This window comes from Capricornis sumatraensis, chromosome 19 (assembly GCF_032405125.1).
Source record: "Capricornis sumatraensis isolate serow.1 chromosome 19, serow.2, whole genome shotgun sequence".
NCBI classification, from domain to species: domain Eukaryota; kingdom Metazoa; phylum Chordata; class Mammalia; order Artiodactyla; family Bovidae; genus Capricornis; species Capricornis sumatraensis.
Genome location: NC_091087.1, coordinates 36,377,525 through 36,600,330, shown reverse-complemented (window position 1 = coordinate 36,600,330; position 222,806 = coordinate 36,377,525). Strand labels below are relative to the sequence as shown.

At 48.7% G+C, this 222,806-nt stretch overlaps 2 protein-coding genes across 5 annotated transcripts; both read right to left on the bottom strand.

The window, feature by feature from the left end:
* Positions 1-27,316: 27,316 nt before the first annotated feature.
* SNRPA1 (small nuclear ribonucleoprotein polypeptide A') lies at positions 27,317-39,220 on the bottom strand. The gene is made up of 9 exons (XM_068991178.1): positions 39,098-39,220; positions 37,471-37,618; positions 36,197-36,275; positions 32,787-32,833; positions 32,157-32,259; positions 31,500-31,579; positions 31,022-31,097; positions 30,111-30,204; positions 27,317-27,591 (listed from the first exon to the last, which is right to left on the bottom strand). The coding sequence occupies exons 1-9, from the start codon at positions 39,177-39,179 to the stop codon at positions 27,533-27,535; spliced, it is 768 nt and encodes a 255-aa protein (XP_068847279.1). The 5' UTR covers positions 39,180-39,220; the 3' UTR covers positions 27,317-27,532.
* Positions 39,221-51,592: 12,372 nt separating this feature from the next.
* Positions 51,593-222,066, bottom strand: PCSK6 (proprotein convertase subtilisin/kexin type 6). Of its 4 annotated transcripts, XM_068991309.1 has the most exons (22): positions 221,782-222,066; positions 171,801-171,905; positions 157,814-157,924; positions 157,218-157,361; positions 154,917-154,993; positions 153,026-153,114; positions 118,629-118,801; positions 113,122-113,334; positions 109,645-109,745; positions 104,722-104,825; positions 102,555-102,672; positions 94,991-95,179; positions 92,338-92,474; positions 70,801-70,980; positions 70,642-70,680; positions 65,291-65,393; positions 64,316-64,512; positions 62,333-62,420; positions 60,673-60,776; positions 56,891-57,020; positions 54,161-54,273; positions 51,593-52,916 (listed from the first exon to the last, which is right to left on the bottom strand). In XM_068991309.1, exons 1-22 carry the CDS (start codon positions 222,064-222,066, stop codon positions 52,819-52,821), a joined length of 2,898 nt encoding a protein of 965 aa, XP_068847410.1. In that variant the 3' UTR covers positions 51,593-52,818. The 4 variants fall into 4 exon arrangements, with proteins under 4 accessions (XP_068847410.1, XP_068847411.1, XP_068847412.1 ...); XM_068991310.1 differs by lacking the exon at positions 70,642-70,680; XM_068991311.1 differs by lacking the exons at positions 102,555-102,672; positions 104,722-104,825.
* Between the last annotated feature and the right edge of the window lie 740 nt (positions 222,067-222,806).

The window sequence follows — 222,806 nt, the reverse complement described above, 5'->3', positions numbered from 1 at the left end:
TTGCTACAAGCATCGAGAAACTTGGGACTTGGACTGAACATTTCACAGGGACTAATCATAGCCATAGCAATTATTTCTTTTACTATAATCAATCATATTTTATACAAGCCTGTGTTCCACTTCCTTTTGTTGTAGCTATAGGAAACTTACAATTCAAGAAGACTTTTATGTTATGTAACTTGCATAAATTATAAATTATATACTTGTCTTAACTCCTCTATTTCCTTGAGAAATGACTCCCTTTTGATTCTTCAATTTCAACATAATCTATAGTTACCAATCAATCTCCAACAGCCCCAGGAAGAAGGTCCCATGGCTGGACTTGCTTCTCAGTTATATACTAAATTGCTTGGATGATCTAAACAATTCGTTGGATGGCTGATTTTTGGCATTTTGAGATTAATATCTATTTGCACCACTGCTGCTGTCACTGGTGTTGCTTTACAAACCTCAATTCAAACACGTAATTTTATTCAAAATTGGACTGAAGATGCCCATGTTAGGGGAACCACACTGATTGAAACCGTCCACCCTGGCCAGGCACCGTAGTAACCATCTGCATGAGTTGTTTTATGACAGGAGATCCTGATAAGGAATACGGAATTAATAAGCCACCACCAACCGGAAGAGTTCAGGAAAGGTCTAAAGGAGACACCACGTGTCCGTCCACTTCCCAGAATCCCTCTCGCTAGCATCCATCTTGGCTGAGAGATGCGTGCACCACCAGGAAAGACTCTGAATTAGAATGACTGGCCAAAAACCACCTGGAAACTAATCCCATCACCATAAAACCCGACATTGTGAGCCACATGGCAGAGCAGTTCTCCTGGGTTCCCTTACCCTACTGCTCTCCACCCAGGTCCCCTTTCCCAATAAAATCTCTTGCTTTGTCAGCACATGTATCTCCTCGGACAATTCATTTCTGAGTGTTAGACAAGAGCCGTTTCAGGCCCTGGAAAGGGTCCTCCTTCCTGCAACAAATGGCGACAACACCCACTCAATCTCAGATAGACAAGGATATTCAAGAGGAAATACAGGAACTAAAAACAGCCATTAAATGGGTTGGAGATCAATTAACAGATGTACAAAAACAGGTAATGTTAAAACGTGATTGGAATTCTACTCAATTTTGTGTTACTCCTGTTCATTTCAATAATGCCTACAACTGGGAACAAATCAAATTTCATTTACAAAACATACATGATAATGTCTCTCTGAATGTACAATTATTACAAATAGAAATATTTGAAACCTTTTCTAATAATCTGCCCTCTTCCACCAATTTGAAAACTTTAGCTGAACAACTAGCTAATCAATTATCTAGGCTAGACCCACGCAGATGGTTTCAAAGCATTACTCACAACATCGGGTCCAGAACTGTAATTTCAATGATTGTCTTGATAATTATTATTATTATTTGTCATCTACCATTGCCTTCATGCAAAGATTGTTGAAACTAAACAAACTCTAATAGAACTCTTTTTACAAATATTATAAATAAATAAGGGGGAATTGTCAGGGAATGTTTAACAGGAGGATTCCTACGTGCTGCTTCTCACAAGTCCTTTGTTTCTTTTTAAGCGGAACAGCATGCTGCTCCCAGGAACTGGGGTCATGGTGTGAAACAGGCTTGAATCTCCTTTAGTAAACATTCTCTTTATGACAAAATTGTTTAGTCTCGACCACCTTTCTTGAGCTATGGATCGTCTCCTGACCTTGTGACCATCATCATCCCTTGTTCCCTTGGTAACAGTTACTGTACGTTTAGTTTTCTGATCATTGACGAAAGAAACATCTTGTACTACAGCCTATATACACTCACAGAAAAATCATTAAAGCACCTTTGCTCCATCAGAGCTTGGGTTCCCGTGTCTTTTTTTCTTTCTTTCTCTCTCTCTCTCTCCGGATGATTCCTTGGAGTGCAGAGACCTGTCTTGCTCACTCTTCTGCTCAGGCTTCTAAGACTCTCTCGAGAAGGCACCCTGTGCCTTCACCCCGCCTCGAGAGGGCGCCTCGTGCCTTCGTGAGAAACCCAAGTCCTGTGTCAAGGACTTTATTGGTTTTCTGCATAAACCATGGAGTATCAGCCTCTTTCTCTCTTTCACTTTCTTATCGTCGCCTCCAGATCGCCAGGTCCCGGTCCATTAAAGGACCCCAAGAGTTTCCCCATCTATTTGCCATGAAGTGATGGGACCGGATGCCATGATCTTCATTTTCTGAATGTTGAGCTTTAAACCAGCTTTTTCACTCTCTTCCATTTTCATCAAGAGGCTCTTTAGTTCTTCTTCACTTTCTGCCATAAGGGTGGTGTCATCTGCATATCTGAGGTTATTGATATCTCTCCCAGCAATCTTGATTCCAGCTTGTGCGTCTTCCAGTCCAGCATTTCTTATGATATACTCTGCATGTAAGTTAAATAAACAAAGTGACGATACACAGCCTTGATGAACTCCTTGTCCTATTTCCATCCAAGCACCCTCAGCAGGGTGCTGTAGCCCGGTAGTAATTAGTCCAGTGAGGGCTGTGTATGTGATGCTTTAGGGGGAACAAAGTTGAGAAAGAAGCCCTTAGGTGTCTTTTCTTAAATTATATACACACACACACACACACACACATATATATATATATATATACATTTGATAGAAGCATAGTTGACATATTTCATGTGCACAGCAACTGGACTCAGGTGTATGTATACACACAAATTATTTTTGAAATTAATTTCCAGTAGAGGTTATTATAACATATTGACTATAGTTCCCTGTGATATACAGTAGACTTTTGTTGCTTGCTGCCTATTTTTTTTTTAATTGGAAATGTAGCATTCTGTTCCTACTAAGTCAAACAAGTGGAATCAAACATCAAAAAAATTTTAGTAGGGCAAAGATTCATAAGTTTTCTAAAATTTATACATTCTACATATATATATGTAGAATTATACAGAATATGTAGAATATATATACACACACACACACATATACATATATGCATAGAGAAGCTTCTCTACTGCACATGATGAGGGCCAAGAAAGAACATCCAGAGGAAAGGAGAGATGTAGAAATTGGAGAACATAAACTAACTGACATGGGGGCTCTGAACATGAAATAGAAAAACTGAAACAACTAGGTATAAGTAAAAGGTCATCATAGAGTTCAGCTGTTTTAAAACATTTCTGCTCAGTAGGAACCTATCAGGATCTCTGGCCAAAAAGAGAAAAACCTGGGCATATGTATTTTTCAAGAAATTCCAAGATAATTCTGATATGCCTGTGGATTTCAACATGACTAGAGGTTTTTTATTTCAAAAGGTTTTTCTATTCCATGGTAGTTTTGGTGATATAGAGTCCTACTGTTTTCATGCTGACCAATCCAAGACCTTCAGTGTTTGCTCAGGCACATTCCACTCCAATTAACACCCCAGGAAGCCTGATTTGCCATAGATTCTGGTTGCCCCTGATTCAGAGGTATGCATGAAAAAGTGCTGCTGCCTTGTGGACATTTCCTTTAACTACAACTTGACCATGGACCCTCACTGGCAACTCAAACTCACAAAACCTGGGGTTATGTGAATGACAGCTGCCCTCAGGAAATGCTCTGGGGCTGGTATTGCAGAAATAAATTCCAAACACAACCAACTTTTCGGAAGCCAACTGCATTGGTCAATTTACCTCACTCCCCTTAAGGAAAAAACCAAACCCAAACCACCACAAGATGCTTAGCGTCTCTAATTGCTGCAGAAATGCCGAATCAGAACGACAATGGGAAATCAAATCCATCAGTCACAATGTTCATCCTGACAATTCTACAAAGAATACACACGGGTGAGAACCTAGAGGAAAAAAGATTCCCCTACACTGTCCATGGAGGAAAAAATTGGCAAGTCAGTACAATGGACATTCTCTCAAACCCTGAAACAAACTCTCAAGAGGGGCTAATCCTAGGATTTGGAATTTCCACACCTGGGCCTATCTCCTAAAAAAACCACAGATCAAAAGGAACCTGCACCCTGACCAAGACTGCAGGTCAGTTCAGTTCAGTTCAGTTCAGGTAAGTCATTCAGTCGTATCCGACTCTTTGCGACCCCATGGATTACAGCACACCAGGCTTCCCTGTCCATCACCAATTCCCAGAGCTTGCTCAGACTCATGTCCATTGAGTTGGTGATGCCATCCTACCATCTCATCCCCTGTTGTTCCCTTCTCCTCCTGCTTTCAGTCTTTCCCAGCATCAGGGCCTTTTCTAATGAGTCAGTTCTTCACATCAGTTGGCCAAAGCATTGGAGCTTCAGCATCAGTCCTTCCAGTAAATATTGAGGACTGGTCTCCTTTAGGATTGACTGGTTTGATCTCCTTGTAGTCCAAAAGACTCTCAAGAGTCTTCTCCACCACCATAGTTCAAAAGCATCAAGCCTTCGGGACTCAGATTTCTTTATGGTCCAACTCTCCCATCAATACATGACTACTAGAAAAACCATAGTTTTGACTATATGGATCTTTGCTGGCAAAGTAATGTCTCTGCTTTTTAATATGCTGTCTAGGTTTGTTGTAGCTTTTCTTCCAAGGAGCAAGTGTTTTTAATTTCATGACTGCAGTCACCATCTGGAGTGATTTTGGAGCCCAAGAAAATAGTCTCTCACTGTTTCCATTGTTTCCCCATCTATTTGCTGTGAAGTGATGGGATGCCTTTTCATACTGTTCATGGGGTTCTCAAGGCAAGAATAATGAAATGGTTTGCCATTCCCTCCTCCACTGGACCACATTTTTTCAGAACTCTCCACCATGACCTGTCCATCTTGGGTGGCCCTACATGGCATGGCTCATAGTCTCACTGAGTTAAGACAAGGCTGTGGTACATGTGATTAGATTGGTTAGTTTCTGTGATTGTGGTTTTCAGTCTCTCTGCCTTCTGATGGAGAAGGATAAGAGGCTTATGGAAGCTTCCTGATGGGATAGACTGACTGAGGGGGAAACTGGGTCTTGTTCTGATGGGCTGGGCCATACTCAAGTAAATCTTTAATCCAATTTTCTGTTGAAAGGAGAGGCTGTGTTCCCTCCCTGTTATTTGACCTGAGGCCAGACTGTTGTAATGAAGGTAATGGCAACCTCCTTCAAAAGGTCTCAGTGCCCTCAACCCTGCAGCAGGACTATAAAGAAAGCTGAGCATGGAAGAATTGATGCTTTTGAACTGTGGTGTTGGAGAAGACTATTGAGAGTCCCTTGGACTGCAAGGAGATCCAATCAGTCCATCCTAAAGGAAATCAGTCCTGAATATTCATTGGAAGGACTGAAGCTGAAACTCCAATACTTTGGCTACCTGACTCATCTGAAAAGACCCTGATACTGGGAAAGATTGAAGGATGGTTGGATGGCATCACCGACTCAATGGACATGAGTTTGAGTAAACTCCGGGAGTTGGTGATGCACAGGGAGGCCTGGTGTGCTGCAGTCCATGGGGTTGCAAAGAGCTGGACACGACTGAGCAACTGAACTAAACTGATGGGATGCCATGATCTTAGTTTTTTTAATGTTGAGTTTTAAGCCTGCTTTTTCACTCTCCTCTTTCCTTCATCAAGAGGCTCTTTAGTTCCTCTCTACTTTCTTCCATAAGGATAGTGTCATCTGCATATTTGAGGTTATTGATATTTATTCCTGCAATCTTGATTCCAGCTTGTGCTTCTTCCAGCCCAGGATTTTGCATGATATACTCTGCATATATCTTAAATAAACAGAGTGACAATCACAGCCTTGACCCAGTCCTTTCCCAATTTGGAACCAGACATAGACCAGTCCATTGTCTATGTCTGGTTCTAACTATTGCTTCTTGACCTGCATACAGATTTCTCAGGAGCCAGGTAAGGTGGCCTGGTATTCCCATCTCTTGATGAATTTTCCAGTTTGTCATGATGTACACAGTGAAAGGCTTTGGCATAGTCAATAAAGCAGAAATAGATGTTTTTTGGAACTCTCTTGCTTTTTCTATGATCCAATGGATGTTGGCAATTTGATCTCTTGCTCCTCTGCCTTTTCTAAATCCAGCTTCAACATCTGGAATTTCTCAGCTCACGTACTGTTGAAGCCTGGCTTGGAGAATTTTGAGCATTACTTTGCTAGTGTGTAAGATGAGGGCAATTGTGCGGTAGTTTGAGCATTCTTTGGCATTGCCTTTGAGATTAGAATGAAAATTGACCTTTTTCAGTCCTGTGGCCACTGCTGAGTTTTCCACATTTGCTGGCATACTGAGTACAGTACTTTCACAGCATCATCTTTTAGAACTGGAAATAGCTCAGCTGGAATTCCATCACTTCCACTAGCTTTGTTCTTAGTGATGCTTCCTAAGGTATACTTGACTTTGCACTTCAGGATGTCTGGCTCTAGGTGAGTGTTCACACCATTGTGATTATCTGGGTCATTAAGATCATTTTTGTATAGTTCTTCTGTGTATTCTTATCACCTCTTCTTAATATCTTCTGCTTCTGTTAGGTCCATACCATTTCTGTCCTTTACTGTGCCCATCTTTGCATGAAATGTCCCCCTGGTATCTCTAATTTTCTTGAAGAGCTCCCTAGTCTCTCCCATTCTATTGATTTCCTCTATTTCTTTGCACTGATCACTTAGGAAGCCTTTCTCATCTCTCCTTGCTATGCTTTGGGACTCTGCATTAAAATCGGTATATCTTTCCTTTTCTCCATTGTCTTTTGCTTCTCTTCTTTTCTCAGTTATTTGTAAGGTCTCCTCAGACAACCAGTTTGGCTTTTTTGCATTTCTTTTTCCTGGGGATGGTCTTGATCACTGCCTCCTATACAAGTCACGAACCTCTATCCATAGTTTTTCACTCAATCAGATCTAATCCCCTGAATCTATTTGCCACTTCCACTGTATAATCCTAAGGGATTTGATTTAGGTCACACTTGAATGGTTTAGTGGTTTTCCCTACTTTCTTCAATTTAAGTCTGAATCTGGCAATAAGCAGTTCATGATCTGAGCAGCTCCTGGTCTTGTTTTTGCTGACTGTAATAGAGCTTCTCAAATGCAAATAATATAATCAATCTGATTTCAGTATCGACCATCTGGTGATGTCCATGTGCAGTGTGTAGAGTCATCTCTTGTGTTGTTGGAAGAGGGTGTTTGCTATGACCAGTGCATTCTCTTGGCTAAACTCTGTTAGCCTTTTCCCTGCTTCATTTTGTACTCCAAGGCCAAACATTCCAGATATCTCCTGACTTCCTACTTTTGCATTCCAGTCCCCTATAGTGAAAAGGACATCTTTTATTGGTGTTAGTTCTAGAAGGTCTTATAGGTCATCACAGAACTGTTCAACTTCAGCTTCTTCAGCATTAGCAGTTGGGGCATAGACTTGGATTACTGTGATATTGAATGGTTTGCTTTGGAACCGAACAGGGATCATTCTGTCATTTTTGAGAGCACACCCAAGTACTGTATTTCAGACTCTTTTGTTCACTGTGAGGGCTACTCCGTTTCTTCTAAGGGATTCTTGCCCACAGTAGTAGATATAATGGTCATATGAATTAAATTTGCCCATTCCGGTCCATTTTAGTTCACCAATTCCTAAAATGTTGATGTTCACTCTTGCCATCTCCTGTTTGACCACATCCAGTTTACCCTGACTCATGGACCTAACATTCCAGGTTCTTATGCAACACTGTTCTTTACAGCATTGGACTTTACCTCCATCACCAGTCACATACACAACTGAGTTGTTTTTGCTTTGGCTCCACCTCTTCATTCTTTCTGGAATTATTTCTCCACTCTTCTCCAGTTGCATATTGGGCACCTACTGACCTGGGGAGTTCATCTTTCAGTGTCATAACTTTTTGCCTGTTCATAGGGTTCTCAATGCAAGAATACTGAGGTGGTTTGCCATCCCCTTCTTCAGTGGACCACATTTTGTCAGAACTCTCTGCTGTGACCCATCCGTCTTGGGTGGCCCTACACAGCATGGCTCATAGTTGCACTGAGTTAGACAAGGCTATGATCTATGTGATCAACTGGTTAGTTTTCTGTGATTGTGGTTTTCATTCTGTCTGCCCTTGATGGATAAGCATACGAGGCTTGTGGAAGTTTCCTGATGGGAGGGACTGGCTGTGGGGGAATCTGGGTTTTGTTCTGATGGGCAGGTCATGCTCAGTGAAGTTTGTATCTATTTTCTGTTGATGGACAGGGGTTGTGTTGCCTCCTTTTGTTTGGTATCAGGGGAAACTACCTAGGGGTGATGGCACTAATGGCAGCTTCCTTCAAAAGGACGTATGCCAGCACTGCTGTATTCTGTGCCCCTGACCCTGCAGCAAGCCAGTCAACCCACCCCTCCGCCAGAGACTCTGGACACTCAGGCAACTCCGGCTCAGTCTCTTGTGGGGTCACTGCTCCTTTGCTCCTTTCTCCTGAGTCCTGATGCACCTAATGTTTTGTTTGTGCCCTACACCAGTCTGTTTTGCCAGTCCTGTGGAAGTTCTGTAATCAAATCCCACTGGGCTTCCAAGTCCAATTCTCTGGGGATTCTCAGTCCCTCTACCAGATCCCCAGGTTGGGAAATCTGTTGTGAGTCCTAGAACTTTTCTAACAGTGCAAGAACTTCTTTGATATAGCTGATCTCCAGTTTGTGGGTTGTCTTCTCAGTGGCTCTATGGAGGCACTAATGGCGACCTCCTCCAAGAGGACTTATGCCACATGCCATGCCTCCCAGGTCTGCTGCAGCCAGAGCCCTTGTCCCCACTGCAGGCCACTGTTGACCCGTACCTCTGCAGGAGACACTCAAACATTCAAAGGCAGGTCTGGCTCAGTCTCTGTGGAGTCTCTGGGTCCCGGTGTGCACAAGGTTTTGTTTGAGCCCTCCGACTGCAGTACTGACTCCAGTAACCAAGACAGACAATCAACAAAATTGCCACTGAGAGATTAAAGCTTAAACAAAATGTACATATATATGATGGACTACTGCTCAGCCATAAAAATATGCCACTGAAGTGAGGAAGTTATGCCCTTGGCAGCCACAGGGATGGACTTTGAAGAATCATACACAAAGGGAAATCAATCAGGCAGAAGACAACAGTAGTATGTATATGATGTACCTTCCAGGCAAAAAAGAAACTGACATACAAAGTAACAAATTTACAACCGGAAACATTGGAAGCCCAACAAAGGGTCCCCAGGGGGGAAAAAAAGTGAAAAACAAGGAATGAACCGAGAGGTCCCAAACCATCTTAGACATGGGATTCTGTATCTGTAATCAATAAGCCACAAGGATTATCCTTCCTTCCTTCCTTCCTTCCACATAAACACAGAAATCTATCTCTAGGAGAGTATCCACAGAACTTATCTCCTACCTTCCTTTGTTGTATACACAGAAAACTGAATCTGAGGTGCACAATGCACAAGGACCTAATACTCAGCAATCAGCTCAACTTCTATGGCAAAAAATCCAGGAAAGAACACAGATTAACCATAGATACACCATATCTGAATCAGGCAGCTGCGTGCTGACAAGAGTCACAGCATTGCACATCAACTATACTGCAATGTAACACAGGCATGACATTAAAGAGAAGGAAAGAAAGTCAGTGCCTACTTTATTCCCCTCCACCTCCCTGATTGGGGCTGCTTCCTCATCCCTAGAGCCTAAGAAGGCTTGGGTCCCGCTGCTGGACTGAGGTAGGTTCGAGATAGCCTGGCAGGGAGGGGGCCCTTCACTGAGCCCTTCTGAAACGTCTACTGTCTGCTTTCTTCTGGCTCAAACCCGACTCCCCAGCAGGATCCAGGCCTCCAGGCACTTGGGGCAATATTACGAACCCTGCACGTGCCCTGGTGCTGGGCATTCCAATTCAAGCCTCCTTCTCAGCAGTGTCACCACTCATTTTTCTGAATATGGAAAATACCTTGCATGAAGCTGTGAGGCTTTGTGGCAGAAATAAAACTGAAAGTCCTGGGATAAACGTGCTCATTATAGAACGCATGTAATCCAGCTTTCTACAAAACACCAGTAAGAACACCACCTTATGTTTGTGTCACACTTTATCAGATTTTCATTTATAGCTTTTCAGTACTGCTTCCTAATAACCAATTTCATAAGGTTTTCAAAAACTCCTCTGGTTCCTTCTTCAACAGCTCTGGTCTGACCTCTGCCCCTGGGACCAATGTAGGTCCCTCAGCTCCTTGAAACCAGATCTCTGTCCTGCTTTCCAGAGTTGTAACGAGTCATTAAGAGCACTCCAGTTGCTACCACACACCTGCAAGCAGACAGCTGTGTCCGGAGCCCAGCAAGTATCATAGGCTAGACCCCAGAGCCCCTGGAAACCACAGATGTGGAGTACATGGGGCAGGACATATAGACGGCAGAGAGAAGGGGTGCTGGGCAGTGTCCATGGCCAGGCCTGGGAGCAGCAGTTCCAGCCCTGCCTGCTGCTGCTAAATCGCTTCAGTCGTGTCAGACTCTGTGTGACCCCATAGACGGCAGCCCACCAGGCTCCCCCGTCCCTGGGATTCTCCAGGCAAGAACACTGGAGTGGGTTGCCATTTCCTTCTCCAATGCATGAAAGTGAAAAGTGAAAGTGAAGTTGCTCAGTCGTGTCCGACTCCAAATGACCCCATGGACTGCAGCCCACCAGGCCCCTCCATCCATGGGATTTTACAGGCAAGAGTACTGGAGTGGGTAGCCATTGCCTTCTCCGTCCAGCCCTGCCTAGACCTCGCCTAAAACCCAAGCTTTCTGACCCTTGGCCCCTCCCATCAGGCTTTTCTGTTCCTGTGTCCTCAGAGGCCTCTGCCCATATCCTCTTCCCCCAAATCTGGCTTTTTTAGCCTGGGAAATCCCATGGATAGAGGAGCCTGGTGGGCCACAGTCCATGGGTTCACAAAGAGTCTGACAAGACTTAGCCACTAAACAGCAACAACGAGTAGATGAGAAACCAAAAAAAAAGTGAAAGTGAAGTTGCTCAGTTGTGTCCAACTCTTTGCGACCCCATGGACTGTAGCCTACCAGGCTTCTCCATCCATGGGATTTTCCAGGCAAGAGTGCTGGAGTGGGTTGCCATTTTCTTCTTCAGAGTATTTTCCCGACCCAGGGATCAAACCCAGGTCTCCCGCATTGTCAGCAAGACCCTTTACCATCTGAGCCACCAGGGAAGTCAAGATGAGAAACCAAAGGAAGGTTTTAAAAAAAAGAATACAAAGCAATGAAAAATCCTGTCACTGTCTTTAGAAGGTAACTGAGAACCAGCTGTCACCCTTAGACACTTTCAGATGAATACACACAGTTGGAAACTGTACCATGTTCCCAAATCCTACCACACACATTCCTGCTCATGATAGCAAAGACTTGTGAAATAATAACAATAATCATGATAATCAACCTCTGCTATTCATGACCATGCTCTTAAGACATTTTCAACGTGTATTTGTTGACTATTTAATCAGTGCTAGGCATTCGCTAAGGGCTTCCCTGGTGGCTTAGACAGTAAAGAATCTGCCTGCAATGAAAGGGACCTGGGTTCAATCCCTGGGTCGAGAAGATCCCCTGGAGAAGGAAATGGCTAAAGGCTAACTGGAAGGACTAATGCTGAAGCTGAAGCTCCAATACTTTGGCCACTTGATGTGAAGAACTGACTCACTGGCAAAGAACCCGATGCTGGGAAAGATTAAAGGCAGGACGAGAAGGGGACAACAGAGGATGAGATGGTTGGATGGCATCACCGACTCAATGGACTTGAGTTTGAGCAAATTCCGGTAGATGGTGATGGACAGGGAAGCCTGGTGTGCCACAGTCCGTGGAATCGGAAAGTTGGACATGACTGAGCAACTGAACTGAACGCAGCTAAGTGACTCCAGGACTTTGGATCACTAGAGAACTCCCGGCCCTATAGAACATTGATAGGTTAGCACCCTCCCAAAAGCCTCCATCTCAACACTAAGACTAAGCTACACCCAAAAGCCAGAAAGCTGTAGCGCCTAACACCCCATACCTATCCTTCAACCAAACAGAAGCACAATCCTGCATGCTGGCAGACAGGGTGCCCAAAGCCATACTGAATCCATGGACACCCCAAAGCACTCTACTGGACCCAGGAACTGCTCTTCAGAAAGATGAGATCTAGCTCCACCCACCAGAACACATGCACAAGTCCCCCCAAGTAGGAAAACTTCACAAGGCACTGGTCCCATCCCACCCACGGAGGCAGACTCCACGGTTAAGAGGAGCTACAATATTCCAACATGCAGAAAGCAGAGCTCAAACACAGTAAATAAACAAAATGAAATGACAAAGAAACACACAGCAGTTGAAAGACCATGGTTAAAACTGACAAGACCAAACAAACGAAGAGGAAATAGGCAATCTTCTTGAAAAAGAATTCAGAGGAATGACAGTAGACTTGATCCAGAATTTTGGAAATAAAATGGAGGCTTAGATAAATGGACTAGAGGCACAGATTGAGAAGATACAAGAAATGTTTAACAAGGACCTTGAAGAATTAAAGAATAAACAATCAACAATGAGCAATGGAATAACTGAGATTAAAAGTCACTGGAGAAACCGTAACTGAAAAAGACACATGTACCCCAATGTTCACTGCAGCACTATTTACAACAGTTAGGACATGGAAGCAACCTAGAGGTCCATCAACAGATAAATGAATAAAGAAGTTGTGGTACATATATACAGCGGAATATTACTCAGCCATAAAAAGGAATGCAGTTGAGTCAATAGTAATGAGTTAGATGAACCTAGAGCCAATTACACAGAGTGAACAAGTTAGAAAGAGAAAAACGTATATTGTATATTAACACACATATAGGGGATCGAGAAAGATGGCACTGCTGAACCTATGTGCAGGGCAGCAATGGAGATGCAGACACAGAGAACAGACTTATGGAGATGGGGCAGAAGGAAGGAACGGGTGAGAGTGGCATGGAAACATATATGCTACCATATGTAAAATAGATAGTGGGAATTTGCTCTATGACTCAGGGAACTAAAACTGGGGCTCTGCGACAACCTAGAGGAGTGGGAAGGGATGAGAGGTGGGAAGGAGGTTCAAGAGGGAGGGGACATATGTAAACCTATGGCTGATTCATGTTGATGTATGGCAGAAACCATCAAAAGTAATCATCCTCTAATTAAAAATGAAACAAAACTGTTTTTAAAAAAAAGACAGCTATAGAGTTCCTTCCTCTTACTGATTGCTGGATCTATTCCAAGCTACACTGCATCAACCCCTGGGAGAATAAGAAATCTCAAGAGACCATCTCATAAATGCTTTGGAAAGTACACATTAGAGTAAATGAATGGACCTTTACACACAGTGAAATGGCTTAAACAGTGGCACCAAATGCAGTGTCAGCGCTGAACTCCATACGCTTTTGAGAGAGGCTTGCCAGTCAGCCCCACTAAATCTCCTTGAACAAGGAGCAAGGCATGGGGACATGAGTTATCTAGCTTCCTGGGGATAATGCAGGTCATTGCAAAAGTAATTTTGATGCTCTCAGTTTAAGAAAATAAAGAGTCAGAGCTACTCACTGCTAATTAATATTGACTTACTTCACAAATAAAAAGCTGATCTCTCATTTACAACTGGTATCTCTCATTTACAACTGGTTAAGCAAATAAATCAAACCCACCTCCAGATATAAGCCTCTTCCCTGTCTGATTGTCAACTTACTCTCCCACCCACCAATCAATCACAGCTCAACTCTACCCTGGTTTAGGAACACATACAGTGGTCCTGCCAGGCTCCATCCATGCCGGGTTAGTAGATACACTGTTCATGATGCCTGCCCAGCTTGTCTGCTACAGAGCCCACGTTCTGAATTTGTTTTCCATTAGTGACATTCCCTTACAACCTATCTACACTGCCCGATCCATCTTCCTCTCTCCTCTGCATCATAGCACTTGCTCGCCTGCAGTTCTCCAGCTTCACTATCACTGAGACCAACCCCTTCATATCTTTTCTTCCTCATCCTCCAATTACCCCTACCTGACAAGAGAAATCTCAAAGTTCAAATCAGCCACTCCATGTACTCTGAACTCTATACCCCATTCCCAACCCCTCAGACTTTTTTCAAATTTCCACTCTCCTTCTTATTTCCCTCTTTCCCCTGGTTCGCTGTTTATCCCCTTGTTTCACTATGACTCATCATCCATCCTCCCAGACATCTCAGTTCTTACAGCTTGTGTTTCAGCCCATCTTGGAGCTCCGTAAACCGCCATCCTTACCATCCAAGTAAATGAATCAATAGAAGAGCTTAAAACTGTGCCTCACAAGTATTAAACACCCAAGAAAAGCCGTTTTTCCTTCTCCTTCTCCTCTTCCTCTTTTCCTACTATTATTATTATTATTATTTTTTACCCTGCAAACTCTTTCCCCCATCACTAACTCCACCCTAATTCAGTAACTAAAACCATCACTCAAAGTTCACTGCAAATGATCTAAATCTAAAAAAAAAAAAGAGGGGGCAGCTGGAGAGGAATTCCCTTGTAGTCCAGTGGTTAGGACTGAGTGATTTCACTGCCAAGGGCCAGGGTTCAATCCCTGGTTAAGAAGCTAAGTGGCTTTCCTGGTGGCTCAGATGGTAAAGAATCTGCCTGCAATGCAGGAGACCTGGGTTGGATTCCTGGGTTGGGAGGATCCCCTGAAGAAGGAAATGGCAACCCACTCCACTGTTCTTCCTGGAGAATTCCATGGACAGAGAAGCCTGGTGGGCTACAGTCCACTGGATAGCAAAGAGTCGGACACAACTGAGCATCTTTCACTTGGGGAACTATACCACAAGCTGTGCTTCATGGCCAAAAGTAAAACCTTTAACAACAACAAAAAAAAATAAGCTCACAGACACAGAGAACAGATTTAATTAATGTCTTGCTGGAAGTGCATTCACTTCCTTCGACTTGGCAGGTAGCAACAGCATCTAAGAGCTTTGCAAACAGTTGAGATACTCACTGGACAGAGAAACCTAGCAGGCTACATTCCATAGGGTCACAAAGAGTTGGACACGACTGAGCGACTTACCACGCACACTTAAAAATACTCGAACAGCATGCATTCCCCTCTCTGCAGCTCCCCTCTCTAGTCAGCTGATGGCTGGGAGGGGACGGGTTGACCACGGCTGGCCTTTCACTCCCCACGAGAGAACCAAAGCGTGGGACCCTGGGATGCCCCTCCCAGAGAGGTGCCAGGCGATGCCACCATGACTCACTCACTCCTCTGTGCTCGCCTCTGGCTCAGCCGAGAGATACGACTGGGGGGCCTCCAAGCACACAGGAGCCCGGGGAGGGGGCCCAGACCAAGGTTCGGCTGGGGCTGCAGCAGCCACAGTACCACACGACAGCTCCAACAGCGGAAGACCCCGGTATAAGATGGCGGAGGAAGCATGCGGAGGCGGGGCCTGGGAAGCGTGACTCCCTCGAGGTTATTGGACGCGCCTGGAGGCACTCGACTTAAGCTGCGCTGGTCACTCCCTTTGGACCAGTACTTCTTCCTTCTCCCAAGCCTGTCGCTGAACACTAGATGGGAGCACACAAACCGGGGCTCGCCCTGCCCTGCCCCGCCCCACCCCCGCCGCCCGCCCCCTGCCAAGCCTTCTGCGTTCCTGCACTCCTTCTGTGCCTGGACAAGCCCCCCTCCCCAACCTACCCCACCAGGCAGCAACCCCCTCCCCCACACAGCCCTCCACCCGCACCTGGGCTCCTGGGGAACGGGTGATGCCCGCCCAGAGGCTGGAGGCATCAGAAGACTGGGGTCCCCTGTGTCATCTACAGGACTCACCTAACTGATTGCAAATGGAGAGTGTCAGTGTCTTGGGAACCCCTGTCGTTGTGGCAGCATGGAACAACTTTCACTCCCTGACAACTACTTTAGGTTATTGAAATAGAAAAAGGGCAGAAGCAGCTGCTCCACAAAAGACTTATAAATTTAGCCTTACTTTTGCCCAGAAGAAAAAATGTCTATTCAGCTTACCTATATAACACTGCTTCTTAAAGTTCTAGTTTTTAAAAGTCCGGGTAACAAAGCAAACTATAGATTCAATGCAATCCCTATCAAGCTACCAGTGGTATTTTTCAGAGAATTAGAATAAATAATTTCACAATTTGTATGGAATTACAAAAAACCTCGAATAGCCAAAGCAATCCTGAGAAAGAAGAATGGAACTGAAGGAATCAACCTGCCTGACTTCAGGCTATACTACAAAGCAACAGTCATCAAGACAGTACTGTACTGGCACAAAGACAGAAATATAGATCAATGGAACAAAATAGAAAGGCCAGAGATCAATCCATGCACCTATGAACACCTTATCTTTGACAAAGGAGGCAAGAATATACAATGGAGAAAAGACAATCTCTTTAACAAGTGGTGCTGGGAAAACTGGTCAACCACTTGTAAAGAATGAAACTAGAACACTTTCTAATACCATACACAAAGATAAACTCAAAATGGATTAAAGATCTAAATGTAAGACCAGAAACTATAAAACTCCTAGAGGAAAACATAGGCAAAACACTCTCTGACATAAATCATAGCAGGATCCTCTGTGACCCACCTCCCAGAGTAATGGAAATAAAAGAAAAAAATATAAATAAATAAATAAATAAATAAATAAAAAATAAACAAATGGGATCTAATTAAACTTAAAAGCTTTTGCACTACGAAGGAAACTATAAGCAAGGTGAAAGACAGTCTTCAGAATGGGAGAAAATAATAGCAAATGAAGCAATGGACAAAGAATTAATCTCAAAAATATACAAGCAACTCCTGCAGCTCAATTCCAGAAAAATAAGCAACCCAATCAAAAAATGGGCCAAAGAACTAAACAGACATTTCTCCAAAGAAGACATACAGATGGCTAACAAACACATGAAAAGATGCTCAACATCACTATCAGAGAAATGCAAATCAAAACCACAATGAGGTACTATCTCATGCCAGTCAGAATGGCTGCTATCAAAAAGTCTACAAACAAACAAACAAACAAAAAAGTCTACAAACAATAAGCGCTGGAGAGAGTGTGGAGAAAAAAGAACCCTCTTACACTGTTGGTGGGAATGCAAACTAGTAGAGCCACTATTGGAGAAGGAAATGGCAACCCACTCCAGTGTTCTTGCCTGGAGAATCCCAGGGACAGCAGAGCCTGGTGGGCTGCTGTCTGTGGGGTCGCACAGAGTCGGAAATGACTGATGCGACTTAGCAGCAGCAGCAGCAGAGCCACTATGGAGAATAGTGTGGAGATTCCTTTAAAAACTGGAAATAGAACTGCCATACAACCCAGCAATCCCACTGCTGGGTATGAAAGAGACATGTGTACCCCAATGTTCACTGCAGCACTGTTTACAATAGCCAGGACATGGAAGCAACCTAGATGTCCATTGGCAGATGAATGGATAAGAAAGCTGTAGTACATATACACAATGGAATATTACTCTATTAAAAAGAATGCATTTGAATCAATTGTAATGAGGTGGATGAAACTGGAACCTATTATACAGAGAGAAGTCAGTCAGAAAGAAAAACACCAATACAGTATATTAACGTATATATACGGAATTTAGAAAGATTATAACGACGACCCTATATGCGAGATAGCAAAAGAGACACAGATGTAAAGAACAGACTTTTGGACTCTGTGGGAGAAGGTGAGGGTGGGATAATTTGAGAGAATAGCATTGAAACATGTATACTATCATATGTGAAATAGATCACTGGTCCAGGTTTGATGCATGAGACAGGGTGCTCAGGGCTGGTGCACTGGGATGACCCTGAGGGATGGGATGGGGTGGAAGGTGGGAGGGAGGGTCAGGATGGGGAACACATGTATACCCATGGCTGATTCATGTGAATATATGACAAAAAACCACCAGAATATTGTAAAGTAATTAGCCTCTAATTAAAATTTCTAAAAAATAAAAGTCCAGGTAACAAAATACCTTGCATATGCTAAGTGAAAGGAATTAGCTTGACAAGAAAAATACTGCATCATATCTCTTGTACATGAAATCTAAAAAATATGAGAAACTACTGAATATAACAAAAAAGAAGCAGACTTACAGATATAGAGAATAAATTAGTAGTTACCAGTAGAAATGACCCAGATAACCACGATGGTTTGATCACTTACCTAGAGTCAGACATCCTGGAGTATGAAGTAAAGTGGGCCTTAGGAAGCATCACCATGAACAAAGCTAGTGGAGGTGATGGAATTCTAGCTGAGCTATTTCAAATCCAAAAAGATGATGCAGTTAAAGTGCTGCACTCAATATGCCACCAAATTTGGAAAACTCAACAGTGGCCACAGGACTGGAAAAGGTCAGTTTTCATTCCAATCCCAAAGAAGGGCAATGCCAAGGAATGCTCAAACTACTGCACAACTGCATTCATTTCACATTACCATAGTGATGCTCAAAATTCTCCAAGCAAGGCTTCAAGAGCATGTGATCCGAGAACTTCCAGATGTAAAAATAGGATTTAAAAAGGCAGAGGAATCAGAGATCAAACTGCCAATATCTCGTGGATCATAGAAAAGCAAGGGAATTCCAGACAAACATCTGCTTCATTGACTACACTGAAGCCTTTGACTATGTGGAAAATAACAAACTGGAAAATTCTTAAAGAGATAAGAATACCAGACCACCTTGCCTGCCTCCTGAGAAACCTGTATGAAGGTCAAGAAGCAACAGTTAAAAAGGAAATGGAACAACAGACTGTTTCAAAACTAGGAAAGGAGTACATCAAGGCTGTATATTGTGATCCTGCTTATTTAACTTATATGCAGAGTATAGCATGTGAAATGCTGGGCTGGATGAAGCACAGGCTGGAATCAAGACTGCTGGGAGAAATATCAATAACCTTAAATATGCAGATGACACCACCACCACCCTTATGGCAGAAAGTGAAGAACTAAAGCGCCTCTTGATGAAGGTGAAAGAGCAGAGTGAAAGAGCTGTCTTAAAACTTAATATTCAAAAAACTAAGATCCCCTTGTCCCATCACTTTGTGGCAAATAGATGGGGAAACAATGGGAACAGAGAGACATTATTTCCTTGGGCTTCAAAATCACTTTGGACAGTGACTGCAGTCATGAAATTAAAAGACGCTTGCTCCTTGGAAGAAAAGCTATGATGAACCTAGACAGCTAATGTATTAAAAAGGAGAAACATCCCTTTGCTGACAAAGGTCTGTATAGTCAAAGCTATGGTTTTTCCAGTAGTCATGTATGGATGTGAGAGTTGGACCATAAAGACGCCTAAGCTCCGAAGAATTGGTGCTTTTGAACTGTGATGTTGGAAAAGTCTCTTGAGAGTCCCTTGGACTGCAAGGATATCAAGCCAATCAATCCTAAAAGAAATCAACCCTGAAAATTCATTGGAAGGACTGATGATGAAGCTGAAACTCCAATATTTTGGCCACCTGATGCAAAGAGCTGATTCTGGAAAAGACGGTGATGCTGGGAAAAACAGAGGTCAGGAGGATAAGGGGACGAGAGAGGACAAGATGGTTGGATGACATCACTGTCTCAATGGATGTAAGTTTGAGCAAGCTCCAGGAGATGGTGAAGGACAGGGAAGCCTGCTGTGCTGCAGTCCCTGGGTCGCAAAGAGTCAGAGCTGACTTAGCGACTGAACAACAACAACGCTCAAATCCATTTGGATCTCCGAATTAAACTGGAGTTTCACGGTGTTATCTTGAAGGTCTTCCCTGAAGCTAGCCTAAACCGACACAGTTGTGGTTCCAGGCTCTCCACCTGGCCAGCTGGACCAAAAACCCAAAGTTACAGAAACCAGTTAACAAACAAGCAGGAGCGAATGACTTACCCTAACCAAGTCCACAAGCGTTCGCCAGGGCTGCACTTGGGAGTTTTAGGACGTCAGCTGAAATCATCTCTCCTGAACTCTCAGCTCTGCTTGCTGATGTCCTCCTCACACAGGTGGCTCTGCCTTTACAGAAGCGACAAACTTTTGGTAGTTTGGCCTTTACCAAACGCCACAAGCTGACGTCACGTCTGCTTCTACCCGTCCAGGCCAACCTCACCTCGCGACTGCTCCCAACGGAAATAGAGCTTCTCTTCCCCGGGGTCAAGCAGGAAGCCCAGCCCTGAGTTCTGATTGGCCACTCTCTCAATCTTGAGCCAATCATGGTGGCCAGGGTGGATGGAACATGCTCATTGGCCAGGTGGAGGTCACGTGACCAGCCTCTCTAGGAAACTTGTCAACTGTTCGCCCTGAGTCTGGGTGGGGCACTGTGTGGTTCCATGAGTGGAGGCCAGGGTCCAGTTGCTGTGTTCTCTGTTTCCTGGGATGTACCTGCTGGCATCCTCTTCCCATACCTAGCCGTCCTCTGTTTACAAAAGAACTCCTGATTCATCTCCTCCCTTCCCAAGCCCCATTCACCCACTCACACCACAAAGGAGCAAGACCACCTGTTTGAAGACATGGCGGGGGTTGCCGCCCAGCCCCCACACTTGCTCTTTGTGTCCTTTTACACGGACTCATTCAGTCAACAAACTTCCACTGAGCACCTGCTACACGCTGGAATAGGTTTGCAGGACCGTTAGTTCTGAGTACTGTGCGCCACCCAGGGGCCTCCCAAAGGGATCCAGTTTTTGTCTGAGGAAGCGACTGGAGGTGAGCTTCCAGTCCCACTCTGCCATCGACTATGTGGTCTTGAGGAAGTGTTCCCCATCTCGGGCCTCTCTTTTCTTATCTGCAAAATGAAGCGCTAGGGAATATGAGGTCCTGGAACCCCCTCAACTCTGACAGACTGTGGTTGAGTCTTAAAACCTGTTTCTCCAGCTGTGAGTCAGCCTGTGAGCTCTATGGACAGTGACCACAATACTCCAGGAAAGGGCTGGGCTGAGACAAGTCCAAGATCACACAGCTGTGCACCTTAATCCCTCTCCCTCCCAGCTGGTGGTGGCACCAGGGCAAAGGATGATCAGGACTTCCCGTGCCTGTGAGGAACCTGGCTTTAGGTCCCATGGGGTTGCCTGTTGCTGCTCCAGAAAAATCTCTTCTGGAGCAGTTGTGATTCCCAAGCCCTCCCACTGAAGGTCAGCTTTGGGGCTCTGAAAGGAAGTAGAGGGAGGACACAGGAGGGGAGGAGAGGGTGAGGTGGAAGTCCCATCCCCTTCCTCCCCCACCCCCACTTTCTCCCTTTCTTTGTCACAGATGAAATCGGTCGTGGCTTCTTGAAATAGAAACTCTTCGTGTGTTGGTGGAGGAACCTCTGTGAAGCAGGCTCAGTGTGGAGAACATTTTCTTCTGAAGGAGTCTAGTTTCTCTTCATTCTGAACATTTGGGGACTTGAATTAACTCCCCTGGTCAGTCTGTCACTTTTTGTCAGTTCACCTCATTAGTCCATTTCCTTTTATTTAGCTCATCCTTTTTTTTTTTTCCAAATAAGGAAGACATTAGAAAACAGAGAATCTTAGAACAGAGACTGGATTAGCTATCCTTCCAAAAGACAGGAGCAGCAGTTGGTAAGACATGTGAGTAAGTGAGTGAAGTTGCTTAGTCATGTCTGACTCTTTGCAACCCCATGGACTGTAGCCTACCAGGCTCCTCTGTCCATGGGATTTTCCAGGCAAGAATACTGGAATGGGTTGCCATTTCCTTCTCCAGGAGATCTTCCTGACCCAGGGATTGAACCCAGGTCTCCCACATTGTAGGCAGATGCTTTACCGTCTAAGCCACCAGGGAAGTCTTCCACCTGCTGGGGCCACATAGTCACTCACCACTGCTCCTCTTTGTGCAGCTCAAGGTCCTCCCCTCTTTAAGTCTATTGGGTTCTCTCCAGTTCCACTGCCAGAACCCTGGTTTAAAGTCTATCCTTTGTCCTCAGAAAACTGAAGTGCCCGCCTCATGTTTCTCCCCACATCCACTCTCCTGTTCTCCTCACTACAGCCAGGGTGATTTATTAAAAATTGAAAATGTACTCAGTGGTTTTCCACTGCTCATGAGATAAACATCAAAACCTTAAGCCTGGAGTGAAGCCAGATTATGATCTGCCCACATTCGGTGGCCTTTGCTGTGGTATCCCTCTTTTTGGGGGTTATACAGCCCTGTCCCTTGTCTGTCATTGCAAAGGGGCTGCTGAACAGGGAGAGAAATGTGAGCACACACTTAAGAACCAGTGCGTAACTCACCTCTTCTTTTTCTTTTTCTCTGGCAAAGATGATATATAGACTGCTCTGTCAGCTCAAGACGAGAGGGAAAATGACATGGAGCAGAGCCATGTGAGCATATAGATACATATATCATATGGTATGTAGTGTGTATTATCTAGCATGTATGTACTATACATGAAGCATGTAGTATGTACTATGTAGCATGTAGTATGTATATACAGCACAGGTTCTCTGGTCTGGATGAAGGCTAATTCTCTGACTGCTGCTTTTCTTACATTCGTAAATTCCTATGGTTTCTATAGAAAGCACTGTATTTTGGTATTTTTCTTTCTTTGGATCAGTTGTTCAGTCACTAAGTCACGTCCAGCTCTTTGCAAACCCATAGACTGAAGCACACCAGGCCCTGTCCTTCACCATCTCCTGGAGCTTGCTCAGACTCATGTCCATTGAGTTGGTGATGCCATCTAACCATCTCATCCTCTGTTGCCCCCTTTTCCTCTCATCTTCAATCTTTCCCAGCATCAGGCTCTTTTCCTATCAGTGGGGTCTTCACATCCAGTGGCCAAAGTATTGGAGCTTCAGCATCAGTCCTTCCAATGAATATTCAGGGTTGAATTCCTTTAGGATCGATCGACTCTTTTGATCTCCTTGCTATCCAAGGGACTCTCAAGAGTCTTCTGCAGCACCACAGTTTGAAAGCATCAATTCTTCAGCGTTCAGCCTTCTTTATGGTCCGACTCCCACATCCATACATAACTACTGGAAAAACCATAGCTTTGACTAGATGGACCTTTGTCAGCAAACTGATGTCTTTGCTTTTTAATACACTGTCTAGTTAATATAGCTTATCTGTGTTGTGTTAAATCCCAGTTGTTTAGGATCTCTTGAGGGCAGGCCTCTATGAAGAATAAAATGCTGTTGGGCCTACTTCAGGACAGTTTCTTTCTCCCCTGCTGGAAGTGGAGCACATTGTCTCCTTTTTCAGTGCAAGAACTGAGTAGAATTCTGAAGGTAAGTCTCAGAAAGCTGGGGGAAACCCTCCTCATACTGGGCCTCCCCAAAGATTTTGTCTCAGACTGGCTGCACTGAGCCTCCAGCATCTGTCGATTGTGATCCAGGTTTCCTCCCTGGTGTCCATTTGCATTTCTGCTCTGGTGCATCAGAGCCCACCTGTCTGTCTCTGAGACCTCGGGCCTGCAGTTGGCCTTCTGACCTACCTCACTTCTCTGATGACTCTAACAGAGCCATTGAAATTACAGATTTTTGGTATAGTTTTTCACTTGTTAGAATGGCAGCTTCCAAACTCTTCACATGCTGAACCAGAAACAAAAAGGCTGAATTGTCCTTTTTGTTCCTTTATTTCCCTGTGAAAGCTTTGCTTTTTTCAATGATTATTAATAAAACCATCTTTCATTTCATTCTTAATTCCCAATTATTTGTTATACTATAATATACCATGGTTTGTCTAACTGTTCATCCTTTGATAGAAATTTGGTGATGTCCAGCTTCACTATTTATCATAGACACTGCTGCAGTAAGATTCACATAAAGAATTTATTACACTGATAGCTAGCTGCTCAGTTTGTCTTGCTTTCTCTTAGATAGCAAGCAATTTTTAACATTTCTTTTGTGGGGATTGTATGCTTTATAGTGATGTTAATGCTATCCTTGGATAAAGACTCTTATGAAGAAACTGGACTTCAAGGCTGTCCATCTCAGTATTCTGGGGGAAAAAAATCATGAAATTTCAGAAGTATTATGCTCACTCTGGTCTTCCCAGGTGTCACTAGTGTTAAAGAAGCCACCTGCCAAGGCAAGAGACACAGGTTTGATCCCTGGGTGGGAGAGATCCCATGAAATAGGAAGTGGCAACCCACTCCAGTATTCTTGCCTAGAGAATCCCACAGACAGAGGAGCCTGGCGGACTACAGTCCATGTGGCCAAAAAGTCAGACACGACCGAGCGGCTAAACACACATGCACATGCTCATTGCATCACTTTTTAACAAATTAGTAACATTCTTTTTAAAGAATAAAAAATACTTTATGCGTCATAATACAATCTCTGAACAACTCACCCTGAACTCAGGCTTATGGGGTGGAGCATATGTGACAGATAGGACAGACTCTAAGTTAAATTTAAATAGCCTCTGTTCTTTTTGCTCAGGAAAAGTATCACTTCCTTTTGCCTTTAAAACTTCTGACTCCAGGGGTATCAGAGAGGGTGAGATATCACTGTTGCACTTGCTGCTCCTCCACTGCAAAGCTGCCAGTTATAAAGCTTGTAGAATTGAACATGGTGCAGTAGACATCTGGGTTTTGGGTCAAATATTCAAAGCGATGAACTCAAGAGAGGGATTGACAAAGTTAGATTCTCAATAAAGAGTATCCTTTGACTTCCCCAGGACTCCGATTACTGAAGAAACTCGCTCATGATTGTGGAGATATGGTTCTGCTGATGATGTATGGCTTGAACATCAGTAGTTAAGGCTACTATGTCCATGGGTGGGTTAGAGTTGACCTCCTGATGACCTCTGCTGTTGGTCGCCGACCATGGGAAATTAAGAATTTAAAACAGCGCAATGCTGGAAATGCTGATTGTACAAAGTTTGATGGAAGAACTTATTAAAATATTTATTCATTTGGCTGTGTCGGGTCTTAGTTGTGGCATGCAGAGTCTTTCATTGCAGTGTGTGGGCTTCTCTACTTGCGGTGCTCAGATTCTAGAGAGCATGGGCTCTGTTGCCTCATCACATGAAGGATCTTAGTTCCCAGGCCAGGGACTGATCCCGAGTTCTCTGCGCTGGAAGGCAGATTCTTAGCCGATGGATCACCAGGGAAGTCCCTGGAACAATTTTTACTATCCATAAAATTTACAAAACTCTGATCTTTAAAAGAAAAAAAGGTACTCTTTTTCCACAGTGTGTGTTTACAAATGAAATTTCTATCCCTCTGTTTTAAAAAGTTTCTATTTATCTGATGAATTTATCTTTTAATTGGGATTCTAGGAAGTGTGAAAGAATATCATGCTCCTTCTAAGAAAAGCAGCCATAGAAATTTTTGACTGAGGTTCTTTGATTTGTTTGATATTAAGCTGTATGAGCAGTTTATTTTGGAAATTAATCTTTTATTGGTTGCATCATTTGGAAATATTTTCTCCCACTTTGTAGGTTGTCTTTTCATTGTATTTATGGTTTCCTTTGCAAAAGCATTTAATTAGGTCCTATTTATCTTTATTTCCATTACTCTAGGAGACAGATCCCAAGACATCTCTGCAATTTGTCAGTTTTTTCTGCCTATTCTCCTCTAGGAGTTTTATAATACCCAGCCTTACGTCTTTAATCCACGTTGAGATTTTTTTTGTATATGGCGTTAGAGAACGTTCTAATTTCATTGTTTTACATGAAACTGTTCGCCTTCCCCAGCACCACTTTTATGCTGTTCTATCTATTGGTACATCTACTTCTGTGCCAGTACCATACTGTTTTAAATACTGCAGCTCTGTAGCATGGTCTGAAGTCAGGGAGCCTGATTCCTCCAGCTCCATTCTTTCCATCTATTTGTATGGTTGTCAGTTTCTTTCATGAGCATCTTAGTTTTTGGAATATGGGCCTTTTGTCTCCTCTTAGGTAGGTTTATTCCAAGGTACTTTATTCTCTTTGATGCAATGGTAAATGCAAATGTTTCCTTAATTTCTCTCATATTCCACTGGTGGTTTATGTCTCAAAATGCAACAGATTTCTGTGTGTTCATTTTGTATCCAGCAGCTTTACCAAATTAATTAACAAGCTCCAGTAGTTTTGTGCCTTTAGGATTTTCTCCATACAGCATCATGTCCTCTATAAAATGGTATTTCTGTGGTGAGTGCAGACAGGAGAGGGGAGCGAGGCCAGGTCAGAGTCCTGGGGTGGTCCCTGGAATAGAGCAGGGCTCTCACAGGACACTTTTCTTCCTCTCTCCTTTTCTCAACCCCCTCTCGGTTGCTGGTAGAGGGGATAGCAGCCAGTTGGTAGGGGCAGGGGCAGCTCAGGAGCTCGTAGCCCTCTAGAATGGATGTGGCTTTTCCACAGTCCTGTGCTTTGGTCAAGTCACAAGATTGTCAACCCTTCCTGGTGGGAGCTTTCAAAGACAAAGCATGGCGGAGGAGGGGGGGAGGGGGGAGGGGGGAGGGGTGATGGAGGTGGGCCAGTTGGGGTGTGTGTAGGAGGTCCCTCAGGGAAATGTGCCCAAACTGATAATGGACACAGCACTAGCAATCACAGTAGTGAAATCCTTCCGAGCTGAGTGAAAACCAGACACGCTCTAAGCTCACTATCAGGAGCTAAAGGGATACCACCTGGGGTTTTGAACTTCATCCCTTGAAAACACCCTTTGAAAGCAAGCTGCACACAAACTGCTTGTCAGGCCTGAATTCTACTTTCCATCAGAAGATGCAAGTGTCACTCAGGCCCCCGCAGCCTGGTCCCTGCAGGGCAGCCCTCTTGGTGGAGCCAGGAGCTGAGTACACATCTTGGTTCCTGACACGGGAGTCACCCAGGAATACGATCTGCTCACAGAACAGGCGGTAAAACCCCATATCACACTCTACCTGCAAAGAGCAAGGGAAGCGTTTCTGTAACAAGTCAGCATTCGGACCACAGGGACTGGTCCCTGGAGAAGCTGAAGGTGTAAGGTGGGTGAGGCCAGGGTGGGCAGCAAGGCTGGAGATCCTCAGTGTCCCCTCTGGGGGACAGCTCCTGGGAGCCCACAAGAGGCACAGAGCCTCAGGGCCCACAACAGACCCTGTGCTCTGACAAGACCTCCGAGGCTCACAGTGCACTGAGCTGGGGAAGCGCTGGTCCAGGATAGTCCCAATCTCTCCAATCCCACTGACTGACAGGCAGAAGTCACATTCCCTCTAACTGTCCAAATCAGCAATTTATCGTCACATGCTGGTGCAGAATATTAAACAAAAACTTCAAAGGACACTAACTCTTGCAAAGCCCTGGGGCCTGGCTGCCTTTAATGATGTTTGTGATCCTTCATGAAGAAAAAAATGCAGCCAATATTGCAAATTCTAACAACCAGTAGCAGCACACAGATAATCTAAGTTTTATTATGAATTTAAAAATCTAAACATTTCATGAGGACTGGGAAGCCCGCCCACAGAGCCACCCTGCTGCATTTCCAACTCCCCATATCCATACCTCATTGCACACGCCCCAGTGATGCACAACCCGCAGCACAGTGAGTGTCCTTTATTTGTACTATTGGTAGAAAACTGGGTTTTAGATTTCAAAATCTGTATTACAAAATTACAAGCAGCAGTTTTGAGCATTTCAGCAATGTTGGATGAACTCTACTTTGCTGACACAAACAAGGCAGGCCCTGTCCAAGGTGGACTGTCACACGTCCTGAGGCACTGAGGCCGCCCTGCTCAGGACCCATTGGCAACAGTGTCTTCTTCCATCTCCTCTTCACCATCATCGGTGGGGCCTAGAAAACACACAAAGCCAGAAGTCACACCTAGGTTAGAGCACGTGTGGGCGTCCACCCACGATGCTGCTGTTGCCTGCCAGACCCTAGACCAGGTGCAGACGCCTGACAGTGGCCTCAGCCTAGAGGAACTTAGGTCCAGGGACCACCTGTCTTTGGCAGGCCCTGGAAGGATGGTCAGCTCCTAGGGAATGGGTCACAAAGCTGCTTCATGAAAGTCAACTGTATGCCTGCTGTTCTAACCCACTCTGGTCAAGCCTGTAACTCATGTTTTATCAAGATAAAAAGCCTACACTTTATGTTTTGTTCTTGCCACGACGATGGGCAAAGAAACTGGGAGCATTCCAAAGAAAGATGGGAGAGGATACCTACTACATGCTGCAGATAGTCAGCCAGTGATTCTGTCTAATTTAGGTTTCTAGTTAGACCCAAATGTTACATTTTTAGACACAAAACTAAAGAAAGCGAGAATGTCACCGGGAACTGCTGTTCAGACGCCTAGGCCCACTGAAACCTACGAGAACCACAAACAATTCCCACCTTCCTCTCCTCAAGGTGCCCCACGTGTTCAGAAGACACTGAAAAGCCCCACGTGAATCCCAGGCCCACATAACATAATCAAGGGGAGGCATGGTAACTGAGGAATTCTGCCACACTGCAGCCAAAGTAAGCCACGTGACACAGCCTCATCCCTGCCTGTCGTCAGCCCTGTGGGTCTTGGCAGCCTGTGCTGTTCTCAGGGTCACAGGTCCCTCATTTCGCAGCCTCTGGCTGGACAGGGCCCTCTGGCTGGACTCAGAGCTCTCCCTGCCACCCTGTTTCACCCGTCCCCCCTGCTGGCCCTGGACCTTGGCTCACAGTCCTTCTTCAGGCCCAGGGTGCAAGGCTCTCTCGCCACAGAGTGCTCCTTCCCCTAAGAATGCCATTCTGCTCTGTCTAGGTCACAGGTTCTCAAATACTTTAGTTTTAGCACCCAAAGAACTTTTCTTCAAGTAGATTACATTTATCAATACTGTGTTGGAAACTGAAAGCATTAAAAAAACAGTAATTCCTTAAAACAATAAACCTAGTACCATTAATGTTTATATTTTTATAAAATTCAGTATCAATATTTTCTAAACTAAAAATATATAGTGAGAAAGTTGGTGCAGTTTTCTACTTTTGCCCATCTCTGCAATGTCTGCCCAATGGTAGACAGGCCCTTGTTCTGCCTTCAACACTTTACTTGCCAAAATATGTTGTTCTGACTAAAGGGTGTGAAGAAAGCCAGGCCCACAAAGACATGCAGTGAGAAAAGGGAGGAGTATTTTAACAGCCTGTGCAGGATTTTTTTTTGATACTATGCCAAAACTTGACAAAAGTGGTAGTTTTTTGCTTTTGTTCTTTTGGTCTCCCCACTTAGCTTGTAGGATCTTGGTTCCCTGATCAGGGATCAAATCTGGGCAATGAAAGCTGAGTCTTAATCACTGGATCACCAGGAATTCCCCAAAATGGTAGTTTCTTAAAGGTTCGATTGCAAATGCTGGCCCATTTCTTCACATCAAATGATGTGTCCCTGGGGTGATATCCAGGAATGCCAACGATCCTCACTGCTTCACAAAGGACTTCATTGGGTACATGGCAGCTCAGAATGACACCTAGTATCATTGGTCCTGTGAACCCACATACCTGGGCTAAGGCACCAGCAACTCTTCCTGCCACTGCTCTAGCACAAATGGTCACACCACTTAAAATGCAAATAATGTCTCGGTGTTTGTAAGTTTTCTAATGGAGCCCCAGGGGCCCAAGGACCACACAGTGAGAACTGCTGCTCTAATGAATGTCTTACTCACTTTTAGCTTCAGTTCAAACGTTATTTCCTCAAGGGAACTTGCCCTGAGCCACTGGTCTAGACAGAGCCCCCAGTTACATTCATGTCAAACTTGTAACATGCACCATCTGTAGCAGTTTTCACTTTATACCCCAGTCAGTATCCATCACGCTGCCCAACAGAGAGCCAGTGTCCACAATCAGAACAGCTCACATCCCGTGCTCAAGGCTTAGGAAGCCCCTTACTTAGTCCTCCCAACAACCTTCTGAGGTCACCACTACTACTATTTGGTTAAAGATGAGCAAACAGATTTAAGATCAAGTGGGGTTAAGAAATTCATCCAAGGACAAAGCTGGTGAAGCTACGCTCTGAGCCTCAGTCTGTCCAGCTCCAGAGCCCATGCTCCCCACTGCTAAGCAGGCCCACACGGACAAGGGTCAAAGGCATCGTGGTCACCTCCACTGTTCGCTTTCACTCCATGGCTGTGAACTAACATTTGTCTCAACTTTTACAAAAACCCCAGAGTCCTAGGACATACGCTTCTTTATCAAATGATTTCTTTTCAAAGAGCATTTAAAGGCATCTTGTGCAGATTATAATGGTAAGGAGGCACTATTCAAGGATACTTGGATCGTAGCATCTAAAGCAATTTGCGATCACCTGGAGTGTACCATTAATCTGGAAAGGAAGACAGAACGTGGTTCCTGACCTGCTCTGCGTTCTCTGCCAGGTATCTGACCAGACTGCAGCAAGCCCTTCAGCCGCTCCACTTCAGCCAAAGTTGACGCATTTGCTATAGCATTCTGGACACCAGGAAACAAGAGAGATGGACAGTTATTTTCATCCAGTTAACAGAAAACACTCACAGAAACTCATGCCACCTTTTTGAACTGGAATATTAAATAGTCTCTCTCGCAGGAAGAATTTTGCTGGCACAGTGAAATCAACCCCAAAACCAAATTATGAAGTTCCCAAATTGGTAAAGAGCTGCAGACCCTCTTACAGGAGAGCAAATAACCAGTGCATGTGCCCTAAAATTCTAGTTAAGTGGAATTATGTGGAAATGAGAATTAAGTGGAAAATGAGAAGACCAGAGTTGCCTCCACTTTGACCAGCTCATATAATTAATTCAAGTCACTGTGCACGACACAGTGACGTCTCGATGTAGGGGTGGTGAGATGCTTAAGGTGCTGTTTTGTTCAGGAGGTAAAGGTTATGGTTAACTTTACACTTAGATGCTAATTCCCAGTATGCTAACAAAAGAAACAGAGTCAGTTAATTTCTAAACTATCAGAAGAAGTGGAATACCAAAAAGAGAGAGAGACAGCAATAAAGGAGAGGAAAAAAATCTGCAGATGGATGGGACAAGTAAAAAAATTCTAGAAAAGACACAAGATAAACTCAAATATACTGGTAATTACATTAAACATAAACAGACTATTCCATTTAAAGACAGACTTTAGACTGAATTTAAGCTAGCTTTAAGCTAGCTTTTCCTTACACAAAAATGTAGCTGGATTCTAACAACTGTGGGAAAAACCTGCGGTGTCTAACTCATTACTTGAGTTGCTACATGACTGAACAGCTCACTCCAGTCTGAGAATCCTGACTTGTGCTCACCTTGATGGCTTCCACATCCCCTGGGGATGGCCCACCTTTCTTTTTGTCAGTCGGCAAACCAGCACCTGGATTGAAACTTGGGAGGGGAGGGAAGAACAAAACTGTCAAATCCAAACTGACAGAAATTGCTTCTCTTTTACTTTCAAAAGCTTTGAAAGTAATTCAACCAGTGTAGTATCTTATCTTTGTTAACAAACTGATACAAGAAACTCTCTCCTTCAGAAACACCACCCAGTTCATCTTGCCACAGAGGAAGAGGGTGCAGTACTATCATGGCAGACTGAACACTGGAGCGTCCGCTCTCTTCTGCTAGAAATCTCACGTGATATAGGGGCCACTGTGGGCCACGGATCATCACTGTGCAAATTTAGGACTGTGTTAGTCACAAGTGTTTCATTTCATTTCGCAAGAGGCAAAATGCCAGACAGATAATGTTTCTGAAGGTGAAGTGGAGTGAAGTTGGATATCCAGATCTTACGTTTTGCTTCTCCTGGCAATATCCTTTGCAAGCTGTGCACCCCGTTTGCCCTTGAACATTTTCTCTGCTTCCTGACGCTCCTACAGCGACACCACACACACAGAGTTAATGGAAATAGGAATACCACGTGCATTTAGATGCATTCCTCAGAAAACATGGAAGAAAACTCTCCTGGAATACTCTGGGCTGGTAAAATACCATAAAGCCCATTTCAAAATAAGAAGAGATACAGCAGTCCCCTGCTCTGTGAAGGTCCCTGGAGAGAGCAGAGCCCTCTCCCCGAAATTTCCAGGAGGGGCTCTCTGGGAAATAAGGAAGGTAAAAAAAAATCCCCAACAAAGGGAGAATCATCCTGACAATTACAGCTAGTGCAACGTGAACGACATGAAGCTCCCCAAGAGCATGTATCTAGGCAGGCCGTCTGCTGTGACAAAGCCCATGGTGGCTCTGAAGTCAGGCCACCTCTGGAATGACCAGCCCCACACACATACCTTAACTCTAAGTCCCACCATAAACACTGCTATGGAAAAAAAATTGACTTAACACTCCCCGACCCCTCTCCCCACATTCCTATTACAAACTAATAATAAAAGTCAGTAACAAAAGTATAAAGGAAAAGCACCCACCAATAACAACTTACAAGAGAGTAACACTTACTTTTAGTTTCACTTTCTGGAAATCCAGTACTCTGACTTGTGGAACTTTATAAATCACATAGAGTCTGTAATGCTTCTTATTGGTTACAGGGTTCCTTAGAATACTACAAGAAAAGGAACAGTTTGATGCCAGTCTTGTTCTTAGCACAGTATTCAAGAGGTCCATTTTATGGGAGAAGGCAATGGCAAACCACTCCAGTACTCTTGCCTCGGACGGAGGAGCCTGGTAGGCTGCGGTCCATGGGGTCATGACACAACTGAGCAACTTCATTTTCACTTTCATGCATTGGAGAAGGAAATGGCAACCCACTCCAGTATTCTTGCCTGGAGGATCCCAGGGACGGGGGAGCCTGGTGGGCTGCCATCTATGGGGTCGCACAGAGTCGGACACGACTGAAGCGACTTAGCAAAAGTAGCAGCAGCAATGAGTCCAGGAAGTAAGGAAAAGTTCACTATTCTTCACATTTTAATGTCATAAGAACTTAATGCTAGGGAAATTTTAATAGAGCCCAAAGGAAACATTTACAATATTTGTTTCTTTAAAAGTACTTTTTACTGTAACTTCACCATCAAGGTCAGCAATGCTATTATTTTAAAAGACTACTGTCACCACCACAAACAGTTTCCATACCTCAGATAAGTCAGTGACTTGAGAGATGCCAGAGGGTCCAGATCACCCTGTGAAATAACAGCCACAGGTAAGAACACAAACACCACAGCCCACCATGTTCCCATGACATGTTGACACCTCTGCAGAAGGACACACCTTGTCTTTCATACATTAATTTGTCTTTCCTGCCCCAGTACCCAGCACAGCCCTAGCACATCACAGACGCCTGGTGTATTTTTACTGAATAGCAGGTTCATACATTTGAACTTCTTAATATCCCGGACACAACAGCTTCTGTCTCAACAGCAGAAGAGATGAAAAGAAAAAATATATATCATTTCCTGTAGCAACTTCAAAAGAGCTACTGAGTAATGATTGAGAAAAAAAGAAAAAGCAATGTGAAAAGTGATGTATCTCCAGGGACAGTCATTCATACAGGGAACCTGGTGTGAGGTGGTTCTTCCTGCCGCTGCCTGGGAGAAATGCAGGCATGTCATCTTTGTCACCTTTATTCTAGGTTCCCCTAAATCTCTTCAAATACATTCTCCAAGGACAAGGAGTATAGTTATAAGGGGGGAAAATATATATATAGGAAGAACGCAAGTTAGTTTTTTAATCTTCCCAAACTGTCCTATAAAATACAGTGCAACAAGGATAGGAAAACCAAAAAGATATGGTCAACAGCTACAGCCAAACCAGATGAAAATGTATTCTGGCAAGAACCTGAACTTGGGACCAGTAAGGACTAACTGTTGTGAGAGCTGTAAGACTTGCATGGTGACGACACCACACAGGAAGAAGCGGGGAAAGGCAAAGAGGGCAACAGGCATACAGCCTAAGAACAGCAGCCAAAGACAGGCGTGTTCCAAGCACAAGCACACCAGGTGTGTGACGAGGCCTGGAGGGCCTCCTGAAACAGGGCCACACACGAACGAGAAACTGCCAGAACAGATCTAAACTGAGTGGGCAGAAAGGGGCAACGAGGAAAAGCGCGTAACACAGGGGAGCGGAACAGAGCCACAAGCCCAGAGAGCTGCCACTCTTCGTGACAACGCTGAGTGAGCACAGATGCTCGCAACTGGAGTACCATCATAAAGGAGATCTCCAGAACAGTCTGAAAAGCAACAGCTAGTGGGGAGCCTGGTGGGCTGCCGTCCATGGGGTTGCACAGAGTCGGACATGACTGAAGTGACTTAGCAGCAGCGCAGCACCGCTAGAGATCTACAGAACAAAGGGAAATGGAGCAAAGCCAGACAAATGTTGCAGGACCTCACTTTTAAGTGAAATCTCAAAAAACGGAACTCATAGCAACAGAGAGTTGAAAGGCGGTTACCAGAGGCTGGGAGGTGGAGGAAAAGGGGGGTGAAGCTACTGATTCAAGAGGATAAACTTTCAGTTATAAATAAATAAATTCTGGAGATTTAATATACAATGTGGTGACTATCATTAAAAATAACATAAGGTGTACCCAATACGATAAAAAAATAGAACTCAAGTGTTCTCACTGCACACACACATAGATGGTTACATGAAGGGGTAGCTGTCAGGGTACAGATATCAAATTTCACATTATACACCTTAAATACTTATAATCTTCATTTGGCATCACAGCTCAATAAAGCTGCAAAAAACAAAAGAAAGAATGGCAACCTTATACACACAGACCCACAGACAGACTGTGCACGACACAGTGACGTCTCGATGTAGGGGTGGTGAGATGCTTAAGGTGCTGTTTCGTTCAGGAGGTAAAGGTTATGGTTAACTTTACACTTAGATGCTAATTCCCAGTATGCTAACGAAAGAAACAGAGTCAGTTAATTTCTAAACTATCAGAAGAAGTGGAATACCAAAAAGAGAGAGAGACAGCAATAAAGGAGAGGAAAAAAATCTGCAGATGGATGGGACAAGTAAAAAAATTCTAGAAAAGAGACAAGATAAACTCAAATATACTGGTAATTACATTAAACATAAACAGACTATTTCATTTAAAGACAGACTTTAGACTGAATTTTAAAAAAGGATCCTATCAAATCCTGTTCTCAAGACACAAATTTAAAATATAAGTGCAGAGGAAAAAAATTGAATTTTGGATGGAAAACAATGATCATGCAAATACTAACTGAAAAAAAGAAAGCTTGTTTTGTTACACTGCAGTGGATAAAACAGACACCAAGGTAAAACTGCACTAATAAAATATAAATGATAAAAGGTTCATTTCATCAGTAAGATACATAAAATCTGGATATATCAAATGAAGTAACCTGAAAATATATACAAGTACAATTGACAGAACTCCAGGGAAATCCACTACCACACAATTTTAATATGCCTCTTTCAGTACTGACAGGACACCCCTCATCTGCGCAAACAGCTTTAAGCACAACTACAACACACAGAATGTACTGCCTCAATATGCCACACATTCTGCATGGGCACACATTTGGGGTTAAATACCTCACGGGGTTTAGAAAGGACATGGCCTCAGATCGGGGGCTTTCTGACTTTTGGAGCCAAGCACTCCTTTGGGAATCTGAAGGACAATCAGGGACCTCGTCCCTCAGGAAAGGAACAGTCAGGGAGCAAGGAAGGGAGGGGTCAAGGGCATAACAACCTAAAAATCAAGTCACACCATAAGAATGTCAACATCCAATATTTAAGTGAAAAATTTAGGTTACAAACAATATACAGCCTAAACTCAACAGTGTTAAAAATTATACATAGAGTAGAAATTTAAAAAGCAACAGCTGATCAAAATAGTCATATCCAAACAGAGAAAATGAAACTTGCCCCTTATCTTAAAAGAACAGCAGTCTCAAATGATCGTTGATCTAAATGTGGAGTAAAACAATAACTTCTTGAATAAAACTCCCCAACAAAATTTACTGTATGTCACATATGTAACTGTCTAGTAGTGACATTAAAAGAGAAGAAACTAGTTTTAATAATATATTGTTTTACCTATTTTCCAAAATATTACCATTTTAATGTCAATATAAAAAATTATTGATAGTGTAAAATATTTTTCTTTTGCACTAAGTCTCTGGAATCTGTAGTGTTTTATACTTCTAGTAGATCTTAAAGTAACCACTTGTGGCTGGTGGCTAGCATACTGGACACAGAAATTCTAGAAAAAAAGGATGGTGAGTCTCTTTAGAAGCTGAACAGAACTCAAAGCACCAAGGACAACAGACCGGTGACACAGATTATGCTGGAATTAGGGACTGCTCCATCAAGCCCCCAGGAGAGTCCAAAGGTGAGTGAGCGAGAGTAGAAGATATGTGTAACACACAACCAAAAAAACCCCATGTCCTAATAATGAAGAAAAAGAAAAAAGGTGAAGAGATAATCTTCTGGACTCTCCAAGTTCTCTATTAAAGGCAGGCAGTGCCTTTAACTCCTCCTTGAAAATACACTTTCCCCATTTGACTTACCAGTTCCACAAGACTGTTATTGGTGAGAATGAGTTCTGTCAGACAGGGCAGAGCCTGATCAAGCCCCTCACCTATACGGCTAAAAGGAAAAGACAAAATCTTAATAGAAGTGAAAATGCAGTAAGCTAAAAACTTGACCTAAGCACTTGCCCAGAGGACTTCAAAGTGGGAAGAACCATGGAGATCCTCCTTCCAACACTATCTGACAGAAGAAAAATGAGCTACAAAGAAGAGGCGTGTCTGAGGTCACAAAAGCGGGATGATTTGAGAACCCAAGCCTCCAGAATGCTGCCGTGGTCTCTTCCCACCACCATACTAGCCCCAAGACAGGGAGAAAGTGTTGTGGACACAAACAACCTGATTCATCTCAGGTCTTGTCAGCAGGAAGCACAGAAATACATGTGTATCTGCAGTCACAGCTCAGAAGCACAGGATACACAATAACCAAACCACAGTCAACAGTTTAACTCAGGAGAAATGTGCCTATTTAAAAAAAGCAGCTCACTACCCAGAACTTCTTAAAGACCCTATCAACACACCTTCAATAACTTTTTTCCAACAAAATTTACAGAGATGATGTGTGTGTGTGCGCGTGTGCTCAGTCGTGTCCGACTCTTTCGGACCTTAAGGACTATAGCCTGCCAGCCTCCTCTGTCCATGTGATTTCCCAGCAAGAATACTGGAGTGGGTTGCCATTTCCTCCTCCAGGGGATCATCCCAACTCAGGGATTGAACCCATGTCTCCTGCACTGCAGGCAGATTCCTTACCACTGAGCCATCTGGAAAGCCCAAAGACATGATGAAAGTGGGTTAAAAAAAATCTTAATTTCTATAAACAATATTCTACAAATCAGCTGCAGTTAAAGAAAAACAAATACCAGAGGATTTGGGATAAAATGAGATGTTCAGTTAAAACTATAATTGTTGCATTTTATGTATCTCTTTAATATGACTCCTCTGATAATTATAATTATTTTAGAAATGAGCTAAAATGTGTACAAAGCACCAGATTTTTAATTTAAATTAATTTAAATTAGAAACTTACTATGAATATATAAATATACCAGGTTTCTGAATAAATGCAAATAAGACTAGACCAATGACAAATTAAACTCTGAATCTGTATGGGGAAATTGCTCATTTACCATTTGAGAAATAGGCAGGTAAAAAAAATAGAAATCTAGTTTAACTGGCATATACACTGCAGTTTCTTCAGGGAACTCTGTAGCATCTGCTCTAGGGTAGAAAGCTACTTTCCATTACCACATGCTTACCATATTCTATTGTTGTTCACTAATAATGTTTTCAGTCTTCTCAACAAAGGAAAACCATCCAGTTTCCTGATTTCATTGTCGGAAAAATCAATGGCATCAAATTGGTCTAAGGTGGCACCGAGATTTTCAATGACAGGAATTTTATACCCTGTAAAAAGGAGAAAAACCCAGACAAGTATTAATATAAATAAAAGGCGCTTTAAAACATTAATAGCATTTCATGGTAACTTGACTCACAACTTAACATTCCTTCCCAAAGTGTTTATGTGGCACCTATGCAACCACCAGACCCTGCCAAAGTACTGGCACACAACACAAGAACACAGTCACAAATCTCAGCTGCCGGGAAGCTTCCGGTCCAGTTGTGGATGTGAGCAAGGTGATGGTGATGAGGCCCATAAGGATGACAGTACTCATCAGCAGGAACCAGCGGCTAACCATTTCAAGATTACTTATAAGTACGTCACACTGCTCTAAGCAAGGCCTCGGAGCTAGAGAAACGGCCTAACAGGACTTCACATCGTGAGCGGCTTTCAGCGTCCAAGCACTGTCCACACGGGGTGGACAACAGTTGTCTGCACCCCATAGGCCAGATTCCTAGAACTCTGTGGGATATCGTCTTAGTATTAAAACACCTCCCCCCTTACTTCACCTCCCCCAGCTCAAACCTAGAGCTGAAAGTCAGTGGTTGATACATAACGGTAAGTCACCCTGCGGACAGCTCACTCAAACACCTCGATGCGTCCAACACGGGCATAAAGACTGTGCCAGCTACTCGAAGAAAAAGTTAATGGAGCCAAGGAGCCGTAAGGGCTACAACAAAGGAAGCGCTGCACTCAAACGAGAATCCTCAACGGTGGGCGCACTTCGGACTCGGAGAGAAGGCAGACAGTGAAGGCCGCCTGTTTACTCTCGAGTTCAACCCTTCTCTGAGAAACTCGATTTCAACAAAAACCAAATTCCTGAGCTTTCAGCGGACAAGAAAGCCAGCAGAAGGCAGAGCCTGCAGCCGGCGTTTCTCCCCGGGAGCGGATCTCAGGCCAAGACCGATGGCCGTACCCTCAGGGAAGCCGCCTCCTAAGGACTCGCACGGTTTGGGGGCTTCCGCACCGCTTCCGCCGGCAGGCTGCAGCGCCGGCTTCGCGCCCACAGTCCGCTCCCAGAAACGCTCCGGTAGAGGGAAAAAGACAGCAGAAGCCAAAGCGAGGAAACGCAGGGGAAGGATAGCTTCCGGCCCGTACACCGCTCCCTCACTCCGTACACCGCTCCCTCACTCCGCACCCCGTCCACCCCCTCAAGACGTCATGTTAGTTGCGCACGAAGGCCGCAAGCACCCGTACGTTTATCCCCTGCCCCTCAGCGGCTCAGACCGCCCGGCGGCCCGGAAGACGCCCGCTGTGCGACCGGAGCATTGAAGTGGCCCCGGTGTGCAGGGAGGAGCCGGGCTGAGCGCGCCTCGGTAGGGCCCAGGGAGGGCCTTCCGCCGCCGACGGCGGGATCCAGTCCGGCACCGGGCGCTGGACGCACGCTGCCGGCCACGCCTCGGCGGTCCTAGCGCACGCGGCTGGGCTGGGCCAGGCCACCAGGCGGGCGGGGAGGCCGGACCACCTGCCACCACCCGACTCACCCCGCAGGTCCAGCTCTCGGTCCCGCACCGCGTTGGTGTACTGCGCCGCCTGCTCGATCAGCTCCGCCGTCAGCTTCACCATCCTGCAGCCTCCCGCCCGCCGCTCCACCCGCTTGTCCCACCGCACCGACGTCCCGGCGTTCCCCGCGCGCGCCGCCAGGCAGCACCAATCGCCGTTCGCGTGCGCGCGCAGCGGGGCATCCAGGCTGTATCAATCGAGGAGCCACGCCCCCGGGCTCGGGCTCCGCCTCCCGGGCTCGGGCTCGGGCTCGGGCTCTGCCTCCGATGTCTCGCGCGCTTTGCTGCACCTCTGGCTGTGTCTCCGTTCCTTTCACGTATCCGGAGCGTTGTGTCCGCAAGCTAACAAAGTATGAAAACCCCCGAGGGTAACTTCCTTGCGCATCAATGCACCGTGAGGTGAAAGGGAGGCTGTGACTGTCCTCGTGGGATCCAGTGATGGGTCCCGGATTTTGGCCCCCTGTGCAGACTGGGGCTGGGTCACCTCTCAAGGTCCAGTTTGCGGTTAGGCTTGTGGTCGCTGGACAGTTTGGAGGAGGAAATGGCAACCACTCCAGTATTCCTGCCTGGAGAATCCCACGGACAGAGGAAACTGGCAGTCTACAGTCCATAGGGTCTCAGAGTCGGACACTACTGAGCAATTAAACCACCCCCGCTGCCGCTGGAGAGTTAAGATGTTCTTGCTGAAGCCTGACACGCAGGAAAGTGCGCAGATCAGAGGTCTGCAACAGCGAGAGCACACCTGAAGAAACACTATTCGGAAACTACCTCCCACACCCACCTTCCCAACCCGCCCCCAAAGGCAGCCGCGAATCCCACACCACAGATTCGTTTTGCTTGCTTTTCATAGAGACGCGTGCAGTCCGCTTCTGGGCCTGGTTTCTTCGGCGTTGTGTCCTGCCTGGAATCCATCCAGGTTGGAGGCAGCAGTGCTTTGTTTACTTGCTACTGTATGCAATTCCATTGCACCTCTCATACCATAACATACCCATTTTGCTTCTCACCTTACCCTCTGGTTGCGCCGGTTGCTCCAGTTCCGGCGATTCTCCGAAACGCTGTTGTGAATCTTCCTCTGCATGAACTTGCAGCTGCGCCTGGATTCCCCAGGAGTGGAGCTAACGGGACACGGGGTGCGGCATCATCAATAAATGATGCCTGACCATTACTGCCAAGAAGCTGAAATCATTTCCACACTCTCGTGGTGTATAATGGTTTCCATCACTTCCAATGTCAGCTTCCCTGGCCCTGTCAGTCTTTATAATTTTAGCGATTCCGGTGGGCCTCTGGTGGTATTGCACTAATGCTTTGCTTTCAATTCAGTTCAGTCGCTCAGTCGTGCCTGACTCTCTGCGACCACATGGACTGCAGCACCTCGCCTCCCTGTACATCACCAACTGCTGGAGCTTACTCAAACTCATGTCCATTGAGTCGGTGATGCCATCCGACCATCTTATCCTCTGTCGTCCCCTTCTCCTCCCGCCTTCAATCTTTCCCAGCATTAGGGTCTTTTCCAATGAGTCACCTCTTCACATCAGGTGGCCAAAGTATTGGAGTTTCAGCTTCAACATCAGTCCTTCCAATGAACACCCAGGACTGATCTCCTTTAGGGTGAACTGGTTGGATCTCCTCGCAGTCTGAGGGACTCTCAAGAGTCTTCTCCAACACCACAGTTCAAAAGCATCAATTCTTCAGTGCTCAGCTTTCTTTATAGTCCAACTCTCACATCCATACATGACTACTGGAAAAACCATAGCTTTGACTAGACAGACCTTTGTTGGCAAAGTAATGTCTCTGCTTTTTAATATGCTGTCTAGGTTGGTCATAACTTTTCTTCCAAGGAGCAGGTGTCTTTTAATTTCATGGCTACAGTCACCATCTGCAGTGATTTTGGAGGCCCCAAAAGTAAAATCTGTCACTGTTTTCACTGTTTCCCCATCTATTTGCCATGAAGTGATGGGACCGGATGCATGATCTTAGTTTTCTGAATGTTGAACTTTAAGCCAACTTTTTCGCTCTCCTATTTCACTTTCATCAAGAGGCTCTTTAGTTCTTCTTCACTTTCTGCCATAACAGTGGTGTCATCTGTGTATCTGAGGTTATTGATATTTCTCCTGGCAATCTTGATTCCAGCTTGTGCTTCATCCAGCCCAGCATTTCTCATGATGTACTCTGCATATAAGTTAAATAAGCAGGGTGGCAATATACAGCCTTGACGTACTCCTTTCCCAATTTGGAATCAGTCTGTTGTTTCATGTCCAGTTCTAACTGTTGCTTCTTGACCAGCATACAGATATCTCAGGAGGCAGGTCAGGTGGTCTGGTATTCCCATCTCTTTAAGAAGATCACAGTTTGTTGTGATCCACAAAAAGGCTTTGGCATAGTCAATAAAGCAGAAGTAGATATTTTTCTGGAACTCTCTTGCTTTTTTGATAATCCAACGGATGTTGGCAATTTGATCTCTGGTTCCTCTGACTTTTCTAAAACCAGCTTGAACATCTGGAAGTTCATGGTTCACGTATTGCTGAAGCCTGGCTTGGAGAATTTTGAGCATTACTTTACTAGCATGTGCTGCTGCTGCTGCTGCTAAGTCACTTCAGTCGTGTCCAACTCTGCGACCTCATAGACTGCAGCCCACCAGGCTCCGCCATCCCTGGGATTCTCCAGGCAAGATGGTAGCATGTGAGATGAGTGCAACTGTGCAGTAGTCTGAATATTCTTTGGAATTGCCTTTCTTTGGGATTGGAATGAAAACTGACCTCTTCCAGTCCTGTGGCCACTGCTGAGTTTTCCACATTTGCTGGCATACTGAGTGCAGCACTTTCACAGCATCATCTTTTAGGAAAATAGCTTAACTGGAATTCCATTACCTCCACTAGCTTTGTTCATAGTGATGCTTCCCAAGGCCCATTTGACTTTGAATTCCAGGATGTCTGGCTCTAGGTGAGTGATCACACCCTCATGATTATCTGGGTCATGAAGATTTTTTTTGTATAGTTTTTCGTGTATTCTTGCTACCTCTTCTTAATATCTTCTGCTTCTATTAGGTCCGTACCATTTCTGTCCTTTATTGTGCCCATCTTTGCATGAAGTGTTCCCTTGGTATCTCTAATTTTCTTGAAGAGATTTCTAGTCTTCCATTCTATTGTTTTCCTCTATTTCTTTGCATTGATCACTTAGGAAGGCTTTCTTATCTCTCCTTGTTGTTCTTTGGAACTCTGTATTCAAATGGGTAAATCTTTCCTTTTCCCCTTTGCCTTTTGCTTCTCTTCTTTTCACAGCTATTTTTAAGGCCTCCTCCCTGGTGGCTCAGACAGTAAAGCGTCTGTCTACAATGCGGAAGACCTGAGTTCAATCCCTGGGTCAGGAAGATCCCCTAGAGAAGGAAATGGCAATCCACTCCAGTACTATTGCCTGGAAAATCCCATGGACAGAGGAGCCTGGTAGGCTACAGTCCATGAGGTCGCAAAGAGTCGGACACGACTGAGAGACTTCACTTTCACTTTCACTTTAAGACAAACAGTTTGCTTTTTGCATTTCTTTTTCTTGGGGATGGTCTTGATCCCTGACTCCTGTACAATGTCATGAACCTCCATTCATAGTTCTTCAGGCACTTTTTTTTTTATCAGATCTAATCCCTTGAATCTATTTCTCACTTCCAGTGTATAATCATAAGGGATCTGATTTAGGTCTTACCTGAATGGTTTAGTGGTGTTACCTACTTTCTTCAATTTAAGTTTAAATTTGGCAAAATAAAATTTTTTTTGATTTGCTTTTCTTCAATAACTAATGTTGTTGTTGTTGAGTCACTCAGTCATGTCTGACTCTTTGTGACCCCATGGACTGTAGTCCTCCAGGCTCCTCTGTCCATGGGATTTCCCAGGCAAGAATACAGGAGTGGGTTCCCATTTCCTTCTCTAGGGGATCATCCTGACCCAGGGATTGAACCCTTGTCCCCTGCATTGCAGGCAGATTCTTTACTACTGAGCTACCATGAAGTTGAAGATTTTTTCCTGTGCTGCATTCTGATAATTTTTGCAAAGTGCCCATTCAAGTCCTTCACCCATTTGTTTCTGTTGGGTTCTCTGCTTTTTAAACAGTTCATTATGGAATTTATTATATATATTCTAGGTATAAGTATATTCTGTGGCTTACCTTTCACTCTTGGGAAGGGGGGTTTAAACTGCTTAAATACAAAAACCTCACAGGTAGCAGGAATACTGTCCTTATGCCTACAATGCAGGACTACACAGGTTCAATCTCTGGGTTGGGAAGATCCGCTGGAGAAGGAAATGATAACCCACTCCAGTATTTATGCCTGGAGAATTCCATGGACAGAGGAGCCTGGTGGAGCTACAGTCCATGGGGTCACAAAGAGTGAGACATGACTGAGCGACTAACACACAGAACATCCTCCCTGTAATCCAGTTTGGTCTAAGAAAACATCTTAGTCCCCAGATCACCAAATCATAATTTGGGCTGTAATTTGAATCAAATGGATAGAAAATGTGACTGCCTCTTCCATTTTGCAGAAGAAATGAGCTTCCAAAAGGTCCAATTCAAGAAGAGACATCAGCGGAAGGAGAAGTTCTTACCTCAGGAAGCTCTACCCATTGACAGCATCTTTTGTTCTCCTCTGGGCAGGGGGTGGGGGCAGTTTTACTATGGTCATGTAGGTCTGGGACAGGAAAACATTTTCTGCTTCATAGCCCAGGGAGGGGGAAATCCTCTTCACGTGATTAAAGATAACGTCACCCATAATGAAATAAATCAAAGTCCTGTATCACCTACTAGGATGCAATAAGAAGAACACAGCATTGCTCTGACAGATTCATGTCAAAGATGCTTGACCTGAATGGCAATGTGAGGAAACCTCAGACAAGCACACACTGAAGGACAGCCTGTAAGTCCTTCAGGACTTAGGTTGAGGGCTGGTCATCTTGAAAATGTTCAGGGTCACGAAAGTCAAAGAACCAAGGAACTATTCTAAACTGAAGGAGATGAGAGCCATGCAGAGTATGATGTAAACTGGACCCTTGTGCTAAGGGCATTATCAGGACAGCTAGCAAGAGGTGAATCCAGTCAGAGGATGCACAGTAGAAATGTATCAGTGTCAACTTTCTGATTCCCGTGGTTATGTAGGAGAAGATACTTGTTGATAGGAAATGATCTAAAGTGTTTAGGGGGTGATAGGGTAACCTCAGATATGCAGATAACACCACCCTTATGGCAGAAAGTGAAGAAGAACTAAAGAGCCTCTTGATGAAAGTGAAAGAGGAGAGTGAAAAAGTTGGCTTAAAGTTCAACATTCAGAAAACTAAGATCACGGCATCTGGTCCCATCACTTAATGACAAATAGATGGGGAAAACAGTGGAAAGAGTGGCTGACTTTATTTTTCTGGGCTCCAAAATCACTGCAGATGGTGATTGCAGCCATGAAATTAAAAGACACTTACTCCTTGGAAGGAAAGTTATGACCAACCTAGATAGCATATTAAAAAGCAGAGACATTACTTTGCCAACAAAGGTCCTTCTAGTTAAGGCTATGGTTTTTCCAGTAGTCATGTATGGATGTGAGAGTTGGACTATAAAGAAAGCTGAGCACTGAAGAATTGATGCTTTTGAACTGTGGTGTTGGAGAAGACTCTTGAGAGTCCCTCAGACTGCGAGGAGATCCAACCAGTTCACCCTAAAGGAGATCAGTCCTGGGTGTTCATTGGAAGGACTGATGTTGAAGCTGAAACTCCAATACTTTGGCCACCTGATGCGAAGAGCTGACTCATTGGAAAAGACCCTAATGCTGAGAAAGATTGAGGGCAGGAGGAGAAGGGGACAACAGAGGATCAGATGGTTGGATGGCATCACCGACTCAGTGCACATGAGTTTGAGTGGACTCTGGGAGTTGGTGATGGACAGGGAGACCTGGCATGCTGCAGTTCATGGGGTCGCAGAGTCGGACACAACTGAGCGACTGAACTGAACTGAGGGTAGTGTGTCAGTAATTTGTTTTCAAATTGTTCAACTGTTCTGAAATTTTGCTTTGTGTTTCTTTCAAAATAAAAAAGAATCAATGTAAACTTCACTTCATTCCAGAGAGAACCACCAGGTGGAGTCCTTAGGTCAGAGAGTTGATTTGACAAGCCCTGTTGTTCAGTTGCTAAGTCCTATCTGACTCTGTGACCCCATGAACAGCAGCACACTTCCCTGTCCTTCGCTATCTCCTGAAGTTTGCTCAAACTCATGTCCATTGAGTCTGTGATGCAATCTAACCATCTTATCCTCTGCTGCCCCCGTCTCCTTTTGCCTTCAGTCTTTCCCAGCATCAGGGTATTTTCCAATGAGTTGGCTCTTTGCATCTGGTAGACAGTATATAGGAGCTTCAACTGTAGCATCAGTCCTTCCAATGAATATTCAGGGTTGATTTCCTTTAGGATTGATTGGTTTGATTTCCTTAATGTCCAAGGGACTCTCAAGTCTTCTCCAGTACCACAGTTCAAAAGCATCAATTCTTCAGTGCTCAGCCTTCTTTATGGTCCACCTCTCACATCCATACATGACTACTAGAAAAACCATAGCTCTGATTATACCGACCTTTGTTGGCAAAGTGGAGTCTGTTTGTTAATACAGTCTAGGTTTGTCATAACTTTTCTTCCAAGGAGCAAGCGTCTTTTAATTTCATGGCTGCAGTCACCATCTGCAGTGATTTTGGAGCCCAAGAAAACAAAGTCTCTCACTGTTTCCATTGTTTCCCCGTCTATTTGCCATAAAGTGATAGGACCAGATACCATGATCTTCATTTTTTGAATGTTGAGTTTTAAGCCTGCTTTTTCACTCTTCTCTTTCATTTTCCTCAAGAGGCTCTTTAGTTCCTCTTTACTTTCTGCCATGAGGATGGTGTCATCTGCATATCTGAGGTTGTTGCTATTTCTCCTGGCAATCCTGATTCCAGCTTGTGCTTCATCCAGGCTGGCATTTTGCATGATGTAGTCTATTAGTTAAATAAGCAGGGTGACAATATACAGCCTTGACGTACTGCTTTCCCGATTTGGAATCAGGCTGTTGTTCCATGTCCAGTTCTAACTGTTGCTTCCTGACCTGCATATAGGTTTCTCAAGAGGCAGGCCAGGTGGTCTGGTATTCCCATCTCTTTCAGAATTTTCTACAGTTTATTGTGATCCACACAGTCAAAGGCTTTGGCACACTCAATGAAGCAGATGTTTTTCTGGAACTCCCTTCCTTCCTCTGTGATCCGACAGATGCTAGCAATTTGATTTCTGGTTCCTCTGTCTTTCTAAATACAGCTTGAACATCTAGAAGTTCTCAGTTCACATACTTCTGAAGCCTACCTTGAAGGATTTTGAGCATAACCTTGCTAGCATGTGAAATGAGTACAATTGTGCGGTAGTCTGAATATTCTTTGGAATTGCCTTTCTTTGGGATTTGAATGAAAACTGACCTTTTCTAGTCCTGTGGCCGCTGCTGAGTTTCCCAAATTTGCTGGCATTTTGTGTGTAGCATTTTAATAGCATCATCTTTTAGGATTTTAAATAGCTCAGCTGGAATTGCTCAGCTAAACAAGCCTTTCTCCTATTAAACTAAAAACAAAAGGGTTTATTTCTTTACTTTAAAATAGTAAAGTGGCATGGGTTTCCCTTGCTTCAGCACATTAACAGAGACATAAATCCAACTATAGCTGGTTTGATTCATTTTAGGAGTTTGTCTAGGAAGGGCTTCCCAGGTAGCTCAGTGGTAAAGAATCTGGCTGCCAGTGCAGGAGACACAGGAGACACGGGTTTGATCCCTAGGTCAGGAAGATCCCTTGGAGTAGGAAATGGTAACCCGCTCCAGTATTCTTGCCTGGGAAATCCCATAGACAGAGGAGCCTGGTGGGTTACAGTCTATGGGGTCGCAAAGAGTTGGACACAACTGAGTAACCACACATGCAGAAGGTTGAGAATAGATTTTCTTGAACTTGTTTCTCTTGACTAGGGTTTTTTCAGCCTTGGCACTGTTGACCTCTGGGGACCGGATAATTCTTTGTTGTGAGGACTGTCTTGTGCATTGCACAATGTTTAGCGGCATCCCTGGGGTCCTGTGGCTAAGACTTTGCTTTCCAATGCAAGGGGTGTGGGCTGAGTCCTGGTTGGGGAGCTAGGATCCCACATGGTTAGTAGCCAAAACACCAAAACATAAAGCAGAAGCAGCATCCCTGGCCTCTGCCCACTGGATGCCAATACATCCCTCTAGTCGTGACTCCAGCTGTCTCCAGAGATTGCCAGGTGTGCCCAGGGAGACAGAAATCACCCCCATGGTAGAACCACTGTGCTTGCAAGATTCTCTGCTCTGGGCACTCTGGTTGCTGTCTGCTGGACAGAAAGTTCAGGAGATCTCTGACCACACTTAGTGCCCCTGGTACGTCGGGGTAGCTTTTGGTGGTGGGAGCTGTTGTACTACGTGGTGGTGTTGGTGTTGTTCTGTGCACAGACAAGCCTCTGAGAAGGGTCAGGACCAGCCTGAGGCAACCAGCAGGAAGGACAAAGCCTGGGCTTAAGAAGGAAAGCAGCAGAAAAAGGCTTGGACAGGATGTAAACTCCTCCTTTCCCAGGACTATCAGCCCAGCCAGCCGCCTCTCCGCCTGCTGGGCTGAACCTCATGATGCATGAGAAAGACTTGGCTTTGTAATGTATACTCCCCATGCGTGCTATGTGCGTGCCAAGCCACTTCAGTCATGTCTGACACTTTGCGACCGTATGGACTAGCGCTCACCAGGCTTCTCTGTTCGTGGGATTCTCCAGACAAGAATACTGGAGTGGGTTGTCATTTCCTCCTCCAGGGGATCTTCCTGATCCAGGGATCAAACCATGTTCCTTGCATCTTCTGCATTGGTAGGCAGGTTCTTTATCATTAGCGCCACCTAGGACGGTACTTTCCATAGCCCCTGCATGTTCCTATTAAAATATCCTTCCTACTGGAGGAATCAACCTGCCTGACTTCAGGCTATACTACAAAGCAACAGTCATCAAGACGGTATGGTACTGGCACAAAGATAGAAACATAGATCAATGGAACAAAATAGAAAGGCCAGAGATCAATCCACGTACCTATGGGCACCTTATCTTTGACAAAGGAGGCAAGAATATACAATGGAGAAAAGACAATCTCTTTAACAAGTGGTGCTGGGAAAACTGGTCAGCCACTTGTAAAAGAATGAAACTGGAACACTTTCTAACACCATACACAAAAATAAACTCAAAATGGATTAAAGATCTAAATGTAAGACCAGAAACTATAAAACTCCTAGAGGAAAACATAGGCAAAACACTCTGATGTACATCATAGGAGGATCCTCTATGACCCACCTCCCAGAGTAATGGAAATAAAAGAAAAAATAAACAAATGGGACCTAATTTAACTTAAAAGCTTTTGCACAACAAAGGAAACTATAAGCAAGGTGAAAGACAGTCTTCAGAATGGGAGAAAATAATAGCAAATGAAGCAACTGACAAAGAATTAATCTCAAAAATACACAAGCAACTCCTGCTGCTCAATTCCAGAAAAATAAGCAACCCAATCAAAAAATGGGCCAAAGAACTAAATAGACATTTCTCCAAAAAAGACATACAAATGGCTAACAAACACATGAAAAGATGCTCACCATCACTCATTATCAGAGAAATGCAAATCAAAACCACAATGAGGTACCATTTCATGCCAGTCAGAATGGCTGCAATCCAAAAGTCTACAAGCAATAAATGCTGGAGAGGGTGTGGAGAAAAGGGAACCCTCTTACACTGTTGGTGGGAATGCAAACTAGTACAGCCACCATGGAGAATAGTGTGGAGATTCCTTAAAAAACTGGAAATAGAGAACTGCCATACAACCCAGCAATCCCACTGCTGGGCATACACACTGAGGAAACCAGAATTGAAAGAGGCACGTATATCTCTCATTGCAGCACTGTTTACAATAGCCAGGACATGGAGGCAACCTAGATGTCCAAGAAAGCTGTGGTACATACACACAATGGAATATTACTCAGCTATTAAAAAGAATGCATTTGAATCAGTTCTAATGAGGTGGATGAAACTGGAGCCTATAATAGAGAGAAGTCAGTCAGAAAGAAAAACACCAATACAGTATACTAATACAAATGTATGGAATTTAGAAAGATGTTAACGATAACCCTGTATGCGAGACAGCAAAAGAGATACAGATGTAAAGAACAGACTTTTTGGACTCTGTGGGAGAAGGTGAGGGTGGAATGATTTGAGAGAATAGCATTGAAACATGTATATTATCATATGTGAAATAGATCACCAGTCCAGGTTCAATGCATGAGACAGGGTGCTCAGGGCTGGTGCACTGGGATGACCCTGAGGGATGGGATGGGGAGGAAGGTGGGAGGGAGGGTCAGGATGGGGAACACATGTACAGCCATGGCTGATTCATGTGAATGTATGGCAAAAACCACCAGAATATTGTAAAGTAATTAGCCTCCAATTAAAATAAATTTAAAAAAATATCCTTCCTTTTACTTCACTTTCCCAACGCCTCCTTTGTCCATCCTGTGATCTAAACCCTCCCTCACCTACTCCCAGGGCCCCGGGTCTGAGCTTGCAGGGTTAGAGCCCCCTCCAGACATATGATCAATGATCTAAATGTTATGAGTGGCAGCTTCCCAACTTCAAGAGCATCCTATATTGGCCATGCCTATAGTATGTTGCCTTCTTTGTTCTTAAGGCTCCGTCCAGCCCCCATTTGTTATCAGTGCATTTCCTATAGGAAGTGCAGTTCTTCCCAGCCCTGTGAAGAGATACGAGGTATGCTGTCATCTGTGGCCTGGGAGGATGGGGACCTGCAACTGGGGACCACCATGGAGCCTTAAATTGGGGGACAAAGTCAGAAAAATGTCACCCACCAGGAATGAAGACAGTTTAAAGTGAAGGCACCATAGCTGCATCCGGCCAGCTGCTGAAGTGACCATCTCCCTGCGAGAGCCAGCCTCCCTCCTAGGCACATGATGGAACAGCCTGGCCCAAGTCAGCCTGAGCCAGGTCCCGTCAGCTCTACAAGCTGCAGTCTATGACAGGATGGGTTCAGAGGATGTGCCTCATGCATCTATCACAGGAAGCAAAATCCTCAGATACGTCCTGTCCCAGCAGGGCCCCCACAATCCTCACGTCAGGCCATCTGCACACAGGCATTCTACGTGGTCAGTTTTCAAACCCTTTTAACAAGGGGCTTCTGGGTCCTTAGGATTTGGGGAGCAGCTTCTCAACTCCACACAAGTGCCGACCCCAGGACAGGCTGGCCTAGCCATGGCCAGGAGGGTACATGTGCTCCAAGGTTGCCTGGTGGGCTTCTTGTAGGTGGTGTCCTTTGAGACTAACAGGACTTGTTTCTGGTTCAGTTGCAACTGAATGTGTTAAACCGTATGCTCTCTGTGGACAAACAGCTCTTGGGACTGTAAGGGCACCTCGCCCTGGAGGTCCTCAGCAAGCTTCTGATTTTAATTCAATCACAGACAGTCCTGGCTACCGACTCCCAAGCAGACACCTCACTTCGTCCATCCTTCTGCCTCACACTGACGACTCAGGTCAATTCTGGCTCGTGCTGGAGGGTGGTAGGTCGCATGGCCACTCCCCATGCCACCCCCTTGCTGCTTTCCCATTTTCCCAGAGCTGCTGCCACCTCCACCCACAGAGTCACCACTGGAAAGCCTGTCCTTGTGGGCAGAGCTGGGGGCACCTGGCAAACCCAGATGAGGGGCAGGTGACCCAGGCCCGCAGCAGGCTCAGAACCCCAAGGGGCAGGCCTGGCACCAGTTTTCTCGGGAGCTGTGGGTGGTCCTGCCTGTCACTTCTCTCGTCATGTGCAGCGAGAGGAGGTGCCTCAATCCCCCAGAGAGGGTCCAGAGGACATGGGCTCCCGAGAGCCAGCAGCAGCTCTCCTGAAATCCAGAGACAACCCTAGAATCCTAGAACAACGCCCTCACGCACTTGTTTCTTCCTGAGTCAGTTCCTGGTGGTGGATTTCCTTTATCTGCAGCCAAAGGACTCCTGATAAGGACAACCCCTACCTACAGAGAGGCCAGGATGAAACCCCCACAGTGTGGAGCCCACGGGCCTGGGGCTTCCAGCCACCATGCAGAAGACGCGCTGCAACCTAACTAAACGACACTTGTAGATACAGCTGAAGACACCTGCCGTCTGGGCTCCCCAGGGACAGAAAGGAGGCCTCTCTACATCCAGCCCCTCCCTCCTCTGGCTCGAACTGGGTCTGTTTGCCTGATGACACCCTGGAGCTGGGGCTGTGTGATTCTCCCACAGCTTAGCTGTAGCATCATTTGTTAAGGCTCCAAGACCTTGCAATAAAACCACATGTAAAGCCATCTCATACACTGGCCAGTGCCCACATTTAAATGTTGTGCCTTGGAAAGAAACACAGGCTCCTCTGCCATGGAATGTTAACTCTTTTATTAATTTAGGGTTAACACCGTGTCTGCCTTGTGAATTTCTTTTTCGGAGTTGTGGATTCAATCAACAACAGCTGGGCTCCCCCCAGCTGACCGGTGGCTTGTCAAAGGCATTACAGTCACAGAGGGGAGCAGGACGAAAATGGAGAACGAGCTTGAGAAAATTTAAGGCAAATGTTAATTCCCATATTAAAGAGACTTCATCAAGCAGATCTGTGCATATCAATGAAAATATATGAAATATTTGTCAAAATAATTAACATTGGTAAAAATTAGAACATGTAGCTTCTAAAATGCCCACACAGGTTTGGCAGAAGTAAATTCAACTGTGTCGATAGGCTCACAGCAAACACAGACACAGGTGAGCCCACCTTAAGACAAGTGTCCTGAAAAGCAGGGCCCACGGGCTTTCAGAGCAGCTCCACGGAAGGGAAATGACTGACAACTGGCAATTCATGGACAGGCTTACATCTTGGTAGGAAGAACTGCTTGCTTGTTGGGGCTACCTTCCATCAGGTAGAGGTGACCATTCGGGCCATGAGACTCGCAGAAGCGCAGATGGGATGTGGTGACCCGGGGCCCTCGGCCCACTCAGAAGCGAGGGCTGTAGATGAAGGAGGGTCTCTCCATCTCGTCCCACTGGGATGTAACTTTAAGCCATGGCTGTGGTTTCAGAAGTCACTGACCATGTAGAAACAGACGCTCCATCCCCAGTGGTCACAGGTTTTACGCTCCCAGATCTGTTCTGTTGAGTCTGACCAAACCACCTCCCAGATGGCGGCTGGCAGAGAAGCAGGTGCGCCCCGGGCCCTTTCTCGTGGGGCACAGCCAGGGCTCTTCGGGCTGCATGGAAGCACGGGGAGGAGGGTGCTGCTTAGGGCCACGTGGCTGGCCTTTCTGCTTTGGTCTTGGAGATTCAGTGAATGCATGGTCTCAGGAGCTGTGGATCCCCAGAGTTCATGCTGCTCCTGCTGTGACTTGGCCAGAACACAGCAGCCGGCGAGGGGGTGTGAGCGGGCGTCACCGCTCCCGGGACACCTCCTCCAGGCACCCCCTGTCCTCGCCTGGCCTGGGTGCCCAGAGTCGCCAGGAAGGACCTTGCTCCTAGGGAGACGAAGCTGTCAGATGGGGGCTCCATCCCTGAAACAGGCTCTGGCCGACAGGCTGGAGAAAGGTGGACGGACAGACAGACGACGGGAGGGGCCCTGCCCTGTGCGGGGGCCGGGTGCCCCTACCCGGCCAGGAGGCACGTGCGGCAGCAGAACTGGATGAAGAGCTTCCGTTCACAGAGCCGGTTGGATTTGACCATCTCACAGAACATCTCATCAGCTGGGTTCCCCCAAAGGAGAAAAGGAGGGACAGGTCAGATGTGGGGGCTAGACATGGCTGCTCCCAGCTCCCCACTCTGGAAGGCAGCCATCTGCCATTACCCCCGTGGTGACAGGTGGCCAGCCCAGTGAGGCTGGGGCTGGAGCTGAGCCTGGAGACGAGCGCGGGTTGGGGAGGAGACAGGTTCGGGGGGTGGGGGTTGGCAGGGTCTGGGGACACCGGGCTGTTCGGGGAGCCCTCCGTGGTCACTGTTCCTCTTTCTGGACGTGGGAGAAAGCGGGGTCAGACTTGGCGGGGGCAGGGTGGGGGCTGCTCCATGATGCCGGGAATGCCCCAGTGGCGGAGGAGGGATGATGAGAGGAAGGGGTTCATCAGGGCACCGGGAATGGCTGAGGGAGCGGAAAAGCCAAGCCCCTAAGGCCAGCCCTTCCCCTGGCAGCTGGCCTCTGGGGACCTGCACTCATGGGGCAGGGACAGCCTCACTTTCTGGGGCTGCGACCTCACCCGAGGAGGTGGCTTCCTAAAGTAAGCGCTTCCTGGCTGAAGTAAGCGCTTCCTGGCCTTAAAGGAACATGATTCTCCAAGGCAAGGAGGCCACCTCATGGTCTGCAGGGCATGCCCGGGCTCTCTCTGGGGGCTTCACACTCTGCCAGGCCCAGGCCGCTGCCAGCTCCATGCTCAGGGACCTTGTGGTGCTGGCAGCTCTCCCTCCAGCATACCAGCAGGCTCTCAGTGCCCAGAGACAGCTTCGGACTGCTCATCCCTATGCTTCCTGAGCCACGGTGGCTCCTTACCATGGCATGTCTGCCCATGGCCTCTGCCCTGGTCTCCAGGCCAGAGTTCTGTGTCAACCCTTCCTCTCGCCTGGAACCCCCACCCTGGTCTCTTGAGTTTCCGCTTTCACAACCTATCCTCACGTCCCAGTTGACCAGTGGCCCAGGGCTCTCCCACAGCACACACACGGATCCTTCCTGCAGAACACGCGGGCCTCTCCTAACGCATGCCACCACACCCAAGCCACCTGGGGCTACTGGAGTGAGAGTGGGGACCACGTCCAAATCATTCATAAGAGTCACTCGTTGGACAGACCCACAGTAGCGGGGTGGCGGCTGGATCCTCTCTGGTCAGTGTGAGGGGCCTGGAGAGAAGGGGCACCCCAGGGACAGCCTGTGGCCCCTGCCCCTCTCTCCCGTTCTCTTTTGCCGGGCAGCCAAGGGGCTTGGGTCCAGCTCATGCCCACTCACCGTTGCTGCACGTGTGGTTGGTGATGCACGAGGTCCCCAGCTGTGTGAAGCCCGCTTTACACCGGCTACAGTTCCTGCTGGAGCCTTCACAGCTCAGGCAGCTCTCGTCACACCTGTGGAGACACGGGTTCCCGATAAGGAGGGCCGCCACCACTCCGGCCCTTCCCAGGGCCCTCCGGCCGGCCTGCCGGCCCTCCTGCAGTGCCCCTGGCAGTAATCCTGCTCCCATGGTGGTCTCTCCTCCTGTCTGACCTCTGTCACCTGTGTGACAAACAGGACCCAGGAGCCGCTGGGGCGCCGCCCATCAGTCTCAGCCTCCTTTGCGGTGAGGTCGGCCTCACCCCTGGGGACAGGGCTGGGGGTGCCCTCTCAGTCCTGTCCCAGAGATGGGGCCCAGGACTACTACCACTGGAGCGCCGTGACCTTGGGGGTCAGCACACTCTGGCCTCGGGCCACACCAGCAGCTTTGCTGGGACCTGTCTTGTCCATCTGCATCCAGCTGTGGCTGGGCTGCAGCACTGGGGTCAAGCAGCTGCTCTGGAGACTGGCCGGCCGGCCCAACCTACAGGGCTCACCGTCGGGCCCCTCAAGAGAGCTGGCTGATGCCGACCTGCTCTGGGCCCCGCACAGACCTCGCCTGCCCGCTGCCTCTCCAGTCTAGCTCCATTCCAGGCACCAGGTCTCCCCAGACCCGCTGTGCCGCAGGCCCAGCAGGCCCGGGAGCGGGCTCAGATAGGCAGGCAGGGTGGTGGGCAGGAGGCGGCTCAGCTAGGCCTGGGCCTGCCCCATGGGGCAGCTCCTTGCATGGGACAGTGGCCACTTCCAGTCAGCCCCCCACCCACTACCTCACCACGAAAGATCCCTGTGACTGTGTCCTCCGCCTCTGCAGGGTGGCGCCCACTGCAGCCCCACCGCCTGCCCCCAACTGCCGGGACCACCACCCACCTGCGTCTTCAGGCTGCTCTGGTGACACTCAGATGGCAGAGGCCTGCACGCGTCCTGCCCCAACAGTGAACCCGGAGAGGCCGGGCTGGGGCGGGAGTGTGCTGGGAAGGCCGGGAAGGCAAGGCTAGCAACCCCTCAGGCAAGTACCTCCTGCCCCCTGAGTTGCTCTGTCTTCAATGAGGTTCTTATTCCTCTTCCAGGTCTTCTTCCTAAGTCTCGGGGTGTCCAGACCTCATCTGAAGTACTCAGTGTGGACAGTTCTCACTCTCAGCCCTGTCCCTCAGCTTCATGGGTTTCCTCAGTGCTCAGGCTCCAGCCCAGCTGGCTGGGCCCTGCCCCCTGAACCTGCCCATCCGTCCTCTCCAGGAATGGGCCTGGCTGGCACTGGACCATGGGTCTTGGAGAGCCAGGTTCCCTGGGAGCTGCTGCTGCCCAAGTGGGAAGAGGCCCTGAAGAACCAGGGGACCAAGGCAGTCCGTCCTCCTGGGGGAGCCACACAGAGGGGTCTTCAGAGCCAGGGACCAAGGCCATGTGGAGGGGTCTTCGGAGCCAGGGGGTCAGGAGGAGGAAATTCTCTGCAATGCCAGCATCCAACACCTTGGTGCCCCATGCAGGCCTCTTCCTGGGATGCACCTCTGAGACCTGCTGTGTCGGCCCCAGTGCTGGACCCCGCTCCAGGCTGAAAGCCTCATCTCCCATGGGGGAGAGCACCCAGGGAGCTCTGGCCTCTGCAGCCCAGGAGGAGCTTTCCTGGGGCTGGGAGACCTCACGGTGTGGGAGCACCCTGCACCCCCAGGGGTCCAGGGTGTCTGACAAATGAGACTGTTATCACTACAGAACGTGTAGTCCCTGGGCTGTTGCCCTAGAAAGAGTTGATGAGTTAAAATCAAGGTTGACTTCAGATGCTGGTGTCAAGGGGCCTGCACGGACTCGGCCAGGCTGGGTGAAGGCAGCTGGACAGAAGGGCTGAAACCCCAACCTTCCTGTGTGGGTCCTACAAATGCAAGGGCTGGGTGGTATCTCATTGGCTTACCACAGAGTGGTTGGTGTTCCTGTTTTATGTTTGGTTTCTTGGTTTTTGTTTTAAGAGGATAGGTTACAACCTGGAACAATTCTCAAATATATCCTGGGGGCCTTGAAGATCCCCTGTGGGTCCTTAGCTGTGAGTTGGAAGATGGGGTATGGTCTGTCCACACTGCTCTGATGTGGGCCCCGGGCTCCCTTGTTTCCAGTCTATTTCAGGCTCAACATCAAGGTCTTCAAGGTCACCTGCAGACTCCTCATGGTCACTCTCAGCCTGGACGAGGCGGGCTGCTCTGCCCTGCTCCTGGGCTTAGGTCACGAAGCCTGGCATGAGGCAGCATGCAGCAGGACAGGAGGAGGACACCAAGCAAATGGCCTCTCATCACTGCCCACGACCCGCGATGACCAGAGTCCCCAGACGAGGATGAGGCGCTGTGCAGATGCAAAGGAGGAGCGGAAAAGGAGACTGGGAAGGCTTATGGCATCGCTGCAACGGCTGGAAAGGGCTTTAGAATGAGGAGCCCGTCGGGACCTTCTCTTTTTCTCTAAGTTATCTGATTAAGAATCTAAGCAAACCCAACAGGTGGTTTCCACACAGAGTGAGCACACTGGTCTGTGGCAGTAGGTCTAAACAGATACTCAGAAAGTGAACCCCACCCTAGTCCCTGAGACAGAGGCCTCCAGACCTGGTCCCTCCTCCATGGGCACTGTGCTCAGCCATCTAGGGCTGGGCCGAGAGGACTGCCTGGAGGAGGCACCTACCTGCGGCACACCTTGTGGGGCAGCCCTGGCATGTCCTCTGCGTAGAAGCCCTCACCACAGGCCGGTACGCATCTCCAGTCTTGGAAGTAGAAGCCCGGGGCACAGTGAATGCACTCCTCTCTGCTGGGCCCTGAGGGGTGCGGGTAGAGAGCAGAGGTCAGTGACCACCCACCATCTGCTGTGTGTCACAGATCTGCGGCCTCACCCGAGAGCCAGGTCCTGTTCAGACACCCCAAAAGGCTGCCCCCACAGCAAGACCACCACCCCCTCACTGGTGCCCACCACATGTCTATACTGGCCCCCTCACCCACTCCTAGGAAGTAGGCCTTACACACCAAGCTCAGCGCACTCCCCCGGCCCCAGCCACGTTCATCAGCCTGATTCTAAGGGCCTTCTTTCCCAACAAGCCTGGGCTGGTTTAAGCTAGGGCAGCTGGGTGTAGCCTTGAACTCAAAATGGGGCCTGACCACACAAACTTACTTGTTGGATTTCAGAGATGTAGTTTAAAAAAAAAAAGTAAAATAGCTCACTGGTCTTTAAATATCAATTACATGGAGAAATGGTAATATTTACATACATGTGGTTAAACATGATGTTCTATTGATTTCCACCTGCTTCTCAGGGTAACTTATACCCGCATCTGCAGCCCACGTGGTGTTTCGAGGGGACCGAATGTGGTGTGAGACGACGTGGAGAATGGAAAGAGGAGGTGTGTGGGCCTGGGGCTGACAGAGATGTGGTGTGAAGGATCGCGACAATTTCAACAGAAAAAAAGCCACTCGGGCTCATGGGGTGGGGTGTGGGGACAGAAGAGGCAAAGACTCTGAATGAAGGATCAAGAGTCATGAAGGGAAACCTGCAGCTCAGTCAACAGGGCTCATCAGCGTGGGGCAGGCGCGGCCCAGACTAAAGAGACTGTGCTGTCCGTCTCTGCCCACCTCCTCCCCATTCACACCAATAGCAAGTGAGCGCCAGGCATCCACTCTGTGCCAAATCTCCAAAGCACCTCACGGGGTGTTAGAGGTGGCCAGGAGGCCACAGGCTGATGGCGCAGAGGGTCAAGCGTGGGGAGCAGTCGTCTCAGATGTGCCCCTCACTGGACCTCCCCGCACTTTGACTGGGGTCTGGCCTCGGCTGGAGGCCTGGCAGCTTAGGCTGAGGTGTCCAGTCGTCTTCAAGGAGTGACTTGTGGACCTTGTGGACTTGAGGGCCTCACGCCTGCGTCAAGGGAGAACCCCTGCAGACGGCTCCATGCTCCAACGGTTGGTCTTGTGTCTCAGAACCACAGCTGCCGGCCTGGATGGGGTTCTGAGCATCCGGGGGGATGGGGGTGAGGCAGAAGTGGGAGCCCGTGCGTGATGGGCCTTCGTGAAGGACAGGTGCCCACCGCCTGGGTCTGCATGGCGTGCTGTCCCCCTGCAGCTGGGGTGTGGTGGGAGAGCCTGGCACACGTGCTTCTGGACTGACGGCTGCTCCTGTGCCCCCTCCTTCCGCCCCCGCTTATCTCCAGGGAGCATGTGCGTGGGTGGCTCCCCACTGACCCCCGCCCCCATCCTACCACCTGGGCCCCTCCCCAGCATCTGCAGCAGTCTACTTCTACTTTAATGCTCAATTTACTAAACACAAAGTGGGTGAGATATGCTCAGCTGTGGCTGGAAGCCAAGAAAGCCCTGGATGGGTGGAGGCCCCACCAAGGTGTGTGCCTCAGCACAGTTAAGACGGTACCTTCTCCATTCTGGATCTTTTACCATGACAACAAGAGCCGGACACAGAGCCGGGTCTCCTGCACCCACCACGGCAGACGGGCACCCCAGGGATCCCAGCCTCCTGACTCAGAGGCTCTGGGACACGGACTGACCATCCTGGGGTCCCCGCCGCCTGGGGTGGGGACAGATGCCCCCAAGCTCCTGTGTATTTGAACCTTCTCACACGGTGCCCAGGGCCCTCACAGACAGGGCAGCAGGGGCCCCTGATTGAGAGCAGAAGGGGAAGGCCAGGTGGCTTGGGCCTCCAGAGGCTCTGGACAGGGACCCTGACCAGCAGCAAGGGGCCTTCTGAGACTCAGAGCTGGAGGCAGGGTCCCTCTACCCACATCAGCCAAGGTGGGTGCACACATCCCAGATCATAGAGGGCACTTGGGCAGGCAGGCGTGGGTGCAGGGCAGCCCTGGGACAGCTGGGCCCCTGAAGTGACAGGTGGCTGGGCTGGGTGAGAGAACCCACAAGCGACTATAAAGCCATCCACCAGCAGGCAGTGTGGGGTGCCAAGAAAGGAAATTGCATTGAATGAGCAAAAGCACTATAAAGACAAACGCCTGGCTGGGTGTTATGGACTCAACAGACTGTGATATTTGAATAGGTGATGCCGGTGATGTTCCTTTATCAATCTGGGCTAAACAACGAGTCAAAGACATAGAACCAACATTGACAGGCATCACGGCAAAAGGCAGGAGGGCTGCCCGACAAGCCCTGGCCTTCTGGGGGGCGGGGGGCGCTGTCCCAGAGTGGCCCCAGGGAGGCATGGCTTGCTCCAGAGGCCTTGAGGTTATGGCCTTGGCCATGGCACGTCTACCCTGGGAGCCTACCCTGTCCTGCCGGGACCCACATTACATCCTTAGTGGAGAGCTCATCCTTACACCCTTTCTGCAGGAAAAGCTCCACCCAACGTGGGTTTCCTAGAACAAGGACCCCAGCGCTGGGTTGGGAAGGAGGGTCAGAGGAGAAGATTCAACCAGAAATGTACGTGGGCCACCAACTCCGATGTGCGGCGGCGTCTGCTGCACAGAGCTCTGCAGCATGAGCCAACAAAACAATCACTCTCAGATTCTACACAGAATCTGCGGCTGGACGGCAGCTCTGCCATCATCCCTGTGGGGACTGCAGTACACACACACCCCTTACAGAAGCCTTTCCTCTGTGAGTGAGTGTTGAAGCTAAGACAGGCCCAGGAACTAAGGCTATGTCTTAAGAAGCCTTCTTCCTTCACGCTCAGAACTTACCCTGTCTCTCCCTGATGACTTTTGAATCTTTAGGACTTGAACCTCAGGCACTTGCCCTGGCAAGAGCTCGAGAGCAGTGAGCAGCCCGGCCTGGCCTGGAAGCAACCCCTGCCTGGCCGGGCTCCTAACGCCAGGATGTGGGCCCTTGTGGTTTTTCTTTTTTTAATTTTTAAAAATTGTGGTCAAATGTACACAATGTAAAATTTACCATGTTTACCTCTTAACATAGTTCAGTAGCATTAGGGCTTCCCTGCTGGCTCAGATGGTAAAGAGTCCACCTGCCAATGCAGGAGACACAGGAGGCATGGGCTTGATCCCTGGATTGGGAAGATTCCCTGGAGAAGGGAATGACAACTCACTCTAGTATTCCTGCCTGGAGAACCCCAGGGACAGAGGAGCCTGGTGGGCTACAGGCCATCAGGTCGCAAAGAGTCAGACACGACTGGGTGAGTAGCAACACGATATTATAGTACACCTGTGTCTTTCATATGTTGCCTTAGGCATGCTCAGAAAAACTAGGGTAGAGTACACCATAAAAAATATCTGGTCTGGCCCTGTGGTCAGTGGCATTAAGGAGATTTGCACCATCGTGGAGCCATTAGCACCACCATCCACACCCCAAACGTTTTCATCTTCCCAAACTGAACCTCTGTGCCTCTTAATCACTCTCCCTCCTCCCGGACTCAACGCTGCAACATCCACCCACAGAGCCCTAAGTGCCAGGGCTTTCTGGGTTTCAGGTCCTCCGCCCACCCGCTGGCCTAGGGAGCAGGCGTGAACTCACCCACGCAGGTCCGGCAGGTGTGATGGCACTCCCCACATTGGATGAGCTCAGAGTCGAAGTAGGTGCCTGGCTCACAGTCTGGAATGCAGCTGCCCCGGGCAAGGCTGGTGAACAGGGAAAAAGGCAGGTTTTCACATCCTTTCTGAAACTCTGACTGTATTAGGATTTGTCCTCAACGTCTTTCCTGAGAGGAGATGAGAGGTGCTAGAACACAGGTGTTGGTGTCACTTCAGGTTCTGAGCTCAGGAAAAGTGGCTGGGAGGGATGCTCAGGCCTTCTGGTGGCCTTGTCCCCAAGCCGGGTGCCGTTTCCTGTGCACTTTCTGACACCAGCCACTATGGAATCTGAGGCCCGAGGGGGTGGTGGGGTCACCCTGCTGGCTCCGTCTCCCAGGGCACAGAGTCTGTAATGCGGGAGAGGGGCCAGCAGCAACAATCACCTTGACACTCAATCGGTTCCAGCCTTGCCCTTGCCTGAAACCTTTTGTGTTTCACAATGAACTTGAAATAAAATCCGCTCCTGGGACCTGGCAGGCCTGCGAGCTGTGACTCCCAGGCTCAGATGAGAACGGGGGTGACCTGCAACTCTGGGGTTTTGGTTCCCTTGCCTTCCTGGCTCCCTGGACCCTCTTCACTCCAATCCCCTGATCTGGAAGTGATCAGAGGAAGCTCAGGGCTCAGGGAAGCTCAGGGCTCAGGGAAGATTGTTCCTCTCCCCGTTAGTAACTGCGATAAAGATTAAATGGTGATAGCTGATGGAATAAAATGCTCATTACGCTTCCTTCCCTCACTCCTTGCTGCACAAGAACTCAACCCTGTGGGTTTTTTTCCTTCACAGTGGCATTCGGGTGGTGGAAGGTGGGCGGGGGGAGGTGGGCCACAGGACCAGTAACCTTGTCCCCTGGCCTGGTGAGACATGCTGAGAGTCACAGACCAGCTGGGTCAGCATCTGCATTTTAAAAAGACCCCTTGCCCCGCCCTGCCCCCTCGCAGCAGGGCAAGGCGGGAGGCGCTACCCTTAAGGACCACCTCTTGTCTCTTCCTTTCTTCAAGTGCAGACCCCAGTCTGAGACTGGACTTGGGGAGGGCCTGCAGCACAATTCCTAACAGAATGACTTCTAAGCTTCTAGACGGTGACTTCAAGGAACAAGTGGTGTGTAATTTGATGGCATGAAATGGGCTAAACCAACATTTCAAAATAATCCCATAAAAACCTTTAATCCAGTAAGATGTTTTACAGGAAGCAGTAAGATGTTTACAGGAGAGCTCCCTGGGAGGAAACACAAGGGCTGGGAGACGGAGAGGGCCGGGCGATGGGGCAGACGGAGGAACCCCGTGTCCAGACCAGGAGGGAGACAGGTGGGTGGGATTCGGGGCCTGAGAAAGGAGCTGGACTCTCACCCTCCAGCTTCCAGCCCCACTTTCCATCAGCAGATCAGCTTTGACTGATTCCCCAAATGCTGCCTCAGACTAGAGACCTTCCTCATCCTCCGACTTTCTATCCTAAACAAGCTCTAAGTGCAGATCTGATTTTGACTTGGAATCTTTATCCTGAAAGGGCTTTGGGCCTCTAAAATTTCAGCTTTTAGGAAAAAGTGTAAATCGACAACAGACACTAAAACCAGCGTACACCGTGGCCACGCCCAACAGGAGGGTCTTACCTGAATCCTTCTTTACAGACAGTACACTTCTCTGGCTCATCAGTGCACTTTTTACAGCTTGGGTGGCATTTAAGGCAGTTTTTCTGACCTGGAGAAAAGTGAGAGGAGGAAAGGAGAAGGGTGAGAAGAGTGGATGTAGGTTAAGCTCGGGCCAACAGGACTGAAGAGTTTCAAGAGGGGCTGACTGATGGAACAGCAGTCACGGGCAACATGTTGACAGAACCGCCAGAGCCATATGGGGACCACGTGCCTGGGGGTTGGGTCATAGGCCTTGCACCCCTTTTCTGGAGTAAACTCAAGTCCTCAGGTCACCTTAAGGTCTGGAGGGGGCCCTTAGCTCTCTCTTCAGGGACTGGAGGCAGCCGAGCAATTTCCTGAGTGAGATGGGTGCGGCCACAGCAGCCCCTGAGCCCCCCAACCCAACACAGGGTCTTCACAGCGGTCAGACACAAAGCTCAACATCTGCCACACCTTGAAGGGGAAGCCCTGGGTCTTGGCGATCATCCAGGTCACTCATCCTGGCATCTTGGCCACTACACCTTGGGGCGTCCTCCCCAGGGCCTGCAGGCAGCATCATATATGCTGCAGGGGCTTAGAGAGCACGTCTTGGGGGACAAGGCATCGGGGTGGGATGGGGAGTGTGGATGGAGGCGTATCCAACCTGGCCCCTGGACAGGAGTCTGCAAAGGCTGTGAAGCCTGTCTTGCCTGACTCTGAGGCTCCTCTAAAGAGGGTGGTCGTTCCACAGCTGTAAACATCCTTAAAGACTGCCTGGCTCCTCCCCACAGCAGTGACAGCAGGGCATGATGGGGCCTCCTACAGGCCCAGGCCAGACACAAGCTCCAGTAAGGCCTGTCATCCGCACCACAGCCAACACACCATCTGAGAACTGTCTCCATTGATTTAACCCAGACTCTCTCTGCGCTCTCCTCCAGGATGGTGAGCTGTTGGCCCTGGGGCCATCCACCCTGCTCCCTGGGACAGGCAGGGTGGCAGGATGCTAGTGTTGCTCTGAGCTCATGCCCTGCTGGGTCATCGAAGCTGGGCCCTCTTGCCTTGCTCAGCTTCCTCCCCTCAGCAGGGTCGCCTACCTGGGAGCCTGGTCACCGTGAGGCGCATGGCCCAACCCTGCCCCCCCGCCCCCCTACCCCATGCCATCTTCCTGAGCCCAGTTTCACCGAACAGCAGGCTCTGCTCATTCACGGAGGCCCAAAACCTCCCTGTCTGCAACCACAACTTCAGCACAGCAGCTAAACCACCAGAGCCGCGAGCCGCTGACAGGGGTGGGGATGGTGGTGGGGGTGATGGCGGGGTCTGTGCTCCCCACCCCCCCAGCCCCCACGCTCACACCCACTGCTCCAGGACAAGCGGCGGCGTCCTCAGAGGCCTTTCCATCTGGGTGTCTGAAATCAGTGAGCCTAAAGGCCCCTGACTCAAGTCACCTCTTGTTCAACCTCCACAGTGGACACTGACCCGCACACGCACGACAGCCCTGGCTCCAGGGGCTCCATCTCTGTGTCACATTGAACCATCTTGGCCAGGCCCCATGTGAACCGCTGTCCACTACCAGGGTCCAAGGGCTGTGACTTCCCCCTTCCTCCCCACTCCTTCCCATGAAGGGTCCTTGCACACAGGAAGCAGAGGGCCAGGGCAATTCTCCGAGGAGAGGGGAGTGGACCTGAGGGGACAGTTCTCCCAGAAGAGGAGAGCCAGCCCTAAGGGGACAGTTCTCTCAGGAGAGGGGAGCCAGCTCCAAGCGGATAGCTCTTCCAGGAGGGGACCCTAGCCCCAACTGGGCAGTTCTCACGGGAGAGGGGACCTCAGAGGACAGTCTTCTCAGGACAGGGAACCCCAGCCCTGAGGAGACAGCTTTCCCAGGAGGGAACCCCAGCTCCGAGTGGACAGTTCTCTCAGGAGAGAGGACCCTGCCCCGAAGGGACTGACTCCTATCCCAGGCCCGGGAACAGACACGCACTTACTTACTTTCGTCAGCATAAAATCCAGCGGGACAGAGGGTCACACAGGAGTTCACCTCCTGATGGTGGTAGAAGCCACGGCGGCAGGTCAGGCACTGTGTGGAGCCCCGGCCAGAGCAGGTCTCACACCCCTTGTGGCAGCGGCGGCAGCGGCGGGCTGCGGCGTCCCCAAAGTAGCCCAGAGGGCACACACTCACGCACTTCCTGTGGGGGCAGACACGGAGAAGACCGTACTGCTGGGCCCAGTCCCCACCTGCACGGGGGCACAGGGAGGGGTGGGCCAGGGCGGGCAGGGGGACCCCTCAGCTGCCCCTGGAGGTTCCTGATGCAGTTGAGTGGGGAAGGCTTGCATGGGAAGCCCAGAGCCCTTCCCTCTCAAGGCTTCCCCAAGGGGTGGGGGCACTTGAAGGGCACGTGGCTTCCTTGGGCAGAACTCCCAGCACCACCAGAAGCCCCCTAATAGGCAGCAAGTGGATCTCCAAGGTCACCATGAGGGCCCAGCAGCTCCCCTGCCAGAGCCCTGGCCGCTGAGTGCATCCCAGGGGGCTGCACCCCTGCCTGGGCATGCAGGGGTGGGGACTCCTCATTCTTGGCAGACTTTGCTGGTGTTTACAGCAGTACTGGGCCCAGAGATGATGTTTGTCTGCAGTTTCCAAGCGACTGCCATGCTCAGTACGACCCACTTTTGTTTAACACAATGGAGAGAAAAAGCTTACGAACATAGCACAATGCCACCTGTGGCCTCTGAGTTCTGTCTCAGTCACGAGCTATTCACATGATGAGAACAGAAGGCTGCGAAGCATAAAATTTTCAAGCAGTGACCCTCCAGGTGACCTCCTTTCAGGGTATGTGGCTGTGACCCTCAAAGTGACTTCCCTCCAGGGTGTGTGGCTGTGACCCTTTATGTGGCCTTTCCCTTCCGGGCGGTGTCGCTAATCCCTGCGTAGGAGCCGGGACACACAGCTGCAGCCCAGCCCTTTACCTGCTGGCCTTGACACTCCCCAGGCTGAAGTGGATGCAGTTCAAGCACTGGTCTGCACCGGGGCCATCACAGCCTTTGTCCCCACACTCCGGATGGCACACACCTTAAAGAAACAACCGTTTCCTTTCACCCACAGAGATGTTGTCTCAGTCATGTCGAGCCCCCAAGAAACCGGCATCTGGGTCCTACAGGCCCCTGCTGGGCCAACACACCCATCCTGTAGGGACCCGCCTGGGCTGAGAACAGAGGGTTTGATGACCTGAGATAGGGGCTGCCTGAGGACTAGCAGGAGAGTGGTGGGCAGGGATCCAGGAGTGTGACATTCTAGCATCCTTCCTGCAGCAATGTCACGATGCAGGGCTGGCCACCACCCCCATCTCCACCATGAAGGGCAGTGCAGTCACAAGGGGACTGAGCATCAACCCCATCTCCACCATGAAGGGCAGTGCAGTCACAAGGGGACTGAGCATCAACCCCATCTCCACCATGAAGGGCAGTGCAGAGTCACATGGGGACCAGTCACCATCCCCATCTCCACCATGAAGGGCAGTGCAGTCACAAGGGGACTGAGCATCAACCCCATCTCCACCATGAAGGGCAGTGCAGAGTCACATGGGGACCAGTCACCATCCCTGTCTCCACCATGAAGGGCAGTGCAGTCACAAGGGGACTGAGCATCAACCCCATCTCCACCATGAAGGGCAGTGCAGTCACATGGGGACTAGTCACCATCCCCATCTCCACCATGAAGGGCAGTGCAGAGTCACATGGGGACTAGTCACCATCCCCATCTCCACCATGAAGGGCAGTGCAGTCACAAGTGGACTGAGCATCAACCCCATCTCCACCATGAAGGACAGTTCAGTCACAAGGGGATTGAGCATCAACCCCATCTCCACCATGAAGGGCAGTGCAGAGTCACGTGGGACAGCTGTGACCAGGCAGCCACTTTCTGATGAGGAATGAAGGAGAGAAGCGGGGTGCACCATGCTGCCACCCTTACGCAGTGATGGAGCTGGGCAGGTCTCCATGGCCCTAGCGGGTCTGGGCTGAGCCCTGCTTGGCTCCCCCATCTTGACCTCAGAGGTGCCCCCCACTGCCTTCTCTCCATCCCCAGTTCTAACTCTCGGAGCTTGTGTCTTGCTGGAACTGGGGGAACCCCGCAGAGCCCGTCTCAGTCTCCCTTCCACCTGTGCTTCAGGGAAGAGACCAGCTCTTTGGTTCTGGCCCTTGGGCTGGGGGGCCCTCCACAGGGGTCCTCCTCACCTGGGCACTGGGCTGAGCTATGGTGGAACCCCCCTCCCATCCCCTCCCCACCTCCCCCAGTGTCTCCACTGGGAAGTGGCTCCAGAAAGCCTCCCCATGTGGGTAGGGGCCTGGTGGGGCATTTGAAGGCTTTTGAGTCCCTGGAAGAGAAAACAACCACCTTCTACAAGGTTTCAGTTGTCGGAGAGGGTGGGGAGTAAGTCCAGAGTCAAAGAGGAGGTGACTAGCCGGTCACCAGCATTTCACAGCCAGAAGGGAAAGACACAGGGCTTACTCTGTGCAGCCACAACGGGTCTTTGCTAAGGGCACAATGTCCCCTTCATCCCTCTTTAAAGGGCCTCCAGACCTTCCTAGTGTTAGACTCGCTATATTTGGCTTTCCTCCCCAAAGGTTTACCGTTGTCGGCATTTCCAAAGTTTTCACTGTGGGTCCCACTGGGAACCCCTTTCAAAGCTATGCTCATCCCTGGGGATGAGCTAGACGGCTCCTCAGGGTCTGGGGGCATGAGGCTCCCCTATCCCTCCCTCAGCTACAGGAAGCTGTTTCATTTGAGCATCAATTTGCATTTGAGCTGACTCTTGTCTGCTCATCCTTTTGTGGCATCCAGCCCTCCCCGAAGAGGCCTGACAACCTGTGGCCTGCGGTCACCTCCCCTCAAGGCAGGTGAATCTCCTGTGAGTTGAGAATAACTTTCTTAACCCTAAGGAGAAGTGTAGGAATGGGAGGAGATAGCCCACACTCCCCACTCTTCCCCAGACTGGCAGATGGAGTTCCACAGGGCAGGTCCTGGTCTAGTAACCATGTTGTATGCCAACTTTCTGGCACCTGAAAGGCATTAGGACGGCTCAGAGCAGGTGCTCAGTAAATACTTGCTGAATGGCTGAGGGTGAGAAGGGATGAAAGAGCAAGGCACTGGGATACTGGGGCAGCCCAGTGCCCTCCTGTCCACACACAGAATGTCCTCAGATGTCCCAAGATGGGGAAGGCTTGCAGGAGGCCTGGTGCACTCAGTCCCCTCTCCCTGGGGCCTCTCTGCAGGTGAGAGATTAGTCAGGGACCCAGTGGGGAGCCCCATGCTAGGTGGGGGTTGCAGAACCCTGATAGGGTGCCCAGGGATGGCAAGTCCAACCCTGCACAGGGGCAGGGGGTGGATAGCCTTGTGCCAGGGAGCCCGGTGAGATCCTCCCAAGCAGGATCCTCCGGTCTGCATCTGTGAGCCCCCTCCCTGTGCCAGTCTCTTCCTGGATCAACCTGAATAGCCCAACAGGAGGGTCATCCCTGCCAGGAGTCATTCCTGAACCCTGTCTGCCAGCTGGGCTGCCTGGTCCCACCCCCACTGCTCCTCAGAAGCACCTGGGTTCCCTTGGGCTCAGCTATACCCATCTTCTGGGTGGGTGCGTTTATGCCCCCTTTCCTTCTTCTATCCAGGAGCCTAAATGTTCCTCAGAGACCCCTCGCTTTCTGTCTCACCTCCCAGGGCCTCAGCCACAGGGCAGCATGACACTCTCTCCCTAGCTTTGCAGCCAGCAGGATGGTGGCCAACCCCTGAGAAAATGGAGCATTTCCTGTGCTATCAGTAAACAAGGAGGTCACAGGCATCAGTGACTCCAGCCCTCCAGGGCAGCCAGGAAGGAGGAGAAGCTGGGCCATCTGGCAGCCATGGGGCTGCAGCCACTCCCTACAGGGAGCCCTGAGGAACTCATGATGTGACTGCACAGGACAGAGACCCCAGACAGCTGAGGTGCACATGGAAGGAGAGATTTCAGCGAGGCAGACTCCTGTATCGTCCCATGCACAAAAGGCAGATGCAAGAGTCTGGGCTCACCTGATGGTTCACACAGTAAAGAATCTGCCTGCAGTGCAGGAGACACAGGGGACCTGGATTCAATCCCTGGGTCAGGAAGATCCCCTGGAGAAGAGAATGGCAACCTTCTCCAGTATTCTTGCCTAGAGAATCCCAGGGACAGAGGAGCCTGGCGGGCTACAGTCCATAGAGTTGCGAAGAGTCGGACATGACTGAGCAACTAACGCTTTCACATTCATTTTCATTCATACACAGAAAAATGCTAACTTCCTTGACTTGGGATATCTGGTTTTCTTTAATTCACAAAAATATTTTTGATGTTCAGACTGCCTGCCCTTAGTTGCAAACTTCTGTATAACCTGGCTTCTACCCCTCTCACCTCCTCAGAGCAGTTATCTCAGGGTCACTTGAGATGCTGCCTCCCAGGCTTAAGTCCTAAAAGCTTCCCTCAAATAAAACATAACTTCTCGGTTGAGACTATTTTTTAAGTTGACACCCCTCTGCAGGTGCTGGGCTGACATTGGCTTATTTCAAAACTCTTTCTTGACTCCTGTGTGGAGTGAATCCAGGATAAAAACATATGTGACCAAACATTAGAAAGCAGCTGGGGGTTCTCAATGGCTCTGTCCTTATGGGCTTAGGCCTGAAGGACCAGGTATATTCAGTGAGTCTCACAATCCTTGCCATTCTCACCACCCAGAAGCCTAGCCTCCATGTCACCATGAGGCTTGAGGTGGGCACCAGGGGATCCATCTGCAGAGACCCTTACTACCCGCGGGCAGCTGACCTCCTCTCTGGCCCCCTACTTACCTGCTCCCCTTTATTTACTTCTTGGCTCCCGGAGGGCTGGCCCGGCACCTGTCCACCCCTCATCACAGCACTGCCCGGTGCCCCCACTGCCAGAGCCAGGAATGAACAGGGCCCAGTGCCCCCCAGGCACCATCAGCATGACCAGCTTGGCATCCAAGAAGGCTCCCCAGTTCTCGGCCACCTCTCAAGCTCAGCCCTCAGCTGTGTGAGAAACTCCACAAAGTCCACAGTCACAGCTGCACCTCACAGTCTCCCCACTCGGTCCCTCTCCTTCTCCCTCAGCTTCTGTACCCGGGCTTGTCTGTCTGTGACAGAGGGGATCCCCAGGCACCCAGGAGATGGCCCCCCTCCCCCAAGTCCTCACCCCTCCTTCCATGCCCCTCCTGCCCTGGCCCCTTTCCTGTTCTTCTGCTGTTACTGGTATGCCCGCCCTACTTGCCCAAGACCCCAGGGAACCTCCTTGAGGGTCAGGAACACCCCTCAGTCCCAAAGAAACCCCTCTAATCCCTGTGGTCGGGCTCTGAGTGGCCTGGGCTGCATAAGAGTTAGAGTGACATTCCAGGACAGTGTGAGGTTAGAGCCATAGCAGATTTTAGCGGGGAGGGAATCCGTCCTTTATTAATAATTACTGAATCTTGCCACTGTTTATAAATCACAGGGGGAAACAGAGCAGATTAGTCCATACATAATTCAATGCTTCATTTTAAAGGCACGGTAGGAGAAATTTAAAATTGAATCACCCATAATTTATGCTTGATCTGTATTGATGGAATTCTCCATTTTGTTATTTTTTTTTCCAGAAGCTATTAGATAACTCAAAGCAACAATAGTCTTAGATCTCACTCATCATTTATCAAGCAGCTGAAATATTTAGCCAAGAAAAATATGCCCAACCAGAAAGATTCCACATTTCACAATCACTGGGGTGGTTCTGAGGCAAAGGAAAGCTTTCAGCCAGGTATGCCCACAAGATCATGCCCGGCCCAGTGCTGGGAGCATCCACGGCTGCCTAGGCTGCCAGGTCCTTGGCATGGAGCATGGCAGGCTGAGCCAGGGCTACCCGTGGGGGTGCTGCAGGAAGACCACTGGCAAGGAGGCACCCCTGCTGCTTGCGAGTGTTCCTCCGACATCAGGCCTTGACCCTGTCACGCGTCCTCCTCCAGTCCCCCCACCCTATCCCCTGGTCCTCTGTGGTCTCCACGCCAGCCACTCCTCCTGGCCATGCCCACACGTCCTGGCTCCCGTCAGTGCCCTGGGCCTTCCCACATCGTGGTCACGAGGACGGAGAGCAGACAGATGAGGGAGAGGGTCTGGAGGCTGAGCTGGGAGCCAGGGGTCCCCTGAAGGAAAGGGGGTGCCCCAGAGGAGTGCCACTAGCCAGGGGCAGGTCCATGTTCTGTTGGGGCACAGGGAACCTGTATCACCGTCCTAGGAAGGTTGTAGAATACTTACTGGTTTGCAGCATACTTACTGGTCTGTAAAAGACTAGAAGAGCCGGGGGAGGAAGGAGCTGCGAGTGCAAACGACCACCATTACTACGACTCCCGAGCAAGAGGAGACCGGCAGCCCTAACCCGCCTGCCACCAGGGAGCGGACAAGCAGGTGTGTCCTCCGGCTGCAGGCTCAGTACCTGTGTAGTCCTCTTCGTCCTCCGGAACCTCGGCCTGGGACGGTGACACAGCAGTCCTCGGGGGCTCCAGCTCCGAGGCAGAGAGCTCCAGCATCCGAGAGCGGGACTGGTGGGTGCTGAAGGCTGTGTAGGGGTGCTCAGCGGTGCCGTACAGGATGAGGGTCCACTCCCTCAGCTTCCCTGGAAGGCACAGGATTCAGATTCACCCAGAGTCCAGAAAGCCCTCAGGAGGCCCAGGACGTGCTCCAGCCAGGGATCTCCGCCCCCCAGAAGTGCCTGGCGCTGCCGGCTCAGGTCGCCAGCCCTCCTCTGACAGCAGGGCTCCCAGCCCAGTGCCATTCCCCCCTTGTTACCCCCTGCCCAGCCACCTCTCCCTCCTTGGGTGGTGGTGCAGCCCCTCCCCCACAAATGACTGCCACCCCCACAACAAGTAGCTCCCTCCCTGTCTGGGAAAATCCAGGGGATGGATCTGGGTTAGGCGGGCCCTCAGCCTCATCCCATGTGTTCCAACATGCTAGCTGGGGTCTCTACCCTGGGTCACAGGACGGTGAGTCTTGGAAACAGAAAGATGACTGGTACCCTCGCTGGTCTGCATGTGTAGGGAAGGGGACAGGGAGCAGCAGGGACCACCCTGCTGCCTCTATGAGGGAAGGAGGCCGGGGCAGCTGGATATGCTCAGGTGTGAGGAGAAGGGGAACCTGGCCTGCACCGTGCAGGTGGGATCACTGATGTAATACAGCCCACAAGGGCAGGGGTAGACACGACTGCAGGCCGCCTCCCTCTCTCAACATGTGTGGCCAGCGTTCGGGGCTGTGGGACTGTGTCGGGAGGGTCACTGATGTCATCATCGTGCAGGTGAGGGGCCGAGGGCCAGTGTGACCTGCTGAAGGACAAGCGTCGTCTCGTGCTAATGGGCTCCGGTTGCCCCAGCTACACAGGGTTTATTGAGAAGAGGACTGACTCCACAGGAACTGGTTCTGTCATGCAGTGGGAGATAGGTCAGCACTGGTTTCTCTTACCCGGCATGGCCGGATAAGGTCCCAGCCCGAGAGCTGCAGCCACCAAAAAGCCCCCAAGACAGGCTCAGGCCCTCTCGGCCTGACTAGGATTAAAGCAGGTAAGGAACCTGTCCTGGGCTGACGGTCCCCTGGGACATGTCTCCAGAGGGTGTGGCTCTTTCCGTGGCCAAGTTCCCAACACAGCAAGTGATATTGACAGGGAAATGCTTCATGTGGTCCCAGGTGCAGCAAACACAGCCAGGCTAGGAAGCACCGTCCATTCTCAAGCCCCAAGGATCAAATCAGTTCCTCACAGTGCTGAGTGAGGAACATTCATAGTGACTGCAAGGGGAGCATATGACCACAGGCAGCAATGAGGGCTCTACGAGCTGTAATCAGAGTTGAGATTTATTTCAACTTTGTATCATGTCTCCAGAAACCCCACCAAAGGCCTCGTCACTAAAGTCAGATGCTTATTTTAGGCAGAGGTTTGGTGGGACAAACAAGAGAAGGGAGGCTGCTCTAAGCTTGGGATCAGCACAGCCTGTGTGTGAGCAGGGAGAGCAGAACCAATACCAAAAAACCATGGGAACAGCTCTTAAGAGTTCTCCTCCTGAGGAGAAACCAGCTTCTTTCCTTCCTTGTGTGTCTATAGGACATGATGGGTAGGACATTAGGGAGACTGACTGCAGCAATCACTTCTCGCTATGCAGAAGGCACTGTGCTGTCACCTTATGCTTCTCAGGGCCACGTGCCAATTATATCTCGATAAAGCTGACAAGAAAAATAATCCCAAGAAACCAGCAGGAGGATCTGTCTTGCAGGGAGGCCTGGAAGGGAGGCCGAGAGGGGAGGCCGGGAGAAGAGGCTGGGGTTCAGGAATGGAAGAGAGACTTCCTTTTTATTGTTTTCCTTTGTGGATGGTTTGATTTAAAAAAAGAAAAACAACCAAAAACATGGCATATATTGCCTTTCACATATATGAATATTAAGTCATTAAGTTTAGTTTAAAAATCTATAAACAGGGACTTCCCTGGTGGTCTAGTGGCTAGGACTCCAGACTCTCTGCTTCCCCTGAATGGGGCCCAGGTTTGATCCCTGGTTGGGGAACTAAATCCTATATGCCACAGCTAAAGATCTTGTGTGCTGCAACTAAGACCAGGTGCAGCCAAATAAATGATTTTTTTTAAAAACGAGATCAAACTAGTTAATCCTAAAGGAAATCAACCCTGAATATTCATTGGAAGGACTGATGCTGAAGCTGAAGCTCCAACACTCTGGCCACCTGACATGAAGAGCCAACTCACTGGAAAAGACCCTGATGCTGGGAAAGATTGAAGGCAGGAGGAGAAGGGGATGACAGAGGAGGAGATGGTTGGAGGGCATCACTGACTCAACGGACATGAGTTTGAGCAAGCTCCAGGAGATGGTGAAGGACAGGGAAGCCTGGCGTGCTGCAGTCCACGGGGTCGAAAAGAGTCGAACACAACTTAGCGACTGAACAACAACAACAAAAAAACAAACTGGTTATACAGTCGAGGAAGCAAACGTGAAAAAGCTGAGGCCCAGTGCTTTTGATTTACATTTCTGAAACAAACGCGAAGGCTCAAAATCTACAAGTGCAGAAGGAGCAGAGTGGAAGTCCCCCCAACCTGCCTGCCCGAGCCACCATCTCTGTCCACGGCTACTCAGCTACCTGTTTCCTGAGCATCCTTCTGGAGGTGTTTTATTCTTATCCAAGCAAACATGAATACATATTCTGCCCCATCCCTTTTATCAACACACCTGGCAGCACATTCTGCACTTGGGCTTTTCCATTAAAACACATCCTGCTGATCTTTCCATCACTGCCTCAGAGAGATGTGGCGTCACTTACTAACAATGCTCTTGACAGGCACTGAAGTTGTTTTTGAATGTCTGCAGTCACAGACAGCCTATAGCCTGGGTCACATGAGGAGGCACCAGGCGAGGCTGGCAGAGCAAGGACCCGGCACTGAATCTTGGCTCGGCCACCTGCTAGCTGAGAGGCCTCAGGCAAAGTACTCACTCTCCCTGTTCTTCAGTGTCCTCATCTGTAAAGTGGGATCACTTTAACAACACCTACTTCACGGATCGGCCTGGGGAATGAAATGATTTTAACGATGGTAGAGATTCAGAAAAGTGACTCACGTGGAAGTGCAGCTCTGGGCTCTCAGCTGCAGGGTAGTCCCTGCGCCCCTCCCCCAACTCCACACCCATCCATAGCTCCGAGGATGTAGCCCATAGCCCGTGCCAGCTCCCAGCACTCTTACCATGCCCAGAGTCCACCCTCACTGTGAGGAGAGGAGACGCAGAGGGAAGAACCAAGGAGGAAGCAGAAGACCCACCATACAGGTTTAGAGCAGAGACCCAGCCCACACTCCATAGGATTCCATCCAGGGTTAGAGCAGAGACCCAGCCCACACTCCACAGGACTCCATCCAGGGTTAGAGCAGAGACCCAGCCCACACTCCACAGGACTCCATCCAGGTTTATACCAGAGATCCAGCCCACACTCCACAGGACTCCATCTAGGGTTAGAGCAGAGACCCAGCCCACACTCCACAGGACTCCATCCAGGGTTAGAGCAGAGACCCAGCCCACACTCCACAGGACTCCATCCAGAGCAACAAAGACCCAGTCCATACTCCACAGGACTCCATCCAGGGTTAGACCAGAGACCCAGCCAGCCAACACTCAACAGGACCTTCACCCAGAGCAGTAGGACCTTTTAACAAGAATGTAATGCTTATTGGTCAACTCTGCACAAGGTATCCTTACAGAAACCCAACCAGTACCATTAGTTTCCAGGAAAGGGTTCTTAAAAGATGCCCTGATCCCAATGCTTTGGCTGTCTCTCCATCAGATTCCTGAGACCATAGAAGAAGGAGGGGCACATTTGCCTGCTCAAGTGCTCGGGCAGCACTGCAGGGAGAGGACAGGATAATCCAAGCTGATGCCCGAGGTCGCTGACAAATGGCCTTGTCTTCATTCACTGTCTTCAGTGCATTTCCTCTCAATGAACTGAGCTCCTAAGGAACAAACAGGGTTATTCCTATTCAAAGAGAGAACAAGAATTAAGGCAAGACTAAGCCAATAGGAAAGTACCACCAATGATATCGCTTTTCTCTTCCAGCATTTTGAATTAAGTGCTAATCCAAACAAGCTAGATGTGGGGGAAAGATTTTGTTAGATCAAGGGCTCTGAACTAATCTTTTTGAATTCCTGGCTTTTCTTCAGCCATAAGCAAAGTTATGAACAACAAAGAATTTATTAAATCTCTGCCACCCTCACACTCTTATGGCAGAAAGTGAAGAGGAACTAAAGTACCTCTTGATGAAGCTGAAAGAGGAGAGTGAAAAAGCTGGCTTAAAACTCAACATTCAGAAAACTAGATCATGGCATCCAGTCCCATCACTTCATGGCAAATAGATGGGAAAACAATGAAAACAGTGACAGACTTTATTTTCTTGGGCTCCAAAATCACTGCAGATGGTGACTGCAGCCATGAAATTAAAAGATGCTTGCTCTTTGGAAGAAAAGCTATGACAAACCTAGATAGCATTTTTAAATGCAGAGATATTACTTTGCTGACAAAGGTCTGTCTAATCAAAGCTATGGTTTTTCCAGTAGTCATGTATGGATGTGAGAGTTGGACCATAAAGAAGGCTGAGTGCCAAAGAATTGATGCTCTTGAACTGTGCTGCTGGATAAGACTCTTGAGAGTCCTTTGGACTGCAGGGAGATCAAATCAGTCAATCCTAAAGGAAATTGAGTTCAGTTCAGTTCAGTCGCTCAGTCGTGTCCGACTCTTTGTGACCCCATGAATCGCAGCACGCCAGGCCTCCCTGTCCATCACCAACTCCCAGAGGTCTCTCAGACTCATGTCCATTGAGTCAGTGATGCCATCCAGCCATCTCATCCTCTGTCGTCCCCTTCTCCTCCTGCCCCCAATCTCTCCCAGCATTAGAGTCTTTTCCAATGAGTCAACTCTTCACATGAGGTGGCCAGAGTACTGGAGTTTCAGCTTTAGCATCATTCCTTCCAAAGAAATCCCAGTCCTGAATATTCATTGGAAGGACTGATGCTGAAGCTCAAGCTCTAATAGTTTGGCCACATGATGCAAAGAACTGACTCACTGGAAAAGACCCTGATGCTGGAAAAGACTGAAAGCAGGAGAAGGGGACAACAGAGAAGAGATGGTTGGATGGCATCACTGACTCGATGGACATGAGTTTGAGCAAGCTCATGAGTTGCTGAAGGACAGGAAAGCCTGGCGTGCTGCAGTCCACAGGGCCACGAAGAGTTGGACACTACTGAGTGACTGAACTGACCGAACTGAACTCAAGGAGGGGTCTTCAGATCTATCGGCAGTCGGTCAAAAGCACAGGTGATAACCCAGGCTTACAACTGGTGTACCAAGCACAGTGGGGTGGGGAAGAGGGGGCAGATAGTCTTGCTGGACTGAATGCTCAGTCTGTAGGGCTGATGCTGTCCTGTGGCAGGTGGTCCCAGAATGGAGTTACATTGTAGCACACCCAGGTGCAGCTGCAGAGAATTGCCTGGCCTGGGGACATCCCCACACGTTTGGTGACCCAAAGTAAAGAGCTCTGTGTGAACAGCAGAGGAGACACAGGGAGAGAAACACAGGAGGGAGGAAGAAGTGGGTTTTTCCCTACTCCATGTTTCTATTTTACAACACCAGCTGCAGTTTTCTTGAAATTTTCTGGTCCTGCTCTTTGTTTTTGCTGCCTGAGTTGCTTCTTCCCCCCAGGGTTTGTTTTCTGTAAAGTCTGTGTCTGTTTTGATGTTGCATAAACTTCTCACATGTGTGGGGGTCCTTTTCTATTTATCAGTGAGGCACTAAGAATGATTAGAGGTTCTGCATGCTGGAATGTGAAAACACACTTTTTGTTTATTGATTTCGTATTCAGCAAACTTGCTAGCCAGAACAAAATGAGAACGGAAATGTTATCATAGCATGCCAGCTAGCTCAGATGTAAACAATGCTTGTTTTCATAGTAAATGCAAGCACTTCACATCAGAAACAGTGGAGATGGGAAGAAAATGTACTCTTTTTAAAGTGCTGAAATAATAGAAAAGAAACAGGACTGACCCAGGATCCAGTGAAAATAACTGTTCAGAAATAGGTGGAGCCATGGCGCCCTCGCCTTGATTCCGGTCAGCAGAGTCAAAATCAACGTGTCAGTCAATAAACCTATCCTTAAAAACAAACCAAAAGATGGGTTGAAATAAAGATATTCTGAGATAAATCCAAGCAGGGAAGGATTATGGCCAGCAGGCTAAGAAATGGAGAAGCAGCTCTTCAGGCAGAAGGAATACGGTCACACCTAAAACCTGGATCCACAGGGAGAGCAGGGGAAGAGTAGCTTTTTTTTTTCCTTCACTTGGGGCTAGGCCTCCCTCTGTCACCTCTGTTTAACCTTCTCTACCTGTTTGGATCAGCAGTATTTTTATAATCATCCAGTTCCAACGATCTCCTATTTTAAATTATGGTATTTTCCTTTGACACGAGTCATTTAGTAGTGTTGCTCAACTATCAAATGTATAGGCTTTTTCTAGTAACCTCTTAAGTTTTGATTTCTTACGTGTACTCTCAGAGGACAGGGTTTATATACTACCAGTCCTTGGAAATAGCCTGAAGCTTGCCAAATGGCCCATGACGTGCCCAATTCTCATAAACAATCCACCTTGTGCTGGAAAGGCGAGTGTGTTCTTCAGTCATTGTGTATAGGCCCACTGGTTGGACCTAATTTTCAACTGTGATGTTCAGAATTCTCTTCCTACTGACTTTTGCTGTTTTATCTATCAAATGTACTTGAGGTACCCTAAACCTCCCACCTTGTGCGTTAGTCTGTCTTTTTCTCTTTGGAGTTTTAATGAATTTTTGCTTTATATATTTCGAGGCCACGTCAGGACTGAACCAAATCTTTTATCAACATCAGTGATCCTCTTTCCAGCTTCAGGAAGGCTTTCCACCTTAACGTTTGTTTCTCCAAAGTTAACGGAACTACATCGGCTTTCTTTGGTTAGCATTTTCTTGGGCTACTTTTTACCATCCACTGATTCTTAACTTTGCAGTTTTCTTATAGTTTAAATATTGTTCTTACATATAGCTCTCTTGGTCAGTCACAGCATGAAGCAGATAGCATAATTAAACTCAGATAATCCAATGGCTTCCCAGGTGGTTCAGTGGTAAAGAATCTGCCTGCCAATGCAGGAGATGTGGATTCAATCCCTGGGGTTGGGAAAATCCCCTGCAGAAGGAAATGGCTACCCATTCCAGTATTCTTGCCTGGAAAATCCCATGGACAGAGCAGCCTGGCAGGCTACAGTCCATGGGGTCCCAGAGTCGGACACGACTGAAGTGGCTTAACAACAATGAGCAGAGGAAAGGGATGATGGGGTTCCCCAGGGCTAGAAACAGAAGCGGTGTTAAGCCCACAGGTGTACTATAGCCTATAGGCAAGGGGAGGGAAGGGTGTGACCCCAAGGGATGCTGGAGGGATAAATAACTCACACAGAAGTACCACTTTCCTCCCTCTATTCTCCTGCTGAAGTTCTCTTGGCTGAACTCCACCACAAGCCACGGGCGGAGAGTCTTTGCACAAGCCAGCCTCAAGGCAGAGTGGGGCAGACGCAACAGCAAACACTCAAAAATCTAATCTGATGATCTTCATCTTCTAAATGGAGCAGTCTGTCTACCTTTATTGGAACTGTCAACACAGCTGGACTTCACAGCTTGTTTTGTGTATTCTAGTTGTTTTGCTACTTGTTCTGTTCTTGGTCTTTCTGGTGCCAGACACAGAAGCCCACACCATCTCTTAACATTCCAATTTTGTCTTTGTTTAGGGGTAATTCACTAGCAATTTATGAAAGATATTTACCTTATACTAAAAAAAAAAAATCAAATAACAAAACCTCAAATCATACCATGAAGAAAATCAAATCACAAAGTGGGAATAAAAAGAGAATGAGCGAAACTCTAGAGAAGAAATTTAAGAAGTCAAGTGGGCCTTAGAAAGCATCACTATGAACAAAGCTAGTGGAGGTGATGGAATTCCAGTTGAGCTGTTTCAAATCCTGAAAGATGATGCTGTGAAAGTGCTGCACTCAATATGCCAGCAAATGTGGAAAACTCAGCAGTGGCCACAGGACTGGAAAAGGTCAGTTTTCATTCCAATTCCAAAGAAAGGCAATGCAAAAGAATGCTCAAACTACTGCACAATTGCACTCATCTCACATGCTAGTAAAGTAATGCTCAAAATTCTCCAAGCCAGGCTTCAGCAATACGTGAACCGTGAACTTCCTGATGTTCAAGCTGGTTTTAGAAAAGGCAGAGGCACCAGAGATCAAATTGCCAACATCCGCTGGATCATCGAAAAAGCAAGAGAGTTCCAGAAAAACATCTATTTCTGCTTTATTGACTATGACAAAGCCTTTGACTGTGTGGATCACAATAAACTGTGGAAAATTATGAAAGAGATGGGAATACCAGACCACCTAACCTGACTCTTGAGAAATCTGTATGCAGGTCAGGAAGCAACAGTTAGAACTGGACTTGGAACAACAGACTGGTTCCAAATAGGAAAAGGAGTACGTCAAGGCTGTATATTGTCACCCTGCTTATTTAACTTATATGCAGAGTACATCATGAGAAACGCTGGGCTGGAAGAAACACAAGCTGGAATCAAGATTGCCGGGAGAAATATCAATAATCTCAGATACACAGATGACACCACCCTTATGGCAGAAAGTGAAGAGGAGCTAAAAAGCCTCTTGATGAAAGTGAAAGAGGAGAGCGAAAAAGTTGGCTTAAAGCTCAACATTCAGAAAACGAAGATCATGGCATCTGGTCCCATCACTTCATGGGAAATAGATGGGGAAACAGTGGAAACAGTATCAGACTTTATTTTTTTGGGCTCCAAAATCACTGCAGATGGTGACTGCAGCCATGAAATTAAAAGACGCTTACTCCTTGGAAGAAAAGTTTTGACCAACCTAGATAGTATTATTCAAAAGCAGAGACATTACTTTGCCGACTAAGGTCCGTCTAGTCAAGGCTATGGTTTTTCCTGTGGTCATGTATGGATGTGAGAGTTGGACTGTGAAGAAGGCTGAGCGCTGAAGAATTGATGCTTTTGAACTGCGGTGTTGGAGAAGACTCTTGAGAGTCCCTTGGACTGCAGGGAGATCCAACCAGTCCATTCTGAAGGAGATCAACCCTGGGATTTCTTTGGAGGGAATGATGCTAAAGCTGAAACTCCAGTACTTTGGCCACCTCATGTGAAGAACTGACTCAGTGGAAAAGACTCTGATGCTGGGAGGGATTGGGGGCAGGAGGAGAAGGGGGACGACAGAGGATGAGATGGCTGGATGGCATCACGGACTCAATGGATCTGAGTCTGAGTGAACTCTGGAGATGGTGATGAACAGGGAGGCCTGGCGTGCTGTGATTCATGCGGTTGCAAAGAGTCGGACACAACTGAGCAACTGAACTAAACTGAACTAAGGCTATATATAAGTCTTAAGACTATTTAAGTCAAATAAGAGACCACAAAAATATTTATAGGAGCTATGATCCAGAAAGGGTTATTACATCTGTATTTTACATGAAGCACCTATTAGCTTGATAATAACAATACTGACTATTCTCCAGACAAAAAAAGAAAGGGTAATTAAACACACACACACTGTGCACACAAACATATGGAAAAGCATTCAACCTCCTAATATCACAATGCAAATTGAAAGGAAGATAGCATTTGTCTCCTTGAGAGTTGGCAATGACAGTGCCTACTTATGCCTGATAACCTTGTAGGTTGGTTCAACCATTTTGAAAAGCAAATTGTAAAAATGTATCAGGAATATGTATATTTGTGGTTTCCACTGCTTATCTGTCCTATGACCTTTCATTCTGGTGAATGAATCCAAGAAAATACTTTTAAATTTAGGAAAACACTTTCTGCACTAAGTTGTCTATTTATAACAGCAAAACCCCCAGAAAATAATCTACGTGTCCTAAAATAGTGGGATGCTTAAATAAATGACTTTCCTAGTGGCTCAGACGATAAAGCGTCTGCCTACAATGTGGGAGACCAGGTTCGATCCCTGGGTCGGGAAGATCCTCTGGAGAAGGAAATGGCAACCCACTCCAGTACTCTTGCCTGGAAAATCCCATGGATGGAGGAGCCTGGTAGGCTACAGTCCGTGGGGTCGCAAAAAGTCGAACAAGACTGAGTGACTAAACTTTCTAAATAAGTGATGATACTTCTACTTGGCAAGGTATTATAAAAATATATAAGATGCTGCTTACAGAGATGTGCAAGTAGCAAAAAGAAACACAAAGTCAGACATGCAGCACGGTTAGAAAACGCTGTAAAATGTCATGTCTGAAAAACTCAGGTGGAAATATGGACATGCTGAATATGACGTGTTTCTGAAAAAGGATAAAGTTAAGTGTTTCAAACATTCAATGCACTTGAGGGTGGGGGACTGGGGGGAGGGGATCTGGCTGCCAGAATGCTGACCAGGGTGGCTGCACCTCTGTGGCTGATGCGATGGTGGGGAACCTGGGGATGGGGTTTTCAGGAGAGCTCTTCCTCTTCCCATTTCCTGTTCATTTTTATCAATGTCTAGTGTATTATTTGTAAAAACGAAGTATTCAAGAAAAATCTCATCTCTTTGTTCCACCCAAGACCAGGAGACACAGAATGATGAATGAAGCCATGACTTGAGAACGTGCACAAGCTTGCACAACCTAGACAAGCAGGGTGTCGCCCTCCCTCTCCCTCCCGCACTAGGAGACTCAGGGGAACAATGTCCTAAAACAGGCCCCTGAAAGAGCAGAAGGGAGGCAGAGGCCCTCTGAGACCCACCAAGTACTCTCAAAGCTAATGGGGTTAGAGCGGGGCTTCTGGACATCTGTGTGTGTGGCCTCCCGACGTGCTCAGTTCTCTCCAGGCAGCAGAAGCAATCTCCCAGAAAAGGAGTTTTAGTGACAAACCTGGAAGCCAGCACAGAAGGCATTGCTGGAAACCTGACTTTCTTCCTAGCTGCCAGTGCGAGATAAATCGAGCCATCAAACACAGATTGCAAAAGCTCCATTCTTCTTCTCGAAGTGAAGATTAGCTCAAAGCAGATGTCAATTCAACAGTCAATAAAACCAACAAGAGAGTGAGAACAGCTATGCTCTCAGTAAGAAAGAAACATATGAAAGTTACTGAACTGAAATCAAGAAACCATGGAACATTTTATGATGAAAAAAGGGAAAGAACAGTCACATGGGAGAGACTAATTTCTTCCTCTTTTAACTGATTATTAATGGGTTATGAGTTTAACCTCAGATATGCAGATGACACTACCCTTATGGCAGAAAGTGAAGAGGGGAGTGAAAAAGCTGGCTTAAAATTCAACATTCAAAAACTGAACATCATGGCATCTGGTCCTATCACTGCATTGCAAATAGATGGGGAAACAATGGAAGCAGTGACAGACTTTATTTTCTTGGGCTCCAAAATCACTGCAGATGGTGACTGCAGCCATGAAATTAAAAGATGCTTGCTCCTTGGAAGAAATGCTATGACCAACCTAGACAGCATAGCAAAAAGCAGAAATATTACTTTGCGGACAAATGTCCATCTAGTCAAAGCTATGGTTTTGCCATTAGTCATGTACAGATGTAAGAATTGGCCCATAAAGATAGCTGAATGCCGAAGCATTGGTGCTTTTGAACTGTGGTGCTAGAGAAGACTCTTGAGAGTCCTTTGGACTGCAAGGAGATCAAACCAGCCAATCCTAAAGGAAATCAACCCTGAACATTCATTGGAAGGACTGATGCTGAAGCTCAAGCTCTAATACTTTGGCCACCTGATGCAAAGAACTGACTCACTAGAGAAGACTCTGATGTTAGGAAAGATTGAAGGCAGGAGGAGAAGGGAACGACAGAGGATGAGATGATTGGATAGCATCACTGACTTGATGGACATGAGTCTGAGCAAGCTCCAGGAGTTGGTGAAGGACAGGGAAAAGCCATGGGGGTCACAAAGAGTCGGATATGACTGAGACTGAGCAACTGAAATGAACAGATGAGTATGCATAGCTTAAAACAGATGATTCAAATTATATGGGCTTTTGATTTAAACAAGGTTTACAGCCACAGGCACCTTCACTCACTCCCCCATCCAACAACTGCATGTTAGCCACGTTCCAGGTGCTGGAGAGGAGAGACAGCATTCCGCTCTTTCTTAGCTCACCAGCATCACACTGGGCCAGTGCTGACGGGATGCCCATGATGACCACAATCCCAGCACTTCACAGGGACCACTGGAGCACACACCCAATCTGCCAACGACCTTGTGCTGAGGCCATGTTCTCTAGAAAGCCAGAGTCTGTGGCAAAGCCTATGGGCTGAGGCTTTACAAGGAGGGGCAATCATGGGGGTAGGGAAGGCTGGGCAGGCAGGGGGCAACAGATACTGAGCTGGCTGTGTGTTCCCAGCAAAGTTGCAGGTTCTAGGCTGAGGAGCTCCTCCCCATGGACCTTGTAGGGCTAGGAAGGGTGTGCGCCCTGCTCCCTGGGCAAACCTCCAGTGCACTCCAGGTGTGATACCTGCCCCTCCAGGTAGCTAGGTGCTGGCGTGAACTAAGACCTCACCTCCGTATCAGTAAACAAAGGATGCTGCCACCATGGAGTCAGCTGGACCAGAGCGCTGCAGGAACTCAGAATGGAGAGAACAGGTTGCCCATGGTGCCCTCAGCTGCTGCAGCACCTCCATCCTCCCACACAACCATGCACCCTGGAGGACTGCAAGATGAAGAAGAGCAGGGTGCTGGCCTCGGGTGTTGGGGTGCCTGTGTCAGAGGAACGCCTTCAGGGAGCCCAGAGCTCTGTCTCTTCCCACACACAAAAACACGCCAAGTTCCTTAACTTGAGATGGCTGGTTTTCTTTAATTAATACTAATTTTTTGATATTTGGACTACCTGGATTTTGTTGCAAAAGCTCTAAAATGCCCTGGCTCCTGCTTGCCCTTTGGAGCTGTCCCTCAGAGCTATCCGAGAGGCAGTTCCTTGGGCTTTAGCCCTCAGTGTGTCCACTGAATAAAACCTAACTCTCAGCTCACCAGGTATGCATTTTTTCAGTTGCCACTGGAAAGCTGGGATTTACACGTGACCTGGAGGTGGAGAGAAAGCGGCAGCCTTTCCATGTCCTCTTGAGTCTGACTGGCCCTCTTTCTCCCTCTCCACAAGGGCCAGCTCAACTTCAACCTATACGACAGGGCAGCTGTGCCCCAGACATGCCTTCAGCTTCCAGGAGACCCAGGGAGCTGACATGGGGCATGACCTCCCCACTGGCCCAGAGGCAAGGTCCCCAGGCAGCGGGGCTGAGCAAACCTGGGAGGACCCAGAGGGTGTGGTGCGAGATAGACAGAGCAAAGTGTGAAGTCCAAAAAGAATGACTTCCCTGGGCTTTCTTTGGTCCCTTCCTTTCTATCCAAGGGAACACCACAGGGGTGTCCCTGGTGGTCCCATGGCTAAGACTCCATGCTCCCAATGGAGGGTGTGCTGTTTAGATCCCTGGTCAGAGAACTGGATCCCACATGCCGCAACTAGAGATTCCACATGCCACAACTGAGACCTGGTGCAGCCAAGTAAAGATTCTTTTTAAATCTTAAAAAAAAAAAAAAAAAAAAAAGACTTGCAATTTCCTTAAAAATGAGAGAGTACCACAGCTTGGTAAGGCAGACAGAACAACAGGCAAAGAATCACTGAGCTTGCCAAAGTAAAGAAACACATGACAGGTCCAAGGATGCCCACTGCAGACGTCTCCGTTCACCATCTGCACCATCGTGACCTGGAACCTCCCTGGCCTGCAACACAGGGGCCATGATCCCCCGACACCACAGGGCAGGAGACTGGGAACTTCCAGGATCAGATTACACTCTCAGACACCCTGCTCCACGCTCACCACATGCAGAGTCCTCGGGCCTGAAGGCAGCAGGGTTCTGGGGTCTGCAGGCCCGGGTTCCCTCTCGCCCCTGCCTCCTCACTGACTCTGCCTCTTCTCCATTAGGTTGGCGTGAGCATGGAGCAGGTTCCAGCTGCGTAACTTACCCAGCCCTGCAGCTTTACTCCGCGTGACTTGGCAAACACACCAACCAAACACGGCTGGGCCTCTTTGATCGCGCCCTGGCTCCGACTGTCAGGTTTAGGGAAAGGAGAAACTCAAAGCTGGGATTCCATAGAAGTGAGCTGGTGGAGTTGGTGTGCTGGGTGGGCTCCAGAGAAAGCCAAGAAATATAGGACCTTTGCTCAAGGCTCAACCCCAGGACACCCCAAGCTCACACAGCCACTCAGAGCTGGGAAGGCAAGCTGTGGGTTATGTTCTCCCAACAGTTTCGGAATCAAGCTGTGAGCAAATTTTTGCTTCTTCTGTATGAAAAAGATGTTGCTTAAGAAGAAGAACAGATATGGAATAGATCTGCTGAGCTGCAGGCTTGAAAGAACGGACTGGATGGTAACCTAGCGAGCAGGCCCTTGACTCTGGTGTTCCCAAGCCCCCCAGCTCTCCACTCTCACAGGCAGGTTAACCCTCCCCACAGGCGCCAGGCAGGTCTCCACCTGTGTCCTCTGGGCAAAAGCCTCCCCAGGGGCACGTGGGCCAGTTCCCAAAGGCTGCAGTCAGAACCTGCACTTGTGGGACAAGGTGAAAAGCAGCCAAGTATCCAGGGGAACCCACTGTGTGCCACGTTGTGCTGAAAACGCTCACACCCATCAGGTGCCCAAACACGCATGACGGAGCTCCTGTCACTCACAGGGTCCCCCAGGCTATACTCTGTGGAGCTGGAACTGGGACCCAGGCCTCTTGACATCTGCGTTCAGGCTCTTTGCACCAAATCACACCGTGGCCCCAAGTGCGGAACGCCAGGCACACTTGGGAACTTCCACTCGCTTGCTACCCTGATACAGTAAAACTCTACATGCGAGCCTTCAAGTGGTAGGCTTTCAAATATGTGAACGTGTGTTCACAAGTCCACTCATGAGAGTTAGTTCGCGTGTCTGGTGTACACTATCACGAGTGTGCCCTCTACACGTGGTTGTGCTCATGTGTACTTTACTGTACAGTCCTGCATAGAGGACAGTAGTTCTGTGACTTTATTTCAAGCTCAGGATGTCTAGAAGTGTAAAAGCAGTGGTGATGTAGCTGGTACTAATGTACATTTCAGGGTACTGCACTATAAGATTAAAACTGTTTCCTCTCTTTTTTGTGTTTGTTTTTTATGTGGTATTTGTGCAAAAAGTATTATACAGCTACCACAGTGCAGTACTATATAGCCGCGTATGTTAGTTGGACACCTGGGCTGACTCTGTTGGACTCAGGAACAAATTGGACTTATAATGGGGCTCTCAGAATGGCACTCGTTCATATGGAGGAGACTTACTGTATTTAACTGTCCATCTCTGTTCTAATTTATATTTTCTTTTATTACTGCAAAGATTAAGTAAGCTCAGTTGTGTTCAACTCTTTGCAACCCCATGGACTATAGCCTGCCAGGCTCCTCTGTTCACGAGATTATCCAGGCAAGAAGACTGGAGTGGGTTGCCATGCCCTTCTCCAGGGGATCTTCCTGACTCAGGGATCGAACCCAGGTCTCCTACACTGCAGGTAGATTCTTTACCACTGAGCCACCAGGGAAACAGCTTTTGTTGACTGGTTGTCACTTTTCTTATGAATTGCTTTTTTAAGCTCTCTGCCTATTTTTCTATTGGAAGCTTTGCATCTTTCTTAGCAATCTGTGAGATTTCTAGACTTCTTAGTGATTATTTATATATTAATATTAGGTTATATTAATATATAAAACATTAATATTATACATTAATATTGTCTGTCTGCAGTCATCTAACCATGGGAGTTGAGATGTTAAGAGATGAAGAAGGTGTCTTCCTGCCTGTGTATCAGAATTTTTTATACCAAATACTGTTTAATTATCTTCCTTGGAAAAATGAATTTTTAGCATATTGAGAACTCAAATGATGACTGTTCACTGATGAGCAAGATTTAGTAAAAGAAAAAAATGTAGTTTGATTTATTAAATAAGCAATTAAACCAATGGTGATTAGACTTTTACTCCTCCAAGTGGAGAAGTAAAGAAATGAACTAGTGAAATAAGAGCTCCTGATTGTGAAGTCTGGTCCTTGGGGCAGAGTCAAGGCTCTGCTCAGAGGGGCTGGCTACTGGAATAATGAGGAGTTGGGGTGTGGGTGGGTAGGCAGAGCAGTTTGTAAGGTCTGAGTCCTGGTTGTAATTGAATGCACCCCCCCTTAGAGTATGCTCATTCTCACAGCAAGTCCTTGACATAATGAGGTAAATCTGCCATTACATGCAGATGACACGGAACTATCTACAGAAAACCCTGAAGGTTCAGTTTAGTAAATCCAAGAACTATCAGAACTGATAAACGGGTTCAGTGAGGTAGCAGAATGCAGTGTCAGCATACAGAAATTGGTCGCATTTCTTTACACTAACAATGAAATAGAGAGGAAATGTAAAAATAGAACAATTCCTTTCAAAATCACATCAGACAATAAAATAAAATACTTGGGACTAAACCTGACCAAGAAGGTGAAGGAATTACACGCTGAGAACTATAAACATTAATAAAGGAAATGGAAGATGATTCAAAGAAATGGAAAGATATCCCATGCTCTTGGATTGGAAGAATTAACAACGTTAAAATGGCCATGCTACCCAAAGCAATCTACAAATTGAATGCGATCCCTATTGAATTACCCATGATATTTTTCACAGAACTAGAACAAATAATCCTAAAATGTATATGGAACTGGAGAAGACCCAGAACTACCAAAGCATCCTGAGAAAAAAGAACAAGGCAGGAGCTATATCCCACCTCCTGTTTTTGTAAAGTTCTGTTAGGACAAGTATGGTCTTCATTTGTGTATTTCCTGTGGCTGTTTTTGCACTCAAACGGCAGAACTGAGTTGCTGGCACAGAGACCAGAAAGCCCCTCACAGAAATAGTGTGCAGTCCTTGGGCTACAGAGAAGTGAAAAAGGCCATCTGTGAATTACTCGAGTTTGTCCAAAATATTTTGTAAATATTTTTCTGATTTTAATATTATGGTATTTTTTGCCAAACAGAAGTTTCTACTTATATGTGTATAAACCCACCAAGATAATGATTTCCTTTCCAAATGGTGCACCAACTGTCAATAGCTTTGATCCAACATTTTGTTTTTGCCCCACCAGTTAGAAACACTGCACTCAGTGTGTCTACATGGCTCGGCTGTGGTCCCTTTGCTTCATCTGTCTATTTTGGCACCAATGCCATAGTTTTTTAAAAAAAATTATTTTTAATTGGAGGATAACTGCTTTACAATACTGTGTTGGCTTCTGCCATACAACCACATGAATCAGTCATAAGGGTACCTATGTTCCCTCCCTCCTGAAGTGCCCTTCCACCCCCCAGGTCATCACAGAGCCCCGAGCTGAGCTCCCTGTGCTCTGTTTACATAAGGTAGTGTATGTGCTTTAATCCTACTCTCTCAATTTGTCCCTCCCACTCCTTCCTCTGTTGTGTCCACAAGCCTATTCTGTCTGCATCCCTGTTGGTGGCCTGCAAACAGGTTCATCAGTACCTTTTAGATTCCATACATATGCATTAATATGTGACATTTGTTTTTCTTCACTCTGTTTAACAGGCTCAAGGTTCATCTACCTCATTAGAACTGACTCAAAGGCATTCCTTTTTATGGCTGAGTAATATTTCACTGTGTATATGTACCACAACTAACTTATCCATCCATCTGTCCACAGACATGTAGATTACTTCCATGTCCTCAATTCAGTTCAGTTCAGTCGCTCAGTTGTGTCCGACTCTTTGCGACCCCATGAATCGCAGCACGCCAGGCCTCCCTGTCCATCACCAACTCCCGGAGTTCACTCAGACTTGTGTCCATCGAGTTAGTGATGCCATCCAGCCATCTCATCCTCTGTCATCCCCTTCTTCTCCTGCCCTCAATCCCTCCCAGCATCAAAGTCTTTTCCAATGAGTCAACTCTTCGCATGAGGTGGCCAAAGTACTGGAGTTTCAGCTTTAGCATCATTCCTTCCAAAGAAATCCCAGGGTTGATCTCCTTCAGAATGGACTGGTTGGATCTCCTTGCAGTCCAAGGGACTCTCAAGAGTCTTCTCCAACACCACAGTTCAAAAGCATCAATTCTTCGGCGCTCAGCCTTCTATTGTAAATAGTGCTGGAATGAACACTGGAGTATATGTGTCTTTTTTGATTATGATTTTCTTAGGGTGTATGCCCAGTAGTGGGATTGCTCCATCATATGGTAGTTTTATTCCTAGTTTTTAAAGAAATCTCCATACTGTTCTTCATAGTGGTTGTATCAATCCACGTTCCCACCAACTGTGCAGAAGGGTTCCCTTCTTTCTACCTCCTCTCCAGCATTTATTGTCGATTTTTTGATGATGGCCATTCTGACGGGTGTGAGGGGATACCTCAGTGTAGTTTTGATTTGTGCTTATCTAATAATGAGTACCACAGCTTTTTAATTATTATAGTTTGAAAATGTTTAAATATCTGCATTTAATTCTTTCAGAATTTTTTTCCCTTGTCTACTCTTTCAGAAAACTTCATGATCATTCAGTTGAGTAACACTCCATCCCTTAGTTTCAAGGTGATATTTGCTGGGAGTGTGTTAAAATGGTAGATTTGTTAAGAATGGATTAATTAATGATACTGAAGCCAGGCAGAGTATATATAAAAACTCTTAAAGATTGATAACCATCTATTCTAAGCGCCTATTGTGTTTCAAGAGCTCCGGTGAGTTAAAAAAAATACGGGGCCAAGTGCACACCTGTGGGTCACAGTGAGGTCTCAGAAGTCAAGTGTCCCCTGGAGCCTCAGGCCAGGGAGAAGGGAGGAGCCCTGACCCTGGTGCACAATGAAGCTCCAGGTTCCAGGCATCTGTTAGCCTTTGTTATTTCATTTGATTTTTATCTCCTAATTGCAACACTTAAAAGCAAAAAACCCAACCACAAACATCCTAAAGCCAGACACCTGAAGACTGACCACAGGGATAATGAAGGAAACCTCTGGGTCGGACTGATAAGGGTGTGCTGAACACGGATCAGCTGAAATGCCAAGGGCAGAGGCAACCCAGCTGTGAGCGGGGTTTGTACTCGATTGCACTCCTAACCTGGCCTGTGGAGGGAGTGACCCTGGGAGAAGATGCACCGTTTTCTTTGGCCTAGGAACTGAGGAGGAAAACAATCTCCTCTGTAGGTGAAAGAAAAAAAGTTTTAAAACACGACACATACCAGGCTGAGAATGACAGCAGGTGAGCACTGTTTGAGGGAGGGAGTCATCTGAGGACTTAGTTACTCAACCAGCCCCGGGTCTGGTCCCACTCGTGGAGAGTTGTCATCCAGCACACCCCTGAAGTGAATTGGTTGTTTTCTTTCTTAAGTGATTAAGATGCAGAGGATGAAGGGGACTTAAATGCACAGTACTGATCAGCAGTCTGGCGCCCCACGCACTGGTTCTAGGGATCACGGCAGAGGGAGGACTGGCCACATTTTCTGCCGTGGGTGGCTCTGTGCTGCTGCTGTATTCCTGGCCCTGAGGCCAATGGAGACCTGGTGCCCAGGGGCCACCCTGACCTGATGACCAGTGACGGGACAGCATGCCCAGCACCGACCACATCCTCGAGGTGGCTCATAGGCCCGAGTCTCTCCTGGGCTTTGGGGTCAGCATCGGGGGAACCCCTGGTCGTCCTAGGTCACTGTCTGGGGCCCCACCACGCCGACCTGCATGGTTCAGGACCTGGCCCTCACTCTTCCCCTCCTGGCCCCTCTATATGCAGAGACCAATGGAACCAACGCTGGCTCCACCCGGATGGCCAAGACTGGGGGCCTGTTCCTGTCCTACACGGGGAGCAGAGCGTGTGGCTTGTCGACACTGGACACCCTGTTCCCACAAAGGCCACCTCAAGAGTGGTGTCTCCATAGGTGGAGCTCACACACATGAACCTGCCCCAGGGGCCACTGCAGGGTCAGGCAGACGCTCTGGACACTGAAGGGGGTGTCCCCGCCCCCCAAGTCCAGCAGGTCAGACAAGTCCAGAGCTAGAAGGCAGGTGTTTACACTGCTCTGGGAAAGGACAGTCTTTCCAAAAAATGGTGCTGGGCCAACAGGACCTCCATACACAAAAGAAGGAACTTGGACTCTCACCTCACACTATACACAAAAAGTGATTAAAACCAGACCCAAGTCCTAAACCAAGGAGCTAAAACTATAAAACTCCTGGAAGAAAACAGTTTTCAAGCTTCTTTACCTCAGGTTAGGCAATGGTTTCAACATGATGTTAAAAGTGAAGGAAAACTAGAAAAAATAAATTGAATTTCCTCAAAATAAAAAATGGCTGCATCAAAGGGTACTATTAATAAAGTAAACCATCGACACACTGGGGAAAAAGGTTTGCAAATCTCATTGTTTGGTAAGAGTCTAGTGTCCAGAATATTTAGAGTTCCTCTAACCTGATGATAGAAGACAAGCCAGTTTCAAGGTGGACAAATGACTTGAACAGACATTTCCCCAAAGAAAGGATAAAGTGGCCAATAAGCATATGAAAATATGCTCTACATCACTAAGCATTAGGGAAATGCAAATCAAAACCACAGTGAGACACTACTTTTCATCCACTAGGATGGTTATAACAAAAGAGAGTGCTGGTAGGGAACTTAAAATCCTCCTATCTTGATGACAGGCACTGTCTGGCCACTGTCAAATTTCCCAGCAATTCCTCCAAAAGTTAAATACAGACTTACCACATGGCCCAGGAATCCCACCCTAGGTACACAGCCCAGAGAACTAAAAACACACGTCCACACAAAAACTTGTACATGGATATTCATAATATTAGTTATGAACAGAGAAAAAAACCTCAGTTGTCCATCAAGTGATGAATGAATAAGCAAAATGCGGTCCATCAATACAATGGGAGAGTAGTTAGTCGTAATAAGGAATGAAGTGTTGACACTGGCTATAATACTGATGAACCCTGAAACATGATGCTACACAGAAGAAGCCAGTGAGAAAAGGTCACAAACACTGTGATTCCCTTTATATGAAATGTCCAAAAGCGGCAAGTCCAGAAATAGAACATAGGTTAAGAGCTGCAGGGTTGCGAGGGGTGGGGAGTGGGGTGACTGTTGAACATGTAGGGATTCCCCACTGGAATGATGACCAAGTTCTGGAATTAGATGGTGTGATGGCTGCACAATACTGTGAATGTACTGAAAGCCATTAAAATGTACACTTAAGAGTGATTAAAGCAGTGAAATTTATATTATGTAAACTTTACTTCTAAGAAAAAGCGAAGAGTGGTTGAGGAACTGTGGCTGAGTCAAGTCTAGGGTTAACCACAGGGTTGAAACACAGGAGGTGCTGGGACCATCCCAGGAGCCACTGACCTTGCTTCTCCCGGTTGCGGACCTGGGACGGCATGTCTTGGATTTCCAGCGTCCATTCCCCCTCGGCCTTCTCTCCCCAGCAGTGCACGGTCATGAACTCCCAGTTTGTAAAGCCTTCATTGGAATGATCCAGCAGTCTGCAATTGGAGTTGCGGGGTCAGTCCAGAGGGGCCCAGAAGGGATGGTGGGTGGACCCTGGCTGTGCAGCACCACCCTGCAAGGTGCCTGAACCCTCAACCTCGGCAGGTCCCCAAGCGCTCACTGAGGAAGGCGGCCAAGTGGCACTGGTGGCGCCCAGCATGAGATGGGACTTCATCCCCCACCCTAGGCTCCTTCCCCACCCTGGCTCTCACACGAAGACTCCAGGCCCAGGGATCTGCTGCAAGCCCCCCTCCAGTGACTGGCAGAGCTGAAATGCCCTCTCCTGTCCTGGGTTCTCTCCATCATCAATAAGTGTCCTCATGCTCCACCCCAGGAGGGTTCCACAGAGCTGTGATCCCAGTTCCTGGACACTGGAAAGTGATGGCAGCGGGGCCACATCATTCCTTCCTGCAAAGCCACAAGGTGTCATGGAGAAGGCTCTTCCAAAATGCTAACTTGTAGAGTAAAGGAAACACTCACATTGTCTGAGAGCAGCACTGTTCTCCAGAAGAGAGGAGTGAGGAACGTGAACCACTGCTCAGCCCCGGGAAGAACATACCCTCGCTTGGGCCCCAGGGCTTAGCAGGTCCTCTCAGGTGCATGTGGGGAGAGGAGACACCCTGGGCACTGTCCCCACCTCCAGGTCCCCACAGCCGCACGTGGGGAGAGGAGACACCCTGAGCACTGGCCTCACCCCTCCAGGTCCCCACAGGTGCATGACCCCCTCGGGCCTTCCTGCTGGACCTCCGCCTGGGTCCACTTTCTCAAGCTTGCTTCAGGCAGAAACAGGGAGCAGCTCATGGGCGCCCTCTATCTCCAGCCCTCAGACCCCGAGAAGAAAGGTTTCCAGGCTCCTCATGGATGGAGGAGCCTGGTAGGCTGCAGTCCATGGGGTCGCTAAGAGTCAGACATGACTGACCGACTTCACTTTCACTTTTCACTTTCATGCATTGGAGAAGGAAATGGCAACCCACTCCAGTGTTCTTGCCTGGGGAATCCCAGGGACAGAGGAGCCTGGTGGGCTGCCGTCTATGGGGTCGCATAGAGTCGGACACGACTGAAGCGACTTAGCAGCAGCAGCAGCATCTCACTCTTCCTTCACAACCTGTCTATCTCTACCTCCAATGTGTAGGGGCTCTTTACTGTTCATCAGAAACTCAGATGTTTCATGTGATGTCAGACTCAATTCCCAGTTGGGGATTCTCTAAACGTCCACCATGCAGAAATGTTTACAAAGGGAGCATGCTCTACACAAACAGTGAGGGGAGGGGAAAACGGATACTTTCTTCTAACCACCAAGGTCAAGGCTGATCTTCACAGATGACCCCCGATGAATGTAGAATAAAGACAAGCTCTTTCTGGGATTGAGGGACGTAAGACATCTGCTTACTCGAAGCAAAAAGCAACCTAGAATCCCCAAAAAGCCGCTGAATTAAGCAAGATCAAAAATAAAGTAGGTGATCGATCCCACACTTGATCTTAGCTGAGAGGTCAAAAAGTGACTGGATCCTGAAACAGACACTCCTGCTGTAATCCCACAGCCTGCCCTGGAAAGATCCAACTCCCAAGACTCAGCTGACGGCCTGGGCTCAGTGTGACCCAGGGCATGGGCAGCTAGGAACCAGGTGAGCCCAGGTTCATAGCCCTCTCATCTCGGGGCTCCCACCCTGGGCCTGAGCAAGGAGTGGGAGTTAGGAGGGGAGGAGCACAGAGTCTGGGCCAGCACTTCTATTGGGTTATCACATCTAGTTCTCATAACTCTGCTAGCTGAGATGGAGGAACCCTCAGGATGCCTCCAGAGCCAAGGAGCAGTGGTACCCCCCTGCACCCGCTGGCCCGTGGAGGAGCAGGCTGCAAGCTCCGGTTTCTGGGTCCCACAGCCCATGCCTGAGAGGTGACCTCAAGAGGGCTGGGAGATGAGCAGCCCTGCCCAGCCTCAGCTGATGCAGGGAAAGGCCCTGAGCTCTCTAGTGAGCGTCTGCCCATGGAATGCAAGCCTGCTACCGGACAGCTTCCAATTTCTCAAGAAGACTAGACTTGTGGATTTTTAAAGGAAACTTCTAAAAGTTCTAACAACAACTCTGGTTGCAAAATAGCACAAAGCTGCAGCTTGCAGGCTAGCATCCTCAAATGCTTGTGCCCACATGGTCACCAAGTGCAGAAGGTGGCCCGGGCCCCCTCCAGAGGGGAGACACCACTGTCACCCTTGTGCTATGAGGGGAAGCCCAGCAGGGGCACACATCTCTCCACCAAACAGACAGCCAGAGCCTCTATCACTGCCTGCAGTGATAGAAAAAGTGGAAAAGGTTCTGAATGTCTGAAGGCTAGGCTGCAGGAGGCTATTTCTCAGGTTTGGGGGGCTGCGTGTGTGTGTCTCCAGAGCCCCCAACATGCTGGCACCTTGTAGAGTCCTGTGACACTGAGCTGCGCCCAGCCCCTACCTACCCCTCGCCCAGCCACCCTCTCCGGACCCCATCCCCTAGCCCCCCGGCCCCTGCCCACCAGGACTCACCTCTTTGCCAGCAGCTGAGACCTGGTCCCAGAGGGGGATGTCAGGTGGATCTGCAGGTCCCCACGGCGCGGGTGGGAAATGGAGACGCGGGCCACCACGTGCTCCAGGAAGCCCACGTGCTGGTCTGAGTGGTCAGCACAGGCAGTGGTGTGGGCGGTGGTCCACAGCGTCTGCACCACTGGGATGCTCCTGCCAAGGGCACGGGGTGGGCTAAGGGTGGGGCTCCAAACCCCAAAGTTGTGCACCAGGGGATAGAACAGGCCTCCTGGTCAAAGCCCCTTGTGTCCCCCTCTTAGACACGCCTGTCAGAGTCACATCACCTGCCCTGAAGGGGTTGATCATTCTGGGATTTGCTCAGAGAGACTTAAAGAGTGTCTTCCTGTGCAGACTCAGCCTGTACACCCAGAATTCGGCCCCCTCAGTGTGGCCAGCTAGTCTCCTGAGCAGCCTAGGGTATGAGAGGCTTTAAAACCTCGCCACTCTATCTCAAAGACTGGCCTTGAAGATACAGGTCATGATGCCAAATGCTAACAACAGCAAACACTTCCTGAGCTGACTACATGCCAGGCACTGGCCCCTGATCTGCATACCGACAAGGACCAACCCATTTAACCCAGAGAGGTCACAGAGCTGTGGGGGCGCAGAGCTGGGACACATGGACGCACGTGAGGCTCCGAGTCCCCTGCGTCCACCTGAGCCACGCTGTCCTACATGGACCCACAATCACGTTCAAGAAACCAGGACGTAGGAGAGGAACAAGGGACCTGGGGTCACTGGTGGGGGCCACGCTGACTGGACCAGAGGACTCTTCACCGAGGCTGGACAGGAAGTCTGCTCTGGACGGTCCTGATGGAAGGCTGGCCCCACCTCCCCCACTCCACAAAGGGAGTTTGTTCTCTGAACAAACCCAGGGGAGTTTACCATCTGGGGTGGACTCTGGGGATAGGCACCATACCCTGATCCCTCAGGATTCCCCAGACGGAGCAGACAAGCCTTCCCCTGACACTGCTGCAGAGCCAGGCCAGGCCACCCGCCGACGCTTTACCTGCACAGCTCACCCTGACGGCCTGTGAGCTTAGGAAAGGCCACCCTCTGCCCAGCAGCATAGGGGTAATTCTGCGACGCTGGGCCAGCACTCAGTTTACTGCGGGGAGTGCTGTTTCCACTACGCCCGACTTCCCTCTGGGGAGGGGGCTTCCCCCCAGAGGGAGCTCCCGTGTGGGCTCAGTGTCTCCGGAATTAAATCGCTTGGCTCGACAGGGCCTGAGTCATAAAAAACAATCAAAACACTTATAAACAGTGATGTAATTCCCGCGGAGACTCTCTAAATATTTGAAAACATGACTTGTATACGTCGTAAACTGACTGGGCGATGCTTAACTTCTCCCAGGTTTTACTATCACTGTTTAGTGGTCAGCAGCCACGCCCAGCCCCACAGGCATTCATTCATCTCCAGGTGACCTAGTCCCGCCTCCTGCATTGAGGAGGCAATGTGGGTGCTGGGGAAGGGGGTGGTGGACACTACCCTGTGAAGACTCACTAAGCAACCTTACATCTCCTCATCTGAAAAGCAAGACAAGGGTGAAACAGACACAAAAGTCACAACCAAGCTCCCACCCCCAACCATCTGCCAGCTGGGATGGGGAGCAATCACTCTGCTCTAGAAATGCATCCCACCTAGGAAACCCCGCTACCAGTGATGAGGGGCCTGACCTCAGGGTGCAGGAACAGAAGACCTTCACACTCCCCACAGCTGCCTCCCCAGCCTGGCCTTGGAGCTGATGCCCCAAGAGCAAGGTGCCTTTTAGGGAGCACACGTGGCATCCTCACTGAGGTTGGCAGAGCCTCTTGGGGACCCCAGCTGCTGGCCCTTCCTGAGGGCACACAGACTGGCCGGGCTGAGCACAGAAGCTGCGGGGTTTCAGTCAAATCATGCACAGAAACACAAAAGCAGGTAAGCTGCACGTTAATCACAAAAGCTGATCTAGAAAGATCGTAAAGCTCCCAAGATAACTGAGAACATTCTTCTGCTACTAAACTCTGAAACTGTCATCTGTGCACAAAGCCATCTCTCCAGGACCCCAGGGAGCCTGAGGACTTCAGAGGTCCCTTCAGACCCAGTGATATTCAAGCTGTGGGGGTTGTCCTCCTGGAAAAGGGCTCTGGGGACAGAGGTGTGTCACTTCCTGCTGAGCTGTGCCAGACTCAGTGCAGGACCCTCCAGGTGTTCCTTCATCCTTTGCCCCTCAGCAGCTCTCCTCTCAGGGAAGGTGAAGGGCGACCAGCCCAAAGGCTCATAGTCACTTCCTAGATCTTGCATTCAGCTTTCTCCAGTACATGACACCACCTAATTGCTCATATATCTGTAGAGACAAGTTCCCAATTTATGAAATTCAAGGCACTCACCTAGTCACGATGCTTATAATCTTAGGGCATCCAAGTGACGTTCAGAACCAGAGGCAGAACCATTTTTGAGTAAACCAAGTGTTGGGGAAGAGCAGGAGAAGCTGGGCAGCAGCAGGGTGTCCCCGTTCCCTCCGCTCTGCTCAAGCTGGGGGGCCACGGCAGTCAGCACAGGGACCTCCCTCCATTGCCGTGCTTTACAAATTGTCTGTGGTAACCCTGTGGCAGCCCAGTCCGTCGGCAACACTTTTCCAAAAGCATTTGGTCACTTCGAAGATCTCTGTCACATTTTGGCAATTCTCACAATATTTCAAACTCTTCAATGAACTTTGAAGCTTTCACACTTTTAATAAAGTTCTGGTGATGTTTGATGTACAGTTGTAAAAAGATTACGACTCACTGAAGGCTCAGATGATAGTGAGTCTTTTTTTTTCTTTTAGCAGTAAATGTCTTTCTTTTTTTTTTCTTTTTAGCAGTAAAGTACTTCTTACTAAGGTAGGTACATTGTCCTCTTAGACACAGTGCTATTGCACACAACAGACTAGTGTATTAGAAATGTAACCTCTGTATGCATCGGGAAACCAAAAAGTTCATGTGACTTGTTTTATTGCAGTGACCTGGAACTGAACCTGTAACATCTTCCAAGTCTGCCTCACTTTGCACTCCCACCTGGAGGACCCCTCCCCAGCGTAGTTTCAAGCCCAGAAATGCATCCTGGCCCAGAGTGTTTCAGAACCCCTGGGAACCTCACTGTATCTCTCCAGTGTCTATGGTGACTTCTTAGAACAATGAGGACAACTGTATCATCCAAGTTCCAATACTCATCTCAGAAGCAGGGAGCATTGGACTTCCCTGGCATTCCATTGGTTAACACTCCATGCTTCTACTGCAAGGGAGCATGGGTTCAACCCTGATCTGGGAAGATCCCACAAGCTGTGGAGGAACTAACCCCGTGCGCCACAACTAAGGAGCTTGTGCTCTGGAGCCCGTGTTCTGCAACGAGAGAAGCCACTGCAATGAGAAGCCCGTGTACCACAACCAGACAAAAGCCTGCACAGCAATGAGGACTCAGCGCAGCCAAATTAAAAAAAATAATAATAATTTCCAAACCTCACACCCGTGTTGGGGGTTTTGAATGAGTGAATCCATACACACAGTGCTTAGAACAAAGGCTGGCACACAGTAAGCGCCTGAAAATCATCACCCATCAACCCACTACATATGTATAAGCAGAGCTGTTATAAAAAGACCATCATATGTGGTCTGGTTTAACGAGACGCCAGAAGAGTAAACAGCATGTGGTTAATGTACAGTTAATTCTTGAACATCTAGAAATAGATGTTCTGCTTTGGAGATAACCCTGAGTCAAAGCTTTTAGTTTTGAAGTATCTTTGCATGGTGGGTGAGTTTTTTAATAAAAGACAAGCCACACTATACACACTGTCTGGATGGTAACCTTCCAAACCTGCTGAAACCGAAGACAAGCAGGTCAATTCTTCTTGCTTGGCTGTCCTTCAGCATGGAGTTGGGAGGCACAGATGTCATCAACTGTCCAGCTGTAGCTGGGTCTTTAAAGATGTAGGGACATGCTAGCTAGAAAATCCTATGGGTCAGATAAGATTCTTAAAAGCTGGGACTCTTTTTCATTCACGGGAATTATACTAAGGTTGATTTTCACTTTTAGAAAGGTTATAAAAGTGTCATTTCACCCTTTTCTATCTGACACCCCTAGACTTTAAAATAACTTTGCTCAGGCAGATGGCACTGGTCATGACCCGATTTACTTTCCATTAATTGACAGAAACTTCTAAGTAGGTTTAAACCGTTTGTACCCCAAACCAGTCAAGAATGCCATCTTTGTGTGCCTGCGCGTTACAGCAGAGGCTAGGCCTCCACTCATATTTCCACAGTGTCACCTGTATGGCCTGTACAAGTCATTCTCAAACATGAATGTGCCCGGTGAGTTCAAGGGACTGGCCCTCCTGCTGGGCCATACTCCACACTCGCTGACAGCCGCCCAGCCATGCTTGGCCCTTATGCCTATTCTGTGGGTGCCGGGGGGGTGCTCTGGGGGTGGGGTGGGTGAAGGCTGTAATCAGGTGGCCCGGGGAGATCTGGAGATCAGTGTTTGGGAACAGGAGTGGGGGAAGGGCTGGCCCCTGAGGGTGCGGGGAGGGCCAGCCCCTGGGGAGTAGGGCGGGCCTGGCCCCTCTCCTTCCTCACCACCCTACTCCCAAGGGCGTCGCTTTCCCGGCCTCTCCTGGTGGCTCCACGGCCTACTCCATGAACTTCAGGGATCCCAACAGACACAGGCTGCCATCCCCGTACTGCCAGACCCAGGATGCACAGCGTCCAGAAAAGGGGGTCAGCATGGCCTTTCTGCAGAGAATGACTGACCGCTCCCCCGACAGTCCCTGATGGAGCCTGCCCCCTGCCCCCATCACCGCCTCTCTGCTGTGCTGCTGGCCCTCTGCCCCTCTGGCCTGAGCCTGACTCAGGTTCGGGGTGGCGCTGGACAGAGCCCGCCAGCAGAGGCACACCAGCAGGGCCTAGGCAGTCCTCCAAGGGCACAGGGGCTGTGATGCCCACGTCTGAGCACAGGCAGGATCTGCAGAGAGGGCAGTCCCGGGACTCCTCTGGTCACGGTCGGGGGGACCGTCTCCCTAGACAGGACATACCCCAGGGAGGACTGAGGGGTGGACGAGGGTGGAGAGCTCTTGGTACTCTTCATTCCTGCCCTGCACGTGACCAGGGACACCCAAGCCTCTGGCCCACAACCCCACACGACCTCACCGACATCACCACGGACTTGCCAGGACGCCTGCACTTAATCCCAGTGAACACGGTTCTCTGAAGTTTACACTGAGGTGGACTCGTCCTTCCACTCAGGAGGAAGGGCAGGGAAATGAGTCCCATGTGGGTACAAAGGTCTGCACAAGATGCCCAGGAAGGCCCCCTCTTCCCCCTCGCTGTCTCTCTCTCCCTCCCTGTCCCCCTCTCCTTTCCTCTCTGTCTCTCTCTTCTCTCTCTCTCTCCTCTCCACGGGAAGCACTAAAGCTGGGTCTAGGACACTCACAGCGTTCCTGGATTTCACCATGAGAAGGAGAAACCAGAAAGAGGCTGAGAGAATGAACAGCCATCCCGGGGGACCCCGGACCAAGAAGCATCCGTGGAGAGGGAGCAAGGAGAGGCAAGGGAGGAGAAGTAGGTGTGTGGGAAGACTTCCTTTTCACCTTTAAGCCAAACCATCCGAGCAGCTTAGTCAAAGCTACACAAGAACCTGACAAAGGAAACTGGCCATGAGCACTGGGGGCGCCGAGCACCCTGGCTCAAGTGACCCCGGCAGGCAGGCTGTGACCACAGGTCAAAGCAGGCATGTGATTCCATGCGGAGCACCCAGCTGGTGGCCCGTGTGTCCGTGTCCTGGCCCTCACGTCCCTGGGGACAACCGAACCTGTAGCTGAGTCTGTGGTGTGGGACAGCTGGCTGGCTGACTAGTCCCGCGAGGCTAAGGCTGCTGAACGCAAAGATGATTTTCCCTTAGAGACAGAGGTATGATTCTCCTGTCCGCTGGAGTATGTGGCCTTTCCCTCCTCAAAGGACAGAAACAATGTCACACTGTGTGTGACGGCTGCGCCCTTCCACCCATGCTGTCTAGACTCCATGGACCAGCACTTAAAAAACAAAATAAAATAAAAATAAAAACAACCCTGCGCCACCGAGGCACCACTCTCCCATCTTAAAACTATTTCTGGCAGGAGAAGAATGCTTCATTCAGGAGTCGCCCGACAGGGAGGCCGGCAGGAGGGAAGGGCTGCAGCCCGGACACACCCCCGGGCAGGCGTCACGTAACCTGGAACCTGAGGACCTGTGAGCCAGGCATCTCCCAACCAACCGTGCAGAAGAACGTGACAGGCCTCCTCAGGCTCAGGGAACCTTCTACTTTCTTCCGAATTGGACAATCTAAGGCTCCCCAAAGAAAGAGATGCCTTCCAGCGTCAAGAGTGAGACCTATCTGCTGGCTGACCAGCTGGTCAGGCGGGACGAGCTGGCAGTCAGTCTTCACTATCAGCATCAGGAGGGAAATGTAATTTTTCCAAAGCTCCCACTGTCTAGTATTCATCCAACAAATACTTTCTGAATTCCTACTGCACACAAGGCATCAACAAAAAGTACTTCTTTGAAAATTTTATCACAAAAGGGGATATTATAAGAAGCAGATGCCTTCAAGGAAAAGGCGACCTCAGAGAGTGATCTATTTTTGTTGACAAAGCAAGAACCACTTTCAATCACCTTATCATTTTTTTAAAAAACACAGATTTTACAAAGGTTATAAATGCTAGAAAGGAATGCATCTCATTCTTCCATTCTTCACCAGATTTTAAGGCCTAGAGAAACACTCTAAGAAAGGGTAAAGGGGACAGTGGAACAGCAGAATTCAGGAGAATCATCTGAGCCTAATGGAACAGGGTTCTCGCCATTTTGATTACTTGACAGCTGAAAATTTTAAAACAAAAATTTTAATGAACAAATGCAACTGACTGAGAATAACTTACACAAAGGGCAGTGCTCAACCTTGGCAGGAAGGTGAAGCCAGGACTCTGCAAAACACGGCTCGAGGCAGGTTAAACCCCAGCGCTTAAACCTTCCAGTTATCGGAGCCCAAACACAGCGACACGCTGTGGTGTTCCCTAGACACCAGACCCTGCCTGCAACAGAGGAGCAGCAGGGCTGCCACCCCGGGCCCTGTGGCAGGTGCCATTGCTGCCTGTCACCCCAGCTGGCAGGGCAGCGCCCTCCTCTGGGAGCTCCGCTAAATACACGCTAAGAATTTCCAGTCCTCGTTAGGGGCTCAGGCTGAGGGAGCAACAGATAAGAGGGAAGGATATCAACAGCAAAAGGCCTCGAAACAGTCCTGGAGTGAGAAGCGATCCCTCTACCTGTCTCATAATCCACAGGGAAAAACGGCAGACACATCTGCAGATGCACCACAAGTGTGTACACACACATGCACGCACACAAGCATACACACACACACTGGCGTGCACACGAGTCTCCATCGACAAGCACAGAAATGCACGTGTGAACATCTGCCCCCAGCCCCCCCAACCCCCAAACGCCCACCAGCAGGGCCCAGTGCATGTGCAGGAGCCGAGCTCACCTGGGTCTCTTGTCAGTGAAGGCAACACAGGTGTGCTGCAGGGGCACTGCCATCCATTTCTTGGCCTCCACGACCAGGGCATCCGCATCCACCAGGCCAAATCCATAGAGGTGGCTAACTGAAAAGACAGGGCCTTCAGATCCAGCCCCCCATGCCCAGGGATGGTTGCCTGTGTCCCGCCATAGCTGCAGGGCCACGGCCAGCTCCAGAGTGCCCTGGCTGCAGCCCCTGCCCCCCAAGGATGCACCAGGGTCCTAGCAACCTTACTCTCTGGACAGAACTCTTTCAGACTAGGAGTGAGGGCCAGAAAATGTGTCCCGTTTGGGTCCAAAGTGAAAGAAATGCTAGGAGGGTCTAGAACTTTCTTTCTGTGAGATGAGGACCACTTTCTTTAGGTTAAAGGGAATTCTTGGCATCTGTGCTCCCAAGAGAGCCCCTTGGATTGCAAGGAGATCCAACCAGTCCATCCTAAAGGAAATCAGTCCTGAATTCATTTGAAGGACTGATGCTGAAGCTGAAACTCCAATACTTTGGCCACCTGATGGGAAGAACTGACTCACTGGAAAAGACCCTGATGCTGGGAAAGATTGAGGGCAGGAGGAGAAGGGGATGACAGAGGATGAGATGGTTGGATGGCATCACCAACCTGATGGGCATGAGTCTGAGCAAGCTCCGGGAGTTGGTGATGGACAGGGAAGCCTGGAATACTGCAGTCCCTGGGTTGCAAAGAGTTGGACACGACTGAGCAACTGAACTGAACTGTGCTCCCTGAGTCTTGAACAAGACGAGAAAAACAAGACCCAAGATACTGTGGCTCATGCAACCATGCGTGCAGTAGACACAATCAAACAAGGCTCTGCTCTTCTGTTTTTCTGTTTGCTTTTCCTGTGGAATTTCCAAGGCGTCCGGGGGAAGCAGCATCGCCCAGTACACAGGCTTGCCTGAGACAGTGTTTAATCTGGCCATGCAGGGGAGTTTCAGAGTTAGGAGGCAAGGTTAAAAACTAGATACAACCCCTTTTCCTACTAATTAGGTCAAAACTGAAATGTAGGTCAGCTCCTGTTACAGTGCATCACCACCACCAACATCCCTGTAAGACAAGGACACATCGGGTCCAGCCAACCTCCTCATTAAAGGAACGTCTCTTGGAACTTGGGGTGACAACGCTTGACGTATATTTTACAGAGAGGAATGTCAGGCTCAGTGTCAAAATAGTTGGATCTGACCCTAAGAAAAGGGAAAATGTTCTCCTTAATATACCATGGCTGAATGTAAATCCCTTTCAAGTGTCTCTGGTAAGAAGCAAGACAGACAAATCCAGGAGCACACTCCTATCACCACCTGCTCAAGGGGCCTCACATACCTGGCTGCAAGCCTGACCACGGGCTGAGCTCACGGTACCTGGGTCAGCCCCAAGCTGTGATGGCAGACAGCCCTTTTAAAACGCAAGGACTTGCTGACAGAAGTTCTACAGTTATAAAGTAATTCACATAACCATCTCAGTGTCTTCACTGCACAGATGTGGAAACTTAGGGATAGCTACTCAGGGCTAAGAGTGCAAGTTGCCCTCAGGTGGCATGTAAGCAAACTTCATTTATTATGATTGGCATCAAGCCCATGACTGACTGGGGGGCTTCCCTGGTGGCTCAGGTGGTATAGAATCTGCCTGAAATACAAGATACCTGGGTTTGATCCCTGGGTCAGGAAGATCCCCTGGAGAAGAGAATGACAACCCACTCCAGTATTCTTGCCTGGAGAATTCCACGGACAGAGGAGTCCAGTCCATGGAGTCACAAAGAGTGGGACACGACTGAGCAACTAACACACACATGACTGACTAGATGTAATGCAGTTTTCCTTTGTGTAAAAAAAAAAAAACAACAGGCAAAAATTTAAAGAGAACCATGAAGTCAGTATCGGTACTGGGCCCCAGATGTGGCAAAGGTTGGGAGGTTTAGGGAGCCCAATACTCAAGTGACTGTAGGTACTCTGCTTAAACTACTAAGTTCGCGATCCTCATTCTTGTGACACACAATTATTGTTGTCTGGGTTTTTGTGTGTATGTGTGTGAGAAATCCATGTTCCCCCATACAGGCTCTGGAAGGTCACCCACAGGCTCTGGCCGGATGGCACCTGGCCCTGCCCAGCCCCCGAGTCTTGGCCGCACCTTTATGACCGGCACCGTTCACCTTCCAGTCATTTGCTTTGAGGTGGGCCGGCCTGGACGTCTTCACTAGCAAGTGCTGGACGTCCCTCCAGGTCAGCTGGCTGCTGCAATGACACAAGGACAGACAGCTGTACTCACATCAGTCAGCAATGCCGACCGCCAGGTCCGTCAGAGGTGGGGCGTTGGGGGCTGGCCTCACTCCTGTACTTGAGGAGGCCCCAAGACACTACCACTTGGCAAGGGTAGATGCCACACCCTTTCGGTCAAGAATCATTTTTGATCCTCGAAGCCTGAGATAAGACGGTGCAGCAGGTGACCTGACACCTGGGGAAAGTCCAGCTTTGGGCCACAATCCCCGCGAATCCATGAGATGATGGCACTGTGTGTTAGCAGGTGGTGGGAAAACCTGGGCTGCTCTGCACCCCATGAGGGAGTGCTCCGTGTACTGGGGCACGCCAGCCATCACCTGTCCATACCCTACTCCCAGGACTGCTGGCCACACGTTAGAATTTGAGATTCTAGTTACTCTACCTTTATGATATATTCATTCTGGTGTGGAGTACAAGCACTTTGTTAAAGAACACTTGCCTACTACCAAAAATGCCCAGATAAGATATCCTTGCCTGCCTTTTCAACACTTCTCAACACAAACTCTCAAGACCCCTCTGTCCACAGTGCTAGGACTGCATTATCAACAAAGACAGTCTTCAACGTCTCCTCCTCAACAGCACCTGCCTGACCAGTCCTCACAGACATCCTTCCAACTGCCTGCTCTTTGTGTGTGTGTTTACAAACATACATAACATGAAATGTACCATCTTAATGGTTCTTAGACATACAGTTCAGTGCCATTAAATACATTCCCTGTGCTGTGCAGTCATCACCACCATTCATCTCCAGAGCTTGATCATCTTAAGCCACCGATCCTCTGCTCTCATCAAGCACCAACTCCCCTCCCTCCTCCCATCCCTGGCCCCAGCTCCCACCACCTTCCATCTCTGTGAATCCGAGGACTCCAGGCGCCTCACACGAGTGGAGTCATGCGGGATTTGACCCTCTGTGACTGACTTAGTTCATGCAGTGTCATGCCCTCGCTGCTGCAGGGGTCAGGTCTCCTTCCTTCTCAAGCTGAACGACATTCCATGGCTGCACAGAGCACACTAACCTACTGATGGATGCCTGAGGCACTTCCACCTTTTGCTGCTGAGTAGCGAAGCTACAAACATGGCCATAAAAACATTCCTTTGAGCCCCTGCTTTGATCCCTGTGGGTGCACACCCACAAGTGTAACTGTTGGATCACATGGTAATTCTTTAATTTTTTTGAAGAGCCATTACAGTTTTTTTAACAGCAGCTCCACTGTTTTATTTTCCCAGCAAATGTCCCCTCTTTACCTGCAAGACACTCAGCTGTAGCTTGGGTCCTGGGTGGGGCGTGTCCTCCTCCCTGGGGGCTCTTACTCCCCAGTCCTAGCCCTGGCCTCCCCTGACTTCACCACATTCTCTCCACTGTGCTTGTTCCTGGCCAGATATTGGCCTCCTGGCTGCCTCATCGCAACTGCTTCCATCGGTCCAGTTTCCAGACTTTCCTTGGCACAAGCTGACCTGCCATCCTCTCATCCAGCGCCCCACCTGAGGACCACAGCCAGCCTCACTGTCAGAGGAGGACTTGCGGCCCCAGATGCCCAGGGCCATGTCCTCTGGCAGAGAGGTGGGTACAGACCACACCTCTGACAGAGAGGCCGGGTGCAGGACATGACCCCTGCTGGAGAGTTTAGGGACAGGTCACGCCCCCTGGAGGAGAGGTCATGCACAGACCATGCCCTCTGGTGGAGAGGGGGAAGACCACGCCCTCTGGTGGAGAGGGGCACAGACGACGCCCTCTGGTGGAGAGGGGACAGACCACGCCCTCTGGTGGAGAAGGGCACAGACCACGCCCTCTGGAGAGGGGGCAGACCACGCCCTCTGGTGGAGAGGGGCACAGACCACGCCCTCTGGTGGAGGGGGGCACAGACCACGCCCTCTGGTGGAGAGGGGCACAGACCACACCCTCTGGTGGAGGGGGGCACAGACCACGCCCTCTGGTGGAGGGGGGCACAGACCACGCCCTCTGGTGGAGAGGGGCACAGACCACGCCCTCTGGTGGAGAGGGGGCAATAGTCTGCATCTCCTGGTGGAGAGGCCAGGCACAGACCACGCCCTCTGGTGGAGAGGGGGAAGATCACGCCCTCTGGTAGAGAAGGCACAGACCACGCCCTCTGGTGGAGGGGGGCACAGACCACGCCCTCTGGTGGAGAGGGGGCGATAGTCTGCATCTCCTGGTGGAGAGGCCAGACACAGACCACACCCTCTGGTGGAAAGGGGCACAGACCACGCCCTCTGGTGGAGAGGGGGAAGATCACGCCCTCTGGTAGAGAAGGCACAGACCACGCCCTCTGGCAGTGAGGTTGGGCACAGACTCCTCCCCCTGACAGAAAGGCCGGGCACAGGCTCTGCAGTCCAGATGACAGATGCAGCCGCAGCCGCAGTCTTGCTTGTTTGGGCTGGTCCCTGCTCATGACTGGAGAAGGCGATGGCAACCCACTCCAGTACTCTTGCCTGGAAAATCCCATGGACGGAGGAGCCTGGTAGGCTACAGTCCATGGGGTCGCGAAGAGTCGGATACGACTGAGCGACTTCACTTTCACTTTTCACTTTCATGAATTGGAGAAGGAAATGGCAACCCACCCCAATGTTCTTGCCTGGAGGATCCCAGGACGGTGGAGCCTCGTGGGCTGCCGTCTATGGGGTCACACAGAATCAGACACTACTGAAGCAACTTCGCAGCAGCAGCAGCAGCTGCTGCTCATGACCATCAGGCCCACAAAGATGCAGAATGCCTCCCCTTGCCCTGGAAGCTCAGCATAAGGCACCAGGAAGCCTGGGCTGATGACAGAGGGTCCAGAAAGGGAGGCTGTGAGAAACTATTTTCCTAGGGGGAAACCCACCTCGTTTCTGATGACAGAAATAAAGTTGCACTCACAGTTGTATGGACACATATCTAAGAAATGGTGTTGGACATGGTTTCTCATGAAGGGACTGATGTGACATTCCAAGATGGCCCCAAACTCCCGGCTGACCCTTGGGGCGTTTCTCACACACTAGGCTCTTCCTTCATCCCGTCATGTGCTGCCTGCTGGCCTCCTGCCAGAGAGCTTCTCTCCTCCCCTGGTCGACCTGGCTTTGCCAGGAAGACACTGCACACATGAGCAGTGGTCCTGGCCCTGGAGCCTCCAAAGCCCCTCAGCTGAGGCTGGCAGCATGCCCGTTACAACTCCTTCCTCCCTTGACCAACCCCTGCACTTACACGCTCTAAGTGGACGCTGTGTCCAGTGATGCCTGCCGTCTGTAAAATTCTGAGGATGGGCTACAATGATGAGGAGAAAGCAATCAGGGAGTTCATGAGTCCACAGGCCAGGTTTAATGGAACAAGTGGCACAAAACAGGGTTTGTTTTCTATATATCCTCAACTAACAAAATTCCTTGCATGTTTCCAAAAAAGGAGGAAAGAAAACATAAAACAATGAATCACTAAGTATGTGAATGCAACTTTCCACACAAGTAACTATTTAGTATTTTAAAATGAGCCCCAGGACACAGAAGTTAACATTTTGGCCTGAAAATCAAACATACCTGTTTCTTTGTTAAATGGGTAGCATTTGAGCTTTATGCTCTTTCTCCTGAGGCGAATCAACAAACAAAACACACATAATTAGATGGACTCAGCAACCCAAACACAACTTCTTACAATCTCATCTGCAGCAAATGACTCCTTCAAAGCCACAGGTTGTTGTTGGGAGCCACTGTTGATGTTTAAACTAAAACCTGTTTTGATTCCATGACCGTATGCAAAGTGGACCCATCCAACACATGGCAATTTTAGGGTTTTTATGTGGCTTGAAGCAGATAAAGCATCACCACTCATGAGCCCCCTTGACAGAGGGCAGCTGTATTGACCTAAAGTGTGATTTGGGGTGTAGTGCAGGCTTGAGGTTTGCGCCCACCAGCTCCCTGTGCCCCTGTGAAGGCAGGAGGCTCTGAGCTTGAAAAAGGGAGAGACAGGAAGGAGCCTCTTGACTCCTATTAAGGATGGCCTGGAAAAGGAAGACATCCGGACACCTGCTTCGACATGGGCAAACCTGGAAGACACTGTGCTGAGTGATGGACAAACACTCTGGGACTCCACTCATTTGAAGGCCCAGAAGAGTCAGACTCAAAGACAGAGAACACAGCTGTGGTTGCCAGCTGTGTCCCTTCCCCAGAGTCACACGTGGAAACCAGACCCCCAGGACCTCAGGTGTAACTGCCCATGGAGATGGGGTCATAAAAAGGTTGTAAAGGTGAAATGGGGTCCAGAGGGTGGGCCGTGATCCAGGGTAACTGGTGTCCTAATGAAACGATCTAAACACATACATGACAAAGAAGCCTGGTGTGCTACAGTCCATGGGGTCACAAAGAGTCAGACACGACTAAGTGACTGAACAACAAACACACACATACAAAGAAGGCCGCGTGAGGACATGGGGAGAAGGTGACGCACCAAGGAGAGAAGCCTAGAGAAGCCTCAGAGGAAACCAGCCCTGCGACACTCAGTCTTAGACCTCGGGCCCTGGGACTGTGAGACGGAGCCTCTCCTGTCTAAGCTCTGTCTGTGTGATTTTTTGCAGCAGAGCTGTCTTCTGGGGACAGGAGCTGTTTGGACAAAGAGGAACGTCCTGCAGGGGGTGGTGGAGATGGTCATACAACAGTGAAAATGCTTCAACTACACACTTAAAATGGCTTAAATGGTAAATTTTACATTATGTGTATTTTGATACATTAAACACTTTTTTAAAAAGGAAAAGAAAAAAGAAAGGAAAAGAAGGGAAGGCAGGTGAGAACTTACTTTGCTTCCAAGGCCAAGGCAATGATGCCGGCAACCATGGGGGCCGAGACCGAGGTTCCGGTGTGGCCGTCTGTGCAGCGCTGACGCAGGTCTGTGGTCACCTGGTGGGGGGAGAGGGGGTAAGCAAGCAGCCAGGTCAGAGGCTGCCCAGGACACTGCCCCGGGCAGGCTGACTTTGACCCAGGGACAGGAGAGGTGCTACGCAGACACATCTCAGGGGCAGAGGTTTCCATGGATCTGGCACCCCTCAGAGCAACAGGCTGATAGTGGGGTGGGGAGATGGGGTCCCAGCCACACACCCACACCTCTGCAGATGCACCCTGAGACTCCACAGAGAGACAGAATGAAACAGAGGGGCCTCCACAGCAAGACTCCTTGCCAGGCTCCCATCAATGACCCCCAAGTCGCCCCAACTTCAGAGCAGCGTGAAAGACATGCAGGCGCCGGGTGGCCCGGAGAGCATCTCTGCCGTGAGCCAGAGGCCGAGGATGGGTCAGAGGTCACAGACCACCCCTACCAGGATGTCCTCCTTGTAGCTGGCAGTGTTCCAAAGCCCCTACACTGCCTGCTGCAAAAGCTACACGCGGAGCGCCCTAGGGCAGGGCGCGGACTCTGAGTCTCACCGTGGCACAGCCTGACTGCACCCGCTGAACTGAGGTGGCGAGCTCACGGAGGCACAGGTAGGAGACATCTACTGTGCTAGGAGGGGTGCTGGGCCTGCAGTGACCCCCATGCTAGTGCAGATGTAGCGAAGGCTGCCACCCAGCCAACTGTTAAGTCAGGGGTTTATCCTGGATGATCCAGCAGGCCCGATGTAATCATAGGCCCTTACATCTGTCAGAGAGATGCAGCCCAGGAAGGACTCGATCTGTGCTGCTGGCTTTAGAGAGGATGCTGGGGATGCAAGCCAGGAAGGTGGGTGGCCCACAGCAGCCAGGAACTGGCCTCGGCAGCCAGCCCATGAGGAGTCCTAAAACCACAAGCAACTGAGGTCTGCCAACACGTGGGATGCGTATTGGACAGGCCCTCCTGTTGAGCCTACGGAAAACACGCAGCCCAGCTGACACCTGGACTCAGCCTTGTGAGGCCCAGAAAATGGGCCCATGGAGGCTGCTGCACTTGTGCCCCCAGAACTGTGAGATGGCCCAGCTGTGCTGTTTCCAGCTGGGAATCTTAGGATCATTTGTTATGGTGCCAACAGGAGACCAACATACCTGCAACTGCCAGGCTCCTGCCACCTATCTGCAAATCCCTGAGAAAGAGTTTCCCCTGTGGGGAGAGTCCAGAGCTTCTTACAACAAGAGTGTCTCTCCTTTGTCAGGGCCCAGCGAGGCCAACCATCACCCTGAGAGAGGGAGCCCACGCGGGTCACACACATAGGAAGACTCACAGGGTGCTGGCAGGGACCACCCTACTTCCCTCCTCGACCCTGGGGAGGGCAGGGCGCCGCGAGGAAGCTGCACCCTCTGTGACCCCAGGATCCTCCTGCCAGTGGGCTACTGATACGCCCTTCCCAGGGCTGCTGGGGAAGCAACACCGGTGCCTGGCACATGCCTGTGCTCAGTACAAAGTGGCCAGACGGAAATGGGGGTGTCTGGGCAGAAGACTAGGCTCTTGAGAGCAGGGCAGGCCTGGGGCTGGCTCTGCAGCCTCAGAGAAAAGGGTGTGAGCAGAGGACCCTCCCCTCACTGGCAGAAGGGGATAGTGGAGCCAGGGGACCCTCTGTGCCGCTGGGGCGTGACATGGCCTGGGTAATGAGAATGTGAAGGAGGGACAGGTGCCGTCTCAGCACCAGGCAGTCATTGCTGTTGGCACTCAGTGCATGACAGCGACAGAGGCCCCAGCTACGCTTGCCATCGGACGCCTGCCCGAACACAGACATGAGCTGCCAAGCATCCAGCACAGGGCGCGCCCCCTGGCAGGGTCTCTAAGGGACTCAGAGCAAACACCTTGCCTTGGCTGAGTTGAAACAAAATCACCTGCCACCCGTGCTACCAGGGAAGGGCCCTGGGCAGCAGCTGCCCACTGTTTTCTCCTCTGCCCTCTGCCCAGCGACACCCAGTTACTGAACGTTAGGGCTCAGAGAATTCTTCATGAAGAGACGGAGGAATAAAGGCATTCTGTAGCTAAGGTGTGTGTTCGTGCATGTACACACACACACACACACACACACACATGCACATACACACACACATGCACCGGCTGTGTGACTCATTAAGCATACAGAGCTGCAAGCCCTGCTTGCACCATCCCCCTACTCCAGCCCAGGCCTCTGACAGGTCCTAAGTCCAAGCTCAAACCAGCTAGATATTTAAAGCAACAGGGCACCATTCAGCACCTCAGCCCCATCCCAGGGGTGCGTGTTCCAGCAGAAAGGAAAGTAACAACTTAATGAGTACTTTCATGAGCTGGCCAAGGCCAGTGCCAGGCTGGCAGCAGAAGGACTGTTGATCCTTCCGGTACTGCAGAGGACAGTGGGCAATGGGAAGCCTCAGGCTCCCACAAGAAAATGTGACAATGTGCCTGCAAATAACATTTACAGATGTGGCCAGGCAGCAGGAGAAATGAAAAGCAGCCAGGGAGTTTTCAGGTTAAACCACGCCTGGCCAGCTCCAAGGTCTCATTTTTTAGACATCTAAAAACCATCCTAAGGACTGTGCACTTGAATTCTGCATTGACTTCAACTTGAAACCCTCCCCTCCTACCTTTTTTAAAGTATGAAAGCATCTGGGGAAGGAACAAGCATGAACTTCACCCATACACTAAAGTAAAAGCTATTTTTAAAAGATAAACCACACTGATTTATGTTTGTTGAAGCCACTGCAGCAGACAAAACCACTCTCAACCTAAAGGGTGTAGAAAAGTCCTTTTGTGAGGAAGGGAACACCCGAGACACTCGGATTTCTAAAATGTTTCAGCGTAGAGCCAAGACTTTCTCTCCTTCTCTTTCACACGTGGAAACTGAACGGGCCAGTTGGACCCCAAGCAATGTGACCGCAGAATTTAGAAAGCTAAAAAAAGATACTGTGGTGAGAATGCACCCCATTCTTACAGGGTATTTTTAGACCCCCCGAGCCAGAGAGGGTTTTAATTGATATTCTGTGCCAAAATTAGAAAGGCAGGGTCCGAGGGAGGCTGCCAAGGGCCTGGGGTTTACCTCGAGGCGCAACCAGTTCCCTGATGGCGAGGCTGGCTGCGGCTGGGTCCAAACTGCCCTAACGGCCTCCTGGGACCTTGGCCAGGAACCCTGCCCGCCCCGGGCCCCAGAAGGACTCATGGGACCAGGAGCAGGAGCCCTTCCCCCTGGGAACCCCCTCTGGACTCATGGGATCATGATCAGGAGACCCACTCCCCAGGGCCCCCTGAGGGCTCATGGGACAAGAGCAGGAGTCACCATTCCCTGAGGCCCCTGAGGACTCATGAGACCAGGGGCAGGAGCATCCCCCTCCCACCCCCGAGACCCTTCTCCAGACTCACAATTCTGCGCTCGTAGAAGGCCCCGCTGCTGTAGGTGGTGGCCAGGGTGGACGCACACTCCTCCAGGTACCAGGGCCTGTGGCCGTTCTCAGTCGTGCTGCTCACGGAGATGGTGTAGACGCTGTTCGTGTAGCCATCACAGGAGCAGTGGTCCCCCTCACGGCCGCCGTTCCCCGACGCCCAGACAAAAATGGAGCCCAGGCCTTGCCGGCCCTGGATGGGAGGGTGGGGACAGGTGTCAGCCCTCACTGGACGGCCCCGCTGGCTGGTCTCAGCCTGGCCCAGCACACCTCCCCCAGGAGGAAACTCAGAAGGATGTACTTGGACCAGATGGGGGCCCCAAGTGTGTGGTTTCTAGGCTTCCTCTTGATGTTAACAGAGTCCTTGGCAAAACTCTGGACCCAGCAGAATGACTGGACGGTACTGAGGAGCCCTCCCTGCTCTTCAGGGGAAGATGCAGGCCCTCCCGTGACCTGTCCTGTCCCAGGGCCATGCCAGTGCCTACCTCTGTAGCGACCCATGGGCATAAACGCCACACTGCCCCCACGTACACTGACATGGGAACTGATGGATGAACCTAACGTTTCTGAATTGCAAGAGCTAGTCCTGGGAGAGAGGGGGTGAAGGTTCTGCAAAACCAGCTGCAGATGCACCCTTCCTGGGGAGCAAGCTCCTTGAAAAGCAGGTGGCCCAGGACCTATGGGACAAGGGCCAGGTGCCAGAATGCCCAGGGCCATCCTAGGAGAGTGCCCTGGGGCCTCCACAGGGCCAACACTGAAGCACTCAGACTGCCATCTTGGCCAAGCTCCATCCTCACCCATGGGCCCAACCAGGCTCCTCCAGCCACAGACACTGGCTAAACAAGCACACCAGTGCCAGATGGAGCTGACCTGTTGGTCCAAAGGCAGGACCTGCTAGTGGGTGCAGCTGGCCCCAGAGGGCGGAGCCAACACCCGTCTCCAGATGGGCAGGCACCCCAGTCTCCTCACCCCTACCCCTGCAACCAAATATGCAGGAGGAAACCCAGGCTTTCCCCAACGACTGGATAATTTAAAGGAAGCTTTCAAAGGAATCCTGCAACCCTGGTAGCTGACTGAAGCCCTGCTTCTGATAGGATTGCAGACATGTGACCCTGGCACCCAAGGCCACCTGGGTTGAGGCATCCACCTGCCCCGGAGGTGCCAGGACACCCCACATGTGGACCAAGTGGACCCCAGGGCCCGCCCTCTTGTGTAGATTTGTCTTCACTCCAACATTCCCGCCAGCTCCAGCCTGGGGCTTGAGGGACAGCCCAGCCCCTGGCACAAAGCTGCCTCATCCACTCTCGTTCCCACATCTCTGGGGAGCCCTGTCCCAATGGCCAGCACAAAGGGCAGTCGCTAGGACTGAGGACACGGGTTTGTCTGTGCAAGTAACACACACGAAGCTCATACAAAGCAGTAAGAATCTGAATGAAATTCAGTCAGAGCCTGTCTCTGATTCTCTCAGGAGAATCATCTCTGGACACCTTCACCTTCAGTCCTCACCACACTGTAGGTTACTGATCAAAGGCCATCATTACTCGAGGCAAGGGGAGCTACATTCCTGCTCCTGCTTTGCAGAGTGCTTGCACTTGTAAGCACCCACACTCGTGAGTGCCCACACTGCCCACACTCAAGACCACCCATACTCGTGAGTGCCCACACCGCTCACATGGCCTGCACTCGTGAGCGCCCATGCCATTCACACCACTCACACTCGTGAGCGCCCATTCCACTCATAAAGCTCACATTCATGAGCGTCCACACCGCTCACATTGCTCACACTCGTGAGTGCTCACACTACTCACATGGCCCACACTGCTCACACTACCTACACAGCTCACACGCGAGAAGACAATGCCTAGCTCTCTACGTTGCAGGCATGGGCTTGGCTGGTCCAGATAAGCCCGAGTCTGTGTTTCTAACGAGCTCCCCAGTGATGCAACAGGGGCTTAAATGCCAAAGGCTTGCCTCTCTTCACCCTGCACTTTGCAGGAACCCCGGACCCCTGAGTTCTCACAGGCGTCAGAGCATCCAGAGCCTCTCTCCCTTCTGAGAACAGTCTCCTGGAAAAGAGCATGGGAACGGGGCAGAGGAAACACCCAGGGCTGAGGTGTAAGGAACGTCCAAGCTGTCTCTGAGGATTGTGTGTTCATGTTCTGTATCTTCTGTTCACCTGGAAGCCACAGGATGGAGGCTCTAGGGCGGTGGTCCCCAACATTTCTGGTACTAGGGACCAGTTTTGTGGAAGATGATTTTCCCACAGACGGGTGGGGGTGGCTTTGGTATGGTTCGAGCACATTACACTTATTGTGCACTTTACTTCTATTATCATTCCACCAGCTCCACCTCAGATCATCAGGCATCAGAAGCTGGAGACGGGGACCCTGCTCTAGGGTGAGGATGGGTCAACCCCAGCTGTGAACTCGCACTTCTGTTCACAAAGACACCACCTCCACTCCTCAGAATGTGTTTCGGCATCGTGCCAGGGAAGCAGATGGCTCATCTGTGGGTGTGGAATGCTAGTGAATGCTTGGCACTGGACCCAGCCAGTGCCTTCAGCCACAGTGTGGTAGACTCTCCCCTTCTGGGTGACCAGCCACCTGAGGACCAATATCCAACACCTCTTTATGCTAAAGTACAGTGTCTGATGGCGCCTACCAGAACCTGCACCATCTACCAAGATGCAGTCACGTTTTGCAGGGGAGGCTGCAGGTGACAAGTGGGGCATAAAGGATGAAAACAGATGGAAGAATGTGGTTTGGTTTGAGACCATCAAGCTTCTAGGAGGATTCTCAGTGACGGCTTCTGATGGTTGCAATTTAAGGCTCCCTATGTGACATATTTAATTCAGAAAGACTAAAAAAAAATAATGCAATGACCTCAGTATCTCAGAAAACTGACACGTGGCAGGAACCACGCGGTCCCTCTGCAGCTTCTGCACCCCCGATGGCTGAATGAGGCCGGCGTGGCTCAGAACTCAGCACGCGGAGCCCTCAGAGCTCCCGACACTCCACCCTCTACAGCTCACCTATACACCTGAGAGAGGTCAGGCCCAGACAACCAGCCCATCTCCTGAAAACAGCTCATCCTCAGCTCTCAGAATCTTTAGAAATCATCTCATAGAAATGGCCGACACTCAGGATTCACATCTCTCAAAGAGCATCTTCAGGGACAACCCTGGTGGTCCTGTGGCTCTGACTCCACGCTCCCAATGTAGGGGGCCCAGGTTCGACCCCTGGTTGGGGAACTACATCCTACATACTACAGCTAAGAGCTCACATCTGCAACTAAACTGCCCACGTGCCACAACTTATCCCTGGTGTGACCAAGTAAGAGAATAAAGAAAATATCTTTAAAAAGCAGCATCTTCCATTCAGTAAAGTGAAAGTGAAAGTGAAGTCGCTCAGTCGTGTCTGACTCTTTGCGACCCCATGGACTGTAGCCTACCAGGCTCCTCCCTCCATGGGATTTTCCAGGCAAGAGTACTGGAGTGGGTTGCCATTTCCATTCAGTAAACGTGGTCTCTAACTTATACCTAATTTTAGGAGGTTCCCCTTGGTGTCAAGAGTGACAGCCACATGACCCAGCACACAAGGGATGCTGGAAACTGGGGCAATGAGATCTGTGCATCTGGCAGTGGCTAATATGCCCGTGCCCTGACCTCCCAGCACCCGGTGAGCTCGGCCACTTGCCGAGCTGACTGAAGAGCCTGCACATCTCCTCAGAGTCATGAGGACAGAGGAAGACGTCTGTGTCCTGAGTGTGAGCTATGGACGTGCTGATGTCTACCTGTTCCCCGCTTCTTTTGTCGCATGAGTGTCAGGGTAAGCACAGAGCTGTGAGGGACGTGAGAATGGAGCCCCACTCTGGTCACTCACTTCTCAGACATTCAGGCCCTGAGCGGCCGGGGAGGAGAGAGTGCAGAATAAGAAGGCTCACACTTGTGTACAGTATCACGTGGCCTGGAGCCACCAGACCATGGGGTCTGAGGCTGGGGGTGTTCCAGGAAACAAACCCCCCAGCCCCACAGAAGGGAATTAATAGATAGAAAGTGACCAAACTCAGCACATCCAGAAAAGTGACCATATTGTATTATTCAGACAAAGGAAATCATCAACAAGGGCCTGTGGAGGGGCGCGAGGTGGGGTGCAGAGGGCGGTAAGCCTTGCTTTCAGGACAACCACTGGTACCATCTGACTTGTTAACTATGTATTGACCACACTTTAATCATGGTGAACAGTTTATAATAAAATAATAACTTTAACAGTATGGTAAAAGTATATAAATAACAAAATGGGGTTGACCCAGCCCCACTGTCCTATCTCCCATAGGAGAAGTCAGAGGCATAAACCCTGCCTCGGGAGGCCTGGACTTCCAGCTCTAACCTCGCCGGCATTGCCTGGCCACCCAGGGCCACCGGGACACTGACCACAGGCCAGTGTCTACTCCAGGAAGCTGTCCTCACCCAGAAATCCACTGTGAGACCTAGGCTGTCTCCAGGACCCTCTCTGCCCCAGCTTTCCTGACTCACAAGGACCCAGAACTGACGACCATGGAGTGACTGGGGTGTCCTCTTCCGCCCCCCTTGGCCGATGGGTTGAGATGTTTGCTCTGACAGCCCCTGGTGGGCTCCACCCCAGACATCCTAAATGGCTGGGTGGCACACTGGTGGGGAGGGAGCACGATGGAGACCTGATGCCTTGGGGGTGCGGGGTGAGCTCACAGCCTGTGATGCATGCACAGAGCTCCGAGATGGGGGTCCTGTGGGCAGGTGGGCTGAGTCCCAGACACCGTTCCACCTGCAGAGCCCCACTAACAGGCCAGGTGGTCAGTCTAGGACCCCCACCACCCAGCTGCACACCCCAAGCTGGGGGCTGTCAGGCTGCGAGGCAGAGTCCTGGGGCTGGCAGGTGAGCTGCAGGCACCTTGGGAGCAGTGACTCTGTAATGAGATGACATCCATCTGCTCTAGTTTGGTGGGTGCTGCTGCCCTGAGCCCCCACTTGACTTCTCCCTCGCTCTGGCCCTGGTCCCACCTCATCCTGTGTCAGGGCTCTCTCTGAGTCACTCCGACTCTGTGTGTGATCCTCAAATTTATTTATATATTTATTTAATTTGGTGGAGCATATAGGGTCTTGCTTCCTTGATCAGGGATGGAACCCCTGCCCCCATACAAGTCTTAACCACTGGACCTCCAGTGACATCCCTCAAATTTATTCACTGCTACCTACCTGACAAGATTTCTCCTTACTTCTATGTTGGTTACTTAATAAGACAGACTGAAAACCAGCATGAAGCTGATCCCATACTCGTCTCTTAAAGGGTGAGAAGTGGAGCCCTTCAATGTGCAGAAAAGATCATCTTGGGTTTGTAGAACTGCTTTTAATATTATGTTTTTGGCTCCTTTATTCTTTCTGGTTTTTAACTGTTGAGAGCCCTCACTCTGCCCCTCACCCTGCCCTCCCACCACGGCTCTGGGTCACACCTTTCTGATGCCGTGCTCGAAGGCCTGTCTGGCCAGCCGGCCGGGCCCGTCCACCGTCTTGCCATCATCGTCCGGCCCCCAGCTGGCGCTGTAGATGTCGATGTAATTGGGTCTGGTGCCCAGAGACTTGGCCTCCACCACATCGGTCACATCTCCATCCAGCATTCGGATGCCTGAAAGCACAGGCGGATGTGAGAGCCGTGTGGATGCTGGCCCCTCATGGGCGGGGTTCCCATGTACAACATCGGGCCCCACACTCAGCTGGGACCCCAGCCACTAGCAACTCCCACCCTGACAGCCTGGAAACCCTGCTTGAACACAATGTCAGAGAAATTCACAGCAGAACGAGAGGGATTCAGACCTGAGCACCATCGCAGGTTCAACGATGGCTCCTTGTGGCTGGACGGCCTCAAGAGAGAGCAGACACCAATGCCAACTGCTTCACCAGCCGGCTCTGCCTGCCCCCCACTCCTTCACCCTCCATGGACCGCAGGCTTGTGTCCCCAGGCTCAGGGTTGACGCCCTAACCCCATGCCAGCACATCTGGAGGCAGGACTTTCAGGAGGTTCGGATGCAGTCATGAGGGGCCAGGGCAGGACTATCAGACTCAGGAGAACAGATGGCGAGAGCATGCCTCCCATCTCCTCTGCCACATGAGGACACGGATGGCGGTCATCTGCCAGCTGCCACGCTACGGGGCCATCATGAGAAAGCAGTGGGCTGGCACCTTGAACTTGGGTTTCAGCGCCCCCAGAGCTGCGAGCCACAAGGGCCTGTGGTTTGGGCCGCCTGGTCTGCGGTATTTTCTCATGGCTGCCCAAGCGGTTTGGACCCTTAGGTGCCTGGTAGCAAGATGCGGGGCTGCCACCATTGTTCAAGACTGGATGTGACAGTACAGGACGGGGGGTAGGGGGTGGACACTTTGTCACCAGCTCCGGAGAGGAGGCCTGGGGAGGAGGCCCCTCACCAACGGGAGGTGGGGGGAACATGGGGCAGGCCACCGGGGAGACCCTGCCCGACCACCTGTTGCAACCAGTTAGTGACCACGGGGCTACCTCATCTCCCTAAGCTTCTGACGTCTGTAACGTGCAGTGATGAAAGCTGTCAAATCTACTGAGGCACCAAAACATCAAAAAAGATGGTTCACAGCCACTGTGTCAGCAGCTGGTCTGACCCTAACTGTAAAAACCGGGGCATAGAACCTACTTCCAGGGGCTGTTAACAATAACTACTTTTTACCTTTATTTTTAAAACATTTACTATTTGACACATGAAGGATTGCCTGGGACACAAGTTACAAGCCTACTAAATAAAGCCTGGTACACATGTTAGTTACAGAGCCTACTAAATAAAGTAACAGACAAACATGAACCTCCATCTTGGGAAAATATGAGCTTGAACACCTGAGGCCTTGACCCAGGCCTGCCCCTCACACAGGAAAGTACTCAGAAATGTGCATTAGTTTATCCATTGCCTTAACAGTGGGTGCTTTAATATGAGTGGAAGCAGGCTTAAATAACACAGTGTGTACTGGGAATTCATCCTTTGTCAGTTACTTATGTTATAAATACCTTCTCCCAGTTGGTGCCTTGTCTTCTCACTTTGTTTACGGTGTCTTTTGATAAATATGAGGTTCTCTGTTTGAATAGAGTAAGAGCCAAATCTTCTTTGGGCTTGTCAGCATCTATGGAGGCTGTACTTTCTCCTTTCTGATTTCTGGAGGATGACAGCAGTCAGCATGGCCCCCAAAACCATGCCTCCTGGTCTCCGGTCTGTGTGTCCAGGGCCCCTGTCTCCATGGCTGTGTCACAGATGGGACCTTGGGGCTCTTGGAGCCATGAACCCTGAGAAGGGGCCACAACCAGTACAGGATGCTGGCTGCTTCGTGGGGCAAAGATGCAGCCCCGGGGCAAGATGAAGCGCAGAGTGCTTCAGGGGGAAGAGAGCAGGCGCGAGACAGTCCCAGGGTGGAATCACATCCCAGCTGCATCTGGCCTTGGGCCAGGGTCTCACACTCTCTGAGCCCATGTTTTCCGCAAAACCTGCTGGGGCAGTCGGGAGGATAATAACATCGGGGCCCTGATGCCCTCTGCTTTCTGAAGAAAAAGCAGCTGCTTTCTGAAGAAAAAGCAGCTGCTTTCTTCATGTCCTTATCTTTAGCAATGGATTCTCCAGGGCAAGAGACCCCACCAACCATACACACAGCCAAAACCAAACCAGTTCTGCCATCCAGGTGGTGACAGTAGCCTGCCACCCTCAGGCCTCTCCAGGCCAGGGATGGGTGGTGGAATGCCAACGTTTGAACAGGAACAAGACGCCAGGAGACATCCCCCAGGTACATAAAAACAGAGGACCAGAATGCTTCCCGACACCTCTCACATGCCTCCTCCTCCATCCTGGAGGAAGAGCGACTGATGTGTGAGGAAGAAAGCATGACATACTAAGTTTTTAATTAAGCATCTGTTTTCCCAACACTGACAAGCTGCCAACAAGGAAAAGGTAAATATTTCCAGTGGAGACCTGCTGTTCTAGTACTGGCATTAGATGCGAATGGCTCTCTGGAAATGCCCAACTGAAGAAAACAGTCATCATTTCTTTAATGAAAAAATAAAGACCCATTTTCCATAAACTGTCAGGTACAAAAATAATGTGGACAAACCACCTGGATTTGGTTTGTCCTGGTTGTTGGTGTGCCCACAACTGGGCAGCAGGCTGGGTCCAGGGCTCCCGGGAACAGGACACGTGGGGCTGACCCGTCCACTCTGAGGTCCCATCTAGGGAACAAGGTGGGAGAAGTGTGATGAGGAGGGGGAGGGGGCTTCGCAGGGCCTGCTGGGCAGCTCAGCCCCGGGCAGAGTCACATCTGGGAAGATCACACAGCTGGGTTTGCCGCAAACAGTCACCTTTCCACAGACTGACCTGCACCCACAGCAGCCTCACTGTCCTGGAGAACCCGATGAAAGCACTGATTTTACAAGTCTCCTGAGGAAGTTAAAAAAACAACCACAATTTTCTCATAGTGACCCATCCTTCCTCCCTTCCCCTGCTTCTAATTTACAGAAGAGAATGACAACCCACTCCAGTACTCTTGCCAGGAGAATCCCATGGACAGAGGAGCCTGGTGGGCTATAGTCCATGGTGTCACACAGAGTCAGACTCGAATGAAGCAACTGAGCACACAGCGCATGCAAATCACAGGCTTGTGTGCGGTGGGCAAACTCACCCAGGGCCACTGCATCGGCCCTGCAAGTGCCCTGCATCCGTCCACGTTCACAGGCCAGTGGGAGGTGGGTGGTGCTGGACTTGCAGACAGGGTCTTAAAGGAGTAATTAAGCTGAAGTGGGGTCACATGGGTGTACACCCATCCAACAGGCCTGGTGTCCTTCTAAGAGGAAATTCCGACACAGACAACCCAGACCAAAGGATGACCACGGGGAGACAGAGATGAGCAGCTATCTGCTGGTCTAGAGAGAGGCCTTGGAAGAAACCAGGCCTGCCAACACCTTCACCTTGGACGTTCAGCCTCTAGAACCGAGAGAAAAGGTTTCTGTTGGTGAGCCAAGGAAAAGACAACCGGAAGAACACCCCCTGCCCTCCTCCCTCTCCCCAACAGGAAGTCAGCCATCAGGCCATCTGGAGGAGGAAAGGGGAGCGGGATGTGGGCCCACTCTTGTCTATTGAGAGGTAGTGTGTTTTGCCTTCAGCAAATGAATGGCAACGCAAGAGCAATGAACAGCGGCAAGTAAAATTAGATTGTGGCTTCCTGAGTGTGACAAATGGGCCTCCCCAACAAATTTTGCTCATTAATCCCGAGTTTATTTTAGCAATTTCCACAGAGAATTGATTTCATCTTTTTTTCCACTAAAACTACAGTATATTCTATCCTACCCACAGCCATTCTGGGCTGAGGGAGGTTGCAACAGTTGTTTAGAAATGCTGCAAACCTAAAAGGCTTCTGCTCTCATTATGGCCCAAGACAAACAAGCTCTCGGATCTGTAAACATGCCTGCACTGAACAGCCTCCTTCTAAGACCTGAGGCGTGTCTGCGGGACTGGGAGGCACTTGTGAACTTGCCACAGGGTTACAGGAAGTGTCCAGACACCACAGCTGACCACCACACCAGGTCTCCCTGGGCTCCTGTTCAGTCCGATATCCCTCACGGTGGAAGCGAGGCAGGAGCCAGCGGTGTCCAGTAAACTCTTGGGCCCCTCAGAGGAGGCCTCTCCCAGTAGGTCTCGCATGAACCCTGTCTCTTATTTTCTGTATTCTGATGCTTCAGGCCTTGCTGACCCTGCAGGGACTGAACCCCCACACTCCCAGGCTGGCCAGTTCATGGAGATGGTACAGGAGGCCCCCAGGATGTCTTCCTTCGGCAAACCAGACAATCCAGAGCCCACCCCACAAGCATGTCTTTCATTGGTGGTGGGGGGGGGGGGTCTTACCTTCAGGTTACTCTCCACTTGCCCCAATCACCCCAGGGCCAGGAACCAGACCACCAGGGGCAGCCCCTAAGCCCCAAGCCCTGAAATGATTCAAACTAGCCCATCTTAAGCCTGTTTACCCCTCCTCACTTGTCTTTTATGCAGAAACCACAATAAGGGCTGCAGATCACTGCTTCCCTTGCTCCTTCTGCCTCCAGAGAGACCCTGGAGCCTGCCATGTGTCCCCCACGGCAGCATGACCCATTCTCTTGGGAACTGTGAGTGACAGACTCTACTCAGGGACCACTGTCTCCTGACCTGTGGGCCTATCATAACTGAATAATAAGGAAAACTTTATTTCAAAACAGGTCACTTTTTCATAATCAGGTTCTGCTGATTCGTCAGAGAGCAGTAAAAAGTGGAAGAACCTCAGCAGTGTGCTGGAGATTTGAAATCGTGACTGAGTTTCGTGGTTTCTGCACCAGGAGCAGGGTCCAGAGAGCAAAGGAGTTCAAGGAGGGCTGGCGGGGTGGGACAGGGGGACAGCAGGCAGGACAGGGACTTAGCCCCATAGGCAGGAATGTGAGAAGCCCTGAAGGATGTATGTCCTATGACAGGATGCCCTGAGCGGGCCTCTGATGAAGACCAGAAGGCAGTGACAAGAAGACAGTCACACCACCCAGCAAGAAGGCCACTGGCTTGTCACGCAGGCTCGGACATGCTGTGTGTTCTCTCCCTGCCTATCTTTCTTACAAGCCCCCAGGAGCAGAATTGCTTACACGGACAACCTCAGAACCACACATGCAGCCTAGAATCGGCTCACCTGTCCTCTGGGGAGGATGGTGGCCACACCTGACCATCTCCTCCTTCCTAAGGCTCCTCTCAGCCTCAGGGTACCTACCATACCCAGCAGGTGGGGGCCTTTGATGAGAATGTGGAGGCTGTCACTAAATCCCCCCAAACCTCCCAATGCATTTTAAATTTTCCTGCAGTTAAAAACACACTTGGAGCCTTTGAAGATTAATCTGCAGCTTAAATTGTACTCTTAAAATACTCGTAAGCCTAAACAGCTTAATGGAAATGCTAATGAGACTGAGTTCTGTGAGCCTGAATTAACATAATGAACTAATTTATGGGCAAGGATTAATTTAGCTGTTATGTACTTAACATTCTCCTGTTTATGAAAGGAAAAGCATGATTCAGTTCCCCCATCAAAACAGGGAACAAAAACACCAGCAGGAATGTGGCTGCAGCACTTGTCCTTCCCAGAAACAGTCAACAGGCTGAAAAGGCACCTGCCTTTTGTCCTTCACGAGGCCTGAGCAGGACACCTTTCAGTTCCAGGGCACCACCTGCCCCCCAGCAGCCTGGGGATCTGTCCCTTGGGCTGGGGGGCTTCACTGAGCTGGAGTTGGACACAGGGGCAGGTTGTGCTCCAGGTGACCCCATCCTGCCTCAGGGAAGTGTCTGAGTCCTGCTAAGCATCAGCTCAGGGGAACAAGTCGCCAAAAGCCAGATGCCCCCTAAAATTAAAAAGGCAAGGGCTTCATCACGCGCCCTACAGGTGACCTCACCTAGCAAGTTTTCCTTAGGCCAGGGTGGGGTGGGCATCCTACAGGATGGGAGGGGCCCTAAGGCCGGAGGACCCGATGCAGCAGCCTGGCTCACCCCTCCAAGTCTGGGAGGGGCTCTCAAGGAACCAGCCGGGCGGGCTCTGTCCGGAACTCACCTGGCAGGTGAGACACTTATGACGATGAGCTGAAGGCTGGTGGGCGCACATCTGAGCCCACCCACCATCACTCCCAACCAGAAGCAGACAGGGAAAGAGGAATGGGGAACACTAAGCACAGGGCTAAAATTTTTTTTAATTAAAAAAAGGTTAAGAGAGTCAGAGAATAAAGACAGCAAGGAGAAAGGGCAGGGGAGGGCTCGCCATCCTCCCTCTGTGACTTCCCAGGTTGTCCCAGTTATCACAGGAAGGATGGGGAGCATGGCTTAGAACATATGAGGCTGGAAGAGAGAAGCAAGGCCCAGTTACCTTTGGAGGAAATGTGAATGCAGCCAAGGAGGACTCACAGGCCCACTGCGGAGCATGGACCCTTCTATCTGCTCTGCGCCTCCTCCCGGGTGTGGTGGCAACAGTCTTCACCCGGTCACCGCTGCAGCACCAGGAGCCACAGCTGCAAAGGGGCGACCTCGGCTTAACGCTAGGGGCCTGAGCTCTCATGTAGGCTCTGCCAGCAGCAGTGGTGCGGACCCAGACGCAGCAGGCAAGCCTCTGCTCTGTCAGTCTCCCCTGGTGTGGAGCAACTGTCCTAACACCCAGCTCTAAGCGTCATTCTGAGGACCAGATGCACAGATGACTATGTGTGTTGGTGCATTATCTGGTAACTAATGGCAACCAGTGACAGCACTGAGCGCCACCACAATAAAAATACCGATTGGCCGGATGACGAAGGGAACTCGAGCCCCTGGTCCACCTCTACTCAGGGCCCTAGAAATAACAGAAGCAAGAAAAGAAACAAATAAAACAGCAACAGCCCTGTAAAACAAGAGACAGGAGGAGGAGGCGGGGTGGGAGGCTGTGGCGGGGGTTGGAGTCGGGGGGAGGGTGGTGAGGGGATGGGGTGGAGTGGGATGGATGAGGGGGTGGGGTGGTTAGGGTTAGGGTCCTGCCATGCCAGAGGGTTAGGGTTGGGGTTAGGGTTAGGTGGGTGGGATAGCCACCTCCCCTCTGGGCTGCCAGTGGGCAGCAGCAGGCTTCATTCAGAGTCTGACACCAAGGACGAGGGCACCAAAGCTGGACAGGGAGAACAAAGTGGGCAATGGGGGGTCCAGTACCACCTTGCCAGACTCTAGCATCTTCTCTCAATAGTTGACAGAACAGCCAGACAGAAAATTGGCAAGGATGTGGAAGAACTCACCACTACCAACAACCAATAGGGTCTCACTTCTAGAACATTCTACGCAACAAGAGAATACACGTCCTTGTCAAGTGCATGCAGAAGACTACCAAGATAGATTCACCCCTGACCTCAATGAATCTAGGAGAACTGAACTCCTATCCAAGTGTGTTCCACAACCACGAGGGACTCTAACTTGGACTCTAACTAGTAACCAATGGTAGAAAGAGAACAGAGCATCTCCAAACAGCTGGAAACAAAACAACATGCTCTTAAATAATCTATGAGCCCGAAAGGAAGTATCAAGGGAAAAACAAAACATTGAACTGAATGAAAAGGCAAATACAACATATCAAAATCTGTGAGACATGGCTAAACTTACTGCTATGAGAGAGATTTATGGCACCACCGTTTACATCACAGAAGAGGAAAACATCTCCAATCAATAATGGAAGCATCCACTTCAAGATCCTAGAAAAAGACTTCGATAAGCCCAAAGCAAGAGAAAGGAAGGAAGCATAAAGATGGGAGCAGAAAAGAATGAAGCTGAAAACAGAAAAACACTAGAGAAAATAAGCATAACAAAGAGCTGGTTTTCTAAAAAGATTACTAAAACTTGGTAAACTTCAAGTATGAATGACTTAAAAAAAAGGGGGGTGGGGAGACACAAATTACCAACATTAGGAATTAAACCAAATATAACCACAGACTCTACTGCACCAAAAGTGCAATAAGAGAATACTACAAATAACTCTACACAAATAAATGTGACAAGTTAGATGAAATGGACCACCTCCTCACAACATACAAACTACCACAGTTCTTGCCTGGGAAATCCCATGCACAGAGGAGCCTGGAGGGCTACAGTCCATAGGGTCACAAAGACTCGGACACAATAGAGTATATGTGCTCTGCACTCAGTATGAAACAGACAATTTGAACAGCTCTGTAACTTTTCAAGAAATTTAGTTTGTAACTAAAAAAAAAAACTCCCCCCAAAAGAGATTTTTTAGGTCAGAAGAATCTACTAGTAGTTAAAGAATTAACACCAATTCTACACAATCACTTCCAGAACATAAAACGGAGGGAACAATTCTCAATTCACTTACTGAAGCTAGGACTGCCCTGATACTAAGATCAAACACAGTGTAAAGAGAGAGAGAGAGAAAAAAAAAATTACAAACCAAGACTCCTCATGAACATAAAAACCCTTTACAAAATATTAGCAAATAGGTTTCAGTAATGTATCAGAAAGGAAAAGAAAACATCATGGCCAAGTGGGGCTTACTCTACAGACAATACTGGATCAATATTCAGAAACCAATATAACCCACCATGCTAACAAGCTAAAGAAAAATCACATAAAACATGTCACTCGATGAGGAAAAGGTGGTGACAAAATTTTACACCCATGCATTCTTTAAAAAACTCAAAAAATTGTGAATAGAAGGGAGCATAACGAACTTTCTAAAAAACATTTACAAAAAAATTATTCTTAATGTAAAGGTCCACACCTTGTTCCTAAGGTCAGGAACAAGGCAAGGATGTCTGCTCTTGGCTGGAAGCTGTAATGATGGTGATAAAGCAAGAAAAGGAAATAAAAAGCACATGGATTAAAAAGAAATAAAATTCCCCCAATTTGCAGATAACAGTATTAAGTATAAAATCTAAAAGAATCTACACCTAGAACTAATAATGAAGTTTAGAAAGGTTGCAGGATACAAGATTAACATGTGAAAAACATTTGTATTTCTGTATGTTAACAATGAACACATGAATGTCAAAGAAAAACAATGACTTTTATCATCATTTAAATAAAATGAAATAGATATAAACCTAACCAAACATGTATGAACTTGCATGGTGAAAGCTTCATGGTGCTGATGAAAGAAATCAAAGATATAAATAAATGAAGAGACATATTGTGTTCATAAACATAGTAAAGAGGTCAATTCTCCCAGTTAATGTACAGGTTTAACACAATTCCTACCAAAACCCCAGCAAGATTTTTTGCTAGATATTGACAAAACACTGACAAAACTTGTACAGAAAGGTGAAAGAATTAGGAAATATAAAGTGGGAACAATCAGTCTACCTTATTTCATAACTTTCTGTAGCTACAACAGCTAAGACTTTGCTGTACTGGCAGACTGACACAGGCACATAGATCAATGGAACAGACTGAAAGCTCAAATATAAACTCATACAAATAACTCAAATGACTCTGGACAAAAGTCCAAAACCAACTCAGTGGAAGAAAGGGACTGCAACACACAGTGCCACAGCAACTAAATGTCCATAGGCAAACAAAACAAAAAATAAGAAACCTTGACACAGGTCTGACACATTATACAAAACCAGCTCAGAGTGGATCTCTCAAAATGGAACTAAAAAACTTTTATAAAACTGTAAAGCTTTTAGAAAAAAAAAAGGTAATATCTTTAGAATGTAAGATAAGGCAGAGCTATAAGATCGATATAAAAAAAATGACCCATAAAAGTTAAAGTTGATCAACTGGATTTCATCAAAATTTTAAAATTTTACACTGGAAAAGACATAGTTGAGAAGGATGAAATGACAAGTTACAAAACGCGAGAAAACATTCACAAACAACATCATCATCATAGCACAAATAGCTAGAGCATATAAAGATCTCTCAACACTTAATAGTTAAAAATTAGAAAATGAGAAAAAAGTCATGAAGAGACATACCACCAGAGAGGACACACAGATGGCAAATAAGGACATGAAAGGATGCCCCACATCACTAGCCTTAGAGAAATGCAAATGAATGAGATATCACTATATACCCATCAGAAAGGCTAATGTAGAACCCGTGACAATACCAAATACTGGCAAACAGCAGAGAAACTGGATCACTCGCACAGTGTCAGTGGGAATGTCAAATGGCACAGCTTCTCAGAAAAACACTGCCAGTTTCTTATTAAAAAAAAATGAACATGTAACTTTCCATAGAACCCAGCAAGCTGCACTCCTGGACGTCTATCCCAAAGAAATGAAGACACTGCTCACACAAGAATGGAAGAATGCTCACACATTCATACAAGAATGTTTCCAGGAGCTTTACTAGTTATACCCCCCAAACTGGAAACAATATAGATATCCTTCAGTGGGCGAGTGGTGACACAAACTGTGTTACGTCCATACCATAGAACACTATTTCTCAATGAAAAGGATCAAACTGCAGATGTATACAACAACCTGGAAGAATTTTGGAAGAACCATAATGAGTGCAAAACACCAGTCCCAACAGTTACATAGTATATGGTTCCTTTTTTTCAAGTTTTATCAACCTTTATTATAAAATAATTAGATAATAATAATCACACAACTAAGGTCAGAAATTAGAAGATAAAAATTATTCTGACTAGAGAAAAATAAATTTTTTAACATTAATATTAAATAAGTTATTAACAAGTTGGAGAGAAAATGTTTGAATATGGAGAAGCTAATATTTCTGACTTAAAAATCAATGTGGTCCCATACTCTACCCAGACATTGATTATAACCTCTAGTTAAAAGTAAGAAAGCTGGGAAGGAAGATTCTTGAACTTCATTTCTTCACATGTTTAAAAATGAAAGGAAAAGAAAATTTCATTTAAATCAATTCTTTTGGACTCAAAAGTTTTGAGTTTTTGCTTAAATTTTAAGCTCTCAACTTTAATTCTTTCTCGGGAAATACAATGAGGGCAAAGTTTACATTTAACCCTCTTAGAATCTGTAACACATATTAATGGAACATCTTCATGTATACATTGTAACTGGGATATTTATATTTATCAGTACCATGATTCAATCCCACCAGAGAGTACTCAACAATCTCTGTTGGCCAATGTGATCGGGTACTGACTCTGGGATAGGAAGTAGAGTGACTTCTTAATACGGGGTACAACACGACTGAGCAACTAAGCACATGCACGCACACACACACACAAACACACACAAGAGACTGGTCCCCAGAGTTAATTCACTTTTGCAAGAGGAAGACATTTCTAAAATATTCCTAGTCCCAAATTATGGCTCCATTTATACATCATTTTTGAAATGAGACAATAATGGTTGCCACAGGTTAGGGAAGGAGTTGAGCAGGAGTGGTTGTGTCAATAGAGGGGCTACAAGAAGGATCTATCTGTGACCCTGTTCTCTGTCTTGATCAGTACTAGTATCCTGATTGTGATGCTGTTGCTGTACTTACACAAAGATCACCATGATGGAGAACTGGGTAAAGGATACACTGGATCTTTATGTAATGTTTCTTACAACTGCATGTGAATCTATAATTATTTCATTGGGACACTTGATTGAAAACATCCCAGAAGGTAAATTATTTTCAAAATGTCAAAACTGCAAAGATAGAGTATCAGAGAACTAAACAACTGAGCTTAGGGATTCTCCCAAGACCCAAGACAAAAGGTGAAAGGGATTAAAAGTTTGAAAGTTAAGAGGCCGAGTTTTAGTCAGTGTCTTATTAATAAGAGTTCTGGGAGGATGGAATGAGGAAAAGTCAAGCAAGAGAGTCAAATAAATAACAGAAGGATCCCCTGAAGCCAAGCACAGAAGTCTTTAAATTTCAATCTCAAATCCAAACAGTGATGACCAAATAAACTGCCCCCCCCACCCTTAGCAGTTAAGCTCACATGATTTCTGGAGTATAAAATGGTTAATAACTCAGGATGGCCAGACAGGAAAAGGAAAACAAACTCATATCGACACACAGGTTGAATCCCAAAATGAGGAAAAGAAAAAACAATCCTGTAAGATTCTGGAAGAAGAAAGAAGTTATCTGAAAAGGAACAAAAAATAACATTGGCACTGGACCCCTCATACCAAAAAAACCCAGGGGATATGGGTTTTAAAATTCCCAGTGAAAATTATTTTGAACTTAAAATCTAAACTCAGGCAAATCTGCTGGAAGAAAATAGAGACTTCAAGAACTCAGAAAGTTTACTACCTAGATAGCTATCCATATATACAGCAAAGCACTCAAACATATCTTTTGAAAGAATGAAAGACCTTAGTAGAGAAGAAAGTCTTGTAAAATAAAACAATTACCATAAAAGAAATACATAGGATCAAAGAAAAAAAGGTAACCAAAGAAACTGGCCCATCTTTGCAGTGAAGCCCTCATAACCGTTGCCACGTAATGTAGAAATATAGTAACAACACGGACTGAAAATCCTGGATGATGCCAATGTGGGAGGCAATGCCAATGTGGGGGGCAACGGAGGAGAGAGGAAGAAGGCAGACGGGAGGGGGACTACAGGAGGGTTCTTGCTTAGCTCAGGAGAAGTGGCAGGTGCAGATCAAAGTGCAACACTGCAGAAAGATAAATTCAGATAGGTGTGTTTCAAGGTGTTAGAAAAACAGAACTGGAAAGCACAAATTTCAAGCCATTACAATGAAAAACAAAGAAGAAGCAACAATCTACATCAATCTAGCAAAAGGGAGTAAGTAAAAGGAACCATGAAAAACAGTAAAAAATATATAAGTATGTAATTTAATACATTAGTAAATAATTAACAAAAGAAAAATCAAAAAACAATAACAAATATATCTGGAATCGGAAGGTGACTACATCAAATTCCCTTTAAAAGAAACTCTTCAGCTCAGTTCAGTTCAGTCGCTCAGTTGTGTCCGAATCTTTGCGACCCCATGAATCGCAGCACGCCAGGTCTCCCTATCCATCACCAACTCCCGGAGTTTAATCAAACTCATGTCCATCGAGTCAGTGATGCCATCCAGCCATCTCATCCTCTGTCAGCCCCTTCTCCTCCTGCCCCCAATTCCTCCCAGCATCAGGGTCTTTTCCAATGAGTCAGCTCTTCACATGAGGTGGCCAAAGTACTGGAGTTTCAGCTTCAGCATCAGTCCTTCCAAAGAAATCCCAGGACTGATCTCCTTCAGAATGGACTGGTTGGATCTCCTTGCAGTCCAAGGAACTCTCAAGAGTCTTCTCCAACAACACAGTTCATAAGCATCAATTCTTCGGTGCTTAGCTTTCTTCACAGTCCAACTCTCACATCCATACATGACCACTGGAAAAACCATAGCCTTGACTAGACGGACATTAGTCGGCAAAGTAATGTCTTTGCTTTTGAATATGCTATCTAGGTTGGTCATAACTTTCCTTTCAAGGAGTAAGCATCTATTAATTTCATGGCCGCAATCACCATCTGCAGTGATTTTGGAGCCCAAAAAAATAAAGTCTGATGCTGTTTCCCCATCTATTTCCCATGAAGTGATGGGACCAGATGCCATGATCTTCGTTTTCTGAATGTTGAGCTTTAAGCCAACTTTTTCACTCTCCTCTTTCACTTTCATCAAGAGGCTTTTTAGTTCCTCTTCCCTTTCTGCCATAAGGGTGGTGTCATCTGCATCTCTGAGGTTATTGATATTTCTCCTGGCAATCTTGATTCCAGCTTGTGCTTCTTCCAGCCCAGCGTTTCTCATGATGTACTCTGCATAGAAGTTAAATAAGCAGGGTGACAATATACAGCCTTGACGTACTCCTTTTCCTATTTGGAACCAGTCTGTTGTTCCATGTCCAGTTCTAACTGTTGCTTCCTGACCTGCATATAGGTTTCTCAAGAGGCAGGTTAGGTGGTCTGGTATTCCCATCTCTTTCAGAATTTTCCAGTTTATTGTGGTCCACACAAAGGCTTTGGCATAGTCAATAAAGCAGAAATAGATGTTTTCTGGAACTCTTTTGCTTTTTCCATGATCCAGCGGATGTTGGCAATATGATCTCTGGTTCCTCTGCCTTTTCTAAATCCAGCTTGAACATCTGGAAGTTCACGGTTCACATATTGCTGAAGCCTGGCTTGGAGAATTTTGAGCATTACTTTACTAGCGTGTGAGATGAGTGCAATTGTGCGGTAGTTTGAGCATTCTTTGGCATTGCCTTTCTTTGGGATTGGAATGAAAACTGACCTTTTCCAGTCCTGTGGCCACTGGTGAGTTTTCCACATTTGCTGGCATATTGAGTGCAGCACTTTCACAGCGTCATCTTTCAGGATTTGAAATAGCTCAACTGGAATTCCAGTAGTGATGCTTTCTAAGGCCCACTTGACTTCACATTCCAGGATGTCTGGCTCTAGGTTCTTAGATGGTATCAAAAATTTTTTTAAAAAGTAGATACACGCTGCTTTGTTGTTTAGTTGCTCAGTCATGTCCAACTCTGAGATCTTGGGGACTGTATCCTGCCAGGGTCCTCTGTCCATGGGATTTCTCAGGCAAGAATATTGAAGCAGGTTGCCATTTCCTCCTCTAGGGGATCTTCCCAACCCAGGGATAGAACCTGCATCTCCCGCATTAGCAGGTGATTTTTCAGTTTTTTAACCACTGAGCCACCAGGGAAGCCCACATGCTGCTTACAAAAGGTTAAAAATAAAGAAATGAAAAATACATGAGGAAAGCGATGATAAAATAATTTACCAGGCGTGGCAATATTAATATCCCCTAAAGAACAATTAAAGGCAAAAAGAGAATATGACAAAGGGAGGATTTTTATACTGATTAAAGAAAGAGCCATTATAAAAAAGAGATGATAACTTTTATGCATCTTGTAATGTAACTATGAAATGTGTTATACTGATTAAAGAATGGGCCATTACAACAGAGAGATGATAACTTTTATGCATCTTGTAATGTAACTATGAAATGTATACACCAAAATTGAGAGAAAGCGACAGATCCACAGCTGATATGGAGACTAACATCCCTTCTCAGAAAGAGACCAGGCAGACAAAATACAAGATGCCCACACACCTGAAGGAGCTCAGTGCAGCCAGGTGACAAATGTGGCCTCTGCAGGCACCAGACAGGCAGGATAGGTGGCTGACATGGAGAGCCCTAGGAGACCAGGCGTTGAGCTGGGTGCGGAAACTGCCCTCTCAGGTGGCCACTCTGCAGCCCCAGCTAAGCGCTGCCATGAAGGAACGAGGGCCAGAGGAGCCAGAGCTTCTCATTTTTTTCAAGAGAAGCGGCAAATTCCTATTTTCTACATAAAATCTCTTGATCCATAAATGTTGCCTCTAGTTAAAAAAACAACACTGGTGTAGGCCACTCAAAATACATCTGCAAACCAAGGAGGCCTGGGGGAGCGGGTGCACCTCTGGTCTAATTTGTAGAGACTTGTTCGCATAAGCCTGGAGGAAAAGTACTCCTCAAGTACTCATCACAGACCCACTGGAATGCTCATAAGAAACCGAGCATGTGCTAGACCACACAGAGAACTTTACAAATTCAGAAAGGCAGAAATTATACAGAGAACAGTCCCTGATTCCAATAAAGTTAAAAATTAGCAACAAAAGGAGCATCCAAAAAATTCTATATTAAGTTGGAAAAAACATTTAAATCCCTTATAAATAATTTTTTAGCTAAAGGGAAAAAAAAAATCAAAGCTGAAATTAAAGATTGTTCAGAAATGAATAATAAGAGCACTGTGTAATTAAGCCAGAGATAGGTAATGAGAGGAAAACAAGTAAAATGTTTATTACTTATTAAAGCACATCAAAGCCTGAAAATAAAGAACAAAACATTCTATTCAAGGAGGTAGGAAAAAATAATAAAAATTTAAAAGCTGGAGGAATTAATAAACAAACAAAAGTAGAAATTCATGAGTTGAAAATAAAAGAACTCAATAAAAAAAAAAATCAAGTCTCAACTGTGGGAGGGAGATGAGGCCGCATCAAGGAGCTAGGGAAGGTGGAGCTGGCCTCAATCCAGGGCCCGGGTGAAACCTGAAACCGCCCAATCCCGGGAGAGCTAGGCAAGAGCCAAGCAAGAGCAGTCGCCCTGGATCACCAGGAGCTGTGTGCTGTGCTGCCTCCACTGGCTCTCCAGAGGGGCAAGGCAAGTGAGCCGAGTTGTTCAGAAGGAGGTACGGGACCAGACAGACACCGGGAAGCCAGGGAAGGATGGGCACATGGGGTGCTGACTCCGGCATGGACACTGGTAGGGTGAGGCATGGGGACCAGGTAGACTCGAGAAGCAGGGGACGACAGGAGGTGCTGACTCAGGCACGGACACTGGTAGGCAGAGGCATGGGGACCAGGTAGACATCAGGAGTAGGGGGACGACAGGGGGTGCTGACTCAGGCAAGGACTCTGGCAGGAGGAGAGAACGGAGTGCTTCCAGACACTGGCACAGGAAGATCCTGAGCTCACCTCCTCTCATAGATACTTAATAATCTAAACTATATATTAATATGAAAAAATGCCCTCTGGAGAGAGACCCAAGAGCTAGCTGCAGCTACTCAACAAAGGCTAAAAAGGCCACCTCAAGGCAGGTAGGAGAGGTGGAGACATGGTCTCACCAACATCCTCTCCCCATCCCAACTCCAGGCCCAGAGACCCGCAGTCTGGAGGGAGCTCACAAACACATAACTTCTCTCCGAGAAGCCAGAGGTTTGCTGCCCCTTGTCAGGCCCCACCTCGGGGATCTGCACTAGAGAGACAAGCCTTCCAAATGTCTGGCTTTGAAAACCATTGGGGTTCATGCCCAGGAGAACCCCAGGGCTGGAGGGAATGGAGGGTCAGCTCTTAAAGGCTCCCATGCAAACTCATTCACCCTAGGACCCAGGTGCATGTAAACAGCCTTGATCATATGTGAAAAGATTCAACTGCAAATCTTAAACAATCTGCCAAAGGAGCAAAAACCTGTTGGGAGTTTCTCAGGGATGGACGCTGGCAGGTGCCATTTCTGCCCTCTGACTAACCTGTTAGCACCTGTCCTCCCGCCCCCCTGTGCTGCTGCTATGGCCCAAAAGAGAAGGCAGGTAAGTGTCAGTCGTCCTGCATTGCTGCCATGGCTATACCAGAGGCAGCAGACAAGCACCCCTCACCCCACAGTCCCCTAAAGCCAGTGGGCACATGCAGCCCCCACACGGGATGCCCTTGAGAGTGGGCTCTGCTGGCCAGAGAGGATTGTGTTTCTGGGGCTAACACATCCAGAACAATCAAAGAGATAGTTCAAAAGACAACTAAGAATGAGGACAAGTTTAAATAATAAAATTCATCACCTACACAGGGCCACCCTGTCAAGACTGGGAGAGAGAGCTGTTTCTCCTAACACATAGACACAAACACAGAGAGTCAAGAAAAATGAGGAAACAGAAGAATTAGTTCCAAACAAAAGGACAAGATAAAAAGTCCAGAAAAAGCTGTAATGAAACAAAGTAATTTACCTAATTAAAAGTTCAAAATTATGGTCATAAATGTGCTCACCAAACTTGGGAGAAGAATGGATGAACACAGTCAGTCTTTCAACAAAGACGGTGAATATATAAGAAAGTACCAAACAGAAGTCACAAAGCCAAAGAACACAATAACGTAACTGAAAAATACCCTTGAGGGATTCAATAGCAGACTAGACGAGGCAGAGAGAGGATCTGTGAGTATGGAGACAGGGCAGTGGCACTCACCCAAACAGAGAAGCAAAAGAAAAAGAATATTTTCACAAAGGAAAGACAGCTTAAGGGACCTATGGGACAACATCAAGCAGAATAACATTCAAATTAAAGGATACGTAGAAGGAGAAAAGAGAAAAAAGGGGGAAGAAAATTTATCTGAAGAAATAATGTTTGAAAACTTCTTTACCCTGAGGAGGAAGCAGACATCCCTTCAGGAATCCCAGAGAACTCTAAACAAGATGAACCCAAAGAGACCCACCCCAAGACACATTATAATTAAAATGTCAAAAGTTAAAGATAGAATCTTAAAAACACCAAGAGAAAAACAATGTGTTGTATACAAAGAAACCCCCATGAGACTATCAGCAGAAACTTTGCAGGCCAGAAGGGAGTGACATGATATATTAAAAGTGCTAGAAAAAATTTTCCAACCAAGAATACTCTACTGGGTAAGTTTATCATTCAAAAGTGAAGGAGAGATAAAAGAATTCTCCAGACAAGCAAAAGCTAAAGGAGTTAATCACCACTAAACTGGTTTGATAAGAAATGTACGTCATGTCCAGCTGATCCCACGGACTGTAGCCCGCCAGGCTCTTCTGTCCATGGGATTCTCCAGGCAAGAATACTGGAGTGGGTTGCCGTTTCCTCCTCCAGGGCATCATCCCGACCCAGGGATCAAACCCGGGTCTCCTGCATTGCAGGCAATTTCTTTACCATCTGAGCCACCAGGGAAGGCCAAGAAATGTTAAAGGGATTTCTTTAAGCGGAAAAGAAATGGAACTATTTGGTAATAAGAAAACATCTGAAAGTCAAATTCTCACTGGTAAGGTAAAGGAAGTAGATTAATCACTTATAAAGCTAGTATAAAGATGAAAATATAAAAAGTAGTAAAAAATAGCTATAGCTATAATAAGGGATACACAAAATAAAAAGACATAAAAAGTGACAGCAAACGCATACATTGTGGCAGAGTGGGGAGTGAATGCATAGTTTTAGGATGCAACCAAACTTAACTTGCTATCAACATAAAACAGACTATTATATAGGTAGGCTGTTATGAGTCCCCTGGTAATCACAAAGAAAAAACCTATAGTAGATATACAAAAGATAATGAGAAAGTAATCTAAGCATAACAATACAGAAAGTCATCAAAACAGGGAATAGAGCAAGATAAGAAGAAAGAAGCAGAACTCCCAAACAGTCAGGAAACAATGAACAAAATGGCAGTAAGTACACACCTATCAATAATTACTTTAAATACACCAAATTTTGCAATCAAAAGACATAATAGTTGAATGGATACACAACAACAACCAAGAATCAACTATATGCCGCCTATAAGAGACTCACCTCAGATCTAAGGACAAACACTGACTGAAAGTGAAGAGACAGAAAAGAGTGCTTCACACAAAGGGAAATCAAAATACACCTGGGGTAGCTCTATTGATACCAGAGAAAACAGACTTTAAAATAAAGTCTTTAATAAAAGATAAAGATGAGCATCAACCAATGACAAAGGGGGCAAACTGACAATAAGATATAACATTTGTAAGTATGAGTGTATCCAACATAGGAGCACCTACTTATATAAAGCAAATATTAACAGACCTACAGTGAGAAATTGACAGCAATACAATACTAGTGGGGGACTTTAATACCCCACTTACATCAATGGATAGATCATCCAGATAGAAAATAAGGTAATATCAGACTTAAATGATGTTAAATGAGGGACCTAATAGACAAATATAGGACAGTCCATCTAAAAACAGCCGAATATACATGCTTATCAAGTGCACTTGGAGCATCTTCCAGGATATATGTTAGGCCACAAAACAAATCTAAATAAAGTTAAAACTGAAGTCATATCAAGTAATGGTATGAAACCAGAAATCAATCACAAGAAGAAAACTGAAAAAATCACACAGATATGTAGACATTAAACATGGTACTGAACAACCAATGGATCAATGAAGAAATCAAAGGAGAAATTTTTGAATAACTTGAAACAAATATAAATGGAACTACAGCATAACAAAATCCATGGGATACAGCATAGGTAGTTCTAAGAGAGAAACTTACAGCAATACAGGCTACCTCAAGCAACAAGAAAACGTTCAAATAATGATCTAACTTTATATTTGAAGAAACTAGAAAAGCAAGAAATGCAGCCCCAAGTTAGTAAAAAGGGAGAAATAATGAAGATCAGAGTGGAAATAAATAGAAACTAAAAAAGTAACAGAAAAGATCTATAAAACTGGTTCTTTAAAAACAAACAAAATTGACTGAAGTTTACCTGGACTCACTAAGAAAAAAAAGAAAAGCCTTAAATCATAAATGAAAAAGGAGGCATTACAACTGATATCAAACAAAGAAACAGAAAATAACATAAGAGACTACTATGAATAATTATACATAAACAAATTGGCCAATCGAGAGGAAATGGATAACTTCTAGAAATATAAAATTTTCTAAGACTGAATCATGAAGAACTAGAAAACCCTAACAGACCAATCACTATTAGGAAGACTGATTCTGTAATCAAAAAACTCCCAAGAAACAAAAGCCCAGGACCAGATGGCTTCACTGTTTAATTCTAACAAACAGTTGAAGATTTGATACCCACTCTTATCAAAACTCTTCCAAAAAAACTGAAGAGGAAGGAATGTTCCTAATCTCACGTTATGAGGCCAGCACTACCCTAATACCAAATCTAGATGAGGACATTGAAAAAACAAAATTATACTGTTCAATACTCCTGACAAACCTAGATGTAAAACTCCTCAGTAAAATATTAGGAAACCAAATTCAATAACACATTAAAAGGAACATGCATCTTGATTGAATGGGATTTATTCCAGATATACAAGGATGGCTCAACATCTGCAAATCAGCCAACATGATACAAAACATGAAGGATAAAAATCATATGATGATCTTGACATATCAGAAAAAGCATTTGACAAAATTCCACATTCATTTACAATAAAAACTCTCATCAAAGTGGATACAGAGGGTCCATGCCTCAACATAAAAAAGGCCACAAATGACAGGCCCATAGCCACCCACACTCAACAGTGACAAGGCCACATATGACAGGCCCACAGCCACCCACACTCAACAGTGACAAGCTGAAAGCTTTTGCTTAAGATCAGGAAGAGGACAAGGATGTCCACTCTCGCAACTTTTATTCAACATAGTACTAGAAGTCCCAGTCACAGCAGCTGGGCAGGAAATGGAAATAAAAGTCATATAAATTTGAAAGGAAGAAGTAAAACTATCACTAGTTCTGGATGATGTGATTTTATATATAGAAAACCACAAAGAGTTCATAAAAAGCTGGTAGAACTAATAAATTCAGTAAAGCTTCAGAACACAAAATTAATATACAAATATCTGTTGCATTATATATACTAACAAGCAACTATCAGAAGAGAAGTTAAGAATACCATTTACAACTGCATCAAAAAGAATAAAACATCTAGGAATAAATTTAACTAAGGAGGTGAAAGACCTGTACACTGAAAACTTATAAAAAGATATAATAAAAGAAACTGAAGATGAAATAAAGAGAAAGATATTTCATGTTCATGGACTAGAATAATTAATATTATAAAAATATCTGTACTACCCAAAGCAATCTACAGCAATCTACAGTTTCATTGCAATCCCTATCAAATTCCAATGGCATTTTTTTCATAGAACTAGGACAAATAATCCTAAAATTTGTATGAAACTGTAAAAGCCAAAGCTATCATGACAAGGAAGAATAAAGCTGGAGGTATCATGCACCCTGACTTGAAACTATATTACAAAGCTCTAGCAAGCAAAATAGCATGAAACTGCTAAAAAAAAAAAAAAATAATAATATATCAAAAGAGTGGAACAGCAAGCCCAAAAATAGCTTGCCCAGAAATAACAAGCCCAAACATATATGGCCAGTTAATTCACAACAAAGGAGGCAAGAATATACAACAGAGAGAGGACAATCTCTTCAATAAATGGTATTGGGAAAACTGGACAGCCACATGCTGAAGAACAAAACTGAGCAAATATCTCACACCATACACAAAAATTAACTCAAAGTGGATTAAAAACATGAATGTAAAGACCTAAAGCTACAAAACTCCTAGAACAAAACATAGCTGGCAAGCTCCTTGCCATCACCCCCGGTAGTATTTTTTTTAAAATCTGACTCCAAAGGCAACAGCAACAAAAGTAAAAATAAACAAACAGAACCACATCCAACTAAAACGCTTCTGCGCAGTGAATGAAATCAACAAAATAAAAGGGCAACTTCCTGAATTGGAGAAAACATTTAAAATCATCTATCTGATTAAACAATGGGAAGAGGATATAAACTGACATTTTTCCAAAAAGACATACAGATGGCCAACAGGCACATGAAAAGATGTTTAACATCACTAAACAGCAGGGAAATGCAAACTAAGGTCACAGCGAGCTATCACCTCACATCTGTCAGAATGGCTATTATGCAAAGGATAAGAAACAACAAGTGCTAGTCAGGATGTGGAGCAAAGGGATTACTCGTGCACTGTTGGTGGGACTGTAAATTGGTGCAGCCACTATGGGAAACAGCATGGCGGTTTCTCAAACAATTGAAAAAAGAACTACCATATGATCCCCTGAGGAGAGCATGGCAACCCATTCCAGAATTCTCGCCTGGAGAATTCCACAAAGGAGCCTGGCGGGCTACAGTCCATGGGGTTGCAGAGTCGGACATGACTGAAGTGACTTAGCACACACACGCCATATGGTCCAGCTATCCCACTTTTGGATAACTTATCCAAAAATGAAAACCATAATTCAAAAAGATACATTAACCATGATGTTCACTGCAGTGTAACTTACAATAACCAAGACATGGAAGTAACTTAGGAGTCCACTGATGAATAACTGGATAAATAAGATGTGATATATATATATATATATGACACATATGATTGCCCATTAAAAAGAAAGAAATCTTGCCATTTGCAACAATATGGATGGACCTTGAAAGTATTGTGCTAAGTGAAATGAGCCAGGTAAAGACAAAACCTGTATGCTGAATCTAAAAAAAAAAAACCTCACAGATACTACAATCTCCCTGGATCTGTGAGGAATACATTTCAAGACTTGAAGTGAACCTGATACCATGGATAATATGAAACCTGTATCCTACACTTTTTCTTTTATATACATACTCTTAGCTATGACAATAACAATTTTAACAAGATTAACAATAAGAATAAATGAGAACAATTATAGCAATGCACAGTATAAAATTTATGTTAAGGTGGTCTGTCTCTCTTGCTCATTCTCTCTCTCAAAATATCTTATCATACAAACTGAATGCCTTTTCCACCTTAAATAAGCACTTATCATAGACTGTGTTCGTAACTTCTGCAATATGAGATGCAACAGCAAAAGTACAAATTTTTCCCTCATGACAATTTCATGGATAGAAGATTCGTTCTTACCATAGATTTCAATAACTTCAGCATATGAGTTTTTTTGTTCCCTTACTAAGCAAAGAACTTTCACCTTTTCACTTACTGGAACCAATTTATGGACTCTCTTTGGTGTATCCAAATTGCCAGCATTACTATTCTGGGGCTTGGGCCACTATTAAGTAACACAAGCACTGTGTTACTGTGACAGTTCATTTGATAACTGAGATGACCACTAAGTGCCTAACACAGGGACACACTACACAAAGAAATGATTCATGTCCCAGGCAAGGCAGAGCGGGCTGGCTCAAGATTTCATCATACTACTGAGAGGGGTGTAATTTAAAACTTAGGAATTGTTTATTTCTGGAATTTTCCACTTAGTATTTCAGGCCATAGCTGACTGCAGGTAACTAAAACCACAGAAAGCAAGACCATGGACAACAGGGCCACTACTGCTCAGAAAAGAGACTGGTGGTTCCCAGAGGGAAGGGGGTCTGATGGGGGGTAAATGGGTAAAGAGGAACAAGAGGTACAAATTTCTGGGTATAAAGTAAATAAGTTATGGGGATATAACATATAGCATGGTGAATACAGTCAATAATACTATACTGCAAATATGAAACTGCTAAAAAAATGAATCTTAAAAGTTCTCATGACAAGAAAAATCATTTCATAGCCATGTGGGATGACAGATGGTAACTAGACTTATGATCATTTTGCACTGTATACAAATATCGAACCATTAAGTTGTACATCTGAAACTAGTATAATGTTATATGTCAGCTGAATTTCAATTTAAAAAATCTAGTTCTCTAAAAAACCTGTTCTGTAGGAAATAGCAAATTTTTACCAGTCTGATCAAAAGAAAGGGCAAGATGCCATAAATAAGATTAGGAACAATTTTAACTATAAATATGGAGAATATGTTTGTTAATTATGAAAATACAACATAAAATTTATCTCATATATTTGAAAATCTGGAGATTGATGATTTTCTAGGGAAGCTTAACTACCAAATTCCCTTGAGGACAAACAGAAAGCCTGAACAGACCCAGCCCTTTAAAGAGTCACCATAAATGCTCAGACTGATTAACAAGGTCCACCAACATTTCAGAGAACAGGCAATATCCACAGTATATGAAATATTTCAGAGTACAGTAAAAGGCAGAAAGCTTCCTAACTCGTTCTATGAAATCAGCATGACTCTTAGACTGGTGAAGGACATCATAAAAAACAGCTCAATCTATCTTATAAATAAAGATGCAAAATCCATGCATAAAATATTAACAATTGACTGCAGCACAGAACCTGGGTCTTGCACACTGCAAGATTATTCACTGTCTGGGCCACCAAGGAAGACTAATAATCATAATCAAATAAAACGCATCACAAGAATGAAAGGATGAAATTTCCAATGTTAAGAAATGTATTACTGCAATTACTGCATTAAACAGATTAAACAGTAAAGTTGAAAAACAATAAAATCACCTTACTAAATGCTTTCTTAAAAAACATGTAATAAAATTCAACATCCATCCTGATCGATACTCTTAGAAGTCTAGAAATAATGAAAATTTACTTAATTTAATCAAGAGTAACAGGAGGGAAGCTACAGAAGGTGCCTACAAATGGTGTTAACACTAGGAACATTCATTCCTGTATGCATCAGAAACAAACAACAAAACCTATAAACAATTATTATTCATTGCTGATATGCTAAAATAAGATATGGGAAAGAAATGACAGTTATTAAGGAGATAGTGTTAACTATCACAGAGAGAAAAACCATCATTTATAGACAGCTTTTATTTACACCTGTCTAGAAAAGCCAAGAGAATAAAAAATAATAGCACCAATATAGTTCATTAAGGTGGCAAGATTTAACAAATTGACTCACAAAAATCAATAGCTTTTCTATATCCATTTCAATAATAACCAATTAGCAAGGCAATTTTTAAAAAATCAACCTAGATATGAACCTAACAAGAAATGCATAGAATCAAAATGAGGACAATGATAAAAGTATTTTAAATGATGTCAAAGAAGACCTGAATAAATAAAAACATACCATGTTTCTGGGTGGGAAGACTCATTATTGTAAAGATGCCAATTCTCCCCCAATAAATCTATAATTTCCATGTAATCCCAATCAAAATCCCAACAGGATTTTTTATGAAACTTGATAAGTGGGTTCTCAAGTTCATCTGAAAGAGAAAATGTGCAAGAATAGCCAAGAAATTTTTTAAAAAAACTTTAAGAAAAAATATATCCTATCACCTATCAGTTATCAAAAAAATCCTCTTAAACTATAATTTAAAATGAAACATTATTTAGGGATTAAAAACAAATAGACTAATGAAACATGATGAAGGATCCAATATGTATCAGGAATTTAGTATATGATAAGAGTGGCATGCAGAGATCACTAAACATTAATACTGGAGAAAAGTAAAGTCAGAGTTCTCCACAACATTCAGAGAAATATATTGTACATGGATTAAAAAGCTTAACAGAAAAGGCAAAACCATGAAGGTTTCAAGATGAACTATTCTGAAGCGAAATTTCTAGACAAAATATAAAACAAGTTTATTACCTTGGGTTTTCTAAGCAAAGTCCAAAACCCAAGAGTTGAAAGGGAAGATTACAAATACAACATCATAAAATTTTTAAACAGATTTTAAGTGAAACATTACATACAAGAAAACGGTAAAATTCATCAACGTATAGCTCCACAACTTTAAAAAAATTAAAAAGTGTCTAAAATGAAAGTTTGGGACTTTCAGTTAAACAAGCAGGAGTGATCTACTCTCCTCTCTGAAAACAAAAAAGATGACACCTGCCTCCATGATTCCCAAGGGTACGTAATTCCTCACAAAGTACTGATGCACTTGGGGGCCATAGACTGGTACATGCATAGCTGGGGGAGTCTGTTTCTTTGCCACTCCACTGCTTTTACAGCCAAGATGAAAAGCCATCTAAATGTCCATTATTTTAGAAAACAGTGATGTCTGACCAGGAATCAGACAGACACATCAACTTTCCAAGAACAGGCAGTTTCTGTGGCCTGATTTGTTGTAGGAGAAAAAGTGATCGTCAGCACTGCCACATTCCTGCTGAGTCAGCATGTGATGAATGGATGCTACTTCCCTGGTGAGCGGAGGGGCTGCTAAGAGGCACTGGACTGGCAGGAGAGGACCACCCGGGTCCACAGTGCCTCCAGCCCAGCTAATGCCCCACTTCTCTTCCTTTCTGTTAGCATCTTACTAATCTCAGGGACGGGGGAGCCTGATGGGCTGCCGTCTATGGGGTCGCACAGAGTCAGACACGACTGAAGCGACTTAGCAGCAGCAGCAGCAGCCTAGGAAGAAAGACCTTGATCTTCTCCACCCAGTCACTAACTAAAACCAGAAAGTGACTAGCCTGACACCTCTGCAACAATGCTGTAAAACATAAGGGAAAAGGGAACATGACAAGGGAAGAAAATAATGAAGACTATAAGCAAGCATTGTTCCATCATATACAAAATTTAAAGAAAACCTGATTTCTCCATGAAGCAAGGGGTCAAAGAGACACAAGAATTCAATGAAGAGAAAACAAGACAAAAGAAAGACCAAAGTGTGTTACCCTGAGGAAAGACACAGATGGAGACAGCTCAACACCTTCAGAAATGAAAGCCACACTAGAAAAAGTATGGGAAAAAGAAGGCACTGGTTAAATAGTCAGAGACGTAGAAGAAGAGCTGGATAAAAATCGAGGAAAATAAAACAGAAAAGAATTAAGTTAAATATGAACAGAAAGAGATATAGAAACTAGGAAATAGAGATCTGATACACATATAAGTGGTTCACAAGAAGCATAAAACTGAACATATATAGCTAAAAATATTCAAAAATCATAACAGAAGAAAATTTGCCTCTAATTGAAAACACTCAGATCTTTTTGAGGATGCTACATCCCTGGAACAGCTGCTGCAGAAGCCTCAGCCAGAGGTAGCCCCGCAGGGGCTGGACTTCCAGGCTAAAGGAGGCTCACCCACCCTGAGTACTCACTGGAGGGACTGTGCTGAGGCTGGGACTCCAACACTTTAGCCACCTCGCACAAAGAGCTGACTCATTGGAAAAGACCCTGATGCTAGAAAGATTGAGGGCAGAAGGAGAAGGGGACGACAGAGGAGGAGATGGTTGGATGGCATCATCGACTCAATGGACATGAGTTTGAGCAAACTCTAGGAGAAGGACAGAGAAGCCTGGCATGCTGCAGTCCATGGGGTCACAAGGAATTCGACATGACTTAGCGACTGAAGAGCAACAATAATCCAAGCCCCAAAGTCAAGTCACCTACAAGGAGAAGGATTTAGGCTGACTTCAAACTTTCCCAAGCAACAGTGGATCCAGAAGACAAGCAGGTGATGTTTATCAAGTTCCATAAGGCTGAATACATTAAAGGTATAACTCAGGTGCAAAGGCCACCTTCAGAACTTCCCAAAGATCCTGTTAGCCTTTCTTGAAAAAGTTGCGTGTGTGCTAAGTCGTTTCAGTCATGTCCAGCCCTTTGTGACCCTATGGACTATAGCCCACCAGGCTCCTCTGTCCATGGGATTCTCCAGGCAAGACTACGGGAGGGGGCTGCTATGCCCTCCTCCAGCTTGAAAAAGTTAATGGGTGGCAAAGTCCAGTGAATTAAGAGATGACCAAATTAAATTATTTAGGAGTGAAAAGGCTGTACTGAAAATGATGGTGGGGACCCAAGACTAAAAAACTGTGAGAATCATAATGACAGGTGACTAACATTGAACCTTGACAATGTAAAAACAATATTTAAAAAAAGAACTAAAATTGAGGTGTGGGGTGAAGTGAGAACAAGCTGAAGTGAATGCTAATTACTCAGTATGGGAAATATATGTAACAACAAAAAATTAACCCTGGCATCTTTAAAGGCTGTCACAATCTTGGGACTTTTTTTTTAATAAAATAGAGATATTTGAGAAAATATGTCCTTTCCTCACATAAGGAAATATTTATTTGAAGTTCAGCAATTTCTTCCCCTTAAGCTGATTTCTTTTTCTGTTCAATGCACATAAATCAAATAAAGCAAGCATAAACACTAAACAAACACAATTAAACATAAAATTAAATCTAAAGTTCAGGAATATTCAGTTTCAGTTCGTTTCTCTTGTATTAAGTTTGCATAAAATTAAACAGTATATTTTACTAAATACAAGTACAGATCTTCCTTGACTTATGATAGGGTTACATTCTCGTAAAATGTTCTCAACTTAGGACAGGTTTAAGTAAAAAATGCATTTAATATACCCACCCAACAAACATCATAGCTTGCCCAGCCTCCCTTGAACATTTTCAGAACACTTATATTAGCCTACAGTTGGGCAAATCACCTACAGCAGAGCTTATTTTATAATAAAGCATCAAATATCTCCTGTAATTTACTGAATACTGTACCGAAAGTAAAGACACAACGGTTGCACGTGTCAGCTGTTTACCCTTGCGACTCTGTGACTGACTAGAAGCCGAGGCTCCCACTGCCTAGCACCGTGAGAGAATTCCATATGGAATATTGCTAGCTCCAAAAAAGAGCAAAATTCAAAACTCAAACTAGGGTTTCTACTTTGATGTATCACTTTCACATCATGGGTAATTTGAAAAATCTTAAGTCAGATCACCATATCTAAGGAACCATCTGCATGGTAAATCAAAAGTTAAAAAAAAAAAACAACACAATATTGTCCATCTATCCATCCATTCATCCATCTATCCACACTTAGTAAATAAGGTTTAAAGGGTTAGTGTCAGCCGCTAAGTTGTGTCTGACTCTGTGATGCCATGCACTCTAACCTGCCATGCTTCTCTGCTCATGGGATTCTCCAGGCAAGAATACTGGAGTGGGTTGTGATTTCCTTCTCACAAGATCTTCCTGACCCAGGGATCAAACCCAGATCTCCTGCATTGCATTTTTGTAAAAGAGTAGAGGCTAAGAGCTGGCTGGCCCTCATCTGTGAAATAAGGACAAAAGCAGCATCAATGACAGAGTGCTCTGTAGAGATTATGTAAGACACTACACACAGACACCTCATCAGTGCCTACGATGTAGACATAACTCTGTAAGTACTGGTTATTTCTGTTTTCACCAGCTTCCAGATGATATTTTACCTTCCTTGTCCTCCTCTGCACTTTGATAAAGCATACATACATTGTGGAGTTATTTCGATTTGTTAGCAAGCAAGCATATTATTTTATAGACATATTGGGACAGTGCCACTTTTTATTCCATTTATTTTCCTGTGATAAAACATGTAAGAAACATGCAATTCTACAAAGAAAGTTGGTAGAAAAAAATTACTCCATTTGTATAAATATATAGTAAACTTTTAGGAGCCCATCTGCAGTGATTTTAAACCATATCCACAATTCTTTGACACTTTTTCATTCAACAGATGCAGCCTAATGTCCCTCTTCTTGAGTATATGTTGGGATCATTTCTAAAGAACAGAGTGTGACTGAACTGACCGTGTGTGACTTCTAAGACCATATCATAAAAAGCACTGCTGCTTCCTGCTGGTTCTCTGAATCACCTGCAGTGAGAGAAGCTAGGTACCATGCCACAGGCACTCTGGTAACCCCACAGAGAGAACACATGAGGAGGAAGCTAGGACTCCTGCCAACAGTCAGGAGGGGATGGAGGACTCTAGCCAACAACCAAATAAATGACCTGTCCTGGAAGTGGATACTCCAGCCACCAGCAAGCCCTTAGATGACAATCACAGCCAACCTCATGAATGACCCTCAGCTGGAATCACTTAGTTAATCCACTGTCTGTGCTAGATCACAAATGTTTGCTGGAGTAACTACCATGCAGCAATGTGCTGTGTTATGCTTAGTCACTCAGTCGTGTCTGACTCTTTGTGACCCCATGGAGCCTGCCAAGCTCCTCTGTTCGTGGGGATTCTCCAGGCAATAATACTGGAATGGGTTGCCATGCCCTCCTCCAGGAGATCTTCCCAACCCAGGGATTGAACCCAGGTCTCCTGCATTGCAGGTGGATTCTTTACCATCTGAGCCACCAGGACATACATCATCTATTTGGTAAAGAAATAGAAACCACAAGTGTTAGTTCCAATATAGGCAAAGTAACTTCTATCACACTAACTCTTTTAAAAATAATAATTATAAACTCTGGACTAAAGACTTAAGAAAACAAGAACTTTTTAAGGGCATTGGAAAGCAACCAGAAGAAGGCAGAAGCAGGTGATTCAGTTCTTAAAAGAGCAACCATACCAGGTATGATGCAGGTTCATAACTTTTCCTCTGAGGGAACTCCTCATGTCTCTTAATACAGAGAAGCTAGAACTCAGTCAGGAAAACGCAATCTTATTCTACTGGGGAGCTGTGGGATTGAGTCTGGAACTGTTGGAGAAGCTGGAAATTGAGAGAAATCCTAGAAAGCAGAGAGCTAGAGAAGAAGACATACATAAGCTTCCCTCAGATATTCAGCTAAGCCCTGCATGGAGCACATCTGGGCAAGTCTCTAAGAAGCCCAGGTACAGAGGAATAGGGGGAGGCTGAATGAGTGAGCAGACACTCCAGCTGCTGCCTCTGCAGGGGCACTGCAGTCAACTTGGAGCTTGAACCTTGCCAACTTAGAAATGCTGGTTGAACGCTTCAGTGTTTCCACTGAAATACTAAAAGAGTCACACTATCCTTAGCGACTGAACAACAATAACATCTAAGAGTAAAGACTGTTCTTGAGCTAAAGGATTTCCTCTAAAGCGAAGGGTAAATCAGAACAGATGAGTTATTAAAAAATGAAAAATTGAACTGACAGAAAGAACAACACTCAATTGTATTCAGGGATAACAGATCAAGAGTCCCTACAATATAGTGGAACAATGTCTGGTGTACAATAAAAAATTACTAGACATGTGCAAAGAAACAGGAGTATGTTGTACATTGTAAAAAAAAAAAAAATCAATGATTAGAAACATACCCACATTCCCAATTTATCCCTCACTTCCCTTTGGTAACCAGAAGCTTGTCTGTGGCTATGTCTGTGGGTCTGTTCCTGTTTTGCAAGTAAGTTCACAGTATCACTGTTTTATAAACTCCACATAAAGTGATATCATCATATATTTGTTTTTGTCTGACCTAAATTTGAGAATAACAGATACATACTATATATGAAACAGATAAATAACAAGGACATACTATACAACACTATCTTCAATATTTTATAATAATCTATAATGGAAAAAATCTGAAGACACAAGCATATATATTATATATATGAACCACTTTGATGTACACCTGGAACACTATAAATCAACTACACTTCAATTTAAAAAATAGAAACATACCCAAATATGACTAAGCTATTGGACTCAGCACCAAAGACTGTAAAAAAAACTCATAAATATGTTAAAGAATCCAAAATAAAATATAGGTATAATGGATGAGGAGAAAGAGAATGTCAGAAAAGATTTGGAAATAGTGAAAAAATAGCCACATGGACATCAAAGAACAGAAAAGCACAATATTTGAGTAGGAAAGAAAAAGGAAAAAAATCAATGAGTGGAAATAACAATGGATTGGACACAACAAAAGGAAGGATTGGTGAACTTAAAGAAAATAGTGCAAAAGAAATTATCAAATCTGAGGTACATACAAAAAAAATTTTTTTTAATGATACAGCTTTAACCTGTGAGATATATCAAGCAATATAACAGCGATAACTGGTGCCCAAAGAGAAGAGAGAGAAAACAGGACTGCAAAAAAAATTGAAACACTGACAGAAATTTTTCCAAACTTCATTTAGAAAAAGAAAGAATAAACAACCCACTAAGAAGCACAGCAAACCCCAAGGTGGATGAAAGAAATTACACCAAGGGCCATCAGAGTCATCATAGACAAAGCATAGACAGGAAAAAATACTAAATAAATGAAAGTAAATAATGAAATATCTACTAAATATTTACTCTGGCTAAATAAAAGTAGGCAGAGAAACAACTCACATTACATACAGAGGAACAACAATAAGGATGACAACCAACTCATCATCAGAAACAATGAATGCCAGTGACAATGGAAGAGCATCTTTAAAGGGCTGAGAGAGAACCATGTCATCCCAGGATTCACCAAAACTTCTTTCAAAGAAGATGAAACTCAGATAAAATCTGAGATGATTTCTCACCAGCATACCTACACTTCAAGAAATACTAAAGCAGTAAAAGAAATTCTCAGGCTGGAGAAAAACTGAAACCAGACAGAAGGAATCTAGAAGCTAAAAAATAAGGAAGGGTAAACATGTAGGTAAGTATATTTCTTTTCACAAGCCAACTGTTTACAGCAAGAATAAACAGTGGGTTTATAAAATATGAAAACATAAAAACAACAGCATAAAAGATGAAACTAAGTGTGAATTCAAGTAATGGTTTAGGTTCATATACTATACATGAAGTTGTACAATATTAATTCCACGTAGACTGGAATTAAGTTAGGATATACACTTAAATCTCTTGAAACTTTAGAAATAGAAAATATATAAAAAGGTGAGCTCACAGACACACCAGAGTGTCTCAGGGAAGTTCCCTGGTTTGTGCCAGCACGTGGAGAGGGAGGTTGTGTTAGGGTCCCCAAAGGCTGCCTGTCTAGGGTGGGTTTGGAGGGAGGGTTGGGAAGAAGGTGGAGAGGCTGATGTTGTGTGCAGCAGCTCTGGAGACCTGGCTGTCATAGGTTCCCTGGGTCAATGCCAACACCCCCACACCTTCTCCATGGCAACCCCACCCCTGTTCACAGAGAGTTTACACCCATTGTCCCAGGACACAGAGGCAGTGGATGGTGGGAATTCAACTGGTACCCAGATCAGTCAGGGAGACTTTTCTTGGGTCTTCACTCATCAAAGGCTCCAGGGAGACCTTGCACATCTCAACATAAAAGAACTGTCCATGATGGAGTGAGGTCAGGTGACAGTCCTCTGATCTGTTCTCTGCAGGACATGCTCTTGATGATTAATGATGTCACAGACTGACATGTCCCAGCCACTTCAAAGGTTTCCACGGAGAGGGCAGGTGGAGAGTCCTCATTAAGTGAAAACTGGGGAGCCTTTTCTCAAAACTCAAGAAGCTCCCCAAGGACACAGTGACCCACAGAACCCCTGGCCCAACCTCCCCACCTTTCACTGCTCATCATAGAGCTGAAGGAGCTACGGCCCCTTCATAAAAGAAAAGCAGCCGAGAAGTAGCTGTGCCAGGGGAAGGAGGCACCCAGCACAGCCACTGGCGTGCACATGAGCACTTCCAACTGAGGGCCAGAGCAGGTGAGGACGAAGTGTCCTGAGGCCAAGTGGACGGTTGGGACCGTTCAGGCCCGGCACACACCTACTCAATGCCAGTTCAGCCGCATGCACCTACGAGGCACTCCAGAGAACATGCTGAATGATCCTCTGCCATTCTTAAAGGACCAACTGCCAGGCTTGGGCAGGGGAGGCAAGAGGAAGCTGCATGACTCTGCTCTTAAACCCCATGCGGACAAGAGAAGCCTGACTCTCCAATGGAGAAAATAAACAACAGAGACAGAGATATCCCGGGTCAGGTAGTGTTCCCTACAGAGCCCTGGAATGCTGACCCCCTGGAGAACAAGGCGGGAGCATCCAGCTTTGAGAGCCTCCACGGAAGCACAGTTGGGCGTGGGCAACTGTAAGTCATGGGTGGACTGACCCAAAAGGGAGGCAGGGAGGCTTTTGGGGTGATGTGAATGCTACAAGTCCATGACAAACAGGGGAGCCCAGGCAAGTCTGTGGGTCACTGTGACAAACGTCCTCTGGCTAAAGCTGAGGGGCAGGTACAGTGGGCCAGGAGGCTACAGCAAGAGTTGGGGCCAAGGTTAGGCTTCCTCTCAGGTGAAAACCATAAATCCTGCTGGGAGAGTGATTGGCAAGCCTGGGAAGGTCAGCAGCAGGACCCAGTGGCCTCTTGGAGCAGTCAGCTTGACAGCGGTGACTCAGGAGCCAGAAACCAGCACCCACAGAGCCTTTACAGGCCCCAGGCAGTGTGAGGTGAGGCCCAGGATCCGACTGGGTCCAACGCCATGGGGAGTGCAGCTGCCCAGACATGGAGGGGACTGCACCCTGCACCCAGGCCAGCCTGAGCCCCTCGGCAGCGCACTTGGGCCTCACCTCCGATCTTGGCATTGTATGCAACCCCTACAATGCAGTAGGAGTTGTTGGCAGAGGCGGCGACTTCTCCTGCACAGCGAGTGCCGTGTCTGCGGGAAGGAGAGAAGGCAATCAGGACCCTAAGCTGGGGACGCTGAAGTCCTCCCTCAATCCTCCCCACAACTGCTGGGCCAGCCGTGAGCCCCCGTGGCAGGACCCTCCTGTGAGAAGAGCCATTGTCCCTAAGCTGGGGGACACTGAGGCCGTCCCCCATTCCTCCCTATCACTGCTGGGCCATCCACGTGCCCCACAGGCTGCCCTGCAGATGTGATGCCCCTGTATCAGGCTTGGGCTCTGCTGGGCACCCACGGCCTCTGTATCCCACCCCCCAGGCTCTGCGTCCCCCTGACTGACAGCACAGTGCAGATGCTGGCCTGTCTGCAGAGATGAAATAATAACAAACAAAGGCTTAGGTTCTGTCCCCTCAGCCCTCTCCCTGTCCCGTGCTCACCCTGGGCAGACCCCTCCCCCCCACACACCTTTCCACAGCCATTCCAGCAGAGGGCAAGGAGGAGGGCTGGACACGGAACACTCAACAGCAGTAGGTGGAATAGGAAGAGGAGACCCGAGGTCAGCACTCTCCTCAGTAATGACCCCACTCTACCACCTACAGCAGGCACATCTCTGAGAAGGTCCATCAGAGATGAGAATCACTGATTCTGAATCAAAACCACCTTTAAAGCCAGTCCTGAGCCCAAGTGTCAGCCCCCGGGGCAGCCCTCCCTCCGTCCACACTCTGGACCATGTGTGCCTGCAGCTGGGGCTGTCCTTGAGTCATGGGCCCAGGGTCCCACTCGGGACTCACCACGCCGCATCTGGGTGGTCCCTCCCTGCCCGCTGTGCCCTGCAGCCCCAGCGTGGTGGCCATGGAGTGGGAAGGGCACGTCGGACGTGAGGCCAGGCCTCCACAGGCACTGGGAGCGCTGCGGCCAGCCCGCTGACCGCCTCCACTGGCTGAGCCTTCCTGCAGGGCTCCTTTCCTGCGGGGCACCGGGACTCCAACCTCAGCATCAAATGGACTAAAACAGGGAACGCTGAGGAGGACACACCTTGCAGGCCTCGTGTCAGCAGGGGAAAGAAAGAAAGGGCTTCCACCGTCCTCTAAACACTTTTGGAAGAAGGGGAAGAGCCAATGCACAGGGCCGGCTGATGGAGGAAGGTTTGGCCGGACACTGGACAGGAGCGCCCAGGCAGGTTTGGGAAACTAGACATCACCCCCAGGGCTGCTACCAATGGTGCCAAGTCCCCCAGTCTCTCCAGACCACCCCCACTCCCTCTATCACAAGTCTCAATGACCGAACAGTAATGGTGTGTCCCTCACCCATCATCTCACCGCCGCCCCCAGCCCTCGGAAAGAAGCATCAGAACACAAGGCATATCTTAGACACCGAGACTCAACAAGGTCACCCCACTTGCACAGAGCCACAGAGCCAGCCCCAGCATCACATGGGCCTCCGCCACTGCCCTTGTGAGGTCAAAGACAGGGTCAAGAAGGCTTGGGTGCTGACTGAGTGGTCTGAGAGAACACAATGTCATCTGGACACAGCTGGCTGTGCAGACCACGAGATATTCCGACAATGCTGCAAACAGGAATAATGCTGGCCCAACATCCACTGCAGCTGACCAGCAGAGTGACAGCCCACAGGCAGGGGCCAAACCCACTGAGCCTGCGAGCCTAGAAGGTGGTGTGGGGCTGGCTCCTGGTGGTCAGCCCCAGACCCCGCCAGGAGGCAGAGAAGTGCCCCCATCCCGTCTCCAGCCCAGGGTCCCCATGTGGGCTGCCTCCACTATCTGCAGGGACAGCAAAAGAGAAGGAAGCAGGTAGGGGTCAGGCAGGTGACCCAGGACGTACTTATTCTCGTTGCTGGCATCGTACCGTGGAGACGGATCGTAATCGTTGCCATTGACGTCATAGCTCGCGTAGGAATCCTAAAAAATGAAACCTTGGTGACCAAAGAGAAGTGGCCCAGAGTATCACAACTCTGTCTATAACTGGTTTTACGCCTCGACTGGAAACAGAAACAAGCCAGGCACTCTCTTACTGCAACAACAATTATACATATATATATTTATGTGGTGAATACACATAAAATTTGCCACCCTAACCATTTTTACAGCTCAGTGGTGCTAAGTACATCCACAAGTTGTGTGGCTGGCAGCACCATCAATCCACAGGATTCATCTTGCAAAACTCTGCACCTCTTAAACCCTAACTCCTGATCCTCCCTCCCGAGCCCCTGGCAGCCACTGTCTGCTTTCTGTCTCTATGAGTACAGCTACTCCAGGGACCTTACCTACATGAGATCATGTAACAGAGTGGGATTAGCAGGCAGCCATTACTCTGCTCCCTGTTACTAGGCAACAGGGCTCCTCAACCACTACTCTGGTGCCTCAATGGGCCCCGCCCCACAAGCAGCTGACTGGCAACCATTATTTGCGCTGCTCAGCTGTTGGTCAGTGCTGCAGTGGGCCCTGACCACTAGTACCTGACACTGAGGAACTACAGTGGCAGTGACTGAGTCAAGGGTCAGTGGTGGGTGGTCATCAGGTGGAGAGTGAGGTTAAGAGGCAGATTCAGGCCTTCTCCTGGAGGCCCTGCAGCTTACCCAGCCTTCGGTGAGCTGGGGGCCCAGGAAGCAGACTGGAGACCATGGCCCTCAGGGCTCCAGAGCCCTTACAAGGCCACCCACTAACGTCACCCCAGGCCTTGAAGCAGCCGTGAACCTGTCCCCCATCCCTGTCTCTGCGACCTAACTAGCAGTGGCCATCTGTTTGGGTCACAGTCTGTGGGACCTGGTCTCCCCATTTGGGCGGCCTGAGCAGCCTGAGGGCCAGTGGGTGGATGCCTGGCTCCCTCATGGCCCTGAGGGAGTTGCCAACTGAGACCTGTTTCCTCTGAGCCAGGACCGGGACCTTGAAGGGTGAAAGCTGTGCCTTGGGACCTTGCTTTCTTGTCAGGACAGAGAACAACATTCACCTGGTAGAGGTTTGCAGGAACATCACTACCTGGCCACCTGACCTCAGGAACAAAGGATCTGACACAGAGAAGTCTGCAGCAACCAACCTCGCCCCTCCCTCACCTTTTGCTCTTAAAGGGCCTCGCTGAAAGCTTTCAGTAACTTTGCGGTTCTTAGGGCATGAGCCACCCATCTGCTTGTATGAACCTATAATAAACTTTTCTCTGTGCCAAAGTCTAACTTTAGTATCTGATGGGCCTCACTGCATGTTGGGCACACAGACTTGTGATTTCAGTAACAATCAGTGTGCGTCGTTTTTTGACCCAGATACTGTCCTCACGGTTCATCCATGCGGTAGCTATGCCTCATAATTCCCTTCATCTTATATTTTTAATATGTATGTTTTTGCTTTATATATTTATAGTATCTGTATAATCTCCTATCTTCCTTTAAGACATGTTGTAAAAGCTCTCCTGATTGTTGACTTCAAAACTGTCATCCTTTGCAAACTAGTATATACAGGGTAGATAAATAACAAGGTCCTACTATACAGCACAGGGAACTATGTAACAGAAAAGATGTTTTACACATATATAGCTGAGTCACTTTGCCAGACAGCAAAAATTAATACATTATAAATCAACTTTAATAAATGTTTTAAGAAGGTAAAATTAAAAAACTGACATTGTTAAGGGTGCATAACCATCTACCCAATCAATGTGAGAGGACTGACGTAACCGAGGCACCCAAGTGCCTTAGAATCTTGAAGGCAGTTCTCAAAAGTTACCACGTGCCAGGTTCTTTTCTCTGCACAACTGGAGGAGTAACAGGCAGAGGGCCCCTACACACAACCCTCACACACACACACACACACACACACACACCACACACACGCCGACCTGGAGGTAAACAGACACACAAACATGTGTGCAGAGGGGACACTCCACACACTCACCCATGCACACACATCTGAGCCTCTCAGGACCCCAGCAGTGCCCGGGAACCCTCTCAAACACCCCTGGCTCTGGGTGGCTGGGCTCACCAGCACCGCCAGCTCGGTTTCCATACTGTGACGTAATGGGGCGGGGCGGGGCGGGGCGGGGCCAGGGGCTTAAGTAGGTTATGCTGTACGTTGTCTCAGGTAATGACCAGCGCAGGTGAGCGTCTCAGGGAGCCAGTGCCAAGACTCCACTTACGTAGTTTGGGGCCAGGTCGGGGTGGTTTCTCTCTATGCCGTCATCCAGGATGGTGACCACCACGTTCTTTCCCGTGTAGCCCCGCTTCCACGCCGCCTGGACGTTCATTTCTGACCGGCAGCGGCTGTTCTTGTCACCACAGTGCTGCAAGCACAGGAGACACAAAGCCCCCAGCACAGACACGCCTGACACAGACCTGCCAGCCCAACAGAGGTGCTGTGGTGCTCGCGGGAGGATAGGGTAGGACCTCCGTTCCTCCTCCTGGCCCTAGCAGGAGTCATCGAGGAGGGCTGCATCTCTCCCGCCCTGACCTGGCCACACATACACGGAAGGCCCTCCTGCCCCAGCCAGGCCATGTCCCCACGGCTTTCCCTGGTGTCCCCGCCCTGCAGGGGCTCCGTCCATGGCTCAAGGTGCCGCCCACCCTCCTCTGCTCTGGGGGCCCTTCACCCTGACCCTCACATAATGAAAGAAATTCACAAGAGAGCATGTGCCTGACAGCACTGAAATAGGGGTTCTACGCGCAAATGAAGCGCATCTGTAGCTGACCCATCTCAGAAACACAGGGCAGGGACAGAGGCCCATGGCCTACTTACCATGTACCACATGTTGGACCAGATGGGATCATTGAAATAAAGTGCCTGTGCGTCGTTTCGCACCTGTCTCTTCACCCGGCGTTTAACTTCCTGTTGCTGGAGCCATTTCACCTAGCAGGGGAGAGATGCAGTTACTCTGTGTTTCAGCAGCCATGTCCTGGTTCCATGAGGCCGCTTTGCAGGTGTTCAGGCGTCCTTCTCCCTGAACATCTAGGTCTATCAGATGCCTCGGATGGTTAATTCCAAGGAGACAGTTTCACTTCAGAGCAACCATATTTGAAAGATGAAAACCAGTCTACACGGAAGGGGAGAGGACCGGCCTTATGGAACAGTAGGAAAATCATCCTACTAAAGGAGACCTTGTGAAATGGCCAGTACTCTGGTGACCCTCGTCCCTAATTAAAAGGAAATACATGCTCAGGAATGAAGCGTACAGTGGCATAACAGGTGTCAAATGGTTTATCGGGAGGGGTTAATTACGATGATCCCTATAACAGAAGCACAGCAACTGCTCCAGACCTGGTACCAGACATGCAGAGAAAACCTAGGGAGGCACACCGCAAAACACTGACAGCGATTCCTGGATGGTGTTCATTTAAGATTTTACTGTTCCTGTAAGATTTTAAAATTACTTTCAGGGTTTTATAAACTTCTTTCGATCGGCATGACCTCCTGTCACAACCAAGGGAAAAAAGCTTGAGAGGCAGGATAAATGTTACTTAAGAGCAGGAACCTTGGAGCCTGGCTGCCTGGATTCAAATTTGGGCCCAAACTCACCAGCAGAGTGACTTCAAGCAGGGAGCCTCCCTGGCCTCAATTTGCTCATATCACCTGTGCAATGGGCATCACTGTGGCATCACAAGGAAGGATGGCATATAAAGTGTGCCATCAGTGACCGGCACACGGATGTATCGTCATCACATGTGTGTTTGTGTGTGTTTCAAAGTGGAAGAGGTTTCTTTTTCACTTTTAAAAGATAAGGCAGCTGGAACTCCCATGCCCTGAACCTAAACGTTTTCTCGGTCCAGCTGCTATGGGTTCCCAATCCCATTCTGCTGCCACTGGGACTCAGCTCTGCACAGGGGCTGCAGTGGGCAGGATGGGGACACCCAGCCCTGCTCTCAGAAGCTGGTGCTCCAGTTGAGGACTCCCACCAGGCAGCCCAGAGTGAGGCAGACAGGTGGCCAAGGGCAGGGAAGGTAGGGGAGGAAGACAAGGATGGAGCCTTGGGCATGGGGAGCTGGGTGACTTGGAGGTCAGGCCAAGGCTGGTGACCCCAGGGGGAGGAAGGCACAAAGATCAAGGACCAAGCAGCTCCCCTCAGACCTCAGCTCTGACCTCCCCACAGGTGCCTGAGCGAGGAGAGTGGAACAGCCCCACATCTAAGGGGGACCCTGATCTCCAAGGACAACATGCTCAGAAGGAAATGTCACCAGGGAAGGTTCAGCACTAAAGAACCTGCCTGCCAATTCAGGAGATGCAGGAGACATAGGCATGGCAAATAAAACTGCACAGTGAAGTATTCTGCTCATAACCCCCTCTGATGGCATTGTGAGACTTCCCAAAGCGTTACTGCCTGAACCAGGAAGCTTTAACTCGGTATAAAATGCCTAAGACCCTATGCCCTAATTGGCTGGGCTGCGTGCTGTAAGTACAGTGGTCGTACCCCATAGACAGCTCAAGCTCCTGGGATGGGATGCTCCGGGCCCACCGGCTTGGCCAACTCACTACCCACCGGGCTGCACTTCCTATCACAGAGGAGGGGGCCTTCCTCTCCCAAGGCCAACTGGGTGGCTCCCACAAATCAGGCTGGTGACAGAGGGCACAGTGCCACCAGTCACAGAACAATCCCCCTGTGGGAAAAGACAGTAAGGGCTCCTGGTCTCAGTGGCTGCTGCACTCTGGGTAAGAACCCAGCTGACACACAGTTTGGGTGGGGGTGACGGCTGGGGGCTGTCCCTGTGGCATGGTCTGGAGCAGCTCTCTCCCCCGGGACAGGTCACTGCAGGACACTGACAGCTGCCAGGCACTGTCGGGCCAATGGACCTGGATACAGTAAATCACTCGCCAGGCCTGCACAGATGAGCTCCCCGACGCCAGGCACAGAGGCTGACTCAGCCCATGGTCACCTGGTCAGGGCCAATCCCCCTCTCCCTTCTCCAGGCCCCAGCCACAGCCCGGCTTCTCACCCGGCTCCAGGAAAGGGCAGGGGGTTCCTGCGTTCCATCTCCTGCTATTTTCCAGACTGGCCCTTGTGTCTCTGGGGAGAATGGCTCCATGGCCCCTTACTCAGTGGCCTGCTCAGTAACGCTGCATTGTCTCCAGTGTGTCCACTGCTGGTTCTGGTCGTTAGCATGAGTGTAAACACCGCTGATTCCCACCCAGGACCAACCCCCTCCCGACACACACACACACATCTCCACTCAGACACAGAGCTCTGCTTCAGGGGCCCCTCAGGTTGGAACCCAGAGCCAGCAGGTCTCTCCAGGAGGGTCAGGGATGCCAGTGACCCCCAATAAGTGCCTGAAACTGTGGCTTTCCCAAGGGGCACATCATTGTGAACAGTGAGGCTGTTCATGACACAGGAACACACAGTTCAGGACCCTAAGGACATGTCATCTGTGCAATCAATTGTTGCCCGGAGCTCAGAAACAAGTGAGCCAGTGCAGACCAGCCACAGTTGCTGAGACTAAAACTGTGATGAAAAAACTCCCAACATCTGAAGGTCCAGGACCAGATGGCTTCACAGGTGAGTTCTAGCAAACACTTAAGAGATAATACACATCCTTCTGAAGTGAAAGTCCCTCAGTCATGTCTGACTCTTTGTGACCCTATGGACTATACAGTCCATGGAATTCTCCAGGCCAGAATGCTGGAGTGGGTACCCTTTCTCTTCTCCAGGGGATCTTCCCAACCCAGGGATTGAACCCAGGTCTCCTGCATTTTGGGTGGATTCTTTACCAGCTGAGCCACAAGGGAAGCCCAAGAATACTGGAGTGGGTAACCTATCCCTTCTCCAGTGGATCTTCCCGATCCAGGAATCAAACCAGGGTCTCCTGCAGTGCAGGCGGATTCTTTACCACCTATAAGGGAAAGCTTCTGAAACTTTTCCCAAACCACTGAAGAGGAAGGAACACAGGCAGTGAGCTGGTGATGATGGCGAGTCGGGCTGGGTGGGGCCTCACCGTGAGCTCTTCCTGCCCCGAGAGGCCAGAGCACAGGGAACGTTGTCCTGTTCTGCTGGCAGCCTGCCCATTTTACATGGCAGTTTCACTTCTGGTTGGCTCACTAGGGCCCTCGGAACTTCTAGGTGCTCAGACCTTTTGGTGACGATGGCAGGAGAGAGACTGCGGTGCACACTGGCTACCTGTCAAGGCCATGGGTATATACTCAGGGAAGCCTGTAGATCCGCGGCCTGGGTCACATTAAGATACACATGTGGCAGTGTGTGCAGGGTGAGAGCTGAGCTGTTGGGTGGGGCCCCAGCCCTCTTAGGAAGAGAACTGATCACTCTGAAAAACCTTCAGGTCCCTGGAAGAAAGGAAGGGACAAGAAAATCCCTGTCGGCTCTCCATCACTCCCATTAGGTTTCACAAGGAGTTGACTGAGGCCTCCCAAAGGTGCTTTCGCTCACCCAGAACAGGGGGAACGTGGCCTGATGCAGGAAGAGGGTCTCTGCAACTGTAATCAGCTAAGGCTCTGAAGACGAGGTCATGCTGGATTATCTGGCTGTGCGCTGAATCCCACAACAAGCATCCTGACAAGGGACAGGCAGGGGGAGACTAAGACCAAGGAAGGTGAGGTTTGGGGAAGAAAACAGCTCTAGGAGCGCCTGGAGCTGCCAGGAGCTGCAGGTGGCAAGGCAGCACCCCCCAGAGGGACCACACCTGCCAGTACCATAGCTCTGGAGACTCTGGACTCCAGATGGTGAGACAATATGCTTCTGGTGTCTGAAGCCCCCAGCTGGTGGTCACTTGTTATGGTCCCCCTGGGATCACAGCCTTGATCAGGGCTGAGGTGTTACATGTCTGAGAATTCATGAGGCTGTCCTACCTAACGTCGGACCTGGAGCCCCCAGAGGAGGCGCTGAGGGCTGTAGTGGGGGCGCTGGTGTGGGGATTTCACCTAAACAGAGGGGCCATCCCAGGGTGCCCACTGCTACCAGCTCTGGCTGGAGCCCCCACCCTAACCGCCCTTCCCTGCACATCACTGGGCCCTGGGCACCTGCCCCCACTGTCCTCTCAAACTAAAGCTGCCACAAAAGTGGGTCCTGCCCACCCACCCAGGGCCCTCTCACTGCCTGATTCTCCTAACTCGGTGGTGCTAAAACCCACTGTCTCCCCTCAAGCCCCCAAGTCAGGACAAAGCAGGGATCCTCTCCAACACAAGAGTCTCCTAAAGGCGTCAGGACCCCGTCACCCACAGCTCATTGTGGCTGCCACGCCCCCGGCATCTGGAGGTCACATGACTCTGGGAGGGTCCCTGCTCCATGACCAATGCCTGGCGCAGTCTGACCCCTGCCTAGGCCCCCTCTGGCCTGGCCTCATGGTGGGTGCCTCTTCACTGTGTTCCTCTCTACCCTCCCCACCAGGGAACCCTGCCCTGACACCTGGGCCGGCCGGGGTGGGCCGCCAGGCTCCTGTGCCCTGAGCGTGTCTGTGCAGTGACGCCGCTGACATGGAGGATGCGGACATGGACTCTTCAGGAGCCACCACCCTGCTCCCCAGGAGGGAAGGATGTGTCTCGGTCATGCGAGTCTCTCCAGCTCTCAGCCTGTAACAGGGTCCTTGCCCTGTCTTCCTTAAACAGCAAACGACCCCTGATGCTGAAAAGGGAAGCATGTCTCCTGGAGCTGGGGCTCCCCTGATCTGGCTCGTCCAGCAGCGCCCACAGCTCTGGCTGGACATGTCCAGGTCGGTATGACCACCCTCTGCTCCCCACTGGCCTGTGTGAAGCCAGGGCTGCATTTCACTCACCACTGTACTTGTGTGTGCCAGGCGATGTGAGGCATACAGTAGGAGTTCACTAAATGCTCTCTGAATGAAGGAATGACATTACATGAATATGCTTTAGGTTTCAAATATAGCCATAGACAGACTTTTGAAACCACTGTGGAGCAGAGTGCGCGACTGGGCCTCCATGACCGCCAGGGGAGCTGTGTGGACTCTGTGTGCAAGACTGGCGCTTTGGGTTTGCCACATTCGAGCCCAGCTCAGCACAGGTCATCTCTTCTGGGCAAGTCTCTATAACCCCGTGTAAAGCGTTTTCATTTCTTCAGTCCTATTTTGAAGGTGAAACATCACTCTGACTTTTTCTTTTATCCACTTCCTGCATGTTTGCCGTTAAACATTTTCGTCATGAGACTTTACCATCTTCTCAAGATGAGGTGCAGAGCAGTGCGTACTTCGGAAGGTAACACCTCCTCCAGCTCTCTTCTTGAGAAGTCAAGTTAAAATTTGGCGTCTGCTAAATGTCACTCGGTACTTGAGAGGAGGTAAACCTAAAAGATGCTGAGAAAGAGGCCACGCAAATGAGCAGGACCCTAGAACAGCCTTGAAAACTGAGTTATCAGGCCATGCCATGCCCAAGTGTCATGTGGGCAGGAGGCCCACGCCCTCTTCCCTTGGGCTGCTGGGCCAGAAGGCGGCCAGCAGGTCGTCCCGGGTGCAACAAGTGCCAAGGGGCTGTTCTGAAACTTTGTCCCATGAAAGAATGCCACCAGAGCAAGAATAGCCCTTGCACTCCACCCAAAGCCACTGCACACCTGTGCTCTGCTTAACGCCCTCCACCACCCACAGGCCCTGCCCGCTAGGGAAGCCCTGGGCCACCACCAAGAGCTGGTGGGGCCCAGAAGGGGCCCCGGGGGCTCCACTTGGAGACAGAATGAAGGACAACAGCCCTTCTCTGAGACCCTTGTGACCATCCTCCCAGACCCCCACCAGCTCAAGGGGAGGAGCAGGAACTGAATCAAGCTGTCTGCCTCCTCACAGCCCCCACGCTCAGCCTGTGACATGGAGTTCTATTCAGGTCCCGTGTTCGTGCACAGCAAGAGAGACAGTTCTGGTCCGCCTTCCCCTCTCTCCCCACCTTGGCATCCTCGAAGTGAGGGACATATCCTTCTGTCACCAGGGAAGGATGGAGACTCCCTCTCCCGTGTGTTGTGATAGAGCCAGCCATGCCTGCAGACCAGGGCAAGTCTCTGGAAGTCATGAGAGGCCAGACTCCAAGTGTCCAGGGCCCAGATCCAAAGGCCTCTTCAGGAAAGAGTCTAGCAGCAGGCACACTGGGAAAGTAAACCTGTGACCCTGTCGTCTGCCCCTCAGCCTCCAGCCTGTGGAGTGAGGGTCAGATCAGCCCGTCTGGGGCCCCTGCGTGCGAAGGCCTGGATGCTCACGTCCCGAGTCCCATCAACCCTGACTGCTCCACACACCTGCTGCAGCATGTGCTGGGCCAGCTTTCTACCGGCCGAGATGCAGTGAGATGCGAACTCACAGCGTGAGGACCCACAGAAAGGAAACCACGCTCCCTGACCAGAGCACATCACCTTACAGTTTGTGACGTGCTCCTTCTCTGAGGATAGGCCGTGGACTGCAAGTGTAGGACATGAGCAGTTGCCAAGTGGGGGCTTCCTGCCCAGCATCCAGGGTCCCTGGAGGCGGGAGGGGCAGGCTCAAGTCCCAGGAGCCCCAGAAGCTGTGTGTAGAGCCTTGTGGATGCGACCTTAGGGTTTCTTTCCTCCTCTGAGAGAAACGGTGTCCACAGCCTTCATCAGCCTTTCCAAGAGGCCTGCGATTCTGGCACAGCTAAGAAGCACAGAACTGAGGCCAGCTTGCAGAGGTGGAGAGTGATCAAAGACAGAGGACTGTCACCCCCTCCTCAGCCCACAGCCTCCTTAGAGTGAGTCTCAGGGAGACACCTGAGCCCCCTGAGGTACCACCCATGGTGGGGAGGAGATGCCAGGCTGCTATGCAAACCCAAGAGCCTGGGCGGTAGAAGAGGCAGAAGAGAAGGAAGACAAACCACAAAACAAAGCTGATCTAACGCAGCCTAGACGCAACTCCCCCTGCCCCAATCCCCTCACGGGACAGAGGCCACTGGGGACACAGGCACATCTCTATTCCTTCAGCTGGCCAGAGCACAGGCCACCTCTCAAATCCTCCCTGTCAAAGTTGAAGGACAGGGGCCAAGAGGTGACCGCTCATCACTGGTATGAGCCGGCACCGCCCCCCTGCAAATGCAGGAGACAAGACGGGACTCAGGAGGTCAGGGTCCTTGATTATCTGAGTTCTCACTTTCCTGAAAGGAAAGGGGAAGCTCCTCCCACCTGCCCTGCGCCCCTGAGAATCATAAAAGGGACAGGGGGCCAGAGTGCTGACTCCAGGATCACCAGCCAGACAGGGCTGCCCGGCCGGCCCTCGTCAGTGCCGTCTGGTCAATTAAAGCCCTCTTTAGGGCTTCTGTCACAACTTAACCAAGGCCACAAGGTACTTCTGCAGTTGGGCATTCGGCAGTCGAATGACAGGGATGCAATCCGGATCACTGGGCAGCGGGGAAGCTGCCAGACCCGAGCGTCCTGGTGGGCGTTTCTCCCTCAGAGCCACAGGCCCGGGGACCCAGAGACACCTTTCTCGAACATCCCTGGGTGATGCACGATGGGCAGGGAGGGGCTGGATTCCTCACTCCCCATGCTGGGCCGGTCTGGGCACCAGAACTCACATCCAGGGCTGACCGCAGGCCAGCCTCAGCTGGCATAAGCTCGTCAAGAAATTTCTACCCTCGCCTCAGGATCAGTATCACAACCTCTGTGCAGCATGAAGGCGGTTTCCTTTTTTCCCTCATTGCCACCACAACAAGGGAACATAAATTAGACAAAAATAGGATAATATGTAAAGTTACACTTGTTAAAAAAAAAAGTCATTACATAAAAAGAAGTCTATGAGAAAACAGTAACAGATACAACTTGCTATGTGAACCTACCCTGTGAAAATTGACATCTGCTTCAGTAAACACTGAGGGTCCATCTGCTATTCACCTGGTGGCCTGCCGGACTTGGGAGTGAAAGCAAGTGAGGGTGGCCAGGCCCTGAGAACGTGACTCACCCTCCCCAACCCCCAACCACCCAGGCACAAGATGGGCTACTTGCATCTGAACCCAGTCCCTCTCTCCCCACATGTCTCTACAGCTCCTGGGCCTGGAATCCCAGGCCTCCTGGGAATGACCTGCAGTTCCCACCAGCCCTGTGCCAGTCCTGGTCACTAACAGATTCCCAGCAAACGAAGCCCTCTTCACTCCCACCAAACTCCGCTGAGCTTGGGCCCTTGGTCCTGGCAGTTTCTGGGGTGGCTGGAAACAGATTTACAGGAACAAGAGCAGGACTGAGGGCCGAGGGCCTGTCTGCTGCTCTGGATGGGCTCGCAGTGCTGGGAACCCCAGGGAGGAGGATGCCCGTGGGTTCCCAAGCCTGGTAAGACAGTGCGTGCCCTGAAGCAGTGGGCAGCTCCAAACATGGCTGGATGAGCTCTGGCCCTGTGGCTTTCATGCTGGGACAATATCTAAACAGCCTGGACCCCTCCACTCCAGGAGTCCCAGGGACCTCACAGACCCAGAGCATGGACCTCCCATCACTTAGAGCAGCACCCTGAGCCAGCTCCCAGTGGGAGGGCGCATGGGCTGAGACCGGAGAGACACCAGGGGAGGCAGGGTGTGCCCAGGCTGCTGGAGGAAGTGCAGATGTCATCCGGTGAGGATCACAATGCCCAGCCTGGCCGCAGGGAGGCCAGACCAGGGGGCCTGAGCAGGATGTCCCGGGGCAGCAGCACCACAACAAGGGCTGGGCAAGGATGCCCACAGCTGGCCAGTGAAAGGGGCTGTGCGGCATCCAGGCAACAGAGGAAGGGCTGGAGCAGGGGTGCAGGTGGGGACTCAGGACAAGGCAGGACGGGGCTGCCCAGGCAGAGGAACGAGAGTGGGGGAGGCGTGGCTTCTCTCCGAGACAGAGCTGTGGTTGGGATGTAGCGGCTTTGGGACACAGTGACTGTAGGACTCTTGGAGGCATGTAAGTGGGACTGTGGGACTTTTTGAGGCATATAAGTGGAAGTGTGAGCCTCCTGGTGAAATCATAAAGCACCATCTTTTAAAGCCTATTTCAAAATTCTGTTTGCCAGTTCACAGCAGCCAGTCCACTAGACCCAGCGGGGTTGTGCTGAAATGTACAGACAGCTGAAGGCCTCCCCGCCCCACATGGGTGGGCCCATCGGGCTGTGTGTGGCAGTCTACCCCACTCCCCAGCCCAACCCATCCCCTCCACCCCCAGCCCATCCCACAGTTCATCAACCCCCAGATCAATGCAGTCACTTCCTGTCCACGTGCTGGTATTTGCCAGGAACTTTGTTTGTTTGCACACCCAGTGGCTCTAGCACACAAAGCTCAGATAAAAGTCCCTCTGTGGTTAATGGAAAGATCAGCTTCACTGTTGCATCATTGCTGGAGGAGAAGCTGAAGCTGATGAAGCTCTGGGGCAAAGTCCTGTCCCACAAACAGCATGCCCACCCTGGTCCTGGAAATCACTTCCCAGCTCCCAGGCGCTGAAGGGCTGGGGCAGAGAATCAACCCGAAGCCTCCCACCACTCCATGGGAAGCCACCGAGGGCCCCTGACAACATCTTTATCCTTCCATTTCCGTCATTGATCTGGCTGAGCAGACAGTGGGAGGGCTGAGCCAGAGTCACCACTCTAAAATGTAAGGCTTGGAAGACGCAACATCCAACTATCAGCCAGCTTGGAACATAGTCAGAACAAGTAATTTTTAAAACATTTGGGAGCCCTTACAGCTATTGGCTGGTGCTTCTGTAACATCCACCCTGCTCCAGACTCTTGGCGAAAGAACAAGTTAAAAACAAATGCTTTCAGTTGGCTTAAATGACAGCCTTTTGGAGAAACCCAGCGACTGATACCGCACCCGGAGAGCAGGCTGGCTATTCTCCCAAGAAGAGAGAGGGCTGGCCCACCAAGCTCTTCGAGCAAAATGGCCCTTTTCAAAGGCGGTTTAAAACATCAAGTAAAGGTGATTAGGGACAACAACTGCACGATGCTGGTACAGGGTCAGAGCAGAGATGCCTAAAGTATGTGCATGCATGTGACCGAAGTCTTCAATCTTCCCTCCCGCTGGTGTTCTGTTCGGTTCTGTTTAACAAATGTACACTCTATCAGCTTTCAGGAGAAGTAGGGGTGGGCTTTAAATTCCATCACTTATCAAAGCAATTGTATACAATAGGGACTGGAGCTAATTAAAATAAAATACCATCTGCATTTGATTGAACTTTTTCCTAAGCCCTATAACATTCATTTCCAGTTTGGTCATTCAAACAGGATGGCAACTGCATTCCAATGACTCTGGATAGTATTAAATCATCTCTTCCCTTTTTTAATATTAATTACACAACTCTCTGATCGCGAAGGTGTCACAAAACACTTCGCTAATGTGGGAAAGCGTCCTAGTGCATTGCAGGAAAAGATAACACTAAACATCTCTGTAAAATGGCTAATTTTACCTGATATTTCATTACAGTGACTTGGTGAGTAAATATTAGTCAGACTGACAGCTAACTGATTTGGTTTGCATTAAAACTAGACTGATTTAAATGGAGGCGTTTCCGTTGCGATTCTGAATTTGTCATTGGTTCTGTTGTCTATATGCTCTCCCTGGGGCTAAATGTTTAATAAGAACTGTGGGAAACAATTGCAATCACGTGGGCCTTGCGGGCACTGGAATGTGTGGCTGTTTACCTTTTCTCTCCTTCTTCTCTGTTGGCAGGATGCTCCCACAGCAGCTCTGCCAGGAGCTGATTAAGAAACTCTGCATAAAAGGGATTTTTAATTTGAAAAAAGTTAACTGGCACTGCCTGTGGGAGTTCCTTCCCTCTTCTTCGAGGCCACAACTGATGACCAGGAGCCCCTGCCCGCAGACCCAGAGTGAACGCAGTGCCTGGAACCCACCCACACGGCACAAGCGCAACACCACAGATGCCAAAGAGGAGCCAGCTGGGGCCCGCCTCAAGTCCTGCCCAGCTGTCTCCTGCAGCCTCACAGCCAGGCCCCCATGTCTGGCCCTGCTGTGGCCACGGGCCAGAGGCCCACCAGGTGGGCATCTCCACGTTCCTGGACACAGGGTCACACTCAGTAGTTCTGAAAGGAAGGGTGAAGCAGTTGAGTTGAATACCTTTAAAAGGTTTACAATTTAGACACTAGAAAAGAGTGAATCCCCCTACACACCCACCCCCACCCCAAAACACAGGTTACGTCTCCTATTTCACCTCTGCCATAGTTTTAATAATTGAGAAGCCACTTAGTTCTCCAAAATTCCTCGGAAATGAGACACGCAGGGGCCTGAGGCCCTTCACTGCGGTGCTTGTACCTGCACAAACTTCTCCTCCAGCAACAAGATACAGAGAAAGTGTATGGAACTAAAAATAACTGTATGCATGCACAGTTGGGGGAAATTCCCAACAAGATACAAAAAGACTAAAAACCCAGCTGACACTTCTGAAGAGCCTGGAACAGAAGCAGGGGACTGCACATGCCCCTTGCACTCAACACCACCAAAGGGGCGGGCGGACCACCTAAGCCACCCCTTTAGCCTGACCCTGAACACACCCTGACCCTCACCCCATATAAGGAACCAGCTCCCCCCACCCCACCCACATCGGGAAGCAAGCAAGCAGGGAAGCCGATTGTTACTGCTCTCTCTGCTGCAGCAGGGGCCCCAACAAAGTCTCGCCTGAATCTCTTGTCTGGCCTCTGATCCATTTCTATTGCTGGTGGGGAGGCCAAGCAACCTGCTGGGTAAGAGAAAGGGAATCAAGAAACCTCCCATCCAGGGACAGCCCTGCAAGAATCTGCCTTGCAATACCAGAGACGAGGTTTCCGTCCCACGTTGGGGAACTAAGATTCCACATGCTCCAGAGCCTGAGCACTGTAACTGGAGAGCCCAGACGCTGCAACTACTGAGCCCACTCAGCACAACTAGAGAGTCTGTGTGCTGCAACTAACACCAGATGCAGCCAGGTAAGCAAATTAATTAAAACAAATAAAAGACACGTAGCCAAATAAATAAATGACAAAGAATCCCACCATCCCATCCTGTTCTCATGCACATCTCTACTGGGGGGCTGTCCCCCATGCAAATAGCATGCCCTTCGCTGTGACTCTCCCTGTGGGAACAGTAGCTCCAAACAAGCATGCCATTCTCACAAGACAGACCTCTGCGTGCTTAAGAAAAACTGTGGAGGGCACGGCAGCAACTCCCTTCTGAGCTTAGACAGGTGAGGAGCCCCTGCGAACCTCAGCATTGCCCCCACCACCAGCTGCAAGGACCCCATGTGTCTCTATGTTGGCCATGCACTCTGCACTCAGCCCTACGGTGACATGGGCATGGGGTCTGCTCACTCTTCTCCAATGGCCCATCCCATGCGACTTAGCCACTACCACCTGGCTTCGCTTCTGAGAGGAAAAAAAAAAAATGCACCAGCGCCTGTGAAAAGTGTCCTTCCAGCTCCGTGGTGTGAACACACACAGGTATAACCACAGCCCCACACAGCCACATGGGAGGAGGCACATAAGGTGCCCTTCATAAACACAAACTTCCTCTTAGCTGTAAAGGAAGAATGGGATTAGCATAGTGTTTGATTCTATCTCCTTCTGTTTGTCCACCCACCCACCATGCATCCAACCATCCTCGTACCCACCCATAAAGCGAACTCAGAACCATACACTGTGTCACCACCTTATCAGAGCCCAGCTCATGGATGGGCTGGCTCATGCACTGGGATGACTTCCCCACGCTCTTAAAGCCAGAAATCACAAAGTTGTAACCAGAGAAGTGTTCCCAGGACAAACCATCTCTCCCATCAACACAAGAGGAGCCCCGATGGTAGTGGGGTGGTGGCAGGGGGTGAGGCGGGGGGTGGTGCTTGGGACACCACCACGGCCAGTTTCTCTGCAGAAACTTTACTTTCCATGTTCTCTGGGGATCACTGCAGGAACACCCCATGCCTGCTTGGGAGTCTAAATGAACACTCTGCACACTGCTTTTAGGAGACGGTGATTTCCATGTTCTAAAACTACGATTTACCAATGGCCTCGTTTGTTTGTTGGAGCCGTAACTGTTTGTCACTTGCACTTCACCATCCCTTGTAGCTCTTGATGCCCTGTGACATATCATGTGTATTTCTATAGACTGTCAGCCCCACCGTCCACTCCAATGGCCCTGTTATGGACATAGCGGAACACACAGCAAGTATTCCAAAATCACCTGGTGGGGCCATCAAAGGCACACTTGGCCATCTTACATCTTTAACCTTACCAAGTATCTGCTGACCCATGAGTCAAATATTAATCTCAACTCTATGTAGAAAGTATGATTAACCACTGATAAATAAGAATTATACTAAAAACGTTACTAGCCTCTTTTCAAATTACATCTGCTTTCATCTCAGAGATCACAGGGATTTTTAAGGAAAAAGCAACATTCACTGCCGAAGTTTTCAAGTTCATGGTAACCATTAAGATATGTGTTATGACAACCACAAAAACACCTGCCTGTACAAGCTCTAATTTCATTGTTAAAACAACAGTTTGAATTGCATAGGCTTTATGGGTAAGATGCACACATTTATCTCCACTAATTTCTGTGTATTTTGTTGACTTTTAAAGATTTAAAATAATAGCTCTATAGTCACTTGATTGTTGCTTCAAACTGAAGTCAAGAATTTAAATTCTCAAGTCTCACAAAGGACCCAAATATTTGGAGTTTTTAAATGCTCTGATATGTAGCTACACATCTGTTTTGTTTTGTTCAGAGAGGAAAACTTAGGGTCATGGAGAATCTCATTAAAATCCAGACTTGGGCATTTTCAGAACCAAGACACAAACAACCCGCACACGACACTCTAGGCCCTCAGACAGCACCTGCCCAGGGAGCGGAGCTGTACCTGGGGGTCCATCCTGAGGAAGGTGTGAGGGCCTCTGCTGCTCAAAGTCGACCTCTTAAAGGTTTTGCTGTGATAAAAGTGGTAGTAATCATCCAGGTTCCCAATCTGCAAGACAAGAAGCAGGATACCACCAATCAGTATGGTCTTAACAAACCCTGCCTCTCAGAACACCTTCCCCTCCTCTGAGAGACCCATCCTGCCTCCAGAGCAAGATCACCCTCCATGACACTCCCCCACTCACATCCCTGCCACAGATTCAAGGTCTGTGAATGTCAACTCGGAGACCCCTTTCTGGATAAACACTAGGTGGTATTTCCTGAGAAGTACATGCTCCCCAGATCTTGCAGTGAGTTCATATCATTTAAAGTTTGTATTACCATGGCCAAATTATTTTAGACAAGAATTCATGTTCATTTTGGGTTAAGCATCCCTGAAGCAGCTCAGTTCGTGTCAAGTCAGGTCTAAGTCTACACCAAACACTCATTTATAAACAAACTCCATGCTCTCTGCCCCCCGGGTAAACTGAGACATCTAAGAATGAACGTCCGCTCCCAAGAACAGCAAGGAGCCAAGGCAAACATGCAGCCTCATCTGCCTGGGGACTGTGGAAAGGTCAGCTGAGAACACCCGAGTCCCACGGTGTCCGGGCTCTCGGCCAGCGGCGGTCTATCAGGGTGGATTTCAGCTTGAGGGCTGGAGGGGACACGGCAGGCTGCTCCTGCGCCTCCTCCCGCCATCCCAGCCCCGACCTGCCTCATGTCTCACAACCCTGGAGCATCAGGACACTGTGCTCAGGAGGCCTGCCTCTCCTCCTAAATTCCACTGGCTGCTGGAAACAGCTGGCTGGGCATGACCCCTGAGCAAAGCCTTGTCACTGAAGATGGAACAAATGTTACACAGACTCTGGGGCTGCCCTCCTCAGGCGGAACCATCCTAGTTTCTCTTCCAGCTCCTGATGAGAGGGTGGACTTAAGACAGACTGTCCTCTGCAGCAGTCAGAGGTCATGGTGACAAGCCTGGTTTCAGCCAGACCAGCCTCATCCTAACCTTGTCCACTCTCTTCACCGCGCACGATCCTGTGATCCTGAGCAAGATTCCCCTCCTGCAAACCTCAGTTCCTTACATGTACAGTGGGGATAAAACTACATACCTCAGGAACTTGTTTAAGCAGGACTAATGTCCACCCAATTCACCATGACCTTCCGCTGCCCCTCTTCCTGCTCATAGACACTGCATCTGTCCAGTGCAGTGGATGGGACCAGGCAGGGACCTAAAGGGACATGGAGATGCTGAGCAGCCATTTCCACGTCTTTCCACAAGAAGACTGAGCAGGTGTCTACAGAGAGAGCCTGCCTGACTGTACCCTTTACCCTCATATCCAGAAAACCCAGCAGTCCGGCTGCATCCTGCTTTTCAGGTTCCAGAGACACCACTTGTCCTTGAAATGAAGAATCTCCTTGTTTGCTCAGGCTTGCTCCAGGGTGTTTCAGTTGTTTTCAAGCACAGAACAGTGAACACCACGACGGCTGTGAAGGTCAGCCAGTTAGAGTCTATATGGTGTCTGCCTCATTTAGTGCCTTCAACACAGTTGCTGTTCAGGAAATCCTGGCTGTATTAGGAGCTGGAATTCTCACCCTGGCTCCTCTCCAAGGCTCCTTCAATCCCTCCCTGGGCCTGGGATACACCCTGACTCAGCTTTACCTGCTGCAGAATCTAGGCTTCAGACCTTCTCTTAGTCTCCTAACTACTATCTTCAAGGTTTGTTCCAAGACAGTCCCTCTCCTCTCTCCCCTCACTATACACACATACATACATGCATACATACACAGCACACATACACACAGCACACACCACTTATACACACACACACACACCACACACACATACATACATCACATACATCACACACACACTACACATACACTGCATGCTCATACCACACATACACCACACATACACACACATCACACATACACCACACACACACACACACACACACTCACACACATACACACACACCACTCACACATACATCACACACGAACTTCCCTGGAGGCTCAGTGGTGAAGCATCCGCCTGCCCATGCAGGCGATCTGAGTTCAGTCCCTGGGTCAGGAAGATCCCCTGGAGAAGGAAATGGCAACCTACTCCAGCATTCTTGCCTGGAGAATCCTATGGACAGAGGAGCCCGGCGGGCTACGGTCTGTAGGGTCACAAAGAGTTGGACACCACTGAGTGACTAAACAGCAACAATACACGCACACATACACATACACAGAGTCAGGCACAGCTCTTCATATATGAAGAGCCAGCGAAGTACCTGCCAGGCAGGAAGTGCTCTATACATGGTTTTCTGCAATTATGACTCTTGGTTCATTTTCTACTTCAAGCATTTTTCAACCATCATAAACCTCATTATTTCTGCCCTGTTTTACACAGAAACACTCTTATTTCTCCTCCTACAGTTAACCACTCACTTCTTCACTGAAGTTAATTGTTACATCTGTCAAAGGGTTCCTCCTAGAGCAAGCCAAGCTGTTATTTAACAATAATGCAGCTTTAACGTACAGCAGTGTTTAAGCAGAGACATTACTTTGCCAACAAAGATCCGTCTAGTCAAGGCTATGGTTTTTCCTGTGGTCATGTATGGATATGAGAGTTGGATGGTGAAGAAAGCTGAGTGCCAAAGAATTGATGATTTTGAACTGAGGTGCTGGAGAAGATTCTTGAGAGTTCCTTGGACTGCAAGGAAATCCAACCAGTCCATTCTAAAGGAGATCAGCCCTGGGTGTTCTTTGGAAGAAATGATGCTAAAGCTGAAACTCCAGTACTTTGGCCACCTCATGCGAAGAGTTGACTCATTGGAAAAGACTCTGATGCTGGGAGGGATTGGGGGCAGGAGGAAAAGGGGACGACAAAGGATGACATGGCTGGATGGCATCACCAACTCAATGGATGTGAGTTTGAGTGAACTCCAGGAGATGGTGATGGACAGGGAGGCCTGGCATGCTGCAATTCATGGGGTCTCAAAGAGTCAGACACGACTGAGCGACTGAACTGAACTGAACTGAACTGAATGTTTAATCCACATGTTTGCTTATAAGTGGCTACCATCCCTGGGAGATGTATCACAACTTTGGGTCTTCTAACTTCAGGTGTTCAAATCAATTTCCACTCAGGACATGGAGAAACTAAGAGCTGAATCCAATGTGCTGGCAAGGGGAGGGATTAATTTCAGAGCCCACTCTAAGCACTGGGCTTCTCAGGTAGAAAGGTGGTAAAGAATTCACCTGTCAATGTAGGACACACAAGAGACGCACTTTAGATCCCTGGTTTGGGAAGATCCCCTGGAGGAGGAAATGGCAACCACTCAAGTATTCTTGCCTGGAAAATTCCACTGACAGAGGAGCCTGGTGAACTATAGTCCATGGGGTCACGAAGTTCACGGGGTCACAAAGAGGCAGACACGACTGAGCATGCACTCATAGATCCTAAGTAGGCCCGTGTCACGGTAGCCCTGGATGCCACTCAGGGCAGCACCTGGCCCTAGAGCAGCCCAGCCTCTCTGCAATCTCTCCCAGTCCCCAGGCTGTGCAGGCCCATGACGCTGCCCCTGTCCAGCTCCACCCTGAGCAGGGCTCAAAGGGTCTGCACTGAGGAAAGTCATTTCCATTGAGCAATTCCAGGGAAGAACAGATGGCTCCCATGGTGCTGACCAGACAAACTGCCCCGGGGCAATGCCACATCTGTTTTGGGAACTTATCTGCAGCCCAGTATGGACAATAAAGGTCTGGGTAAGGTGCAGGGGAGAAGGGGACACTAGTCAAGGACACCCTCCCAGCCTGACAACGCCAGGTGCAGAAGCTGGAATCTGATTCAGGAAAAAGGGGAGCGAGTCAGGTCACTGGCTATTGGGAACTCTGACAGTTGCCACCCAGATCCTCCCAGGGTTCTGTGTGCATCTGTATACCCTCTGGGCCCTCCTGGAGCAGAGTGCAGGCATGGGGAGCAGAACTCGTCCTTCCTTGAGATGAAAGATTTGTGAACAGAGCAGAACCCATCCTTCCTTGAGATGAAAGATTTGCGAACAGGCAAACAGATGGCAGACAGGGCATGGGACAGAGGGCTGCCTGACCCTGGAGAGACTGTGAAGGCAGGAAGAGGAAGGAGGGAGGAGGCAGGGCCAGATGCTGAGGAGGGAGTCGTGACACTGGGAGAGGCCCTGGCACCGCCCTCACCTGGATGGACATGACATCCTGAAGCCCAAGGACACGCCGTGTGGTCAGCCACGTCTCGACCCACTCAAGAGCGGCAGTGGGCAAAGGACGGACCACAGGCAAATGATCTATCTCCTGCTTATTGTGCTAGCTTTTTAAATTGTGGTAAAACAGACAGAGGGCTTTCCAGGTGGTGCTGCTGGTAAAGAACCCACCCGCCAATGTGGGAGACGTAAGAAACACAAGTTCGATCCCTGGGTTGGGAAGATGCCCTGGAGGAGGAAATGGCAACCCACTCCAGTATTCTTGCCTGGAGAATTCCATGGACAGAGGAGCCTGGTGGGCTACAGTCCATGGGGTTGCAAAGAGTTGGACACGACTGAAGTGACTCGGCACACAGAACAGACATAACGTTTACCACTGTCACAGTGTTTAAGTATCTATAGTTCAGGACACCAGGCACATTCACACTGTCATGCAATCATCACCATCATCATCTTGGGAACCTTCTCATCTTCCCAAACTGAAACCCTGCCCCCATTATACGTGAACGCCCACCCTCTGGGCCCTCCTGGAGCAGTGTGCGGGCACAGGGAGCAGAAACCATCCTTCCTCGAGATGAAAGGTTTGCAAACAGGCAAACAGAGGGCAGACAGGGCACGGAGTTGTCTGTGAACCTGACAACTCTGGCTGTCTCAGGGAAACCACTGGCCCTTCTGTGACGGGTTTGCTGCCCTTACATGATGTCCAGATTCACCCCAGTTGCCACAGGTGTCAGAACTCCCTCCATGTTTCAGGCTGAACCACACTCTATGGTGGGCATACACCATCATCGCTTGCCTATTAGCCCACTGATGGGCACTTGGGCTGCTTCCACCTCCTGACTGCTCTGAGTGCAGTGTGCCGTGTCTGTTGGTGACCCTGCTTTCCATCCTACGATGTACACACAGCTCCTGTTTCTGTAAGTAAAGCTTCCCTGGGGATCCTGCCCACAGCTGCCCCCACACCATGATGCCAAGCCCAGTGGCTGCCACAGGGACCCGTTCCCCCCTCGCCTAGAACAGGCCATGTGTGGAGCTTACAGAGAAGGCCTACCAACCTAAAACTCTAGCATTTGCTGCAGGGTGTGTCTGGGGTTGGGGTCCACCAGTCTGAGACCAGACCACCAGTCCTCACACTGAGGGGTTCGGCTTAGGAGGTCAGCGCCTTCAACATCTTATCTAGTCACGGAGCTGCCTCCTCTCCAGGCACCATCCTTATCCAGTGACCCGGTCACTCCCATCTGACTCACGCTCCCCAGCATCAGGACTGGTTGGGAGTATGAGGTTTCCACGATGGGAAGAAGGTCAGAAAGGATCAAGAGCCAGCAGAGCGGGAAGCTCTGCTTCCCTTCATGTCCCTGCCTGAAGTGGGACATGGCCCAGCGTGGAGGATGCGGCATTCACCATGTGGCTGTTCCCTGCCCCTTGACTCGCACCTCGCCCCCCTACGCAGTGACCTTCCCCACCCGGACTACGGCCTCCCCATCAGGGCACTGTCCCTCAAGCTCGCCAGGGCCTTCATGAAATAGGAGGACGGGAGGGCAAGACACTGGGGATGTGGCCACTGGCTGGGGTAAACACATGGACAGCTGACTGCCCCTGGCCTCACAGGCAGGGGTCAGGGAGGAGCCACAGAGATGGCCCCACTTCACAGATGGGAAAATTGAAGCCGAGGAGGCTAAGCCCAGCATTACATTCAGACTCTCCCCACTGTGCCCAGACAAACAGGCAACAACCTCACACTGAATGACACACAGGCACATGGGTTAGGGCTCAGGGTCACTGCGGCACTGCTGGTACAGCCTCACGGTCAGACCGACAAGAGGTGGAGTCAGAAGAACAGACGGAGAAGTGGTGTGGGCAGGGGGCACAAAGGACACCTTAAATGCAGGGCAACCCCACGGGTAAGAAGAGGCCCTTATTCTCACTTGATTTCTGCACTGACATTAACGTGGGCACTTGTCCCAGCTCCACAGTGCCACCATCCTGGACACTGTGCCCCAGCCACCATGCCTGCCCATGCTCTGCACACCACCTCCCTGGCCAGTGGCTGAGCCACCTGCTCGACTGACACGGGGGCGATGGCTGCTGCAGAACCCTGCTGCCCAAGTGCCCAGGCAGTCTTCTCCCTCTCTTATCCTCTCCAGCTGCCAACCAGCCCTTGCCAGCACTGAGCCCCCAGAACCTCAATCCACTCTGCCTCAGTGAATCCAATTTCCAGTCTGTGAGGTGTTTTTTGTTAAGTTTTTTTTATTCTGGCAGGGGTGGGTAGGTGTTGGTCACAATATAAAATTTTTGTAAATGTAAATGCTTTTCTCTTTCTCATCTGTGTTATTTCCACAATGGGTTAATCAGAGCTGTTCTCTTAGCCTTTCGCACCCGCCAGAAAATGAACAATCCACTGAGTATGTGAGGCCCACGTCTCTTCACTCAACACTGGCATGTAATTATACACATTCAGTTCAGTTCAGTTCAGTTCAGTCGCTCAGTAGTGTCCGACTCTTTGTGACCCCATGAATCGCAGCACACCAGGCCTCCCTGTCCATCACCATCTCCCGGAGTTCACTCAGATTCACGTTCATCGAGTCAGTGATGCCATCCAGCCATCTCATCCTCTGTCGTCCCCTTCTCCTCCTGCCCCCAATCCCTCCCAGCATCAGAGTCTTTTCCAATGAGTCAACTCTTCTCATGAGGTGGCCAAAGTACTGGAGTTTCAGTTTCAGCATCATTCCTTCCAAAGAAATCCCAGGGCTGATCTCCTTTAGAATGGACTGGTTGGATCTCCTTGCAGTCCAAGGGACTCTCAGGAGTCTTCTCCAACACCACAGTTCAAAAGCATCAATTCTTTGGCGCTCAGCTTTCTTCACAGTCCAACTCTCACATCCATAGATAACTACTGGAAAAACCATAGCCTTGACTAGATGGACCTTTAGTTGATAAAATTGGTAACATCATTAAAACCCTAGCTAAGTATTCTAAGCCAGAACACTGGAAGAAACAGGATCAAAGAACCCACAATGAAGAGCTGGATGTGGTTCCCAACCGGGACCCTCCATGAGGCACTTTAGAAACCTAGTTCCACATGCCCTCAGTGCAAAATACAGATGGAAAACAGGCACAAAAAGAGCAGGGAACAGCAAGTCCTATCTTCTCCTTCTCTGTGCAGCTCCCAAGGCCCCTGATTTTTGTTGGGGCTCCTGGTTCAGAACAGGGCAGCCCCCTGTCCCAGGCCTCCAGCTGAGACAACACAACCTGAGCCTCACAGAAGCCTTACAAGGCAGGTGCCATCTTCACTTTCATGGTGTAGATGGGGAGACGGAGGTTCTGAGTGGTTCAGAACCGCCCCCTTACTGCACGCAGCACAGTCAGGAGGTGGATCCAAGTTCACGTCCCAACCATCACCCTTCTGCCTCTGGACATATCTGCAGCACTGTTGCCATGGTGACCCCACTCACCCCACCTGGTCCCTGGCAACACATTGTTCACAGCAGCCCAGGGCCTCCTGGGGCTCTCTCTCCTTCCTACCAGTGCAGGAACCTGGAGAGAGACCACTGTGGCCCATGCACACCTCTGATGGGTGTGTCTGTGGACGGACAGGCACAGAAATGGGTTCCTGTGTATTTATGTACATACATATGTACATTATGACTGCATGTGTGCACAGATGTGAGAATGTGTATATATACATGCATGTTGTACATTCAGATTTGTGTGTACTTACATTTGGTGACTGCAGGCATGAAATCAGAAGACGCTTGCTCCTTGCAAGGAAAGCTATGACAAACCTGGACAGCATACTAAAAAGCAAAGACATCATATCACTTTGCTAACAAAGGTCCGTATAGTCAAAGCTATGCTTTTTCCAGTAGTCATGTATGGATGAGAGAGTTGGACCATAAAGAAGGCTGAGTGCCAAAAAAACTGATGCTTTCCAACTGTGGTGCTAGAGAAGATTCCTGAGTGTCCCTCGGACTGCAGAGAGAGCAAACCAGTCAATCCTATAGGAAATCAACCTTGAGTACTCACTGGAAGGACTGATGCTGAAGCTCCAATACTTTGGCCACCCGACACAAGGGCCAACTCAATGGAAAAGACCCTGATGTTGTGAAAGACTGAAGGTAGAAGGGGATGACAGAGGATGAGATGGTTAGATAGCATCACCAACTCAATGAACATGAATTTGAGCAAACTCTGGGAGATAGTGAATGACAGGGAAGCCTGGCGTGCAAACAGGAGCAAACTCACTGTGGCTGGGCCTGCCCCCACATGGAGGTCCTGGTTGTCGAGGTCTGGACCACCTCCAGGAGGCACTGAGCTACAGCTGAGGGTCGTGCCCCACCCCGAGGACAGCTCTTCCTAGGACAAGGCCCTTCCACTTCTTGCCTGGCCCTTCCCCACTGGCCCCACCCAGCATGCTGAGCTGGGAAGGCTGCGCTGACCCCCACAATCAGACCATTACCCTGAACTCAGCACCACCTTGCTGTCCTCACCTTCACCAGACCCCCTCCTCCTGAGGAGTCCCTCCTCTGGGTGAAGGTACCACCGTCCTCCCAGGCATATTCACTAAGCCCTCCAAGAGTGACAGCCTGAAGGATTCTCAAGTCTGGCAGCTCCCTGTCACCCTCACCATGGGGCAGGGCCCTACTTCCTCCTAACCTCGATTACAGTCTCCACCACACCGCCATCCCCACCTCCTGGAGAAGCAGAAGCCCATGGGCCCCTCACAGGGTACATGCATGTCTCCATGACCAAGCCAGGTCAGCTCTCCCTCTGGCACAGGCCTGGCCTTGTCATCATCGCCCCTGTTCTCTAGCGATGTTGCCATGTGTGAGGGACCCTTGCTTGCTTTCACACCCCCAAGCCTGCTCACGCCAGCCATCTCACACCAAGTCTACCTCCTGCTCTGATTTTAACCATCACCTCAGCTGTCACGGCCTCCAGGAAGCCCTCCTGGACCTCCCAGGGCCGAGTGTGCCTACATGTGCCCATTATAGCCCATCTTCTGTCCCTTCCTCCAAGATAAGCGCCTTGAAGGCAGGAACTGTCATCTGTATAACCCACAGGCACTGGCAGCATCTGGTACACAGCAGGAGGTTAAGAAATGTTTGGTGAAATGAACAGACCTTGAGTCACACTGGAAGGACACACATCTTCCTGTTCACACACACAGAGCTGTCCAGTGCAGCGGTGACCAAGACTTTGGGCCTCCCAGCCGTCTGGCCTTTGGGTTCTCTAGCCCCCTTCCCAGGACAGTCCTGAGGCTGTGGATGCAGGAAGACTACCCACCAGCTGAGTGGCTGGGTGAGGCCCAGGGTGGCTCCTCTAATGTCCATTCCTAGGGTCACAGGGCTGGAAGGCAGGTGGTGGTGCTCCATGGAGAGGAAGCATCCAGGCGACCACGGGTTGGGGGCGGGCAGCAACAGCTTGCGAAGCCCAGTGAAGAAGGGGCAGGAGCCGAGTGTGATGGGGAGAGAGGCCTGGGCCGGGGTGTTTACAGGAAGAGCTCCTCCTGTCCTGGTTTTCCCGTAAGTGTAAGCATGGCTAGCTTCATGTCACCTCCCTGTTTATGCAGGGCAGGTGTGAGGTGGGTGGGATCCGGGGTGCTGCCAGGGGAGGCGCACCCTGCCTTCCTGGAGGAAAAGGAGATGACTTGGCGGTTTCTGCAGAGCTTCGAGAACAGAAGAGGAGGGCCCCGAGTCATTCATCAAGTCTGCTGTGCAGCAAAGTCATTGATGAGTGTGCTGGGTCCACCCCAGATGACATTCCATGGCTCCAAAGGTCCACCACCCACTCAGGCCTCCGATGGCCGTGACCTCAGACACTCAGACGCAGGTGCAGGGCTGTCAAGCCGCGAGGTAGGGAGGCTGGTCAAGCGCACACTCTGCTCTGTCCCTGGCTGCCCCATCTCCTCCTGGGCCAGCACAGTGGAATCTGCCTCAGGGGACAGCTGATAAGTAGTCGTGCCATGTCAAACCTCAAGGATGCAGAAATCAATGGGTTGCAGATGAGGCTTCTGACTTTGCAAGAAAGTATTCAGTTTATCACTCCCGGAGCTGCTCCTGGCTGGAAACAGATGTTCTGAGCCCGGCTGCTCACAGCTGCAGTGGGCTGGCCGCCGGGCCGCCGGGTCCGCATCTCCCAGGGGCCCTAGCTCTGAGAGAGGCGTCTGTGTTTGAAAGTCTCGGGCGTCAGAGTTCAGTTATATAATATTACTGATCCCAGTTGGTCTGCTCAAGAAAAACATAACTAATTAGAGCCTATAAAAACCTACACACCAAATTAATCTGGCCTTGTGCTGGTAACTTCCGCCTAAAGAAAGTCATAAACAGAGATGGCCACTGAACCTATATTTAGCCAGCATTGGGTTACCTGGTATTTATAATGAAGGAAGTCCAGAGAGACAGAATGGACAAGTTGTTGTTACTTTTAAAAGCGTTTTTAAAAAATCCTGCTTCCCATTTTGGTCACAGAGACATACAGTGACACTCTGTTACTGCAGTAATTACAATTCTGACCCAAGTTAAGGTTATTGCACAATTTCCTAGTCTGCTCAAATTGCTTTCTTCAAAACGCATCCACCCAAAGCATGTCATTAAGCTGCTCGACTTCCTACAAATTCCTGAAAAACCATTAATTTTTACTTAACAGACTTCATTTTCTCTTCCCTGAAGTCACCAGGCTGAACGGTCCTGTTTCAGAGGAGGATGGTTAATGTACAGATCACACTACACCTTTTACATCCACAGAGAGACATCTGAAAAACTGCACGGCCTTTCTGAAGATTTTTATCTTAAACGCTTTACTCTTTAAAACTATCTTTATGACTTCCGGAATTAGCCATTTATCCCATTTCTAAGCTTGACCACCCCCCAACTCCATGAAGCTGACTTGATGGTAAGGGTGAGGCTGGGTTCACCCCATGTCCCTGCTGCCTGCTAACTGCTCTGCAGTGCATGGTCTCCAGGGGGGAGAGGGATCCCTGACTGGAAGTGGGACCTGGAACTCTTACAAGGAGGCCAGCATCCCAATCCAACCTCAGCTCCTGCAAGTTTCCAGCACCTCACTGGCAACTACTGGTGAATGTGAGCCCCGTCATGCAGCCCGCCTGCAACCACTTGCCGCTGCAGGTAGCCCAGGGTCCTTGTGACAGGGGATTGGGCTCTCCTCATGCTAGCACATGCCTTTTCTTTGCTGAGCATGGAAGACATATGGGGACAGCCTCACCGCAGAGTGTCCCATCTCTAGGTAAGACAGCCTGGGACAGACACGCCCACACTGCTCTCAGTAGAGAGCACCTCGGCATGTGAGTGGAGAAGATGATACCAGCAACCTTCAGCACAATGGCCACACAGCACTCGGGGTGGTGTGGGGTTGAGGGATGGTCAGTGCTGGGATGCCCTGAGCAAAGAAACTGGGGAAGGCCCACCTGGTCCTACTGGCCCCCTCCTGGGCTCCCCAAAAAGAAGGGCCAGCACCAAGCTGCAGCCTAGGGTTACCTGACGGAGGTGGGTGAGAAGGCTACAAGATTTGATAAAGAAGATTTCTGTCCTTGTGAGAGAATTGTTTAAGACTCAAAGTTTAATATCTGAAACTCTCATTTGAGAGGAATTATCCTAAGGGAAATTAAAAAGTGTTTTGAAGAAATTAATCTTTAAAATATTCACTTTAAAAATACATCACTTCCATACCCCAAAGAAGAGAAAGCAGGGATTCCAACAGACATGTGAACAGTAACGTTCACAGGAGCCAAGAGAAGGAGGCAACTCCAGTGCCCATGGATGGATGGAGCGATAATAAGGTGCAGCCCATGCCCACAGGGACTATCACTCAGTCTCAGAAAGGAAGGCAGCTCTGACATCTGCGACAGCATGGCTGAACCTCGAGGACTTGACACTCAGTGAGACAAGACGCACACAGGACAGTCCTGTGTGACCCACGGGGGCAGCAGACGAGTCACAGTCACAGAGGGACAGCGACAGTGGGAGTCAGGGGCCAGGGGAGGGACAGAGTTTCATTTCTGGAAGATGAGAATGTTCTGGAAATGATGGGGGTGATGGTTGCACCACAATGTGAGTGTACTTGATGTCACTGAACAGTTCACTTAAAAATGGCTAATATGGTAAATTTTATTATGTGTATTTTACTGCAATTACAGAAAAAATGTCTCCTCTACGTTCCTGTCCCACCTGTCCTAAAACTGACTTCTCTCCGGGGTCACTCTGGGTGCTGGGCACCCCTAGCCCCAGGGATAGCAGCACTGGAGGCCCGAGGAGGGGAGGCGCAGCCCGCTCAGGACAGGACAGAGCCCAGCAACACTGCCCAGCTGTGATTACCAACTGGGCTCCAGGCCGCTCATCCCAGTCCTGCATCCCTCTCTATTACGTGGTTCCCCTAAAGGGAAAAGAGACACCAGGAAGGGAAAGCCATGCCCATGGAGACAGCCCACATCCACCTGATCCAATATCCCTTAACTCCTGATGCCTGTTCTTGGGGGTCTGCGGACCACGCAACCCAGGCCCATCCTGGAAGCTGGCCTCTTGGCCGTGGGGGTATGGGGGCTGCCCCAACTCAGACATGAGGCTTGTATTTCACAGAGCTCAGAAACCTTCAGTACAAGCACATGAGTGTGTCAGTCACTTCAGTTGTGTCTGACTCTGCAAGCTCACGTAGTCTGCCAGGCTCCTCTGTCCATGGGATTCTCCAGGCAACAATACTGGAGGGGTTGCCATGCCATCCTCCAGGGGATCTTCCCAACCCAGGGATCAAACCTGTGTCTCCTGCACTCCAGGTGGGCTCTTTACCTCTGAATCACCAGGGAAGCCTTCAGCTAAAGCACACGAGTGCCCAAACTCCACAGCGTGCACTCCAAGCACACAGGAAGAGAGCCATGCACTGTTGCTTGGCTTCAGGACTCAACCCCACACCTGTGACTCACAGCGAAGGGTCCCCTGTGGGGGCAGCTGCCCCAGCTCCACCAACACCCACCTGGAGGGCCCTTTCCCAGCCACACAGCAGTCCTGGTTTATAAACTAGAGCAGGGCCTCGTGCTGCTCTCCCCATCGGGCCTTCTGCTGTGGTGCTGTGACTGTCCATGCAGCTGCGGCATCTCCAGCTGTGGGCTGTGGGGCCGCCCGTCTCAGCCCTGGTCGGACTCCACTCTCTGAGGAGGCGCTGGACCAGCGTCTCTCGGTCCCTTTCATGCTAACATGATGGTTTATGGAGTGTGTGGCCATAAAAAAATCCCAACAGAACTTTCAGATTCAAAGTAAAACTTCAAAAGCACTCATTTATAGCTAAGAAGTCAGTGTGTAAAAGGAAAAGAGAGAGGAAACAGATCACCCTGTTCTGTCTGCCCTCTCACCTCCACCCACGATTCTCAAAGTCAACACACGACTGTCTGCCAGCGACTTGTGAGCAGGGCCGAGGATGCCCTCCCACCACAGCACCCCGTGTTCACTATGCCCAGGACACCCATGCGGCTGCCAGGTACCTGTCCACTCACACCTCTACTCTCCCCACAAGTCTCCAGGCAGGTCTCAATCTGGGTCACAGTGTCTGGGACCTGCCTCCAGGAGGAGATCCACAGAAGTGAGCAGCTCAGGACAGGCGAAGGAGACCCAGTGGAGGCTCTTCTGCAAGGCCAGCACTCAGATCACAGACTCCGAGCAACAGGCGGCCCAATGCTCCTGCAGAGAAAGGGGGCCCATGCTTTGACAGGCTGGTATCCTGCTAGTGGGGAGAACCTCTTCACTAGGATTCCGAGCAAAAACAGGGCAAGATGGGGCCAGGGCAGGGAAGTGACGGCAAAGGGACTCTGGTCACTGCCTAGCATGGAACTCGGGGCAAGGGAGACTCCACAGTGACTGCAGCCTTGGAGCCAGGCTGCCTGGATCTAAGGGCCAGGTTCTCCATCTCACTGAAGAGACTCCAGGCAAGCTGCTTAATTTCTCTTTGCTGTCATTTCCCTTACTAGGCAGCGGGGAAGACAGCACCCCTCCCTAAGCCCCCACCCCACCCCACGGTTGCTAGGAGGACAAATGAAGCAGGACACATGTGAGATAACTGCCCAGGGCCTGACACAGGGCAGGCTGTTGTTCAGGTAGCTTTTTCCCTATTATTTCTGTGAGAAGTAATATGCATCTCATTTTGGAGGGAAAAGGGATTGCAACAAAGTCAGTCACAAAGCCAGATAACAAATCCCATTTGCTCTTTAATTTCAATTAAAAACACACACACATATTTCTTTATCAGTGGTCCCCATGGGGAAAACACTCCCACCTCGACAGAGCCAACAAAGCCAGAGTGCAGAGTGCCCCGCCTACTGGCCAGGCCTCCGCCGGGGCCGCGCTGCCCAGCCCATCTGGCCATCCTCAGGGCGTTTCAAGTCCCTGAGAGAGACTTCCTTCTTGTTCCTTTTTTATCCATGTGCAGAGAATGAGGTTGCAATATACAATTGATTCTAGGCTGAGTCACTTTTTTCAGCTCTGTGAGGTGAATTCATGCCTCTGTCATCACTCATGTGACCAAGTCTGTAAGACAAACTCTGAGTGAGGTGTGCGCATTAGTTCTGTGCGGTGCTGTCTGATTTATGGTCCCTCACTGGAGCTGAGAACTGGCACCTCCACACTCTCACTGGCAGACAGATGGCACATCCCCTGAGTGGGAACAGGGTGCCCAGAGACTGAATCCTTGTGCCCCAGGCCTAGCAGCTTCTCTTCCAGAGCCAGATCAGCAGCGAGGACCTGCCCCTCCCAGAGGATGATGGGCAAATCCTCTGGGAGGGTGATGCCTAGCCTCACTGGGGAAGAGAGAGCCAAGGTGAGGCACAGAGAGCATCTGTCCTGAGACCCGACAGGATCTAACATGACCCTTTGGGTCACACTCCCTCTTTGCCTCCCTGTGGGGAAGGGACCAGCTCTCCTATTTTTCAAGAGAAGCTGATGGAGGGCCTTGGGATCAACACATACACACTACTATATATAAAATAGATAAATAACAAGCACCTGCACCATTGCACAGGGAACTCTATCAATATCTTGTAATAAACTATAAAGGAAAACAATCTGAATATATATATGCATTATTATGCTATAAGTAATATACATATAATATAAATATTAAAAGCGAATCACCTTGCTGTATAGCTGAAACTAATACAATATTGTAAATTAACTACTGTTATTGTCTTTTAGTCATTCAGTCATGTCCGACTCATTGCGATCCCGTGGACTGTACCTCATATACTTCAACTAAAAAATTAAAAATTATAAAAAAGTAGGTAGTACTGAATTTATTGCTCCTACCAATAAGCTGAAGTATAATGTTCAACTTTAAAATGCAACTCTTATAATACTTTATAATAACTTTTTAATTTTTAAAATTATTTAATAATTTTTAAATTTTATAATAAACTTTGTAATAATAAAACTCATTTAAAAAGAGATGCTGGAAACAAATTTCTATCTGAAATATCCCAAAATTTAATTTTTTACATTTTTATTTTATATTGGTGTATAGTTGATTTATATGCTGTATTAATTAGTTTGAGGTGTACTGCAAAGTGATTCAGATATAACCATCCACACACACACATGTATCTATTCTTTTTCAAATTCTTTTCCCATTTAGGTTACTACAGAATATTGAGCAGAGTTCCTCCCAATGTTTAAATAACCAACCTAGACAGCATATTAAAAAGCAGAGACATTACTTTGCCACAAAGGTCCATCTAGTCAAGGCTATGGTTTTTCCAGTGGTCATGTATGGATGTGAGAGTTGGACTATAAGGAAAGCTGAGCACCAAAGAATTGATGCTTTTGAACTGTGGTGTTGGAGAAGATTCTTGACAGTCCCTTGGACTGCAAGGAGATCCAACCAGTCCATCCTAAAGGAGATCAGTCCTGGGTGTTCATTGGAAGGACTGATGCTAAAGCTGAAACTCCGATACTTTGGCCACCTGATGCGAAGAGCTGACTCATTTGAAAAGACCCTGATGCTGGGAAAGATTGAGGGCAGGAGGAAAAGGGGACAACAGAGGATGAGATGGTTGGATGGCATCACCGACTCAACGGACATGGGTTTGGGTGGACTCCAGAAGTTGGTGATGGACAGGGAGGCCTGGCGTGTTGCGGTTCATGGGGTTGCAAAGAGTCAGACATGACTGAGCAACTGAACTGAACTGAACCTCCCAAAGTTTAAATGTTAGTAACTAGTTAGTAATTATTCCAATTTTCTGAAACCATTCTAGATCAAATAAAATATAACTAGGGGGCTGCATGCACCCCTGGGCCCCTCTAGAGACCACCCCCACTTCCAGGGCCTGCCCTGCTCCGTTCTCACAGTGCTACTCCTCTCAAGGCATCCCCCCCATGAGTAACAGACCCAGCAGCCTACAGTGAGCCCCTGCAGGCTCTACTGTGTTTGTCCCCAGTGACAAGGACAGAGTCTCATGCAGCCCCTACCAAGTCCTCTCACTGAACCCTTGGGAATCCCTATTATTGTTTTTAAACGAGGGAATTTCCTGGTGGCCCATTAGTTTTAACAGACACAGATTTTCAGTTTTGCAACAGGAGGAGCTCTGTCAGTATACCCAATACCACTGAAATGTCCACTGAAAAATGGTGAAAATGGTGCATTTTATGTTGCGTGTATTTTACCATAAGTGATCACTTTTTTAAAAAGCCTCAAACAAACAAACAAAACACTCCTCCATCCATGTGGTGTATCTGTATACCATGTCTTAGTCTCAGCTGAAAGCTCCCACTTGCCTGGGAGCCCCCAGTCAGCAGTGTGTCCTGGTTTTCTCAGTCCTGGTGTCCAGCCTAAGTGTTCATGGCTCTCCTTCTGACCTCAGAAACACTGAGGTTGGACAGTCAGCAGTATGATCATGGGCAGCCTCCCAGGACAGGACACTCCTGGGAGCTTTCCCCCAGCCCAGGTCCACCCACCCACCACCCCTGTGCTTCTGGGGTGGTCACCGTCACGGGGTTCCCCCTCTTCTTACCACTGTGCCACTGACAGAGGACTTTGATGACCTAATAAACAACCCTCCTGACACCCTGGCCTCAGAACTCCCCTCATCTCTCCCAGACACCCTGCAATTCCAGCCACAGTGGCCATGCCCCCTGCCAGGCCCCCACACCCAAATCCCTCCTTCACCACAGCTCTCCCCACCCATCCACCACAACCTGGATGCTCCTGGTCACTGGCCCACCTGCCCCACCTGGTCCTCTGGGCCTGCTGTTTCAATCACTGCCCTCAGAACCCTACCTCTGGCGACTCCTGCCTTTCCAGCCCCCTGACCACATGGTCAAGCTGTCACCTAAGGAGACCCTGAGCACTACCAGGCGTCCCAGTAACCAGAGCACATGCCCCAGAGCCAGATCCCCCCAGCTCAGCCCTTGGCTGCCTCCCTTCTGTGGGCCCCTCTGACCCCTCAGACAACTCTCCCCTGCCTCTCTTCTGTGAAGGGCCTTGCCCAAACTCTCTGGTGCTGGCCCCTTCCCTCTGCCCTCCCTCAGAGTCTGCACCACTCTGTGGCCCTGTCTCACCGCTATCCCTGCTGCTCCCTCGTCCAGGCCCTCCTCCTCCATCGGATAGGATCCTCCTCATCCTCTGGGGCCAGCCCAAACCTGTTCCTCCTGGACATGCCCCAGACTGCAGAGGCTGTGAGGCACAGCAAAATCCCCAGAGAACAGGACAAAAAGGCAACAGAGACATAGAGGGTCCATAGGACCCAAAACTCCACCCCAGCAACAGTGGACAGCATTCTTTCCAGACACACAGAACCTTATCAAAACCTGATCCAGGACCAGGGCTAGAAGCAGGTCTCCCATAGCATCCAAAAACTGATCTCCAAGACAACACAGTGTCTGATGGCAGTGGAATTAAGAGCAACATCAGTAAGGTGAAGAGGGAGTCAAAAAATCCACACACTCAGAAATTAACAAACATGTTCATATGACTCGCGGGTCAAAGAAAACATCATAATGGGGATTTTAAAATGCATAGAACGGGATGAGTGAAAATACTACATACTACAACTTTATAAGCATCAATGAATAAGGCAGTGGGAGGGAAATGCATTACCTTAGGTGCTCATATTAGAAGTAGACACACTGAAAATTCATGAGATTAAGAGTCTAACTAAAACCATTGTTTAACTAAATAAATAAACCATAGGAGAAAATAATAAAGTTAGGAGCAGAATTCTGCAAAAAGAGAAAATAAATTTATAATAAAGAGAATAAACAAGGCTAAAATCTAGGAAGAAGGGCAACCTCACAGCAACATCAACAAAGAAAAACTGAGAGAAGACACAAAGAAGTGATGTTGTAAATGAAAGGAAACATATAACTACAAATAAAGCAGAGAATTAAAAAATAATAAAGAAGCACTATGAATGACCTTAAGCTAACAAATTTGAAAATGTAAATAATATAAGCAAGTCCCTGGATGTCAGACTTTCCATTAAAGAAACAGAGCAGTAGTTAAAAAAATGTTTTCTATTACACAAACAGGCCTACACAGTTTTACGGGTGAGTTCTACCATAATCAAGGTGTGAATCATCTCAGTCTACCATAAACTTTTCCGGAGAATAGAAAAAGAATAAAATTTTATAAGGCCAGAAAATCTTTAATATTAAAACCAAACAAGGACAGTAATAAAGGAATATATCATGGGTTCATTTTTTTTTAATGAATACAGAAGCAAACTTTTAACTAGAATATTGGAAAGCCAAATTGAACAAAGCATAAACAAAAGAATCCACTGTGACCATGTTTAGATTATCTGAGAAATGCAAGGGTATTTTAACATTAGAATATCAATAAATGTAATCATTACATGAACAAGATTAAAGGAGATACAGGAGAACTTTTGCTAAAATTCAACACCCATATGATCAGAAGCTCTTAGCAAGTTAGAAAGAGAAAGGAAATTCCTTAACCTGGTAAAAAGCTATCTATAAAAACAAACAGCAAATATCCATCTTAACAGGGAAATACTGAAAGCATTCCCAATTACTAGAAAGAATAAAGGAGTTTACAACAAGGTGGTTGGATATAAGAACAGTATTTTTAAAAAGTCAACTGGGTGATTTTTTTTAGCAACAACTGCTAGAAAACTTAAGGTACCATACATTTAACAAAAAATGTGCAATTCCTATATAGAGAAAATTTAAGGTATCCATACACTGAACAATGGTGTGGTCACTTACCTAGAGCCAGACATCTTGGAGTGCAAAGTCAAGTAGGCCTTAGGAAGCAACACTACAATCAAAGCAACTGGAGGTGATGGAATTCCAGTTGAGCTATTTCAAATCCTAAAGGATGATGCTGTTAAACTGCTACACTCACTGTGCCAGCAAATTTAGAAAACTCAGCAGTGACTACAGGACTGGAAAAGTTCAGTTTTCATTCCAATCCCAAAGAAGGGCAATGCCAAAGAATGTTCAGACTATCGCATAACTGCACTCACCTCATATGCTAGTAAAGTAATGCTCAAAATTCTTCAAGCCAGACTTCAACAGTACGTGAGCCAAGAACTTCCAGATGTTCAGGCTGGATTTAGAAAAGGCAGAGGAAGCAGAGATCAAATTGCCAACGTTGGTTGGATCATAGAAAAAGCAAGAGAATCCCAGAAAAAATATCTACTGCTTCATTGAGTATGCTAAAGCTTTTGACTCTGTGGATCACAACAAACTGTGGAAAATTCTTCAAGAGATGGGAATACCAGACCACCTTACCTGCCTCCTAAGAAAACTGAAAAGCAACAGTTAGAACTGGACGTGGAACAAAGGACTGGTTCCAAACTGTAAAGGAGTACCTCAAGGCTGTATATTGTCTGCTTATTTAACGTATATGCAGAGTACATGATGTGAAATGCTGGGCTGGAGGAAGCATAAGCTGGAATCAACATTGCCAGGAGAAATACCAATAACCTCAGATATGCAGATAACACCACGCTTATGGCAGAAAGTGAAGAGGAACAAAGAGCCTCTTGCTGAGGGTGAAAGAGAGTGAAAAAGCTGGCTTAAAACTCAATATTCACAAAACTAAGATCATGGCATCCAGTCCCATCACTTCCTGGCAAATAGATGAGAAACAATGGAAATAGTAACAGACTTTATTTTCTTGGGCTCCAAAATCACTGCAGATGGTGACTGCAGCCATGAAATTAAAAAGACACTTGCTCCTTGGAAGAAAAGCAATGACAAACCTAGACAGCATATTAAAAAGCAGAGACATTACTTTGCCAACAAAGGTCCATATAGTTAAAGCTATGGTTTTTTTCCAGTAGTCATATATGGATGTGAAAGTTGGACCATAAAGAAGGTTGAGCACCGAAGAACTGATGCTTTTGAACTGTGGTGTTGGAGAAGACTCTTGAGAGTCCCCTGGACTGCAAGGAGATCCAACCAGTCAATCCAAAAGGAAATCAACCCTGAATATTCATTGGAAGGATTGATGCTGAAGCTGAAGCTCCAATACTTTGGCCATCTGATGTGAAGAGTCAACTCATTAGAAAAGACCCTGATGCTGGGAAAGACTGAAGACAAGAGGAGAAGGGGACAACGGAGGATGAGATGGTTGGATGGCATCACTGACTCAATGCAAATGAGTCTGAGCAAGCTCCAAGAGATGGTGAAGGACAGGAAAGCCTGGTGTACTGCAGTCCATGGGGTTGCAAAGAGTCGGACACAACTGAGGAACTGAACAATACACTGAACAAAAGAACGTAAGTCTTATATATAGAAAGTTACAAAACTCTGCTAATAGACATTAAAGGAGACTTAAATAAACAGACATACCATGTTCACAGACAGGAAGATCCCATATCAGAAAGATATAACAACCACATCTAACAGATTTATATATTATATAAAAGTTCTGGCAAATTTCAAACAGGATTTATTTGTTTTGTGGAACTTGTCAAATTGATTCAAAGCCAACATGTTAGACCCAACAGCCCAAGAATAGCCTAGATACTCCTGGAAAAGGATAAGACATAAAGTTTTATTATAAGGCTTCAGCAAGAAAGATGATGAGGCACTGGGTCAGGGACAGACAAATTAACCCAGGGAACAGAAAAGAGACAAACCTATGCAAATACTGAGCTTGATTTATCAGAAACATCAATTAAAATGAGGGACTTAGAAACTGACGGTGCTTGGAAATATATGTGGGACTGGGTGGAGGGAGTTAAATCCCTTCTTCACATCAAAAACAAGTTCAAGACAGAGTAAGTATTTAAGTGTGAGACATCAAACCAAAGCTTTTAGAACTTACAGGAATGGGTCAGATATCTTCTGTTTAGCTCCCTACATCTCCTTTCCAACCTCTTCCACCTGGCTCTCTGCTCCAGGAACAAGGACTGTGTCAGCAAGCTCTGCGCCCTCTGGCTGAGGGTGCGGTTTGGTCCTGGAAAACCCTGGGAAGGGAGCAGAGAGGGGATGAAGGAGAGTAAACATGGCTGAGCTACTCCCCTGGCTCTCCCTGTAGGGTCTCCCAAGCTTGCTGTGTCTCCCTGGAAGTTGTGGCTCTTTTCAAGGCACCTGATCAAGGCCATCTCTCCTCCTAGGCTCCATGACTTCCCACTCTATCCCTTTGGGGACGTGGGATAAAAGCAATTCTGTTGTTAACAGTCCCAGGTGGTTTCTCTGAACTCCACCTACACCTAGGGAAAGGTGAGTCTATCAATTTACTCTCCTCCCAGTACCCTAATTTCTCCTGCTGAGATCCTGACTCATAAAGCAGTCCTTACTGCAAGCAATCTTAAAATAGTCCCTCAAAAGGGGATCCTGAGATTGGGCTATGTATACACTCCTAGAGTACTGAGACAACCACCTTGCTGGGACTGGGTGTGTGCACGTGTAGGACTCAGGGTAATCCACGGCACTGGGTTACACGCAAATCCAGAGCATCCATGATTACACATACTGATACATGGGATGAAGTGCAGGAGGTGCATGGGGCCTGGGGAGAACAGGTGCCTGGCAACCTGACAACTGTGACTGCAAAGCCTGTAAAGTCGGGTGGATTCTGCTTATGGCTTTAGAGAGCACACGGTGGCGAAGGGAGGGAGGAGGGGAATTAAAAGCTATAAATCAGTAACTAAGAACACGCGTGGGGAACCAGCAGGCCACTGTGGCACCCCAGAGTGCAACTTTAAGGTTCCAGAGTCAAAAAGAAAGAAAAAAAATCACAATGCTCAACACTTTGAAATAACAACTGGGAAAGGTGGTGTGAAGAAGTGGGCCCGTCAGACACACTGGTCGCAACTAGACCTGACTTCACTTGTCTACTGAAGCAGCCCTCCCACCAGTGTGAGCAAAGGGTGTGCCCCTGAGTCCCTCACAGTGGGGCCTTTCCTCCTCTGGACCCAGCCCACACCCCCGCCCCCACACCCATCCATGAGATGGGCCCCGGAGGCCACGGAGCTGCCCTGGGGGCGTCACTGTGCACCAGCAGAGCCTGCACAGAGAGAGCAGCCGAGGGGATGTAAACCGCCCAGGCAGGGCCAGACAGACCGACACAGCGCTTTCCCCACACCGGGACCTGTAACAGGTAACTCAGACATGCAGGGCGTGTTTACAGTCGCCGAGACCAGCCAACTAGCATCCAGAGAGAACCAAAGCTGATGGCTGGGGAGGTCAGGGTGCTGGAACTAAGAACACCCATGGGGCAGTGGCTCTCGAGACTCACGGACACTGGGTCCCCAGGGAGTGGGGGTGGCGCTCACACATCCAACCGCCAGGCCCGTATCAGAGGTTTTCATCTCCATCTCCAAAAGGGTCATCCCTGCTGCTGTTGGTGTCAGTGGGTAAAAGTGAAGGGATCAGTCTCCTGGAAACTGCTCACCAAGGGGTAAGAGCGTGCTTGGGGGCTGGGCGGCATCCCTTACAGGCTCCAGCTAGCTGTCCTCTCTGTCTGGCAGGTGACAGGGCTGCTCCACCCACCACCTCTCAGTGGGAACCAAGGCTTCTGAAGTCAAGGCCAGTGGCAGGCACAGCTGACGGAGGCCAGGAGTGGGTGAGATGACAGAGGTGGCGTGAACCCAGGAAAAGAGGGGCAGCCCTGTGACATGCGGAAGCTGAAGCCCACTGAGCCACTGTGCACCATGCAGTAGAGTCCCCAGGATCTCAGTGCCCAGACCCAGAGCCGCGCGGTGAGCACAGGAACACGAGCTGCCTTCAGGGGAGGACTGGACAAGAGCAGCTGGCATGAGTGAGGGCCTTCCCCCACGCCCTCAGACCTCTCTCAGGCTGGGGTACACTGGGGACACCCAGAGCTCCCGGTGGACATCAGACTCAAGCTCTGCATCCACACTGGTCCCACATCCCTGAAATACCACCCTGGCCCACAGGATCTGCCTTGAACTGACATAACCTTCCATGTGTTCTGTTATATTCTGTCCAAGGAGTGGGTCCACCTGACAGTGTGTCCAGTGCCCCCGAGGGACCTCCTGGCTCACTTCCCAGCTCCACAACACAGAGCCTAGTACATGTGCCAGGGAATGGCGACACGCCCTGACCTGCTCTGGGGTGCTGGGATGGGGCTATTCTAAAGGAAAGGCCACAGTGCCGTCTGCTGCCCTCTGCGACACTGATGGATAGCATGGGAGAGACTGCTGACCTCAGGTATGGAGGGGCTTCTTCAACAAGAGCACAGGAAGTGCTCTTGAAGTCCCCCTGAAGACTGGCATCACCAGGGCAAGAAGGAGAAACTGGGAAGATTCTATCACAAGGTGCCTACACTACCTTTCAAGTGGCACAGGGCTATTTGAAGGTGGACATAAACTAGTTTACAGTATATATAGTGAACTCTAAGGAAATCTTAAAAAAAAATACTTTAAAGAAGTATAATTGATGTGTTATGTGAGGAAATAAAACAGTATTAAGACGCTCCATTATAATTAGAGAAGTTATAAAAAGCAGGAAGAAGAACAAATGATATTAAGCCAATGATATCAGCAATGATTTTAAATGTGAATGGCCTAAATATACCAATTAAAAGACAGAGAATGAAAGAACGGATGAAAAAAAAATCTTTGTACTGCGAAGGGCACCACCAAGAAAATGTAAAAGACAATCCACAGAATGGGAGGAAGTATTTGCAGATAACATACCTGGGAAGGGACTTGTGTCTAAAATGTGCAATAATAAAAGACAAAACAATTATAAATGGACAAAGGATCTCAACAGATATTTCTCTGAAGAAGACATGCAAGAGGCCAAAAGCCCTCAGAAGGATGCTCCACAGTATCGGCCATCAGGAAAATGCAAACCAAACCACAAGAGCACTAGAATGGGTACAGTGCAGAAGACGGATGATAGCAAGTGCTGTTGGTGAGAATGCGGAGAAACTGGAAAACTCATACACTGCTGGATAGACTGTAAAGTGATGGAGCTACTTGAGAAAGCAATCCAGTGGCCTCTCAATAGGTCAGAGAGAGCTATCACACGACTCAGCAACTCTACTCCTCCGTATAACCCTAAAGGAGTAAAAGCATAGCTCCACACAAAACTTACAAACGTCCACAGCAGCCTCACTAGCAAGAGACAAAAAAGCAGAGCAAAAAGAACCTCAATGTCCATCAACCGACAGACAAAATATCCAGATACTGGTATATCCAAACAGAGGAATATTTGGAATATTATTTGGAAATAAAAAGAATAAAGTACTGGAACATACTCAAATGAATGAATCTTAAAAGCATGCTACGGCAGGGGTCTCCAACTCTCAGGGCATGGACTAGTACCTGTCTGTGGCCTGTTAGGAGCAGGCTGCACAGGAGGAGGTGAGCAGCGAGCAAGCGAGTGAAGCCTCATCTGTATTTACAGCCAACCCCCATCACTTGCATGACCACCTGAGCTCCGCCTCCTGTCAGATCAGTGGTGGCAGTAGATTCTTACAGGAGTATGGAGCCTGCTATGAACTGCACATGTGAACCATCTAGGTTGCTTGCTTCTTATGAGAATCTTAACACCTGATGATCTGAGATGGAGCTGAGGCAGTGAGGCTAGTGCCTGTTTCTGCGGGAGATATTTTCAGGAGGATGTGCAGGAGACTGTGTTATGTGCACTTTTGTGGCTAATCAACACCACAGCTGCAGAACTATTTAAGCCTCTAAATGATCATATATCAGGAACACTGAATTGGTCATTTTGTGTCTGTATATGCTCAGATGGAGTGGCTGCCATGACTGAATGGCTTCTGGGTTTCACTACTCACGTCAAAGAGGTTGCTTCTGAATGTGAGTCTCTACACTGTGAAAAGATTTCTTTTAGAAAAGAAGCCCCACTGGCAGCACATTTCAGTGACACAGAATGGGTCACGAAACTTACTTACTTCTGTGACATATTCAACCTGCTCAACTCAATCTATCACTTCAGGGAAGAATGACAACTGTGCTCAAGCCGGCAGATGAAGTGACTGCATTCAAAGCCAAACTGGAATTATGGGGGCGACGAGTGAACAGCAGTGTATGAGTTTTCCAGTTTCTCCACATTCTGTTTCAAACAGTAGCAGAGATTTTTAAAGAGACTAAGAGTTTGAGCCTTATTTTCCAACCGTGAAAGACCCCCAGACTGAGTACGCATGGATCTGCCACCCATCTGTGAATAAGCCAGATGAACTGACTTTATCTGTGTTAGAAGATCAACTGCTTGAAATCACAAATGACGGTGGCCTAACGAGTATGTTTGAGACAACTTCAAATCTCCATACATTCTGGATTAAAGTCAAGGTGGAATATCCTGAGATTGCACAAAAGCACTGAAAACCCTGCTTCCATTTCCAGTATCCCATCTTTGTGAATCAAGGTTTTCTGCAGTGGCAGCAACCAACATGAGATTCCAGAGAAGACATAGGCAACACACTTGGGGTGTCACTGTTTCCTGTCACTCCCAGATGGGACCATCCAGGTGCAGGAGAACAAGCTCAGGGCTCCCACTGATTCTGCACTATGGTGAGTGGTACAGTCATTTCATTATATATCATAATGTAGTAATAGTAGAAACAAAGTGCACAATAAATGATGTGCTGGAATCATCCCAAAACCACCCTCCCCTCCTCTCCCATGAAATCTGTCCCTGCTGCCAAAAAGGTTGGGGACCATTGTGTTAAGGGAAAGAAGTCAGTCACAAAAAAGACCACATGTGAAATGTCCAGAGTAAGCAACTCTGTAGAGACAGAAAGTAGATTAGCTGATGCTTAGGGCTGGGGCAGCCAGGGCATGATGGGGCATGGCAGCCAGTGGGTGTGGGGTTTCTTTTTGGGGTGATGAAATGCTCTAGACCTGATTGTAGTGATGGTAGCACAACTCTATGAAGTGAAGTGAAGTAGCTCAGTCATGTCCGACTCTCTGTGACCCTAAGGACTATAGCCTACCAGGCTCCTCCCTCCATGGGATTCTCCAGGCAAGAATACTGGAGTGGGTTGCCATTTCCTTCTCCAGGGGATCTTCCTGACCCAGGGATCGAACCCAGGTCTCCCGCATTGCAGGCAGATGCTTTAACCTCTGAGCCACCAGGTAAGCCCTCTCTAATATATGAATACACTAACAAAAACAAAATGAACTGCTACATTTTAAACAGGTAAGTCATATGGCTCACGAATTATATCTTCATAAAACTGCTATAAAAAAGAGAAAAGATTGATGCATACAATTATGTAACAGTTAATTTTCCTATTTAATCAGAAGACACCTACACAAGATTTTTTAAAAAATTCACAAACTTGGAAATGCCATTTCCTACACTTGTAACTGGCAAAGCATTGGTATGCAGTATACACAAATCCAGTCATCCCAATCCTAGGCACGTGCTCCAGAGAAACTCTGACATACGCAAACCAGAGGGCATGCACAGGGATGTTCTAGCAACCATGTTCTTAGTAGAAATCACATTCATTTATTGCTGGGAGAAGGACACTTGCATGATGATTTGCTGGCTGAAGAATATTGTAGAGAAGTGAAATGAACCACAGCTATGCTGGGGCTATGGCTACAATGTAGCTGAGCCTTGCTGTTAAATGAAAAAAGAAAAAAGAAAAGTCCCAGAACACCATACACACACAGTATATCATTTTTTGTTGCTGTTATTGTTTAGTTGCTTAGTAGTACCTGGAGAATCCCAGGGACGGGGGAGCCTGGTGGGCTGCCGTCTGTGGAGTCACACAGAGTTGGACACGACTGAAGTGACTTAGCAGCAGCAGCAGGGTGCTGTGAACCCATGGACTGCAGCATGCCTGGCTTTCCTGTCCTTCACCATCTCACAGAGTTTACTTAATTCATGTCCATTGTGTCGCTGATGCCATCCAACCATCTCATCCTCTGTCTCCCCTTTCTCCTCCTGCCTTCAATCTTTCCCAGCATCAGCATCTTTTCCAATGAGTCAGCTCTTCGCATCAGGTGGCCCAGAGTACTGGAGCTTCAGCTTTTACAGAACTTCACTTTTACAGAGCTCAAAAGCAAAGCTAAGCAAGGTATAGTCTAAGCATACCTACACCTGTGGCACATGTACTGTTTGGACAGTGGTTACCCTGTGGGGCTGGAGAGGTGTGGGCAGGGTGGGGTTAAAGTAATTAAACAAGGAGGCCATTAGGCTGAGGTGGCTCTACTGCCTTAGCAGCCCACTTAAGCAAACCAAACCCAAGCCTGTAAATGCCTCAAGGTTAAGAAATCAAAACCTAAGCGCAGCCAATCAGGATCAGCTAAGTCAGCTTTCCCAAATAAGGCAGCCGCTGAAGCAACAGCCAATCAGATCACTTCCTCACTTTGTTTCTGCCTCTCCTTTAAAAAAGTCTCACTCCTGTGTTCACACGGCACTAATATCCACTTCCCCTTTGGTGCTGCCTGATTCAAATCGACTTTTGCGCAAATAAATTCTTAAAATTTTTAATATGCCTTGGTTTACCTTTTACCAGTGGTTAAGATGAAAAAGGAATACGTAAGTAATGTTGATAATCGTCTACTTTCTGGGCTGGGTGGTGGTGTCAATAGTTCTATTTTTATGCTTTTTAATAATGAACATATATGCTGTGGGGAATATTTTACATGCATTGAATAACATGTTTCAAAGGTAACAAAGGAGAAGTGAGTGTGCAGTCAGCTCTGGTTCTGCCGCGTCTGACCTGTTGCGTCCCTGAACCCCTCTGTGCTGTGTCCTCATCTGTCACACGGGAGCAGGAGGGGCATCTGCTGTGAGGAGGCGGCTGTAAGGAGTTATGGAGGTAAAGCACTTAGAGCAGTTTCTGGCCCAGTAAGAGTTAACCATCCTTGTAATTGTCACCATCACCCTTACAATCACCATCATCCTCCTCTTCCTCATAATCCCCCTCCTCCTCATAATCCCCCTCCTCCTCTCATTACCCTTACCGTCACTATCATCCTCTCCATCCTGCCCATCACCATTCTCATCGTTCTTACCATCATCAACATCCTCATCCTATCATTATCCTCCGCATCACCCTCCACACGCTCCTCCTCCTCCTCTCCATCAACATCCACCTAAGCATCATCCTCATCCTTCTCCCCATCCTGTCTTCATCCTCCTCACTATTTTCCTTCATAAGGTAGAAGTGGTCCCCAGTGCCCAGTCCTCCAGTATCACTTCCACACCTCTCAGACACCCTCGCACATTCCACTAGTTGGTTATTGGTGCAGGTGTCTCGCTGGCTGGAGACCAAGTCCTAAGACCAGCTTGCCTCCATGGCCCCCTCTGAGTTCCCACAGCTGGGAGGTCACAGCCCCCTTTGTTTCAGGCACCATCCTCTGGTTTAGTATCTCAATGATCCCTAGCTACTGTTCTGTGATGCTCTCAAACTGCTGGCACACTGTCCTATTCCCTGGCAGAATGAAAACCCTCCAGTATCAGCAGGGGAGCTTTCAGATCACTGCTTAAACCGTAGCAATCTGGTACTTTGGTAGCTCAGCCCTCACAGCCCAAGGTGGACTGTGATCCCAGGATGCCGCAAGTGTTCCGTGGCTCCTCCAGAAATCAGTATGGAACCCACCCAGGCAAGATGTATGTGAGGGGCCACGGCAGGTACTGGTAAATGGGGGTGGGCCCTGGACTGGGGGGATCACAGTGTCCACAAGAGAGGCCTGTGCAGAGCATCTGTCAGTCCAGCGAGCTCATGAACGGCTGCACTGATAATGTCTGCCCTCTCAGTCACACAGGAAGAAGTCCATGCTGTGATGTTCACAACAGCCAGATGAGAATGCTGTTTGGACAGTGATGATTACACCCACACTTTACAGATCGGTGTGTGACCTGACACCCAGAGACATCAACCGCTGACCAACTGCAGACACAGTGTTGGGATAGAACCCCGCTCTTCCAATCCTGCAGTTTGTTTTGGCCACTGGCTCTGACAGCAAGAGCTACCAGATCAAAATAGCTCACTAAAGTGGAAAACGGGTGTAGTGGGGAAATCTGGCTCGTGTGGGAGGAGCAGCAGAAGAGAAAACCACCCACCTCGTGTCTCCTGTCCCAGAGCCCCAGTCTGACTCTTGCTCTCTGAATCAGGAGAGTCTGGGTTCTGTGCAGGCCCTGCTGAGTGATGCCCGGACTGAGAATGGCTTGAGAAAAGGATAAAATTCAGCACTTCCAGGCACACCGTTCTCCATGAGGGTGAAAGTGGACCTGTTGGTTATAGTCAACAGGCAAATGGGCATCACAGAGCCATGCCAAGTCATAGAGCCACTCCATGCCCCACCTGCTGTGTCCAGGCAACAAACTATTCCTTCATGAGCTTGTACACTGGCTCCCAGGTGCCCACACTGGCTAACTGACAATAAGTTTTACTGAATCTAAACTCTTCTTTCATCCTCCAAAGACGATCATTAACCAATTAGTTCCAAGCAGGAGTGTCCTCTTTAGCATCGTGATGGTGGACAAGAGTCTGGCAGGGGGATGGCTGAGGAGGGTGAATCCCACGTGGGCTGGCTGGAGTGGCCACCGACCAGGTGTCTCCCTGGGAACTGGTGGGCAGGGTCTGTGGCCTGAATGTCCGGGCTACCCAATGGCTCATCAGTTCTTTCTTGGTCTGGCTTTTTTCTACCTTTCCCATCCTAAACTTTTCACATCAGCTCATCTTTTCCCCTCAAAAAAGACAAAAGGTAAAAGAAGCAGTATGTCTGAAATCTTCTCCATGACACCTTTGGCTAGCTTTGAAGCCCTACTTTAAAAACAGACAGTGTTCTCCTAGTCTGACTCCAGGGCCTGACACTGAAAGGACATGCCACTTCCCTCTCTTCTGGTATTAACAGACATCACGGTGGTGATGATAAGATTATCAGCATTAACACGCATCCATGTTCAGTTCAGGCCTGGCATTTTCCAAGCATCTGATTGTCGGGGGTACCAGTAACTCTGCTTTCCAGCAGAAAATGCAGAGAGAGCTTAAGTTACTGGCACTAAGGAGAAACACCTCCTTCACATCTTCATTTGTCAGATTTTTATCTTAGAAGGTGGTTCTGTTGCTTTTCATTTTGGGCTTGTATTTTTTAACTCCTTATTCATTCATAAATTCATTCATTTAAAAGCATTTGTTTGAGTCCAGATTTCCTATTAATAATACGAGGGGCTCATTATTTTGTTTTATAACACACAAACATTAATGTGCTATGTCAGGAATAAAAATCCCTTGTTTTACATGCAGGAGGTCAGGCACTATCCTAGCTGCCAGGACAAAGCAGGAAAATTACAGCGGCCTACATATTTTATCACAGTTAATACATTTTATTTTGCTAAGCCCTCTTAAAGCACATTAAGTATTTAATTAGTTTTATTTCTCTTAACAATGGCATTTTATTTGTCATTTAATGTAATTAGTGTAATCTTTGTTTTCCCCTTGAGTCGGCTAACACTCCCCTTTTCATTATGAAATGTTTTCTGTTTCCTTCCAAATTCTCTCCTCATTTTAATTTACAGTGTGCCCTAGGACAATTTTATTTCAGAAAACCGTCACCTCTTCCTGTCGACACTGTCTTCTCATTTTACTATTGTTCCCTATTTTCGCTCAACACCCTTTCATGGCTATTCCATGTTATGTGTTCCAAGTTTTATAACCCTCCAGCCTTCATTTTAATAGAATTAGGAGAATCTATAAATAAGATCAGCTTCTTAGAATAATGCTTTCATTCTTCTCTGCTCTCCCTACCCCCACTTCTCACACATGCCCTAAATTACTTACCAGCAGACCAGGAGCTTCCTCTCTAGGCAGAGGCTCTGCGAGAAGCCTGATGTCGGTGGTCTCCGGCGGATCTGGTCTGGGGCAGCCCCTCAGTAAGGGCAGGGCCCCAGTGTAGGGCAGCCCCCCACCAGAACACCACTGTGAAGTTGCTCAGTTGTGTCCGACTCTTTGCGACCCCATGGACTGTAGCCTACCTGGCTCCTCTGTCCATGGGATTTTCTAGGCAATAGTACTGGAGTGGATTGCCATTTCCTTCTCCAGGGATCTTCCCGAGCCAGGGATCGAACCCAGGTCTCCCGCATTGTAGACAGATGCTGTACCGTCTGAGCCACCAGGGAAGTCCACTAGTCCTATTCAATCCAACACTGCCTGGGTCCGCAAGAGCTTCAACCAGTGGCACCAATGGTTACTCCATTCTCGCAGCTGCTACTGCTGATGACAACAAACTTTCCCATTCAGAACAATTTCAATGGCTGTTCGTATTAACGTCAAACGTTCATTGTTACCTGCAGGTCACACTACATCTTTGAGATCAAAGTATCATTTTGCCTTCTTTTCCAGAAAACTCTTTAGCAATTGCTGATTGTTTTCAAATTGCAGGTGATTAAAAAAATAATAACTTCTATGATTTAAAAAAGGGGGGCTGAAAAGTCTGTACAATAATTCAAATCCTGTAACTATAGAAGCACCGCAAAACAGGCCTGAGAAGATAAGCAGCAGGCCAGCAGCAACCCAGACCCGCACCACGGTGCCAGGCTGTCTGTGGAAGGCTTATCTCCCCTCTGCAGGAAGGCCCTCAGACGGCAGGCCTCTGGTCAGCACTGTGCCCTGGGTGCTTTTCCCCTGGCCGAATCTCTCTGGCCCTGGGCTCAGAAAGCCACAGTAATCCTGCCAGATGTGAGCATGACCCTAGAGCTCACCTTACCAAAGCGTCCGTCCCCCAAGCCCAGATTCCATGGGATTTCTCTGACGACCTCTTTGCCCCACTAAACCACTAGGCTTCTCCTCGTTATCTCTGAACACAAACTGTCAAGCCTATCAGGACAGGAGGGGATTTCTCCTGAATCTGCCCTATGCCCACCACACCCCTAAGAGTCTTTTCCTCCCCAACATTTACTGTGGAAATTTACAAACATACAGAAAGCTGAAAGAACTGCAAACACCCGCACACTCACCACCCTGACTGCCCCACTGACATGATCACTGCTGTGACTCACGTTTCTGTGTATCCAGGCCTCTGCCTATCTGTCAATCCCTCTTACTTCTGGTGCATCCAAAGTAAAACACAGTAAGAGTACACTTCCCCTAAGCATCTCAACATCCATACCATCAGGAGAGTTCAGCGTTTGCTCGCAGATTTTTCTCCTCTGAAGTATAATTTACATACGGTGAGATAAATAAATTTGTTGAGTTTTGATAAATGTTTGCACCTGTATGACCCCAAATCCCCTTCATGACAGAGAACATCGCCATCAGCACAGAATGCCTCCCCACGCCCCTTTCCAGGCAGTCCACATGTTACTTGCTATCCCACTCCCACAGGTGGGTTTTGCCTGTTCTAGAAATGAACTCTGCTTATTTAAGTTATATGCACAGTACGTCATGTGAAACGTTGGGCTAGATGAAGCCCAAGCTAGAATCAAGATTTCCAGGAAAAATATCAACAACCTCAGATATACAGATGACACCACCCTTATGGCAGAAAGTGAAGAGGAACTAAAAAGCTTCTTGATGAAAGTGAAAGAGGAGAGTGAAAAAGCTGGCTTAAAACTAAACATTCAAAGAACTAAGATCATAGCATCCGGTCCCATCACTTCATGGCAAATAGATGGGAAAACAATGGAAACAGTGACAGACTTGATTTTCAAATCACTGCAGATGGTGACTGCAACCATGAAATGAAAAGGTGATTGCTCTTTGGAAGAAAAACTATGACAAACCTAGACAGTGTATTACAAAGCAGAGACATCACTTGCCAGCAAAGGTCCGTATAGTCAAAGCTATGTTTTTTCCAGTAGTCATGTATGGATGTGAGAGTTGGACTACAAAGAAGGCCGAGAGCTGAAAAATTGATGCTTTGGAACTGCAGTGCTGAAGAGGACTCTTGAGAGCCCCTTGGACAGCAAGGAGATCAAACCAGTCAAACCTAAAGGAAATCATCCCTGAATATTCACTGGAAGGACTGATGTTGAAGCTGAAGCTCCAATACTTTGGCTATCTGATGCAGAGCCAACTCAGTGGAAAAGATCCTGATGCTGGGAAAGATTGAGGGTAGGAGGAGAAGGGGATGACAGAGGATGAGATGTTTGGATGGCATCACTGACTCAATGGACATGAGTTTGAGCAAACTCCGGGAGATGGTGAAGGACAGGAAAGCCTGGCATGCTGCAGTCCACGGGCTCACAAACAGTTGGACACAACTGAGTGGCTGAACAACAACAAGAAATGAAATCAGATGACTCTTTGGTGTAAGCCTTCTTTTACATTCTGCAGAGTCTGTGAGGCTCACCCTGCTGTTACATACCAACTGTGTTCTCTTTACTGCTGAGGACAGATGCCCACTATAGGAAAGTGACACATTGTTTATCATTCTACGGGTGGACCTTAGACACTCAAAGAATTGGGATAAACAAGCTGAACAACCCAGGGAACTCCATAATCCTCTTGGGGAGAAAAGAGAAGTGCTCCCCCACTCCTGATTTCTGAGAAACCAGCAAGGGGTCAGGCAGCTGGTGACTTGCTCTGACAGACAGCCACACATACTAGCCTGGTTCCCTCAGCAAAGCTCCACGACCTGCCAGGGAAACCACGGCACCAGCTCCTGCTGGCCACAGGAAGGCTGGTCACAGCAGCCAATATGTCATCTTCTGTTATGAAGATTTCTGTTACAATACAGAAATCAAACTGAGCTCAATGTTCACAGACCTCCCCCAAAAGACCTGGGAAGAAAGGTGCATCATTTAGTAGGGTCTGGGCAGTTCTGGTGAGATGACTATTCCCTGGGGCCTGCATGCACTGTCTGTAACAATCTTTGAGCATCTCTTCTGAGCCCAGGGTGCATGCAGGAATGCAGCCCTGCCTGGAGACTTGAAGCCTAACTCACACATCCCAACCGCACGGTTCAAGTGAAACACAGACACGGACAGGAGGGGAAGCAGTGGCAAGCACGCAAACAATTTCCTCGGCTTTGCCAGGTGAAAAGAACGCTCAGTGTGCAGGGGCAACGCCAGGAGGAGGCTGAGCGGCTGCTTGGCCCCAGGACAAGCCCAGGCTGGCACAGCCGTCAGCTCACACCATGCTCAAAGACTGTTAGTGATGAACTGCAGGAAAGGAACCAATTGCTGGAAAGTAAAACCAACTTTCAGGCTTCTCAGGTGGCATGAGCAGTAAAGAACCACCTGCCAGTGCAGGAGACGGAAATGACATGGGTTCACTCCCTGCATCAGGAAGATCCCCTGGAGAAGGAAAGAGCAACCCAGTCTAGTATTCCTGCCTGGAGAATCCCACGGACAGAGGAGTCTGGCAGGCTACAGGCCATGGAGTCACAGAGTCGGACACGACTGAAGTGACAGCTGGTTTTAAAATCAGTTGGCTTGAAGAGAGGCGTTTCTATGGAGTAATTTAAATTCTGACATGAGAAGAAAACACCAACACATGCAAAGCCCTTTGAGAGTAAAAATAAAGATGGGAAGCGGAAAGATGCTCCTAGTTAGGTTTTGGAAATGCACTTCCTTGGCTAAAGAGTGACACAGCTTGTCAACATGCCAGGGTGGTTAGTCCTGGGCCTGGAAATGAGCCTCAGAGATGACCTTCCAGGGAGGGTGAACCCATTCTACCTCTGGGATTTCCTTTGCATTTCAGGTCTATTTGGTGTGAAAAGGAACAATTTGGTTTTTCTGATCTTCCTGGTGTGTCCATGTATCAGAGGAAGGTAGAAAACCACATTCCTTGAAAAAGTAAACTAAAAACAAAACAAACAAACAAACAAAACCTAGAAAGTAGCAGAGAGGTCATGTTGTGTAAGGACATGAAACTCCAGGAACAGAGAGCGTTCATTCCCATAAATGGGCTTCTGCCTCTTGTGCTTAAATGCAGGGTGTGAGGCTCTGGGATGGGAAAGTCATGGCACAGAAACTTGTTTAAGCCATGGAAACAAGTCCTGCTGCTGGCCTGTGGCTGACAGCATCACATTCCTGCAAAAGAGAAACTATGAGACGTGCATAAGACTGTGAACAAACTCAGGCATGAGTGGCTACTTAGAGGGCAGGACAGAAGTAAGGTTTCTTTCCTTTTTATTGAAATTAGGCTTAACCAAGAACCCAAGGAGGGATTCTTATATAAACTTGCTTATGTTTAGGAAAACAACCAAAGATCAAGCCGTGTGTTAGACCAAGTGCCAAGTGGCCAGAAACGGACTTAGTTTCCCGTTCTGAACTCTGTCCTCAGTCAGACAGACCTAAGGAAACTCTGACTAGGGCAAGGAGGCACAGATCCAGGTACATGGGGTCTGACAGGGCTGCAGGCATGCCAGAGGACACATGGACAGTTATCAGTGGCGCCGAGGCAGTGTCCCAGGGGCGATGCCAGCCCGACCCATCTTCCCACCCAGTCCCCTGCAGTGTCAGGCTTCACACTAGCACCCGACAAATGCCTGCTATACCTCTGGTGACACCACACCCAGGACGTCCCTCGCTCCCCACGTTATGCTCCCCTTCCTGCCCGGCTCCCCTGGTTATTTATCCCTCTCTCCTCGCCCAGCCCCGCACCCCTTCTGACAACACACCTCTCAGGGCTCAGCCAGTGGGAGGTGCCAGGAGGGTGCCGCATCCTCGCTGCCTTGGTGCCCACAAGGCTCTGTTGACTGTGCTCTCCCTCCCTCCACCCCCTCATCCCAGTGCGGGCAGCGGCTCCCATGCTGCTGGCCCACAGGAGTGGTTCTCCTTACCCCGCACACATGCCTGGAAGCAGCCCCGCCGTGACCATGACTCTGTCCGAGCCAGCCAGCTGGGTTCTCCCCGATGGGATGCAGGATGACGCTCCTCCTCAGGCCAGCCTGCTCCCTGCTTCTCCCCGCGTTGCTTTTGACAACCATGGACCTTCAAGGTCTGGCTCCAAAGCCACTAGTCACAAAGCCACCCCTGATCCTCCCAGGGGAAAGCAGCCCCACTCTCCTGTCATCCTAAAGCAGGGGGGTCCCACCTGTGTGTTCCTTGTACTAGTCCTCTGGCAATGGTTACTTAGTTCTCTTCTGTTGCCAACAGGGACCCTGCCTTGTTCACTCAGTCACATAAGCGACAAGCCCAAAGCCCTGCGAACAGCGGCAACTGCGCATTTTACCTCCAAAAACAAGCAGCCAACACACCCTCTGAACAACATTCAGAGAAAAGTGACAGGAGAATCTATTTACAAACAAAAGATTCATAACCACAAGAGAGTGACGGCACCTACAGATCATTAGGAGAAAAGAAAAATAAACCACTGGGGAAATGGGCAAAAAATATAAACAAATCCTTCTGAGAGGAATTAAAATGATTCATAAGTTTATGAAGAAGCATTTAATTTTAACAGTAATCAGGGAAAAAAGCATATTAAAACAACCATGAGAGCTGATTTTTACCTGTAGGAATAGTACTGACAATCTCCCCAGAGGACCACTGAGGGCCTGGCCTCCCACCTACTTTCTGGGGGTGGGCAGTGTCACCCGGCCCCACCTGTCTGGCCCACCCCTTACTCCCTCCTCCCAGCCCTGCCCCCCCTCACCCCCACCACACGGACTCAGCTTTGCCTCAGCAGCTCCCCGGCCTCTGGAGCCAGACCACCTCAGCTCAGATTTTGGCTCTGGCATGGGCAAGCGCTGCAATCACAGACAAGTTACTTAACCTTCCTGTGCCTCAGCTTCCTCTCTGTAAACAGGGTTCTTAAGAAGATTAAATGAGTCAGTTCAGGGAAGGCATATAATAAGGGTCAAGCGGTATCTGTGGTCCCCAACATAGAGACAAGTTCCATTCCGAGAGGACCATCGTTAAGTCCAATTTGTTCTTGAGTCCAACAAAGTAAGCCCAGGTGCCCAACTAACGCACTTGGCTATATAGTACTGCACTGTAATAGGTTTATAACACTTTTCATACAAATATCAGATAAAAAACAAACACAAAAAATAGAGAAAACAATTTTAATCTTACAGCACCTTGAAAAGTTCAGTAGTACCAACAGTATCACCACTGCTTAAACGCTTGCTTCTGGACATCCTGGGCTTGAAATAAAGACGCTGCACTGCTGTCCTCTGTACAGGACTGCACACTAAAGCGCACAAGAGCACAACCACGTGTAGAGGATGCGTGCATGTGACAGCATACACCAGACACATGAACTAAGTCATGTAAGTGGACATATGAACGCACATTCACATCTTTGAACGTTCACAACTTGAAGGTTTGTATGTAGGGGACTTACATATCCACTACCCCTATTTGTTTTTGCTATTATGTAGCCTACAGAAATTCTCATACAGAGAAGAGGAACAAGAATGATCACTGCAATGTTGTTTATGATACAGAAAAAAAAAACCTGGAGGAAAATCAAATGACGTGAATTAATAAGGCAATGCTGTAACCAAATATGTGGCTTCAATACAACAGCTTAAAACTACTTCAAAAGAGTGAGGGAGATCTCTACGTACGTCAGTAGAGAGCTTTCCAAGATGTACTGTTGGGTACATCTGGCATGGCCCATTCACCCTCCATGAAAACAGGACACACGGACACGAACGTGTGGATGGAGTGGTGTTGGGGGAGGGGTCAGTTGAGAATGGGATGAGGAGAGGCAGGGGATCTGGGGTCCTTCTCTTCACGAATCTTTCACTGTTTGAATTCTCTGTGAAGGGAGGATATTTACACAGCATACCAGTAGCTTTATCAAATAAGGAAAAAGTGCTTCACAGAATCCTTGTGAGCTGGACTGACACATGTCACCAAGTATGGGACCCTGTGCAAGGCAGGTGATGCAGGATGGGGGCTGAGGTGTAACCAGCATGGGAACCAGTGGGGTGAGGTTTGGCAGCAGGTGGAGGGGAGGGGAGGGCGGGGAACCTGTGCACCACCCCACCCAGTGCTGGCATTCTCCGTCAGCAGCAATATGACCTCACAAAGAATCCACTGACCTAAATGTCAGGGAAGATTAGGTAAGGTACCACCAGGGCACTGAGTATTCATTAAAAATTTCACCACAAAACAGTTACAGACCCAAGAGGTACAGCTGCAACAACTGTGCAACAACATCAGCCTAAAACTGTACACGCGTGTGTGCACCCATATACCCAGATATACAGACGAACATGCATACACACACGCATACACCCACACAGTCTAAAAAACTAAATGATAACAGGGCACAGCCCAAAATGTTAACAGTTTATCTGGGGCAGGGGTTCAGTTCAGTTCAGTTCAGTCGCTCAGTTGTGTCTGACCTTTTGCGACCCCCATGAATCACAGCACGCCAGGCCTCCTTGTCTATCACCAACTCCCGGAGTTCACTCAAACTCACGTCCATCAAGTCGGTGATGCCATCCAGCCATCTCATCCTCTGTCGTCTCCTTTTCCTCCTGCCCCCAATACCTCCCAGTATCAGAGACTTTTCCAATGAGTCAACTCTTCACATGAGGTGGCCAAAGTACTGGAGTTTCAGCTTTAGCATCATTCCCTCCAAAGAACACCCAGGGCTGATCTCCCTTAGAATGGACTGGTTGGATCTCCTTGCAATCCAAGGGACTCGCAAGAGTCTTCTCCAATACCACAGTTCAAAAGCATCAATTCTTTGGCGCTCAGCTTTCTTCACCGTCCAACTCTCATATCCATACATGACCACTGGAAAAACCATAGCCTTGACTAGACGGACCTTAGTCAGCAAGTAATGTCTCTGCTTTTCAATATGCTATCTAGGTTGGTCATAACTTTTCTTCCAAGGAGTAAGCGTCTTTTAATTTCATGGCTGCAGTCACCATCTGCAGTGATTTTGGGCAGGGGTAGAATTATAAATGATCTTTTCTCAGTGTTTTTTGCTCTTTTCCATATTTTCCAACTTTTCTACATACCGTATTCTTTGGTATTACACAAAGAAAATTAAGTAACCACACAGTTTCATGTCTAGGCCAGGCCACCCTGGGTGCCACCCTGGGTCATGAAGGCGCTTCTCTGCGGTTCTGGTTTCTGGCTGGGTGTCTGATGGACAGTTCTCTACTCTCATCCAAGGTGGGAAACACGGGGGCTTCAATGGGCCATGGGAGGCGTCCAAGGGAAACTCCCTGCCCTGAGACTCTCAGACTCCTAGAGGTCAGGAGTGCTATGGGCTACCTTCATTCCTGCACATGCATGTGTGCCTAGTCACTTCAGTCGTGTCCAACTCTCTGTGACCCCATGGACTGTCGCCCACCAGGCTCCTCCATCCATGGGATTCTCCAGGCAAGAATCCTGGAGTGGGTTGCCATGTCCTCCTCCTGGGGATCTTCCCGACCCAGGGATTGAGACCATGTCTCTTGGTCTAACCTGCACTGGCAGATTCTTTATCGCTAGTCCCCCTAAGCCTTTGAAGGGAAGCCCTAGCCCAGGGACCTAGTAAGAAGGGAGGGTCTGAACGTGCAGCTCAGCCCTGCCCCTCACTGGGAGGGTGCCAGCATCTTCTGGACATGGGGAACTGCTATATCTCAATCTTTCCTTTGCCCAGACTGTACCCTCTGCCTTACCAGTTAGGAAACCTCGATTGCAGCCCCACGGCCAACTGCGCTCCGCAGCCTTTCCCAAAGAGGATGCTGGAATGAAAGCTGCCTCCATGGAAAGCCTTGCTCTGACGGGCCTGAGCCTCAATGAGTTACTCAGCTGCTCCGTGCCTCAGCTTGCTCATCTGTGTAACAGGGTTAATAGGGCTTAGGGGTGATGATCAGAGCGGTGCCTGGTGAACAAGAAGGGCAGCTCAAAGCCAACTGGTGGCAGTTGTGACAGAGGTCCTGGAACCCAGTGGCCAAGTGACCCAGTCCCCCCAGTGCTTCTAGAGGTGATGTGGGAGTGGACAGCAGGCCTGGGGCCAGACCACAAGAGGCTGCGGGGTGGCGGGGAGACAGGCTCCCTATCAGGCCAGGGCCCTGGAGCCTGCAGACCAGAGTTCTGCCCCACCAGGCAGCAGACAGGGCAGGAAACAGCACTTCAGTTAGTGCTGAAGAGGGGCAGGCTCTCCAGGTGGACTCCATGGGAATGGGCGCCCAGGTTAAAGCAGCAACCCCAAAACAGCAGATGCAGAGAAAGAAAAGGCATGTGGCACACTTCCCGCTCAGCAAAGGTCTGTACCAGCTGGGGTGTCCGGCAACTGTGAGGGCTCCAGGTGGGGATGGAGGGGCAGGGGGCAGCAGGGGACAGCTCACTCCCAAGGGCCACACAGTTACGCTCTGCTACAGAAGAGCCTCTGTGATTTCAAGCCTGGGGTGGGGAATGGCCGAGGGAGGCAGAAACCCAATCGCAGAGAGGAGGCTGCAGGCACGACCAGGAGGCAGAGAGAAGGAGTCGCAGACAGGCACCAGGGAGGAAGGCAGTGGAACCCAGCAATGCCCTGGTTTCCGACTTGGAGGATTATGACGGGTGAGTGAAAGGACAGCCTCTTCTCCAGACCAGGGGGCCTTAGGCCCTTATCTCATGAGAGGGCCCCCTCTCCCTGCCCCTTGCTCCCTCCTGCCCCAACTGTCCACCTCGGGGCATCTGACAAGGATCACACGGTGGGCTGGGTCCTTTCACAGGCAATGATGGTTCTGGTGGAATGAACACGGGAGGTCATTTCTGAGAACCATACCACAAACAAAATGGGAAGCACCCAACCACGACACTAGACACGGTTTATTCACCCCTGTGGCAGACAAGCCCTTTCTCCCATTGAGCAGACCAGCAAGGAAGACAGCACCAGGGGCAGGAAGTCACAAGGCTCCAGGGAGGTCAGGAAGCTGAAGCCCACAGCCCCATTCTGGCCAGGCTGTGCCCCACAGTGGCCAGGACTGTCCAGCCCTGCGGAGTATGGCTGGTTTGGGCCCAAGCGGCCAAGGCAGAGACAATGAGCCTGTTTCTTCTTCTCCACGGTGCCACTGACTTGACACTGAGGGCATTGATGGGCCGGTTACCATGGGAACTCAAGCTGCAGATCCCGTCCCATCCCATGAGCACAAGGCTCCCTCCTGAGAGCTGATGGCTGTTCATCCCATTCTGTGCGGTGCTGGACAGGGCCTCATGCCTGCCGCCAGGTCTCCAACACTCCATGAGCAGAGACACTGGACCTCACAGAGACCAGGACTCGGCAGGATGACGGGACCCTATAGGATGGAAGGGGCCGGGACATGTAGCTGACCAGACTGGGGAGCAGCTACCACGTCACAGGGCAGCTCCTCCCCCCGCACCGTGGAGCTGGGAGGGGCCCACTGAGAGGTTCCCAGAAGCAGGGATCCAGATAAGTGGTGGAGGGGAGATGGTTCTGTCCAGATGCTGAGAGGAGCCTGACTGTGCTCAGTCACAATGCCTGCACCCTGCCCCCCATAAGAGGCTCTCCCAGAGGTGCCTTCCCCATGACTCTGAGGGCCCAGCACCCAGGGGAGCACTTAACAAACACAGTCTGAATCACTGTGGGCATGTCTGCCAGGCACAGGTCGCCCTGGGCCGACGGCCCTGCATCAGAGAGACAGCTCCATCGGACCTCATCTCCAGGAGCAGCCAGACAATGGGTGTGAACTGAGGTGCCCACGAAGCACAGAGCCCAGTGGAGGCACAGACAGGCTGGCAGACAGCAAGACGGAGGCCTGGGAGCCCAGGGGCATGGCTGCAGGGCAGCAGCCAGCCAGGAAGGACAAGGTACTGACCAGGAGGGCCACAGAAGGAGAGAGCCTTTCTCATCTGACAGAAAAGCACCAAGGATGCCACGAGGAAGCAAGCACAGAGTGAGGGGTCTGGCCAGAGCAGAAGGCGGTGGAAGGGGCAGGAGGGTCTACACGGCCTGGACGGGGAGAAGTGGGGGAACAGGAGGCCAAAGAGAGAAGCGTGGTTCCAGACAGCACAGGAGGCACGGGAGCACGGAGGGGGCAGCAGCCTCCAGGCCCCCAGCTCTGGGTGAGCCGGGGCCCACAGGGAGGGGGAGGAGGGCCCATCTAGGGGAGAGCCTCAGACTGCGAGGGACTGTGTGCGGCCCCCGGGGAGGGACGGGCTTTTCCCTCCACTGTGGAGACTCAGGAGCAAGCCTCAGTAAAGACCACGCAGCGCGGAGCACACCAGCGCCAGCACTGTATGCACGCTCGAGGCTCCTGGGTCCACACGGGCCTGCGTGTCAGCGGCAGCACACAGCTGAAAGGCTCCTCGCCCAGCGGCTTATCCAAATCTCAGATGCAGGGTGACGGCCTTCTGCCAGGCGGGTGAGCAGGCAGGCGAGTCAGAAGGGAGGGCTTCGGGCCCCGGTCTGCCAGTTTGTAATGTGTAGCCAGTCACGCTTAACTGGACTGAGGTCTCCTCACGGTGAACAGGCCCAGCAGCACCGGCAGGTCAGTACCAGGCTCCATGGTGACAGCAGTCCCAGGGAACCACCGGCCAAGCCCGAGCACACACCAGGGTCTCCAGTCAGTGCCAAGGCCACGCTGCAGTCCCAGCTGGAAAGGACACGGACACTCGTGATCGTGAAGGCCTCCATGGGCAGGGTACTGGCTAGAGAGAGGGGCGCCAGTGCCAGACGTGCCAGAAAAGACCAGAGGAACTGCTTTCTAGAGGCCAGATCTGTGCAGGGGCCTAGCGATCCCAAGAAGCCTGGAGTGTTCCCCAAAGTGTAGACAGTCCTGTGTAGTCCAAGACCAGGGAGGGGCCTAGACGGCCCTCAGGCTCTTCCATCCCACCAGGACCAACACTCTTGGCCTCTGCCAAGGTTTAAAACAACTTTCCCAATGGGCCATAGAGCTGGCTAGCCCCCCTGGCCGGGTTCTCAGTCCTCGGACCCTGGCCTTGAGGGTTCTCCCAGCGCCGTGCCCTGCAACTCAAGCTTTGCTCACCTCCCCCCACTGCAGCCCCAGTGACTCATGATACTGCCCATCAAATAAAGCCATGTCCACTTCAATCCATTACCATCTGCATGAAGAGGGCAGACAGGAACATGTAATACTGCATGACCTTCCCAGTCCCAGCTCTGTCTATCCCCACCCCCCAACCGCCCAACCGCCCCCCAGCTCACACCAGAAACTTGCCCTTGCTGTTCACAGACCATCCCGGTTGAGAGCATAAAAGCAAGACAGCCTCCAGGTGAAAACCAGTACCTAGTGACTGCTGTTCTGGGCTCCCCTCGTCCCTCCCAAGTCCCCAACACTCACTGGAACAAGTTCCAGCCCATCACTTCTAACACCTGGCTAAAGCTTCAGCTTGCTCCTGGTTGTAAGAACAAGCTGTGTGCAGCAAGACAATTTTCCTCTGTTGACAAGTGAATGACAAAGGCCCACCTGAAATTCTGGGCCAGGTACGCTCAGCTCAGTAGCTATTTTAAGTAAAACTATTTAAGGAAAGTTCAAAACCATTTACGGCTCTTAGATCTTTCAGGGCCCTGGCAGCCAGCCTGCTATTTTATGCTCAGACTCAGAACCAACAAATTAGCTCAATACTCCAGGCAAAGCAGAAATGCAAGGGCAAGCACGGAGCCTCAGTGCCACCCTTAAGATAAACATCACTTCTAAGAGCTGCCGACGCCGTGCTGCTGTGATCCAGTGGGGGGCCAACGGCTTGCTGCCATACTTTTCATGTGAATGAACAACGTCTTTTCTCTGAGTGAGCAACGTCAGAGGTGATGATGTAGGCTGGGCTGAGGCCACCTCTGCTGAGAGCTGGCCTGACGGAGAAAGATGACTGGCAGAGGGGAAGGCAGAGGGGTGCATGGGCTCCAGGTACAGCTCTGTCTCAAGAACCCTGTGACTGCAGCCAGGACTTCTGTTTCTCCAGGTCACCACTTCCTACACAAGTGGACCAACCCAGCCTGGACTTTAGTCTAGGCAGGGCATTCTCACCTGAGCCCACGGGTGACCCAAGAACAGTCATATATGGGTATGATATGCATTTTTCCCCCCTCCTTTAACACTGCACGTGTACATCTGTGTGTGCATGAACGTAGGTGTATGTGGATACATGTATATGCATACAAATGTGCATGTGTATATCCATGTACATATGCATGTCTGTATGCAAGTGGGTGTATGTATGTTCTGACACACAAAAAGGTGCAAAATGCTTAAACATAATTTTGTATATCACTTACGTATATTATACATATACATATACGCCTGGCCTTCCCAGGCGGCTCAGTGGTAAAGAATCTGCCTGCCACTGCAGGAGAGGCAGGTCTGATCCCTGGGTCAGGAAGATCCCCTGGAGAAGGGAATGGCAACCCAAATCCAGCATTCTTGCCTGGAGAATCCCATGGACTGAGGAGCCTGATGGGCTATAGTCCAAGGGGTCACAAGAGTTGGACATGACTCAGCAACTAAACAACAACAAACACCTATATGCTTCTATAGCAGATTAGGAATTAGAACATTGCAGATTAAGTTTGAAATTCTACTAACTAGAATTTGATGTGGATCCTTCCAGCCCAAGCGTCTATACTTTCACTACCTGTGTAAGTGTTCATAAGTTCTACAAAATGGCTTATTGTTTTTTAAAAATTTACATAAATACTATTACACCGTGCACCTGCAACCTGCCATTTCACTCAACATTATTTCTGGGATGTACCTATGTAGATACACACCTAGTTCCCTCTTTTCTAAGTACTGTTGAGTACCCTCTGGTGTGACAACTTTTCTCCTCCATTCTTCTCCTGGCGGTATTTAGGTGGTGTCTCCCTTCATCTAGAGATGCCCCCATGGACACTCCTGTACAAGTCTCCTGGGGAAGCAGTGAGGATCTCCCAGGCTGAAGCCAGGATGTGGACAGGCTGACACAACCGACCTCCTATTGCTCTCCAAGCAGCTGTACCCACTGCCAATTCCTGGCTCCTCCGCAGCCCAGGCAGCCTTTCATGCTGACACCATCTCAGTCTGCCAACCCCACGGGCGTGAAGTGGGATGACCACCTTAAGGCTCATCAGTTCCCAGGGAGGCTGGGCACTTTTTCTCACCTGGGTTTCCCTTTCATTCAATTCCCTATTCATATATACCTCCCCATTTGTCTACCTGGTGCTTATCCTTTTTCTTATTCATTTACATATGTTAGTCGCTCAGTCGTGTTCAACTCTTTGCGACCCTGTGGACTGTAGCCCACCAGGCTCCACTGTCCATGGGATTCTCTAGGCAAGAATGCTGGAGTGGGTTGCTATTTCCCTCTCCATTATTCATTTATAGCCTTTTAAATAATCTACACATGAATCTGTTATATGTTATAAAATACTGTTATATGTTATAAATACTTCCTAATCTCTAATTTGCTTTTTTAATGTTATGACACTTTTATTAATGTATAAATCTCTTCCCTTCTCTATTTGATCTTTTTGTGTCTTGTTTAAGAAATCCTTTCCTTTCTCAACTCTCCTACACTGTTGGGTTAGAATGAAAATAGGTGTAGCCACTATGGAGCAAAGTATGGAGAGTCTTCAAAAAACTAAAAATAGAACTACCATATGACCCTGCAGTTCCACTCCTGGGCATATATCTGAACAAAACTATAATTCAAAAATATACATGCAGCCCTGTGTTCATGGCAGCACTGTTCACAATAGCCAAGTCATGGAAGCAACCTCAATGTCCATCGATAACTGAATAGATAAAGAAAATGTGGCACATATATACAATGGAGAAGGAAACGGCACCCCACTCCAAATTTCTTACCTGAGAAATCCCATGGACAGAGGAGCTTGGCATGCTATTGTCCACAGGGTCGCAAAGAGCTGGATATGACTTAGCAATGAAATAGCATACAATGGAATATTGCTCAGCCACAAAAAAGAATAAAGTGGCAATCTAAAATATGACACAAATCAACTTATCTATGAAATAAAAACAGACTCATAGACACAGAGAACAGACTTGGGGTTACCAAGGGGAGGCAGGGTGGGGGGAGGATGGACCTCGAGTTTGGGGTTAGCAGTCATTATCTATAGGATGGATAAACAACAAGGCCCTACCACATAGCACAAGGCACTACATTCAATATCCTACAAATGAAGAATATAAAAAACGATATTTATGTATGTACAACCGAATCACTTTGAAATTGACACAATATGTAATTCAACTATACGTCAGTAAAATAAGTTATAAACAGAAATCCTCTCTTTTGCCAATGTGATGAAGGTCGTCCTCAATGATACACACTCAGGCCCTCATCCTATCTGGAGTTCCCATACAGTGGGAGGTGAGGGTCTGCTGCCCTTCCCTGCGGAGACCTGGCTCTCTCAGCACCGTGTCCTGGACTGCCCAGCCCTCCCATCCACAAGAACCTCTTTGGCTCACACACAAGCTCCCACATATGCCTGGGCTGGAGTCAATGTCACCAACAGACACGACCATCACCAGGCCACAGCAGAACTGCCATGACCACTGAAACTCATGGTGGCAGACACTGCCCTCCCCATCTTCCTTCTTGGAGTCATCTATGGTATTTGTGTGATTTCACATTCGATATAAAAATCTACTCACACTAAACTAGCTTATACTGAATTTACACATTAGTTGAGGGGACCTGTGACAGTCACCTCTCCCATCATGAATGTAATCTCTCTATCATTCTTGCCTGCTTTTTCCCAACACTTTTTTTACAATGTTTTATAATCCTCTCCATGGGAGTCTGACACTTCTCTAGGATTGATTCCTAAGTATCTAACAGCTCTTATGCTGTCCTCGCAGCTGTGGCCATTGTCAGGGGTCTCTTGTCAATAAAGCCCCCACTTCTCTCTCCCCTAAGTTCTAATAGTTGGCCTCTGGGTTCTCTTGGATTATCCACGTGGTTAATTTTGTCGTCTGTCGAGTGACATTTGGCTCTTTCCAATCTTTATTCTTTTTTTGTAAACTGTGTTGCATTATCTGGGATTCCCATTATAATATAATGAATTGAGGGGCAAAAAGAAATGTGTTTGTCCTGTTCCCAATGACGTATATTTTTAAATGGAGAGGATCCAGAGCCTCTTTCAGACTCTGAAAGGGATCCATGATTCAAGACAGGTGAATAACCACTGGTGTCATTTGACCCGCACCACACAAGATAAATAGGGTCAGGTCCATGGCTGTATGAAGGTAAAGTCAGGGCTTGAGTGCAGCAAAGACCATGATGAAGAGTCAGGGCAGGCGCCGGGCACACCACCAGCTGCCCACTAAGGGTCTAGGGAAGGTCACTCACAGGAAAACTAGGAGCCAGGAACGTGGAAGGAGACAAAGCACAGTGCAGCCGCCAGAGGTGATGCACTCTGCCGTGTGGACACAGTGCTCCCAGCCCTCGCGCCACCATGGCTCACTCACCCATAAAGGAAAGCCAATAATACATACATCTTACTTATGAGTCACAGACTCTCCTGGCTGAAGAAGGCAAATACGGTTTTTAAAGAGTTCTTACTGAGTAGGTAGAGGCCGGACTGCTCCAGGCCTTTTCCACATTAGCAGTGACTTGGGGGAGGTGGGGGGAAAGCTGCACTGGGAATAAAGGGTAACAGGCCCTCCTTGAGAAATGACACACGTGTACACAAACACACACACACTCACCTCGAAGACAGCTCTTATCCCCTGGGTGTATGACAGTCTCCTGCATCAGTCCCAGCAGCATCCCATTCCCAGGCTGAGTGCCAGGCTGTGTGCAGCCCACCTCGACTACTCTGGACACTCCCCAGGAGATCCCGGGGGAAGGGTGCACACCCCAACAAAACCTCTCCCACAGGCAAAGCAAAGACGGCAGGCTTCATGGTACAAGCCCCTCAGTAGTGGGATGCAAGTTGTTTGAAGATGGGGCGTGGTCAGGGGGCTGGCAGCTCTGATGCCTGAGGACAGGAGTGGTAAGGGGCCTCACCAGGCCTCTACTGCAATGTCCGGGAGATCCCCGCTCAACTTCAGTTCCCCTCTGTTCACTTAATTATAAGAGCCAGGAACCCAGGCACTTTGTAATTTACTGTGCCATTAAAGAGTCACTTTTAGCTGAAGACAAACTGCTGGGCCACCTGGGCGGAGCAATGAACTGTGGCAGGAGCCGGGCCTGAGCCAACAGGGGAAGCAGGCGCCAGAAGGGCACCAAGAAGCACTTTTTTCATCTGGACCATGAACCAAGAGATTTAGGAACCTCAGATTTAGGAACTGAAGCCAGTGCTGCCTGCCCAAAGGCAAATCTTAAATCACAGGATGTTTGCAGAGACCTGAGTGTTCAACATACAACAAAAAGACACACCAAGGACATGATGGGTTATTTCAGACACTCTCTGACCTGCGGTGTGAAGTACAGTTCAGACAGCAGGATCTACGTTTCCAGAAGGCCGCACAACTCACATTAGCAGCATTTGCACCGGACTTGGGATGCAAAGAAATGTCACTCACATCAGAGCCGCACCAGAGGTGGCCCACTTCTGTCACGGATAATGATGACACCAAATTTAACGCTGGCTGGTGGCAGGATCTGAGTTATGAGAAGGCGCGTCCCTGTCACTCCACTTGATCCTCTAAGTGTGTAGTTTGTTGGAGGTTTGGTCAACGCACAGAGAGGTCCCCCGGTGGGCCCCCACCCGCCATAAATCAGGATCAACCCGCCGGGCTGGGTTGGCACAGGAAAAGGGAGCCTGCCTCTGAGGTCCTATGGAGCTACCCCACCCGCGGTCCTGCCCCAGGCTTGTCCCCTCTTGCTCGCTGACAGCACTCCTGTGAGCCAGGTGCAGGAGTGGTCAGGCCCTGGCAGGTGCTCTGCGGCCCGAAACACAATCCCGTCCCAACCACCGCGCACCTAAGTACACAAGGTCAACGTCTCGACAGGCGAGCGGATGGAAAGAAGGAAGAGACCAGCCTAAGGTCACACGACCGGTCCGCAGAGAACTGCCATCAGACCCGCCGACCAGAGGCCCAGAGACGAAGCCAACTCCCCCAAACCCTGCCGGGGGCCTGGGGGGGATTAAAGGCTGGACCCTCGCCTCTGGCTGCGGGGTCCAGGCCGCCCGGAAAGCCCCTTCGACTCCGGCCGCCCTCCCTCCGAGAGACGCGGACGCCGAGGAAGCGCACGACCTCAGTCCCCACCTGCGCGCGTACAGGGTCCGGAGCCCCGCGCCGCCCGTCTAGCTGGAGGGCCGGCGCCGATGGGCCGGGTCGGCGGCGGGAGGACCTGAGGGGACACGGGAGGACAGCGCTCTCCACGGGCTCCCCACCGGCGCGGCTGGGCAGGTGTCCGCGTCGGGGTGCTGCCCGGTTGGCCGCCGAGGACCCCGCGCCGCGCTCCGGGAGACTCCTCACAGGGCGCCCCCTCGCGCCGCGCCCGCCAGCGGCAGCCAAAGTTTTGGGCGCGCGGGGCCATCCGCACTCACCTGGCCCAAGTTGAGGTAGCCGTGCGCCGCGGCCACGCGGTCCGCCACGGCCGGGCCGCCCAGCACTTGCACCGCCCAGTGGTTGGTGTAGACGGGGCGCGGCGGCGGCGGCGCGGAGCAGGCGGCGGGCAGCGCGAGTAGCAGCAGCCAGCGCCAAGGGCGCGGCGCGAGCGGCCGGAGCCCGGGCCCGCCGGCGGCCCTCGAGTCGGGGCCCGCGTCCCCGGCGGCGGCGGGGGCGCGGGGCGGTGGCCGGGGCCCGGGCGCGGGCGGCGCGCGCGGAGGCATGGCAGTGGCAGGCTCGCGCGGCGCCGGAGCGGCGAGTGCGCCGGGGGGTGGGGTGCCGCCTTTTAAAGCCGCTCCGCGCCGGGGAAGCGCCGCCGCCACCGCGGCGGGCGGGAGCGAGGGGAGGAGGCGGCGGCCGCCGCGCGTTCCCGCCCGCGCGGCCCGGCAGTGCCCTGGCCCGCGCTCGGTGACCGGCACCCGGCCCTCGCGCGCCCCGGGCAAAGAGCTCCCCCCTCACCCCGTAACTTCCCGCAGCCTAAGGGGGCGCTCGGGACACGCGTTCCCCCAGCGGCCGGAAGGCCCAGGGCATCTCAGGTGAGTCCCACTCCCAGCCTGGCTGCCGGCATCTCCCTCCCGTCGGGGTGCCTGGGGGCCTCATCATTTGCCTAACAGTGTTTGACCTCCTGCCCGCGAAGCCTTACTCGTCCCCGCGTGAGAGCTCGGCTCGTCTGAGTATTGGGCGAAGAAACTACAAGGAAAGACGGGTCGGCCGCTCTGAGAACCAGGCCTGACAGTGTCCCAGGTTTGGCTTCGGGAGGAACCTCGGGGACAGCTTTCCTGGGGGAGGACGGCGCTGTGGGTCCCCAACTGTCCATTTCCCAGCAGCGCGACTGTGGGCAAGCTGCCACCCCTTTATCTGTGAGTGCAGTGACAACAGTCATCTCCCCGGTGGCGCTGTTCAGAGGATGACAGGAGCGCTGGCCAGGCACCAGCTTTTGCTGAGAGTTTGTATGAGCTCTGGC

Coding starts and splice junctions, on each gene's coding strand:
- SNRPA1 (XM_068991178.1), bottom strand. CDS start 39,179: ATGGTGAAGCTGACGGCGGAGCTGATCGAGCAGGCGGCGCAGTACACC. Junction 36,276..37,470: donor GTGAACAACAATAGAATATG/GTAAGCATGTGG, acceptor TTTTCCTTTTAG/CCGTATAGGTGAGGGGCTTG. Junction 31,580..32,156: donor TCCAGAAAGTGAAACTAAAA/GTAAGTGTTACT, acceptor GTGTCGCTGTAG/GAGCGTCAGGAAGCAGAGAA.
- PCSK6 (XM_068991309.1), bottom strand. CDS start 222,066: ATGCCTCCGCGCGCGCCGCCCGCGCCCGGGCCCCGGCCACCGCCCCGC. Junction 153,115..154,916: donor GATGCCAGCAACGAGAATAA/GTACGTCCTGGG, acceptor TCCTTCCCGCAG/ACACGGCACTCGCTGTGCAG. Junction 62,421..64,315: donor TGGATTTTATGCTGACGAAA/GTAAGTAAGTGC, acceptor ACTTTTCTCCAG/GTCAGAAAAACTGCCTTAAA.